This window comes from Larus michahellis, chromosome 5, assembly GCF_964199755.1.
Source record: "Larus michahellis chromosome 5, bLarMic1.1, whole genome shotgun sequence".
Lineage (NCBI taxonomy): Eukaryota > Metazoa > Chordata > Aves > Charadriiformes > Laridae > Larus > Larus michahellis.
The window spans coordinates 73,633,472-73,921,657 of NC_133900.1; the positions used below are offsets into that span (position 1 = coordinate 73,633,472).

At 41.1% G+C, this 288,186-nt stretch overlaps 4 protein-coding genes across 17 annotated transcripts; 2 read left to right on the plus strand and 2 right to left on the minus strand.

Moving 5' to 3' along the window:
* Window positions 1-14,136: 14,136 nt before the first annotated feature.
* Window positions 14,137-54,223, minus strand: GABRA4 (gamma-aminobutyric acid type A receptor subunit alpha4). Of its 2 annotated transcripts, none has more exons than XM_074587963.1 (9): window positions 53,608-54,223; window positions 53,368-53,486; window positions 43,987-44,054; window positions 41,327-41,547; window positions 41,141-41,223; window positions 39,214-39,357; window positions 37,652-37,804; window positions 34,077-34,336; window positions 14,137-15,565 (listed from the first exon to the last, which is right to left on the minus strand). In XM_074587963.1, exons 1-9 carry the CDS (start codon window positions 54,036-54,038, stop codon window positions 15,032-15,034), a joined length of 2,013 nt encoding a protein of 670 aa, XP_074444064.1. In that variant the 5' UTR covers window positions 54,039-54,223; the 3' UTR covers window positions 14,137-15,031. The 2 variants fall into 2 exon arrangements, with proteins under 2 accessions (XP_074444064.1, XP_074444065.1); XM_074587964.1 differs by lacking the exon at window positions 14,137-15,565 and adding an exon at window positions 24,454-25,362 and having other exon boundaries at window positions 53,608-54,056.
* An 18,321-nt stretch (window positions 54,224-72,544) lies between these two features.
* On the plus strand, window positions 72,545-217,015 carry GABRB1 (gamma-aminobutyric acid type A receptor subunit beta1). 3 transcript variants are annotated; one of them, XR_012587102.1, is made up of 10 exons: window positions 72,545-72,774; window positions 72,851-72,942; window positions 73,041-73,108; window positions 143,768-143,988; window positions 175,008-175,090; window positions 199,143-199,280; window positions 199,388-199,540; window positions 200,844-201,094; window positions 208,146-211,103; window positions 212,651-217,015. XR_012587102.1 is itself a non-coding variant. In XM_074587966.1 (9 exons), the coding sequence occupies exons 1-9, from the start codon at window positions 72,689-72,691 to the stop codon at window positions 208,491-208,493; spliced, it is 1,440 nt and encodes a 479-aa protein (XP_074444067.1). In that variant the 5' UTR covers window positions 72,545-72,688; the 3' UTR covers window positions 208,494-217,015. The 3 variants fall into 3 exon arrangements, 1 of the variants encoding a protein (XP_074444067.1); XR_012587103.1 differs by lacking the exons at window positions 208,146-211,103; window positions 212,651-217,015 and adding an exon at window positions 203,398-207,333 and having other exon boundaries at window positions 200,844-203,275; XM_074587966.1 differs by having other exon boundaries at window positions 208,146-217,015.
* A 57-nt stretch (window positions 217,016-217,072) lies between these two features.
* Window positions 217,073-225,706, minus strand: COMMD8 (COMM domain containing 8). The gene is made up of 5 exons (XM_074587967.1): window positions 225,593-225,706; window positions 224,519-224,674; window positions 223,335-223,487; window positions 221,473-221,628; window positions 217,073-219,792 (listed from the first exon to the last, which is right to left on the minus strand). The coding sequence occupies exons 1-5, from the start codon at window positions 225,704-225,706 to the stop codon at window positions 219,772-219,774; spliced, it is 600 nt and encodes a 199-aa protein (XP_074444068.1). The 3' UTR covers window positions 217,073-219,771.
* Window positions 225,707-238,219: 12,513 nt separating this feature from the next.
* Window positions 238,220-286,699, plus strand: ATP10D (ATPase phospholipid transporting 10D (putative)). 11 transcript variants are annotated; one of them, XM_074587982.1, is made up of 26 exons: window positions 238,222-238,303; window positions 238,795-238,875; window positions 241,519-241,604; window positions 248,551-248,859; window positions 249,580-249,774; window positions 253,625-253,789; window positions 255,863-256,067; window positions 260,276-260,361; window positions 261,449-261,555; window positions 262,290-262,421; window positions 263,253-263,380; window positions 263,527-263,779; window positions 266,398-266,633; window positions 267,650-267,838; window positions 268,455-269,070; window positions 270,182-270,291; window positions 270,952-271,078; window positions 273,989-274,173; window positions 275,854-276,163; window positions 277,266-277,342; window positions 277,841-277,966; window positions 278,429-278,629; window positions 280,474-280,554; window positions 280,798-280,902; window positions 282,227-282,414; window positions 284,984-286,699. In XM_074587982.1, exons 7-26 carry the CDS (start codon window positions 255,954-255,956, stop codon window positions 285,504-285,506), a joined length of 3,894 nt encoding a protein of 1,297 aa, XP_074444083.1. In that variant the 5' UTR covers window positions 238,222-238,303; window positions 238,795-238,875; window positions 241,519-241,604; window positions 248,551-248,859; window positions 249,580-249,774; window positions 253,625-253,789; window positions 255,863-255,953; the 3' UTR covers window positions 285,507-286,699. The 11 variants fall into 11 exon arrangements, with proteins under 11 accessions (XP_074444079.1, XP_074444084.1, XP_074444087.1 ...); XM_074587978.1 differs by lacking the exon at window positions 253,625-253,789 and having other exon boundaries at window positions 238,220-238,303; XM_074587983.1 differs by lacking the exon at window positions 238,795-238,875 and having other exon boundaries at window positions 238,220-238,303.
* Window positions 286,700-288,186: the final 1,487 nt, after the last annotated feature.

A 288,186-nucleotide genomic window follows, 5' to 3' on the forward strand; every position in this document is an offset into this window, starting at 1 on the left:
GAATCATCTCCTGAAATGGAAACTGAATCACGCACCTCTTTCCACAGACAAAATTCTGATGCAAAACACCTTCCAGTATGCTTCAAAGGACCTCACAAGGCTTCTCCTTTGCTACAGTGGTCCACTGGTTATGGTTACTTCACTTTATGATTACAGTTATGTCATGTCATCTGGAAACTTGCACCTATATACAATTGTAAAATGGGCAGGAGTCTTTGAAGGTGTTTTATGGGCAAGTGCTCCGTTAGCCTAGTAAAAAAAGGACATAAGAATTACCTCTGTCTGTGATCGGTTAAAAAACCCCACCCAGTAGATACAACACCGGGGAGCCCGGAGTTTTTTGTGTTGGTTTTGGCATGCTCTGTTAATGCTCTGAACGACACTTCAGAGTAGATCTTTATTCAGCTTCTTGTCATCTGAAAAAGACAATACTTCAGTACATTTTTAATGAATTTTCTGTAGTTCGAAATGAAATTTTCTCAGTTCAGAAAGTAAAAATCTCCACAGACGAAGCAGAAAAAGTCATACAGGAAATATAGCCAAAGCTGCAATAAATACCAGTGAGTATGCTTGGACACAATTCACATCTTAGAATGCCTTTGGCATCTTGTTCCAACAGCTTCATGCCTACTAGTTCTCCCGCGAGCTTCCTTTCGCACCATCCGTCGGGGCAGCAGCGTAACGCCAGTCCAAAGGCATTAAAGCCAGCTCAGCAATACAAATAGGTCCTCTACTCCTCTTAAAGACTACCCTTCAGCACCACTTTCCAACAAAGTTGAAAAAGAAGTCTTTGATGTATTAAATAATTTCTCTAAATCTTGCTGGCTTAATCATGTCAACCCTTGCCTTCATCTTCCCTCACCTAAGAACATCGGGCTGTGACCAGTTCCTTCCCACCCTCGCTCTGGGACTACCCTTCATCCTGTCTCTTGACTTTCTCCTCCAGCCTCCCTCAGCTGTGGTCTCTCCCGAGGTGAAGTCAATACAACTGTTGGCCTCTCTGCCTGCGCTGGCTGTCACCCTGACCTGACACTGGCATAAGCTATGAAAAGCCATGTGGATTACATCCAGCCCATTCCCAGGTGTTCCTTCACTTACACCTGCAGCTGTCCTCAGGTTTGGTTTCTCTTACCACCTCAGACCATCTAACAGGCTGAGCTGGTTTTACCTTTAATACCTTCTAGGTCAGAGCCTGCTCAGTAGATGAACAAAGGATACTTAACATTTGAAACCAGGACTTCTTATCCAAGTAATGCCATACTTACCCATCGCTTCTCCAAGGCCATTCCAACAGAGCATCCCAGAGCCCATCTGTGAGACTGAGCCCTGCAGAAAGGAAGGAGGAAAAGGGCAGAGGAGAGGGGCGGGCAAAGAGCCAGAACCTGCCCTCTCTAGCCAAGTCCTCCTCAGTCGTGGTTTTTCTCTTATAAGAAGTGTGAAGTGCTACCTATAAAAGTAGAACATTTTAATGGGAACTGAGAGCGCCCATCCCTAGCTCAATCTCAGCTTTTTCACGGGCCCACAGTGAGACCACTCACATAGCAAAGCCAGGCTCAGTTCTCCTCTTCAAGTCAGACTGAAGATAAACCTACAGCAGAAGTCTCATGCTCCTATCAGGAACTACCAGTGCTCTTAAAAAAACGCTGATCACAAAAGCCCTGCACAAGAAGAGGTATGAATAATGAATTTAGGAGGTACTTTGCACCAGCCCAGAGCGTAGTCCCTAATTGCTTTCAGCTTGCAGACTGAATCCCTCTTACACCACCAGCAGATGGATCTCTGACCTGCATAAAACCTGATCCCAGCATCTGCTGGTCAATGGCAACTTTCCTTGGATGCCAAACAGGCCTTATTCCTTGCCTAATCAATATGAGTGCCATTAGTAAAGCGTGGGATGTGGGGTAGCGTCATGCCATGCATCATTAAGTGGTGGCAGCAGCACATATGACTAATTTGTGCATCAGGCTTAAGAAGTACACCCACAGAAGCCAGGAGAAAGGGATGCAGAGTCTCCCTAATCTACGAACTAGCTGCGGTTGTCAAACACAGCAGATTTCTTGGCGTCAACATCTGTGCCTGAAGCAAGCAGCAATTACAGCGCTTTGCAGCGCTGTAAGCCATTCTGACAGCTCTCCTCCCAGCCTGCAAAAAGATTTGATGGGATGGTCCTGGCCACACTTAGCAAAAGAAATGAGGGTGCCCCACTCCCTGCCTTGCACGGGCCACCGCACATACCAAAATGATTTCTCCATACATCTCCCTCTACACATATTTATCGCTAGGTATTTTTCATCCTTACTGAAACACAGGTTTTTTTAAGTCCGTGCCTTTTAACGCATGGAAGCTTTACCAGGCCCAAGCACAGAATACTAGAAAATCACTTTAGGTCAAGTAATGAAGCAGAGCAGCTGACAACTGGGCTGTTGGCAGGTAAGGCAAGGAGTAGGCACTGTTACATTACCTCATGGCAATCTATTAAAAACAAAAAAAAAGAGAGAGAGAATAAAGTGGGCACCATCAGTAGGTGTTTTACTTGTTTCTGCTGCTGTGAGAGAGGCAAGGCAATTTATTTAGCTTTTAGCTAGTTAACATAGTGAGACACATCTTGACAATAACGCATCAGGAGACCGGTGTGCCACCTTAATAAATTATACAACAGATTATCATTCATCATATTGCTGTTGAAACCCATCCCTTTATCTGTTCATATATAAAGCATCAGGTTGACTGAATAATTTAGCTAACATCAACGTTCCAGCAATAACCGCAGGAGGATCTGTATCAAAGAAGTTCACTATACTCCTTCCTTTTCCTACTTCAGGCCACAATTAGGAAGACAACTGTTTTAAGAACTCTCACAATTGTATTTTATTTGACATCAGCAATATACACTGGAGTATAATAGGAACAATTTTTTGCACAATCTTTCTTGCAAGATGGATTTATTTTCCAAATACATAGATGTTCATAATACAGGAAGGTAACAGTTAAGCTGCACAATAGCAAAACAAATTGACAGCTATCAAACCAGCTTTTACCTTTGTTAGTATAGTCAGGTGACCAGCATTGAATATATGCATTCAAATAATTTAGTTAACCTCTGATTCTTCCAATCTTCCCAGCCACATTTTTCCATGCAACAAAAATGTGCACGAAGAATAGTGTAAAAGAATTCAACTCCAAGGCTTCCCTTGCTTTGATTTCCTTTCAGTTTTTCCCCATGTATGAGTCAATACAAAGGGATAAACATCAGAATTTGGCATGGCACAGAAACTCTTGCAACATGGGTCTAGGACAGTCACATATTGCAGAAGTAGGAAATTATTGACAGAGAAGGTAGAGGATTCAGGACTTTTCTAAGAGGGTGTTAAAGAAGCATTTCTACTGTGCTGTTTTAATGTGTATTTTCTGCATGCAGAAAACAAAGATTAAAATACTTCAAAAAGCTTCATATTTTTCCCTGGGATTATTCCTTACAGTGTCTAAGCTTAAACCCAAATGCTTTGGTTGCAATGGACAGGGCTTCACAGGAAAAGACAAGCTTAGAGTTAATTAAAATATCAATAAATACCATCTTCCTGCTTTTTACTTTTCTCAGCTTAAAAAGGGCACACAGCTATAGCAGCTGCTGCATGTCATGCAGAAATCCCCCTTTTCTTTTGGTCCCTCGGGTGGTACAGCCGTTACGCCTTGAATTAGCGCAGAAGCGAGTATCTCCCTGCCTGCCTCTCTCACCACTGGGAGCTGAGAGAGCAAGAGAAAGGATGTTCCACATAATTTGTCAGATGGACCGATTCTAACAGCTCACGGAAGTGTCCCAGCAATTTGGAATATCAGAACTGGCAGGACTGGCAGAGCGCAAGGGCGGTAGGTAAAGGTGAGGAGAAACACAGAAACTCGAGGCAACTATTAGATGGCTTCTTTACTTATTACCAGCAAGTAAATACTGCGTCTGCAGCCAGGCTTTTAACATACTGCCGCTGCCCTATATAATTGCCAGCGACGCAACACCCTTCACATACTTTCAAGCCGAATGGTCCTTACCGCAGCAGCAGACGGCGCGAGCGGGCTGGCAGTGCTCGCACTCATCCAGAAAACCTAGAAACCAGAAAATTTTCTGCCTGCTCTACAACTGACTTGTACTTCGAGCATCCAAAGTGCTTCGTGCCACCGTGCTAACACTGGATCTTGAAACCCTCACGGTGATTTTTAAAGACCACTGCCTCAGTGCTCCAACCCCATCCACGCTGCACCTTGACGGTTTAATCCGGGCACGCTCCCTCTCCAGGCTCCGCCATCCGCCCTGGTGACGCTTGGCGCAGAGATCCCGCAGCCGAGGGGAAGGCGTGCGGATCCCACACCGTCCCAGCAGCTGCCACCCCCAGCTCAGCAGTGAGGCAATGGCAGCAAAGCCGGGGACAGGTCCGGAGTGAATGAAAACGGTGCAAAAGTAGCAGGACATGCCGAGGCAGGATTTTAGATTGTACACTTCGGGGGTTTTAAATAGCTAACGAGCAGCTCTTCAGCCTAATTCAACTCTCATGTCTTACCTCAGCAAAACGGTTAACGGTCTTCAGTCTCAGCTGTTCTTACCCGGAACTGAGATACCTTCTCCTGCTGGACAGATTGCTCCACCAGGACTAAATTTAGACCTACGAGACCACGCTCAGCAAGGCCAACACTGACTGAGTGCCCTCCTGACTGGACAGATGAACCGAAGCGAAAATTTCCTAAGCCTTGTTGGAAAAGGCATTGCCTTCTGCACTTCCCCCAGAGCACAGCAGAGGGAAAACCTATAGAGAAACTGTTAACTGGTTTTGCCTGGAGAAAAGGAGGCTGAGGGGAGACCTTATCGCTCTCTACAGCTCCCTGAAAGGAGGGTGTAGCCAGGTGGGGGTCGGTCTCTTCTCCCAAGGAACAGGTGATGGGACAAGACGAAATGGCCTCAAGACACACCAGGGGAGGTTTAGATTGGATATTAGGAAAAATTTCTACACCAAAAGGGTTCTCAAGCACTGGAACAGCCTGCCCAAGCAAGTGGCGGAATCATCATTCCTGGAGGTATCTAGAAGATGGGTAGACATGGTGCTGAGGGACATGGGTTAGTGGTGGTTTCAGCAGTGTTAGGTTGATGGTTGGACTCAATGACCTTAAAGGTTCCCTTCCTACCTAGACAATTCTATGATTCTATGAACCCGCATACTTAGTAAGAACAGTTGATAGCATGCAGATCAGAGGTGGTCTTTTCTTTTACTCACATATTTTCTCTTACCTTAGTTCACTGTATTTATGCATACGATCTCCAGATAGGAAGTGAGAAGCAGACTTTTTAAATTGCTCTACAAAATTCTCCCACCTTCTCTTTACACATGATCTTCACATTCTCCAAAGAAAAAACATACAATCCATTTATTTACGAAATAGCTACTGAATATCATGTGGCTACGGATCTTTCCCACCATGAGAGACATTAACTAGCTTAACAGAAAAAATACCACATACGTTCATTGTGTCTTACCTTCCTAAGTGAAATGGATACAAATAAAATTCACATTTTCAGTACAGAGAAAACATTTTGATAAACTACAGCTCATTTAAAAAGTTGTAACTAAATCCTCTCCAAATGAGAGATTTTATTTGAAAACAAAAACTATCTTTTTAATAAACCTAGAGATTCTCCTGAAGTTAGCTTAGGAGTGTTTGCTACCTTCCCAAAGTTTGCAATAGAGGCTGTGATTTACATGTGTGCAGGTGAGGAAACCTTTTTTAAAAAATAAATAAATAAACCTGATTTTATATATATATATATATATATATTATTTTTATGTATATATATATTAATAAACGAACCTGATTTTTTGTCTTCATAAATACACAACAAAACAGAGAAATAAGCATCAGAGAAAACACCTTTTGCAATGTTTAAGCTATGGGAGAAGCGGTAGGGGCATAATAACTGTACCTACAGAAATCAGAGATGCAGTTCTGCTTCTGGGAAAGCCCACAAACTGTCGGCACGTGCTTCAGGAGCAGAGGCTGCATGGCTGGACGCATTTAGGACTGCAGGGCAATGGCAATCACAGCAGAGACCGTGGGTGCTCACCAGGCAGCAGCACCAAGCATTGCTGTTTCACTACTGTACGCGTACTTGTCGCTCCCACCTCTCTCCATAGCAGAACATTTAGCAGCTGTGCAAGAAGAGAAGACTGCAACACACCTTGATCCTCCTCTGGAATGTTCAGTGTTGTTACCGTGTTAGTAGTGCTGAGCTGAAGGCGGAGTTTTCTTCAGCTTCAGTCTGCCCTATTTTGTACTCCAAGAAAGCATTTTCCAGCGCTCCGAGGGCCCCGATGCCCCGCGGTACAGCTTGGAGGCACAGCAACGTGGATGCATCCCAGCTGGCAGCAGCTGCGAGCTCACATCTCTCCAGGCTTCTAGTCACAGCATCAGAAACCTTAGGACAGATTAACTGTGCTGATCCTCGGGCAGGATCTGCAGTTGGTGTTGAATTCCACACTGCGCTCAGCTGGTGCCTAAGCTGCCTACTCGGAAAGGAGTTTAGGGGGCATTTTCAGAAGTGGCTTAATCCAATACAAGAGCTGTACTGTCTTACCCTCCTTCCCCCCCATCTACTTCCAACCATAGAATCCTACCTTCTCCCGCATCGGCAACACAGCAGCTCTCATGCCGCCATACGGTGGGTTACAAATGCATCTTTGCCTTTCAGGGGATTCACGCCGTGCAAGCGCTGAGGTTGTGGATGTACATTTTCAGACACACGTACTTTAAACGCAGCCGCAGCCCGCAAGCTGTAGTACTGACCGGATTATCAGAAATGCTCAGCACTAAAAAGCTCCTGTGAATTCAGGTACCACGAATGAAGACTTCCGATTTAGTAGGAAGGCATGATACTTCCAAAAGAACTTTTTTTTTCTTCCCCCCTCTCTTTCTACAACTGAATTAAATCAGAGGCTGTGTTCAGCCTCTTAAATACAAAGCAAGTTAAATGCTAAAAGCCCCAAAGTGCTTCATTACTGAAAATTAAACATATGGAGAAAAATTAAAAAAAAAAACTGTTACTGTTTACAATTTTGGTTGACAAATGCTCTAAAACAGAGGGAAACAGTAATACTTAATAAAACTTGATCCTTTTCCCTTACCATTCTGTCTCCTAATTCTTCCTGACTGATGATGAAAATACCCTTTTTTAATGAGAACAACTTCAACGGAACACAAATGTTTCTAAGAGGACATTAGCAACTTATTTTCTTTATTACTTTCTCTTTATACTTATAATGAAGAAATAATTATTTCTAGGCTGTTTCCTGCCAGATGCTGTTCTAGTACCTCTAATAGGACATATCTTAAAATAACTGCTTGGGAGCAAGAAACTGAATTTTTTATTCGTGTTTTCCCTTCTCCTCCTTTTCTCTCTCTTCAAGTAACTTTATTGATTTGGGCTCTGTCACAAATTCTGACCTGTTTATATTTTTTTTTTCTCCATTAGTTGTCATTGATGTAATTCCAAAAATCACCTTTATGGAGGAAAAATGACGACAGAGGGCACCTGAGGTTCGAAAAAAGCCTGAGAGCACCCATTTTAATGCCAGTGGAGGCAGGACGAAAATCCTCGGGCTGTGGTTTCACACTGGCTTTAACCCAGCTCAAAACATCAGTCCCAGCATCCTCACCAACTCCTTCACACCACCATCAAGACAGGGAGCCAGATCAGAGAACTACTGGCTACCAACCAGCCAAAAGACAGGAAGACAAATTCCTTTTTAGCTAGACAAGTTATTTCAGCCAGCTCGCCACGGCCACACAAAGCAAGACAAGGAAGAAGGTGGGAGCACTACATTCATCAGTAATACAGTTTTATGGTGGAGTAATCATGGTCTTAAAAAAATTAAAAAAAAAAACAAAAAAAACCCAAAAAAAAACCCAAAAAACCACAGATCCTGTTTGTGGTGTGTCTGGTGCAGACTGATTCAGAGGCTGGCAGGACACAAACCAGCTTCAATACAGAAGCTTTTTACCACAAACATATCCTGAGTCCTGCCCTGCCTAATATACTTCATGAGCCCTTCAAACATGGGTTAAATGTTCCAGGTCAGGATTTTGCACAAGTGGATTCATTTCCACCATGAAAGTGCTGCTGGTATTGATCTGCAAGGGCATGCATCTATAAAACAACATGATATTTTCATGTCATCCTATAAGAACCCCGGTTATCTCAAATTCCTCAAATTGCCACCACTGGTCTGGTGCCAGGGAACGTTGCCACAAATTAATAAAAAATGAAATGCATGTACATACAGAATCATCTATTTATGAAAAATACGTTATTATTCATTTGATGACCTGGTACATTCTAGCAGAACTGGAGATTTTCAAGCTTGCAAACGTAAAGCAGAGTGTGAAGTTATTGTTAGTAATAAGGTTAACCATCTTATACTTTGAAAGCACTCTGAAGCAATACTTGTACATGTTCTGGACTTCTGAGTCCTCCATCCTTCTGCATCTTTACTTACCATGGAGAAAAGCCACGAGCACAAGATGATGAGGCAAGACAAAGCAGCACTTGACTAAATTTTATAATGCATCGAGCTCAGAAGTCCAGCTGAGTGCTTCATACTGTCACCTGCTTCTTCTACCAACCTCCAGTTAAGTTTTTTCCAAGGATGAAAACATACTGACAAATAACAATTATTTATTGAAATGCTTCTTTATGCCATCAGATCATCCATAGAGTTCTATGTCAGTTAACAGCAACGTGGATACAACATTCACAAAACCACACAGCTAATGTTGAAGATCAACAACAGCAAGACCACCAGCAGATCTCTGTCCTAGTTGAGGGTTAATTTTTCCTCAGGATATTTTTTCTTGGAAATAGAGATATGAAGATTATAATTAAAAAAATACCTACCTCACACTGTGCTTTCCATCCAGAAAAGTAGTCTTCCAAAACAAGACTGCTTAAGAGTGCTTCTGGAGCCTGCCTCCCTTACAATTCAGGGAATTCATATTATTTGAATGTTGTTTATATATATATATATATATGGAGATATATATATATATATATATATATATATATATCTCCAGGCTGTGATCACATTAGTACTTTTAAATGCTAGAACTACGCTATTATTTAAAAAGAGCATTCAATAATTGATGGGAGTTTGGATGGTTTTCTAAAAAGGGAATCTCCAAGGCTTTTTATTTTTGCTGCTGTTATTTTTATTTCAAAGAAGCCATCACACTCTCAGTTTCTCTTGCACAAGAAAATGAAAATAGAATTATGACCAAAAAAAATGTCATGAAATGCAGTGGATGGTAACTGGTTTGCTTTGAAGTCCTTTCTATCGGCATAATATAAAAAGCGTAAGAAAGTCTAAGAGATAGCTGTAGATGCACTAAGTTACAGACTAGAAGGCAATGCTAGTCAATTCTGAAATAAATACCTACCACATTTTCTAATTCATGTGAAAAAAAAGTATGTTTCAAGTATTCTACCAATTTTACAATAATCGCATTTTTCATTCCCTCCAGTTAAGAACACAGCACATAACATTAGCAAAGAGAGACCTTTTCAGCATGCTCTGTACTTCACGCTACTCTCACTTGCTTGGGATGTGGCAAAAAACTTACTTGCAGAGTCTGATTTACTCAGAACATGCCGAAAGTGCTCACTACACTCAGATTCTCCAAAAAAGCTACATCTTGACTCTGAGGAGAGACCTACAAATGAAGACTGTACAAATTAATGCATATCAGACTCTTCCAAAATGGTGCATTTTTCCTTCCTGTAAATGTCCTGTTTAAAGCGCATTGAAGTCAATGACAAACACATATTGATTTCAGTGGACAGCAGTACAGGTCCTCACAACAATAGAAATATAAGTAACTTACCTTGGAGTCACACAGTACATGAAATATAAGGTCTTGGAGAAATAAAAAAAAATATTTGGGGAGAAAAGATGCTGTTGTCATTTAACCAGTTTCTTTTTTCCTGGATTTTTTCCTAGTTTTTGGGTAGGTTAGGGGAGCACATTAATACTGACCTCCATAAGGCTATTTAATATCCTTTGGATTTTCACCGAGTAAGAAGTTTTACTTATAGGGTTTTGCACCTCCGACTTGATGCTGTATTGCTTTATGCTTGTCAGACTATGAAGAGAAGCACCTGCCATCCTCCCCACTTCCCACTGACCTGCTGCAAACCTACCGCTACACAGATCTGCAGTTCTGTAATACTTCTACAACTTTGACCATCGTTGGTTTTATCTGTATCATCAGTAAACGTTATACTTCACCTAGGCTTCTCAGCACTACAGTTGCCATTTTCCTAACCCATTAGTCAATGTTAGGATTCAAAAAAAACAAGGGCAAATTTTTGTCAGCGGTCTGTATTGCAATTCACACCAGTGTTAGCCACACAACACCTACCTACTTTAGTGCAGTCAAGCTCTACTGGCAAGTCCCAGGAACACAAGGAAAAACTCACCAAAATTTCTTTGCTCCTAAATCTTTTGGGTCAAGCACAAGTTCTGGAGCGCAGTGTGCAAAGTCAATGATCTACTCTGCTTTCTAAACAGATTTCTTGGAAGCTTTTGGAATTTGGGGGGAAAAGTGTGCTACAGCAGAAACCGTGCTCCAGCTTCTCAAACTGAGAAAGATTCTCCTAGGAAATCTCCTGCAGCATTTATGGAAAAATGTCCCAGGTGGCCAGTATATGTCTCTTACCCAAGCTGCGTGGTCATTTCTTCTATTCTGGCCTTCTCTCCGCTTCCAATAGCATAAGGGAGATGGGAATGTTAGGCTCTGGATAAACTGGATAAACCTACACGGTATGCTCTGATGTTCGCACATGGCACACAGACACTGCACTCCAGCATAAGGTACGATGTGGCCAAATGACATACAAAGTACAAAAGAAAGTGGAAAGAGACAGAATTCTGCACATATTGAAAATCTAAGTTCATTCACTTTTCTGTAGAAATACCGGTTAAATCCTGTTAAATACAGTTACTTGGTTTCCCCAATTTTTTGCAAGGTCCATCCTGAACGATGAAGATGATGAGATGCCAAAGGCTACACCTGAAGACTCTGTAATCAGTAACTTTTAGCTCCTGTTAACAGAAAAGCTCTAGTCACATGCCTTATTAAATTATTTACCTCTTTCATTCAATTATCGTATGGTCTACTTGCCTGATTGCATGGTAATGTAGAGTGGATGACTAAACAGTTTACAAAATCTACTTTTTTTTTTTTTCCTTTAAAAGACATGTGGGAGAAGAAATGCACCACTGACATCCATTGGATGGAGACAAGTCCATTTCATAGGAGCAGAAACAGACTCCAGTTCTGCTGGTGAGCTCTAAGAGCTCAGGTCACCATGGGTCTAGGTTTGCCTCCTTCCTTGGCTTCATTATTTTCGCAATTGCAGTGAAACCTGTTAATAGCGGGCTGATAGAAATTTGACCTAGCTCACAGCTGACGATAAAGTACACTTCAGTTCCTGCGAAGACAACCTTCCTGAACTGAGCTTTTAAACTGGTTTTCTCCAGGGAGTGCGTTGCCATTTGGGGCTGCATCCCTGCAATCTGTGGGAGTTTTGCTGTTGGTAACAATGTCTCCGAGGAAACAGCAGTCCGTGGAGAGCTGTCTCTGTTTCCTGATAAAGGTTTTTTGGCTTTCTATCCAGTTTCCTTTCCTGTTCATAGCGATGACTATCTGAAGGGTTTGGTTAGTTTTAAATCACTACGGTACTGTCAAAAAAAGATTGTTCGACAAAGCCAATAGAAAAAAAAAATAAAAGCAGACCCTGTAGAGTTCATCTCATTCAAATCCACCCCTTATAAGCCACTTGGTCACTGAAATGACACCTGCAACATTCTCCCTTAGGATTTTAGTTAGCAGTGTTTAACATTTGGGCCACTATATTTAGCATATTCCTGCTTTTGTTTGTGCTTCTGAATTACACAGTATTCAGAACCTGCCAGTATTACTGAGCACACTGCAGGCTCTTTACTGTTTCTGATGTCTCTACAAGGAGATTAAATACAATGACGAACCAATGTTAACAATAAATTCCTATCTACATTGTCTGCAAGTACTTTGAAAAGCTAGTTATGGTAATTTCTTCATTGCTGTAACACAAAAATGTAGCACAGTACAATAAATTACTCCTAGACTCGTAATGAGATTATTTTTTTTTTATATCTCATTTTGAACGTAGGCATGCAAGCGTTGGAAGGTACTTCAGAAATACACTGACAGATTAAAAATAGGTTTTTTTTTTCTGTGGGATCATTAAAATTTTCTTCCAAAATGAAGTATAGAAATAAATATTTGGAACCTATTAATTTTTGCAATCCTTTTTCACTCCTTGTAAGTCTTTAAAATGAATCAGGAACTACAAATGAATCAAAGTAGCCCATTTAGATCAATCTTGGTCAAACAGCCTGAACCAGTGTTGATCCTACTGAACAGTGCACTGAAAAAGCTGATTATACAATCAGTATATGGGGATGGGTGGAAGGAAGAGACAGCTGTTTCCAGTGAATCGTTTAAAGCTCTGCCTGAGAGAAAGAATCCTTGGTTTTCATCAAAGAGGAAAGCAAAGAATCATTTCAGTAACTTCTGGCACAAACACTAGGTTCTCAACACAGAGAAGGCCATTGTTCTTCATACTAGAAATATTTTATCATTTGTGCAATTATGATCAGTAATTGCCAGAGGATTAGCTTTGTTTCTTCTTGCTTAACAAAATAAATAAACAATCTCTTGTAGGCTATCTTCTGTTCTGACAATCTGCAATAATGTGACCAAATTAGGGAAGAAACAGCTACAGCAACTAGAGATACGTTCAAAGATGCAAACTACTGCAGTTAGACATATTTATGGGGGCTCCATTTCCAGTTCTGTGCTATGGCACGTGTAATGGTTTTCTGAGGAGGGTTGTATTCTCAGGCTTCTTCTAGATGAAAAAGGCAAAAAGGAAAGGACCGTACCCGGCCTCGTGAGAGCATCGCTTAAATATAAAAAAGACTAAGGTAATTGTTTATAACACGCCATCATAACAAAGTCATGTAAGACGTTCCCACATCCAGTGCATCCTATCATTGACAGTCCAATGCTATATGTGAAATAGCAGCCTGGGATCCAGACTACACAATGCAGTACACATCTCTTGCAATCTCCCAGGTCCCATAAGTTAAAGGTCAGATTCTCAGCCACAAACTGGCTAGAAGGTTTGGAGAGACAGAAAGAAGCACAGAGATACAGTCATAGTTTCACCATTCTGGGGTCTTTTTACTCTGATTCTCATCCCAACATAGTCTAAGGCAGTCTCATACATGTCCTCAATTATTCCATCTGCTCGTGGTCTCCATCAGTCACTTTATCATTACTTGGGCACTCAACACTCAACTGATTTGCCCCCCGGCGTAAAACTTTGACCGTGGGCTACCGATCTGCTGTTGCAACCAACCGAAGCTAAGGATTACTCCACTGAAAGGAGATTCGACTACTTCCAGACTCTTTAAAGGCACAACCAGGTCACAGCTGAGAATGTGTGATCTGGTTTTTGATTTTTACTTGTCATTTTGATTTTACTTGTCACCTACTAACCATTTGCTTAGCCAGATGGATCCATGCAAACATTTTTAGATTTATTGTCAGTGTATCTTCCACCTATTCTGGTGAAAAAAACATTTCTGATCAAGATTTCTATCAGGTTGAATCCATTCAGTTCTTTAACAAAGTTGCCTGCTTGCATATTGCAAATTGAACCCCTAAGAAAAGCACATATCTATGCCATAGTGCAAGAGAAACAAACAGACCATAAATAAACTGTGTGTTCCCCCCAGGCTCCACCTAGAAACTTTCTTTTCTTATTTATGTCACAGCTTTCCTTCACAAAAGGGTGTTTCTCGTTCACTCAAAGATGTGCCATAGCCACACTTATCAAAGCACAGGAAAAATTGGTTTGCTTAACTTTGAAGCCACTTTTAAAACTGTGTTGAAAATTTAACCTGACTCAAACATCATCTAAAAGGAGGGGAATACGTGTTCAAAGGAAATCAGAGGGGTGTGACTGAAAAAGAGCGGGGGGGGGGGGTGGGGGGTGGGGGCAGGGAAGGGAAAATAACCCAAAACCCACCAACCCAAAGCATCCGAAGGAAAGAACAAAGAATTTGATTAAGAAGTTGAACATTGTGGGCCTGGTCCTCCTGTACCACAACGGATGTAAATTCGGAATAAATCCACTCAAGCTGGTCAGCAAGGTCAAAGAAGAACCATACACTTAAGATCACCTTACCAAACAAAAAACTCCAATTTTGAGAATTACGTCAGATTTCAGATTTTACAAGGTTCACTCATTCTTATTTTGGAGTGAGAATTTCCCAGGTTGCAACGCAAAATAATGCTTAGTAAAAATATATGGAGCTCTACAACTCCTTTGCATAACTTTTCTGGAGTTGCACTCTCCCAGGCTGGACTCTCTTTTCTTTTTCCACGGTTCATTTTTTCCCCCCCCATTCTGCCAATTTTAATCTAGCAGGGGAAGTCCCTTTCTAGCAAGCACTGTCAAAATATTCAGGACATGGGCCTTGCACTCGGAGAATGCAATGCTGTGTCCAGACAGCAGTGCTGGGTGCCTCAGGGATTTGTAATAACCAGCGTGCGTATTCTAGCAGTCAAGATGTGTTCCTCTGCACAGCTGTGCACCTCTGCCTTTGATTTGTTTGGGGTCCGTGTTCCTCCCAAAGGCAAGTTCTGTCTAGCCAGAGTAGTCTCTCTGAAGAGTGATGGTTCACTGCTAGCTGAAGGGAGGAAGACAAATCTGTTACCCATTACTCTGCCAGGAGTTAACTAATTATCCCCAATAACTCCAGCCTTTACAACGGGAAAGTAGCACACAGCTTTTATAAATAAGAATTATTGACCTTTTTAAATAGTTTCAAAAGAAGAAACTCTGCATCAAATGTGAGTATAATTTAGGAACTACTACATAGCAGCAAAACTACATTAGACTTTCCGATTTTTCCATGGTATCCTTGGATAGATACACCACCCAGTAGACCATGTTAAATGCTCCGAAGGTAACAGGAAATAAAATGCGTGCATATTTGTCTATCTTACTCGTGCCAGAGTGGGAGGCGGGGGGCGCAGGTGGTGTGACAGCAGATGGCTTTGCAGATGCTCCTAATGTATTAGGTGTGGTGGTCTGAATCTGCTCCAGTCTAGATCCAAGCAAGCGCTGAATGGAAGGGGATCCAGCTGTGGCATGCTGGGATACAAATCCAGTTAAAATTGGGGTAGAAGGAGGAGCTGGAGGGGTGGCTCTTGCAGAAGATAATGTCTCTGATGCATTGATGCGTGTGAAAGGGTTGGGACTTGATGCAGAAAGGGAGTGGGGTGAAACGTCAGAAGACCCCTGAGCTACAGAGGGAGGCTGGATGGAGCTGTGCCTTGTGTCAATTCGGCTCCCACCATCAGTTTCGGACTGTACTGTGGCATTCGTTCTTTTCCTCACATTTGAATTGGCATCTGTACTCTGCAAAGTTAAAAAAAAAAAAAAAACAACAACTAGTAGTTGTTCTTAAAATAAACACTTAAACAGAAGCAATGGAAACCAAGCACTATCAGAACAATACTCACAAATATAACCAGTAGCTTGATCCTGAAGCACAAAGATACCACACGCTCATGAGAATAGATTTAATAGCATATAAAGCGATAACCAAGAGTTCCTTTTACCTGTGGGTGGAACACCAGGGTGAACACATCTGATGCGTGACACTCCATGTAATGTGGTACCTATGTAAACTTGACACCACGAGGCTAAGGATTCTTGGGTTAGTCAGGGATTTTTTCCAGCTTTATGCTCAAAACAAAATTCTCTGACGTTTACCTATTTCTCCGATGATATAAAAACATTCTAGATGCAACTTACCAGCCATGACGGTTTACTTTTGCTTTATATCTCCAGGAAAGTAACTACCATATATTAGGAACTCTAGTCTGTCTTCTAAAGTAGGTGCTATTAAAATGCAGGTATTTACCAAACCAAGTTATCACACTGGTGCTCTTTCAGAAATAAAGGCAGTGCTTTTTCACATTGACCACAGGCAATAAATTCTCCAGCTGCAACTGAACCAGTGAATAAATCAGTCTTTCATCAACTACTCCTTTCCATTAATTAACACGAAAGTGGTGAATTCTCCATCACTTGATGTCTTCAGGCAAGTCTGGATGTCTTTCTGAAAGATATACTTAAGCCAAATAGTACTTATTAGGCTGGCTGAGAAACTGAAATACAGATAAGGAAGTACAGATGAGAAATCCAGCAGAGTTTAATATTTTACTGACTTCTGGGAGAGGGGCTCAGGCTCTGCCTTTCTTCTCTGCATTTAAGAGGATGCCTAACATCTCCTCAGCCTCCTTCTGGAAGGGTACCTGGAGAACAGACTTCTGAACCTTCAGCCCTGCACCTAAAGTATAATATAAATCATATTATATTTTAGATATAATATGTGGATATATTTCGTGCAAAGGCTCGCTGCTTTCTAAAAGACAAAGATTTAGTGGCAGACAAGGGTACATATACTCCACAGCAGCAATACAGGTCTAAATACAGGCAGGACCAATCAAAAATCACATGTTTTGTACCTCTATGATGATACTGTTTCCAAGCATTGCCCTGCACCACACCTACTGTGCCTTTGGCTCCCCTTCCCTTCATCCCTACCAGAGAACCCTCCCAAAACTGACAGCACAAGGAAAAGGGAGAGAAAGTGGGCAGCGATCTCTCTTCCCTCCTTCGTCCAACAGCAATTCTCTCCAGCTAAGTGCCAGAGCAGTAATGGAGAGCAACTCAGGTGTTATTCAAGGTACTAGTACCTTAAGAAGTGAGAAGAGTGACAACCACGTCTGTCTGCTGCACCAGTTGTGCTTAGCTGTTTTGCTCAAGGAAACAGAGAAATGGGAGCTGAAAAATAAAATCTAAAAAAATAATAAATAAAAAATATTTTAAAAAATCAAATCTCCAGTACTCCCATCATGGCCAGAATGCTGGTCCCAAATCCTGTTAATTGTAGTACAAATCAGTCACTGGCAATACTGCTGGCTTGAATTTATCTGAAGTTGTCAAGATATACGCCAGTTCATGCCTGATGTATTTGCCAGCTCATGGTTGATATATCAAAGAGTCTCTCTTAGGTTTTATAGCGTTCCTTCCTGCATAGAAGCATGTCAATCCCTTTTATTTATTCTTCTGCATCTACAATCCAAAGATGCAGAGGACTGGAATAAATACCAGAGGAAACTGGTATTTCCTGAAAGAAACACTAATTTTACTGTTTGAAAGAGAAGCCTGAGTCACTCTTGGGGAAGTGCAGAAGTACACACAGGTGTGCAATTTGGATACTTTCACACTAAGGTTGTTAATAACCCAGGAATAGTAAAGCAGCTTTCAAGACTGCTCAATTGAAATTATAAAATACAATCGGGACAGGAGTGCATTTACTAGAGACTTGGTAATAATACCTGACGGAGTACCCCATGTCACTTGAAGGCTTGCGAAGCTAAGCAGATGCAAGTCATCGAAGTTCACTGTCCAAAACAATAGCTCTGTGCTATGGAGAAGCTGGCACTATGAGTCATTGAGAGGAGGCGAGTTTTATCTTCTACATGCAGATCCTCGGACAACCTGGCTTTGCTCAAGTAAGATTCTCCCATCATAAAGCTCTCAAGTGCTGTGTGGGGAGCAAAAGCCCACAGGCTGGGGCAGGGGTTGCAAAGTAGATCTGCAGGGGAACCAAGATGTGTCTCGCTTCCCTCCTGCTCTCTGCCTACACACGACCAGTAGCTTAGAGGTGGTGCTGCTGGAGAACAGAACTACCACAGCCCAAATCACTCCAAGCGCAACCATATCAGAATTGTCCCAAGAGCAGAACAGAGAATTAAGTGCAATTCACAAAGGCTCTGTTTAACTCTCCTGCTCACTTCTACTGTCACCTGTTTTCAATGGCCACCTTACTGCCCTTCCCTTCTGTGCATCATCAACCACAGACACTGGTAAAACAGGCAGGTAACAACCACGTTCCTTCTCACATTCCAGTCATCTCCATTTCTTTTGGGGCAATTTGTTTCCATCGACACATTTGCATAATACCTCGTCTTCTCCCCACTTTGTCTGTCATCTAAGTGACCAAATAAGATCGGTTGCTATTTAACCACTACTCACGTCCCTTACAGTGATTATTCTAGAATAAAGTCCTCAAGCTGCGCCAGGGGAGGTTTAGATTAGATATTAAGAAAATTTTTTTAGGTATTAGGAAAAAATTTTACACTGAAAGGGTTGTCAAGCATTGGAACAGGCTGCCCAGGGAAGTGGTGGAGTTGTCATCCCTGGAGGTACTTAAAAGACAGGTAGATGTAGCGCTTAGTGATATGGTTTATCGATGGTTTTTGTCAGTGTTAGTTTGATGGTTGGACTCGATGATCTGAGAGGACCCTTCCAACCCAGACAATCCTATGATTCTATGAAAATTACCTATTATACTATTTCAAATGGTCAAAACGTGTAACTGTTTAGAAGTCTACGGAGCATTCTCTTTCCTGCCACTGATACACAAAACTTCCAATACTTCAGGAACCTTAAGTTTAGAGAGAAACACAGTTTCCTCATAAGTATTACAATGTACACATAAAGGCCAAATAGATAACATCGTACAACATCACAACATAGCACTGCATAACAATCCTCCAAAATACAGGTACATTTTTTGTTAATTCTCTGGAAACCACCTTCCAAGTGCTCAGAGAAGGGAAGTTAGAAATGGCTCCACAGATAACACATCGCAGAAAACTGGTTGTGCTTGCATGATGTCATTGTAATAGTATTTGTGTTCTTGAGTTGAACCGTGTCCTTGAAACGCACTGAAACAAACACATTCCAGGGACAGAAATGTTACATTACACACAGAAAGGCAGGGGCTTTGGCCACCACTGGAGCAGCCTGTTAACCTCTAATATTCTAACAGCACTGGGAGCAACTTAAATACTGGAGACAGAAAATCCTTGGGGCAGTGCTTAGCTCCAATACCTTATGCACCCCAGAAGCCCGAAGGGGAAGACGCGCCGACTCCTGTCCCCAGTAGGTTTTGCAGAATGAGCGTGCCCCAGGAAAACAAGAGGCGGGCAGCCTGCCTCATTGCTCCCTTTTTTTAACAGCACAGCTGTATCACACTGAGCGGTGAGCACCCAGCTCCGTGCCCTATCAAAGCTGCGCAGAATGAACGCTCATTGCCAGGGTGGCCTCACCAACACATTGCCCACTGCCTCCCCTCAAATAGCCTTTTCTTGCCCTTGCCTTACTCAAGACTATATCATGGCAACAGCTCATTTGCCTCTTTCAAAGCACTCAGGTGTGTCTCCTTTCTGGTTTCTCCAGTTGAAAAGTTTCTCACAAAAATTCTTATTATTGGTTACATATCATCATATAGGGACCACCTGGTTATATGATTCCTATATATTACTCTATTCAATGTTACAAAGATAATTCATTTCTTCTTACATTAGTCTATTCCTCCTCAGTACTGATGATATCTCACAACCTTACATCACCTGAAGATTAGTGCCAAGGTCACTAATAACAATATTTTAAAAGGCTGATTCCACTGCCAAGCCTGAACAGACCAAATTCTGTTGACATCAGCAGAAGTCAGGCTAACCACTACATTGCAAAACACAGTAAATTGCGACATTTGGATTGTACTAAGCAAAACATTCCAGAGACATTTCAGCTATGGTGTATACCCCTAGTAAAAGGATATTGTGATAATGACAATCTGACCAAAAAAATTATATACGTATGTAAAGCACTTGCTGCCTCCCAAAATTATTTTACTTCATCTTTTTAAAAATAACAGCAAGAAACACAAACCTACTGCCTCTTGGTGGCTTTTAGTTTGGAGGCATGAAAACAAGAAATAAAATATGAAAATCAGATGAAAACTAAATTAAATACAACCCAAGAAATTAAAGCATTATCCAAGTAAAGCCTCCTTTCTGAGGGCAAGTCAGGAAACCACTCAATTATCCTGAGCCAACAGAGGGATGCTGTGCTACTCCAGATGGGGCTCCACAGGAAATACTGAGTCCACACTTTTTACATTCTCGCTCTACATTGAGAAAGGACCTGATTTTGTGGAGATATTTCAGTGATATTTTTTGGGAGACATTTAAAATGGTGTAGCTCAGGAACACAAAATGTGAGCCTGGAAGCTACCATAAAATGCAGTATACTACAGCGTGCAATGCCAGCCTTAATGCATTTAATAAAGATTGCCTTTTGGTAAACACAACAGCTTGCTGCTTATGTAAATGTCACCTCACCCTTCCTTTGAAATAGCCCATCATTCTGACTTGGTCCAACCAACTCCACACTTCACAACCACCACCAACTGGCAGAAACCCTACGGATGAAAGTTTCAAAATCCTGAGTGATCCCAGAGCACAATTCCCATCCATGCAAGTTTCTCAAGAGAAATATTTTTGTTATAATCATAGGACATCTTAATTAGACAAAGCTCTATGGTTAGCCGGGATACATTAATGCCAAGAATCTAGAGCACCTATTTCCTACTTGATTTTTACAGCCAAGATTGGCAACAGTAAAAGCTAAGTTTCAGCCTCCATAGGTTTTCAAACATCTATCACCAAGACTTTGATTTAGGGACACGAAAAGGTACAACATGCCAGAGGTAGATAGGTGATTGCACTAACAAACATAGGGAAACGCAGATTCCATTCTTTTTCACTCCTTTCCATCCAAATGAATATTTCATTAGTCCATACAAAAGTTTAAAAAAAAAAAAAAAAAGGAAAAATAAAAGGCTCAGTACAAGAGATTTAGAGAGCTCCATCCTACACATTTGCATACTTTCTGGAGAAGCAGAGGGCCAGAGGATAGACAGGAGGTTCAAATTCTGTCAGACAGGGAAATAATTGAATCTGTTCACATCTTCCATCTCCTGGAGAACTGTTACAGTCATTAAGTATAGGACACCCCTCTCCCTCCCTATTTGTTGAAAGCAGCTGGAGCAGGGTGGTCGTAAATAGCATCTCCTGAAGGCCAGGCTTACACATCCCAAGCCCTCTCACATAGTGTTCCATCTGGGTGGAATTCAGCATTCTGGATTTGAGGTTTCAGCATCGTTCCCTTAGAGACCTGGGTCTCGTCAGACGGCAGATCTGTACGTAGGACTGAAATCCCACCAGGTCTGTGGACAACGTCTTACAACATCCAAGTTCTTTAGGCAACTAGTTTGCGTACTAAAACTAAAGAAACAAGCAAAAACCTCACTTCAGTTTACAACCAAGAGGTGCAGTCAGGTGATTTACAGCTCAGAGCAGAGCATGTCAGATCTTTGCAAGGATGTAGCCTTCTGAGGTATCACTGCAAAAGCATGTCACAGAAGTGACTGGTAATTCCTAGCACTTCAGCTAAGAACTGCTGTAGTTCTGGCGTTTGGTTGTTCTGCCCACCCTGGATAATAATAATAGGCACATATTCTAATTGGTGGACTTAGTAGTGTTAGGTCAGACTGGATCTTAAGGGTCTTTTCCAATCTAAATGATTCTATGATTCTAGTTTATGTGAGGTGATAATAGACTTCCACTAAATTTGATACTAAACTCATTAAAAAGGCAACAAGTCTGCAATAAAATAACCTAACCCCTCTATTCCGTAGAGGATAGCTGCGTTCCCTGTAGCTTTGAGAGTCAAGGTGGAAACTATTTTATCATGAACAATAAAACAGCACGCAGTATGCAAAAAGCTTTTGAAATATTTACCATATGAAAAAGCAGAGAGATCTTGCTATAATTATAAGCATCACGTGTTATTTTACATGGGGTTTTTGTTTAGAAGAACTGGAGTGGGGAAAGACACATTCAGTACGAACTCTTCCTATGTAAAAACTCCTGATTTAAGATGCCCTTTTGCTAGTCCCAGAGGAGAGAGTCCATTTTACTTGGCATGAAGATAGGATAACTAAACCAACCTCCTTGCAGGCATGTGTAAAGTGTGGTAATTAATGCTGTATCCTTCCCTTGACAACTGGATTCACATGCAATTGACCATGAATAATACAATGAACGATGCTGTCAGGACACTTCAGGATAAATCTATACAATTTATTGTTAAATACTGTAGCAGATTTGTGGAGCAAGTTTGGTGGTCAGCTTCTATGACAGAATGTATAAAACAAAACAAAAACAACCAACAACAAATCTAACACAAAAAACTCAGTTTGCACATCATTTGCTTTTCCTTTTAAGCTTAACTTTGATGGATACTGCTGTTTACTACCGCACTAAAATGATGCACAAATATGAGTCAATCTAAGCTGTTCAATATTTAACCAGGTTTGCACACTATAAACAGCTGCTCACATAATGTGGAAATTCTGAAACTTTCTCTGAGCCTACAAAAGCCTTGACTTAAGCCAAAAAAATAAAGTACTGGATTGTTTTGTATGTATTACCAGTTTTTGACAAGCAAGCCAATTTTGCACTTCAATGAAGTCAAGATTGCAAATTTAGCATGAACTGAAGTAGCGTGAAGCAGCTGAGCTGAGATTCATGGGAAGGGGATCATCATCACAGCAATATACAATACCAAACTGACAAACTTAGTCATCTTGTTACAGAACAAAGAGAGCTGGTAACAACCCCAGTGCGTATTCCCTATGATAGGGCCAACCTGGAATCTGTAAAACAAATAAGAACATTATTTTAAAGTCACACAATAAGTCCTGGGGAGAATGCAGCAATGATAAAAGTGAGTACCAGGGCACCGGGCAACTTTATCCTGAGGACTGTATTTAAGAACGTAAGCACCGAGAACACTGCAAGCTGTGAGAAATGCTGGTGTTGGTGCAGCATCGTAAGGAGTTAGCTTCTTTGTGCAGGTCAAGAGCATCTTCCTGTAGCCTGTTAGTGCTCTCCACAGTAGCTTCAACTCAGTCTCTGCAGTTTTAAATTGCTTCATAGTTTGTATGAGGGATACATTCTGTTGGGATGCAAATCCAAAGTAAGCAGTTCCTACTGCCTGAGCTAACAGAGAACCAGGAGTTCTATGCATTAAAACTAGGGCCGTGCATTTGCAATATAACTCAGAGCTGTTCTTCTAATCTGCCTCAACACTCCTTGAAAATACTTCAGCAGTCCTGGGGTTGGATACATTGACACTTCAGAAGACCTGTGTCAGCCTCATCCTGTGACAGACCTTCACAGCAGCATTGTGCAAGGTCCCAGGGCTGCTTTTGTACCATTTGTTTACTGGAATAGACTGTTTGTCGATGCAGGCCAATGCATTTCCTGGATCCTTTGCAGATCTTTCACACAGGATTACACTAAAGTGGTATCTCTCTCTGGGATGGAGGCAGTACAATATTTAAAGCAGTAGCTTCTGCTTTCTCAGGGATAAATTCGCAGCAGAATTTACAAGTCACAACACCACCATCTGGTACCAGTCCTAGCGGAAAGAGCTAATGCTTCGACATCCAGCAAGCAGCTGCCAAAGCTGGAGAGAAATGCCCTGGGTAGCATCAGAGACTAAATAACGTGCCTTTGCAGAAGCAGCCATCCAACTCTGCCCAGCGTGCTCAGCTCTGAGCTCTTTCATAAAGCTAGATAGCAAAGTCACACTGAAAAGACCCACAGAAAAAGACTCTGTCCTCGTCTACACTAAGACCAGGATGGGAGCCCAGGTTTTGGTGATAGGAGACCTCTTCTCAAGTCTGCCCTGACTGCCACAGGGATATCAACACAGGCTTCCCACATCTCAAGCGCTTCCCCACAAGGCCACTGGATATTCTAGGAAAAGTGGTCCACATTCCTTGTTATAGATGTTGCATTCTGGTCAGTTCAATCTCACCCTGCTGTTGAAGTGCATGCAAAGACGAGCTGGCTCCAGAATCAATTCCTCTCCTCCTCCCTGGCCCCATATAAATTATTTAACATAACAAGAGCAGCTTCAGTAGGAACTTCACATCCTGCGGACTACCTAGCAGACTGGTTACTAACACAATTCTGCAATAGAGAAGGGGCAGGACTCCAGACTGCTCAGACTCCCACGTGGGGTTTGTGGGAGGCTCTATCTAATATGCACGCAGCCCATTCAGATGAAACGGAATAGATATTTTTCCACCTAAGATGCATGGGAAACACTTTGGAAGCAGCAAGTCAGTTCAGTACATATCTACCCAGGGAAATTTAGTAATTAAGCCTTTTAGGTGTCTAATCACCATTTTGGATACTTAATCTCCCTAAGTTTAAAAAAAAAAAAAAGCCACACAAAACCACAAAAAACAACGAACCAAAAAAAAAACCCAACCCGAAAAGGGTGCCACAATCAAAGCAGTTTTAAAATTTCACAGAAGAATTTTAATTGTTTATTAGAATAATCAAGCATATAACAAAGACGTCTTACTATAATGAAATGAAAAGTGAACAGTAAATAAACACCTTTATGCCTCGCTGTTAATTTTGCAAGACTAAGATTAGAGCCTTCCATGACAGCGCTACTAAACTTCGACAAGATGCAGGTAAATTAATATACGGGAAGGTCAGTGATGCGGTATATGAAAGCACAGGTTTCCCAAACTGGGAGATCTCAACTAATTCAAACAAAAACTTATGCAAAAATTGGAAGCCTCAAAGCAACCAAAGTCTGGCATTACTTACTGTTTAGCTGCAACATGAAAATTGTTTGTGTGGTAATTTAGTAATATTTTCCCATTCAGTTCTACCATAGTGTTTTTTATCCTTACCATTCCTTCCTAAGAAAACAGTCTGTTCTTCTGGGAGGACATTATATAGCCTGCCAAATTCACACCATTTGACATTTACCAGGGAAGTAGCATGTTGTCATCAGTGTAAATAATGCTGCTTGTCCCAAATCCCACTGAGTCACCATATTGCCGTGCTGCTAGCAAATGCACAACTTGGAGGAGAAATCTACCATGTTTTACTATTATGTTGTAGAGCCAGTCAATCAAAATTTTACTGGAATGGTACTAGAGATTTTGTTTTGCCTTACAGAGCCCTGGAATATGATCAAGTAAAAGCTCCACCTACCACAAAATACAATTAATACTAGTCCATAGCTTTAGCAGTGCAAAGAGCAATCCAGATTATTTGGAGAGGAAAAATAATGAGGAGAGATAAGCTGTAAGAGCCAGTCCACCATCCATGCTACTCATTTTGCGATCTGAATCATATGATGGGAGGGCAGGAGAGGTAAGAAGAGCACTCCATCTTATGTTCCACCACTAGACAGGCCTAGAAGTGCACAATGTGGAAGAAAAGTTAAGGTTATTAAAAAGACAAAAATTAGAAGAACCTTTTTTCAAAAAACAGATGCCAAATTCACGCCAAATAAACCCATCCACCTGTATGGTGCTCAAGAACCATATACATGCATAAATGTATGTATGTATTTGTAAGTACAAACATATATGGTTCTTAAGCACTGGAGTGCACAATTCTTGAAGATTTTATTTATATCATGACAAAAATGAAAGAACTGAAAACATAACTACATGGGGGGGGAAATAAATCTATTAGGATAGGTCATGTGTTAACCAATGGTGGAGGTGCTCTCTATAACATCTACGAAAGGAAGAAGAACAGCTGATTAGGGACCAAAGCCCTTCATTATTTTCTGTATCTTTCAATTTTCGGTGACCTTAAAGCTTTAGTTAAATTTGCTTCAGTAGTTTGCTGAAAATGCCTTGAACACGCATTTCCTTGTAGATTTTCCCAAGCCTCTCAACATTTATTTCTTCTGACTCCAATTTTTCCAGTGTAAAAATGAAGTCAGCTAGAAATCTCACACACAGCTGTGAAACTCAGTTGCAATTTGGTGTCATTGGACTCACCAGTATTGAAAACTCTTTGTGGAAGGGAAATAAAACTGAAATTTAAATATAAATACAGAAAAAGGTTTAGGCAGAAAATATGTCAAAGGCATCGTTTCATACTAATCATGATAGAGAAATCCATACACTCCCTGACAATTTGCATTATAAAGGATGCCAAACAATCTGTCTTACCCCTGACACCATGCAGGTTTGTTCTGACTTGATGTTTCTGAAATGCTACCACTTATTTTTTGAGTACTTAACATTTGCCTTTACAAAAAGAAAAAAAAAATTGCAATTAGATCAATATAAGATCTATCTCAATGCCTGCAACTGATATTGGCATGATAATAACCTTTATTATTAAACAGGAACACATATTGTTTACTCTAATGATGAAACCATAAGGAATATGGTTTTTCGGAGCATGGTGGGTTTTTTTCCAGTAGGTAAGCACAATGACAGAGAAAGGCATTTAAGCGTATTTTTAGAATTAAAAACAATGGAGTTTAGTATTTTCTAGAATAACCACTTGGAAGATTGACGTTACTGAGCTATGCTTTGATTTCCAAAATAAAAGCCTTATCCTAATACCATTTAGATTACGTCTTCCAGTAAATACAATAAACACGGTCAGGTATTTGGACATCAGATGAATAACAGCCTCCTATTCCCTTCCCTGCTCTTGTGGCAGGTCATTATAACAGTTACAGAAATTGAGAAGTTACAGAAAGTGAGAAATTGAGAAGTGAGCAATTACCACATTTCCTAGTAAGGGTTGGAGGAGACAGCACACCAGCAGGATTGTTTGTTTAGTTATTAATTTCAACACCTGATTTAATTCCTGCTTTTTTTGTGCATTTTAAAAAACAAAAAAACAAAACCAAACTAAAACCACCACAAACTAACAAAAAAACCCAAACAAAAAAACATTTCCGCTATCAATAAGTAAAAAACTCATTCCCCAACTTCGAATTCCAACACTTTTGTTCATTTTATCAATACCCAGCCATTTTTTACCTTCATTATAACTGAATTCTGAAATTCAGTGGAGTTTACATCACAGTTAACTTGGGTCAGAATCTAGCCCCAAACGTAATACTACGTTGCCTACTTCCACTAATTACTCTTCTCACTTTGCAGTAGACAAATGTTTCTACTTCCAGTGTAAATTTATTCCACAACTCAACCATGTTAAAGGTAGAGCAGTATCAGGTTCTTGGAAAGAGACCAAATTTTTTAATATACCACTTTGTGCTACTTAGGAAGACATATTATGTGAAATATTAAGAAAAGCATTTTAAATTATACACCCCACATTTATGCGCCAATCGTATTGTTTGAGCGTATATTTAGCTTTATACATTGCAAGTAGTGCCAGTTGCTGGATAGAACTATCTAAGTCTAGCGAACCAAGTGAAAAACAAAAAACAAAGAAAAACAACACCGAAAAGCCAAACAAAACCAAAGAAGCAATACAAATAAAAAAAAAGGAGGGGGGGAACCTACAAAACATTGTACCTGAGCTTCACAGCTAATAAAATATTGTAAGAACCATTTTGGATCTATTCTATCTTCTGCTATGCAAACATTCAAAGTTCCCACTAAATCACTGCCGCCTAACACCAGGTAGTCATTCTCTCCTATATTTCAAATAGTGTTCAGTACGAAATATGTCAGTTGTTTATGACCTGCATCCACTCTCATCCTACTTAAACACGATGCCAGCATATTATGACTGTAAATCACCGACAGAAGAAATGTTGACTAATGAAATTAGAGCGACAGAAAATTGTTGACCTGTCAAAGAAACTATTCATGTGGCACAGCAGCCTCCCTTTGTATGGTCCTGTCCTTATATTTGCATGAACTTCATGCATTTCTTGAGCCCAAAGTCCTTCATTAGGATTGGAGTTTTAAATGCCACTGCCCTAAAAAACCCGAACCATAACCCCCTAGGCAGTGTAGAAGTAGTGAAGCTGCAAAAAATTATTATTACATTTAAAAACTGAAATGCTGCTCCAACTACAGGACTATTCAAGTCACACTGAGGAAGTGGGCTATGCATCCACATAAGGAGTTCCGTAGACAGACCATCACCTTGTGGTCCAAGTAGCGCCATTAAGATCTGTCTGCTCTTCGGATAACTCCCTCCACATATATGAAAAATGGGGTTTACTCCACTTCCCTATTTACAGGGAGAGGGGAAGCTATTTTCCTACTAATCCAGAGGGAAACGCAAAGAAATTAAGTGGTAAGTGCATTTCCCAGTACCTTCCAGTATTACTCCAGAGATGGTACATTTTATGCACCTCTTGTCATTACAGAATATGTCTACATATTCAAAAAGAAGTTTTGGCTCAAAGGTTAAAATTTCCGCTTTCACTTACAGTCTAGGCCTTAGACACAAGACACAAACACACAAACACAAAAACCAAACCAAACCAAAACAGAGAATTATCCACCCTATGGCCTCTGGATTGTATCCAGCCCATCAGAACAATTCATAGAGCCCAATCTTTCCTCTGGAAGTCATGAGACGGGACACAGGGCAGAGAGATGAGTTTCTCCAGATGTTTTTTAACCAAATACTCCCACAGGATCCCTGCCCTCCCCCCACACCCATCATGTAACTTGAGCTGTGTCCATCATACGACTAAGAGACAAGTACTCCACATCACAGAAAATACATCTTAATCTCATGAAAGCACATACAAAGGTTGTCCACATGACCATGTTTCTTGTAAATTTGTCAGGTACACATCAGTCACGCATCACCCTAGCATGGATCCTCCTGGTGAGAAGTGTGCATCTCCATGGCATTGAAGAGTTTGACCCTTGAGTTCCTCCATTGGATGCTACGGGGCTTAAGACAATGTGTCATTTAAGTGGCTTCAGAAAAGAGGAAGAAAGTTCGAGAGCTACCATCTACTTGTGACCGAGTTTGAAGAAATTATTCCATTCAAAAGGTTTGTTCGAGCCTGACCTGTTTTTTCAAGTTTAACACTCTTTTAACAAACAGCTGAGGTTGAAGCTCATGCTAGCAGTGTTTAGAAACCTATTTTTGAAGACTATTTTTCAGTAGCATTCTTCATCTCCAAAATTGGGTAGGTCTTTAAAAATAAACTTCATAGGAATACAGTGAAAAGGAAATAGTGCAGAAGCACAAAAATAGACTCAGGAGTCCAATAACAAACTATAAATCATTCATTTCCATCACACACTGACTTGCAACAACACTTCTGCTTTTACTGAAGAAAGTTCAGAACATTTTGGGACAGGTTCATTCATTCTAACATGAAAGCATTTTAACTTGCTCCCAAGACCAGGGTATCACAGGAGACCATGGTGTCAGCCATCTGTCTTGCCTTAGACAGATTCCAGTACTATCTTGCTGTGGCTTACAAAAGGGACGAGTGAGGTTGTCCAAGTCCCTTGAGAACTCAAGGCAGATCTCAAACAAACTTGGGTCCTACTCATGGGATGCCTACTGCAGAACTGCACTCCTCCCTATGCAAACACATTAAATTTCTATTAGAAAGTTACAGGCAACAAGAAGAAAGAGTTGAAATGGGACACGGAGGGGGAGGAAGGTAAAAAGAAGTTGAATAACACCATGGCTAAAACCAAGTCAAGTGATAAAGGAGCACACACTGCATCTGCAGGCACTGCAAAGGCTGTCTGCTCGCCCCTGCGAGCCCAGCCTTTTTTCCCAGCCCAGGAAATTAGCTTCAAACAAGGTATTTTTTTGTTGGAATTAACACAGTTCAGATTACTTGGCTAGCCTTGGAAATTCATTTAATGCTTACTGTAATCAATATATTGATCACTCACACCCACCATGTGGCTCCAAAGAACTAAATATAATTGCACAAGAGAATTGCTTAGAAAACCATATAGTCCACGTTTCCTACAGTAAAGAGGTACCAGATGTGGTGAGGGAATGCATAATATGAATTAATACATCCCAAATCATTTGATCATAATGATAGGAGTTGCCTTTGATCCAAGACAACTGGAAAAGTGTTTTTGACTGAAAATTAAAAAAAAAATCCACCACCAAGAATTCTAATTCTAAAACTGATTCAATATAGAAAACCCACTTTAACTCCACGGTCAGAAATTGGTCAAACACGTACATGTCAAAAAAGGACTCTGAATTACATACCTTTATTTTACCAAATTTTACTATTAATTTGCTTAATCTCTAGTAGTATCAGATAGTAAAATCCCCATGTTCTATAGGAAATCCAGTTTCATAGCCCAACCTGCTCCCTCCTAGAACCCTCTAGGACACTCCCAACACATTACTGGAGAAAAAACAAATAAAAAAAAAAAAAATCAAATGCACGTAACCATCCAGTGAATAACGCACAATCAACAGCCCATAAAATTAAACCCTCATTTAAAAGTATAATATCAAGTTGTTTGTTTCCCTTAACAGCCTCAATTTCTCTGTATTTCTCCTGTTTTCAGGGGACCTATGCAGATGGGACCTCAACTATGTAAAGCCAACTCAGCCAGCTCCCTGCCATTTCAAGGCAGGCAAAAGGACTGGGCTTACAGCCATAAGAGAGGGATCTCCCCTCCAATTAACAGAAGATCCAAAGCAGGTTGCAAATGGTGAGATACACACCAGAAAGAACCATAGGGTTTAGGTATTTAGGCATCTTCTTTCCCAATTTACGCACGCTTCCTCCCTGAGTAAGTGGAAAATTTTTAATTTTGGGAGACTGGCAAATTTACCAGATGATTAGGCAAAAACTTGAAACTTTTTTCAGACAGATTAAAATTAAAACTTTTCCTTGAGCTCTGGCAATTGTATTGCTAACAACAGAATTTCTAGTACAATAGTGGCAATGTAGTAATGACTTTTTTTAAACACTAACTGGGTTAAGAAATCAAAGCCTATCGCTTAGGTATGGAGATAAAATGTTTAGTCTTTATGTTAAGAAACGATACATACAGATTACATGCTACAGTCAGGCTATTCTGTGCACCACAAACTCATAGGAAAGCTGAAATTCTGTTCTCTCTGGTAAATCGGCACTGTATATGTGCAGAAAAAAAAAAAATCAGATTCATAATACACCATAAGAAAATTCTAGATTAGTTGTTTATAAGCAAAACTAAAAGTTTTAAGCAGAGGACTATATTACATGTCAGGTTGGAAAGCAGAGTCTAACAGACATATAGAATCACAGAATTGTTAGGGTTGGAAGGGACCTTAAAGATCATCTAGTTCCAACCCCCTGCCACGGGCAGGGACACCTACCAGTACATGCTCCCAGCAACATCTCAGGTTGCTCAGAGCCCCATCCAGCCTGGCCTTAAAAACTTCCAGGGATGGGGCTTCCACAACCTCTCTGGGCAACCTGTGCCAGTGTCTCACCACCCTCATGGTGAAGAACTTCTCCCTAACTTCCAGTCTGAATCGACCCATCTCTAGTTTTAATCCATTCCCTCTAGTCCTACCATTACCCGACATCCTAAAAAGTCCCTCACCATCTTTCTTGTAGGCCCCCTTAAGATACTGGTAGGCCACTATAAGGTCTCCTCGGAGCCTTCTTTTCTCCAGACTGAACAACCCCAACTCCCTCAGTCTGTCCTCATGGGAGAGGTGCTCCAGCCCTCTGATCATGCTCGTGGCCCTTCTCTGGACACATTCCAGCACGTCCATATCTTTCTTGTAGTAGGGGCTCCAGAATTGGACACAGTACTTCAGGTGGGGTCTCACGAGAGTGGAGTAGAGGGGGAGAATCACCTCCCTCAACCTGCTGGCCACGCTTCTCCTGATGCAGCCCAGGATACGATTGGCTTTTTGGGCTGCTAGTGCAGACTGATGGCTCACGTTGAGCCTCTCATCTACCAGCACCCCCAAGTCCTTGTCTTCAGGGCTGCTCTCAAGCCAGTCGCAGCCCAGCCTATATCAGTGCTTGGGATTGCCCCGAACCAGATGGAGGACCTTGCATTTGGTCTTGTTGAACTTCATGATATTAGCTTCTAATGAATTAGAACAGCTGTATTAGCTTCTGTTCTGCGCAGGAGGAGACCAGAACAGAAGTCATCCTCTAGTCATGGAAAGGACTACACCACAGCTACGCCTTTATAACAGCACCTGAGGGCTCACCCTGTACGCCTGTCCTGGAAGAGCAAAGACTCAAATCTTAGCATAGGCATAACTGGAGAACAAGCCATAAAAAAATATAATAGTTCAAGGTACAATCAACATTATCATTCACTGATGTACTCATAACATTTAATGTGTAACCCTTCAAAAAAGTAGATTGCTCCCTTGAGTGCTTTCAAGATCGCCAAACCCGTAAGCACACTACCACATTTATCACAGAGGTATTAATTAAGCAGTGGAATAGAACTGTGTGTTCTGTTGACTCTGTTGTTAAAAGAAAAAAAAAACACCAAAAGAACAAAACCCACAAACACCAAAAAACAAAAAGAGAGAAAGAGAAGTTTCTCCAAAACAGGTTTGTAAATAGCTAAGCATGATACAAGACTGACTTACAGCAATTCTGACCACGATTCAAAACAGTTTTATTAAGCCTCCATCATTGCTACCTGAGAAAATTACTATTTTTACTTTTGTTTTAATCAAATCTTATAAATAAACCCAAGATGAAACTGTTAGATAATTTATTTTCCTTTGGACCCAAGTAAAACCTGACGATCACCAGAAGCAGTATTTATTAACACTCCTCAGGAGTGCCTGAGATACTCCACTAAACTGCATGCTGTACTATCAAGAATAAAGTAATGTACTCTATGTACAAAGTGAACTACATGCTACTATAAACAAACTTTTTCTTGTTGCCATCTCTTACTAGCAGTCACCGGAGTGATGAGTAACAAAACCTTCCAGGGAACATCTATCCTTTTAAGCAGAAATGGGAGCTAATAGAACAACACAGCCAGGAGATTGAAAACAGTAATGATCTTTGGTAAGAGAGCAAAGAAGAGAAAGAAAAATGGAAGTGGGTGGACAGCAGCTGAGCAGCGATAGCAAATGGAAGGGGTGGGAAGGCAAAAAAGAGCAGATGAATAGGGAGGGAGACAAATGGGATGTGAAAAGAGACAGAAGACAAAATTACCAAGAGTTAGTCTAAAACAGCAGTTCTTAAATCATGGCTCAGCCAAAGGAAATTACAAAGTCAGCCTGACAGGAAGATTAAATTACAATGCTTCTGTCAGCATCTTACTTCTTGAGTGGTGTTGCCAAGAGTAAGCCATGGCTGGGAATTACTGTCTGACCGCGTGGCCGGCGCAAGTCCCGTAATGACCTTGTTATCCAGGTGTCTCATAAATAGGAGTGATGCAGCAGAGAGTAGGCATATGGGAATGGGAAAAGGGAAGAAAGGAGAATCACTGGTCAGCTCAACTGGAAATGAGATCGAGCCTTTATTAACTGGTCCACGCACTAAGATAGCTACCACGCAAGTCACACTTAATCCGAAGCACTATGAAAGATGGAAAGCATTTTGTTAAAGATCCCCAAAACCTGCTCAGGAGTTGAGGTGAGCTCCTGTGCAAAGATAAGTAAGTTACATAAAAATGAAATCTTTGGTGGACACAAAGGTTTCATCCAGCATTCTTAAAAGACACCTGAAATTGTACCTGATGAAGAAAAAAGTCTAGATAGGTGATACACGCAATGAAAGGACAACTGTGGTGTCTAGGGAAATGCTCTGAGGTACAACCGCATATTTTAATTCATTAAAGACACTAGCCACATAAAATAACATGCCGTCCTTATAATCTGTAATACCTTGGTCTGTATAATCAGTCCAATCAGAATCAACGTGCAAAGGGAAAGAGAGTTTCCTAAAGATACCCATCCTAAGTGACCTTCACCAAAACACAACTAAATATAGAAGAGACTGCAGGTATGGATGGACACAACCTCCTCCTCTCCCCCAAGTTAATCCAATACTGCAAGTAAAAATTAAATATTGTTTTACAAGATTTTATCATTGAATACAGTGTAGCATTGGTCTGCCATTATGCTGACTTACGCTGTATCGTTAACTCTGAGGGAACCTGGGAGGAAGTTAAAGGCCTGTTTTTTACTGAGAAACACTACAAAAAGATGGAAAATATTTGTATAAGCTGAAAACATACCGTAAGCGTCTCTTCTGTACTTCTTTCTCTTTGTACTGGAGCAGCTGGAAATTCAAGGAGGGATTTCACTGTCTTCCTTTTGGCTTTTTCCATTTGAATATTAGTAAAATAGTTGACAGCAGCAAACTCAATGAGAGCGGAGAACACAAAGGCAAAGCAGACCGCTATGAACCAGTCCATGGCAGTAGCATAGGATACTTTTGGCAGTGAATGTCTTGCACTGATGCTCAGCGTCGTCATCGTCAACACCGTGGTTATTCCTTCAAAGAAATAAAATAAAGCTCTGCTGAATCTGAGTAAAACAAAGTCAGAATAGGCAAGCAGCTTGCAAGAATTTTAAACCACTTAGGAGTCCTTCTATTCTGCTTGCGAATAGCGCATTAGATTTAAGTCACGGCAACCATCATCTGTGTGCAGCTAAGCACACAAAACAGTTAACCAGTTTCTAAAGGAGGTATGGAAGCCATGACTTCAGCAGACCATCTACAGTTCACGTGAAGAAAACATGGAAATTTTAATTTTGTATTTGTATCATGTCAAGTTCAGTAGAATTTCTCACAAGCTATTTTCTAAACATTTGAACATAACTTCAGTTGTTAAATAGGGGACTCCTCATCAGACTGCAACAAAAACATGATTTTTTCTTGTAATAGGTTCAGAATCCCACCTATTACTCTGCGTCTGTTCCTCTTATCCCACTCGTAATCCAGGCGCCATTAAATCATGGCAAATTATTTTGGTGCTAAGGAAAACTAGAATATTACGTGAACAACTCTGTTAATTAGTAAACCATAACCTTATCTTTTAAGACCTTCTGCTACTATTTGATCAACTCAATGTAATTAGAATTTCATCTTCTGAAAGAACAACTTTTTAATTAAAAAGTGTACAAGCATGAACACTAAGCTCAAAATATGACCACTTCACGGTAATACTTCAAATGTAAATATATGCTGTATAAAACCAAGGTATGGGGTTTTTTTTTCTTTTTTCATCAAAAATATTATACAAGTCTAAAATAGGAGTATATAGGGAACACTGCTTAAGTCCTACCACGATAACCTCAAGAAAGACTGACTACAAATGGAGATGTCTTTACTCTCACGTAAAGAACACCATACCAAATTTAATTCAAGATAAGATGCATATGCTGAGAAGAATTCTAAATAATTAAGATCACATTTTCCAATAGGATCCTGACATCCCCTATTCCCTAAATGGTGCTATCCTATCTGGGTGATCTAATATGAAAAAGCTTCACCTAGACACTGCCATACAGAGAACAGGACACAATAGTCTCTCCTATGAAAAAGCAAAAGACAGAAAGAAAAAAAAAGAAAAAACAGTTCATAAAAGCATAACGAGTATCTCAGAGCAAACTCAGCAAGATAAAAACACAGATGAAAGCTCACAAAACCTTCTCCAGTGGGAAGGTGTTGAAAAACACACCACTGAAAATGTTTAAATCTGAGAAAAAAAAATATGGAAAGTTATTTTTTTCCTGAAAGAAACCCATCCCTGCTTTGTCCTATGCTTCCTGATTCTACCTTTGTCCACTTCAAGCAAATAATTTGTCTGAATTGTCTTTTTAAAGACATTTTTTAATAGATGCAAGAATAGGCTGAAGTGACTTGAATGACCAACCATTCCCCAAATGCAAGGGGAAGAGGGGAGGCTTTGATAGTATTATTGTTTACTGCCATAGTCTTTATCATTTTTTCCCCCTATTAAATCATTTATCTGGGAGACTTGCAGTTGCCACTGTAACTGCTCTTGGATACGTGCCATAGGGATTTACAGAGTAAGGAACTAAGGTCTGGTAAAAAATATTATATATACACATCAATTGTAAGTACCCAGAGCTAAATACTTGCAAGCTTCTGATTAGAAATGTACATAACCATATAAAAATATATTAAGAGTGTCTTAATAGAAAAATTAATTTAAAAAAACAGATTGTACTGCTGTCTTTCCTCTAAGGAAACCACAGTCTCCCACAATCATCAGATTCAGGTGTCTGAAGCTCTGACTGCAAAAATCACAACCTGATGTACCTTCATTCCTTGGGTATTCTTCCTCTGTTGCCTTTGCCAAGTTTTCCCTAAACACGCAGCGTCTGATGGAAAGATCTTTTGGTTAGCCTCTTCTGACAGTTCCTCTAGAAAGCTGGTACCATGCAGGTATTCTGGCTTCATTACTGTCTCTTGCCTGAAACATTTCTACCTTTTTTAAGAAAACCTTTAGAAAACAGGCTCCCTTTGGAATTTGTCAGAAAACTAGAGAGATACTTTTAGCCATACTTTAAGCCACTTACTTTCAAAGGCATTTTAGAGACTTATCTCTAACTTAGTGGATGTCTAAACTTTATTATTATTATTTGTTTTCAGCTTCATATATGGATATAATGACACATATTGCGTGCATTGCTCTATAATTTGTACATTTTCAATTATCACATTTTTTCTGTAAATACTAATTCTACCTTTCCAGTTCATGGCAAACTCCCTTCAAAAAAGTACCATTATTCAACATCACTGCAAAGGCACGTGCAGTGATATACTCGTTTGCCTTATATAATGCTTGAGTTGAGAGCTACTAGGGTTCTTACTAGGTGCACAGGTTGTACCAATAATTAACTGTGTCTAATTTGTGGTACTAAACAGTATACAGACTCTAGTTATATGTTTGAATGGGCCGTCACATAGAAACATTAATTTCTATCGCTCTTGCCAGCATCTCTCTATCTATAGAAAGGCTTTTTGTAGAACATTCTCTTCCTGATTAGTCCTGCTTTAGACTACAGTGTATTATAAAGTCAAGACGTTGCTCTATAAAGACTGCTTTTAAAAATGTTTTTATCCTACTTCTTTGTTAGGAATTTATTTCCATTTAATTTCTTATACTTTGGCTCCCATATAAGCTTTTCTTGTTTTTTATTTTCAGAGTTCACTGTAACGTTGCATTCAAGCTGTATGTTGATGAGGGCAATTTTAATATCTTGCGATCGTTTTGCTTTTTTTATGAATTTTCATAATGGCAACAGCAGAAAGGAGAGAAGAGCACTAAACATGAAATTACGGTAACAGGATCTAAGCCTTACTCATACCAAGCTTCCACTGGTAACACAGAGATCTTGTAAGAAGACATCTCTACATCTCATGCACTCCCAATCAAATTATTTTAAAAGGATTTTAGAAGGCGTGAGTTCAAGTAATTACACTGCTGTCCACTGGAGGATAAAACTGCTCCGGATGTAGGCAAAGGACTTGCCTGGATTACTCAGGGACAGGTCTTCTCAATTTGCTCCCCCATGCAGGTAGAATACCCATGGATGTACATCTGCGTGCAACACAGGCAACTATGTCACCCTGCTGGTTAAATATTCCAAGTTTCTCTTCAGATTCGAAGGACTGATATAATACATTCTTCATACGTTGATAGCAAAAATTCCTCTGAATTTACATTATTTCCTTGTTTCTGCACAGGCACAGAGGCAGGATACCCCTTGCACTAAAAAGGCATATTCTAGTGAAAGTCATTAAAAGAGGAAGTACGAAAAAAGAAGAAATAATTACCAAACACCGTTCTAGCTGGAACAGATTCCTTATTTATCCAAAATGAAACTTGAGAAAGGATCACAGTCATAATGCATGGGATATAGGTCTGAATCATAAAATAACCCATTTTCCGTCTGAGGTGGAAGTAAACTGTCATAACAATATATTCACCTAAAAAAAAAAAAGAAGAAAGAAAATATTTTTCTGGCTGGGCATAAAATTTGTGTGCTGCAGAATAACTGTTTCAGATTATCAACTGAGATTGTTTAAAATGATGCTATTCATACCACTTAACATGTATAGAAAGACACGTTCCTTAGAGACAAGAATGAAACAAAGTTTTAAACAAAAAATTCTAGTAGTAGTAGGTCCTTACAGTGCCATTCAGAAGCTGCTATCAAAAATACCATAGATGTACAGCTAATATGGATCACTTTTTACAGTATAAGTACGATTTATAAAATTCTTTTGGTATCTGTTGAAGAAGAGATTCCCAAGACACAAGCTATCAACCTACCATAGTATCCAGAACATTGTGGTACCTACCTGCCAAATAAAACAATAAGAACAATGATGCACATTGAATTACATGGAAGCATCTCAGCTTTTTACTAGGGTTATACATCAGCATCACTATGATAATGAAACAAATGCAAAAATCATTGGCAAGAATTGAAAATACTGTAAATTTATCTAAAATATTATCATTCATATTAAAAAAAATATAATAATCTCAGTTTTACCATAAACTGAATAAACTAAATAAAGTACTACAGAATGAGAATTTTGGGGATAGTATGGAAATTCTGTTGTTAACTCATAATAATCAATATGCTGAGAAGTAAATTTCTAGTGTATTGCAAAATGCTGTTTTATCTTTGAGAAAAACATTCACAGAGCAATACATCAAATATATCTATCTGCTTTATCTGTTTCATTTTGACCATCTCGCAACACCCAAACTTGCTGATGCTTAGAAAATGATTCCAAATTTTAAAAATATTTTGGGAATATGCTTGTTTATCACCACGTTGCTCATCAGTGATACTTCACTCATTTCGGATGCCTGTAGTTGCCATTTGCCTTATTTCTTACAGCACAAATCAGCAGAAGTATCTATTGTGACTAATACATTTGTGCCTATCCTTATCTGACTAGAGGGTTTTTATGGCTTTAATAACCCATTCTGCATGCTGTACTTCTATCCTGAGCTGTTTGCACCGCCAAACAAAGGAAGTCTTTTGCACATAATGTGGATACAGTGCTGAGAAATTACTTCCTCACCCAGGCATCCTCTTGACTCTTCAAACTGCATTTTAAGCAGTGATTAAATGCTCATTTTGTCCCTTGGAGTAATGATCTCATTCTAGCTTTCTGAAAGACCGTCGCAATCTACTGTAATGAATCTGCAAATGTAAATCTGAAGGAGAGAAACCTAATTCAGATGTATGCTCTCAGCCCTTAATATATACCCTATGACATTCAGTAGAATACCTTACAGGAAAGAAAGAAAAAAAGCCTCGGGCAATGTTATAGGGTTAGTTTTACCTCACGTTGATTTTTACTGACGAGATTCCTACCTGTAATTGATTTAATGGTTTCAGTGGATACCGTATGCCCAAGCAGGTCATACTGAACTAAACTGGAAGACTCCTCAGGAACTTCCACTGACTTCTCAGGTCCTTTTGTCCAGGTATAAATCATTTCACTCTTTGGATAAGCATCTACAACACAGCATCGGTTTGCATAAATAGGAAACTTCTGCTCATACCCTACTAAGAGCACACTCCAAACCTACTGAAATCAAACGGCAAGACTCACACTAACAGCTTTTTAGAAACCCTTCACGTTAAGTTACCCCCAAAAGCCACCCCCAGAGGAGATGAATTAGCAGCTCAGGTCATACGTCAAGTATCACACACAAATTCACGTTCGCACGTGAAGTCTAAACAGGAGTTCTTTCTGGATCAGCCCTTATGGGGCATGTAAAGTCTATCTTTATTTTGGCAATTTCTATCTAAAATTTTAATCATTAAAATATACTAGTATATAAAAAAGAGCATATATAAGGAAGATACATTTTGGAGACTGGGCTCACATTTCTTTACAGAAAATAATGATTATACTAAAAACGATACTATACTAAAAAATATAGTATTTTAAACTTATGTTTAAAATATTTGCCAGAAACCAGAGGTCAGTAAAAGATTCACAACACCCCAAAAATAAGCACAACCAAAGAAGTACTTTACAATTAATACAAAAGACATAACTTAGGGCTAGCATTCAATCCCTACACAGCCCAAACTCCTGTTAAAATTAAATTAAATCAGTCTTGCATTTGAAATGGCTACATCTTATTTCAAGTTTCACTGAGGTCGATATCAGATTAGTGTGAAGTGCAATTTCTGCTGGCTGGCGATTCTGCCTGTAGACATATGCCTGCCGAGAAACCCCCACTATTGAAGCTCCCCTATCACACAGCTGATACCAAACCCAATTCTGTCAGCACCTGGTCTCCAGTCTCACTGTAACAGGGATGAAAACCCTTATCAGAACAGTGTTTTTAATATCCCCAGCCATATAAGCTAAGTTTATGCTAAGGAAAGACTATGAGTAACTTCAGGCCATTCCTAACTTCAGAACTCTGGGGTCAAGGAAAACATATTAATGTTCAGCCACTGACTACATCTGAGTGTAAAGCAGAGAAGTCAGCGACCGAGGGGGCTTAGAAAAGTGACCAAATAGTTAACAGAGTGCACCAACCATCCCCGGGTGGTCTCAGAGGTCTCTGCTGTGGATTCAAACAAGGGAAATCACAACTACCTCCCTTGGTCATTAATTATGCAGTATGTCCCAAAATGTTCCTTCTAGACAAAGTCTGGAGACTATCCAAAAATCTGCATCTGATTTCAAAGCAGAAAAGGAAAGTCGCCAGCACTATGATTCCTCTCACCAGTCTAAAAACTATTTATCTAGACTAAACTTGCCATGCAGACTGCTGTTATAGGCCAAGAGATAGGAGATGATAGACAAATACAACAAAGGATCAAATCTTTACTCGTAATCTACACATCTAACAGGATGTCAATGTGCCTCCACTGACTGTAGATAAAGTCAGAGAACCTGCTTCCCTTGGTGCCTTTTGCCTGGCTGTTGGAAGCCGAAATGGATCCCACCCTCTTTGTCTTCTCCAGAGAATCTCTCACTTCACTGATTATCCAATTCTCCCTAAGAACCAAGAAAAAAAAAATATGTATTTCAAGCAACTGTGTAGCCAGAATAGTGGGGTTTAACATAACAGCTGAATCACTCCTTGCTTTTGAATTCTCAGCCTGGGTTTGATTTTTCAGGCCCTAAGTAAAATTCCCAAGGAAATTAACAGGAGTTTTGTCTGCATAAGGATTGTGTATCAATGCTAATATTCAGAAAGTTCAGTAATTGTTCAAAATCTACTTCTACTATTAAAATTCTGTAGTTACAAGAAATTTCATAATTGCAACTTACAACTCCCAAATTTGAGAGGACAAGCATGACCATCCATGGGAAAATCCACTAATCTCATGGGACACTCTGCACTTATTGTAAGCCTATAATGGAACAAATTAAATAGTCTCTGGTTGCCATTTTGTCTAGGCAGTATAACTTTTTGCATACAGTAATTGTAAGAAGCTAAACAAACAAGTTAGATACCTCATTGTGTACAGGATGGTGCCATTTCTCATTATTCTGAAGAGTTTATTTGGGGCTGTCATATTATGTGCGACAGACTTTTTCCCATTCCTGAAGAAAGTGTCAGGAGTCCACACCTTTGAAACCATCAAGTTGTTAAGTCTTAAAATTTCAATAGGGCCATCATATTTTAATCTTTTGTCTACCCATGTCTGACGGAAGAAGACATCCATTGTATACTCCTGTATTAAATTGCAGAAAGAACAAAGATCGCATTTGCATGTAAAAGTGTCTCCTGTAAAAAACAGAAATCCCTCAGGAGCAAAGAAATCAGCAGTAAATAAAATGCTAAGTCCACTACGCAAATATATTTCCACCAATTAAAGTGTGTTGTGTACTCCTTAATAGCTTAATTTCTCACATTAGTCATATCAATAAATTGCTACACATATTTAATCGTTAAGGAATAATTAATCTAATTAGGTTGCAGGAAGCAGGCAACTGAATTTGTAGTCAAGCATATAACTGGAAACAAAATGATCTCTGACAATAAGTGTCAACAGATTTTTAAAGAAAAGATATCCATGGATTTTCTGCTGCTGGCTAAATTAAAAATACCAGGACAAATGACTACTTCCACTTTAAAGTCAGGAAAGAAAATTTAATTTTGACTGATGGAAAGTAAGCTTTTTTTTTTTTTTTTTAAGTGAGGAAAGCTAAATATTTCCTTTGCCAAGCCCACAAAAGATGGATAAATATGCATATGTACACATTTGTCTTGAACTATGTAACTATCCCATTAACTTCCTCAGAAAAGCTATTCAGATGCCCCAGAGAAAACATGCAAACAACAACGGCAAAACTGCAGGCACATCGTGAGAAATCATATGTGAATGAATGGATGAAGGAATGTATTTCTCATCTCTGGAAGCTAAAGCATTTCACGGAAAAAGTATCATGTGGCATTGAAAAAGGTAACACAGATAGCTTTACGTCCTTTCTAATTTTACAGTTGTCATTTTGTTGTTAAGCCAAACAATGTTTTCTGACTTTATTTCAAACTCTTCTGCATAATGTTACCATTGAAACTACATGTACGGCCATATCTATTTGCATGGGTAAGGAGGCATGTCTTCTAGTGTCTTAGAATTCTGCCTGTCGTCTTTTCCATGTCTGTATCCTCCACTGTGGTTTAATCTATGAAAAGTCTCTTTTCCAGTGTCATTTCTTGATGGTGACTTCATAGCTCATAACTAGCAGTTTCTGTTATTAGCTTCTACGTGACAGATTTTGTAATATGAGATTTCAACCCTTTTCATTACGCTGGGTACCAAAGTAACCCAGCTCTAAAACGACATCCTGGTCATCCTCTGTATCGAGACTATATCGCACTTCACTGTTTCAGCAAGTTTTATGAGTGCGGCCATATTCAGATTACATTGGGTCACTAATGGATACATTAACTGAAAACCATTCCAAACCCAATTCCTGGATCCCTGAATACCCTCCTAACTAATCCCTAATGATGAAAGGGGAAACATCTCCCGTAAAACCTCCTTTTGCCAGTTCCTTACCTACCTCCAGTCCCTGTTCTCACTCCTGCCTTCTCCAATACAAATAATAATTTCCCATGTGGCACCATGTCAAATGCTTCAATGAAACCAGAGAGATGCCATGCAGCCCTTATTTTAGATTTGAGGCACATATAACTAGACTTCCTTGGGACCAGATTCTCGTACCCCCTGTCACATTGAACAGCATCACACTGTACATGACAACCACTGGAGGGGTAAGATGCGTTTCAGCATGAGACTGCTGTCAGGAATTTAGCCCTTGGAAAAATACCTTGCTATCACGTACTTTTCCACATGATAGAACCACATTAGGTGCACCACAACGTGCACGACAGCACTGTATGGGAAGAAAGTTACTGCCCTGAAACTGCCTTTCCCTTAAAGTAGTTCAGTTCAGTACATATGGCTGTGTTACTTCCATGTGATTTCTTGGACATTTTATAAAAAGAGAAACTATTGTGTAATTTAAGGGCATACCACTAGATTATAGATGATGATGAGAATTATGCTGGATTTGACCTCAAATGAATGCAGATGCCGTTCAGGTACAAATAACAGTACGTGCAAATGTAACATTTCTCTTCTGTGACTTTCATGCACGTCATTTTGACATTCAATTTCTGCAGACACTTAGGAAAACTTTTATCAGTCAAACATTTGCTGAAAGTGATGCTAAAAGGGGCACAAAGATCAGTAAAGGATATTCATCTGAAATGAAAACGTCAACAAGTATTTGTGAAATGATGCCATTATTATTCACCTGAGAATAACACAGGTTTCAGAAAGAAAAGGCAATTTCAAAGATATTACACATTTTCCCCACAGTAGACTGACTTAGATGCTCCCCAGAAGGCCTGATTCTGCCTCTATACCGTGACAGTCTGTTTTAAATTCTATGAAGCTAATTCCTTAAGCCAGCCAAAAAGCAGTGAAAGTGTGACCAGAATCAGGCCTGATGTATCTAATTATAACCTGTAAATTAAGCTGTTACTAATCTTGTCTACTTTGCATGATTGACAGAACAGTACAGATGAAGCATCCACTCCTTACTGCAGTTCATGGTTTCTAAGAACCAGGAAATGGCATTTTAATCCCAGAAATACATACCATTTCTACATCAGAAACAGGTCCAAAACTGGTGACATATATATCTGTTTTGACTTCAGTAACAGGACCTAATGTATGAAAAGGAAGTGAGCAAGAAAATTTGAATTTTGCAGGTCAACAATTCCCATAAATGATCCTGGCGTGTGAACAGTTATCGCTTTGAGGGTTCTGTGGACGAGCAAGAGCAAAATGCAAATACAGGTCATTTCAGATAAGTCTCTAATAACAAGCACTGCTCAATTACCTTTACCATGTAAATAAATCAAAAGCAGCATTTCCATGCAAACCCCCATTCAGAAAACCAATGTTGACTCAACGGATAAGAAAACAGATGCCAAAAAATTAAAAGGCACACTGAAAACACCATGCTAATTAACAGCAAGCACCGAATTCGGGAAATCCACATTCCCCGAGGCATTTATTACTAACATTCAGTCCTGCTGGTAATAACTGGAGTACAGATATTAGCATGCCATGCACTGGGCAATTTAGTACTGCAAGTATCAAGAAGTGCATCCATATCCTGAGATGCACTTAAGTGCTTTAATACCATCAAAATAAAAGTTGGATATCTAAGCATTTTTGAGGGTCTGAACTGAGCTCCAGACAGGACGACAAAGCCCGTCTTGAAGGAACTAGCGATACTTAGGACACTGTTTAAAACAGTGCCCCCAGCAGAGGTATTGCACTCTTACAGCTGGGTACCGCACAGCAATCAGCAGAGAAAGCAGTTTCATTTTAACATATAATTTCCTTTACTACAGGACAAAACACTGTGAAGTTTCAGATGGGCATCCACTCTACAGTACGCTCTACAGTTCCCCTTAAATGAAAGAACACATGCACTAACTAATTTCACTGGGATTTAGGTTTGTTCCCAATGTAAAAGGCTAGGAAGCTGCTAATCATTACCAGCTATTATGATGATTCTGTGATCAAAGCACTAGCTAATGGCTTAATTCAGGTAATTAACTCACATCATAAATTTTAAAAAAAAAAAAAAATCTACTGATGGTCTTACCAAAAAGTATCTGTTTGAAAAAAAAAAAAAAAAGTATGATCTACAAATTCACAACCATAGTTTCTAAACCCCTACAACTTAAATTTCTAAAGAGTATAAGTGGCTCGAGTCTGTTAATTCAGGTTTTATCATAGTACTTGCAATCTAAAAATGGAAGGAGGAAAGACTTAGGACTGTTAGCAGCAGAAGAACATGTCTCTCTTGCAAAGAAAAAAAAAACAATTTAAAAAAAAATCACTGTTCACAGACGTCACTTTGAATCAAATGTTAAAAGGAGAAAAAGAAATAAGCAACTGGAAAACATGGAACCTATACTTCTTGCACCTAGAACAAGTGTCAAACTGTGAACAACAAATAAAATAAAACCATGTAAAATTATTTCACTAAACAGTTTGCAAGTTATGTAGAGAAGAACAGCTAAGAATTTTTCAGCTAAATGTCAAAAAAATGACTTTGCTGGAAATTAACAGTTTCACAGGAGGACGTTTTCTCGCAATAAAATCTAAAGAAAATTCACCCTACAATATTTGGTAGCTCAGCAGTCCCTGGGAAGTTGGGTAGTTTGGCATATCTGTCTTGAAAAGTTTGTAAGAAGAAACTCCCGAGTTCCAGGTAACACACTTTCACACCACGCTGTTTGTTTTGCAACGCGTTGCGCTCTGAACATATCAAATGGAAGCTGCTCCTCTTTCTACAAATAACAAAGTGTTCATTAAGTCACAGAAATCCCTGAGTGGTTAGGCCACATTTTACTGACAACATAGTCCAGTGATATTTCCTGATATAATTATTTCTGGAGAGCAGAAGAGCTCCCAGAGATTGGAAAAGTCTTACTAGAGCTGTCAAGATACTGTAAGTGAAGACATTCGTCTGCAGCATTAGAAAATAGGGGAGAACAGCACAATCATACTCGTACGCAGAAATAGAAGAGATCCAATCATATCTGACCTCCCATAATCACAAGACTATAATTTATCTGGAGTTGGTTTAAATATATAAATATTTATTTCACCTGAACTTGAAACATTTCTGAAATCAAAGTTCTATAGAAATTAAAAAGTCATTTTCCCACGTAGCTCTAACAAGAAAATGTAAGAATTAGTCTCTGTTACTCAGTAATAAGAGTAAACCGAGTATTGCACTGTTCCTAAATCCCTTTCAGGAACCACCTTAGTTGTTAGTTCTAGGAAACTAAACAGGAATATTCCTAAAAAAAAAAAAAAAAAAAAAAAAAAACCAACCTTTAACTGCTTTCCTCTGGCAATATCTTCTTTTCTTTAGCTCTCAGAACGCTGTAATTTTATAATCATACCAAATTAGGCAAAGGGACAGATTTTCCCCACAGGCATGAGCTGCTTCTCCTCAGGCATTGATTTCTTTTGTTTTATTAAATGATTACAGCTTCACGGGCAATAAGCTTCAGAGATTTTTTGCAAGTTTAGTTTATTTTTTGGAGTTTCTCAGAAAGAAGGGGAGAGCTTAGACCAAGAAGCTAATCTCCAAATCAGCAAGCCTACGACTGAATGCTATTAGAAATCCTATAGCAGCAGCACAGGACTAAAATTATGCTTGAGTTCACTCTTCAGTAACTGCGATTCTGCTCTCAAACCTGTATTTATTAGTAGGACCCATGAGCAAGAAGGAAACAGGGACTCTTCAGACAATAATGAAGCCACAAAATAAGGTTGAAATTAAAGTTTACTTTTGGTTGCTTGCCCGACACAATGGCAGTACAGTGAGAAAACAAATGTTAAAATCACATTTTAGGCCACTAGAAAGTGGCAGACGAATGAGGATCTAGAAATATTTTAGGCACCATAACAGTTATCCAGCTAGTACTGATGTGCAAATCCTTGCTTTGCATCCAAAACCTCGGTCAAACATTAAATGTTTGGTAGGAGTGAAGACAGCAGCAAGGGACAGCGAGGCTGATTATCTCCCTAATGCTTTTTCTCCAATTGCAGCCCTGTTGTGCTCCACGGCTTCCACCTACGTTGTCAGTTCTCAACTGTTAAGGCCAAATCTTGGATTTTCTAAGCACATCCCAGTAGTTAATGCAAACCCAGAAGTATCTATGGCGACACCAAAACCTATCCCTTATTCTTTTTGTTCTAGAATAAAACATTAACTGCAGTTGGTAACAATAGCGGGGGTACAAATAGTGAGTCACGCTGCTGCCTTTTTTTTTTTTTAAACTATTATTAATCATGGGAATTCCTGACAACGAGGAGGTGATCTGTAGTCACCTAACCTACTTTTACTGGTGATTTAAGCAACACTCCAAAATGAACATGTTGCACCACTTAATCGACTCGGGCTCTGCAAGCAGAAGATCCTATTAGAATCCTTAACACTCTATTACTGGCAATAAAATGCAGCGAGTTGTAAGAAGGCCAATTAACTTTAAATATGACCATTTGGGCTTATCCCTCAATGGATGTTCAGAAAGCATCTATCCACCATAAATCTTCAGGAATACTGAAGAACTATTTATAACATACTGGTGTGTATTTTTATGTCAATGAAATAGGAGGAGAGAGTCCTACACACTGCAGTGGGAACAGTTAAGTCTGAATCACTGCTTGCAAGATAATATACTTTAAAGAAGCTCAGGCAGGATTAAAAGCAACCCCTGCAAAAAGCCAGAATAGTTCAGTGTTAGATGGAGATGCTACATGTGGGCTGAAGAAGCGATGCCAGGCCCTAACCCCGTGAAGAGGAACATAAGACAGCTCTCCCATGCATTTTATGCCAACATATGGGTTGAACTGCAGCACAGCTCCCAGCGAAAGACTTTGGGCTCCATTATCCCCGCGTCTCCATAGGCAACTGTCACTGCAGAGATCTCCACTGTATGTAAACCGTCAAATCCTGCACAGGCTTGCTGTATGGTGCAAATTTTGCCATCGAGAGTCATGCAGCCAATCGGGAACATTAGCAAACAAGTCTGTACAAAGGTTTCAACATACAAACTGCAATTTAAATGCTAACTGCCGTTATTGCTGCTATTATGAGATCAGTCCCAGGATACATAAACTACATGAAATTATATTACATCAGTTCCTACAGCTACATCTAAAAAAAAAAAAACCCAGGAGTTGCTACAGATTTATTTTTTTTAAATATAACTACATGTGAAAGATTTGGTGATTTCTCTTTCCAAATTCTTGCTGCCTGAATAGGGTTGATATCTTTTAAGTGAAGAAGAAAAAAAAAAAGAAAAAAAAAAGCCATCACATGAAGCATGTTCTCTTGTTTCATTCTATCAGAAGGAACAGCTGAGGACACCAGCTATATGTAAGATTTCTGTTAGGGAGCCAGAACAGCTAGGTAGGGCATTTTTAAAAAATTAATGTGGAATTCAAACACGTGGGCTACATTCTCCACCAAAAGACAAATACAATAAACCCAGCAGCACACGATAACCTTTGTCTCTAAGTATGTTCACCCATCAGCATGTCTGAACCCTGAAAAGGGAAAAATGTACCTCCAGAAATGAGGAGATTACTGTTTCTTTGCCTGTTCATCAGCAGATAATCTCTGCTGAGACAGCCAACAAGCTTGATACTGGTGCCAGTTTTCACGATGTGGACACCTGTCTACTAAGAACTGGACTAAGAATATCAGCTAATTTTATACAGGTCACTGAACAACAGACAGATGGTAATGACTTCAAGCATTACTAACCCAGGCCAAATTCAAATCAGTCAACTACAGGTATCTAACACCGTATCCTGTTAAGCCTTTGAGTCATCTACTCTCACCAGCTGAGGAAGACTGGACAACTGCCTGAAAAAAAAAATTATCAGCTTCACTTTACAATGCTCACTTCAAGTCCATTTGCAATCTAAAAATAAAAATAAATTACAGTATCTGTTACATTGAGCAATGGAACCTTGAAGGCATGCATGAGTTCCTAATAAGAGCAGATAATCACAGAGATATTTTTCTTTTCTCTAAAAACAGAAAATGGTCTTTGCTCTGCAAATTTATTCTGTGTTTATTTTCTGACTAAAGTCGCTCCTCTTGCATTGACAGGAAATGAAACTCTTCAGAAATGCTGTTCATCAGCTGAACATCTCACAGCCGAGAAAGGGCAGAGAAGCCCTCTCCTGGGGCTCCTTCTAGGGGACACAATGGCCAACATATTTAATTCCACCATGTACTCAGCTGCACTTTCACAGGTACGAGATCATGAGAAAGAATATGAAGAGAGGAAGAAGAGAAAAAGGAAAATGAACGAACACGGTCCTGTTCCTTCAACTCAAGAGCCAGTGTACATGGCAACTTCCAAATGGAAAGCCACAGAGCCATCACCATTTCGCTGGCTGATAGTGAGATGTGCAGCTCATGCCAGACTCTACCTCACACAAATAAACAGAACCCAAGAGGGCAGAGAGCTCCAGCTCTCACTGACGGGCAACCACACCACTGCGAGCCAGCAACATGCTGTGGGCGATACCATCAGCTTGTTCGGAGCTAACGTCAGCGGGCTTCGCAGTCAAGCTGAGAGACTTGGGCAGGAGGCAAGTCAGACAGCACCTTCTTTCATTGGTCTGCCCATACAACTGGCCGTTAAAAGCAAGACGCCAGAGATGAGATGTTCTCCAAAAGGCACAATTCACTAAAATTAGCAGATAAATGGCAGCACACAAGTGATGCTGCCCTCACTAGCTTCAGTCCCTCCATTCCTTCTTAATTCCCTAAGTGCAGGCTTCAGTCTGATGCGTTACTGTATCATGGAAGTTTCAAAGACTATGGAACATTTTTTAAAGTTACAATCCAATACAGGTTTGAATCTGACCTCGCAGGCCCCTACTTATGTCAACACTTACTCGGGTAAAGTCTGAAACCATGCAAGTTTTTAAAATAGCAAACCAGACCCAAGTATTTGTACTTCAAGCAAGTAACACTCCTTTTAAAAAGTCTCTGGACTTCTACCATCACTTTGAAACTAATCACCAGTAAGAAGATAACAAGGGTATTTTCAGAGGAAAATCCAGCTTTTGCAACTTTCTGTAGTTTCCCTTTGTGTCATATACAAAATTTTTAAAAGCAGGTGAAAACTGGAGTCAGGGTTTAACTAGAAATGCTTTTGTTTCAAAGTTTTACAGCTAAATCAAAACAGCACTGTGGTAACACTCTTGAAGTTTTCCAGCAGGTAATGCTTTTAATTAATAACCCTACAAGTGGCTTCTGTAAACACCCTGTTCTCATAGTGTGGTTTTGACCAGAAAACTCACATGCATTACAAATTGCATTCTGAAATTCAGGATAATGATATAATGGAGCATACAGTGTAGGGAATGGAACTGACTTCATTTCCACCACGCTCTTTTCAAACATCATACAGCATTACTTTATTCATTAGTCCCTATATACCTTCCCTCTACTGAAATTCAAAACTCTGATGCATTTAAAGTCATCCTGACAGCACTTGGGGTTTTTTTTCTTTCCTACACACAAAGCCCATTCTGCTTTGTTTCATTAAATTCCTAGGTGAAGTCTCTTTGCTTCTCTCTCGCCTCTTTATAATCCCCCCCCCAACTTAATGGGAACTACCACTTAAATGGTCTTTAAAAACCTTTTTCATAAACCCTTCTGGTTTTGTTTATTACACTACCAAACCTCACAGTGCTTAGTAAGTGACTTTTTAGCAACTTTTTAGTTTTCTTAAATCCATTTAATAAAGCGAGTTTGGAATGCAGGGTGTCAATCCAATGACATGGGGAACTTCATTCTTCTATTAAACCTTAACATATGCCACGCTCCTGCATAAGAAGTACCAAGACAAGCTTCCATGTATTCTGCTGGGGTTCAAAACCCTCCTGAGAGACCATTTCCACGTTTGCAAGCATGCTCAGGCAATTTAACTTCTCCTCCATAACTACCCAAAATTGTGCTAATTAATGATAGCGTGGAGAATTTGGATCCGGTTTTAGGAAATAACCAAAATCCAATGTTTTCTACTTCGCTCTGTGTGCAAAAAATCTTCATGAATTGTTAATCGTGGCAACTCTGGAAGATGCCAGCAAAATTCAGAATTTGGCTACCTCCCCAAGTCTGATTTTAAAAATCATTTGCGCCCGAATTAGAAATGTTTTCATTGATTTGAAGTTTAAAATCAGCATCAGTCAGACCTCTGCGCGGCCTTTTGTTCTTAAAATAAAACCTTCATTTCATTTTGAGCCATGTGAAAACTAGATGGTGAATCAGCTTCAAGAATAAAACAAAAATAAGTATTCTGCTGTTCATCAGAAAGTGACGTAGCTTTAATGCTACCAAAACACACTATACTTTCCACCTCTAAATATTCCCAAACCAGCGAGTGACCCACTTTGAAGCTGAAGTCCCATTTGTCAGAGAGATTTATCAGAAAAAAAACCCGCAAAATATAGGGAAAATCTGATCTGGATAGTGTATATTTTAATAACTAATCCATAGTTATTACTCTTGAGTTATGTCAAAAAGTCAAATCTGCCCCATTGCAGACATTTCATCCGTTGGTTGGTTTTGGTTTGGTTTTTTTTTTTGAAAGCTGTTCTTGTCAAATCAGGTGAAGAGAACTTTTACTGTAAGGAGCTAGAGAGGCAGGAATCATTTTAAAAAATAAAGCTTTTTTTCCCCCCCATGTGTTACTTAGAAGTTCAAAACTCAAAGATGAGTGGTTTAGATGTTATAGGGAAGGAAGAAGCAAGAAGCAATATAATATCCATTTTGTGAAATATTCACCCAGAAGTGTTTCCCTAGGCTGAAATCTGAGAGGTTTTTTCCTGCCTCTATCATTTACTTCAATACTGCTGTTACGGAAGTTCAAGGAGATACAATGAACTTTTTCTCCTTGATAGCATTTTGCTGAAAGTCTGCAACACTTACTAGGGAAAAAGATCTACTCTTGCAAAATATCCTGCAAAAACAACTGTATTAAAATAAAAATCGACATAAACTGTATGTCATATTACATATTTAGTAGTTGTTTAATTTTGGAAATCTGATAATGCTCATAAAGCATCTTCGCTAGATGACTAATTAGTTGGCATTCAACCTAAAATGATGCCAAACATAGAACATCTCTTGTACGCGTGCAGAAGTGTCTGTAACCTCTCCACAGAGACTAAATTGCAAAAGGCTACCAGTTCCCAATGATTCCTCTGGGTGCTAATAAATTTAGCTTCCTTCCCATCTAATGCTAACTTATAGAAGGCCTCATTTATTCCCTACACTCAAAATAATAAAGGGGTGACACACGATGCCAGGTGTTGTCCTTTAACAATCACGACCGTGCATGTGAGCACTGTATATGGCATGTGGGGAACGTGTTGGCATACATGTCAGTGTAGATGGATCACGTGTATGAAGAAGGTACTTTTAGAGGAGGAAGAAAGTATTTCGCAACATAAACCTACACGAGGATCTCATTCAATCCTGTATAGGAAGCAGCCTATAAAACACTCGTTATAGTTTTGTGCATCATGAGAAGGGCTGTATAATTTCTTCTTAAATCTTATATTTTGCTTTCAAATCTGAATATTTAATATCTTGGATCCAGGTTACAAAATAAACTTTTATTTCATCTGGATCCTAACGATTTTTGGTTCCAAGTCCTTACACGGTAACATCAACACCAATAAAGAACAGCAAGTCTGGCTGCTTCTTCAGCAGCACAAAACTGCATCTTAGCAGCCTGGGGCACGAAAGGGGCACAAAACCCTCACACGCAGATCACAGGTGAAGGCAAATTTGAGACTCCTCCACTTCTAATTCCTATATAGCAATTAAGTCTACTACTTCTAAATCAAAGCTGGAATTGGAGCAACTGTGGCAAAGCACCGATGTGCTCATGCACCTGAGCTCTGCTTTTCCGTAACTAGTGAAACAGAACCCACTAAAGACCTGACCTCCCAGGCTGGTAAAAGTGCACTTGTTTCTATTAGGACGCGATCCGTGGCGTCTGGGGGTCAAAAACCGCCAAGAACCAGAAGAATCTGGATGTCAGACAGGTCCCTCCATCCTCACCGAGCCAACGCACACCGGCTTCAGGGCTTTTCCTTATTTTCCCCGGCGCACCAGCAGCAGCCGAGCCCCGGGTGTGGGCAGAGCGGCGGAGCGGGGGCTGAGCCCCGGGACCGCCCCAGCGGGGCGCCCACGGCGGGGGTCGCTCAGCCGCCCCCCCACCGGAGCTTTCGGGGCCAGCGGCTGCCTCGCTGCTGGCCCTTCCCTCCCCGGAAGGTTCGGACCCTGCAGCGGGGAGGAGGACACACACGTTTTCGGTCGGTAACGGGTCGGTACGAGCGGCCAGCGCTGCGCCCCCCGCCCGTACCCGGCGCCCCCCTTCCCCTTTCCCCCCGCTGCCACCGTACCCCCGAATCCCGGTCGCAGCCGGTTGTCATAGCCATCCAGGAGGCTGTTCAGGATGCTGGTGAAATTCTCCGGCCACAATTTCTCCTCTTTTTTGCTCTGCCCCGGCGGCCCGGTGAGACTACGAGGCAAAGAAGGAAGGGGTGAGCGGAGCCGCCGGGAACCCGCGGGGACAGCGGCACCGGGACCGGCCGCCCCGGACCCCCTCTTCCCCCGCCGCCGCGGATGCCGGGGGTACTCACCACGTCGCCAGGCACAGGCAGTGCAGGAGGGCGATGGAGAGACCCGAGGACATGGCGATGGCTGGCTCCTTGGCAGAAACCATCTTTGCATGCCATACTTCACGCCTGGGCACGTTAAACGCCTTGTCCGGGGCGGGGAGGGGGACGCGGGGACTCAGCGGGGGCGGGAGGGGAGGGGGGGGGCGGGTGGCGGCGGCAGCCCCCGGCGGCCCTACATGCGCGGGGCGCCGGTTGCCAAGCGCCCGGTACGGGCGGAGGAGAGGCGAGTTTCCCCGCACCGTTAACTCTCTCGGGGCAACAGGCGCCGGTCCCCGCCGCTCCCCCTCCGCCCCGCCCCGCCCGCGGCCCCGCGCTCCGCCCCGGTGCCGGTGCGGGAAGGGTGGCTGGGAGCGGGGGGTGGTCGCGGAGGAGAAGTCTCCCTTCGTCCCCATCACCTCGGCTCCCCAAGAGGAAGGGTAGGGGGAAAAGAACCACGGGGGGGGGGTGGGGGGCGGGCGGTGGAAGCGATTAATTCGCCAGAGTTTGGGAGCTGGAGGGTGTCCGTCCCCCCCCTCCCCGCTCCGGTGGAAGAGGAGCTGGGGGGAGAGGAGAGGAAAGAGAGCTCCGACTTCAAGGTTAAAACCGAGCGCATCCCGAAACGGATGGGAGAGCAAGGGGGTTATGCCGGGTTTCTAAAAGCAAAAAAAAAAATAAAATGCTAGAATAAAAGAATGGTTTCACATTATATCTTTTCTTCCCCCCCCCCCCCCCCTTTCATTCCTATAATTAGAAAACAAGATTTGGTGACCCAAATAATTTCCATTACACAAGGTCCAAGGGATTCTGCAGCAATTACAGTAAATCCACTCAGAAGTGTTGCTCGTCTGTCACAGGCTGTTGGGATGGTTTGGTGGAGAGGGGAAGAGAGGGGGAAATGAAGAGAAAAGGGGGGGGCATCCCCCATACAATAGGTATTGGCAATAAACAACTTGTTCTTCTGATCAAGTGTGCTGCAGGGACAATTGTTTGCGCTTGGAAATCAGTGCGCGTGTCAATTTTAATGAGGATGGTGAAGTTCATCATGCAGGAGCACACAGAGCAGGTATTGTAATTGACTCCGAGACTACAGCACTGTCAATGCTGACATAAAAAGGCTTTATTCATTACTTGCTACAATATCTCCCAGCACTGAAATGCCTGATTATCTTCAAAACTACTCTACACTTGAAATCTTCCCTGATTGTACTTCAGAGCGTGTTCCAGCTAGGGTGCCCTTTGCTGATTCCTTTGAAAAACAATTAAAGCTGTGCTTGAAATCCATTTAGCTGGCTGATGCTGTTTATCTTTCAAAAAACTCTGTCTCGGCAGTCAGTTCTGCTTCCAATTTTAAAAGCCCTATTTAGGCCTCTGCAGATTACTAGTCTGCTTCCTGAGGTTTTGACAGGATCCTCAACTCCTGACTGCCTTACTGGAAGGATGAATGCTCCACCGAAACCTCCCAGAGCCAGCAGCCTGCCTATGGAAAACAGACATGCTCCATGCAGTGTGTACGAGCCCGGACAATGCAGAACGTGGGATGTCACGCCAAGGTCACGCCAGCTCCCGTGATGAGACGCTGGGAGCAGCTTGTTTAACTCCACACACAGGTAAAAACCAGCATGCCAGCATGAGCCCACTGGCTCCATTAGCAATCTGATCAGGAATGAGAGAAGGATGGACTAGCGGCTCTTTAGGAGTCTAATTTCCCCGCATCAGATAAATTTGCCTGGGTTAATCAGCCACTTTTCATCTTCCGTAAAGTGATGTAATTTGTTTTTCTGGACCAGTCTTCTGCTGTAGCATGGACTATGCCAAAGGGACACTTAGGACTGTCCTCCAGTAAAGATAATCTCTAGTTTTCCTGTCCCTTGCAAGAAAAAGTAATCCCCGGTTGCAGAACATTGAAGATATTTCTAAATGAGATTAGCTAATCTAGGATACTTCACTGGCAGAAGCCAAATTCACAAAACTAAAGCAAAGGCAAGAGATAGTGACTGAGAAGTGGGAAGAATCCTGCTGGCTACTCACAGACACAGAGCAAAGCGCAGCACCACAGCACTGCCACTTCTAGCAGCTGCCGTGGAAGAAAGCCAACAGTGCCCTGGCAGAGCCAGAGGCACGCTTCGGTTTGGATTGTTTTATTACCTTCAGCGTATGTGCAGACACCTGCATGAACTGAAACCGCAAAGTCAAGTGGTATTCACCAGTAATGTTCTCCCCACATGAATGTCCTGAGAAATGTTACCACTCGGTCCTCTCTCAGATCCATGTGTGGAGTCACAGGGAACATGGATCCCGTAATTCTGCTGCAGGTAGAAATCAAAGAAACTCACTCAGTTATCCCCCTTCCAGCAATTTTAGGAACTGAGCTGGTCTTTGCATGATTCCCAGGTTCTTTAGAACAAAGAATAATGTTACTGATATCTTTTGTCCCTTTACGAAAGGTACTTCAGTAAAGGTAATGTCAGGTTGAAAGATTCGTGGACGTGCCATGCCAGGGCACCCAGCAAGAAGTACTCATGGCTTCTAAGAAGATGCTTGTGTTGTTTTTTCTAAGAAAAAGCAGACATGGTGCCCTCCTGTCCCACCCTCCCTGCCGCAGGTTGTATTGGTGTAGGATCCAGGTGCCGCTTGGGTGCATTTACTCCCTCCAAGTGCTAAAACTAAATGAGAAATCACTTTCTCTAAATCTAGAAAATGAGTTCAAGCACTTTTCAAATTTATCACTGGTTAATATCTCCCTTAGATCCAGCACTGACTATCAAGAATTAAGAAATATTAATACTGAAAACAGAGACTGCTGTCCTTGATATCTGAACAACTGTATCATTTGTAAATTGCTGAAAATTTTACAAAACTAGGCTTAAAGGGAACATAAAACAGTTCAAAGTAACAGCTAACAGTCCTGTAAGCCAGATAAATCACTTCTGAGTCCTTGCTCTATACCTTTTGATAAATGCATTGCCCTGGCTAATTTCAACATTTTTGAAATTACATCTTAAGATATATTCTAGATTCTTTTGTAATGTATTTGTAGCATAGGCACATACAGAACCTCCCAGGGTGCTTCTTTTTCACCAGCAGATGTATCCTGGTTTTAAAAATACTGCTTCAAATGGTCTTTGATCACTTCAAAGAATTTCTGGATTATATCATCTCTCTAAAAGAAGTAGTGATGATTCCAAGAAGGATTTAGTGGTCACAGGATGGATTGATGGTCCCTAAAAATGCTGAATTTGGCATTTTCTCAGCTTCTCCAGCTTTTACCAGCAATTCTTCCAAGATTTCTCGGAAGAAATCTCACCCATCGTGGACTATTGTAAGAAAAGAACTATTTTTGCCCAGCTCCATATGCTCAGAAAGCACTTGAGTATTTTAAATAGACTTTTTTTTTTTTTTTTACTGCCCCTATGCTGATGCATCCTCCTAATGATTTTTGATGAAGCAGACATTCTGGCCATGCCTCAAAAAGCAGTTTTATTCAAAGCTATGGATCTTCAAGTATAGCTTGATCATTTTTTATTTATCACAAAACACAGAGAAGCAGAAAAGTTTTTTCATCACTCTTCCCATTTCTACTTAACCATCAGATTAAGAGGAAAGGAAAAGAAAGTAGGTACTTTTCTTGTGGAAGGCATTATCTAGCCTTTCCAGGTTTTTTTGTAAACTATGGATTTCACCAACACTACAGATCATATAGGCAAATTATAGGTTACATCCTTTTCCCCAGCAGATTTCATTATTCAGCTGATTTTGACCTGATTTAGTCCTGGTATTAAATCCATGAAGACAGCCAAGCTTATACGGAAAAGACTGTGAAAATCCTTAATGCTTAACCATATATTGCACAGTTAAAAGCCTCTAACACTTAGAAAAGAAGAGATAAAACTGGGGTCATTGCCAAGCACATAAATGTTTCTTTATCTGAATAGCTAAGTCATTGATTTCTTGGACTTTTTGCAGTTTCTGCCCCTATCAATAGAGTTTCTTACAGTCTTGATCAGACGGCTTGTCTTCACATATGTTCTTTTTAAAGGTCAGGGGTTTGAATATCCATTCTTTAGAGAATATATACCCCAACCCCATTTTTGGTAGATGACCAAGAAAAGATACGGATAATTTTTTCTGTACAGCTAACTAGAGGGTCTTTCACTTCCCTCCTTACACTTTCTCAAGGGTGCAAGGGGTCTTTCACTCCCCTTCTCTCCTGCATCCACACATGTTAAAGAGATCATGGGGACCTACAAAATACGAACTTGTCCTTGGCTTTATTAAGACTTTGATCTGGAGCTCAGGAGAAGCCTGAACTACCTATTCAGGGAAGCGTTTTCCATTGGTGGGGACACCAGGCTACTGTGGGCCTTGACTGCACCTCTAGCAATGTGGTTATGTTTAGGCAGTTTCGATTTTGGGTCTATTGACTGCAATTTAAGTGCTGCTCTGGAAGCAGTAATATAGATGGCTCAAGCTCTTTCCTGCTCTTCTTCCGGTCCAGCTTTCCTCCCTACTGTAGTTCTGGTAGTTTTCTTTACAGCTTCTTATTTCAGTATCTGATCACAAAGTTGTTACCTCCAGTTTTAAAAGGATCCCATTGCATTCATTGGTAGCAAATGTGTTACCAGATGCAACTCCTTGTCTCAAGAACTTACAGTCTAGATGGGTAAGACTAAGTAAGGATTAGACACAATAAAGTACTATTATTCCTGTTTTCCTGAGAAATTAGATGCAGAAAGCCTAAGTTGTAACCCAAAACCATAACACCATGTAAGGAATTTGCAGCAGAACAGGAGCTTAATTCAAGTCTGCTGTGTCCCAGGTCAGTTTTCTAATCACCACCTCAGGTGTCTCGTCAAAGCATAGCATAAGCTCTGTGTAAAACTGAACCTTCAGCTGGCCCAGCTTTGCTTCACTTCCATGGCCAGAACTCCTACGGAACTGCAGGAACTGATGCCGACATGCATTTAGCCGTGTATTTTTTCCTCTGACATATGGTATTTACCAGACTGTTCTACAGTACCATGGTTATTTTAACACACATGTCCTTGATTGCTTGGAATAAGGTAAGAAAATCCTTTGAGTAACAAATATATATATACAGACACACACACACACACATATATTGCTGTTACTGATTGCAATAGGATTTATGTGGATTCTTCTAGTGATTGACACATGGATGTTTAAGGAGGTAAACTGTCAGCTTCATATTTAAGGGGACCTCTACTCTACACACCGCAATGGAAATGTGTTTGTGGAAGCACTGGCTGCAGGAACTGCCAATTTGGGGCAAAAAAAATGTTCTCAGCAAGAAGTGTTATAGAATTCCTATGCCTCCATCTCTCATTTCTTGTCTAACCCCACTGCTTTCCTAGCACACATACTCATATAATCAGGCACGTCACTGCAGCACCTGGAGGTGCAGGGACAACCAGGGTAGGTCACTGTCACCTCGTCAGTGGCAGAGTGGGGAATAAAGCACATCTTGTGATTTCTGTATCTAAAATGGGCGTCCCCAGCAAATACGGTAAGAAGCTCTCTTCATGTGGGGAGAATAAAGATTTTTCTAAAAAGAAGTACAAGGCTGGCTGTTTCATTGAGGTGCAGGACATGGCAGTCAGGGTCTTGGGGAGGAATCTGGGAAGCCACTGCCCCATGCCCTGCCTTCCCCTGTCAGGGCTTCAGAGTTTAATGCAAAATGTGTCAAAATTTTTGGTTGCCCCGAGCAACAGTAGTAAGCCTTCTGCAGCTTTCAGAGGCGGCAGGCAGGACGGAGAGGGGCAGGGGGCTGCCGAGGCTCAGAAGGAGAGGGGAGGAAGGCTGGGCATTCCTGCTTGCAGTCTTCTTCAGGTTCCTGCTCCCAGGCAGAGCCTCCACACTATACTGCCTATTTTTAAGATAGCTGCATCCCGCTGCTGGCCCCTGCTTCCAGAGGGAGGGAGAGAGCAGAAGCACCAACAAACTGCCTCCCTGGAAGGCTTCATGTTCCCAGTCATTACACATCTATTAATCCCAGAAGTATACCAGTTATGGGCAGATGCCTGGGGAATGAATTAAAGGATGCCACGGGAGCCATAGGTCTGGCTCCTGACTCACACTGAACCCATGGCATCAGCCCTAGTGATTTCCTCCCTGCCTTCACGGTGCTTGGCTTGCCTGGGTCTCTCAGAGGCAGGAGGAGTTTATTTTTCTTTAAAAGAGGGAGCACGAGAGTTTGCGAAGTCTGGATTGTACAACAGGGAAGAAAAACCCGAACATTTGACCTAGGTGTTTTACAAGGTACTGCATAAACAACCCAAAATCCTGCAGGCAGATGAGTAAAACTGAGACTGCTGAATCTCATGACCCCTGTAGGGCTGACTTCTGATTCTCAAGCCTGGTGCTAGCAGTACTGATGAGGCTCTGTTTATGCTGCTCTTCCCTCCCGTTGCCGTGCTGGGCGGTGGGTGAGCCGTGCTCAGCACCACCTCTGCACTGACAATGATGTTCAGTAAAGAAGAGATACTTTGCTTTGGTTTGATTCACTTCCCACTGCTGCTCTCCTTCCTGATGTCAAGCACACGCACATTAACAGAAAGACCTTCCTTTCTACCTTGGAAGAGATACATCCTTTATGGTCGTGATATTTTAAGAAATATTATGATTTCAAAAGGAGCAAGGCATACAGTCACCTACAGGTGTTCTGCACCTACCTTCTTACAAGGAATAGCTTGTATAGTTGTATACCAACTATAGTTAAAACCTTCCTTATAATGATAATATCTCTGTACTAAATAATATCAGCATTCATGTGTTACTTAGAAAATATTCCCTTTAAAATGTTTTAGTATAAAAGCAAACAGAACAACTTCTTAATGCAAATAGAGATGCCAAACAGACTTTTGCAGCGTCCCAGGGGTCTCTAAACCACTGAGCAAACTGGCAGTTAGAGATGTACTTGTAAACTCTGCTCGCAAAGGCAAAACTTGCCATTGAGGTAATACACTTAATCTGCAGAAGACACGCAACCAGTCTGCTCTTCATTACCATCTGGTGGTTGTTACATGGACTGGCATTATACATCTCAAAAAGTTACTGAGGGGAATTTTCACATCATCACCAGAAAGGAAAGGGTGCTGCAGCAGCAGTGGGCAGCACAAGGAGGCTGGTTTTGTCTTACAGGCATCATAACAGGGGCATCAGGCCCAGAAAACACTGACAAAATGAGCATGTAGGGAAGAGAAAATGAAGAAGCATCTGGTGGTACTTTAGCATTTCATCAAGTAATTTAAGTTGTACCTGAATATCATTTGCAACAGGCTTGTCAAGCGTAGTGCCCTGTTCCCTCCCACTGACAGCAACAGCAGCTGAGACCATTTTGCAAGATAAGGTATCTTGTTAACTATTTTTAATAACTAGCTCCCAGATCTCCTTCACTACTTATCCAGAGAGGATCTTGTAAGTGGTATCCTAGCAGGGGTCCTGTGTCCTCTGTGGTAAGCAAGAGGAAGATAATCCCATTCTACAGCTATATGGGGAGCTAACAATCTTCTCATGCAGTCCGTGCTCTCCACTGTACAGTCTCTTTCCCTTTCCTCCCAGTGGTTTCATCAAAGGGCAACTGTAATTCAGCTCCAAAGGGACTTTTGGAAGACATTGGTCCAATCTCCTGCTCAAAGTACAGTTAGCCTCAAAGTTAGATCAGGTGGTGGACCTCTGAGGAGGTCCTCACCCTTTTCAATCTTCTTGGAGTATTTCTTATGAAGGAGAGTAGTCTGCTCTTAACACTGAGTAAATTAAGTACAATACCCTTTTGCTTTTACCTAAGCGTGTGATCAACAGATAACTGGTATCACCTAAGAAGAAAGTACCTTAAGAAGACAAGTCCAGCCTAAGTATTTCGCAACAATACAAATATAACCTCTTAGCCACAGTCACACAGGGTGCTGCTAGTCTGGATACACCATGGGGTTGATCCAGTGCAGCTACAGCATCTCTTGTCTTATGCACTAGATTTCAAGAACAGCATGAAATAAAATACATTAATTACTGTAATTACAAAATTCAAAAAGCCTAATACACTTAGAAATAGTTTTATGGCTCAGTTGCTTTTTGCATTTAAAGAAGATGGACTCTTCAGCTCTGCCACTGATTTCTGTGCCCTTGGATTAGTCATTTAGGCCAAGTCTTCCCAACAGGAGCAGCTAATATTAAGTGCATAAACGTGTATGAAGGCTTTTATAAGTAAGAGTGACCCAGATCTTGCGGACGCCAAATACCCAAATCTGCATTTAAAATTTTGATTCCCAGACCTTTGTGTCTGAATTTCCTGTTCTGTAAATTGTGGAGGAGACTTACATATGTTACAGGAATATTTGAAGTATTAATTAGTTCAAATTATCACAGTGGCTTAAAAATGTAAAGTATATAAGTACGAAGTATTATTATCAAATAGGTCAGTATTTAACCGATACTCATGTCCCCGTTAGTTTAGACATTTTGTCAACTTTGTGTCTCATTTTGGATGTTTAATACATAATCGGCTTTCTAAATATTTCTGTGCTGGACACAGGCATCAGAGTACATGAGATTAACACTATCTGAGAAATAAACACTCCTTAAGCCAATACGCTGTCTACACGAACAGGCCTTCGCAGTCACCTCCCTGACCTCTGAGCCCACTTAGAGATGAGAAATTAAAGACTTCCACTGCTGATGGGGAAAATGAGTGGGTGGAAAACCCAGGGGACAAAAAGGAAGTGGAGTATTTTACAGAGACAAATACAGAATTCCAGGAGGCAGGCTTCACAAGATGAATGGTTTTAAAAGGATGGATAAGGTCTGCACTCATGAGCACTCTTTCTTATCTCATGGAAAACCATCTGTGTCTTCCCTGTCTTATTACTCCAGAGCAATACATGCTCTTCTCCCTGCTGCACGGTTCAGCTCACAGCCCAAAAAGATGAAGTACCAATCTACCCTGACTTACGGATGATTTAGACATCAGGGTCATTTAGGTCCTGTACCAAAACTCACTGAAGTAAACTAAAAACCTGTCAGTCACCCTGGGGATTCTGGATCAGAACCAGAAAGCGTTTTTCAATCTGAGTTCCTATGGTGTTGGGTTTTTCTCTATATTTATAATACTTTGTTTTCTTATGGCCTCATTGTTATTGTTTTTATCCTATTATACAAATATTCTAATTCCTCAGTTCCCCATCTGACAGACGGGCAGGTGATATTTTGCTTTCATCAAAGGGAGGTGGACAGGAATTTGGCCACCACTCCTGTGGCCGGCCCGTCAGACTGGTCTAATACAGAGACAATACTGAAACACATAATACAGACGTTCTGAAGTGAAAATCTTGACAATGTCCAGAAGCTGAAATGAAAAAATTAAGCCTTAATGTGCTAGGTGAAGGGAGAGAAACTCTCTGAACCAAGGAATGAGTCACTTAAGAAGACACTTGGCAAGACAAAGGAAGACACAAAAGAGAAGTTAAGAAAGAGAAGTTAATTCATGGGAAGGATCCAAAAATCATCCCTCACAGTAGGAAGAGATGAGAGGGAAGTGCTTCCAAATTAGAAAATTAGATATATTCTTGATATTTCTTCTTTTGGCCTCTTCTGTCCATGAAACTAAGCCTTCTTTCAACCTCTTTCACTTCTGTCCAGAGATGGTATTGGAAAATATCTGGAGCTAACAGTGCTGACATCACACAAACGCTTGCTGCTGCTCAGGGGAACAAGGGGATGTTCCCCCACCCCTTATCTCACCCTTTACTGCTTCCTGAGCACTCAAGTTCTGCCGATTGCCCTAAAAGAGCAGTCAGGATGATTTTGCCCTCCGAGGTGGATTTGAAGGCAGCCACAAACACTTCAGTCTTTTCCAAAATGCATGCACCAATAACCCCTGCTGCTCAATCATCCCTCCCATGGGCCTCTTCTCAGAGCAGTTATCCCTGGAACCACCTCCATGCCCCTGTGCCCAACACTGCAGTGGGGAGAGATACCAACAGGGGCTGCACAACTAGTAACATCCCAGTTTTGTGGTCTGGCCGAGGAACCTCTATCTCACATCTTTGCCAGTTCTCTTTCTTATTGTTCAATTTCTTTTTTTCTTCCAATTCTTATCTTTGCACTTATTGTAGCCTTTATTTTAGGATTCTTTTTCAACTAGCTAAAAACAGCACAAATGACAGGGCGTAATCTATTTCTCAGTTTATGGACTGCTTCCAGTGACTGCTGCCAGCCCACACGACATATATAAATCATGGATTTTAGACCTGCACCCCTGCATCAATTAAAGAGATAAGTAAAATTACTTGTTGTCTTACACCTCCCTGTTGACAAAGTGACTCCCAGTTGAAGAGATTCACATGTGCTCTTTATTTCAGCAAGCAAGAAGCATCACTCATCAAATGTGCTCCTGAGACAAGAAAGGAGTGTGCAAGCAGATGTTGTGTAGGACTATTGCATTTGTTAAAATCAAGCCCACTTTGTTTTCTCCCAGCGTAGGTATGACTATACATGGCGATACATATCTAATGCTGTCATTTTCATGGCTGTAAATCTACTCAAGAGAATTTCAAAGGAATTTGCCATCAGCAAAGAAATCATAGGATCATAGAATCATAGAATGGTTTGGGTTGGAAGGGACCCCAAAGATCATCTAGTTCCAACCCCCTGCCATGGGCAGGGACACCTCCCACTAGACCAGGTTGCTCAAAGCCCCATCCAGCCTGGCCTTGAAAACTTCCATGGATAGGGTATCCAGAGCTTCCCTGGGCAACCTGTTCCAGTGCCTCACCACCCTCACAGTAAAGAATTTCTTCCTAAATCAGTCCGTAAGTTTTCGGTCTGGCAGCTTTTACTGTTATATTTTACTGTTTTTCTAATACTCACTTTTAAATGTGAGAGGTGAAATATTTTGTAAACGTATTCTTGAAATATAATGCAAATTGTCATTCTTGTCGCCTTTGTCCTTGGAGGCAGCAGACAACCTTGGTAATGAGTGGAAAATACTAAATGCCAACCTTTTGTGAGGCAGGTGCAACAGCAAGAGGATAGAGAATAGTTTCTATTTGCAGTGACAGTTCTTCACTCTGTTCTGGCTTTTACTCTTTAGAGTCTTACCATATACAAGCACGATCTCTTAAAAAAACAAGTATTATACAATCTCAATCAAAATGTCTTGTTTATTTTCTTACTGAAGTTGGCTGTTTGAGGAGTATGCCATTTGGAGGCTGGGTCTCCAATGCATGAAGGACATTTTCGGGTAGATCTAATCTTAAAACTGGAAGCACCGGCCAATGGAAAAGGCCAGTGTTTAGCACAAATTTTCATCCCAAATCACAGTGAATTAAAAAACCCGAAACTTTTAATGTAAAAGTAGCTTTGAGGAAAATCTAGTTAGGACCTTCAATCTCCCCAGTAATGTAGCACAGCAAGTGAGCAGCGGCTACCGGAGACAACAAAGGAACTGGAACTACAGTTTCCATGGAAGAATTGCAAACCATACGTAGAGGCAGACAGCGATGTCACCACCCTTTAGAGTAACAAGATCACAGCACACTTGAAATTAGAAGTGGAAGTTACCTCGCCTACCTCCTGCTCAACTTCAGAGCCAAGCTCAGCTCCTGCTCTGAGCTGCACTAGCCTCAAAGATAGATCAGCTTGCTCAGGGCTTTGAAAGAAGCATCTTTTAATTTTAAATTTCTTGAGAGTAAATAATGCAGAAATCTATCTTTTCATAAAAGAAAAGTTCATTTTGATTAAGTATTTTCTTTCTTCTTCCTGATGAAGGAGCACTTTGATCAACATGCTTATGTGAAAATATCTCCAGAAAAGTTGCTTGTGTGACTGAATTCAGCCATTCTGTCTCTTTACTGCTAGAAGCAAACAAGCTAGGCTCTTATTTACGTGACTCAGATTCATAAGCGTACATAGCGAGTGCATCACATCACTGAAATGGGACAAAGAGGCACATTGCATTCTAGTGGTTCAGTATGGTAAAATACTTCAGAGTATGACAATACTACTCGTATTTCTCTACTCATGACTTTTAAAAGGACTTATTTAGCCTGACAGTTTAAATAGGGTTTTGCAGTGAGCTGCTTCAGAAAACAATGAAAAGGCAAAGCTGGAGAAAATTAACTCCATTTATCAGAAAAATAATTTCTGGGCCGTTCCAGTAACAGCGTTTCATTTCTTATTCCAAAAAAAGAATCCCCTTATAAATAAAGACAGGACCAGGCCTAAAAAACATAGAAGCAAAGGTCTCAGTCCTACAAATATACACACAACTAGCCATGGTATGCATCAGCCTGTTAAAATCAAAGGAGCTGCTTGCAATGGAAAGGTATATGTGTGCTCAGTATCTACAGGATAATACATCAGGCATTAACTCTTTCTGTCCAGCTTCACTCATCTCACCAGCACTAACAAACCTCAGTTGTTAGGACCAGTATAAAGGGAAGTACCTGAAATACCTTTTAACAGGAATCGTAACAATATCACACTTCATGTGTCTCTGTTCTTTAAACACCTCCTTAAAACCAGCCTCTGCAGTGCTGTCTACAACTGCCTGCCTTTTTTCAGCAACAGTTAAGACTACTGGCTACCTGTTGTCAATATGTCCACTGAGGCCATTAAACTATGCAAATGCAGACAAATTGCTGCCTTCACCTTCTTCATGACTGTCTCAACACTTGTTGAATGTCTTCCTACCTTATCCTGGATGGTTTGTTCTCTGAAGCTGGGATTGTCTTTTTTGATAATCTCTGTAGCATCTGGCACAAAGACCTTAACCTTCAGCCTCTACTACTTCTCTTGAGCTAGCATCAGAAGCAGACGGAGCTTGTGAGTCTCCCACACCTGGGATGAAGGACTTGGAAGGTCAGCAGAGCTGCTCCCCACAGGTAGCAAGGGGCAGGACAAAGAAAATGTACTGCCAGGGGGGTTCCTCTCATTAGGCATGCGGTGCTGGACTCACATGCCTTGAGAGGAAGCAAATTCTGTAATGTTAAGGCTGTTGGTTGAGTGGTGTAGACACAAGGCTGAGTGATCTAAAAAGGCATTTCAAATGAGTGTTACAGATGTTTATCTGACATGATTAAAGACTCACTAAATTTTTCTGGCTGTAGATATTATAGCACTGTCCTGGTTTGAGGTAAAACAGAACCAACTTTCTGTTCAGTAATTTTACTTTGCAGCTATGCCTCTTCTAACTACCTGAACTCTTTGAAATTAACAGCATAGTGTCATATTGTCCAGACGCTTCACGACCAGAGAGATAAGACCCGATTGTTTCTAATTTATGACATGGAATGGTATGCAGAGAGGCTCCTGCTTATACTTATTGCTATAACAACCAAGGTCATCTAACTTTGTTATTTGCCACATTGGAAGGTCAGAAGCAGAAAAACATAGAGGGGTCGCACCTGCCTTTGATCCCAACCCGTGCACTCTTGGCTCCAGATCCAGAATCCAGTTCCATCGCCGAGTCCAGACTAGGACTTTCCCAGTGCCTGCCCGTGACATGATCGTCATCCTGGGAGCCTGACATGGTTTTGTATATCTTGTATATATTTCATTATTTTCTTTTTATCTTATTATTAATATTTCATTAGTTTGTTACTTTTTCTAAACTCATAAACTCTCTTTCTCTCCGTCCCTCCTCTCCTTGGAGAGATAAGTGAGGGAGAGCATCTGTCGTTGGTTTCAGTGGCCAGTCCAGCCCAAACCACAACAAGAACAGAAAGAATCCTATAGGTCTTACTATAGATTCTCTTCTCACTTTGATTATTAAAGGTGAATAACTTCAATTCACAGTTTTGACTTTAGTATTAATGCTTTAAAAGCACTGTCCTAAGTGTTTTACAGCTCTTAAAAGCAAGTAGTACCTGCACTGATCTGAAGATCTGAATTGACCTTTACAGCATATAAAGAGAGGCGATAAAAATGGGGCACAAAGAGGGCATGAGTTTAGAGCTGTACCTATTTTATTTCCGGAGGGAAGGGCGAGGGTATGGAGGCTTACTGAGAGAGCCAAAGGAACGGGCGAGGTGGTCTCCTCAGCGCGGGGCAGCATCCCACCATCTACAGATGCCACGATAACACGCAAGTTCAGCGTGACACTCCACAGCTCTTCTCGATAGCTTGCACAGTTTCCCAGTGCACTGAAATCCCCAAAGCACACTAAAATTATCTCCAGCTTGCCATTTTCTGCCATCCGAGAAGATAGCTCACAAGCTGCATTTGACTCAAGGGATTACTGTAGGTATAAAATGACAATAGCATTATCACTAAGCAGATGAAATATGTGACATATTTAATTACCTACATAAGTATAAATAAGTCTCTATATAAGTATAAATAAATCTCTAAGTATAAATATTAAAAGAGGTTGTTTATTTGGGGTTTTTTTGGTGGGTTTTTTTTTTCGCAAATGTAGTTCAGAGTTCCTAGGTTTCACTTCATAGTTTTCAAACCCAACCATTTAGCCTAATTTTTACAAATTTGAAAATCTGATCTAAAATTTTGAATATACCTCATCAGTATAGTTACTGCAAAATATCACCTGCTCAGTGCCAACTAAGAAAAAATGTATATGCATCCTAATTCTCATTTTTCTTTTACCTGGGGTGTATGCAGTCTGACAAGCCACACAGCCAAGCAACCAGCAGGGTACAGATGTCCGGCAATGAATAATCTGAAGATCCTGAGCTGTTTCCCATTCCATTTTCTGGGCACGGTGTTACACTGTAATACAATTTTGCTAATTAATGATGCTGCTTTCACACTTAACACCAGTCCTGCTTCTGGCCAGTGTACCTGTTCCCACAATAGTTCTCCCCACTGACTGGAAAACTGCAAGTCCAGTTGGACACTTAGATTATTGAGTCTGCGTCTGCAAGTCCCTACTTCCAAATACTCAAATCAGTCAGTATTACAAATACCAGCATTTTCAGTCATCACCTCCACATACAAAGAGCGCAGTGTGTGGCATACAGCTCCCCTTCTCTGTTTTGAGCAGAATCACAAAGACAAGTCTTCCCCCATTCCACATTTAACAAGGCACAAAGTACCACTAGAGAGAGATGCATAGTCACCACTTCTGCAATTTCTTTCCCCTATTTTCATTAAAAGTTGTAGTCTTCCTTCCTACAGATGTTACCCAGTGGGAAACAAGAAGAATTTCCCTTTTTTCAGTGATATTGCATTCTTTTTAAGTAGCCAACGTTGTCTGAGCAGGCCTTCTGTGTACCCTTTCTAAATCCAAATGAAAATGAGCATTGCAAAAAAGATCTTTAATAAACTGGAAACATTACTTTGTGTAAAAAAAAAAAGATTCCCTCCTGAAAGTTTATGCATGATGATGAAAAATGAGCATGCAATTGGACCAGGATGGCTTTATGAATCATGCTTTGCAATTATATTATTTGTCTTTCCTCTAGTAAGCATTCGACATGCCTCAGAATATAAAAAAAAAAAAAAAAGTCATGGCTACTATGTTAGAACTAGTCAATTTCAATTGTTTTAGTTTACTATTGTTTATATATGTTTAATCAAGATGAAACTATTCTCCACCCAAAAAGTCTGCCTTCATTAACACAGCCTAGAAAATACTTATTTACAAGATGGATGTCTATCTCATAGACAGCATAGAAATGAGTGGGAAAGGAATTTGGCGCTATCACTAGCAATGGTTTAAAGAAAAGAGATCACTGAACAACAAATACGAGCAAATAACCATAAGAAAAGACCATAAGAGCAGAAACTGAAGCCACCACAGAAGTCTGTTTTTCTTTAATAATATTGCAAACTAGTGGCAAAAGTCTCCAAATTAATCTCCTAGGTTTTTTTAGGCAGTAAGCAGCCTGATTTCCAAAACTGCAAAGCAGCATACCTACTTATGTGCCTAAATTCTGGGGCGCTCAGCAAATTCCAAGATGCCTAAAAGCCACGTTGGGGGCCCATCAGGTTTCACCCAGCCTGAGTGAGTGAGCAAACCCCACTGGAGGGGATGGAAAGACACACTAGTGTATTTTGAATCAAGTTTATTGACTGCAGAAGAAGCTGCAGTTTGTAAGCCACACTCGTAAATCACACCACGAGATGTCTCATCACCTGTAAAAGCTTTTAGAAAATGTCTGTGAACAATAGTGATGCTATTTGGGCTTTGAAAGTTAGCCTCTTTGCCATGGTCACTCATTTTGGATGTCACCTGTTCTTTGTAAAAAGGCGTTGTTAAAACAGCTGCCCAAAACAACAATTATGTCACAAGGAGTATTTTTATCAAAATTATGACAAGATTCTTCCACACTGGTGGCCTGGAAAAGCATGCTATATTTTCCTAGAAAAAGATTTTCTGCAAAGAAAGCAGAACTTCAATAGTCCTTAAACTTCAGATAAAACTATTGAGCATTTCAGTTGGTAACGTGGCAGACTGGAAGTCCTGCTGTTAGTAATTTATCTTTTTCAGTCCTGGAAGCAATGGAAAACAGGTCCCACTCATGTTCCCATCATCCACCCCGTGGGGCAAAAAGGATTCTTCTTACCAGCCCTGCTGTGGAAGTGTCATGCCATGCAGCTCCTCCCTTTTGCAGTTATTGAAAGTACCGTATAGACCTCTTTGTTCCCAACCCTAACTGCTGTGGGATCTTTTCAGCATTATCTCCACACAGTGGGATATTTGCAGTTGCTTCAAAATCCCAGTTTGGAGCTCAGATGTCTGCAGTGATCAAGCTGAACAAAATGCAGTTGAATTTCCACAGCATGCCACCTTCGGGAAACAGTCAATGGCACAAGTAGTCTCATTTTTGGGATGCTCAGTGGAGGAAGCTGGACACTGGTCTGCAGAAGCCAGGACAGCTCAGCTGGGAAACCTCTCAGAGGAATGGACTTGCCAAGGAGAACATCGTCACCCTCCTTGGCAGTACACTTGTTGGGCTGAGGCATCCCTAACAGCAGGAGACCTGCAGGGTAGGCTTAGCTCCGACCAGATGATAAGCTCCAGAAATGCACCTAAAGCATTTCAACCAGCAATGGGCACTCAGTCCAGGGACTGGACTACAGTTAGGCCAGACTAAAACTGCCCTGAAATGTACAGAAAATGAATACATATAGAATAAACCCCTGCACTTGTGCCTTAAAACAGATTTTGGCAAGCCAGAGAGAGCAGTGGTCTCGCTTTGATACAGGCATATCTGACTTTCACATGGCTTATGAAAAGGCTAAAATTATCTACAGGATATAGTCCTGCACACCATGGGACTCTAAAGGGGATTTATCCTCTAAAGGGGTAAAATGGAACTCTATAGTCCCATGAAAAATCGTAATCCAGTACTTCAGAGGAACCAGGTAACTTTATTATGGCTATATTTGACACAACTCTGAACAAAAAGATACCTTTTGGTGGACTTCTATGAGCTGCTATACCCAAGCAGCACCAATTATAATTGAACGCTACTAAAATATATTAATTGTGACTAGTAAATTTTAAAAACCTTTTTCCAAACAGCAATGCTAAAGTTGAGTTGAGCTTGGAAATCACATTTTTCAGAAAGGACGGACTAAAATAAGAGGAAAAGAAAGGTATGTTCAGTGTGTAAGTCCTCAAAGCCAATTGAAAGTATTCATTATACTGTAATAAACTACTAGTAAAATAATAATTTTCACAAACTTGTATTGTCAAGGTTACAAGAAGTACCTGTGAGGGTGAGAGGCTCTTGTAATCTCTCAGGAAGCACACTGGGCTCCTTCTCCTCGAGTGACAGATTTGCATAGAAATATACATAGTTAAAACGTTAAAAATTACCATTACAATTTGTGTCAGAAACAATGTATTTCAATATTCCTGTATTTCTCAAATATCATGGCATATTTCAACCACAAAAGCATCACCAAAAGTCTGGATTTCCTCAGAAATAAGCCTTCAGGACACTGTAAGAGCCTCAAATGCATATTCCAAGGTCAATATGCACAGGATTGTACAGTGCACAGATGAGGGGGCTGAATTTGAAAGAGATAAATGTTGTCTCTGCTGAGCCACGGTGCAGGGAAACAGAGTGGCACTGACAAAGTCATAAATTGTTCACAGGGCCCCGATTAGTCAGTGTGTAATATTGCCCCTAAGAGGTCAGGCCACGTTAGAGCATCAATTCATAGAATCTTTTTTTTTTAAAAAATCCCCTTCTAAACACAAGACCAATTACTTTGGTTGAAAAGTAGCAACTAAAAATATAGAATCGTAGAATCACAGAATCGTCCAGGTTGGAAGGAACCTTTCAGATCATCGAGTCCAACCACCAACCTACCACTGCCAAGTCCACCACTAAACCATGTCCCTCTGCACCATGTCTACCTCTTAAATACCTCCAGGGATGGCGACTCCACTGCTTCCTTGGGCTGCCTGTTCCAATGTTTGATAACCCAGCTGATAAAAAGCTGCGGTCTCCCACGCACACCACAGCAGACAGGCCTGTGGGGCACCTCCCGCGACAAACCCGCCTGAGGAGCAGCACGATGGATGCAGGCACAGTGCGGCCTCAAGCCTCCCCAGCTGGACAAAATACTATTTGCACCAAAACGTGTCATTTCTTCCGCATTTGCCAACTCCCTTTTACATCATCGCTAACCTCCGAGCCTGTCAGTGTGAATTTTCACAGAGAGGTGCCCTCAACCATTATTTATTGTCTCTTGAGGAGAAGTTCACGCCCCGCCGGGCGCACCCGGCCATGGCGGCCCCTCGCGGCAGCCCAGGGGCTCTCGGTCCGGCCCTGGGTCCCGCTCTGGGTCCCTCTGTGCCCACCCGGCCGCTTGGCCGCGCCGCCGGCACCTGTTGCCGCGCCACCTCCCTCAGCGCCTCGGCGGCGGGCGGGGTCCGCTCCCATCCGACCCCATCCGGTCGGGTCCGGTCCGCCTCAGAGGGGCCGCGGCGGCCAGCGGTGCTTCCCCGGGGGGCCGCGGCGCCCCGCTCCGCGCATGCGTGGCGCTGCGAGGGGAATCGTTGCACCGCTCCGCACCAAGTTGCAGTCCGCGGCTCTTCCCCGGCCAGGCGGGCGGCGGCGCGGCTGGGGCCGGCATGGGGCGGGCGGCGGTGGCCGGGCGGGACGGCCCGCGGGCCCTGTCGCTGCCGCTGGTGCTGGCCGTGGCGTGCGCGGCGCGCAGGTGAGCGCCGCCGGGCCGCGGAGGGGCCGCCTCCCGTAACCGCCTCCCTTAACCCGCCTGTGCTCCTTTCCCGCAGCGCCGACGGGCCCAGCAACATGTCCTACGTGAAGGAGACGGTGGACAGGCTGCTGCAGGGCTACGACATCCGCCTCCGGCCCGACTTCGGAGGTGAGGCGCCCGCTGTTCCCCGACCCGCGTCCCAGTCCCCCCCCGACCCCCGGCCCGGTCGCCTCCCGCCGTCTAACGCCGCCTCCCACTCCCGGCAGGTGCGCCCGTGGATGTGGGCATGCGGATAGAGATCGCCAGCATCGACGTGGTGTCGGAAGTCAACATGGTGAGTGACCCGAGGGGATGGCCGGGACGGAGGGCGCTGCCGCCGGCTCCACGGTTGTTCCCCCCCCCCGCCCCGCGGGGACCGGCCGTGTGTCACCTGCCCGGCCGCAGAGGGAGCTGCCTGCCGAGCGGCAGCGAAGGCTGTGAAATAGCCGAGCGCATCGCGGTTGCTAGGAAAAGTTATTTGCCTTGTTGAGATAAGGTTTGCATGGCTGAGCTGGCGCTCCAGAAGCGCTCCCTGCCTCTATCGAAATACCTGCTGGCGGTTTGAGGTTCTGGGTTCCGCTCGCACTGGTTTGCCCTTTGCATAGTCAACAGCTGTCTGCAGGAACGTGGGAGTTTCTTGAGCTGTTTCTTCAGCTGGACAGATGGGCATTTTTTGATGTTAAATGATCTAAAGAGTTAAGGCATTTCGCTTTGCAAGCGAGTGTTGAGTAAAAGGTGCAAAAAGAAAACGGAGCTTCTAGAAAACGCTCTCTTTCTTGTAGAAGGAAAAAAAACCAACCCACAACCCAGCATTGCAGATCATAAGGACGTTGTCTATCCAGCTATCAAAACCAGAAAAGTCTCCTAGCTACAGGTGTGAAACACACTGCGTTTGATTTCAGTTCTGCTGCTGGAAGGAATGTTAATAGACATGCAGGCTTAAAGAGCAAAAATGTGTCTGTATAGTGCTTGCCTCGTTTGACAGCCTTTTCCCAGAAGAAAACGAAAAATCAGTTACAAGTTTGAACGTTTTACAAAATCATGTTGGATTAGTACGCACCGTGGGCATTTTGCTCTCACTCTCTTTTCTTATGTTTGGTTTCATATGAAAATCTAAGATGCTTTCTTTCCATAAGGGAACACCTATTTAGTTAAAAGAAGCTAGAAACTTTGCATTTCCATCCTGATCAGCAGTTTATTTCAGTCAAAAAAGGTGATATTTGCCTGTCCAAAGTAACTTACCCAGGAGTGGGGATTTTTCCTTGGTGTATTAGTTAATAGCTGTCATTTAAAACAATCTTTTCAAAGATTGTTCTTATTTTCATGTTTAGTTTTTTCTGTTGTTTGTTATACATACACAGTTCTCGTTTGTGTGTAACTGTTATGTTTGTTTATGAATATACTTGGCAGAATGGGGAGGAAAGGAGATTTGCAACATTGTGTGTAGCATACCAGGCTCTGGGGAGTGCTAATACCACACAAAGACAATGTTTTGCAAGTTTCAGCTCCTGGAGTTTCTGTCCTTGTATTGAACTTCCAGGGAGGAACATGGTAGGACTATGCAGATGAGGCAGAGAAAACAGAACATAGACCTTATCAAAATAGTCAAAGAACAGATCCATTCCAGCTCCACACTCTTCCTACCACTTTTTAACAGGATTTCTGCTTTCACCAAAATTTCTTTCACCAAAATACCTGCTCTGAAAGGTCCAGTGTTTATCTTGTAAAGTCTCAGCACCTGAAATACTGTTAATTTGGAGGGGAGTGGATGTGATGGTTTCCAGTGGCAATGTCACAGGGCATTAATTGCATTACACCAGCATGCATCATTTCTGCTTAGCTTTGGTGGATCCAACATGCAACTTCCTCCTCCATTTCAACCCTTGCGCAGTGCCTGGGAAACTATAATTTGAGCTTTCTGGTTTTTAATTAAGGAAAGTTGCATGCTAGATTCTTTAACTAATGTCCTGGGGGGCAGCTCAACTAAGACTGGTCAAAGAAGTATGGAGGTGTTTTAATTTCCTAAAATGCCACATCCCTTGCAGTGGAAGGAAGTGGCCATTCCCAGGTATAGCCAGTAGCCCATTCTTTGAGGCAAAATATGGAAAAAACAGTCTCCATTCTGAGTCAATCTGAAAGGGGCTTTCCCATATCACAAGTGCTTACTTGTATATACCCATGTCTAGAGTGTTCTTGTTGAAGTCAAGGTCTTTATTGTGTTGCTAGAGACTGTTAGATAGTCTTTTGGACAGTGATCAATAATTTCATCCATCACTGCAGAAATGAGGGGATCAATATCTCAGCTGAAGAAAAATTTTTCTACCTAGTCAAAATAATGCTTTAGTACTTTTTCTGAGAAACACAGCCTTGAAATGCTTAACGTTGCAACAACCTGTGAATTGCTCACCTTCTCTTTTAAACTGTTGTCTTCTAGATTATTTTTTCCTTTGTTTAGTAAGAGCTACCATTCTGTGGCTTCACAGACAGAAATGTTTACCAGAAGATGCTAGTTCAGAGCTTCTGTTGTCTATAGGGCAGTTTAGTTGCTGAAGGTGAGAGCAATGCCCTCATCGCGTGAGCTCCTCCTGACACGAGAATCTGGTTCGACTCCCCCGGCGCTCCATTCAATCAGTCTCACCCTGGCAGTAATAGAGGGAGTTGTCTCATCCCTTGGCTCTCCTCAGGCGCATGAAACCTTATTTCTGGAATGACAGAGGCAGCTATTCCAAATCCTGGTACCTACAGGCAGGGTTGAATTTTCTGTTCTGGTCTCAGTGCTTAAATAAGAGTAAGGATTTAAAAAAAAAAAAAACCAACACTCTATACCTAGGCTATGAAGGAGGTGCATTAGCTGAGAATTTGTCATGATGTAGACTGCCTGCCAAGTCAATAGGCTGATCTGTATGTCCAAGTAAATCCAGTCATCAGATAAACAACTGAAATATATGCCACAGAACTGTTGTGAATTCTGTGAATACCATCGGTAATAACTGTCTGCTCAAGCAGCTTGTCTAGTTGTAGTGGGTTCTTCAAATATACTAAACTATTGTAAAATACTTTACTCAATTAATGAATTGAGACTTACACAGCCTTGAAGTCAACCTTTCTGTTATTTCCCCTGAATAGTTGGTCCTCATCTGTTCAGCTCTTTAAACTGCACTGTTTTATAGCTACTTGGTAGTTCAATAATATTGTAGTGAGCTCCTATAGCAACTTTTACAGAAGGATTAATTGAAGCATTCATTCTCATGGCTCTCCCATTTGTCATCAGATATGTTGTCACACATTGATTTTTGCAGGTAATAAGCTGAAGAGCTTGTCATACATCGAACAAGCAGGAGAAGTAGAATGTAAAAGTCCTAATGATCGTTGCCCGGTTCTAACCATGCTTTCTCCCTAATGTACAATGAGATAAGTTTTAATGCATTCCATGAGACTGTCACATCCTTGCTACAGTAACTGCAAGCATTCCCTTCCCAAGGTACAAGGTGACCCTCTTTGCGTTGTCTCAGTTAATGACTGTTCAGCTAACTTTCATCCATGACAGAGTTCCTGTAGAAGTATATCAGACGTTTACACGAATATAAAGAGTTCATTAAGAACCATGCTACAACTAAATCTGTTAAGCTGCTGTGATGTGAATTGTCTGGTCTCCTCTGATGCCTTTAACGTGGTTAAGAGAAGGTGCTGCTTGTACATCAAGAATAAATGTGGATAGCATGATTCATGGTAACTACCTTCAAGCAAGCAAACAAATACCGTATTGCTATATCTACTAGGGAACAGTCAAGAAGTAGCTGGACTCTACAAAAAATTCACATGCAGTACATGACATAATTTTCTCTAAAATGTATTTCCTACTGAGCAGGTGGTCAGACCTTTGTAACGGGGAAGAGATAGTTGCACACATTCTGAAGTTTTGAAAACCAGTGCACATGATAAAGAACCTTTTATAGAGCAGTTAAGAGACACCAAAAAAGAAAAAAAAAAACACCCCGCTATTATTTTATATTGGCAACACTGTTCCTGACCTACCATACTGATTTTACACTGCTGATGAACATCTGGTTTATATGATAGAGATTGAAGGTTTTGTGTCCCAGCAAAAAGAGAGTGAAGAAAACACGGAAAGAACGTTTCATCATTTTTTGACAGGAGAAGTATAATTCTTTAGCTTCTCTACATCCAAAGTCACTTTTACTCACGGCTCTTTCATTTATCTGATCTCCCAGAGTTCTCTGTCTGAAGGCTCAACTATATTAGTTAGTTTAGAGCATCTTTGTTCAGTTTGGGTAGTGAACAGTTCTGCAAGTGTGGGAAAATGAAGAACAAACTTGTGTTCTTCCCCCCACATGATCTCTAGAAAGAATCTTCTTGTCCTTCAGAGTGTGTCTTTCTGGAATACTTCATGCTTTTTCTGTTTGAACATTCACAGAGTCATTTCCCACAGAACAGTGTTGATGGATTTGACTTCTTTTGGGATCTGCACAGGTTTGCTATGTTTGCTGTTTATCACCAGTCTAACTGCTCAATTTCCTTCAAAAAATGACAGAAATCAACAGAATATGTTCCAGACAGTCTGAACATCAGAACCAAGCCAAATGAATAAGCAGTCTACGTCTGAGCAAATGTCACTCTCCTGGTTGAAACAGAGGATTAGATTTTTGTTCAGTTGTATAAAGAGCAGTAAAGAAGGACATCTGTGTCCAGAGCTCCATAAACAGAAGCCAGTGAGTTGAGGGAACTGATTATCTCTACTTGGGATGCACTAGTCCCCATCTAGGTACTGCATCCAGTTTTGAGTTTGTCCCCCAGCCAACACAAGAAGGGTGTTAAACAGAAGGAAGTTCAATAGAGAGCCACCAAGCTGATTGTGGCTGGAGCCCTTGCTCTGGGAGGAGAGGCTATGGGAGCAGGGCTTGTTCAGCCTGGAAAGAGATGGCTTCAGAGGCAGCTTCCCAGGACCTGTGGAAAGGTTAGGGAGAAAATGGAGTCAGGCTTTTCAGCGGAACATGGTGGGAGGACAAGAGATGACAAACATCAGGTGAAACAAAAGAGATTCAGATGAGAGGTAAGCAAAAGGGTTTTTTACCTCTTGAGGACAGTCCAGGAGAGAAGCAGGATGCCGAGGGAGGTTAGGTTGTACAGTCCCCATCCTTGCTGGTCTGCAGGACCTGACTGGATCAAGCACTGAGCAACCTGGTATGACTTCATAGCTGAATTATTCTATTTTATAAAATAATAATTGGTTAACACATTCAGGAGGCAGAACTCCCCTTAATATTAATAAACATTCACCAATAGTCAGCTGTGCCTAATTTCAAGAGTTCTGGGACGATCCCACAAGATGAACTTGACAAAATATATATATACATATGAGTTTTAAAATTCGTCTGTAAATCCAAGGCAAGGATACAGATGCCTCTAGGGCCTAGAAGAACAGAAGAGATTCCCCTTACTTTAGGGCTGACACCAGCCCAGGTGGCTGTGGCATCCTACGCTGGTAGGCATTTGGTCAAGAGAAGCTAAATCTGTGGGTTTAAACACTCAGGCCGGGTAAGGCTTCGAACCAAGGCACTGGAAGCTTGCCCATTAATCCTGGCAGGCCAGTGCTCGTGCACTGGACCTCAGTTTTAGAAGTGGTAGAGAGACTATGATGTATGGTTATGATGCAGGTTATCTTAAGGCACTTTTTGCTGACTGAGGGAGGCTTAAGCTACGTTTATAGACACAGCCAGAGTTTCACGCATCATCTTGCCCATTTTCCCTGTCTGGATTACGCATCTGAGAATTTAGCATGGTGGCTGTTGTGAATCTCAATCTAGGAAACAAACTCTGCGCTATGGAACCAAATCAGCATTATGAACCCCATCTCTGTAGCTCTTTGCATCCCAGCAGCCAATTCTCATTTTTTAATCTTAAGTCTGGTTCCTCAGCCAGTGAGGCAACAGAAGTGATCAGGGTAGTCACAATGATAATAAATGCAGATCCTTGGTCTAAATGTATTTGCCTGAAGATGTTCATACAGATTAAACTGATTTTTAAAAAAAGACATAAAACTCAATAATTATTAATTAAAATTTGCTTAGCTGGAGTGCAGAAGAGGAAAGGAGTACTTTTCTGTTATATGGCAACTCTCTTGAGCAGGAAGGACATGAAAAAGCACTCGAAATTAATATTAATAAGAATGTTCAGCAGCTGATTTTATTTTTTTCCAGCAAATATGGAAAAACTAATCAAGTAATAATACATAAAGGTCAGATCATTTCATCACTGTCTATTCCAAACAGGAGTAATTATATTAAAGAGTAAAACACGGAATGAATGTAGAAATAGGCAGCTTGAGGTTAAACGGCTGGGTCACCATTATTGAATGTTTTGTTGGGTTATTTTTCATTTGACTACATGAATAAGCGGTTCTTCAACAAAAGTAACAAGTAGGCAAAAAAAATAAAGCAATAACTTAAACCTTGTTTCATGTGATGCAGAAAGTGCGTATATCTTAATTTTTCAAAAGTTAAACTAACCTGAGACCAGCTTCAGAGTTGATACAAGCTGTATTCCAAATTTTCTTATTAGCCTGACAGGCATAATACTTACCCAATTTCAAGGTTTAAATAAAGTAGCTATGAACACCTTTCATAGAAAAGATGTAATTCTTTTATCTAATGTTAAACTCAGTTTCTCACAAGGACAACTCTCCTGACTCCCTCAATTGTTTCTGTTTCTAGTCACTGCAGCTGGCTTACCTTTACTTTCCACCTTTTCTCAAGAGCTGATAAGCTCAGTTCTGACCTGTGTATTTCATCTTTTAGCCCAGATTTTACACCTGACACCACAGGGCATCCTGACACATCTGTAGTCCAGCCAGATAATATAACCTGTGCAGAGTTCACATTTCTGAAAACAAGAAATAAAGAGGTCACACTTCCCATTTGTTTAAAACCTATTCTAGGAATGCAACAGAAGAGCGCAAAGGACAGAAAATTATACTAGAATCAGTTGAATTTTTAACATCACTTTCTTGGTAAGCTGCTTCTTACCTTCTTGTTTCTTCTGAGCATGGAGTTAAAAAAAAAAAAAAACAACTCAAAACAACTGCAAGTCTGAAATATGATGGTATTACTGTGATGAACAGTAAAAAATCTCTTTCATTGGAGTGAGCAAGTGACCACCTGCAAAGGAAAGAACCGCACATTTTCTTATCATGCCCTAAAACTCTTCTCCAGCCAGGTCTGGTTCCTGAAGTCTACAGTTAATCCTATCACAGTGGTGGGCAGTGGTATATATGAAATGGGAGGGGTGACACCCTCCCACTGTTTAGTGGAAGCTTTAGCACCCAGTTTGGGGTGTCTAGGATTTCATTAAATAAGGTGTATACCTGCAGTGAGATGCGCCTATCAATTATGTGGATAAGAAAATCCAAGGTTTTCCCCAGCATTGCCTGTTTGGCACACCCACATTGAACAACATGGCTGTGCTGTGACCACTGGAAACTTCCAGCTTGTGGTCTGTTAGCATGCAACAGTTCAGTGGCACAAACCTTTTGTGAGTTCCAAATGATTCTGAGTCCCAAATGATTCTTTAATAATGGAACAGTCAACAATTCACACAAAAGACCCATTCCCTGAACTTAAGCACTCTCTAAAAAGATAAAATAAATCCATAAAATTAAATTTTATATTTTTCCAGGAACCTGAAAGACCTTTCTTTTCTTGTGTGTGTACAACAGGGCAGGGACTTAATTAAAAACTTGTGTTTTCATTTTTCCCCAGTTGCATTGCCTTTTTACTTCTGATTCTGGAAAGAATATCAGAATCTTTCACACTAGGCATTTTTCTTCATAAGGAGATTTAGGGGATACCTTTCAAGAGTCTGCAAAACTTAGTGGGGTTTTTTTTTTTTTAAATCAGCTTTACTTTGTAGTCTTTGCCTGAAAAGTATTCCTTAACTCCTCTAGGCTGTTCTGACTGTCCTCTTCTAACTGCCGTTCAGTACAGACTTGGAGCTGAAGCTGTGCAATCAAGAGAGGGAACCGTCACACACCAGTTCACCCTGAGGTGAGAAAAGGTCCTAGCCTCAGGGGAGGAACAGTAACAAGCTCCAAAGCTAGCACCAGAAAGACTTGTTCCTGTTCACAGGATGCCGAGTACCATGGGACAACAGCTGAAACTGTTAAACCAAACCCAGAGATTACCATCATTCAGAAGTATCCCCAGCTGATGTCTTTTGTTGATTGCTGTATTCCAAACAGCAGCTGCTGGGAAGAGTTCTCTGGGGTGTCTCATCTCCCATCCATCTAAGTGAAGCATGAAAAAAAAACCTATCTGTAAGGGCTTCTTGAGGGTGATGAAAGAATCCAAGATGTCTACCAGAAAGATTTTATACTTTAATGCTCTTTGAGACTCCCCCCCCCCTTTTTTTTTCTCCTAGAAAAAGAATTCTGGATCTCAAGACATGCACTTCATGCTTGTAGAATTCCTCTTCCCTCACATACAATACCGCCTGTAGCTCTGGCAGTGCTCCAAAAAGCATATTAAAATGACATTATTTCCACCCCAACGGCTAAACTACTGCAAATATGTTCACAAGGAAATCTGTAGTAGCAGTCACTGAACAATCTAGCAGAATAACACCAGATAATGCAGTTTGTTCCATTCTTTCTTTAAGCTATAGCTCTGTATTAAGATTTACGTGGGCTGGAGAGGGTAGATTAGATTTCTTGCCTGTCAACCTTTACAATATCCTTTCAAGATTGAAAGGTTGCTTTTGGCCAAAGCAGTGTCACACTGAGGTTTGCTTCATCCTCTGCTGGGGCAAATGCTTGATGGTTTGTGTTATGTCATGAAGAATGGAAAGGTAATTTAAAAGGCACAAAGGCAGCTTCTAGAAAGCCGCATTATGACACAGACATCCACCCTATAGCAAGTTTGAGTTGTAAGGTTTTAAATGCTCATGATAGCGTACATAGTTTCAAGGCAAAGATTAATGATTTCAGACTGCCAAACTTAATTAAAGGTTGGGATAAATGTTCTCCATTAAAATTCATCAATCCATTTGGCTGAGATGGGAGGAATTTCAGTCATGTCTTTTTTAATTGCCTGTAGAAAGAACTGAAGAGATAGCAAAGTTAAAACTGTTGAAACAGATACATGGTGTCTAAATATTGTTCAGGATCTTAATCATATTAAAAGAGGAGTACAATTAATTCCCCAGCATATTTTTAACCTGAAAAGACTCTTAAGCATAGCTGAAGTAGAATGAGTAGCAGTCTGCTGCAGGTAGATATGTTCCTGCTTGGGTCTCTCAGGAACTTCTAGGCAGTACTAATTCCCACAACGCAATGAGGACTCTGGTCCTGTCCAGGAAAACTAAGATGCTGATAGTCCATTGGTTTCAATGAGTATGCTCATGGATAAAATTTCTTATACTAGTAAAATTTAGTGCATATTAGCTTTACCAGCTCAGCAGTTTGCGGGAGCAGCCCAGCTTTGTGATTTACATCACTTTTAAACCTTTGTTTCTTTGTAATTTTCTGTGTCATTACTCTTCAACTTGAAAGAATAACCAAGCCTTGAATGATACCCTCCCACCTTGTGTTCTTCCACAATGATTTATTCTTTCTTTAACCAGTTGTTTTGTGAGCCATTCACTCTGAATACCAATGCACCGGTCAAGGAGAGGAATGGATGAGGTTCAGAGGCTTCACCCATACATTGCATTTCACAGGCAGTGCAGCTCGGTCACTGGCTTCCTATGAAGGAAACAAAACCTGGGATTAACAGCCACCTGTAAATTCTGGGTTTATTTTATCCACTGTGCCAGGACCAACTAGGGAGAAATGAAGTAAGCTGCAAAACATCAGTAACATGATGGGAATCAAATCTGCAATGACAGACTTCACAGCTTGTTAAAAGTTTCCTGGATTCCTGAACTAATAGGGAACAAATACAGTGCCGTTGTGGTGTCAATTGGAAATGAATCCTGAATATAGATCTTTTCAGTTGCCACTGTCAAGAGAAATAAGTTTGTATTCCAGAAGCACACTAGTGGTATGAATTTCTGAGATCTTAGGGAATATTTATATTCCAGATAATACTATTTTTCCTTCTCACTATTCCTAGTAGAAACTCAGAGTGAGCTCAGAGCAGATGATGAGAAGGGCTAGCATACTTCAGGAAAATATAAAGACAAACATAACAAAGCAGTAACCGTTCAACTCACAACAATCATCCTGTCTCTTCTCACCAATATGACATGGTCTATCAGAGAAAATTGCTCTTTGAGGAAATTTTTGCACTGGATCAATTCAGCGAGTCAATTTCAAATACCAAGCTAAAAAATTCCACCTCATTCTTGAGTGTCTCATCCCAGTGGATCTTTCATCACACCAATACTGAAAACATACTGCAACAGAAATCTTACACTGTTCTTTTCCCAGAACCCTATAATCCTAGATGCAGTTTACACTGTTCTGCCCTTTAGATGGCACCAGGGAAATATCACTGCCAGAGACAAAACAGGGAAACGTGGCCCATGTCCAACCCCTGTCCTTCTCTGGGTTTGATCTCCTTAATCTTTTACAGGAACAGGGATGCTTTGTAAGTAATACTGCTCTAGCTTCCGGAACAGGAGTAGGCAAGAGGAGACAGAAACAGCGTGAGTCAAGTCTGTTCTCATGAATAACAGGATACTGCACTGTCACTGCTGGCCTCTGGACATCTTGCAGTGTGACACGGGTACAGTATTGTTACACCACCCACTATGAAACACTGTGGATTGTAATTTTTTTATTTTATTTTAGTGCCTTCAAAGTACCTGTAAGCACTCCAGTTAGTCAAAAAATAGACATTAAATACATACCGTAAATTACTTTTAAAGAGGTTTTAGTATTAATTCTTCAGGTCGTCATTAAGAGCAAGTGCAGCACTGGCAAAGAGCAGCAGAGCAGCCAGCAGTGTCCTCGGTATCAAGTGTTTGCTTTTCACATCTGCAGAAGACAGAAGCAATTAAAATAATAGGTCAACTCCTGAACTGCTTCCTCCTCTCAGAGGGTAACACAGAACAAAGGACCACCCAGGAACACTACTCATTAAGTTGTCCAATTTAAAAGTTATTTTTCTTTCTCAAAAGGAAAGAGAAAATTGACTTTTTTTTTTAAATTGGTTTACAAGTCACTCTTTCTCTTGAGGTAATACTTCTGCTTATACCTTCCCTCCTCCCACAGCAGGATAGCTATTAAGCTACTATTTTATTGGAAACAAATACTTCTTTTAAAGAAAAGATTAAATATTAAACTTCAATCATCTGCAGATGATTCAGACATGTATTATTTAGGCGAGCGTATTACATGGGTTTATTGCAGGACCTGATGTTTTTAGGGACTTTTGTACAGCTTGTATTTGGAAATCCAGGCGCTCCAGATCACAGAGAACAAGTGCAAGAGGACCTGCTGACGACAACCTGTTGTTTCAGGGAACAACGTCAGCACCTGACGCTGCAGGAGAGGACTTCTGGCTCAGCAGGGACCCCGCTGATCTCACTGCTGCTCTGCAGGGCCCATCAGGTCACGCTGCTGTCATGACAGATGGCTAATTCTTTTCACCATATTTAAAATGGGAATAATGTGGTTTAGATTAGTTTTCATAGGACTACACAGAACCTCTTACATTTTTTATAAATTTCAAATTTTTTATATGTCAACATTTTTTATAAGTTTCAGGTTTGCTGTATTTGTTCCTTAGTTGCTGTGGGTTTTTTTCTCATTCAAATGATTACAGTGATGGAGAGTTCAGCACAATATTGTGGAAAGGGATTAAAAAATACGGAGCTCTGTACTGAAAACATGAATCCAATAAACACTCATTAGGATGCATAATTTTGCACTTAATAGTGCAAGCAAATGGAAAGTCAGTATTTCCCATGCCTTCCAGTTACAGAAATGATTACCATAACACATTGCAATATTCAAGAACTCTGGAGCAGGGACCTGGGAAAACTTTAGGCACTAATAAGCCAAACCCGATTTGGAACAAATACACTTTGGTTGAAATTCTTTAATTAACTAATATTTACCTATATCCATCTGCTCTTGAGTCATCTTTTACAGAAATTATGTAGAAGAAAAATAGATATATTTGAAATCTAGATAGGGAAAAAGTTATTCCCATCTATTAGCTGTTCTTCCGCTGAATATAAGCTCCAGAGGGCTCTTCTGGATCACATGGAGCACAGAAGTGTTCAGCCCACATCGTCCTTTGGTTTGGTTAGGTTCCACTGAAATCACTGAGAATGCATCAGTAATGAATCAGACTGACCTTATTCAAGTTGATTATACTTTCCTGTAGTAATTGCATTTTCTTGTAAAAACGCTGCCTGTAACATTTGTAAACACAAGACAAACTGAATTGTCCTGAATGCACACCGACATCAAGGAAAAACTTTTCAAAATGCTTAATTTCTATGCTAAAGCTTCTGAGAAGATCTCAATAGCAAAATGCATACAAATGAAAATGAGCAAGCTTTTTTTCTTAAAATAAGAAGCCCTTTATCCTCCCAGGAATGTATTCTCTGTTGTTCCAGAGTCTTGGCTTGCAGACAACTTGGTTTTCCTTGCAGTTTTTTTACAATTTTCCTGCTGCTATATTCATCCATCCTAACCTAACGTTTAAATGTTGGTATAAGAAGCTATCAGTCTTTCTGACAGTAATCTGAGATCTCAGTCTCCTTAATCTACACTGAGCGAGCTCCAGTGGAAACAAAATGAATGCGAACAGCTACCTAGGTATCTTCTTTTTTATTATTCCCACCCACAACTACATTGTGGGAATGACATGCAAGCTTTAGAAGTCACAAGTGAGAATCTCTTCTGTTCTCTGTAGCTATGAGCGATCAACTAACTTTGAGTTTATTTGTATATATTTGTCTTTAAATTAAGAAATCAGAGTAGGCCCACAATAGGAGCCTTGAATTAATGATGAAATTGGGGAAGTATGTGGGTGTTAATCATTCTTCCTCCCAGCGATCATAACAGTCATTGTAGTGGCAGAATAAAGCTGTGAAGGGAGGTCCCAATTCCAAAGGAAAAGGCAGCGATGCAGCTGGCTTGGGACACGCTTGGAAAGGATTTTGGAGGCCAGTGCAGACACCTTAGATTTCACTCTATGTTCAGTGCCTATCAGTGCCTACAGCGGGTATATATTGTTGCATTATAGAAGAAAAGACAACAGTGTCAAGGGTGAGGTCCTAGGTAGAATCATAGGGTCAATTTCTGTTCCTGACCTGGATTATTTTTTTGTTGCACGAGTCTGGACACACAGCAATTCCTCTGGCTCTCAGTTCCTCTTCTGTTATGATTCCTACCCACAGGGGTATTATGAGAATTAAATGTGTTGTATTAGAGTTCATTTGGACAGTGGGCAAGTTTCTGCATACTCAGATGGAAAGAAAAGGCAGCTAAGAAAAGAATATATCCCCTGTGACCAGTAATTTCAACACAGCATCGTGGCTTATGACCCAGCTGGTCTGTTCCTACATCTCTACAACAGTATTCCTGCAGTACTGACAGGAATTTATTCCTTACTTACCTAGTGAGAAATCCCAAGACAGCACATGTTGCATGGTAATTACATTTTCCTCAGTGGGATTACTGAATGACATATTGTGATATATCAAGAGGCAACTGTGAATTTAACTTGAGTCAGCACAGTAGACTTTGCCCAATACAGTAGGTTTCCAGATGAACATAGTGTGAATGGAAGAATAAAGGCAAGTTACCGCATACCTCACAGCATCGTGCATCCTCTGTCAGCATTAGCTTTCAAAACACATGGTTCTGGGCTAGCTTGGGAAAACTTTATGTATTCATTATTTATTTATCTGACATTTTCACTTTAATATTTAAGAACATACTGTTTCCAGAATGGATTCACAGGAGAATACAATGATACTAATTTGTCAGAAGAATCAGGCATGTCAGAATAGAAAACTTACTTTATCTTTCTGTTTACTCTTTGATGCTACTAAATGCCTGTTTCTTGCGAGTAGCATAACAGGTAAGCAACACGCACGACTATTCTGTAAATAGGCTATTTAATTTCATCAAATTTCAGATCATTATTTGCCCAGGTTTTTGAAAACATGACAACATGCAATAGTAGAAAGCTCTGCTGAGGTTTAAAAGAGATGGGCAAATTTTCATATGTATCCTTCCACGGTCTCATTGTCTTTTGCAAGAAATTGTAAGGGTGATATTTGGGGAGGAAGAAGCAATAGAGACTGACACAAATTCTGGGTTTTGTCTCACATATTTACCAGGGCAGTTAGCATGAGCAGAAACTCCCTCCTGCGGAAAAGATTTTTTTCTTTACGTATTTGTGGAAGAGTTTTAGTGCACCCTAACAAATCATAGCCTTCATGCAAAGCGTGCAGATTCTAAGTGGAAGAAGTCTTCCCAGACCTGCCGTTCTCATTCCTAGAGTGGACACCTAACTTCACTGGCTTCTCTGTCGGTGTCATGCCCAGTGTTCTCCTTAAAAAAAAAAAAAAAAAAAAAAAATGTCCATAACAACTCTGCATTGCAGTTTCAGCCCTTTGGCTTCTTGGGTAAGTTACGCCTTATGCTGGGAGCAACACTTTTAAAGTCAGCCATCCCAGGGGGGCGCAAGAAAGTAGATACTGAGCTTTTGTTCCTGGGTGAGCAGGTCAAGTACTTCGATTCCAAAACATTGCTACTGATGTGCTGTAATGAGACCTGAGCATGGTAGTGCCACGTATCTTTGGTTGGTACCAGAGTCTATTCACCAGGGAGGTAATGCATGTTCCTTAAAGTGCCAAGGAGGAAAGTTTTCCTCCCTCCTGTAAATAACTTGTTTGAAGGATTGTCATCTCTCTATCTCTCCGTTAATGCTATCATACAAAGTCTATGCAGATATTTCTCCAAGGTTAGGAAGATAAAGTTAGGCAGTATGAAGACCTTGCTTTATAATCTGTTACTCCTTAAATTTAAAACAAGGAGCACTTCTTCCCCTAGCAGTCCTTTGCCTCATGATTCAAGCATTACCAGACCAGTTGCACAAAGTAATTTAGAGCCACCTAAAAACTGCGTGGATATTAGATGTGGTTTGGTGGATAAAATTGCTCCTCGGCAATGTCCTCTTGTCTCCAGGACATTATTTCTCCTATGTTCACTATATGACTTTATACGACATTTCCAAATACCTACTTCCTTTCACATAAGGGTAAGTCATTTTGTGTCCTTTGTTTTACATCCCATAATCCTTTTTTTCCTCAGGTTATTCTCTTATATGATACCCTTAAACTCAATGGCCATTTTACTTATTTTCAAGTTAATGAAACAGCACGTCATATGTCATTCCAAGTACCAACCTGTATAAGGATCCGCCTTATGCAGTCTGGAAATGCATGCATGGCTGCCTTGCTGCTTCCTGGGTGTATTTTCACACGTCACTGAGAAAACTTAGCAACTGATGAGTAATGTCATGCTTTGTAATGCAAGTAGTCCAATTCGGAGTCATACTTTTCACTACACGTTGATGTTGGATCAGAACCCCTGCTCACCAACACTTATAAATTGGCAGTAACCAGTCTGAAATCAAGCCAGCCAGCTCCAGATGAAAGAAAGAGGGCAAGCAGACATAGTGTATTTTCAAAAGCCAACTTCTGCATATATAATCATTCCAGAACAAAGCATCTTTCGGATGTTGGATGTAAAATAATTGTAATTCAGAGTGTTATTCCCAAATCTCCTCATTTCTCTGTAATTTTTGCTCCTTACAGCATAGCCATACTGGTTTTTTATACTGTGAATTATTTTCTATTAATTCTGTTATCTTGGCTGTTTTTACATCTAAGCAATCTTATCTACACCTAAGTAATCTTACCTAAATGTACCTGCATCCTGGTTATTTTAATACATGCTCTCACTCACCTTTCTGGTTGTTTATGGGCCCACAGATGGGTCCATATCAAATAAGCCTTCTCACAGAGGTCACCTGTGGAAACATTTGTACATTCCATCAATAACTGAGCCTTGTGATCCCTCCTCAAGGATACTCAACACCTTGGAAAGATGTGCTGTAAATAGCTGTTGAACAACACTGAGCTAAGGGAAGAACAGTAAATGATTTAAACTGAATTCCTCTCTGAAAAGAGCTAGGAGTAAACAAATAGGTTCAAGATGCTTTATCACACAAGATGCTTTGCTGGCATAAATTATTTCTCATCAAGTTCCCAGATACTCCACCTGAGGCAAGTTTTTAACCAACGTCTTTGAGATAAGGCCGGAGATAAAATGCTTTGACCATTCAACCTGGGCATTATTGCAGACCTGGAACAAACAAATTCCTGGAGAGGCAGTGTATTTTCCACAGTATGACTTCTAGTAGATAGGCAACTTCTATATTGCTTTCCACATCAGTGCCACAAATGAATTTTCATGCGAGGCTGAGTGAAAATATGTTACAAGAAGATAAATAAACACACATTTTCTGATGTCGGCAATCCGGCTCATTTTCTTAGAGTTGGGTTTTCCATTGAATGTGCAGCAGTAGGCAGTCACCAAATAACCTTTTTTTCAGATTCAATATCTTCTGACACACGAGATATGCATGATGGGGAGGCAAGCTGAGGGCACACTGGGTGTCTGATTCGTTATCATGGAGGTGAGCAAACCGAACACCTGCTTGGCAGATGAGAAGGGAGACTTCTGGCAGACAGCAGGAAGATACCCAGCTGGAGTTTAGTTATGCACTTGCTGAAACTGGCCTGCACTTTGAGAGTCACTTTGGATGGCATTCGATAGTTTTTATCTAGTTCCAGGTAGAAAATTATGACGTTTTAAAATGACACTGGAAGGAAGAAAAGCAAATGATGAGTGAGCCTTCAGTCCAGACAGCGAGGCATAGCTTAGACCCCGATCAACAACAGCGCTTAAAAAACAAAAAAAAACCCAAACAAACCAAAAAACATCTTCTCTCCAGCACATTTCTGATTTTTTGAGGGTGGAAGGTATGTTCCTCTGAAGTGGAGTATAAGCATCAAGCAAGAATATGTTTCTCACCTTAGCAAGGGGGGATGTAATACCTTGATAGCAGACGTAGGCAATTTCTCAGTTTCCTTGTAGTCTTGATACACCCAGACAGTCTTATTGACAATTGCATTCACAGAGTCAAATGATAAAAGCATATCAGAGGATCAGTGAAATGTGTTTCAGAAATGATCAACAAAAACCGTATGTAAATAATAAAATAATATACCTAGAGCATGCCAGAACAGGATACAAATACTAGACAGTGTATTGTATACAATCTATCATAGTACAATCAAATTTTAAAAAACAAATTACATTTTTCATTAAAGTGAAAGATGGTTTCTGAGGAAAGATATCTCTCAGAAGATCCAACGTTTAAAATGAAATACAAACCAATTGCTTTTTCATCCATTTCTGTTAACAGATTAAATCTCTGTTACCTGGACATCTGTAAGCACAATATAATCTGAAGAGGAATACGAAATGTAGGATTCAACTCCTGTTAAAAAAAAAATAATTCTAATTTAAATTGATTTTCCGCCTCACTTCAAGTTGTTTTTACTTTATGAAATGTTTTACTGTCTGTGTTTAGCTGAATGGGAAAGGATGGCCAAGAAGACTTCACTTCAAAATAGAGCTCTCTGCACTCTGCTGTCCCATGGCTCCCATCTCCCACCCCCATCCCTTCCTTGCTCTATCAGCAAATGATAAAAAGCCAGAACCTGTGTTTCAAAAACTGGTGCTGAGGTCTTCAGCCCAGGTAGCTGCATAGTTCGGAGTCTGAGCAGGAGGATTTTGGCAGAAGTATGATGGGGAAAACACCATCCTGAAGAGTGCTTCATAAATTCCTTTATTTATTTAGTGATTAGCGTTAACATAAAGGTCAGCAAAAGGCTTAGGTTACGCTGGGGACTTGGCATTAGCATTGGAGAATGGAATGGGATAATCTAAAGCTTCACTATACTCTCTACTGCTAAATAGGTACTGCAAAAGCAAAATTTGCCGAAATCTTCCCAAAGATGAAAACCAAAACTGTAGTGCTCCACCATGACTGTGAACAGAAGGTATTAGCTTTGGAACTGAAACAAATTCACAACTCTACTCTAGAGCTGCCTTGCTCTAGAAAATGTTTTGTAAACAGACAGTGCCAACTTCTTGTTTCGTAAACCAGACAGTACCAACAACAGAGCATGATATTAAGCGGAGTGTTCTAAAATTTATTCTTTGCTTTGCTACTATTTCTACATACAGATACAAGATTTTAAAAATGTAAGAGTAACTGTAATCAAAATACTGTGATTCAGTTTCTATCTAATCAAAATACTATGACTCAGTTTCTGTCTCCCTTTGCAGTGTTCCGTGGCAAAAAACAATGGATTCCCACTGTGGACTAAATCGTAAACAAAACATAATGCAGTGCAGATACCCAAGTTTTATCCTGTAGGTTTTGTAAACCGCTCTTCCTATACCTGTGTCAGCCATTGTTTCTTTAGCGTGGCAAACGATGTTTTGAAATGGGTATAATTGGTTCTCTTTTAGGATCCTCTGGAGCTTTCTTCACTTGGCATTTCCTGCTGAAAAATTGTCAGTGTACGAAAATCCGTTGCAAAAAATACTCCAAAACCCAAGAATCTATCCCTTGCCTTCCACAACAGCTGTTTGTAACTGTAAGAATACAACAGTCACAGAACACTGTGTGTGTTGCACAGAGCTCCCCCAAGCAACACAACTTCTGAAAAAAAGGTGTTGGGAAAAAAAAAACCACTCCTAAGAGAGAGAAGAGTGGCTGGTCACAGTTATTTAAACATTTGCTTTGACAAAATGATGTGTCAGGCAGAGAAACGTTAGGTGAGAACAAGAAACTGCACGGGACGGCGATCAAGGACATTATCTGTGAGGTCGTTGGGGATCTTGTAAAAGTCAGTTTTGTTCTTCCCTGAACCAGGATTAGAAAGGAAAGCTGGGTTTTGGCTAAGATTCTACATAGTCTAATTCAATTCCTAAATCCCCTGCAGAGTTGCAATTACGTTTTACCTATGTTACTTCCTTTTGCTGAAGATCTGAGCTTTCCAACATGACCCGCTAGGACAACATCCAACAGATATATTACTAAAATTCTGGATTATTAATTCACTATGATATTTTAGGATATCTCTGATTTCATTTTAAAAGCAGAGTTATCTAAATTAATTTCACAGCATAAGAATTAGTCACAAAGAATTATTTATTTCCCTGTGTGATATATTTCTGCCTCTGTGTATTTTTATATTTTGTTAGGTGACTATGATTTGCTTCCAACATTTTCAGATCATGGAGGAGTTTCTTTGAATGCTCATAATTCAAGTTAGTAATCACTTGAGAATTCATTTTTGCTCAAACAGTTGGGAAAAAAAATTGGTTAAGAGGATTATTTTATGAAAGAAAATGCCTACAAAGATGCAGTTTTCCATACAAACTTTCTTCTGTCCTGTTGATTATAAGCCTAAGAGAATTAAATTAACAGTATTTACTGGACTTACACACATCACAAAAAAATTTGTCATTTTTAGGGAGCCTTCGAGTCTGAATGTTTGTCTTTTTCTATAAGTTTCTGGAATCTATAAACCTATTACAGAACAGCAAGAATAAAATAGGTTCTTTTGGTTTTACTGAGTGAGTCTGGCACATTTGTCAAACCAGTGATATCATTTGCTTTTATGGTGGACTGCAGAGAGATAATTGGTTTTTACTTTCTTTTTCCATTCACTATCCATTCTGGAATGAAAACAACTGGAAGCAATAACAGTCAAAATCCTTCCTGAATTAAGCCAAGGGAAGGCTGTCCGATGTAGACAGAGAAGGGCAAGATCTGTTGGTACAACACTTAGTCACAGTGTTGTCTTGCCTTTACTTTTAGTAGGTCGTTTTCCCTAGCAAGTTCTCCCGGTGTAGACTGCTATTTGGTTGCTTCAGAATATCGGATAATACGGAAAACAGTATAATGATGAAAACTGGAGGGAAGGGCATGAAAGAGATTCAGAATTGCTTATCATTTGCATAATTTTGGTCATTTCAGAAACACCGGGCTTCCCTATCTCTACATTGCTGTACATCTTTTTTTTTTTCCTTTTCCTTTTACCTTGGTTCTTGGTCAAACAGTGGAGAAAGTTTCATGCACTCCTTTTGCTCAGCTTACAATAAACTCTGCTTCTCCATTACAGTGGTATTGAAGGTTAGTTGTAAAGAAGAAACAGAATGCACGTTTAACGCTTCAGTACTACTCTAAATGCATAAATACTGCTCTAAGTTCAGTTCTTCATGGGCATTCCTTTAGTGATGGCCGTCAAGGTGAAGTATTAGACAAACAAAAATACATAGCTCAGCAAGGAAAATTAAATAAATTTAAAAAAACCTGGTGTTCAGCCTATGATAAGCATGTTTTTAAGATTATATGGAGAGATTCAACTTTCCATAAAAAAAGCCTGGTTTTCACCACTTAGCGTAAGGAGCCAACTGACAGGTTCTCCACACACATCATGGTCTCGGGCGTGTTTGCCTGTGACTGGTGGTTCTCCTTTCTTGTGCGGGATATCGTCTGTCAGTAATCATTCCAGAGTGCAGCCATTAGGTTCAACACTTGCTCTGTGTTCGAATCTGAGGAAATTGCTAGCTGCCCATAAATCTGCCACTGGGGAAAGAGCACAGAACGTATTTTTCAGTATCTGTACAGATCTGATAACCTGTAACCCACATACATCAATTCTTCTGGCAAGCGACACATAGGTGCTGTTCTACATTAGAGCCATCAGCATATTTCAGTGCCTCTGATAACCAAAGATGTGGTTATTAAAAGGTGGCAATGGTCCTCTTCAGCAGTTGAACTCGTTTGTTAAAAGGCGGCAGGGAGCGTTTGCTCACTGTTTTACCAGCATCTCTTTGGAGGCAAGTAGAAGGAGCCACTGTCTTCTATCTTTTCAGTATAGCTATTTAAAAATTATTCAAAATTTAGCACAGATAGTTGAAGAATCAAAGCACACTATTTTCTCAACCGCTTCAGAGTTTCTGAATCCCTTCAGATTTAGCTCTGTCGCTCACGTAGTGTTTGGACTGTAGCCCAGACAGCAAAGACCAGTTCACAAACAGAAGGAACCATAATCCCATTCCCAATCCCGTTCCAGCAATAACAACCTCAGCAGGATATATCTCTTCCACACAAATCAACAATAACGCCACTTATACTAGGGGGTTATACCAACAACAGAGAAATTGGTATCAGGCTTAAGAACTATAGTGACAAAATATTGGCTTTCAAGCAATATACGGACTGTAGTGTCTCAAGGGTTTACCTAGTGCTGATGCTATTCTGATGCTGTTTTATCAATACAGCTATTAAACACTGTGAAAAAATGAATATACTACACATTTGATAAGCTTGGGACGCAGTTTTTCTTTTACTGAAGAAGCTATAGAACAGGATCGGTACTTTAATATTTGTGTAATGAAAATTTATAATCTGTCTGCCTAAAAAAACCCTGTGATTTCAGGTAAATTTCTTAAAGCTTGAAAGTGTCCTCTGTTAAAAAGAGAAGGACTCTTTTTTTAAACCACATTAACCAATCAACTGCATCTTTGAAAACGAGTAAAAACTTTAAACAGAAATTTTATGACTCTGACTGAAAGGAAAAATCACACTGCCTTGAATAAAGAGAAAAGAGGCAAAAAAGGAAGTGATTACAGGCTGAGAATTTATATTCCAAGTTTTAGTTGGAGGGTTGTATTGTAAACTCCTCAGATTCATTATGTTCACATTGCCAAGAATTACTCTAATGTAGTAGATGAGAATTGCTCTAATCTATTACTGTTGGCTGCCAACAGTAATTCTATTAATTCAAAGAGCTAATGACATTTACTAGTATTGCCATGCTGTTCTATTGCGTCTTTGAAAATAGATGGGAACAGTCAGTGGTGTGTCATTCTAAACAGACTAAATTTAGAGCCTCGTTCTCTGCTCTTTCCACGTTATTTCGCGAGACCACGTCTGAATAGCAGTGCTTTGTCTCTCATTTGCAATGGCACGATTGAGTAGGTGGATGGCACCTGCGCTCCTCAATGACATGTTCTACACCATACGTGGAGAACACGAGGTGTCCAAGACAATGGCTCATCCTGTGATGGAGTGAAAGCTGATCATCAAGCTAATACCCTTCCTGGCTTGTATTTTCACATCATGCCGGATAACATGAAGATACCAGTTTAAGTCTGGAAGCAGGGAAGCCAGGTCTTGCAGCACTGTGGCCAAAATAATTAGTCCAGACTCAGTAGGAACGATTAATTTGGCCTTGGCGTCCACAAACGTAGCTGCACTGTTTCTATTTCAGAACAGACATGGGTCAGAAGCAGTTTAGGTTGCCTGTACCAAGACCCCAGCAGACGACACATGTGCACTGAATCAAAGCATGAGGTCAGCTCACTAAGAAGAGATCAGCCTAACCTAGCCAGATAGAAGTCCTCTTCCTAACTCTGAATGCTCGTGGTGTCAGCATCCAAGGCAGGCGTTTTCACAGAGGAGGAAGGTACAGTACTGTTTCGCTTGGCTGCCTACAGGCTCGAGCAGTCACACCAAGTACAATTTCCCTGTTCTAGAGTAACCAATTTCACACCTCCTTGAGGAACAGTCTGAACAAAGTCATTCTGGTGCAGGGCTGAGTTGCTCCTGTAGAAGCTATAGCATGTTTTTGAGTAAGAAAACATGAGAGGGAAACATATCTGAGGTACAGCCCTATCAGAGTAAATGCCTCATACTAAATACACACTAATTTCAGACAAAAATGTTTGCTTATGCAGCTCTAGTGGGGATTCTCTTTCCCCAGGACTAAGCAGAAATCCAGCAAAGTTACAAAATAGGAATGTATGAAAACTCAGAATTAAAAAGTTCTTTCTTTGCCTCGGCAAGGAACAAGGACTGGGCTGAGGCTTCTTCCCCCCATCTCGAAATCTCTGTAGGTCTATGCAAGAACCCAAATTACTAACTTCCAGTGCACAGCATTTACATGGCAACATTTTCAGTAGATGTAAGAATAACAAAGGAGCTAAGTAATAAAGACTATTTTTTTTAAGAAGTAATATGTTATTCTTCAGGAATCTCCTTACGGTGAAGTTCTAAAACCTCCCTAGAAAGAGAAAAGAAGCCTGCTTAGAAGATTGCTTGTACGTCTGAAATCCCTCTGCACCAAATGCACGCAGACAGACTTTGTTTTTCAGGCAACAGGTTTCCTAATCATAGAATGGTTTAGGTTGGAAGGGGCCTCAAGACCATCAAGTTCCAACCCCCCTGCCATGGGCAGGGACACCTCCCGCTAGACCAGGTTGCTCAAAGTGCTAAAATCTAACAGCAATACAGCAGTAGCCACAAGGACTGTAAACAGGAATGCATCTGGCGATAACTAATTTCTTACCTTTCTCCAGTCTTGTAGCAGATTCATCATCAAAATACACAGCACCTGTAACTGAAATACACACTTGGGAATTCCACGGGAGCTGGCAGTACTGGGAATTAGAGGCTGGAGCATGTGCAGCATCCTGCTCTTTTGTGGCTGCATGTGTTAAGAAGGGGTGGAAAGCAGGAAATCGATAGGTCCCACCAGGTTGGGACTCCTTAGGGACTGCATCACCAAACGATTCCGGAGCACAGCAGTTATTCCCTACTGGCTTGCAGTTCCCAGACAGTACAGAAGGCTACAGTGAACGATGGTGAAGGCATGAGCCAAATAAGCGGTGACCTAAAACAACCGAGTGCTGGACACAGCAAATTTGTAGGGATAAGCACAGGAAGGAAATCCTGTAGGTCTCAGGGCAGCAAGCCCAGCCCTGCACCGGGTTCAAGCTGTCTGGCAGGAGCAGCTCGTTCAAGTGCCCTCTCCCCATGCATCTCTGAATGGCAACACACCAGACTCCATGCTCTGCTTGCCACTGCGGAGGGAAAAGGCTGCAGAGGTAAAGCTGCCTTGGTGGGCAGCTGGCCACCTTCTCACCTTCCTCCAGACAACAGGGCAAGGGATGGGCATCAGCCCGAGCACCAGCAGGGGAAGCAGCAGCAGCTTCAGATATAACTGAATACGGGAACAGACACGAGAGTCAGGAGAGGGAGCTCATTCAGCCTTTGCTCCCAGCCCACGTAGGTAGATGGTGCCTGGCAGAGCCACTCTCTTGTGGCTGTGAAACTGAATTTTGTCAAAATGAGGACGTTATTTTATCTTCATCCTCAAGGCAGTAATATTTAATCGCGTTTGCGCTGATACGCAGGCTGCAGCCAGCTCACTATGTGGGCAGATGCAAAACAGCTCATGATGCATCTTCCATGTACTCTTCACAGCAGAAGGCTACAGATCTTGACACAGCATGCTTTGCCACAAGGAGAATCTGTTTGCTATCATTGAACGTGTCCTCCATAATTAACAAGATGTGACTTCACTGTGATGAATCTATAAGGACCAAGGAGCAGTTACGTATCAAATATACTTAAATTTCCTATGCTTAAATTTCCCTATAACCTACCCTCTAACTTCAGAGGTCTTCTCACTCACTGGTTTTGACTGGTTAGCCCTGAAGGAACAAGAAGCCTGTACAAATATTCTCAAACCCATCCTTGAAAAATCACTTCAGTCTCCCAAAGAGAAGGTTGCAAGAGAACCAAGAGCCTGAACTGATCCCACCATCTGCGATCCCAGGAAAGCAGCGTCTCCCTACAGGCTTAGGCTTGGTTTCAAGAAGAGAATGTGCTGCAACTATTAATGATTTAAAACTAATTTAACTTTTTATATAGGCTCTTCTTCATTTTTCTGCTACCTGCCAAAACCCTTTCAGATTATCGAAGAGAAATTATGAAGGCCCAAGATGTATAAACAAAACTACTCACCTTCTTCGAGCCTTATTTGTGTTCTACCAAGATGGAAATTTCCAGGCCAAAGCACAGCCCCCTAGGTGTTAGGGATCTGGTCCAAATCAGTCATGTGAGCTCGTTTCTACTGTCATCAAAGACGTGCCTGCCCAGCAGGTTATCGATCAGTTCATCCCCATTCTAAGATGTCTAAGATGTCTGTCAAAGTTGTGATGAGGTTCTTCTGCTGCAAGTGAAATGACAGTTCACATAAAATAAAAAGTGGTTTAGTAAAGGGGGGGGGGGGGGAAGGGGTGATTTACATGTGATTTACATGAGATAATGAGCAAGGGAAAGAAAATTAAGTCAAGAATTAACAATGAAATGTTTCAACAAGCCAGGGTAATTGAATCAGTCTCAAATGTTACGTGACGTTTTTCCCCACTCCCAATTTAAAGCAACGTGAGTGGCTGTAGCGAAGGCTGCTTGGAGATCCTCTCCCATTCCGTATTTGTCATCTGGAAATGGCATGACAGAAACACAGTGATGTGCACTTAAACACACACCCACACGCAGAGGGGTCCCAGTCGTGTAAGAGTATAAAACAATTAAAGCCTCTTGGAAAGAAATAGTGTTCTGTATCGCAGCTAATCTCATGCCTCCTTGTGCACGTCAGTAAAGCATCACTAAAGCCATCTTTCTTGTGGAGTTTAAAATATGTTCATCTGAATACAATTAAAATAGACAACATGAACTTTAGAAGTATTCCTGTAAGAACATAGGTGGTATAAAGAGGGGAGATCTGTGAATGACCTTCAAGGGCTTTTCTCATCCGTGCTGATGCTTGCAAGGTGAAGTACTTGCACCATCCACGTAAAAGCCAATGAAGTAACTCTTATTAGTGCTGCTACAACGAGCACAAAAGAATTATTTCCAGATTGTTTTCAACAGACATCAATCCGTTACAACATCTTGGAGCCTACTTAGGATTTCAGTGAACAGCCTTTTCTGAAAGGTACCTATAGAAAAAGGGAGGAGGACAGAACAATTCATGAACACTGTATCCAAAACTCCCCGGCCATCATCCCATTTTAAATTTTGCCATTCATTATTAGCATCTTTAGCACCCACATCTCCTATTTACACCCATCCCTCACACCCCCTTCTTGCAGCCCCGGCCTCGATGTTCCCAGCAGGCCCCATCCCTGTGCTGGGATGGGGCGTTTCATGCCGTGGCGTTTCATGCTGTGGCCTCAAGCCCCTGCGTCCCCATCACTGCATCCAGGGGATGAACAGGAGCACAGTGCGGCTGCTCCCTGCCCACGCACTTGATTTCCCAAGCGTGGAAACAGTCGAGGGAAGATGGAACAACTCCCACTCATTTCAGATGTTGTCATTCTTAATTTCTAGACTTTATTTGTGTAATTAAGTCATAGAAGCACTAGGTCTTAGGGGCAGCCGGTGCTGTCAGACTTGCACTGCTGAGTTTAAAAAAAAAAATAAAATACTGTTTTTCTGTGGGTGTTTCAAATTACAATTACTTTCAGATGAAGAAAACATCAGTCAAGGCTTAAGAGGCTGAAATTTGAAGGAAGGGTGGCAGTTGAGAGACCCATCACAACATACCAATTATAGAAAGGCAAAAACTACAACTTTCTGTGAGAGAAAAAAAAAAAAGTGCCTACGTCAAGCAAACACAAAAATATAAAAAAGGACTATATTAATGAAGTTATATTTGACAGGAAAAAATGTTGCACCTTGCTGCTCTCTATACTTAAGTAATTGTTAATGGTGCAAGTGGCAGCACTTCATTTCTGTTGATAAAGTTTCAAAACAGGGAGGTATGTGCATTTCTGCTTGAAAATGCCAGATTCTCCAAGTCTGGTTCCTGGCTGGACTGAATAGGCTGTGTGTGTATGTGTTATCACAAGGGGTTTCTTTAAAATAGTTTGATCAATGCATAAAGCAGTTGCCAGAGAGAGAATAATGATAAATGTTCTGCGTAGGAAACATACCATTTGCTCTGAGCTTGTTTTTCTTTTATGTTACTGAGTACTTCATCATGGATTTTACAAGGACTAATATTATTCCAAGAATCTTCTTTAGGTCCGTACCTCTGACAGATCTCGCTGCTTTTCCTGCTGAGACCCTCTGGTTGCTCAATGACTACTGTTTCTGAATCACCTTTTAAAATTTTTGCTTTCTTCCAGTATAGTTCACTGGACCGAAAGAAGCATTTCTAATTAATTAATCCTCTACTGTGGATGAGAGCAGCTTCCCCAAGATGATCATATGCTGTCATCTAACCCTTCGCTAGCGCTCAGTTCACTTTGCCCAGCAGCTAACTGGTGAGCAAAACTGTTTCATCTTGGCTTCAGCCTCTGTCTTCACATAGAGCACCAACAGCTAATATATGATGCATTAAACCAGGATGGTAAACCAGGAGTAATCGACTCAGAAAAAATGGATTCAATGTTTAAAGGCTTCACCTGATAAGCAACGGCTGCAGCCCCCTCCCCTGGCTCCTAAAACACTTCCCTTCTCTTCCATCATTACTAGTTCCCCTCTACCTTCCTTTTCTGACATGCCCTATGGTTTTTTCCCCCTGTGGTATCCCATCCTCCCAGACAGCTTGGCAGCTCGCTTCATTTGCAGACTGGCTGGCTGGCTGGCCAATATGCACAATGTGCATCTGAACCAGCTGGCCGCTTTCATATGCCACGTATTGTGCAGAACATAGCGTAAGAGATAAGATTTATTAAATCTTTAACTGGAAATCAGACGTTAATCAATTAACTAAGCTCTGCTGTTTAGGGCCGTTTCGAGAATGAGTGCCCTACTCACATTTCTGGCAATTACTTGACCTGGAATCGTTCTGGTTATTAAGCTGATCCACTGTCTCAGGGACTCTGAGCAAGTGAAGGGTGAAGGAGGAAGTACCAAAGAGGGACTGCAGCCATCTTTACTCAGAGGAAAAACCCACGTGCAAGACATTAATCAAACAGTAGGTGGAAGCTCTGACTCAAAGGCTTTAAATCACAAGACTTAATATTTGGATAAAGCAAGCGAGCCAAAAGAAAAATGTGTAGGAATCCAGTTTATATTAAAGAGCAAATTTTTTTTCTCTCCACTCACCATCGATCACCCTGGGTACAAGATTTACGAGTGGCCCTGATGGAAACTTACTGTGTGCCATGGCCAGACTGAAAGACTGTGTGTGTGTCATGGTAAAGGAGGCTGAAGGAATTGTCTGTAGGAAGTTTTCCACAGTTAAGAGGTAATAAGAGAATAAAGGTGTTGAGGGGTGGTCCTGCAGCTCTGGTAACAGAGGCCGATTTGTATCACGGAGATCACTCTGTGTGTATTTAGGACCCTTTCTTTACATGTTATTGTAAGCTTTTAATACTGGGATGTTAGGAATTAGCATAAATAGATATTTGGGTAATTGTAAAATAAAATAATTGTTTCTTCCTGCCTCTTATCAAGTACTATCCTGATAATGAGATAAAGCTGTTATATATATTGGCATAATCCCAGAGAATACCAGGCTGGTGAGGGGTCTGGAGACCAGGTCATATGAGGAGAGGCTGAGGGAGCTGGGCATGTTTAGCTTGGAGAAGAGGAGGCTGAGGGGAGACCTCATTGCCCTCTACAACTACCTGAAAGGAGGTTGGAGAGAGGTGGGTGTTGGCCTCTTCTCCCAGGTGAATAATGACAGGACCAGAGGGAATGGTCTGAACCTGCGGCAGGGGAGGTTTAGATTAGATATTAGGAAGAATTACTTTACTGCAAGAGTGGTGAGGCACTGGAACAGCCTGCCCAGGGAGGTGGTTGAGTCACCATCCCTAGAGGTGTTTAAGAAACATCTAGATGTGGCACTTCAGGGCATGCTCTAGTGGCAGAGACTGTAGGTTGTTTGGTTGGACTCGATGATCTTAAGGGTCCTTTCCAACCATGATGATTCTGTGAAGCCTAAGAAGGTCACACAGTCCATTTCTTTGGATGCTCCAAGGCAGGGTTAGTGGTGGTACAGTACCTGTATCACACATTTGGCTAATAAGCACTTAGAAACTGCCAGTGACTGATTCCCTGTAACATCCTGAAGCAACATGTATCCTTGGTACTAGAATTTTTTCCCCTTACTAACTGAAATCCACCTTGCTGCATTTTAAATCCATCATGTCTTGACTTAGCCACTGAAGTTGGCAGCGGCCTTTCATGTATTTGAAGACTGATATCACATCCCCTCTATGTCTTCTCTATGTTAAACACAAGATGTTGCAGGTTCTCTTTCTCTTTACACATCCCACTAAAGCATATGCCTTTTTCCTTTCTGCAACAGCCTGACGTTAGTCCACGTTCATCTTGTGAGCCACAGATCCTTTTGTTCAGAGCTGTTACCTATTCCCTGTCCTGTATTTGCACATTTGATATTCCTGTTGGGTGTAAACAGGGATTTGAATGCATCCTTAACTGAATCACATCCCACTTTTTCAGACTGTCTCTTGAGTTTATCAAGGTCTTGACACAAAGACAAGACAGCTACAGGAAGAAAACAGAGCAGAAATCACTTTCCTTGAAGTGAGATACTTTCAACGTTGCTTTGTCAGGGTGTTTACCCACCCATTTTCTACTCAAATAAAACAGGAGCACCTGTACTCAAAGCTAACATACTCTGAATAATCCCATCAATTAAATTGGGAGGAAGAAAATATATAACATGTACCTGTCAAAATAGGTTTGAAAAGCCTTTTACTGGCTTCCGTAGCTTGAGCTGCTTGAAACATGGGCTGAAATCTGCATGGAACTGAGAAAGGTATCTCATCGTAACTGTCCAGGTCATCTGTTTTGGGAAGGAAAACTAACATAATAGTTGTTTCCTATCACGCGGGGTCAAGAATGTAGATTCGTGTGCAATACAAAAAACACTGGTTTGTTTGAAGTGTCCCAGTCAATGGGCAGCCTGCAAAATGCATTAATAGTATCTTTCCTGTCCTTACAGTCATCACTGCTACTATTACAGACAAAAATCTGGAAAAAAATAAGATAAAGATAATGATTCCTCATCACAAAACGTGTTTAAGGTAGAACTCATGACTGTTGTGTGAATCTGTGTCTTATTCTCTCCATACAAGGTTCTTACAGAAGGTGACACTTTCCAGTGAAATTTTCTCCCATAGAAAGAACGCTGAGAAGCCACAAAAAATAAAAAAGCCAGAATGGGACCTCATTCTTCTCAGTGTCTCTGATACTGAGTTTACAAGTTCCAGTTACTGTCAAGTCACTTGTAACCATGTAACTCAAGTAACCGTGAGGAAGTCACAGGCCGGAATATTTTACAACTACTGTTGGTCACTTCAAAACTTGAAATTCTTTTTTGAACGGCGTCTTCATTTGAGATGTGATGTCTGCCAGCTTCTAGGAGCTACAGAGAAAGCCTAGCTTGTTGAACTACTTTTACTATAACAGAATCCATGAGAAAGAGAAACAGAATCCAAGGGAAGGAGAAAGTTCATAACATCAAATTAAAGGCAACTACTTATTGAAGCAAGAGATGCTGAACTCCATCTGCTCAAAACAGAATGAATGGAAAGCAATTAAAAATGGTAACGCAGGAATCAGCACACTATTTTTTCCATGTAATATTTAGGAACCCCTTTTTACAGCGCTACAGCATACACATCAAAATACCCCAAGGAGTAAAATATACAACGAAGATTGGAATTTCCACATTCCAACTTCAAATGCCAGTGGAAACAATGGTGTACTTGCATTATCTCAAAATAAATGTGATGAGTAGGCACAGATTAGAAAGAAAAGTTAAGGCCTTAAATCAGTCTTGCTGAATATCTGTAATCCAGTAACATCCAAAATCTCTATCCAACACCAAATCCTCTATGTCTGAGAACCGTATAGAGGTATGGGAAGGCAGCACTTGGCCAAAATTCAGAGTATCTCTACTTACTCATTTCAGATTTTAATACTGAGCCAGAGTAAGGGTTCTTCACCTCCAGAAGGCTAAGTTACAGCTCATAATCACCTCCTGCAACAAAGGGCGGAGAACAGCTTATAGGCACAGGAATCAACACAGATCATTGTCCGTTCTTTCTCAATCTGTCCAAGAAAGGAGGGGAGTTGAGTAGCAGCTCCCACAGAGGCTGCTCCATCTCGGAATCCAGGCAGGCTGGTGACTTATGCAAAGAACTAATCCACAGCCCTTGCCTTGCTGTGCAAGCAGGGAGAGCAAGAACAACCTGGGCTGTTGTGATTTAATACCTGCCAAGGATACTACTGCTCAGAAGATATATTTTGCAGTACTACCCGGCGCAAAATTTGTAAAGACCAACTGTGGCATATACGTGACATCCATGACGGGATAGATTTATAAAAGACAGCCCTGAGAAGTTGCTAGGTAACAGTGTCTTGTCCTCACAACCGCTGAGCGGTGATGATCTGTTCTCATGATGCGACACTGCAGCCTGATGTCCTTGCTCAAAAGTTCTGCGTACGGAGATTTTTAAATGAATACAGATCTGAGCTGATCTCTCTAATTTACAGAATGTTTCCTTTGCCAGTTTTCTAATAGTCTGCCTAATCCATCACTCTTACACCAAACACAGCTCTTCGTATTTCTGGGAAATCACAGCCTGTTTCTGAATGCCCACTTTTTCTGGAAGACCAATAAGGAAATTTTACAACAGAAGGCTCACCCCTCTGCCCGACTTCATTAACAGAAAACATGACATACAGTATTGCATTCAATGTATACGTTTGGTCTGATTTCAGCTCCCGATCGAAATAAGCATTATCGCAGCAGATACAGGAACGTGAATTTTAAGTTTATGGACCATCTGAGAAAAGACTCACTCTGCAATAGGGCTCTCAGAAGACCTGAAACAGCCTAAGGGAAAAAACATGGTAGCACCAAAACAAATCTAACTAAAGGCAAATTCCCCACAGCCCATCGTAAATAATAAAAAACATCTGCTGCAGACATAACATCACTGGGATTTGTACGATTGACTATGACAGCCAAAGAACTCTGACACTGACAATGGCTTTTCTTGGGCTTTATTTTTTTGCAAGCCCGTTAACATGGCTTACCCATTCCCTTGTTTCATTTCACTGTGGCATTCTGTCCTTCCTGTGGTTTTCAAAAGTAGAGTAAGCAACGCATTATAGATCATCATCTTCCTGAGTTAGAATTTCAAGGCTAAAAAGTCGCCTTCCGAGGAGCAGGCTGGTACAGCAGCTCCCAAGGGTCTCGCGTCCGAGGTGGACACAAGGTCTCTGAAGGAGCAGCTCGGCTGCCCCATCTGTTCACTGTGATGCTTTATTTCCCAGCGGGGCAGGCAAAAGCCACAGAAACCTGGCTGCAAGAGCCAGAGGAAAAGAAATAGCCCCATCTTACTATGCAGAGGGCTCTTACAGGCCACGTACCTTCGGTCAGATCCATTATAGCAGGAAACAAAACTGTATCAGGTTGATACAGAGTGATCCCAGACTTCCTGACAATGGTGTCAGTGTCCTGCTTGTGGCTGTTTCGATCTGTTCCAGCCAGGAGAAGAGTTATTAGCTTAATAAATTCTGTTCAGCTAGAAGCCAAAAATTCTCAAAACCACAGCTTTTTGGAAGTAATCATCATAATTTTCTGGCCGTTTTCTTATTTTTTCAGTGTATTGCCATAAGCATTCTTTGTACCATCTAGAGGTAATGACTCCATCTTAAAGACTCTCCAAAGGCGAACAAGGGTTTTCAAGGTTGCCTTACACCCTTTGCAACAAGTGCCACAGTTCCAGTGAATCTCAAACCTCCCTCACTTGTGTTTCAGGTGCTCTTTCCAAGTAGACCAGGGACCTGCTTTTCACCAAGATAAAAGCTTCGCAGTCATTAGATGCCACGATTTCAGGCCAGGGTGTAGAGTAAGCCCTTCACAGAAGCCCTCCTCCACCCAGGACACGCTGTGTCTGCACCTCCCAAGGCAGAGCCTCGCAACTCTGCCAGGGTTGTCCTGCTCAGGTAATTCATTGCATCCTACTGCCACCAGTGTTTGCTCTTTGAGAACCTGGTTTATTAAAATTTCTTCATAAGAGAGGTACATAGTAAATGAAGTAGAAGGCAATGGTGCATCAGGCCACTGCGAAACCATAATATTTCCTTGAAATTTTTGTTAAGTTCAACTTCTTGCAGGCATGAAATGGATTCAGGGACTGACTAGCCCCTTCCCCCCTGCAAATTCCCTTTTCAGTGCAGTTAATTTCAGCATCTTTCTCAACACACAAAGACTTTCTTTGCCATGGGATCTTTCCAGTTCTTCAGAGTACACCTGACTTTTCAACTTACCACATGCAGCGTCCTTGGCTGTCACACCTTTATAACCAGTAGCACCCAGTCAGAGTCCTTCAGGACATACTGGGATGTTCCTTCACTACATTATAGTGCCGCTCTGAACCTGCACACACACATTCCCCCATTCCAGTGCCCAATTCCTTAGTCACCAACTTAGTCCACCAAGCATTTGCATACCAACCACACCTTTTCCTCCTAGAGGAAATGCATTATTTTTTAAAGGCTGTTGTGACGTGGTTTAGAAATCTTCTGTCCTCTGGGGGAAGGTGTGAATTTGTTCCTTCTAACTACAAAGGCTACTGTTGTAACTGAAAGAATACTCTTAACGGATTTTTTTTCTCTGAAGCTTTTTCAGAGGTGAAGTTGGAGACAAAAGGAAGAGTTCAAAGAAACCAGAGACTTCTCTTATCCATCACAGCTGTAGATTTCCTCTGATGCTCGCTGCTGCCATAGTGCTCTTTTTTCATTGTTGTATTACATGGTCCCTCATCAGCTGCCACTCTTGGGGTAGGTTCTGCTGTGAGCTATTTGAGACACTAGTCTTGAAATACCCTGCCTGTAAGCAGAGATTTCACTTGACACAACTGCACACTGTCCTGGGCAACTAGGTACTGTACTCCCCATTTCTCTTTTGAAAAAAGTTTTGCACACATTTCAAATCCTAAAACAAAATTCCCAGTTTTCCTACTGTTGGATAGATATTACACATTAAAGTCTTCTTCAGTGATCACTACTGGCTTCTCTAGACTTTGCTTATAGTAAAACAACAGGTGATTAGGGAACATCGTTTTGATATGTCTTACCTGATTAGCACTAGATTTCTTCTTCCTTGTACTCATTTCAGTATCAGACTACTCAGTACAGTTCTTTATTACCACAGATCTTTACTCATTAACCGTGCAAGAAAGCACCACAAAACCAACGCTTCAGAATATAAAGTCATCTGCCTTGTGTATCAACATATTCCACGTGAAAAAAAAATCCGCTCATTGCATTATTTTTATCATAGAATTGTTAGGGTTGGAAGGGACCTTAAAGATCATCTAGTTCCAACCCCCTGCCATGGGTAGGGACACCTCCCGCTAGATGAGGTTGCTCAGAGCCCCATCCAGCCCGGCCTTAAAAACTTAAAAAACTTTTAAACTGGTTTGAAATAAATTTGATGTCTACAATTTCAAAGTAAATACAAAAATCTAATTAAGCTCCCTTTCAGTGTGAGTGAGTTCCGTTTGTATCCTACTAGTGTTTGGAGCTGGTCGTCTCTATATCAAATCCACTTCAGAATGGGTCTTATAAAGGCTTCCTAGACACATACGTGGATGCTTGGTTTTAACAGCCTGTGTTATAAGGCACAGGAACAGAGCTAGCATCATTTTCAATAGACATCAATACCAGAAACAAAAATGACTATGCAGATTGCCATCGTTCTACCCAAACCACAGAAATTTGGGTAGGAAAAAAACCAAAAAAACAACAAACACCAAACCTCTATATATTAGAGGTCAAAGGAAGTTGCTTGGAACCCTAGGAACTGTTTTGGCTAGTTAAGCTCACTGCATGCCCAGCGTACCCCTCCAGTGAACATCTCTTCCACTGAACTTTTGAGCTACAGACTTCATAAAGTGCAAAAGCAGGGGGAAGGAGACAAGTCATGTACCCAGAAATTTCACTGAGAATTTAAATGAACAAAACCACTTGCAAGATAAGGTTTCAAGATTTTCCATTTCTTCCTAAAGCATTCCTGTAAATTTCCCTTGCTTATAATAAACAGCTCTTAATACCATATGTCAGCTCAAAGGCCCTAGAGCGGGTCACATTCTTTGTTTGCCTGCATTTCTCACTTCCCAGCTTGCTGTGATACGGAAGGAAAAAGGTATGTGAGTTAATACTGTTCATGAAATGTTTCTGCTTTATCCCTCTATTTAAAACTGGTTGTTACTTCACACATTAACGCTAATGGCAGCAGCAGAGGTATCAGATGTGGAAAGCCAATTCTCTGCAATAACGAAGTCCCAAAACATTTAGAGCTTTATAGGGTAATAAGGCAGAAAGCAGCTAATGTGGCATGCAATGTGTTAGCAGAATGTGTGAAGCATTACAGCTTAGATAAACTCATTCAAACCTAATTCACCTTTTGGGTGATCTCAGTAAACAGTTCCATCTATTGCATAAACATGTATTGGTGAAGGGTGATAACGTAAATCAGAAAGGCCAAATTCTCCTCAGTGGATATTGTGCACAAATGTCCAGGATTTAAACCACTTAAAAACTGCAAAGTTCTAACAGACTATACATTGATAAAAACCACAGAATCATTGAGGTTGAAAGGCACCTCTGGAGGCCATCTGTTACAACCCCTCTGCTCGAGCAGGGCCACCGACAGCACACTGCGCAGGACCATGTCCAGAGCACTTTTGAGTATCTCCAAGGATGGAGACTCCATGACGTGTCTCGGCAATCTGTGCAAGCGCTCAGTCACCCTCACAGTAAAAAAATCATTTCCTGATGTTCAGGAGGAACCTCCTATGTTTCAGTTTGTGCCCATTGACTCTTGTCCTGTCACTGGCCACCACTGGAAATAGCCTGGCTCTGTCCTCTCTGCACCCTCCCTGCAGGTATTTATATACATTGATGAGATCCCCCCGACCCTTCTCTTCTCCAGGCTAAACAGTCCCAGCTCCCTCAGCCTTTCCTCGTAGGAGAGATACTCCAGTCCCCTCATCATCTTTGTGGCCCTTTGCTGGACTCTCGCCAGTATGTCCAGGTCTCTCTTGTACTGAGGAGTCCGGAAAAGGACACAGTACTGCAGGTGTGGCCTCACCAGTGCTAAGTGGAGAAGAATCACCTCCCTCGATCTGCTGGCAATTCTTTGTCTAACACAGCCCAAGATACCATTCACCTTCTTTGCGGCAAGGGCACGTTGCCAGCTCATGTTCAACTGGTGTCTACCGGGACCCCCAGGTCCTTTTCGGCCAAGCTGCTTTCCAGCTGGGTGGCCCACAGCATATACAGGTGCAGGGATTTGTTCCTTCAGAGATGCAGAACTTTGTACTTCTCCTGATTGAAGTTCATGAGGTTCTGCAGCCTGTTGAGGTCCCTCTGAATGGCAGCATGACCCTCTGGCATATCAGCCACTCCGCCCAGTTTGTTGTCATCAGCAAACGTGCTGAGGGTACACTCTGCCCCATCATCCAGGTCATTAATGACAAAGCTGAACAGGACATGACCCAGTATTGACCCCTGGGGTACAGCACTAGTTACGGGCCACTAACTAGTCTTTGTGCCAGTCATCACCACCCTCTGGGCCTGGCTGTTCAGCCACTTTTCAGTCCACTTCACTGTCTGCTCATCAGCCCATATTTCATCACCTTCTCTATGACGATCTTAAGGAAGAACATCAAAAGTCTTACTGAAGTCCAGGTAGGCCATATCCACTGCTCTCCCCTTGTATTTATTCCCCATGTTTCCGATTCCTTCTATGCCAGTCTGAGGGCAAAGCATAGACTATCCCCCTCAGTTACAGCATACCTATAGCACAGATCCAATATAAATAACATTGAAGTCATCACCTGGGAGGTCTACCTGACCACAATCTTCCAATATCCTTGTCTATATTTTCCTTTTGTTACAGCCCAATATGGTACCTATGCATGATTAGGATTCCTGGCACCTTGTTCTTGTTGTCCCAATGGAACAATGAGCACCCGGGCTTTTTCAGACCTTTTCCAACACCACCTCCTTCTATAGGGGCATTCATCAATTTAAACCAAAGGGTGTCATTGTAAGGTATCAAACCCCACTCTTTCTATATACGCGTGTGTGTATATATATGGATGTGTGTGTGTGTATGTGTATTTCCCTCTGTGATTTGCATCAAGGAATTGCAAATTTCTTAACCAAATGTTAATTGTCTACTCTAGGGTAGCTGCAGGGAGTGTTTTAAGTAATACATTCTAATTGAGTTGTGAGTAGCTGCTATATCCAAACTACTTTAAAGGACAAAAAGGCAGTTTCCTTCCTAAGTAATCCAAAATTCGCTTGGGATTGCAAGTCTACCAAAAATCCAAGCTGAAATGTAGTAAAACCCTGTGGGCCTTCTGAGAAGCCATGTGCTTGCAGTTCCCCAGGCAAAGACAAATAGACTTTGCCTTGGTTCTGAAGAAAAAAGAAAAAAAAAAAAAAAAAGGGTCTCAGAAAAGATGCGATGCGACAAAGACACCATTTCTAGTCATAGCTTTCCAAAGGATTCCGCCGGTATATCGTAGTAGGTGGTGGATTAGCAAAATGCCTTCAGTATTTGAGTTCCAGTCTCATTTCTAGGCTGAGGACACTGTGCAGTCTTTTGGTTTGTCTCTAGTTTCCAAAGTCTACACATTCCCACTTTAAACAGATCTTGCAAAATTGGCATCACAGGAAGCATTCTACTGATTTGTTGTTTCATTTCCATTCCTTTCTCCTCCTCAAAAAGAAAGGTAAAAGCGCCTTCAAGAGGCATACCCCTTCTCCTCACATATAGCTATTTGGACATTTCATTTCTTACACCAATTACAGTGTGACATTTTTTATATCACAGTATAATAACTATAGTTCTTTAAAGAGTACAATTAATTAAGCCTCAGAACAGCTCTGTGAAATAGCTGAGATTTATTATTTTACAGGTGAGTGAACTGAGGCATAGAGAACCAACAAGAAACATAAGAAATACTTAGTATGAACTCACCACAATCATTCTTGCACAGATACTGTAGGTTTCCACTACTTGGCTTCAACAGCTTATTAATTGCAAGACAACATTCAAAATTGTTTGATAATTGCTTTATACTGGTCTTGAATAGTCTGTTATAATCCCCCCCCGCTTTTATTTCCCCCCTCCCTCCAGGGTTTAGCATATAGCTTGAAGGTCTGGATTTTCAGCATCTGAAGACACCAGTCATAGACAGCTTATGAAGGTCATTCAGAAAATAAAAATAATGAACTTCTGAAACTGCTTAAGGCGAAGGATGATAGATTAATCAGCCTGTCACCTGTACAGTTAATCCGATTATTCTTATGACATATTTTAGCAGCAATAAATCTATACTAAGGCTAACCTATGTCTTGCAAAACAAGCCACTGAAAGCATGAAAGGAATCATTATGTTATAAATAAGTAAAACAGTAAAGAAACCCCCGGTATGTCTAAATAGCACATATAAAGTAGAACAGTAAAAGATAGCACAGTGGATGCAGCTGCCAATAAACCGTATTCTTTAAAATTCCAACAGTATGTTAGGGCTAGAGTGCTTTTCATGTCACAAGGAACTGAATTTTTATTACTTGGCAACAGCATAATATAGGAAGCGTGAAAACAAGGTTGGATTTTAAGGAAGGTGGTGACCACAGATCCCATTTATTTTACACAGCCTGCAGCTTCAACTCATGACTCCAGGGCCACTATCACTGAGTTCAAAGGCCACTAACTTAAGTAGCCCTCACTTGTTAAGTTCTACATTTATCATGTGGTGTTGCTCTGCTGCAGCATCTCAGACTCTCTCCAGGTGATCTGTTTGACAGCTCATTTTATAAGGGGCTTGCTGAATTTTTCAACAGACAGCCCATAGTTTGGAAGCAAGTATTCACCTGTGCCAGTGCCTCCAGTCTCTCCTAACCAGTCAACTCAGGCAAAGAATGAGAAAGCCTCAACAGCAGAAACATATCAGAGTTGAGAGGCAGAAACGATCACCGCATTGCGCAAAAATACATGAACTGACCAATAACGGAGATTAGCAAGTACTACAAGAAAGAGGCCATTATACTCAAAACAAAGAATAAGTATTTTCAGCATGTCACACTGATAGTAGGTATAACAGATTACTATCAGAGAAATGACTTATCTCCTGAAGACCAGCATCAGGAAATGCTGGTCACCTCTTTTGAAGCCTCTCTGAACTAACCCTCTCATACACAATACTTTGGGGCTTCCTATCTGAACCTGTTAGGAAGACTCAGTGCATACTTACTTCTTAAAAATAAGGGCAAGCTACAAAAATTTTCAAAATATAGTGGGACCAGTACAAAGACACTCAACTAGAGCCAGGAAAAAGTAGGTTTTAGAAACAATAAATTACCAGAACCATAAAATTTTAGGGAAATAAAACCACTAGCCTGCTCTCAGCTGAGTTATTCAAGAAATTTCCTTAAGTGATCCAATAGGTACCAATATTTTCACTAGTGAGTGCCCAAAATTTTGCTACTATTCAAATGCTATCGTTAGGCTGTCAAGTGCCTCATTGGTTGTCATCCCATGCCTGTGGTCAAGATGTCCCCCATGATTTCGAAAGTTCAGGTGGCATATGAAGCTCTCTGACATCTTGAAAGCAGGAAACTGAATCAAGCCTTTAGTATATGAAATGACCATCAGCAAGTGTGTGTGTGCTTGCACGCAAACTAAAGGCCTTTGCACATCCCAAAAAATGCTAGGCAGGTTGTTCCAGAAACAGGCTCTAAGGGCTGCCCAACAGGTGAGGTGGAACAGGCAGGCGATTTAGCTTCGAGGCTACCTCAGTACAGCAATGGAGAGACAGCTACCAGATCCACAGCTCATGATGCAGAGGCCTCCATCATCGCTCACATTGGCCTCAGAGGACATAATAAGATGACTTAATAAGAAGGTACAGAGGAGGCTGTCTGTGGGCTCTCTGCAAGCTCATTAAATCCTCTGTCCCCAGTCCTCCATTATATACACTCCTTATTCTTAACAGAGCTCAATCTTAGCATTGTAGCTCTCTAGCACAGAGATTATAAAAACTACTCTAAGGCACATGGAAAATAAGAAAGAGATCGATGACAGCCAACATGGCTTCACCAAGGGCAAATCATTCCTGACACATTTGGTGGCCTTCTACAACAGCATTACAGCCTTGGTGGATAAGGGAAGAGCAACTGACGTTATCTGCCTGGACTTGTGCAAAGCATTTGGCACTGTCCCGCATGGCATCCTTGTCTCTAAATTGGAGAGACGTGGATTTGATGGAGGACCACTTGGTGGATAAGGAATTGGCTGGATGGCCGCACTCAAAGAGTTGAGGTCAACAGCTCGATGTCCCAGTGGAGACCAGTGACAAGCGGCACTCCTCTTAGCACCCTCAATGAAGCACTGTGTAAACACATCATAACATGCTTATTTCTTCCCAGTAATTTTAGCATCAACGATACAGTGTGTCCTTATGTATGGACAAGGCTGTGTTCAGGTTCAAAAGAGGTCTCAGATGTCAAAACTCTGGACCCTAAAATTGGCCTTTCGAGTTTTGACTTAGATTCCAGAATTGGTAGCCTGTTGCTCTAATGGCAACCAGCAGCCCTATAGCCTTTCTTCTCTCTTCCTTTCAACCAGCTACCTGCTCACCTGTCAGCAGTTTCATTCACCTCCTATAACAACCCCTGTGAGCACAGCTCAGGAACCTTCTGCTGGCTGGCTGATTGTCTTTTTGCCTTTTCTAATTATTTTTATGTTCAGTCATAAAGTACAACCAAGCTTATGTTTCACTCTCTTCCTTTATTAAACTCTTCAGAATAACGCAGCATTGATCCTTGCAGTTGTACAGTGTGTGAGCACCTTCTAGGATTTTTCCTTATGCAAACACAGAAATCCATGCTAGCCAAGTCTGATTTAAAACTTATAATAATTATTTTTGTTTCCCTAATACTGTGGCACCATACATAGTCATGCATAAGGAGTCAGTTTGTAACATATAAAACATAACAAATGATAAAATTTAGTTCCATTATGTCCTCTCTAGAAACAGATAACAGTCTCCCCGATCTAGACGCTGCATCCTTGCTCCTCTCGTCTTTTGTCCCTATTAACCCTCATGTTTAATTCATCTTCATGCCAACTGAGATGAGAGACCGGCCTTTCTCTTCCTGATTTACAAAGGCACAACCAGACAGGTTTTCTGTTGGATGTAACAACCCTTGCATAGTTTTAATCCACATACAAACAGGGAGACTCCAGGGAGACTCATCACTACCCGTCCAGCCCAGCTCACAAGTGTTGGGGAATCCGTCACCAGCAACTTGACTCAGTGACATCTGACACAAGTCCCCGCTGAATGTGCACAGCGTGGTGTCACCAGCTGCCTACCATCTCTCATTATCACCTGTACAAGTATGTTTGGGAGGGATAGCGTGACTACAGCTGGAGACTTCCAACCAAGTCTGAAACCATAGAAAAGGGTAGAAATAAAAGGCATCTCTCCCCCTTCACACAGTCTCACTCCTTGTTTCTAAAGACTTAACTAAGAAGAATTCGAATAAATGGCCTGATTTTTTTAAAAAGGGATAGAACCCAAAGATCTACTCTGTGGGACTGTTTCAGCACCTGACATATATGTGAGGTTTTCATCTGACTCAAAGTCCTGGGTGTAATTGCAGAATACATGTTAATAGTCCAGTGAGTTAAGGCAAAAATAGTTGACACCATGGTAAAAGTCTACATGAAGCTCCATAGTATGTCAGAGAGAAGACACTTAAAGAAAACAAATCTCTACCAGGACATTTTTCAGGGATTATTTTTCAACTTTCACATTCCAAACGATGGAAGCCTTAGAGAGTTTATTGCAAAAGAGACTGCTGGTATCACACGTCAGATTCCTGATGTGATTGCCCAGAGAGTTTTGTTCAGAAAACTGTCCTTTGGAGAAAGAAATAATAGCCTTAGTATAACTGGGCTGACAACCTAAAGTAAAAATGCCTGTCTCAGTCATATGCTAATCAAAGCATTAGCAACATCATATTCTGCAAAACAGCCAAATTAATAGTGTTCATTCACATGTGTGCCAATTTAATTTTTTTGTATCTTTTTAATTTCCTATTTTTCTGAAAATTATTTTCCCATTTGCTTGGCACAATGTTTATGAGCCCATTCCAAAGATATTTATCACAGGGATTTGACTCAAATCTCAGTAGACAGCTCTTAGCGTAGAGCAGAGTTCAGTTACAAAACAGTTGTTTTAACATCTGCCACCACTCAGCAGGGCAGATGACCTATTTACATAAGGCTTTTGTAAAAGTCTCACAGTGCCATGTAGTCCTTTAGACTTTGTCATCTGGTTCTATAGATGGTCCTTTCTAAACTCTTTCCTTTTTGTGTGCTTGTTCATTCAAGTGTTGAAGTTCATACTTTCAATGAAGCTACTGGGAGTTTGGCCAGCACAAGTACAAACCCAAGACTTAGTTAAGAGAAAACATCCCCTAAATCAGTTAACCCTCGCTGAGACCTCACTAATCAAATACTTGGCAAGTCTAGTTTTCCTTCCAGTAGACATGTGGTCATGAAAGCCTATGGGGAAGAATAAGAGACCCAGGCAATAAAGGGAGCCTTGTGGTTGGTGCCTACTAGAGGCCGCCCAATCAACCAACAAAGCCTTCTTACTCCAGCTACAGATTCAGGCATTGCACTCACAGGTTCTCATCCTTCTGGGACTGCAACCACCCCAACATGTGCTGGAAAAGTAGCATGGTGAGCTGTAGGCAATCCAGGAGACTCCCAGAATGCATCAAAGATAACTTAAGCCAAGTAATAGACAGCCCCACCAGAGGAGACGTGATACTGGACCTGTTGGTCACCAGTGCAAGTGAGCTAATTGGTGATGTCAAGATTGGAGGCAGCCTGGGCTGCAGCAATTATGTGCTGGTGGAGTTCACAGTCCTGGTGGCTGTGGGTCAAGAGAAGAGTAAAGTCAGGATCTTGAATTTTAGGAAAGCAAAATTCCAGCTCTTCAAGGAGTTGGTCAATAGGACCCCCTTGGAAACCCCAAGGGAGCAGAACAGAGCTGGCAGATCTTTAAGGACACTTTCCATAGAATGCAAGAGCTCTCAATCCCCAGGTGTAAGAAATCAGGAAAGGAGGACAAGAGACCAGCATGGCTGAGTTGAGACCTGCTGGTCAAACTAAAGGGCATGAAAGCGATGCACAGGCAGTAGAAACAGGGACAGGTATCCTGGGATAAGTATAGGACGCTGTCCGGTAGTATAGGAATGGAGTCAGGAAGGCCAAGGTGCAGCTGGAGCTGAACTTGGCAAGACACACAAGAATAATAAGGGTTTCTACAGGTATGTCAGACAGAAAAGGAAGGTCAAAGAAAGCGCACCCCCCCATGATGAGCAAGAATGACAAACTGGTAACAAGGGACGAGGAGAAGGCTGAGGTACTCAACAACTTTTTTGCCTCGGTCTTCTCTGGAAACCTCTCTCCCCACACCTCTTGAGAGGATGGACTGCAAGATGGGGACTGGGGGAGCAAAGTCCCTCCCACTATAAGAGAAGATCAGGTCCGTGACCACCTGAGGAACCTGAACGTACAGAAGTCAATGGGACCTGACGAGATGCATCCCAGAGTCCTGAAGGAATTGGCTCATGTAGTTGCCAAGCCACTCTCCATGATGTTTGAAAAGCCATGGCAATCAGGTCAAGTCCCCGGGGACTGGAAAAAGAGAAACATTGCACCCATTTTTAAAAAGGGTAGAAAGGAGGACCCTGGGAGCTACTGACCTGTCAGCTTCACCTCTGTGCCTGAGAAGGTCATGGAACAGATCCTCCTTGAAGCTAGGCTAAGGCACATGGAGGACAGGGAGGGGATTCGAGGTAGCCAGCATGGCTTCACCAAGGGCAAGTCCTGCCTGACCAAACTAGTGGCCTTCTATGATGGAGTGACTACAAGGGCAGAGCTATGGATTTTGTCTATCTGGACTTCTGTAAAGCCTTAGACCCAGTCCCCCACAACATCCTTCTCTATAAATGGGAGAGAGATAGATTTGATGGGTGGACTGTTCCATGGATGAGAAACTGGTTGGATGGTTGCATCCAGAGTGACCATCAATGTCCAGATGGAGATCGGTGACAAGTGGTGTCCCTCAGGGGTCTGTACTGGGACCAGTATTGTTCAATATCTTCATCAATGACATAGACATTGGGATTGAGAGCACCCCCAGCAAGTTTGCAGATGACACCAAGCTGAGTGGCACAGTTGACACGCCTGAGGGACAGGATGCCATCCAGAGAGACCTGGACAGGATCGAGAAGTGGGCACAAAATATCTTACCACTTCTGAGTGAAGGGGGAAAGGACCACCTGTAGATTAACAGTCATTTCTCCCAGTTCTCCTGGAGCTGTAAGAAACCCCAGAGAGACAATAAGCTTCTTTCTCCTTCCATACCAGTCCTTGGACCAGAACTGACATGTAGGGATAATTTGCTGAGTCTCATACAGACACAGTAGTAATCATTGTTCTAACAGGGACTCAATAACAGCCAGGGCTTCTACTTATCTGTCTGAGGTGTAGCAGTTTCTTACAGACATGCTTCATCTCAGATGGCTACATAACTCTGTTCTATTTCAGGGCTGCTTCCCCCATCTACATAGCTACAGGATTTTAATCAGACTCTTTATGGTCTACTTACTGTGGACAAGTGAGTAAGCAAAACCGGTCTTTCCTTTGGTGGGTTGTTGAAAATATACATCAAGACAGGAAAACATGAAAACACAGAACTCTCATGCCACAGAGTTGAAGAGGCAATTTGTCCTACCAACACCAGGGGCTGATGTTAACTAAATGCAAACTAAGGACAATAAATCAAGCTGGTATGTACTGAACACCATGGTAAGCCTTATTGTACTCTTAGACTTTAATATAAAATTTAATGTTCTAAACTTCTTTTAAAAGTGTGTATTCCTGTCCCTGAGTCTCAGAAAGCATTTCTTACCCAGCACCACCAGAGCATTCATTAGTATCGAACAAAGTGGAGAAGCAACTCCCATAGCATCCCTGTGGCTCTCAGGCAGCTGACCAAGAAGTCCCTGAAGGAACACGCTAAGAAATAACTTGGTATAAACTCAGAAAGACCAACTGGGAGAAACACGGTACAGAGATAGATATCTTGGGCATGTATTTATTGCATCCAGCTAGAAAAAACCAAAGAGGAAGAATAAATTGGCAGATGCAAAAGCAGCAAAAGCACAACAGGAGAAAAAAAAAGTCAACATTTACTTTTTTTTTTTTAAACACTGCTATTTAAGAAAAAGCCCAGTCATAAATCAAAAGAAAATTTTGCCCACAAAGTAATTTATGTGTTGTCAAAGCAAAGTAGAACCCTTACCAAAAGCTCTGAAATATTACAAAACAAACATGCGATTGGGACTCCCCAAATGCCATATGAGGACGTAAAAAGCATGAAAGCAGTGACTCACTTCCTCCAGGAAACCACAAAGCTGCTCAGTTCAAATAATCTGCTTCCATTATTTATGGCATTCATGAAATATAGATATGTTTGCCCATCCTCTGCTGATCAAAACATACAAAAATTCTGAAGACTACTCACAAAAATGAACTCCAAGCCTGAAGCCACTACCCTCAGCGTGATGAAGAGGAGACATACTTTGTGGTGTGCTAGAAGGCTAGCAAAGCAGGCTGGGGTGATGTCCCTGTACCAAGGACCTTTCACAGAGTAACCCTTCCTATAGCAGGCTCCCCAACAAATCACAGATGTACCAGCATGTCCACTGTCATCAGCAGAGCTGCACAGACCTGCCTGAGGGGCATGGGCACCCCGTAGCTCACCCTGCTTTCCAGGCCACAAATGGCCTTTGCCACCTGCTAATGCTGCAAGAAGATCGTGCTGACCCAGCATTTCTCCAGCTCATCTGGGCTTCCTCCCAAAGAAACTTACGGATGTGGGTAGATGAAAGCTGCTGGCTGTTTCACTGGATCCTCCAATGGAGATGACTGGTAGACCAGGAGTAATGGGAGTACAGCAGAGCACACCTGCTCCATGTAGATTGAACCAGTGACAATATGGCACAAGAAGGCAAAATTTCAGATCCCTGCCCATTAGAGCTCTAGACATTAGTACTTGTTCCTTCAGTTTCACCTGGAAGTCCACTGTGGGCCAGGACACAGTGTGGACTCCATTATACTTACCCATAGTAATGCTTCCCATTAAGATGATGCTGGAATTAAATTAGGAGGACATAAGAAGCAGGAAGAAGAGCTAGCTGTTTGAGCATCACATAAATTAGACTTAAGGCAAAACTGGTGGAAATGTAAACATTTTCTACTTTCATACTCAAGAGAAATTACTGTTATCCACTAAAGCTAACACTGACTGCTAAAGTGTGTTAGATGCAGTGGAGGAAAGTGAGTTAGGAACATACAATGGAAACCTCATTCCCTTGAATTCCACAGCCTGTTGTAGTTCCTTCTGCAAGTGGAAAATAACTGCTACAGGTACCCTTTCCATGCCGCGTCTTCCAACTTCTGTGAAAAGTACGAGGCTCTTACAAGCAAGCTGCGTGTTAAAGCATATATCTAGCAGATTGTGGATTTTAGACTTTTCTTATCTAGGGGAAGGAAAAAAAAAATACACACACGCTAGCCCGAACGTGCTGAAAAGTATGGGAAGATTTCTGAATAAGGACCTGTCAATGAAAATTTGCACACAGGATAGAAATAAATCCAGGTTTAAAAAAAAATAATCTTGCCCTTTTTAATCTAAATCATAAGTATTTATTTCTACAATTTAACTCCTGAAATTTTACATGAGGAACATATCGCAATGTGCATTAAGAAAACTAAAACAATATGCTGAAGTAATCCTCATGCTTTAAAGGTCCAGACGTATGTCATTGATGGGAAAGAGAAATCCTTCGGAAAGCCAATAGAGTAGTTTTCAGGATCAGTGAAGCTTTCCTCAGGGAAGGATTAGTCAAATAGTAAAAAACTTGCCCTTCTGCTCTATGGAAAGAAATAATGTTCCTTATAGATTCATTTTAAATGAAATTAACCTTGACCTATCACTTCTCTGTAGTGTTACTTCTCCCTTCACCATCTAAAACAGCTTTTATCAAGTTTGTTACAAAACAAATTATATAAATGAACTTGTCACAGCCTGGAGTTTCATACTGGTAATTTCTGTAGTCACTAGACAGTAATGTCTATGACATAGGAGTATTTCTACATTAACATAGCAAAAGGCTGTAAATGGAAGAATAATACTATCCTGTAAGAGAGGAATTTGGAAAAAAAGTTAAAGAAGAAAGGAATTCAGAAGAAAGAAAATTCTTTGGATGAAAAAAGATAAAGAATCTTTATCTTGATAGTAATCCTACTCCTCCTTATTGCAGAAATATCTGTGGCAAGTACATATTTGATGTATTGAGAAAACGTTGAGAATTCTCTTTTCCTTCATGTGTGATGTGCTCTTAAAGAGGGAGATTTTTAGTATTTGTGGCATGCTTTAGGATAAAATACTATATTGTAATGGAACTGATAAGGTGGGCTGTTGGCGGAGGGGGTACTCCAAAACAAAGCCTCTTGGATACTGTCTTTGTAAACACATTCCCATGATGGAAGATAATTCGAAATCTTCCTTTCTAAGATAGTGGAAGCTCCTTCTGTTCTGTTCAAAACTAGTCAGTTCATAAGTGACCTTTGTTACAAGGCAGGTATCAATAGTACGAAGAAACAAAACCCACTTGCATGTTACACAATAAGCAAATAACAAAAGCTGAAACACTCCCAGAAATTCAGGCCAATTGCTTCAAAATTCAGGTTATTAGAATAGTCAAAGCAGTATTCACAGACCTTTCAATTTACCAGAAATACAGCTAAACAGACAGCAAGAGCATATCTCTGAATTTAATATGATTCTCCTGTTTCCTTTAAAAGGCCTTGTCAGGCATAGGTCCGTCCTTAATTAACGTGTAGTTTCTTGTGAACAAAACATTCAGCAAATTCTGCCTCTTTCACTTTGCATAGTCCATGCATACAAATTCTAACTTTCCTTGGTGTGATCATTATTCAGTAATCCTTGGTAACTAGTTAACCTGGACTGCTGATATTGATGAGGGTGTTTGAACTTTAGGGTGGGCTAATTAACTCTGCTTCAACTGCAAAGTAGGGTTTTGAAAGTTCTCAGAATTGAATGTGTATAAACAGGAATAGCAAATAAACATAAAAATTGCTTAACTTCGTAGAGTTAGCAATAGAAGCACAGAAAGAAACCTCACAACACAGATCAAGTGGCTAGTATGCATGAACACGGGGTTCAGCACTGGATTCTCCAACAATATCCTAAAAAGTCTACTTATTCGTCTCTCAGCAAGCATTCTGGAAATTACCTCTTCACTGTAGGACAAAAAGCTTTATGTGGCTACACGCAGTGGCAAGTGGCAGCTAAAGGGAGGATTATAGGTTCCCTTAATTAAAACATTGATCCAGTCTGGCATCAAAAGCCAAATTTTACATTTCACAGACACCAAGATGTAGAGTTGTCTTTATTAGATCAGGGAGGTTGCCCACAGCTGATGCTACCAGCCATTACATACTAATGTGTTTGTCAGAAAAGAGCATCGATTTCCAAAGGCAGTCACCACCTGCCCTTACCAATTTTTCTCTGTAAGCCTACTATACTTTTCATTGCTTAAGGAGCTCTGTGAATGCCGTGTTAAGTTTCTTATAGTAAATTTTCTGGTTTTGCTGCTGGCTGTATTATATACATCTCTCCACTGTATTTCAGATGTTTACAAACCTTCATAGAGTGGATAAGACAGAGCGCTCTAGCCCAGTTCTGCTGGACATGACAAAGTTCATGAATCATAGAGTGGTGAGAGTTGGAAGGGACCTTTCAAAGATCACCTAGTTCCACCCCCCTGCCCTGGGCAGGGACACCTCCCACTAGACCAGGCTGCTCAAAGCCCCATCCAGCCTGGCCTTGAACACTTCCAGGGATGGGGCATCCACAGCTTCTCTGGGCAACCTGATCCAGCGTCTCACCACCCTCACAGTAAATAATTTCTTCCTGATATCTAATCTAAATCTCCCCTCTTTCAGTTTAAAACTGTTACCCCTCATCCTATCACTCCACTACCTGATCAAGAGTCCCTCCCCATCTCTCCTGTAGCCCCTTTAGGTACTGGAAGGGGCTATAAGGTCTCCCTGGAGCCTTCTCTTCTCCAGGCCGACTCGCTCATCAGGAACAGTAACTCCTTTCGAGAAAAGGACCTGGACCCAGGTCCCATTGCTTCTAAATTCCGTCAAGGAAACGAAGAAACACCTTGCTCAGTGGCTTGTGTTTGAGTGGTGGCAGACAAAAGTTTTGTTTTAAATCAAGGCTGAATATTCCTCGTGACAGGAGAGTGTAATCAAAAAGAAAAAGTTACAGAAAGTACCTGAGAAAACTAGTGTTAAAGTTCAGTAGATCAAATTATGTGTTCATGTGAACAGCCCTGAAGTGTATATTAGCACTTGTGAAGCTCTAACAGAGCAATTCAGTATTTTAGACTAACAACACATAAAAATCAAAAGGCTCAGAAACAATTCTTGTAAGACACACCTTCCTAAATTTACAATAAATCTTATGGTGTTTCTCCTTTAATTTCTTCTGCCAGATTTTCCCAGGACTGAAACAAGGTCTTCCCTTTTTTCTGAAATACCATCTTCCTCTTTCCCAGCATCTCCACTGGCAATTTTACTTCCAATTTAATTTGAGTTTTCTCTCTCTGTCCCCCTACAAGTGTTGTACTTCCCTTAACCAGCAAACTCTTCTGTAGCCTTCACAATCTGATTGTAAAAGCTCTGTAAGCCTGTGCAAAAGCCAGGCTGCCTGTTGACCTAACCAAAGCAGTGTTTGTTGGCCAATTCAAGAGGCAGGAAGCACCACCTCCAGAATTTGTAGAGGCTCCAGTTTTACTCTGATTCTTTCAGTGGCTTTACAGCATATGTTCAGGAGATGAGGAGAACCAAGAACATAGAACACCCCGGCTTGAATAGGACGTATCCTATTATTCGTAGCCACACAAAAAACAGCCACATCAAAGTAAAAATTGATATTAAAGAATATTTACAAGCAGATGAGAAAGTAATGCAAGCGCTGTCTTAGTCCCTACAGTTTCCATTATGCTCCTTTATCATAACGTCAAGAGTGTCTTCTACTAGGGAAATGTGTCTTCTTTATTAAAGAAATACGATCTGCATTTGGCAGAGAAAAGAAAGGGAAATGAGCTAGTGTTCTAAAATCAAATGTCAGAATCACCCCTGTCTAAGCTTGCAGATGATTATGAAAAGATTAGCTAGAAGCCAATTCTTACACCAGGATATACACCAAAGCATTTCTACAGACTCATTACTTGAGCTACACCCTTATTTCTACGGTAGATACTTAAACATCAAAATACATTGGCCAGAAAGAAATATTATTTGCACATACCAGCTAAAGAAAACGTTGAACGCGTTCTCAAATCACCTGTGCATCTCTAAGCAGCTACAAAACTTGATTCCCAACATATCTTTGCTAGAAGCTTACTAGCAAAGGACGCTTTTCTTTCCTTTTTTTCCCTCAGTTATCTTCACACTTGAGAACATGACAAGAATCTAAAACAAATTAAAACACACCTGAATTTCAATAGCTATTACTCAAAGTGAATCAAAACTTTCACTATTATTTTCTTCCTCGTTACTAATAAGAACTTAATCACAGTAAAATATTCTAGATTAATTCTTTCTGAGTTCTGTTTCTGTCATTTTTCTGTCATGCTGAGGCATGACATTTCATGGTTAAAAAATTATTCCTCAGTATTATTTCCTGACACATTTTAATTAGGAAAGTAAAATATCATAAAAGTACACGCATGCTATCACTACAACATCACAGGTAAAATAGTGCAGGAGATCAGATCAATACCTTGTGTGAGTGAAAATAATTTTCTGGCTTACCTTCACGTAAATGAGAGATAGACGTTCCCCACCAGCTGAGGGTTTAAAATCACTGACCCAACCCATGTCTGTGAGAACTTTCCCTTCACCTGTAGGTGAAGATTTAGGAAATTACAAATAGGGCTTTGATTTACTTCATTTTCTGTTCTGCATATTTAAAGCTAAGCATTGCAGCCAAGATTTCAAATATAAACTCAGTGGAACAAAAGACATTTTAGAGATAATTACACGACACTTGAAGCTTTTAACCACAGGTTGTCTTACACAGTCACATGTAATTGTATTTTAATGTGATTTTAAAGGCTGAGAAATTTCCTGTTCAAAAAATAATGTTAAAACATCATGTATGAATATATAAGAAGAAACCAAAAGTCAATATCGTCATGTAATATCTTTAACAATCAGCTCTAAACAAATTTTCAGTTCAGTACATAAGCATGAGCTGCTTTGTATTTAACCGTACACACATCATAGGGATAGGATCAGAGACAAGGGGCACAACTCGGCACGTGAGAAATTGTGACTGAACATAAGGATAAAGTTTTCCCCCCATGAGGGTAATGAAACACCAGAAGAGGTTGCCCAGGGAGGTTGTGGAGTTTCCATCCTCAGAGCTATTCAAAACTCAACTGGACGAGGCCCCAAAAAGCCTGATCTCATCTCGAGCTGGAGGAGGTTTTCTGGAGGTTTCCTCCAACCTGCATGATTCCATAATTCACGTATAAACTTGTAGGTATAGCTTAGAAACAGACTGAACACGCACACGCTTTGAGTCATTTGGATGGAACTCTGGAAAGGTCTCAGAACAGAAATATTTTTTAAAAACTGTTTATTAATTCTTCTTACCTTTTTCTGAAGGCTTTCAACCTCTCTAGCATAAAAGTACTGTATCAACTGCCTGATATATTGATTTTCAAGACTATATTTTTACAGTATATTCATCTATACTTAATTAGTTATTATAAAGTTGTTTAAAATGTTTTTAAGCAACATCTGGTGGGGTTTTTTTTAGAGGAATTTTCATTTCAGCAAGGAAATTGAAGTTTTTAGCTTTGGGTGATCCAGAATTATTTTTTTTTTATTTTTCCATTTGTCTGCTGACCTAAAAAAAACAAAACACCCAAACCAACAGAACACAACAAGCCATAAACACCCCATTCCTCCTTCTGATGCTACTATTCCCTGATGCACAAGTGTATAGATTTGGCTCTTTCCCAGGATTCCCCAGTAAATTGCTGCTTAAACTCCTTATGTTGCCTTTGTTTTTTTTCATGTTCCTTAGAAGCGAAAGCTTTGTAGAAGGAAATGCATTTCCCTGACTTCACTTAAAATATTATTCAGAAAATTGATTTCCCGAACTGCCTTCTGCTCCCTCCAGATCACTTTTCTGATCTCTGAAGAGCTAGCCTCTGCCCGAGCCCTCACTGACTCCTTTTTCCTGCCCTGGTACTTCACACTCCCTCCACCTCCTCTCCACATTTACCTTCCTGCCTTTATTCTATTTTTCAGCCACCACCTTCCCCAGAAAACCCTGATTAAGATCTGAACGACAGTTCCAATCAAACAGCTACAGACAACCCTACTGTTGACACCTTACCAAAGGATGCCTCCCCACACCCCGATCTTTGCCATCCAACTTAAACTGAACTTGCTTTCTCCTAAATTGTCTTCTCCTGCCGTCGCCTCCCAGCCTCGCTAGAGCTTGTAGGCATCCTTAGCATTATCAGGATACTGTAGAAGCTGGAGGAGGGAGGAACTGCTCACCCTTTAAAAGCCACGGCTGGTGATGTGCATTTCCCACACCTTTCAGAGAATTTTTTCAGCCGGGTCTCAGCTAGTAATAGCAGATTGAGAGGCTCAAGCCCCCAGGGTGTCTCGGAAGTGTGCTCTGACTGCCTGCATGGCAGTCAGTCCAGGTTTTACAGCCCACCACAGCCTGGCAGAGAAGCAGCTCAGGTCAGAGGAAGTCAGGATCCCCGTATGGTAGCAGGCAGATTTCTCAAGCTCCAGCTCACCAAGCCTGCTGCTGTCACGCCAGGTTGGACCTGGAGTTCAGGACCCCCCTTTCCCTTCATCTGACCACTGCCACAGCCCTTCTCTGCAACAGCCCCAGCCTGAATTCATCTCCTCAGTGATTAACTGGTCCTTCTGGGAATGATGGGGACAACTCGCAGCATCACCAGCCCCGCTTGCTCATGGACAGCAAGGTTAGCTTGTCCCTGACTTATCCAGCATACATCGCTTAGCGCACAGTAGGATCCTGTTTCTTCTATCCCATCGGCATAAGGGTGTCACATCAGATTGATAAATATTCATCTTTCTTCTTTTTTTCATCCCATTCCCCAAAAAAATCTTGGTTTATAAAGTAAATTCTTATCATTAGTCTCCTACTCTGTGACTTTTCAGTGTTGAACATAATCCCACTTCTATTCCTCCAACATTCCAAATGATCATTGTGACACTCCGTGATCTTGACAGTGGCTGCTTACTTTAATATCAGCTGCAAGTTTCATTGACACATTTTAATTATTTTTTTTTTTTTTGTGACACAGAAAATACGAAAGAAGATAAGAATTAGTCCCAAATCTCATCCTTGAGCATTTCCACCTGTAATCTACCTTGGCATGTTTCTTCTATGTTCAGCGCATGTTACTGCACATCCCCTTTTACCCAGTATCTTAACCATTCTGCTCTTCTTGTACTGATTCCTATCTTCTCCAATTTAAATGACACAATCAAAGATTTTTGCTGAACATCAGATTAGTGGCGATCTACCACATTTCTTTTATCTAGGAAACCAGTTATCAGAGAATAAACAAGCAATGACATGATCTACAATTGCTGAGCACATATTGCATTTTACTCCATCACCAGCTGTTTCTACTTTTGTCCCTTGTGGTATTAAAAAAAAAAAGAAACAAAACCAACAACTTAATGTCATTCTTAAGGTTCCTCTTAGCAAAGCAAAACTAAAAAACTCCAGGGCAAAGAGACTTAGCAATTACTCATCTCAGGCCTCATATACAAGTGAAGCTTAATCTGAAATAACGCATCTTTCAAACATCTTCAATCTAAAAAGTCAAATGATAGCAGCAGCAGTTGCCTCCTAATTCATATACAAAAATAAAATAAAAAATAAAAAAAACCAAACATGGTAAATATGTACTAGCTGCTTGAGATACAGTTGACAGTTATAAAGTTCAAAGACTTGCTGTCTGGAGAAAATTCTACATCCAATATTATACTTAACAGATTCAGGACAAAACCCACCACAATTACGATGAGTCACTAAATGGAAAAGATTACTTACGGTAAAACATGATATAATATTTCAAAGACTCCAAAAATTAATATCATAAAGTAAAAAAAAAAACATATCAAATGGAAAAATGGTGTGTGCCATTGACAACTGTAATGTAGAAAAACGTTATATGTGGGATTTGCTTAGAGATTGTAATTAGCTCTCCACTTCATTAAGAAAAAAAAAAATCTAGAGAATAGATATAGGATTACGAGCCCTTCAAGATTAACAATTAGTGCCATTGTGAGAAAGCTATAAAAAACACATTGTCACATTTTATGATATAGAGTCACTTGATCTACGCTAGTTATTGTACTCATGTTTGAAATTCATTTCTTGGGTAACTCTAAGCCTTCTTTTCCCATCCATTAAGTATAAAGACAACCCTGTACAATCCTTTATTGACCTGAAGAACAGAACGGTCCAGATTAGACATTCCCCATCCAGATTAACTCCTATGCCAGAAACGCAGCCAGAAGAGACACTTGCCAGTGTAAAAGCATTATTTGTTCAGATCTTATCATTAGGCTTGGCCCTAAGCAGAGCCCCCAGGTACTGCTCTGACAGCACCCAGGCATTTACGTTCCTCTAAGCAGCTTCTGTTTCAGTGAGGACACTGGAGCGCTTGAATTCATTAAGTGAATTACCAATCAAGGCAGCACCAGTACAAACAAACGTAGTTTCCATCCCTGCAGAGGTTCAGCAGATTAAAACAACTGAAGATCAAAAGCACGGATCTGTGTTCTAATTTCAGTTCCATAAGAAATTTAAGCCCAAGTCTGACTTTGCATGCACAAGCCACCCTGAAGTCAATTTACACACGTGATGCTATGCAAATCTCTCTATCTGATCCTGGTCTTGGGTTGTTAATTTGGTTTATGAATGGATACCTGTCTACTAGAGAGAGCAGTGGTAGGCCAGTGATTTTCCACCATCTGTAAGCAATTGGATTGAAATACTTGGGGTGAGAGACCTCAACATAGGAAGTACCAACCCACCTGGGCCATAAAGTCATCTGATGTAGGTTTCTGAAAACGCTGGTGCTTCATAATGTTCATTGCTCTCGTAATGACTAAAAATGGCCCACGGTGATGTCTTGGGTAATATTTGCAGCTGGGATGGAACCAAGTTTCCATCATTCATTTTTTTTGGCTGACAGTGTTGACACACACTGCTAACCAGGTGGTGATTAAATCTCAGGTTTCTGACTTTAAAAACTCAACTCTGCTTCAAGCTGTGTTTTAAGCTAGTGTTATTCTTTCGCCTCTTATGTAAGCAGCCCATTTATAATAGCAGACCACTGTCTTGCAGGCAAAGCGTTGCAATGGAATTATCTAAAACTGTCAATGTCTGTTTTAACACTTGCAAACACGATCCCAAGTGTCTGGGGGTGTCTCAAATATATATATTTTGCTACAAGCGGTAAGACTTAAATCTTAGACTCATTGGTAGAACCGGGTGCTGTAACCATAGTGATTTCCTTTCAGTTGCTAGACTTTGACTTGCCATGAAATGGAGAAGGAAAAGGTTTGGAGAGAGATTTAAACAGTTCACCCAATATTGAACAGACACCTACCGCTGAACCTATGTTGATGCTGTAGAAAATAAGTCTATTTATGACAAGCAATCTTTGCATACAGAATTTGAAGAAGGAATACAGTTTAAAACTGCCTAAGAACAGGATTAAAGAACTGGAATTGTTCCTGTAAATACAAAAAAGGGAGAAATAAAAACCCTGTTCCCACGCAGAACACTTATCTTCCACCTAACAGATTCCCCATCACAGAAAAGCTCTTCCCCAAACATCAGGTTGGTGACACAGGAGAGGGTATTAAAAAAAAAAAAAAAAAAAATTACAAAGAACAACTGCTGGGCAGTGACTAAGCTTTCTTAGCTGCCCCCTGGGATGAGACATGTCGAAAGAGTATTATCCATGTCACAAAACTGCTGCAGCTACCATTACAGCAGACGACGTACAATATTTTGCCAAGCATACTGAGTTTCATTTTGCTACAGCCAAAACAAAGCTATTCTCCCATCCTGCGCCCTGTACATTCTCAGTAAGATTATATATGCCGAATTAACTATATCCATGTTTCTTACAGAAGCTACCGAGCTCTCACTCATCTGAAGCTGTTTCACTGCTTGATACACAGACATTTGTTTGCCTGTTTTACCACGGTCTGTAATCCAGGAGAGACCCAAGAGTTCACATTCACCTGGCTGCCTTAGAACAAGAGGGCTGTCGTGCTGCCTAGGACTTCAGGTCCATTTCAAGTCCTGTCTCCAGCGATGACCAACATCAAACGCTACTAAAAAAAATAATACAAGAATCCTCCAGCACACAGAAGTAGAATAACCCTGCCACGGTGTTATTTTACCCTGAACCATGTTAATTTATATTTGTCCCAAAGTTTATTTACAACCCATTTTCCTAGGCCTGTTTTAACGAGGGCAAATTAGGTGTCAGATTCACTTCTATTATTAAAAATAGCAAACTGAAAAGCGTACCAGGAAAGCAATCTATGTCACTAGCCTTAAATTATGAGAAATTACGGGAGAAGATCTCTCCCTGAGAACACTGGTGAGTGAGACCAGCTTCTGGACTTGTGCTCTAGGGTTCAGAGCGGGTGGGAAAGGAGGCAGGACTATCCGCTTCCGATGATCTGCTAACATAAATCGTTAGAGCAAGCTGTTCGAGTCCCAGAGTCACTATCTGATTTTCTATCCCACTCTGAAGAGAACGGACTACTGCATATGGCAAACTTGCTGTAGGGAGTTTCGGAAAGCCAATCTGGTGAAAGGAATGAAAAATTAGGGTGAGAGTTAGCAAAGAGAGGCAGAGCTGTCCCTAGTTGTTTCCCAAACACCATTCTCTACTCCATTCATTAGCTTTATGATTATTGTCTGTGAAGAGTCAATCTCCAGGGAACAGATGTTCATATTATCCTGAGATACCTAGAGATGTTATGATCAGCTGAAAGCAGGCAGGAAAATATATTATTTGGTAGTTCAGGAAATTTATTATTGTACTGTAATACAAAAGCCATTCCTGCTATAAATAAATGAAAAACTGAACATCCACCCAGATACAACAGATCCATCTGGAAGGTCCTGTGACTAGACAGAATGTTTCTCTCTAAGCATTCAGTGTCTACTGATGCAAACTCACTAATTCTCTAACTATTCAGACAAGCTTTATGCAGTTGGGTAAGGCAAATAACAGGCAATATATGGAAAAGGTTCATTCCACTGAAGCCATACTTGACTACATCGACACCATATAACCAGGAACCGTAATTGCAGTCATTTGCCATATTGCTTCAAAGCTTCTGTTGCTGCATGGCATGGTGTTGTGTCCTACTTTGAGCTGAAGCATCACTTACCTGACCACCTTTATCTCTGTCTAGAAGTCACCAGGCAGAGCCATTTTATCATACTGAAGGATAGTGAGACTCACTACCGTTACCACAAAGAAGAAAAACCTCCCCATCATCTCCGTCATTACTCACGTCATGGACAACAGCATGACTTAGTCATCTCTGCCATACACCAGAACTGCCAAACAGCTGGTTTCCTGCCCCAGCTTCAGTTCTTGCTCCTTGCCACAGACCAGCTTTGCAGGTGCAGAAGAGCTACAGCTGTCCCATAACTTACTGCTCTGTAGCCAGGCTGCTTCACTGACATTGGTTTCCATTCATGTCCACAAATAACCCATTTATCAGCGTTATCTCCAGAAATGCCAAGCCTTCTGGACCTCTGTTCCATACACCTCTGACACCAGCACCTTTGATTGGCTCTGTAATAAGCTCAGCCAGTCCTGCAAAAAGCAGTAGTTGGGAAAACATTCCATTTTAGCTTTAAACTAGGCTTCACATAGATTGGCCATCTGCATGTAGAACTTTTCTGGCTGAAAACAAGTGGATTTTAGTGGAAAATGAGTCCTTCTCCTCAGTAGAAGCATTAAGGAAAAGAAACAGAAAAGCGGTCGTATTTGTAGGAGGAATAAAAGCATAGGCACAATTTTCACTCCTGAAAACACACTGGATTTCCATTCTTCTATGGGATGGAAATTGTCTAATTTGCAAAGCAGTGAAAACTTAGCAGTAACAAGCAGGTTTTTTCTTGTTTTGAAATGGAAAAAAATTCACGAGGGCTTGTAGTTGACGTGGTTAAGGCACCGCAATGACACCAGAAATTAAAGTCACAGAAGTAAACATTGCCTGGCCAAGAATTCATGGATTCAGGATCCCTCAGCCCCCAGTACCCCCTCTGGCCTATATAATGTCAAGCACAATAAATTAAGAACACAAATAATCTATGCCTTCTGTGTCAGTGATCATCACACTTAAGTCCCTGTGAGGAGTTTAAACTTCACCCTTCATACTGTGACACAGCTGTCCCTAAAAAGCACTGAGGGAAGTGAAGCTGTGTGCAAGAGCACTGCTACGTGTACTTCTGCTGACTTTTTGGACCAAGAAAATGAATATTTCAGAAAGAGGTGGGGGAGAAAACAAAAAATCCAAAGCAACACTTGACTTCTCTCAGCAAGGCATCCAGTCTGTCCCTCTCAGAGGTCACCACGCAGGACAAGCTTTACAACAGTACCTCGACATTCAGTAATGGGCCTTACCAAGCAAGGAAAAGCTAAAGGATCAGCCTGGCTTTTCTGGCTTCAGCAAATGGTTTGGATACCAATTTATTTTTTTTTTCCTGCTAATAAGTAACAACAAACAAAGGCAAGATACTACCAAAACAGCCAACTGACCACTGAGTTCCTGTGATACTTTAATGCTGTGGAAACACTAATGACTTACACAGCCAACATAAGACAAGAGGTAGGCCACCAAATACCAACACGCACACCTTAAGTGCCATTTCACTGGTGTTGTGCAGCCCTGGCAGTAGGGCTGAGCTTCTTCTCTTGCTCTGACCTGAAGCTGTAGAACAGCTTTCCACAGCTAATAAACCCGGGCTCTGCTGTAGCCCCACGCGTGACACCACATTGCTAATTCATTCCTCCTGGCCTCCTCTGACCAGCAAACATGAAAAATGCAATGGTGTTTGCCTTGGTTGGGAACGTGGGTAGGTGTGCTCTATGGTCTTTCACAAGTCCCTGAGTTTTTCTTGCCTCATTTTTGAGGCTGTAAAACCCACTCCAGAACTGTATTTTCACAACTGCTCTGAGCTGCTCTGCCTTTCCCCTTTGCTCCTAGCTGCCCTTTCCTGCCCCAGCATTAGTGCTTGGGTAGCCACGGTGGGGACAGGATGAGAGAGTTTGTCTAACTAAAAAAAACATCACACAGAATAATGACAAAGTTGGTTTCTAAGTTGCATCGTTTCCGTCCGCTTCCTAACTCACTATTCAAATATGTGCTGACCCACGAGAAGGGATGGGAACAGTCGTTGTCTTGGGCTTCAGTGAGGTGAAAGCCTTCTGAAACTTTGGTGTCAGAGAGAGGTTTTATTGCCATAAGCATTAAAGGAAACCGATTTTTGGTTTTGCTTTATTCATAATGTAATTTGCAAGAACACGCTTTCCAAAATTTTCAGTATATTGGCACCAATCCCAACTTTCTGCACTAAGCTACTCAATTCTCCAAATAATTACTATTCCTGTGTTTTCCCTAGTTACTTATTTTGCAGGAAAGAGAGGCTGCACTTGCATATCCCAGTCAGTACTCCGGAGTATTATCCGCATGCCTTCAAACCGACTGATGCGTTATTATTTGCTCTTGCTTGTTTTTCTCTCTCCTAAAACACCTACACGTACTATAAAATGTTTTGAAATGTGGATTCCCGTGAAACGAGCAATGGCACTGGATTTGTAGGGTTTAAATCAGATTAATCATATTAAATCGGCCAACTAAATTAGTTATCCAATTGGTTATACTATTAGTAAGATAAAAATAAAACAAGGTCCTTTATTATCAACACTCTAAAAATACTCTGGATTCTGCTGTGAGGATTTATTGTCAATGATACATGTGTCCAAAGGCACACCGATTCCCTGCAAAAGCCAAAAGCAAGTTTTTCCACAGAAAATTTACATAAGTGTTGTAAACTCATCAACGATGATGTTAGATTATCGTGTAAGCAGATTAATATTTAAATTATGCCCCTCATGAGAAATCACAGAGGGAAGTTTTTTCTCAAGCTTCCTTTTGTAGAAACATCCCAGATGCAAAGCAAATATTTACAGCACGCTTGGTTTGCAGTGACCACAAGATGGACCACAAGAGCAGCAGAGCTAGGACTCTGGGCTTTAGGACAGTAGATCTAATTTTGTTTGTTCAGCTAACTGCTAAGTAAAATTTCCCAGCAAGCAGTCATCAAGTGGAAAGGGTGAAGGCTGATTTTTAAAGAAAAGCAGGAACAATCCACTCCATCCGTGTGGGGAGGCCAGAATTTCAGCAGAAGGCCTGGATAAGACAGGAGCTTCTCAGTGAACTAAAACACAGAAGAGAGTGTACAGGAGATGGAAGCAAGGCAACAGAACTGGCAAGAAAATCAACAATTAAGAATTATTTGTTGTTGAACAGGCTGGGAAGGTGAGCAGGGGGAGTTGTCCTCTATGTGAGAAGGCAGCTGGAATGCATGGAGCTCAGCCTTGGGATGGGTCAGGAATCAGCCAAGAGTTTATGGATCAGGATTAGCAGTCAGACCAACATGGATGCTGTCATCTGCTGCAGAACTCCTGACCAGGAAGATGTAGATGAGGCTGCCTTCTACCAACTGGAAGAAGCCTCATGTTCACAGGTCCTGGTCTTCATGGCAGACCTTAACCAATATCTGATAACCTGCCAGATATCAGCATGGTTCAGGTAATCTAGGAGAATTCTTGAACACATTAATGACAACTCCCTAGCACAGGCAACTAAGAAGCCAACAAGAAAAGGTGCTCTGCTGAACTTCATAGTTAGAAGCAAGGAAGAACTTGTCTGAGAAGTGAAAGTCAGAGGCAGCCTTAGTTGCAGTGACTGTGCTATGGTGGGGTTCAGCCCTGGATTTCAGGACAGCACCTAAGGCTGCCTCTGACTTTCATGTCTCAGACAAGTCCTTCCAACCTAAAAGCATCGCTTCAAAGCCCACAGTGTGCCCTGTATCTTCCCTCCCCTCAGGGATTATGAGAAACTGGAAAGGGTCCAGTGGAGGGCTATCAACGTAGTCGAGGCCTAGAGTACATAACCTATCAGGAGAGGCAGGGGAGCTGGGCTTGCTTAGCCTGGCAGAAGAAGAGCCAGGGGAATATTTCATTGCAGCCTATTACTGCCTGAAGGGAAAATGACAATCAAACCACTCCCAGTAGGGGCAAATGATATAATGAAAGGCAACAGCTACTAATTGCACATTGGGAGGTTCAGGGTGGAAAGCTTTTTTCACCAGAAAGGCAGTGCTGGAGGAGGCTGCCCAGAGAGGTTGTGGAATTCCCATCCTTGAGGGTCTTCAGGGTTTGCAAGAGAAAGTGATGTTTGACCCGAGACAGGGCTGGTGATGGTCCTGCTTCAAACAGGAGATTGGATTACAAATTCCCAGAGCACCTTCCAACCAGCACGTCTGCAGTTTTATCGTGCTATGACAGTGTCATTAATACCCTTAATGTTATCAAATCCAAGTGCAAAATACCCTCAACTTTGAGAGATATCATAAAGCAGAAATATCACGATGCTCCTCTATCTCCAGTTTCCAGACATAGCACAAAATGTTACCATCCTTCATTTGAACGTATCAGGGAGATAGTCTGACCTTATGATTTATGCGTTAGAATTCCGTACAGCAGTCAGGATGCCAGCAACATACAGAAAAATCTCTCCAGCCACATAACGGTCTTCATTATCATCACCATTTTACGCAATGCGATTCAAGCATAAGCATTATGAACAATGAAACAAAGTAGCTCCGAGCAATTTAGAACAAAAAAAAAAAACAAAACCCGAAACTCACAACCAACCAACAAAAAAACAAACCCAAACCTGAAACAATAGTTACATAAAAAGCAAAAAAAACAATGAACCAAACAAAACAAGGAAGAAAAACACCAAAAAACCACAGTGATGTATATACAAGTCTAAAGATCTGGCAGCTAATGATTACTGTTTCTATTCCAGGTAGAGCCACTGACTCACAGCACGTCACTTCAACCTCCATCTGCTTCTCTCGAAACTAAAGAAAATTGATACAGTAGAATGACAACTGTAAACCAGGCAGGAAGAATCAAATAGATTTCAATCACCAGACCCACAGAATTAGAAATAACTCCTACCTAATTAGTATAGAAATAAATTGGTAAAAAAAATATATTATATATATATGTATGTTAAGGCATTAAAGAAAAAAGAAAAGAAAATCAGTAGCTGTTGTTACAAAGGTAGCCCAAACTCATTAAGATACAGGTGACTTTCCTCCTACGTTGTTCAGCATCTTCTGGAGCTAAGGAGTCTGGCCATGGTTTGCTGTCTTCACTACTGATTCCTAACGCGTAAGCTTTGCTTAACGTAAGTCCCTGCACAACACAGAATTAAGGGTTGTGGGGCTTTTTCTTTCACTGTACATGCTCAGCTGCTTCATCCTGTGATTCGTTTTTGACATTGCTGATATTCTTGTGCTTTTGTTCCCTTCAACTTTCTGTCCAGTGCTTATGATGTCTGGTACCGTTATCGCTTACACAGTAACATTCAAGACAAAATTCAGCAAACCTCCCCCATCTGCTCCTCAGCGAGCAATCGGTTCAGCTTCGCCTGCAGCGCTGTGCACTGAGACCACGAGGAATTCTTCTGAGCTCTTAGCACTGTGCCATCCTCTTTAGACATTCAGTGCACTTCATGAGGGTTTCGTAGTTCTCCCCTGCTGAGCTGGCTGGAAATTACAAAGAAAAAAAAAAAAAAATCAAGTGCTTCAGAAACAACTATTGTGAGGAAAAAAGTCTGCTTTCCCAATTATCTTGCTAATAGTAGCAAGGGAAGTGTGGTTTAATTAATTCTTCACTCTTCCACAATGTTTTGCCGTTATGGGAACGTTATAAAGTGCCGCATCCTTCCAACATATCTTTTTCTTCATTTGCTTTACTTCTCACACCACGTTCCATCTTGCAGACCCTCAGAGCTGATCTGTGCCCACCTCATTAGGATTCAGCCCTCCAGTCGGTAAGGAGCCCTCTCCACGTAGTCCACACAAGAACCTGCCAAGTACAATTTCCTCCCAAACGCCCAGTATCACTCCTGCGTGCTGGTGCTTCCAGTCCAAGCTGTGTGAAATGTTTTGTAGCGTTAAGTTAAAGCTTGAAACTTCTTTTCCTTGGAGCGCATGGAGGGGCAGAATCACCTCCCTTGACCTGCTGGCCACATATCTGTAAGCCTACTTTACCTGCTACCTTACTTTCCTGTTAAGTTTAGCCAAGTCCACTCCTAATCAAAGCAACTCATATTAGTATTTAGTATATCATCTCTTTTCTTTCTATACAAAGAACAAGTAGCACATTCAGGCCTCCCAGGTTAGCAAAGCTCAAATAAGAGACAAAAAGCAGAGGGCAAGGCAATGGGATATTGATCCAAAGTACAGAAGTCCTTACTCCTCTTCTCCCCAAGAGGCAAAGTAGAAGACACAAGATAAAATCGGGAATTTACCCTCTTCTATGTTAAATAATGCCAAGCCATTGGAATACAACCATCACAACAACCCATTTAAATGCCAGAAGCAGTAATAAATACTTCTGCTAAGTACTATTACTAAAACACTGAACCAAATGCAACAAAATACATAGTCTGCTGTTGTAACTGGGTGTATTGGGCTTGCATGGCCAGGTTTTGGTAGCAGGGGACGTAGAGGGGTGGCCTCTGTGAGAAGCTACTAGAAGCTTCCCCTATAGAGCCAATACCAGCTGGCTCCAAGATGGACCTGCCACTGGCCAAGGCATCCACGGTGGTGCTAGCACCTCTGGGATAACATAATCAAAAAAGGAGGAAAAACCTGCACAACAGCAACCAGGAGTGGGGAATGAGAGAAGCAACTCCACGGGCAGCCAAGTCAGTGAAGAAGAGGAGGAGGTGCTCCAGGTGCCAGAGCAGAGATTCCCCTGCAGCCCGTGGTGAAGACCATGGTGAGGCAGGCTGTCCCTCTGCAACCCATGAAGGTTCACGGTGGAGCAGATGTCCACCTGCAGCCCATGGAGAAACCCACACCAGAGCAGGTGGATGCCTGAAGGAGGCTATGACCCCATGGGAAGCCTGTGCTGGAGCAGGCTCCTGGCAGGACCTGTGGCCCTGTGGAAAAAGGAGCCCACAGTGAAGCAGGTTTGCTGGCAGGACCTGTGACCCCATGGGGGACCCACGCTGGAGCAGTCTGTTCCCAAAGGACTGCAGCCCATGGAAGGGACCTACACTGGAGCAGGTCATGAAGAACTGCCGCCCCTGGGAAGGACCCACGTTGAAGAAGTTCATGGAGAACTGTCTCCCATGGGAGGGATCCCATGCTGGAGCAGGGGAAGAGTGTGAGGAGTCCTCCCCATGAGGAGAAAGAAGCAGCAGAGAGAACCTGTGGTGGACTAACAGCAATCCCCATTCCCCATCCCCCTGCGCCACTCAGCAGGGGGTGGCAGAGAAAATTGGGAGTGAAGTTGAGCCCAGAAAGAAGGGAGATGTGTGGGGAAGGTGTTTTAAGATTTAGTTTTTATTACTCATTACCCTACTCTAACTTCTAATTGGCAATAAATTAAATTCATTTCCCTAGTCGAGTCTGTTTTGCCCATGACAGTAATTGCCAATTGATCTCCCTGTCTTTATCCCCACCCACGAGCCTTTTGTGATATTTCCTCTCCTCTGTCCAGCTGAGGAGGGGAGTGATAGAGCAGCTTCGCTGGGTACCTGGCATCCAGCCAAGGTCAACCCACCACACAGGAGAAATGTTTTGCCTTTTGGTTTGCTTTTTGAGTAATGATTGAAGACATTGGAGGTCATTCCAATCCCGCTGCAGTTAAGGGGACTTCCGCCTTGACTGCAAAGAGTAATATTGGATCCCAATACAGTAATGATGAGCGCCTTCATTTCCAACGTGCTGCTCCTATAATGAGTCTAATCTTGTTCCTGGCTGTGCTTTGAGCAATAAAGAGCACCATTATTACAGCTATGCGGACTCCTGCCAGATCTCTGCTTCTTTCTGTAAGACACAACTGTGATGCCACGTACTTAATTTAATTGTGAGGTTATAAATGCCAACAAGGTTTATGAAACGTTTCTCTGGGTAATTATCGGCACATTTGAAAAAAAACAAAAATGCCAGGCACTTCACTAGAAACTAGAGCTACCAATTGGTTCAAACAAAATAACAATACCTTGCACACCGTTTTCCTCCTACAGAAGTCTCACATCTACAAATGATTTGCAATTTTCTGAAAACGTGATTTCTGCAAAACCGAAACTCACTGTGGCAAAATTCTGATCCTGTGAAAAAAACCAAACGCCTTCTCTCAGGAAAATAGAAGGATTTTATTTACAGTCCTGGAGTCAATGGAGCTTCCCATCTTGTTTCCCCTGACAGAAGTCTAGCTCACAAGAACCACAGCCTCCTGTGAGCCAGGCCAGTGCACTGAATAATTTGAGTACATGCTGCTTCCCCCTCCCAATGCTGCATTGGGCGGAAGAGGGGAGCTGGGTAATATATGCTGCATCAGTCCTCATTGAAAACAAAATCAAAAGGAACACTGAACTATGTCCTTAGAAAGGATAGCAGGGTAGGTTTAGGCTGGACATTAGGAAAGAATTCTTCACAGAAAGAGTGGTCAGACACTGGAATAGGCTGCCCAGGGAGGTGGTGGAGTCACCATCCCTGGATGTGTTTAAGACTTGTTTAGCTGTGGCGTTAAGGGATATGGTGTAAGGGAGAACTTTGTAGAGAGGAGATGATGGTTGGACTCGATGATCCCAAGGGTCTTTTCCAACCTAAATGATTCTGTGATTCTAAAGGAAGGCAAATACAATTGATGCACTAGCGTGCACATCCCTAACTCCCTGGCTTCCTTGCTTGGCTGGACTGCAGACTTAATAAAGAGACGTAGCTGCCTTGACGTTTTTAGAGAAGAGCATGAGTAGAATCAGTATTTTCTTCCTCCATAATTTGGGTTAAAATATTTTTCCCTAATTTATGTGCCGTTTCTGGAATTGAGCACTAGGTATATATGGGAAATCATACAGGATTTTAAAATAAATAAAAAAAAAACAAAACACACCAACCCCACACCACAAAAAAAACCCACATCACACCATTTGCATTCCCTTATCTTAAACAACTCCTTTGCAGGTGAGGGTGTAGGTCTTCCCTAGGAGCTCCAAGACAAGACAGCTAACTGTTGCTAAACAAATGCTAACAGCTTTTCTGATGTATTAGCAAGCTTACAACATATGAATGATTATGCCTTTTTTCCAATTCACAAATTCAGCACTTAACCTTTGTCTCAAAACTCTGCCCTTCCCATTCTTGTTGGTATCAGATAAACACAGAAAATAGTCTTCTCCAGTTAATAACAGCTTGCAGTCACAGCAGATTTTACTTATATTGCTGTTCTACATTTATGGCCTTATTGCAGTCAATATTAGTATTCTGATCATCGCTTCATATTTAATTTGGAATTGCAATTTCAGTTATGTTTGTCTTGATTAAGTTACACTATATTTGAATTGCATTGCTTCTCATTTTCTGTGATGCTGCCAGGTATTTAATTATTGGATGGTTCCCGAGAATATCATTTAAATGTAAGATCATTTGAGTGTATAAGTGTGCATCCCCCAACTATCAATATACACTGTCATCTATTAGAAGTATGACACAGATGCATTTCATGTATTTGTTTTGCTGCACAGTGCCTTCGTATGCAAATTCATCTGGAGATTTAACATTTGATATTGAATTGACCGAGAACGCCTAAATAGTCACAAAATATTCTTCCATTTACTAACTTTTGCTAAGAACTGCATCCATATTTTTAATTTTTAGCTGGTAAGAATTTTGGTGGGTGCTTTGATATTTGGTTATTACTTAAACATATCACAATGTGCTAAGCTCTTTTTCATTACATGAAACACATGTAGAAAAGGAAAAAACAAACTCAAAAGGTGTTTTAGATCACAAAGCTGAACACTACAAGTTAAAAGAATCCATATTTTCCCCTTAAAACATACATGTTTGGAATCTGTGAAAGATGAAGCAACTGCCAGTAGAGCAGACACGTAAGCTCATCTTTTACTCCACCAGAGTCCCTAATCCAAGTGCTGAGCATGGTGAAGGAGCAGTTCTTTGTCTCCCAGACGGTTAGATTATAACATAACAATGTACTCCACGTTATATTCTGCTGTGCTGAACTGGTGAAGCACACCATGGAAATTACCAGCACGTTCAAATTACCCAGCTATTTTAGTGCGTCTCTACCGGTTTCAGAGAGCTACAGAGGTTTCTCGGGAAGGAAAAGTTCCATTATTGCCCTTACATCATCTATGCATGTTGCACAAAAAAAGATTAGGGAACCAAAAAAATAGAAATAAAAAGTAAATTTAGTATCATATGAAAACTCTCCAGTCTATTACTTACTGGAATTTTTCTTTTAACTTCAAGCACAATATGGATCAGTGATCCGTCCATTTTCTTTACTACAAAAAATGTATATTACCCAAGCAAACTGTGATGCTTGGTGCCAATATTTATTTATGAGGCTGCTTAAATTCAGATTAAGAAATAATTTGCCATTTTGAGTAAAATAGGCTAGTTTCTCTTACTTTTTCACAGAATCTGTCTTACCTAGGACAAGCATGTAAGTATTTGTCTTAGTTACTTAATGCACCTTATTAAAATAATGTTTAATACGCAGATTGACTTACATGTTTACTAATATATGTATACACACGTCTATACATGCTCACTTACTCATTGCCAGTTTGATAGAAAGAAATAAGAAATTCCCACAATTACTAAGGAAGGAAGAAAAAAAAATAATCTATCTCATTCTAACAAATCGGCATTCATCACATTAAAAAATTAATAATAAAAAAAATAATCAATACACATCAAGAGAACTTTATCACTGGTGCGTAGACATTTACTACTAGGAAGGTTGACAGTGCCCTGGAAAAGCAGGGACACACTTGTGGAAAGCAGAGACAGCTCAATTAAGTCTACTGAAATATCGTGATTTTTTGTCAGCATTACAGCTTTTTCTTTTATTATAGGAAGTACAGTTAGGCAAAAAAATATTCAGTGTGCTTCTAAAAAAAAATGATTTTTTTTTAAATCATTTAAAAGAACAGTTATCTACAGAAACAGATTCTCTTTTTTAATTTTACATTGGGCCCTGCTTTTTTAACTCATGATTAGAAATTCTTAAATACAAAAGTTAAACATAGTCTGATTTATTTTCATATCTAGACTGATGCTTGAGATCTTGGGAAGCTGTCATAAAAAGCTAAAAAAAAATTCTGCAACCAGTCACCACTATAGATATGAAAGAATCAGAAATTATTCATACACTCTGGATCTTGCAACCAAAAAATCCCCAGCAAATTTTACAGTGTTGAAGGCAAGTAGTCATTAAATTCTCACTTCACTCACACCACTGTAAAATAAAAACAAAAAAAAATACAAAAACCTCCAAGATGTGGCTAGCCATATGGTTTGCTAGCATTTCATTCTTCACTGATGAAATATGAGAAAGGTAAGGCTATGTTGCATTTTAAAAAAAATAGAGAATGTATAACTGTATAATTTGGTTTATTATAGCTCAGAAAATAATTTGCTTTTCATTAAATTAACCTGGACTTATGCTTTTTAAAGTAAGCAGTTAGAGCAACAGGGACTCTCAAAATCACGACATATGACTTCATTTTCTTCATTAAAATATTCAACGAGTAACACCCCCACGTTCTGGGGAATGGAAAAAATAGATCATTCTTTCTGAGTTAAGAAACACTGAGATTCCTTTAGGATGAAGCTCAGATTTTTTTCTCCCCATTAACATTGGCTTGCCATGTATTTCTACATAGCATAGCGCAGTTGCAGGGCAGAGGATCACTCTCTCGACTGTAGTGTTACCAACAGCAGCATTCTGTATGTAGCACAGCTGGATGAAATAAAATTTCTAAAGCAGACTGTGATGCTAAAAATAGCGACTCATTTTCTTCTAGTAGCCATAGCCACAAGATAGAATTTTAATTTTTTTTTTTTTTTTTCACTTAATCGCATCCTTTAAGATCTCTTGTAGCTTCTCCTGGCTATTCGTCTCTCTTGGTTAAGCTTTGAGAACCATCACCTAGGCAGCACTCTCAACTGTTACCTATGAAATCCTTGCAAATCGGTGCTCAGAATGGATGCAATCATCCTATTGCGCACAACCACTGATCACCAAATCATGACATTTCCTCCATACAAAACAACTACTACTAGCCCAGGGCAAGCAAGAACAGTATTTTCATTAACTTCTTTTACTGATAAGTCTGTAGTTTATAGCTCTGCTAAATGCAACATTTCAGGCAGAAAGGCTTCTTGAAAGGTAACAGCTCTGCTTTGATTTCATGGCAATGATACAGTTTTAAGAAGCGACTGAAGATGAAGTGAGCAAATCACAGCAGACAGCTTTTATGCTCTCTGTTTCTTCAAAAATTACAGTCCAGGCTAGGACTTGTGAAAATGACAGAGCTAAAGCTTTCCCTCACATAAAAGAAAATCTTACCCCTGACCATTTTTTCAATAATATCTATAATTTTGCTGCACTTCTGCGATAAAAATGTGTCACAAAATGGCCTGCCACCTGAAAAGGGGCCTGGGGGAGGAGATGAGGAAGAGAAAACTAATAGTCCACATAGTGTCGTTCCAGTCATCTTTTAAGAACTCTACCGGATACAAAGTACATGGTCTTTTCCACTTTTAAAATTTGACTGCCTTTAAAATCACCAAATTCTCAGAGACAAATAAGAGAGAGTAAATCAGACCAGAAGCCATCTAGAACAATTTCTTTTCAGACTAAGTGAAAGCTGAAGGACTGCATAAATGGCGTTTCAACTAAGGTACAATGTGACAGTCAAGAGACGATGTTCATTTTCTATGCTGTAATATTTGATTCCCCAGGCTGAGCTGAGACGTGCCCAGCTATCTAAGGTCACTGCATCTGGGAAATTCATCAGACAGAATGAGAAGTTGTCCATTATACCTTCTGAGGCCATATTTGCTCTTTCCTAGGAGGTCTAGGGATTTTTTAGATTGTGGGGGAATAATCTTTTGGGGCAAAGACAGGGAATATCAAAAGAGCATCCTCAACAGTACGCAATGCTGTTTGGCTGAGGTCAGCTAAACCCTGCTTTTTTCACAATAAAGAAAACCTGTCAAAAACCACACAAGTGTGAGCCACAGGCTGGAGACCCAAATGCACTTTGTATTCTCTCTCTCCTGGGGGGTTTTGAAACCCGTGACTGGTGGTGGTCACTGCCGTTGGCAAGTAGTGTGAAATTCGACATTAACACGAACAGGCCAAGACTTATGATCATGGTTAATGACAATGTCTTAAGGATCCTTAAACTTCCTATTGCTATTGATACTCAGTTACTGAGAGTTATCTAAAGATAAACTTCGTTAAGTTAATCAGTATGCAAAATACAAAAATGTCGTCTTATTACTTCCCTAGGACTACACCCTGACCATGTACTTCCAGCAGTCCTGGCGGGATAAAAGGCTCTCTTATTCTGGAATACCTTTGAACCTAACTCTGGACAACAGGGTGGCTGACCAGCTCTGGGTGCCGGACACGTATTTCCAAAACGACAAGAAGTCATTTGTCCATGGGGTGACGGTGAAAAACCGAATGATTCGACTCCATCCAGATGGGACAGTCCTTTATGGCCTACGGTATGTTGGGTTTTTTAATTGGATATATGGCTGTCCTGGCAGAATGCCAGGTGAGATTGGTAAGTGCAGGTAGTACCAATGCTGCTTTCCTCTCCTTTTTCTTGGTTTCTCAGTGCAGCTTTATGAGTCAGCATATACTCCATCTAGACCACCACAATACAGCCAAGAATTTTCCACAAGGCGTCAAAACTACCTTAAAAGCTATAACCATAACTAACAAAGCCTAACACCTCTGTGTCTTTCAGCTCTTCTGAGCATATTAACATTACTGATGAGTTCTTATTATGGTTCTCACCTAATAATCGATCACAGCTTAGATAAACACTTCCCTCCTCCTTCTCAAGTTTCTCCAGCAGTTCTTTAGGACAATGTAAAATATAAACTTGGAGTCATCTGAAGAAATGCGACCAGCATTTGGTAGGGAATAAAAAGAGAACATTTGTAAATTTACATGAATTATTTAAGGATTATACATACATCTGAGGATGTCTGTATACCTTTAACCTGCCTTGGTTTATCGCTGCCTCTTCACACCACAACTGCTTCTTCCTAGAGTGCAACCTATATTCCCACCTGTAGATAAAAATATATTCTAAAATCTGAACAGACACACTGTAATAAGGCACACAAGTGAAAAATTAAAACTAAACCAAGTTATTTGTTGAGATTGCCGCAGAGCCTGAGTAGGCTTTGCATTATTTTTGCTTTAAAAACAACACACACACACAAAAAAAAAACACCACCAAACTATTGCCTGCTTGAAAAAACCTTTGATCGCCGTTATCATTCAACAGTGAAAATAACATCCGGAAAACATAAAGCTTAAAGCATACTTCAGTTAATCAGAAAAAAAAAAAAGCCATAAAGCATAAAACCTAGCTGAAATACCTCAAAATTGTACCTAAGATAGGACTGGGAAAAAAAAAAACCAAACTGCTTCAGCAATTCAAAATGAAAATAATATTTGGGGAAACAACCTCTTAGCTTATAAAAACTTAACCTTTTAAAAGAAAACACTACTCATGCACTCAGAGAAAGCCTTCCAACCCATCAATTGAAGCTTCACAAGAAACAAAAAAATAATTTAAAAATTATTATTTTGGTTCATCATAAGTTTTCTTTTGAACTTGTGAGATTTGCAGGCAGTGCATCAGTCGCTACTAACGACAACACAGGCACTTTGATACAGCCAGATCTGTTCTGGTACAGAAAAACTGCCACTTCAGTTGTGAACGAGAAAACAAGGAACCCATGAGGAAATAGTGATAGACTACAGGCTGTCGTTATTGCCTGCTAAACGGAGCATTTGAAAAATACATCTCTCCCATTGCATTCAGACCTCCTGCAGTTCTTTTCAATCAAACTGACTCCTGAAAAATCCATGTAGCAGGGCAGTTATCATCAGAGGACTTTTTGGCCTGAGAACTTTTCAAAACATTTCTTTTTTTGATTTTTAAGGCCAGGAACTAAATTTATGTACATTCCAGGATTTGCACAGTGGCAAGAACGTGCATTAGAGCCAAGTAGTCCCTCACAGGCAGTTGTATACAGGTTGTATACAATATAAACTGCACCTAGAAACGTATGCCGTGCACGTACTTCCACACGCATGCCATACGTCTGGTATCAATACCTGTCTTCAGCAGAAATAGGAAAAGAAGCTGTGACATCTGGTCAACCTGCTGCCAGTGCTCTCGCGTGCTTCATCCACCAGCCTGGCCGAGGAGCTGTGACCTTGCCTGAACATAAGGCCTGTGCTCCTCCCCTCAGAGGTGCTCAGGCAGACCCCCAGCGCAACAGCAGAGATGGTCACCTTCACACAACGAGGTTGCTGGCTCATATGATTAAATACCCGTCAACACTGGACTGGGGAATTGGAATTAGGCAGAAGCTCTGAACTGTGCAGCAGCAGCTCCGCCACTTAATACCCCATCCAATACTTCCAATACCACTGCTCTCAGTAGGACAACCAAACGGAAGCAAAAAACCAAATAAACAGGAAAAAAAAGCTGCACTAATATGAAGGGCAACCTATATTCCACACACTGGGCGATTCCCTTCTCCCTCATCCCTGACTCATGCCCTTAACACACACTGGCAGAGGGGTAACCTGGGTCTCTCCCAGGTTTCTGGGCTCCCCCACCTTCTCACCCCAGAGAAGGCAGCAGGGGCTCAGGGTGCAGCAGGACCAGGCATTGCCAGATGTCCCTATATCCACCAACAGCATTGTCATCACCAACCACACGCAGAAAGAGATGCTCAGCTGTCGGGTCTTTTTCGCAGCTCAAGCTGATGTGCCATGTTTCCTCCAAGGACGAGGCAGCTACTTAGACATATGTGGTGAGCAGATTTGGGTCTGCCAGCTGCCAGCGAAAACACGTGTAATGTCCCCATCCCACAAGAAAGATCTGATCCAAGACAGAGAAAACAAACGAGCAGAAGAAAGAATGAAGTTAAGAGACACTGAAACGGGTTTCACACAACAGATGGCAATTACCGCACTGTTTGCATCTATTAGCGGTCAGTCTTCTCATGGTAATAAATACGCTTCTGTCAGCCTATCGATTACCTTTAGATCACACAAACCAATTTCTTCATACAGCAGATGACACATGCCTCATAAGAAATAAAACAAGAGAGAATGTTGCAGAAGATGTTCTTAGGTAAAATTCAACACTGCTTGTTAGAAAATTGAGCACAGCTCCAATCTTAGTCTCACAGGTAGAGAAGAAACTTTGCAACCTATTATCTCGCATCTAACTTCTATGCAGTAGAGTGTGTGAAGACGATATCACCAAACCTCTCCCAGAGAAGCTGTGACCTGGGAGTTTTACTTTCATTACAGAAGATGGAGCATTGGCCTGGCGTGACTTGAACAAGACAGACAACACCAATTACACTGCAGACCAGGGTCTGAGCTCCCAGCAAATTAGGCAGGGCATTAAACCATCTCTCAAGGATGATTAAAATGCTTGCTTTCCCCCAATGCCTCTTATTCCCCACACAAATTTCCTATTTTCAGTCCAGAGTTAAATGTTTCTTTGCGGCCTCAGATATGAAATTTTACTGGCTTCCTTAAACAGGAATTGGAACAATCAAAAGAGCTCTAAATAACCTGCTTTACTCGCATCCATGTACTCGGCAGTTTGGCACTGATGCAATGTTCAGTCTCAACAGAGTTGAGGAAAAATAAAACAAGGTCTGGCTTTACAGATGAATAAACAAGGGAAATATGCACCGAACGCACTGGACTGGTTTTAGATCATATAGCAAGGGATTATCACTTCAGTGTGTCTCCATTATAGTATTATTTCTATGATGAAACAAACAGTCCCTTTAGCTATTTTTTCCAATAACTTTCCGCTGCTATATCCCCACAGTTTAAAGAACAATGTGTGCACATAAACTTGTACAGACACAAAATACTCCTAAACCTTCCGCCCTCTAAAATTGTGCATTGTTGCTATGTCTCTTACTGCAAATGCTACTTCTGTTAATTACTCACAGTAGTGAATAATGCATACCATTGCTAACCCAATGACTCTTTCATCCTACTGCCCAAGCAAGTAAACACACATAAATATATTTAACTCCATGTTAATACTGCCACTGAATGCCATTTCAAATATACCAGGGGTGCTGAGTGTCACTGTTAAGTATTATGTACCTGAAGGGCATGATTCTTCAGCTTCTATCAAGTACTCCCACCGGCAGCTATTATTATTTTCGGTGGTGTAGCCACCTGCTTCTGAAGAGAAAGAAAAAAAAATCCCTGTGAGTCAATGTGCAAACCTGCAGCACTGTGAGGCTCACGTCTGAGACAGCTCTAGCCTGTACCCAGTACAGCTGGTAAAATACTGGATTCTTCTTTTTTTTTTTTTTTTTTTTCCCATTTTTAATAGGTCATCGGGTCCCATTAGCTATAACCCTTTTGGCACTAGCAGTATCCCTCATTACTTTTATTGCCCTTTCAGGCAAGATTCTCTAGAAATCTCTCCCCAAGCTCTCCATTCTCGAGCCACCACATGCTGTTATCTCCTTTGTTTGCCCTTTCTCTCCCTTTCCCGGGTAAGATCGAGGTGTAGTCTGCCTTTAAGATATTTAAGGAAACATTACTAATTTATTGTACTGAATTCCATATTCAAATTCTTATGTCATCATGTCAAGAATGGAAGCTCTGATTTAAATCGTCCTTTCCTAGTATTTTTATGCTACCTCTTAATTCTTCTCAGCATTTCACTAGCAGAACAATGACATCTTATTGCTCCCAAGACATCTGTTCTCTTATCATGACGTTGCCTCAAAACAAGCATCAGCAGAATTTCGTCTGGTGTGGTGAAAGAAGCGTATCTTTCCAAAATATTCGTTGTCAAGAAGTGCAGCATACCTTCAGCGATACCTTTACACAGATTTCCCTCCCTTCGGATGTTCAGACACAAACCCATCTTTCATTAGAGCAGGTCTTTATTTCAAGGCAGGGGAACTGAGCATGTTGCGACAAGTATGTGGAGGTCTGGCTTGGACCACCGACAACCTTTGGTTTTAGTGAGACCATGCATTTTTATACAGCGGCAGCAGAGGATGCCCCTTGGCCAGGCACCGTTACAGCTGCAGCAGGGCAGGGCAGAAGGATGATCTTTGCCTTCAATGTAAGGACTTATTTCACCACTTCTTGCACAAATAAGGCCATCTGTGAAGTAAACGCTGTCAGACACATCCATCTACCTCCCCCCAGTTCACAAATGTGAATTGACCCACGTAACGTTGGATTTACTAACAATTTATTCATGCAATATCCATGGAAGCCCATCCAGCATATCCTAAAGGTTGAGTGCAAGAAAAGCTCTATTTAAATGCAGAATGCTTTGGTTTTAAATACAATCTTTAAAGTAAAACCGAGTGTAAATTTCCCTTCTTGACTGTCTCTATTTTGATGATATATCTGAGAGTGTTGCTAAAGAAACTTGCTAGCCAGGATTTCATCTTTTAGTACAGTGAAATTTCACTGCTTTGTGGATCGGTATTGTATTGCCATGATTTGGGGCTAAGGAGTTCTGTTTTTTCTCCGCGCACCTTCATGGATTTTATTAAAGAGTCGGTTATTGGGTCCTTTTGAGGACATCCCATCATAACAACAAGCAGCCTGCTTATGCTGGTACTCAATAGATTGTCCTCACCTGTGTTACTGAACAGCCGCAGCCAAAAAAGAGACTGCAGTCATTCTAAATGATAAAAACTGCTGTCATCTAACTGAAAAGCTACTTTTTATTTCACTCTACAGAAAAATGCAGAACAACTTATAAGGCATTTTTTTATCAGGTGATAGAGTAGTTTTGAAAATGATACAAACAGCTATTTCTTCCATGTATCAATGCCAAAAGATTTAGCACCAGGCATCTTTTAAAGAGAGTGTTATGCTGGAATAAAGAATCCAAGGAAGAGCAAAACATTAGATCACAGCTGACACAGGAAACTTTACTTTCTCCTACTTAGAGCTTTCATATGTGGTTACCTGGTATTAAAGTTCACAAGAACCAATTGGGACTTCTTTTATATTTTTGAAACCTGAACATATACAGGAACTTTGCAAAAATAAGTCAATCAAAGATTTATCATTTCTTCCACCTCCCAAAATTTTTCCATCTCCAAGGGTCAGTTTTCAGTTTTCACAGGCAAATTAATGTATTCCTCAATGTAGAGCTATTAGGAAGGGGTAGGGGCGAGGGGGGCAGTTCACATGTGCCTTGTGGATGCCAGTCCAGGCTGCCACAGGTCATGCTGGACCTGCTGCAAACTTTCTTCCAACAGACTACAACAAGCAAACGTGCCTGATGGGCAGCCAGCATGGCCCCTAATCGCAGGAGATGCACTGCTAGGAGCATTTGTTTAACTCAGAAGGAAAAAAGGAGAGGAAGAGGACACAGCAGGTTGATCCTAAACAGATGGATTTTTCTCTTTGTCCCTCCCGCTGCTTGCAGACTGTTTGAATTGTCTGTGCTCCTCTGTCAAACCTACTGTCCTCTCCTCTGTCCATAACCCAGCCCTTGTGCATGGTGTGGCTGGTGGAAGGAGATGGGTGAGCAATGACCAGTCCCTAAACCCATGGGGAGAAAGCAGTTGGCACCAACAGTCCATGCATGGAGTACAGCTGCCGTTATTAACCAGGCTTCAGTAGCTGTAGGAGAAAGAGCTACTCCTTACCTTCGGCAGTGACCAGAGGGGAAAAAAGCACCGAAGTTCTCTTGTGCTCTCTCATGCTTAGGCAAGGACTCCTCCAGCCTGCATGTTTATGAAGTCATAACAGAAAACATCTGTATTTGCCTGGGAGCTGCAGCACCACCAATATGTGATGTTGCCGTAAGCTAAAAATATATTTTCAGGATTGTTTTTATCACGTGCAAAACTGGTTAATTTGACACAGTCTGTTCTGGGTCACTGCAGTTAATTTGATAGAGATTGTAAACTGGTTTGTATAACACATTCTGAGGGGGGAAAAAACCCAAACGTATATATTATCATTTCAATACAGCTACAGCCTACAATTTACTGCATGAAGCACGGTAGCACACAAGCAGGCACCGGCATACTAAGATATAGCTTATTTCTCACACAGACGCTGAGGGATGTGCTTGTCTAAATCCTGCTGAAAGCACGAGGAGGCAGTACAGGTGTAGCCTGTCTCATAGCTCTAGGCAAGAGTGGTGAAGGAGCGCCAGGGAACGCGACACTTCAGCATTACTCATTTTCAGTGAGCAAATCTAACTGAAGAACAGTTACGTGTTCTAGTTGAGGGAAAAAAAATGTGGAACAGAACAAGCGAATCCTGCAGAAATTGTATTTGCTCGCTTTGTTTTTAAGATGCAAAGAGAGATGTAATTATATTCAGACACCAAACAAAAAATAGCAAGAATAAAGTAACTGTAACCTAGCCCCACAACCAACCACTGTGTTAATAAAAAGCACTTTTCGATTTTGGTTTTCCTAATGGTTGTCTCCTCCCCAGGCTGGGTGTCTTCTGCATCCCTCTAACTCGCCAGTAGCTGGCAACACGGCAGGGGCAGCACAAAGCTCTGCTTCCCCACTGGGCCTGTCGCATTTCAGAAACATTTTTTCAGGTCCAGCCAGCCTTTTCTCCGGTTTAGGTGCTGAAATCCGCATTTACAACTCCCTGCCGGCTTAACTGCACTCTCCTCCCCAGGGGTGAGCGCTTCTCCCCAAACCCGCCGCCTCCAGCTGCTCCTAGCGCTCCTCGCACCCAGCCTGCAGTTTCTTATCCCCCTACTTAGTGTACAAAGATTGGAAAGGACGGAGTGCTACAGGATGATAAGGATGATAAATCAGTGGGGGACCAGCACATTTAGTCCATTCCCTGCATGACGCTTAATTCATCATTGTTTTACTTCTCCAGCATTTAGTTGGGCACTGGTGGGAAACTCTTACATACCGTGTTGCTCTATACCCATCCCTGGAGGCTGCTCTGCTCTTTACTGCTTAATGCCATGGCTGGAAATCAGAGAGACAACCTCAGTTCAGGCACCTCTTTGCTCTGGAGCGGTTAGATTTGTGACTTTTATGCTATGTCCATGTAATGCACACAGTGAAATGCAATCTCACTACTACTTTACTCACAAATTTGTTATATGTAATATAAGATACCAATCAACATAGGGTTTTATTAATTTTTTAACACTGTTTGATGAAGAATACCTGAGACCAAGATCACTGTTAATAGTTTATAACTGAAATGACACAGGCCAAACCGATGAAATTTAAGACAAAAGTGAACACAGCCCTTAAAGCGTATGAGGCGTGATTTATATAAACCTTTACTACTGCAGGTAAAGCAGAAAACCTGTAACCGCTAATGGGCTTCTATGTGCAAACCAAAAATACCATTTCCCAAACACTGAGGTTTTATTCAGTGTCAAGCACAAAATGTAGCCCGCAGGCTTGGTAAAATTAAGTGGTAAATTGGTAGTTAATAAATAGGACAAATGGAAATAGAAGACTGAAAACTATAAGGGTCCCAGCAGGGTAGGAAGCCCCAGGCGTAACTGAGATACATCCTTGCTGTCTTCCTTTAGCACAAATGGCCTCACAAACAGCAAGGAGTCACCACTGGTCGCACCAATCCCAAAACCCCTCACCACCGAGAGCACGTGGACGGAAACCCCTCCAGCAGCGCGCAAGGCAAATCTCACCACTCTGTTATCCCCAGTGAATAGCAGATGTGGCAAAAACATGCAGCTCTGTGGGGAGCGACTGTTCATAAACTCCAACCAAACCGTCAAATAAGTGTATGTGTTTGATTTGGAACAGTTTCATCCAAATTAATTTTTATTACATTTTAATGTAGCATTTTTTTAACGTGAAAATAACCTGGGGAAGGTGGGGAAATACTTGAGATGGAATGAGTCCTATAGAGTATGTAAAAAAAAAACCGAAAAAAACCAAAACACCAACAAAAGAACCACAAACCACAAATACTTAACACAGACTCAGCGTTAAATATGTGAGCAGTGGCTCTTGTAATCAGTAGTTCAGTACATAAGCAATCTGGTGGAGCCACAACTGGCTTCACAGGCTTGAATTTAAACCCAAGCTTTAGATGCTGTAATTGATTGTGGCTATCAAGCACAGCACTTTGAAGAACTGAATTATAAGCATTTTGTAGAACTAAAGCCCACTAGGCTTTATTCAAAGACCACCTGATTCAAGCAGAGTCCAGATCAAACTCAGATTCCTGAAATTATGTCACCTATTTAAATACATTAACGTTGTTAAAATACTATTTAACCACATTGATACTATCCAAAGAGCAATTAAAAAATAATAAGACAACATTTAACAAATGTTTCGTTTTAAAGTTGAAGAGCACTGCAAAGTATGGATTACATATTTTCTATGTAATCATCTCTTGCTGTCTTGGAATAAATTGGTTTTGGATGATTTTCTTATCCTCTATTTTAGAGACTATGTTCTGCCTACTAAATCTGAGCAAGTCCTCCCTTTCTCTCACATCAGAAGGGCAAACGTCTTCCAATACTTTGGAATTATTACTCTGACACTGTCAACAGAATCTGCGTCAAAATTGCACTTATAAATATAATAGTCTTTTTTTTTTTTAACATTTATTTATTTTTAAAAGAACTGCATTCACACCAAAGCTCATTTCTAGTGTGTGTAAATAATTCTATTACTTATAGTTGTCCCAAACATTGGGAGACAGAAATTAAGTCAAAATAAATTTAATGGCAGAGATTAAGATTGAAGTACCTTTGATCAAGAAGAATTTGAAATAAATTTATATACACTCTAAGAATCACTTCATTCAATAATAGCATAGGTAATTTTTTACGACTATTTCTTTCTTTACTTGCTTTTAGGGGTTAGGTATCAGATGAGAAAAGAGCTTTTGTATATTTACCATCTCAGCTTTCTCCTCTCACAAGCTACAAAAGCTCACGCCTGATAACCTGTTAAGTGCACAGATATCTTATAACTGAGCAACCAGAAAGAAAATCCCCACAAGGTTTTCTCAAGTGAACCATGTAACTCTTACTGTATCAGCGTGGGCAGTTGCAGCAGCACATATTTCATCTTCATACCCTGGACATAGAGGGTATCATCAGCAAGTTTGCAGATGACGCGAAGCTAAGCGGGAGTGTTGATCTGCATGAGGATAGGGAGGCTCTACAGAGAGACTTGGATAGACTGGACCGATGGGCCAATGCTAACGGTATGAGCTTCAACAAGGCCAAGTGCCAGGTCCTGCACTTGGGCCACAACAACCCCATGCATCGCTACAGGCTTGGGGCAGTGTGGCTGGAGAGCTGCCTGGCAGAAAAGGACCTGGGGGTTCTGACTGACAAGCGGCTGAACATGAGCCAGCCGTGTGCCCAGGTGGCCAAGAGGGCCAATGGCATCCTGGCTTGTATTAGAAACAGTGTGACCAGCAGAAGGAGGGAGGTGATGGTCCCCCTGTACTCAGCACCGGTGGGACCACACCTTGAGTATTGTGCCCAGTTCTGGGCACCTCAATACCAGAGAGATATCGAGGTGCTGGAGCGAGTGCAGAGGAGGGCAACGAAGCTGGTGAAGGGCCTGGAGAATAAATCTTATGAGGAGCGATTGAAGGAGCTGGGACTGTTTAGTTTGAGGAAGAGGAGGCCAAGGGGAGACCTCATCACTCTCTACAACTACTTGAAAGGACACTGTAGACAGGTTGGTGCTGGTCTCTTCTCACAGGTAGTTAGTGATAGAACAAGAGGGAATGGCTTCAAGCTGCAACAGGGTAGGTTTAGGCTGGACATTAGGAAAGAATTCTTCACAGAAAGAGTGGTCAGACACTGGAATAGGCTGCCCAGGGAGGTGGTGGAGTCACCATCCCTGGATGTGTTTAAGAGTCGTTTAGCTGTGGCATTAAGGGATATGGTGTAAGGGAGAACTTTGTAGAGTGGAGGTGATGGTTGGACTCGATGATCCCAAAGGTCTTTTCCAACCTAAATGATTCTGTGATTCTATGGAAGTTAGCACTTAAGTTTGCATAACTTTATAATATTTGCTTTTTCCCTGAAATAATAGATTTTGAATACATTTCTTGCTGCAGATACTTTGCAACACTGAACAGACATATACAGTTACACCACTTACTTGTATTTTTGAAAGAAAAAGGAAAAAGCTTTTCTAAAAAACACTGCAATTTCACTTACAGAGCTGGTATGTATTGTTAGCCGTACAGATTTTTTACTATATGTTTTTATATAATGCTATCTAAAAGTACATAACAATAGAGATCTGTGCTGAATCCTAATATGCTAACATACGTTAGTAGTACATTTCATATAAACATACATTTGATACATACCACAGCACGTATGTTTTCCACATCTTGAAGTTCATTAAAAAGACATTTGCTAAAAAACAAATCCATTCCCCTCTAATAATAAAAAAAAGGGACAGTAATTAAAGTTGTACTTTGCTGCAGATTCCCAATTTGCATGCTATTCATTTCAAGCATGCTGAAAACAATTATTATTTAAGGAGAAAACTTAAGTTCTTAGCTGCTCAAAACCAACCCCACTCTGATTTCATTTATATTGATCAGTGAAACCAGTGAAGCACCAGTTCAACCAAAATCAGAGGGGCGAGGAATGTGGGGTAAATCTGTACCTCTTCTAAGCAATAAAAGTATCAGGCAGGTAAATTAAGGTCCTAGGGGAGGCAGCAAATATTTTACCAGACCTGCACCAGATCGATGAATGCACAGAGATCCACAAGAGCGACAAGTCTTCGTTTAGGCATTCTCTCTAAGAGACAAGAGCCGTCCTAACAAACACTATCCTAAAGCTGCCTAAATCCCGAACAAGTGCCTGGGACAGCCCATTCACTAACGACACACAAGGTGAAAATGGAAAATTAGTAAAAGGTGCCAGGTTGTGGGGGCTGTGGCTTCCCAGCGACATCCCCTTTGCTCACAAAGCTCGCAGCTGTCAGGCCATTCCTGCTCTGTGCTGCACCACCCAGAAGGTTGGCTTGTACCATGTCAAGAGTTTAAAGGTGTCAGCACTGAGAGCAGCCCTGCCTCGATTAATTCACTAAGGCAATCAAACACAGCAGTTTTAAGTAATTTTAACACAGATTAAGAACTGTTTTTTAGAGTACCATGCTAAAATGCAAATAATCATGCATTAAAAAAAAAATAATGTTTTCAAGCAATATATTTTCTCCTTAACCTTCACTCTTCTACAAATATCTCCACTTAAAAGAAAAAGAGGATTAGCCTTTCTTCTCAAATATCATTGGCCTAATGTAGAAGTAGCTACAAGAGAATTTACAATCTAGAAAATGGCCAACCCTTGAGCAGAATAAAATGTAAAATGAATTACTCTATAAAATACAATAGTACATTCCTCTATTCGGCACTTTTGCGGTAGCATAAACATACATGGTCTCATAACTGCCAGGCCAAAATGTGCTCATTTTAGGAGGCAGAATGTGTGACAACTAGAATGTTTTAATTTATTAGGCCATTAATAAGGTGAGATTACCAAGTACTACTATAGCATTAGTAATAAATACTATCCCACCTTAAACTGCAAGTCTGACCTCTTTTTGTTAGACTGAGAAGTCAACCTGAGCAGACACGAGGAGGTAGGTACTGCAAATGCAATTTATGTAGCTTTGGATGACATATTTGATTGCATTACAAATACAATTAGACATAAACTTTCAGGGAAAAATCTAGAAGTATCAGAAGTACTGGAGCTACTCGGAGTCTAAAGCAAGAGTCAAAAGCATGGACAAAGCAACTTGAAACTCACTCAGCAGTTAAACCTACAATAGGTACGTTTACATAGGAGTGACCTACCCTAGAGTCAGAGCTGACTGCAGACTATTTCTTGATCTCTGGGTACATCACCAGGCAGCAATATCAGCCTCAGCTCCTCCAGCCCAGGTACAGTGTTGTCTACACCTAGTGTGGCTGGTTTCACCTTAGCTGAGGTACCTGCTCACAAGCCAGAGTAACACAGCAGTCACGGCCACCAACCTCAGTACTATGGAATCATCTAGGTCAGAAGGGACCTTTAAGATCACCAAGTCCAACCATTAACCTAACACTGCCAAAGCCACCACTAAACCATGACCCTCGGCACCACATCTACCTGGTTTTTAGATACCTCCAGGGATGGCGACTCCACCGCTTCCCTGGGCAGCCTGTTCCAATGCTTAATAACCCTTTTGGTGAAGAAATTTTTCCTAATATCCAATCTAAACCTCCCCTGGTACAATTTGAGGCCATTTCCTCTTGTCTATCACCTGTTACTTGGGAGAAGAGACCGACCCCCACCTGGCTACACCCTCCTTTCAGGGAGCTGGAGAGAGCGATAAGGTCTCCCCTCAGCCTCCTTTTCTCCAGGCTGAACACCCCCAGCTCCCTCAGCTGCTCCTCATAAGGCTTGTGCTCCAGACCCCTCACCAGCTTCGTTGCCCCTCTCTGGACATGCTACCAACAACATGTTCCACTGACAGAAGGGATTGGCTCCAATTCTTGAAGTTCCATTAAAAAAACCCAAACAAATAGAACTCTCAAAACCAAAAAAAACCCCAAACCCTGAAACAACCAAACAAAACACATACACACAAACAAAAAAAACCACACACAGGTCCTTTCAGGCTAGTAAGAGGATATACTTTAGCTTCTCTTTGGAAAGAACAGCTAAAAGCAAAACAGAACCAGTACAAGTTATTTGTGCTAATTTTTTGCAAAACTGTGTATTTTCCACACATGAAAAGTGTCCAGTTCTTCACGTTCATGAAAAAAAAATGCCAAGGACCGATTTTTCAAAGCTGTGTGCCTAAAACAGGCTCGGTCCAACAAGACACCAATCATCTTCCAAAAAGATATATACACACAGACCCTCTTATATTACCACCATTTCTACAGATCGGACAGAAAAGTTTATCATCCAAGAAGATAAGTTACATACAAAGGGTAAGCTGACATCTCCCATGCATCATGGCACAAGCAGAAGAAATCTGGGGGAGTTTAGACCCCTTGGCACTTCTCAGGCCTGGGAAATTTAACTATCTGATGCTCCGATGCGTGCTGCTGACATCTCTTTTAGCAGAGCCGCTCTAGCCACCTCACAAGGGACTGCAAATACAGCATTTTTCATAATCTTTAGATAGATGGATTTGTAAACCATGTAAGACAGTGTGATCAAGTGGTTATATTGGAAGCATAAATCTACTTCCATTCCTGTTCTCAATATATTTGTGTAAATGAAGAACCTGGAAAGTAAATCTGGGGTGGAAATCTTAGTATTTTTGGTTTTATTAGCTGAGGTGGGTTATCTCAAACTTGTTCTTAGGTTTGATGAGAAACCTTTTTACAAAGGAAAGGCTATATCTCTTAAGGCTATGTATTTTTTGGTAAAATGGGAGATAATACTTAAGAGTTTTTAACAGACCTAAGAGTTATGCAAGTAAATCACCTATATGTCACCAATGCTGTATTTATTAGTTTTAGTATGTTCTAACTGATCAAGGGAAAGAAAAACGTTGCACTGATTTATTTTATTGGTAAGGATTTAGCTCAAATAATGTCTTAAACCATTTCCCATTATTTCCTTCTGTCAGAAAACATCTGTGTAACACACCTTTGGAGTCCAATAAAAAAAAAAAAACAACCTCCATTTCTATTTTATTAGCTCATAAACTATGCTACAAGAGATATTTCAATATCTGAAGAAATTCATCTGAATAAATGCATTTCACGAACCTCTAGTCAGACATTTTGCAAGTGAAGGGAGGGGAGAGAAGAAAAAAATGTCAAATTATTTCCTAAGAATTATTCCACTGACCCCAACTGGCATCATTTGAAATACAGTTAGTTACCAGACTACTTGTCTTGTTACAAGGTCTCCAACTGTTGAGTCTTTCGCTGAAAGAAGTGAAACAGATATAAAATTAGCACTTCGGGGGGAGCGGGCAGGATTCTAGTATGATATATCACGTTTTCATTTTTTAAATTATTTTTTTACATGTGACTGATAATTGTGCTCAACAGAATTAATGCTGCCTCTTCTTCATATACAGAAGATATATATACAGAATATATATACAGAAGAAACAGAACATATATTCTGTTTGCAGAAAATTACTAAAATGTATAAGAATTCCAAACTCTGGGATTCTAGATGATGTTAAGTCTAAATTGGCACAAGACATGTACCAGCCAGGTTTTTAAAAGATCTAAGGCAAAAATTTCAGCTATTCACCATCTACTTTTGGATCCACAGAACAGCAATTTCCCCTGAAACACCTTAAGACGAGCCAGAAGAGTTTAGCAACCAAAACCTTCCTTAGGTAAAATGCTTTAAAAAAAATTTAATAAAGACGCTAAATAGTAATTTCACTCAAATTCTAGAAAGTTTTCAAATACACAGCTATCATCCACATGTGGGCAACTAGCGTGCGTTAAGACTACTAAAGATTTCTCAGTGTTACCTGGGAGCCCCCTGCTGGGACTCTGCCTTCAGAAAACAAGCAAAAAGAAGAGTTTTGTTCTGAAGGTATGGCACAGATGTTTCAGTACTATTTAATTACTCTACATATGGTATACTATCAACCTTAGAGTCACCGAATGCTTAATTTCTCATAAGCAAATGACTACACAGGAGAAAAAGAAATAATTTATCTCTGCATAACAAATGCATTTGGTTGGTATTAGTTAAATACGTAAAATATTTTAAAATATTCCTACTTCTGGGAAAGGCACGAAGATTCAAACGGACAGCCTGTGTGCTAGGTGTAAAGGACCCAAACTGGTGGATGATCTGTGTGGTTATCATGAAAGATGCCATAAACAGAATTAGGCTTATTCAGTTTGTTTAGCAACAACAAAGACAAAAAAAAAAACACAGAAAACCAACCCTACAAGCAGCCACAACAAAAAAAATAACCTACTAAAATATTTTTAGGACTGCAGGAAAAGAAAAATTCCAAAATTCGTCTTTGTCTTTTATGGAAGAATAGGTTTTTTATTTACACCACCTGATTTAACTACAAAAAAATAGACAAGTTTTCAGGAAAGTTTTCAGGCACACAAACTGCTCTTTAGGTCAAACCAAAGCAACAAATTTCAGGTTAAACACAGTTTAGAACAATTGCTCTGAACTCACAGATCCATCAGTATTTTATTTCCTGACAAAACTCATGTAAAATATTTCAACCCATACTGCAGTCGCTACCTCCTCCATTCCACCACGTACGGCTGTTCAGAGCACTGTGCAATTAAACTACCCACAGCTTTTTCCACAAGTATTTTGTACCCATATCATTTCACTCTTCTGGTTACAAGTGGTACAATCACAAAGCTTAGTTTCCAGATTCATCTTTGAGGATGTTTTGTAGGTGTCCCTATGAGCTCAGGACGTTGATGGTGGAGAGCTGGCTTCACTGGAAATGTTTTCTCAATGGCAATGGGAGCATCTGTCTTTTATGAGCAATGAAATGATGGCTGTTTGATATGTATATGAGCTTTCATTCACTAGTGATCTTTTATTCCATTTCTAATTCCTTTTTTTCTATTATTTCTTAGTGGCAAAATGTCAGGCTTATTTTTAAGATGCCAGTGAAAATATCAAAGCATTTTCTTGAAAAATATTCAAAGGCCTGCACGGCCACAAGATAAGTAAAGCTGCCTGAATACTGCATAGCACGGTCCATGAATTTTCACTCACATGGGGAATAACTCAATCTTCTGCCATTTTTATCAGTATAAGTGAGTACAAGTCAGAAATTTTATCAGTATAAGTGAGGTATTATTTGCCAAATTGAAGAGCTATTAGCATACTCAAAAGAGACAGCCCTGGCCATAGCAAGGGGAGTTAAATGTGCAAATGAAAAAAAAAAAAAAACAACAAACCTTATCATAGTTCTTCCCACTATGCCAGGCATGCACTTATTTGATGTAAATGTAACAGGAATTAAAATTTATATGTAAATATTCCTCCTTCCAAAGAAGCCTTCTTAAGAAGCCTTAAATTAGACCCAGGAAGAATGTATTAAACTAGTAGATACTTCAATATATAAAGTTTAAAATATAACATTTCCAAACCTGTTTTTAGACCCCTCTCCTGCAAAGCTTCCCAACTCCTTCCTTCAATATAAAAAGAAGGTGCCCATTCAAGGGAAAGAAATCAATCTGTGAAACCACAGCATAACTGGTACAGAATTTGAGCACAGTGTAACAGCTCCTTATAGAACACCACTTGCAGCACATAACAGAAGGCAAAAAAAAAAAAAAAAACAAGGCAAGCAACATCAAGCCTCTTCACCCAAGGAACCCATGCTTTCTCAGACAATTTTGAAACAGAAAAAAAAAGGGGGGACTAAACCCAAAGTGTAAATCGTTCCCTACAAATTACATATTCCTTTTGCATTCTTGATCTGCTGGGGGTAAGAGAGGAACTGTCTCTTTGCTTATCTTGCGATAAGCCATCTTGCTCTTTGAAAATCTGGAGTTCATGATAATCCACTGAGCAGACTTCTTTAGGCTTACCCGAACACTGAGTCTTAGCAATAACATGTTATTTAGCTACTAAACATGAGAATAATAGCAAAAAAAGTTATACAGGATGGAAAGCAGAAGGAGGAGTTTCAAAACAATACAGGTTGGCATGATGTCTTTCATACTTTCCTACATTTTCATTAGCTACCTTGATGAAAGAATACCCATGTAATTTATTATGGCTACCCCCAATAGAACATCTCAGGGAAAAACTGCTTAACTATGAAATCCAGAATAAAATACGATAGTCAAGCAGCAGTATCTTACTGTATTTCTCTCTTGTCCTAGGAGAAAAAAAAACAAGTAAAATTACCCAACAACCTCTTGGGGCTCCAAGAACCCATGCAACACAGCAAGGTTGTGACAAAACAACACAAAGTGAGAATTAAACGCCATAAACAACCTGATTTTATCTGAAAATTGTCCTTAATTAATCAGAAAACTTAAGTGGAAAAGAATTTGTCTGTTCATATAAGCTTCAGTCTTAATTCAGTATTTTAACATTACGGTAAAGCGCATCTCTATCGTCTATGGAGATTTTTTGCTTATTATTCTGCCCTTGTGAACGTGTCATGAATAAAAGGTGCAGCAGCATTAAACAGAGTCTATCATACTGTGCTCTTAAAGCTAAAGATGGAAGAAACAGGCACAACAATAGATACTGACTGTGAGGAATTATCTCTCAGCTATTTGTAAAAATCAAATGCAGATGTGTTTCTAAGAGAGAACAAAAGCCTGCAAAGTCCAAGCTTGCAAAAAATTAAAGCTTACTCGAGGCAGGAGGAGAAAGGTGAGAAGGCGGCCTGATACAGGGCAACACCAGAGCCTGAGCCAGGAAACTCAAAAGTACATGAGACATCTGTCCTCATATTTAAGGGGCTGAGGAAGACAAGCCTTGCCCTCATTCAGCTCATGGCTTTGGTTTGTAAAACCTGCTCATTCTATTTCTTTTATCAAGGCTTTGATTCTCTCTGCCAGAAGAGCCAATAGTTAATACATCCCCATGTTCCCATAACATCCAACTTCCTCACATTTCATAAGTGCATGTCGTCTTGCCAAATATATTCACACCACCATTCAGAAGGGAGCTAAGCTTCATGATTTTAGTCATAAATCAAGTATTCTCTAGCCAGCCTTTCTATGCGAGTACCCTAAACGCAGCTCTACAGTCAAAATGTATATGTATAAAGGTACCATGAGATTCCATTGAAACCGCTTCTTGGATTTCACATACAAATTGGCACCGTTTTAATTACAACCTGCCAGCCCTATAAAATGCTAATTATCAAAAAGTACGTTTATACCGCATAATGAGGCACGGAGTGGACAACCTGAACTTTAAGTACTTAGTTGGACCTTCTCCTCTCCTAACTTGAACAGATCCACCTCTCTGTCTGTCCTGTATTTCATCCATTTGAAGAGTGTTCTGTGCCAAGAAGAAATTAGAATAGTTAGCAGATTTTCAATGCCTAACTCGGATGAACAGGCAATCTTTTTATGACACTTTTGAAAGCAATGTGTATGTTTTGGAATTAAAAAAAAAAAAAAACTTAAAAAAATTTGAAAAGAAAGCAAATAGACAAAATAAAGTCTTCCAAAATATCATGGGGAAAGCCTTTATACAAGTATATTACCCATAGGACATACACACTTCTTTAAATTATGAAATATATATTTAATTCCTGAAATAACACTGTTTATAACAAGCCTGTATGCTCTGTTTATGGAGGATCTTCAGTTTACAGAGAAGCAGTGACAGATTTTGTACATTCAAGATGCTACACAGCTACGTATCAGTCTGCTGGATCACTGGTGCATGTAGTATTCTGTGAATATAAGAGAGCACTAAGGATATCATTGTTTAAAAGTAAAAAGAAATTACATTTTTAATATAAAGAAAGTCTAAAACCAAGTAAAGTAGACAAAGCTCCAACATTGGAGCAAGTTGTTCTCACCCCTATTAAAATATAAGTGAAGTTAAATAAACAAACATATTATGCTTTAGATCTACTTGCAATTTTTGTACCTTTTTCTTCCCCATAAGACATTTTTTGTTATAAACAACTGCTGCACGCCTTGTAAAACAATTAGCACTACTAAAAGACAGAAACAGTGAAAATATTGCCCCCAAAACATTCAAATACAAAATATCCACCCCCTACCAGTTCAAAGTTACCAATATTGGGTTTAGTTAACAGATATTTTAGGATAAAAATATCTCATTGGCACAAACCCAGTCTTCTTTTCAAAGATGTGACCCACTCAGACGAAATCTGCACATGACTCATCAGTGTTGGCAGCCAGGAGAAACTAAATGCTCTAAGTATAACTAAGCCACTCGCCCTCTGGGGCTTGTTAACCTGCTGCATTTTATGCAAGCTCAGATGAAGAACTGGGTGAAAAGGACAAGCTCAGACAGAACATTCACACATATGTAAACTCCCTCCTAATTCACACTGTGCTGGTTTAAAAAGGCGTCTCCCAGCCTACCCCAAGTTACCCATCACCATTTCTCTGCTACAGATGACAGCTCTCTTCCAGATGCTAACTAAGGTTGCTTTAGGGAACACCTCCTAACCTATTTCAGTAACTACGAGCTAGTTATCGCCTTACCCAATTTAACTACCAGTCAACAAAATACAGATTCACAAAGGCTATTCCAGGTGTTTTCACATCAGTAGCTCTGCCAGTAGATAATAATGGATTTTAATTTCCAGGGAAGGGGGGGATAAATTAGAGGATGGTAACCTCTTTGTCTAGTGCTGCTGCAGCTGGGAAAGGACATACATCTGCTTAACAAGGACAACCCAGCAAAAGACATACCGAGAGGAGATGTTGATCAGGTTATGAAAGAAATATCATGAGATGGTACTTGCAGTAGTACAAACAACGACCCAAAGATCTTTCCCTTCCTGCTGTGTCCCAAATCTTGTTTTCAAATTAAAATGAATGGCAGGGTACAATTTTTATTCCTATGTTTGTTTTACCTGACACAACAGCACAATTCACAAAGAAAAATAAGGCGTAAGAACTACAGAAAAGTTGTACTGGAATAACAGAAACACCTTACTGTCCCAAGTTTGTTTCAATGTTATAATTAATTTATGCTCATTCAAAAAGTTATGAGAATTAGTAAACTGTTGTAACTAGAAATCTCTTTGAAGTAATACATGCCTTTAACTGATTCACCGTCACAGAATCAGTCTTGGGCCACATGCAATGAAAACATTAATTTCTTCTCTGATCTATCTTGTTTTCCAATTAGGATCATCAATCAGTTTTCTAGACAAAAATCACATCAGAGTTCCTCCTATGTCAGAGGTGTGCAAAATGGCAATCCAATTCCTTTGTTCACACTTTACAGTGCCAGCGGGGTCAGTATTTTGGCAAATGCAAAGATCCTTTCATTAAGGTTCTAGTGTCAGATTTTCATTTCACTTTCAGTTCTCCAACGAAATTAGTCACCGCACTGATTAACAGCAGCAGCTCAGCTTCTTCAGATGCACTCGAGCTTCCTTACAACATATGTATCAAGACATAATTACGCTGCCAGCTTCGCTGACTAGAATTATTAGTTTCCACATTCAGCTACCTATCTAGAACAAATGAGGTGTACTTACTGTCTGGTCAGGATGGGAGAACATGGGAAAACAGTGAATACCAAAGACATGAGAAAAACCTTCAGAAATCAATCACACTTTATATTAAGAATTGCTCAGGTGATCTGTAAAGGCTTGATAATTTGAGATCTTTGCTATGAGTGGCAAAAGTATGTTTTAATGAGTATTAGGTCTGGCAGGAAGTTACAAGCATAGAGCAGCACAATGTCATGCTGTAGGAAGCCGCTTACTGCTGCTATTGCAATCTCTCCTAGGTGATACACGTCATTAATAGATTTCATAGGTGAGCTCATTATAAAGAAGTGCAGCCATAAAACTAACTACAGATTCAAGTGGAAGCCTCTTTTCCTTTGCATCAGGGTTCCTCCTGCCTCTTACCCTCTTTTCTCCATAGAACTCTATAGAAAAGGCTGCATTCCCTCCCTGTTGCACTCTCCTAAGAGCAGGGACTGTAGTTTCAAACAACACAGGACCACGAAGTCCTAAAAATCTAAAATCAAATTTCTCTGCAATTGATTCGTTACTAATTCCCTCTTCCTCATAAACAAAAAAAAAGCAGGGCTCACCTACCTTCAGCAAAAAGCCTAGGATTTCACATCTTAAACAGACACTTAGCCTGGTCAGGCACCCATTTCCACAAAAAACACAGAAGCATAGCACTCACTTGTATTTTCTACCGTTTTTTTCCAAAGCAGCTCCTCATTCAGTTCACATTTCCAGAAGCTGCTAGACGTTGAGCCAGACACAACCAACGAAAAGAGGCTGGTACCTCCCCAGGTGCTCCCAGTTACTCTCTCAGAGCCCTGCCCTTTCTGCTGGCCCACACAGGTGCTGTGAACCAACAATAAGGGCTGAAAACCTGCGGTTTTAGTAATAGTAACTGCATAACAGAAAGTCAGAGGACACACCACATTTAAAATCATTCTGTTTCTCACCTGTGTTTCACAAAAATCAAGAAAGGATTAAGCTTCTCAACTATGAAGGAGTTTCTATGCCACCTATGAAAGCTTGTAATACCTCATTTCTCTTCATTTAAAACCACTAGATCTCTATGTCTCTCAGCCAAGTTTGTTTAGTCCTGAAGCCACTGGTTTTGGCCCATTTTTCCAGCGCATTGGTAAAGCTACAACTGCTGGAAAAGGAGCAGACTCTCCTATCTTGGAAAATCCAACACGCCAGCATCAGATTAAGGCAAGAATTATGAAAGCAAGAAATTGTTTTGATCCTTGCTTCTGTACCTTACCCCCACTGAGTGCAGGTTTCTGCTTGAGATGCACTGATACCGGTAATATTGATGTGTAGAAGCTACACGAGAAGTCACAGCTCCTGAAGAGTCCCACGGCACCTACAGGGAAATGATAGCATTCTCTTCCAGCCCCCACCCCTTCTTCCAAAATCCAGGAAGAGCTTCCTTAGTGACAAGTTAGATAGCAATGGGTCAATAAGGAGCATGCCTGATCCCAGAAACAATGTGGTTTTTGCCAGTCATTTTGACCAAACACATCCTGAAGCCTTCCAACTACAAACCAAGCTGGGCGTGGAAGAAGTTGCCTAGATTCCTCTTCTGCCAAAGAAGGGGAGACATCTGAATGTGTGCATGTCTTTCTTTCACGCGCACACAATACACATCTTGGTGTCTGCTTTGGTTTTATTTGGGAATAAACAACAACAAAACAAAGATGAAGATACCAGATGACACTAACACCACTGCTGCCATCTAGCAGACCTCTATTCCCTCCTGAGCAAGGTATTTCAGTCTGTGGATATTACCTGCATCTAGGAATTTCAGTAGTAACATCACTCTTCTTGCATTTAGTCACTTTTAGAAGGTTTGTATAGAGACACTGAAAAAGTTACAGATTTAGCACCACTTTTTTTTATTAAAACCATATTGAAAACCAGCTATCAGACTTTACTTCCCTCTTGGACCTTCCTTTATCCTAAGCACTTCCCATCTGGCTCACTCTCTTTTTCTTTTTGGCTTGCAACATACTTGCGCTGTCAAACTAAATTACTTTCTGCAGTAAATTTCAGCGCCAACTCTCAGGCACTTTTTATTGAAGTATCTTGTTTGCCCTGGTATAGTTATAGTTCTCTTGGGATTTATATTATGAAATTTATTTTCATGGGTTTATAGCTAGCTGTGTGGTAAAAATTCTCATTGCACTGAAATGTGGCTTACAAGCATCAAAGAGAGCGAGCTTCCTGCTAATATTTAAAAAGTTACATTGTAACATTTTAGTGATTTTTGGGTTTTAGTATTTCTAGATCTTTTCTAGCAAGTCATTCATCTTTACTCTACTCTGAATTACTTCTGAGACACTGTATTAAACCGAAAAAAAATCTTTATCTATTAAAAGTACGTATCTGGCTTAAGGGTTTGATTTTAGAAGTTTCTAATTCAGTCAAAGGAAAATACTTTCTTACCGGCATTTTCTCCCACTACCTGCCTTCCCCAACTCTTCCACATCAGAAATGACCACAACAATAAGACCAGGTACATGCTTACTGCAAACCAGCATCTCCTGCATCAGACCTGGTAACCATTTGGACACATACAGATACACACAAACCATTTTTTCTCTCTTAGATGGATGTCACACTGTGCGGTAAATCAGTGGCTTGCCCCTGCCCAAGACGTACTGAATGCATCCCACAGGATTAGGCTCTACTGCCGAGATGGACAGGAAACATTATTTAAGAATTGCATTCTGACTCTTCCAGACTTCTGAGACAAAGCTCAAGCAGCTTACCGTCAACAGGCTGACCTCACAATCCGCTGCTGCATAGCACTGACAACAGAATAGACAAAATTCATTGTGTGCCAGCACTGCCTTCATCAGTTCTTCATCATCAATACTCTCTTCAAAGACAATGCCATTTAACCACTTTTGGGGACCAGCAGTGAGTCCAACCGATGAACTGATCCATGTTACACCAACCTAACGAGAACGATAATGAACTCAGGCAAATTCTGCTGTTACATTGATATGACTGAGGAGTAAAAGGAACAGGATAAGGAGTGTCTCAGGAGAGCTACATGACAGCACGGCAGCCCAAGCAGGCAGCTCGGAAGCTTCTGGGGAGACGAGCATACACAAACGGAAAGAGAGTAGGGACAGTAATGTTTTTATTAGGGGTTTTGGGGGTTTTTTTAACATTATTTCAAGCCAATGCAGTTGATTGATTTGCCACCCTGTAGATTAACTTTTCGTGCCTGTCTTTTGCCTGGAAACATACATTTGTATTTGTACCTCAGAGAAAACTGAATATTCCTCCTCTACATTTGACAAGTGTATTCACTCTCAGGAATGCTACTGGATACACAGGGATAGACAACGAATTCAGAATAATTCCTCCAGGTCTCAGCATGAATCCCAGTCCTTTACTGTACTACAGCACCAGCCAGCAGTACTATTATAGTTAATCCTTCTGATTTTTTCAGTAGGTTGTTTGTTTTTTTCCTGACCACTGCAGCTTTTTTCATCTTGAAAACAATGCTTCAGCCCTTGAAAGGCATTGCAGAATTCGACCACGTGTCCCTTTCTGGCTGCAGCTATGCTAGCTCAAGATATTATTGCCCTGGTTGCTCATCGCTTTGGTACCTGAGGTTCCTAACCTTATGGCTGCACTGCTTGGATTTCATCTGAGATTCAGTGTGGGCAACTAAAGGGGCAGACTTGGAGGAAACTGCCTCAAGTTGTGCTGGGGGAGGTTTAGATTGGGTATTAGGAAAAATTTTTACACTGAAAGGGTTATCACCATTGGAACAGGCTGCCCAGGGAAGTGGTTGAGGCACCCTCCCTGGAGGTATTTAAAAGATGGGTAGATGTAGTGCTTAGAGATATGGTTTAGTGATGGTTTTTGTCAGAGTTAGGTTGATGGTTGGACTCTGTGATCTGAAAGGTCCCTTCCAACCTAGGCAATTCTATGATTCTATGAAAGGAACATGGTGGCAGGGGAGGAAGAAGCAATAATTTGGCAGGACAGTGGGAGCCACAGCCAGGACACAGACTATATGTCAGGTCAGCTCCTGCCCAGCCAGAAGCTGGCTGCACCGTAGGTTATGGTGACCGATCGCCATAGCACCACTGGCTGGCTGGGCAGTTCTGCCTAAAATAATTAAAACAAAGTTCTAATACCATCTTGGGAGAAAGGTTTGACCTAATGCTTATTTAACTACAGTGTGTTAAATCCAAATCCCTCTGCTTAATCCAAAATATAAATAGCATCTTTATTTACACATATACCTACATGCATATATAAATATACACCTTTTTCAGAAAGGCATATCACAGGATTTCCACATTAAAAAAAAAAACAACATTTTCTCTTCTTTGTGAATTTTAATCCATTTTTTGATTCTTTTTTCTCAATGAATAACAAAGACCAGAGAGAAGCAAATCAAGAAAACACCAGTTCGGGGTATCAATAAAACACAGTAGAAAGCCTACAGTCTGACACATCTTTCCTGGCCTCATCTTTGTATGACTTAAGTAGAACAAGTCACTTTATAACAAGTCACTGGTATAACAAAGGTTGTTCGTCCCTTCTCATGCTAGACCGTGTTCCCATCTTGCTTACAGCTTTAACTCTTTGAGCTGTATATTTCTCTTCACACTTGTTCCTCAAGATTCTTTTTATTTTTTCCATGTTTATGCAACTCTGTTTTTCTGAGCAAGATGAGAAGAAAATGTGTGTTGCACTTGCTAACCTAAATCCATACAAAATCTTTCCTTATAAGCTTGAGTGTTATCTCAATGTACGTAGTCTACAGCAGTGACCCAGCAGTTGACAGCTTTTCTCCCTAGAGTCAAAGATATATTTCTTACTGATTTTGTGGGGGGTAAAAAGAAACAACAAAACAACAACCAAAAAAAAGGAAAAAATATATAGCCAAATTATAATCACTTTCCAACCTTAAAAAAATATGGTTTCTATATGATAATGTACTCAAATCCAAAACTAAGTATCAAAATCTTTTACTGCATCTGGCTCAGGACCCAATATTCCAATTTTCTCTCAATTTCTAATGAGATCTGTGAAAGCGTTATTATTTTATCACCTATTAGCCCTTCCCAATTTTACTAACATGTGTAACTTGTCTTTTAATAGAATTTGACCAGACAAGCAAGACTGTTGAGCACAGATTTCTCATGTACACACTACATTATATGAAATACATTATACCAACCCAAATAATGCTAACGCTCAAATATACCTCCTGTAAATAGGGCTCTTCCAAGCACTAGAAGCTGGGCATGTTTGCAGGTTCAGTGACATTTTCTCCCGGGGACAAGCGCTCGGGCTTTGCTTGGAAACTTACAGCATCAGCAGGCATGACAACTGTAGACCTTGTACATGGACAAGCTTTTACATGGACAGGCATGGACAGAGAAAAAATCCTGCAGATTTAATGTACATTTTTCTGCCTTCAAGTGTACATTTTCTCTGCCTTCCACTACTCCTTCAATAACTCTCCCTACAAAGCATCCCATTAAATCTTAAGCATCAAGATTCTTCCAAGTTTCATAAAAATTAGGCCAATTACACCAGGGATATGGGACCAGGTTCTGATGTCAAACAGTTGCTATGGGATTTAGTTCCCTGATACAACTGAAGTTAAATTAACACTGATTTAATAAAAGCAATGTTTTACCTAGCATATGAAAGTCTACTCCCAGTGTGTACTAGATCCCCAGCTCTGCAGTGGTTAAGAGAAGCATGGTTATTCTTTATTTGATTTGAAGATTTTATTTTGCTTTTAAGGGGAAAAAAATTAGTCCACCCCAGTTCATATATTCATATACATTTATAATTTATGGTGTGTTGACTGAGAGAAAAAGAACGAGCATATTAAAATTTGATACCTGTCCTCCAAATGGAGGAAACATTTCACAACAGAATTTGCATTGTTTAGCTCTGATCATCTCCACATTTAGTTGTCATTGCTGTTTTAAACACTGCTTCTATTTCTTCTTCAAGAATTGAGCAACAGTTTTTTGACAGCATTTTGATGACATTCTCTAAGTACTGAACCAAAGCTCCACTTCCTGCACTCATTCTGAACTTACTTTAACTGCCCCCTGCTGACTTAACCCAAAATATTAGACTTCACTGTTTGTTCCTACAAGACCTGCTGCCTTGCAGGGAATCCTCTGACAGTGATACTTAAGGAAATCAGTTCTGCAGATACTGGACATCAGTACTTTCTTTCATGTATTTTTTTTTGTCAAAAAACCACTTGATTATGTAGTAAGAATACAGTATTCAGCGAGTCAGACATCAAAATAAAAGCTAAGCAGGGGATCAGATAACTTGAGCCCCAAGACACAACTAAGGGGAAAAAAAAACACAATATAATTTTGCTTTTTTGCAAATGTTATTTATCTTACCTGTTAACAGTTCAGACTTCACTGCATCTGAGAATGTCTGCGTACTGACATCAATGAAATTAAGTTGCATAATGACATATCTCCACCTAACTACTTGTCTTCTTTGCATAATGCCATTTTTATCATTTGTATTCAAAAGAATCTAAAGAGTGTAAGGATAATAGGGCAAAAAACACTGTACAAACAAAAAAATTAGCTCCAACACCAGAAAAATACATAACTTAAAACATATAAAAATGGAAAGCCTAGAAGCACATATCTTACTCAGGTATAAATAGCTCTGCTTCAAGGGTAGGATTAGCCCTCCACTTAAACTTTTACAGAGCCTCATGACATTCCACCATTGCCACAAACTGCTTGTGCCCAGGGATTTTCAGGACTAATCCTCTTGAACACAGATTTATTGCAGCTTTGCCCTATCTTCAGACTATTGCATTCCCCTTCCTGCCATTACACCCTTGTATTCTGCATTTGAATGTCTTCATTTTTAAGCTTCTGGTGCATGTGCAAGCCATCAGTTACTCTCTCCACTGAGGAAGTGCTGCCAGTAACAGGTTTGGGATTTTACTTTATTTATAATAACAGATTTTATTTTTTTAATCGAGACAGCAATTATCATGATTGCATCTGGGTTTAATTTATCTCCTCAAACAAGTTTCATGGTTATCAAGAGCATAGTGCCATTAAAAATTTTACACAGCTAAGATCTATCATGAGGGAGAAAGCAATGCTTGAAAGGTAGATTTATGAACTACCGGTAATGAATGTTGCTGGATCCTGAAGCAATTACAAGCAGCTGTTTTCAAGGAAGCCTGAGATTCCCAATAAAGTTCAAGCACCTCCAGCTTTAGGAGGCACCACCTTGTATTGGCAGGTTGGTGCCTCCCTCCCCTTCAGCGAGCAGCCTCCAGCAGGTACCGCCTGCCTTTTCCCATTCACACGGGCAGCCCAGGCTCAGCTGGCTCTGAAAAATCCTTGGACGAATCCTTGTTCGTCATCCCCCCTGCCCAGGGCTCTGTACCACTTCCAAAGCTGCGGATCTACAGATGAAGCAGGATCCTTTCTTCTGCTGCTGGAAACCACAAGCTTCAGGCTTCTTGGCAGCTGCCCTCCACTACCTGCTTGACAATAGTCTCCAGTTGTCCTTCCCATCTCATGTTGTGCAGATCTTGTCTCTGCAAGCTTCAGCTAAAACCCTGTCACTCCCCTCTTCCCTGGAAGCAACTGCTTGCTGTTGCACCGGAGAGCTGCAGTAGCCTTAGGGCTAACCTTTAGCAGGGTTAAAAGAGTCAGGGCGGGGAGAGCTGCTCCCCACCACCACCTTTGACTTTCCCCAAAGTACGGAGACTGCCTTACAGGACCTACAGGGAATGCAAAACAGAGCTGAGGGAAGCAGAGAACATAGATTAAGTGCTTCTGGTTTACCTTTCCCTGTAGCATAGGCACAAGGAGCGATTTAACAAGGATGAAGGATGAGAAATTACCAATAGACAGGCTAGGCAGATTGACAGGACAAACTGGAAGAGGGCAGATTTAGATTAGATATCAGGAAGAAATTTTTCACTATGAGGGTGGTGAGACACTGGAACAGGCTTCCCAGGGAAACTGTGAATGCCCCATCCCTGGAGGTGTTCAAGGCCAGGCTGGATGGGGCTTTACGCAACCTGGTCTAGTGGGAGGTGTCCCTGCCCATGGCAGGGGGTTGGAACTAGATGATCTTTGGGGTCCCTTCCAACCCAAACCATTCTATGATTCTATGATTTGGATCACTTACTGCTAACAGAAACCAGTACTAAGGGTTTATTATCTTTCTTCTGCATGATCTAAGTATTTAATTCCTGACCATACCTGCAATTACAAGTGCAGTGTCATAACACAACATACATTCATTTTTGTTCTCGGATTATAGCAGTGATCAGACACACCAAACCAACCAGCGCACCAAAAACTGTACAAAGAGCAAGAAGACAATACAGGTGTCAGAATTACAATGTTAGGAAAAAAATAATTACGTGGAATCTTTAAATCTCAGGTATACGACGACTGCATTATTTACTACTGCACAGTTATTTTGTATTGATGTTATAAAGAATAACAAATTGCTACTGCTTATGTAGCTTATGTAGGATATGCAAAACTGAAGAAGTCAGCAGTGCAGATACACTGGCTGTTAGGAAATAGCTGCCCACTGTAACTCTGTGGTCCAGGAAACACTATGTCAGCTTCTACTTCTGTACAGACTGAAATAAATCTGGTTGATATAGGTAAACTAAATTACCACAGAGGCTGATTTATGAATTGGGAACAAAGCATTACCCTATGAAACCTTCATTAAAAATCATTTCACTGTGACTAATGTTAGCATCTTTTTATGTATGATCTTAAGCATTATTAAGTAGGCACCTGACAAATGATTACTGCCACTCAGTAAGGTATATTTGGTACATGGCTAAACTAAATGAAGTCCTAACTCTGCTAAAGCCCTTAACCTTTTCTATGACAAATGCAAAACCCGTTAAGACACATGCAATTCAATTTAACATGACAAAAATCAGCCTGAGGAAAAGCATAAATATACCATTTCCATAGTACTTTACACAATATTCTAGAGTAGTTCTCACAACAGCACTTGCTAGATGGCCCTTATACACAGGTAGACAGATGGATTTTGTAGACTTAGGATAATTTGAAGCATGTCACAGTAAAGGCATGAGCATGTGGATTTTTTTTCTTTTAATTCTGTCAGTTCTGTGACAGCAAGAATTATCACCCCAATACAGCAGGTTCATGTGCTTGACTTTCAGCACATCAAAAATAAAATCTCCAGATGTGTTCCTGTGACATTAATTAACAATCCATATCAAAAAAAGAGGTTATCTGCCTTTCTCAGGCATTTTTTGAGAGAGGGAGAGAGACACCAATAAGATTACAAGCCAAGTTTGCCCATTCACAACTTCAGAAGTTTTATAAGTATTTAAGAACCCATCAATCACAAAAAAAAGGCAAATGCAGGTGATAACTCACTTCTGTGAGTTTGAAAGTACCACTATGAGTGTCTGTCTTAAAGGAAACTTTAAAAGAAGCTATAATTTGACCCCTATCCTCACACAGTCACTCATCCTTCCTCCCAAGTGTCACAGGCTTATCAGCAAATATTTGCTTAGATGCTCTCTAATTTATGGTCTAACAAAAGGAAAGGAACTGCCTTGCCAAAGAGCTTAGGCTATGGAGAATACCTTCAGCAGAATACCAAATATCAACTCACATGCCCTCCTGAAGGAGCAATGATCTGGAAGATCCAGCCTACATCATAGCTACTCTCATTGTTCATTAAGTAACCACCATGCAATATTATATTTCACAAGTGCTGGAATGCATCATGCCATTTTTAAGAGATGATTTTCAATTATCATAGTTAATGATAAACTGATTACAAAACCATTAAAATAATGAATCAGATATCACCAATATTTCCACAGCAAGGATGAAAATGCACATATCTATCAGACAAAATTAAAACAGCAGTAGGTGACAACAAAATAAAAAAAGGAAGCTATCAGCAGTACGAATTATAAATAAAACAATTTGCAAAACAATTTCCAAAACAATTAAGAACATTAAAAATAAGATGTCCAAGTAGAAATCTCACTAAATGTTCTTCAGAACACTGTATGCTTTTGCACGTAAAGATTTCAGTCAAAATGCTGCTCTACAGTATTCAGCATATGTTATGATGCTTTATACTGTAACCAGTATATTCTGCTGTATAAATTATTTAATCACGCTTCACAAGCTATGCAAAGCCTGTATGCCAGGAATCCATGTGCATAACCATTCTGTATTTAAACAAACAGAAAAGCCACTATAGAAAATCTTGCCTTCTCAAACAAGGAAAACCTCATCATTTTTTTCACTTTTCTCTTACAGGATCACAACAACAGCTGCTTGCATGATGGATCTACGCAGATATCCTCTGGATGAACAAAATTGCACACTAGAAATTGAAAGTTGTAAGTTACTGGAGGGAGAGGGTTGGCCAAATGACAGCTGTGGATTGAAAGACATTCACAGGTTAGATAAAACAGGAGCAAGTTGTTCAAAACTCTGTCCAGTGAGCTTGCACACTGAATATACCCAATATATTTCTATAATACATAAGTCAAAATGTGTTTAATTCAGAATATTGGTTGATCCAAGCTTGTAAGATGTCTTTCAAAATCTCTTGTTGAGGAAGGGAGAAAAGCATTTCTTGATGATTAGACCAGAGGACAGCGGAGCACTGTCCATCTTCAGTGCCTAATCACTGCAGAACCTGAATGAATTACTTTACCTCAGTGCATTCATCTCTAACATCAAGATTAACATCTGCCCTACATGGTTGTGGGAGGATTGATCAATTACTCTTACGAAAACACTTGTAGGTTATAAAAGAAAATAACTCGATCCTTCTGCACCAAGGTTAATGAGAGCTTTGCCGTCGTCTTCCATGAGGACAGGATCGAGGTGCGCCCTTGCAAATTTTTGTCATTAACATAGTCTTTATACTTTTTATGATGCTAGTCTTCCAAGAAATCCTATCAAGGTTTTTTAAAAGGATTTTTATTCTGTCATTGGTGAAACCAGCTGCTGCCACTGACCACAGAGCAGTCTGTCTAAACAAACTGGTTAAGACTACATAGAGTCCAAGGCAAAATAATGCAGCAGTTTGTCGTGGTTTGGGCTGGGTTGGCCAATGACAAGAGAACAGATGCTCTCCTCCACCTCTCGCTCCAAGGAGAGAAAGAAGAGAGATAAAGAGATTTGTGAGTTTAGAAAAAAACTAAACTAATGAAATATTAATAATAAAATATGAAAAGGAAATAATGAAATAGATACAATATACATAAATATACAAAAACTGCACCAAGCTCCCAGGGAAATGTCACTGGCAGGCACTGGGGAAGTTCCAGATTGGACTCAGTGACAAATGGGAACTGGAACACACTGACCAGGATCAAAAGGCAGGTGAGCTGATGGGATCCTCCTCAGATGTCAGTCATTGAAGACAGAGAGCCACCGAAGAAGCAGTAATAGAATCTTCATGGTTGGAAAGGACCTTTGAGATCATCAAGTCCAACCATACACACACAAAAAAAACAAAAACCAAACCCCTACAGTCTCTGTCACTAGAGCATGCCCTGAAGTGCCACATCTAGACGTTTCTTAAACACTTCTAGGGATGGTGACTCAACCACCTCCCTGGGCAGGCTGTTCCAGTGCCTGACCACTCTTTCAGTAAAGTAATTCTTCCTAATATCTAATCTAAACCTCCCCTGCAGCAACTTCAGACCATTGCCTCTGGTCCTGTCATTATTCACCTGGGAGAAGAGGCCAACACCCACCTCTCTCCAACCTCCTTTCAGGTAGTTGTAGAGGGCAATGAGGTCTCCCCTCAGCCTCCTCTTCTCCAAGCTAAACATGCCCAGCTCCCTCAGCCTCTCCTCATATGCCCTGGTCTCCAGACCCCTCACCAGCCTGGTAGCTCTCCTCTGGACATACTCCAGCTCTTCAAGGTCCCTCTTGTACACAGGGGCCCAGAACTGAACACGGTACTCGAGGTGAGGCCCCACCAGTGCTGAGTACAGAGGCACAATCACTTCCCTGCTCCTGCTGGCCACGCTATTCCTGATGCAAGCCAGGATGCGGTTGACCTTCTCAGCCACCTGGGCACACTGCTGGCTCATGTTAAGCTGGCCATCCACCAGCACCCCCAGGTCCTTTTCTGCTGGGCAGCTTTCCAGCCACTCTTCCCCAAGCTGTAGCGTTGCTTGGGGTTGTTGTGACTGAAATGCAGGGCCCAGCACTTGGCCTTATTAAACCTCATACAGTTGGCCTTGGCCCATCAATCCAGCCTGTTCAGGTCCCTCTGTAGAGCCTTCCTACCCTCAAGCAGATCAACTCTCCCACCTAGTTTGGTGTCACCTGCAAACTTACTGAGGGTGCACTCATTCCCCTCATCCAGATCATTGATAAAGAAATTAAACAAAACCGGCCCATGGGAGAAAAGCCCACTGGAGGAGATCCAAAGGAGGAGAGCCCTCAGGCCAGAATCCCAGGAGAGGAGCCAACCTGACCCCTCGGGTCCCTCAGCTTTTATACTGAGCAGGCAGCCAGGATAGAACACCTGATTGGTCAGTTGGGGTCACCTGACCTGTCCACAGGTGTGACCCCTCCACAGGGTAAACACCCGAGTCAGCTGACCCCGGTTGCCATGGCAACAAGTGTGCGCAAGGGCCTGTCACTGAACCGAGGGTTGGCTTTGCTCACCCCAAACCAGGAGACAGTTTTAGAAGAATTTCCATTTTTCACATTACCACCCTTGCACTGCTAGAGTTAAGCGATCTTTTTTTTTTTTAATAATACTTCTCTCTCAAGTATGAGGTTCTAGAAAGGACCAGAAGATTTCCCCACACACTGTTCAGTTTGCTGCTGAGAAAGAACAATTTTAGCACTTGAACTTCTGCTTTGATGGATGGTTTGAAGTGCTAAACAAACAGAGACACAAGCTGATGCAGGATTAAGAAAAATAATTTCCTAATACCTATGTCATCAGCAAAAGCAACACTTTCATTGTTTGTAGCACATCACATTCAAGGAAATAAAAGTTTCTCAGAAGTCCTGAAAGTACAATGTTCATTGTGCAGAAACTCATGATACAAGATTCTTCTGTGGACTGAAAAGAGGTTAAACCCCCCAAAACCTCAGAGTTTCCAAAAGGATTCCCTTAGTCTTCAGTTGCTTAGATTTGATAAATAAAAACTTTTCAGTGTCGAAACAATGGAATATTCATGTATAAATAGTTTAATAGTATTGTAACACAAATATAAAATAAAAGAGTCTAAACCAAAGAAGACAAAATCACTTTGAGCCTTAGAAAGTGTTGCTGGGAAAGATTTCAATTTATTCTGAACTGAGGAGGTTTTCCTCAGTTGTATACGCATAAGTGTAATATATCTCAACATATCTGTGAGGTGGTGATTGTCAGGCACTGAAAAAAGCATAGTCACTCTAGAGCACTGATGAGGGACAAGATGGGCTCTCAGCCCAATGTTTATACTTGTTTATAATTTCTACTTGATGGCACCAGAAAGTTGCCTTATTTAAAGCATTGAAATGGACACATACCTTCAAAATTACTCTCCATAATGAAGTATTTTGTTTCTTTGTAAGTGCATAATCAATATCAGCCTTAATATAAGTCGCTGGAGGTGCAGCTTTTCATTTAGATTTTAAATTGTTTGGTAAGAATCTTGAAATGTTTCCCCAAGAATTATTTGCTTTTGCTCCTTTTCATGGAATGTCATTTTATAGTGATTTTAGAAATTCTCTGCCAGGTTGAAAACAACAAACCTTTTATTTCACCAGCAAAAGATTTCAATCAAGTAAACACTCACAGTAGGCTTCATGAAAATTATTTTTACTAGAGAGCATTGTCTGAGCAGAACCTGCTCATTTATTTCTTCAGAGACTCAAAAATGGTGTTTATTATTTTTAAGATCCTAGCGTTTTGCCACTGCAGGCAGACATCTCAGAAAGAGAAGTGGGGAGATAGTGTTGTCAAGGCTCCCCATGAAGCACCTCAGTAGCTGCCATCCCGAGTCACCGCAATAGCTTATTTTCTGTTCCCTGTTGGACATGTACAAGTCTCTGGAAGGACATACTGGTTATGCACCATAATAAACACCCCACAACAGGCGCAGTAGTGTGGCAAGCTGGGCCAGGTCCACGTAACACAAGAATATTTATGTTAGACCAATATGCATTAACTTTCCCTGTACATCTGCTTTCAGTCAGCCCCATCCGTACCTACATTACTCTAAGCTGACTGAAGCACCACAAACCCACACCCCTGTGTAGGCACACACATACAGACATTTTCTTCTCATTCCTGAGAAGCAGAGGCTGTAGGGAATCGTAACCTCTTTTCCAGTGCTTCCCACCACCCTACTGATCTCTCCAGTTACTTTCTGCTAGTGCAAACTCTGGCCAAGTCTCATAATCCACCACCTTACGGGACCTCCAGAGCTGCTCCTTAAGCCACATAGTTGTCATGCTCATCCTTGTGCCTTGCAGTTCCCTGCCTTTTCTGGCACAAAACGGTTTTCTTGATGTTGCTTGCTGCTGCTCTGCTCATCTTCCAGCTTAAACTTAACAGGACATAGAATGGATGCATTTGGAGAAGGACTCATTTCTTAATTTTCAAAATAAAGTGCATAACACATCTCTTCAGTAACTTTTCTACCTGATCAGCAGAGGAAATGGATATATATACGCACAGTACCACAGCAATCAAAATGGGTGACTTTAAACTGAAATTGCCTTCATACTGAATTCATGCTGGAATTTATTTGGTGGGAGATAGTTGATTTGAAGTCTCCAGCCCAATCATGACTAATGCTGATCAACCTACATGAGCATTTGTCAGCTAGCAGCTGACACATAAACAAAGCTTTGCAGGGATGAATGCTCAGTGAGAATGGACTGAGATACTACCACTGAGACCTCATCACGAATCAAAATGAACATCAGAAGGAATAAGCAATTAAAATGCTAACACAATCAGGGATGAGAGAATACCATATCACCCATGTGGCCAGTTACACGTCCCCAAAAGAAAATTGCTTTTCAGACCTTTTGAACACTCGCTATAAATGATTCATGTCTCCAAATATATGTATGTTGATTTGTTAATACTTGTTGAGCTGATCCAAAGAAATCAACAAAATCTTTATTCACAATTTGCAAACAGGCCAAAAATTGGCAGAGTGCATTACTTCTCATGAGTATTTAGGTGAGTTCTCCTAACAACTGCGCGACTTCCCAAAAGCACAAACATGCTTACCAGCTACCAAAAGCCCACAGGTAGTAGATGTCTCAGGAGCACTGGCATCTTTGATTACTCTCCACCTAAAATATACCTTCTAATGCACCACAGCTTTTCTTCCCTGCATGTCTAAAACCCTTGAAAGTTGCTGTTCATGTACCTGGCAGAAGAACAGGGTTCTGAAGAGCTGCCTACTTCTCCCTTAGGCATTTGAGTACAAGTGAGCCAATTGTCCTCAGCACTTAGTAGTACCTGTTAATCCCCTTGAAAGCTACCAGGGGGCAGAGTGGAGAGGGTGAATAAAGAGGTGATAACCGTGACTACTGCCTCTCTGTTAGTCCCACATGCATTCGGCATGTGACGTTTTCTTCCATGATGGGACCAGTTTATGAGATTCCAACCCTCAGCCTCTCCTTCCAGCTCCTGCATCGCACTTCAGCGATTCAGCTTTCTGTTGTGCCAGTATACAAATCTTCAAAGAGCTAGGATGAAAATCAAGTCGTTAACATTTTCTTGGTTAAAAAATATTCCTTTTAAAGAAAGGCTTATCTACCTCAATTTTGGGAGAGACAGGAATTAAATAAACCCCAGGGCAGAAGTGTTCCTTAAATAAATGGACCAGGGAAGGTGGTGCTGTAATCACTAAGCAATCCTGGAACTGCCTGTGTAACAGCAAGCAGCATCTCTCACCGCTAGAGAGATACTGTGCGCTATGTGCACTGCCAGACCATTTCCAAAGCACTGGACAGTGGGTTTGTTCATTTTTATACTGTGTAACCCATGTGGCACCAGCTTCCAGAGCAGTACGGTTCATGGAAACCAGCACTGAATGATAATTGCTGCTTTGAGGAGATGTGCTCTAAGTTGCCATTGCCACTGAATTTCTTCTTCTGCTACCTACAGCCTTCTTGGCTTCAGCAGGGATATAATAACAGTAACACTGACCTTCTTTTAATCCTAACTTTGTTCCTTAACAGCATTTTTATACTTGGTGCTGCCAGTAACGCTGCAAGCTTGAGGCATGCAGAAAGAAAACAATAAACTAAACTGGACACACAGACAGCAAGAAGACCTGTATGGATGTGTAAATCTATGCAATACTAATAGCCCTAAATCTAGTAGCTCTCAGCAGCGTGTCATCTGACATAGGAGTAAGATGTCTGATCTTCAGCTGCTGAAAACTGGCACGGCTCCATTTTTGTCAATTAAACCACCGCAACTCGCACGGTCTGCTTTTTCATTAGTGGTTTCAAATGTTTGTTCCAAGTGGATGGCCCATTCATCAGCCCCACCCTTTAAATTAGAGCTGATCAGCAGAAACACTGTAAATTAACTCAGAAATGAAGATAAATGTTTATGGGGAGAGTTTAATGCCTGTAGAAAATGCTCATGACAATTAGGAGTTTAAGCAAAAAGGCAAAGGCTGAATAATATACCAAGTCAAAGGTCTGCATGGGCATGTAAAACATCTATTGTGCATTTAAGCAGGAGTAGTTATTGATCTACTTTCCTGCAGACATAAATGCATGGCTCGCAGGGAGGCACATACCTGGAGGTGCAGTTGCAAGCAGTATGACTGTGCAATAGAAACAGCAAGCAAAAGCCTAACAGATAAACTAATGCTGAGACACTAGACCATGGCAAAGATGGATTGCATGTTCCTTAAACCATTGTTAAAAACCCCTTTAAAAAACCCTTGAAGTTTCTGAGCAAATCAGGATTGCTACCTGTTCTAATTCCATGTACAAGGGCACTAGGGCTGCTGAGTGGTTTCCTCAACAGCATCCTTTGGAAAGCATGTTGTTTAACAGATTTTACACTCAGATTCATAAGCATTACATGCTGCACCACCCTGTCTCCTTGTGTTTGAAGTACTGTCTGCTTCTGCCTTAATTCAGTCTCACGTATTCATCCAGGGTCAGACTGTAGCTGGCCCCTGGGTGGATCAGAAAGCTGCTGCAAACTGCCCCCCTTTCTTCCGTGCTCCCCCTCAATGTGAGAGCTGCGGGATCTCCTTCATCCCTAAAGGGTGGTAGGAAGGTGGCATGTGGGTGAGTCCTCTCCCTGTCCTGCCCTAAACCCAGGAAGCTGGATACAGATTTGCTCCTCCACAAGCTCAGCGCTTCCCAGAGCATCCACAACAGCTGTGGCAGAGCGCACCAGTACTGTCACACACACAACCTGGCCCTCCCTTGAGTTCCCTTAAAAAGGGAGACTTACTCCTACTGCAGAAGGAGCACACTCCAGAGGAACCAAGCAGTCCCACGGATGAATTGCTCTTAAGCTACTCAAAGAAGAGATGAACATAGCAGTATTCATGAGCAGAAAGGCAGTGAGTCATTACACCTCACAGGGATGCTGTGGAAATTAGCCAAAGACAATCCCTGAAAATCTAAAGTGGTAGGAGTTATTCCTTAATAATACTTACCAGTGAGTAATTTTAGGCACTGCAAATAGCAGCAAAACTACTGTGCTACACAGGAATGGGAAAAGAGCACAAAGAATCAAATGCTGCCCTATTATCAAACCCCTCCAGCAGAGCAGTCAATGCAGGGATAATATGTGCTTATATTGAGCCAGCAGATTATTTTCATTAAAAAATTACATTTCCAGCTTTCCCAGAGCTATCTTACAGGACTGCAGAAGCTGTGTCTGCATAGCTGACAACCAGAGAAATGTATACATTTAGGAGGAGGAGAGCATTTTGGTTGCACATGTTCCTTCACACGCATTTTCATGGCTTTGCTCAAGCAGTTCACCTTATTCCAAATTCTGCAGTGGCAGATGGGGAGACCATATCAGAGGCTTTACACCTGTTTCAGTCTCTAATACTGTGATGGCCACTGGAAACTTCTGTGTATAAAATCAAGGGATTTTGTAACTGGAACCGCTTCATCAGTGGAGCTGGGATCTGTAACAATCCATTTCTCACAGATTAGCATATTCTGGGACAGAGGAGACTTAATACTTGGCTGGAGGTTACCCAGGCTGCTTGGCACTCTCACGTGAGCTCTGATGGATATCAGCTTGGCAATTTAAGATGTTAAATCCCCCAGCTGTTATTTCAGCTGTACCAGGTAGCCTCTGGCAAGGGCTACAACTGCTATGGCAATTCACGACCCAGTGCCTTGGCACAAGCCCACTGTCCCTGGCAGCAGCTGTGGCAGGCTCTGGACCGGCGATGGGTGAGATGCAGACACACCTCTCAGCTGATAACAGAGCAGACAAAAGGAGGAGGCAAACAACGGGGGACAGTAGCATCAAACTGCTGCAGCTGAGTCACCCAGCACTTGTCTGTCAGAGACTTCTGACCTCACGCAGCTGCCCCCTCCAGCATCCCTCGTTGCAAATACCAGTGCTGACGGCGCCATACCACCTAGGAGATAAGACGGGACACTGTTGTTACTTTAATACTCTTTGTCCCTTTGAAGTCACCAGTATCACACTCACAGTGTGACCTTGTGGACTACGCTCGCACCTGGCTTTCACTCAGCAGAAAAAAGATGTGCTGACAGCACCACTCTGACAATAAATTACATCCCCATTTGGGGTTTCTCTTCCAGCATCGCCCAAACCTAGGTGAAATGTGTTCCACTGTCACAGGAGAGGGAGGGCGCAGCTGCGCTCCAATTTGGCAAAGTTATTTACTCATTGCCAAGCTACTATGTGTTTTACAACAGGTCTGAGCAGATTATCCGAGCTGTCCCTTTGGTCTCAAAAGTCTGTGTCTCTATGACAACTGTGGTGCTGCAGCATGATTCAGGGATCGACGCTGCAACACTGAACCATGCGTTAGCCTTGTCAGCAGCACTTTTAGAAACCACTTCACATGTCTGGGAGAGAACTGAACAAGCCCACAAAAAGCTGAACAGAGCGAGTTGGGGAAAAGAGGAAGATTCATTTATTTGGCTACAGTATAGAGAATGGCAATGCTGCACTGACTCTGTTGTTTTTATGGCTGTCCCTGCTTCACATAGAAATAGACCTAGCACTAAATATATGTAATGCTTTGATGAAAGCGCAACCAACTTAAAGTGAATCAATAAAATACTCCGCTTGAACCTCTACATAGTTTGTTGCCAGAAAAAAAACAACTGTGTTCAGACCTAAACATTCATTATCACCTGTGTTGGCACAGAGTGGTCTGACAGAATGAGATTTGAACAGATTTATCACAGCTCCCTGCTTGAGACAAGATTGCATTGATCCAGGGTATGATTGCATTTGAACTACCAAGGATGTAAGAACCTGCACCTCAAACGAAAAGGGCTATTTTTATTAGAGATGAAAAACCTGTCTTAAATCCAAGCTTTCCCAGACAGCTTTTCCTTTGCCTGTCTGCAGGCACCAGATATCCAGTAATTTATTCATGTCTGGCAATAAAAATTCACTAATGAATATGACTGTGCTGGTACCTGAGGCAGCAGGAGCTTTGAGCTGGATCCACTCATGTCTTTTCCTTACAGTATCCAAAACCACTGAAAGGGCACCTAGTCTCATCCTGCTTCTTCTCACCAAGCATATCAAATTGCTTCCACAGAAGGCACAGTTTCTTCCCCCCAAAGGAGCTCATTGTTCAGAGTACTCTAAAAACTACTTTCAGGGCCCCTTCCCCGTTAAAAAAAAAAGGCTGAAAGGATGCTCAACTCTATGCCTTTTTTAAGAGATTCCATCTTTCTGATGTTTCTAATGAGGGCAGGTCCCACTCCCCACAGTTGCTTGGGTTCTGCCACATCTGTAAATGAAGAGCCTGTTGGGCTCCCCTGCTCTCCTACAAGACGTGTCAGCCATAAACCCCTGTCCCGACATGTGTTGCTTCCCGCAGGCCCTGAAAACCGTTGCAGGCGGGGTGGGGAACTCGTTTTCTCCACTTTGACTTGTCCCTGGTTATTACGTCATAGCCCTGGGAATAAGAGCTCTCTTCTGCTTCTGGCCAATTCCTTTAACTGCTCTGAAATACATACTCAGCCTTAAATTTCATTCAAACTTGGTGGACTATGAAGAGAGAGCGTGAGGTATCCATTCCAAAACTCAGATCACTCAAACAGTGGGATCTGGCTGAGATTATCTGAATGCAAAAGACAGAAGAGTTCCTGCCTGCCCATCTTGACTTAATCTGTCAGCCATAAGTGATACGAGGTTCGTAGCAGTTCATCCAATTCACAGCATTCACAATTCATCCATTTGGGTCTCCATCCATGCCTTCTTCTGTACTCCCATTGCTGCTTGCTCTGTGACATACACAAAACGTCTTATTTCACAAGGGCTCTGCCATGGATCACATGCCATATTCAAGCAATTAGCTCCCGCAAAACCTAGCAAAAGAAGAGTTAACACTAGAAGAACAGAAAAGCACACTTTATCGCAGCACACTCATAAAGCAAGCAAGACAGTACCATAGGAAATATCCCAGCAAGAGCAGGAATGGAGATCAGCACACACAGGCTGCTGGCGTAATCCCATATACTGCCCGTTGGGACAGCAAACTGACTGCTCTCTGGGCAACACGTTTTGCCATTTGAAACACACTTCAATCATTTCTAAAGACATTCAGATAATACACCCCAGGGCACTCCGTATACCCTATGCAGAATACACATGCTGAGCTTGTATCACTGCAAATTCACTCGCAGAAGGATCGCCCGTGGAGACTCTGCATGCACACAGCGATCTGTAGATCCACATTAACTTCTGACAGAGCCGAAATGCCACCCTTTTGAGCTGCAGAGGACAGCAAAACAGGAGTGGTTTTAAAATTACAGCATAAGCAGCCACAGCAGCAGATTTCAACATGATGGGGACAGAAGGACTAGCACAGAGCTGTGGAGCTGAGCAAGTTGTGTTTCAGATACTCTGGGCGGCAGATTCACAAATAGCTTGTTGATACTGAAACTGAGAAATCAGCCAAATAGGACTGTATGTTTCATTTTTTTCACATCAAAATTGAAAATGTATTTTTGGCTCAATTTAAGTCATTCCTTACTGCTCATCTTTTAAGTCAGTCACTGAGCTAAAATAATTCATTCTTCACACTACACTAGTGTTAAGCCACAGTGACTGCTCTGTTTCCACACTTTGGAAAGATTCCTTTCCCCAGAGGACTATAAACCAGTTACTTTACTTTCACAATGTATTTTTACACTGCACACAAATTTAGAAGTTACTCAGATGCTGATAGTATAGACTATATGACTTTCCCTTTTTAATTTCAAAAAGATGGATGGCTTGCCTCCATATGGATGCGTAGATTTTAATAGCACATACTTGACACTCAATTTCAGTGCATGACCACATGAAATTAGCCGAGTCACCTATCTGGTTGCACACAGAGGTACGCAGAGTCATTCTCACCAATGGCTCTTCTCATTTTATTGCCATCTCAGGAGCCTCAGAGGTACCAATACAAGGCCCAGGCTGTGCCCTGGTGACTGCAGAGGACAGGAAAGCTGGGGCCAAGTCATTTTCCAGCACAGCCTCACCAGGTCTCAGCCTCTGACAGCCCCCCGGCCAGGGGAATGGCAAAAGGAAAAGCTGGGCTTGCTTATTAAAAATAAGAGTTTAGATGACGGGCTGATTTCTTAGGAAACAACTGTGCTCTTAAATAAGTCTGTATTTCTGCAGTCAGAGCAGCAGGAAGAATAATCTCTGCACCTGGTCATATCCCATTTTTGGAAGAGCTGGCATATTGTTCATTGAGATAATGCAATTGTCCTAGGATGTTACAGCCATAAGTACACTTTATGTATTTACTTGTCTTCTGCCAAGGTGTGAATTGCCGTATAAAACAAACAAAACCCAGAACAAATCGGAAGATTCTGGTACTCGTGGATCCATTTCAATTTGTGAGAATGAAGCCTTGCCCCAGATACATACACGTTTACAGATATTGTAAATCTTCAGAAATTTTCTGTTCAGTGCCTATGATATACGCCCGTTCTGTGTCTTGATCTATACCTATGGCTCCTTGGCATTGCAATAATACAAATAGACAAAACACAATGCCTCGAGTCTCTGTGTGGAAAGACTGCTTACCTGACCTGGCACCACATGAGCATGAAGTAGTTTTATTAAGCAGCAGTATTCTTACATATGAGTCCTCCGGCCCTCAGGAATCTACTCTGCAGAACTGGGAATGGAATGGAATCCCTTCAGACAAAATTCTTAATGCTTCCTCCATCGGCTTTCTGCTACCACTTCTAACAGCTTTATTTATGTATTTATCATCCTCATAAACTTAAAGCAACAAGCATTAAGTAGCCTGTACAAAGAAACGGTCATTATGAGCAGACCACAGTGTGTGGGAAACTTCAAGAAGAAAACATTTCGGTTGTGTTCAAAGAGTTCATTCATACTGATATGATTTTTCACTGAATTTATCCTTTCCGGTGAATGGCAGTCCTCAGTTCATCAGGTTTCCAAATTGCAGCACCAAGTTTCCCAGACTGCCGGCCCAGACCTCCCTGGCCACGCAGGAGCCATCCGTGCAGAGAGGTGCATGTTTGCCTCCCTCTGTCTTTCAAATACCTGCTACCGCTGGAGTGCAAGCCTGTTTTGTACAAGGGACAACTCTCCATCGGCATGTGGGCGGAAACTGAGTTAGACGATTCATTTCACACTGGGCGCCAGGATCAGGGCTGCATAGCCGGAGTGTTCATGGCCAGGGAAAATGGAAAGGCTGCACAGTAACTCTATGTACAGATCCCAGCTAATGAAGCAGCATCTAAAGGTTGCTAGATTGCTATCCAGTATATCTGTTCCTGCTGGTGAGGCGCAATTTTGGCTCATACTCTCAATGACTTACTTTTAACTCGGAATATATGGCTAATCTCCTCTGCAATCTATCTCCATTCTCATTCATTTATATGCCGTAAGTGCCTATGTACGCTAAATTACCTACGGAGAGTTCTTCCTGAGAAAACACATGGTTATTTAACATATTACCATTTCTAATTCAAACCACACAGAGCATGACTGCCTTATTTGAATTCACGGTTAGGGTCAAAGCAACAGAACCTGTAATTCAAACATTTCACACACTTACTATGGGCAGGAATTTGTATCAACAGGATGAGGCACACAGAAAATTATTCAGTGTCCTTTGATTGTAAGACCTTGGACCTTCTCTCTCTGTGGAGCACCTGCTTTTCCGTTAACACCTCATATTAGTCCACTAATGAGTGTGTGCCGCATGCCTGCCTCCGCGCAAAGCTGCAGACACTAAGCAGACTTTGTACATCAACCACCTAAAAAGCCTCTTCCTTGACTGTAGCCTGTGCTTTTAGCCGCCGAAATCCCCTGCTCATTCTTTAGTGGTTAAAGAAAAACAGCAGCCATAGCAGTATCACGGACACCTTGGTGTCCAAGAAGCCAGTCAACTCCTCGGTGCAGGACTGGATCCCGCTCCTGAACCCAGCCTGTTCTTTGCCCAAGGGAACGTGCAACCTTTTAATTCTGATTATTGGCCAGAGTTGTACAGTCGTACCACACTAGTAAGGTCTAACATTTCTCTGCATACCCTACATAGGGCGAAATTAATAATGCAACATGTCGGTAAACTGTGATATATTCCTTCTATACTTCCCCTTTAGGCACTTCACGTCTCCCTACAAAATGGAGATGGATTGTTTTTGTACAGCATTAAAGCCTAGAGATGAAAAGTGGTGTATATTTTCTTAGCAGTAAGAGAATTTTGCTATTTTCTACTGTAGTTTTGCTATTTCCTTCCTAGTCATTGCTAGCACAAAATCAGCCTCAGCAGCACAGGCAGCCCAAAAAATGCTGGGAGCTTGCACTGCTTAGCCCAGCTGTGAACCGCAGTGTATGTCAAGGTGTTGAAAATGATGGTGGCTTATCTCAGTGCCTTAGTGGAGGTAAATTCCCCCACAGAAGCCAACGCCATCCCACCTTCATAACCAACGGGAGTCATTTCTGTAGAACCAAGACTAGAATTCAGCCTGAAGCTCCTTTTTCTTTCCTGTTACAGCTCTAAATCTGTTACCAAGTACAGATATGGATGTACTTTTCCCTAAGTTTTTGTTCTTTATAGGACTTTCTTGCTCCTGTTTCTTGGCAGTACAGAATTAGCATTTACCTATGGTTACAGAAGTAAAGAGGATCGGTGACAAAGTTTTAAAACAACAGTCAAATCTAAATTTCCTTTCATGGTCTTGTGACAACGTGAAAAAGAACAACATGGTATTTTTCAGGCAAGGATTTTTCCCCAGTGAAGTGTATCGATTCAGTAATGTGTAACTATTTTAGCGAAATATGCACGTAGAAAAAGCATAATACATGCACAGTACATGTGCATTGTAAAATATATTTTCTAAAAAGAGTCAATATTTCATTTTCAAAAGTCAAAATAGTTGGCATTTTTATTTGAAATTAATATTGTTTAGAAAAGTACTTTATTTCACGCAATTACTCTTAATTTTGTCCGAAGAAAAATTTTCGTGTGGCTCAGTATAACTTTAAATCTTTCTACAATTGTTGACGAATTGAAAATTCAGCTACTTACATCATCAGAACAGTGACCCAGACCACCATGAAAATTTCATCCCAACCCTATGATTCTATGATTGTTTATCTAAAAAGCCCGAGTACACTGGCCTTGTGCTTAGATCTGTGTTAACCCCTCTGAAAAATTTAAGCACCTGAATTAAGTAATTACAATTTTAAAAGGAGAACACAATATTGCATAGGAATATAAAGTGTACTTGCATAAGCCGTGCTGGCATAAGTAGGAAACGCAACACATCCTCATTTATCTGCAGTCCGAGTCCTGCTGAAAGCAGCAGCCCTGCTGCCTTAAACAGGAGCAGGTTTTGGCCTGACACGATGGAGCACAAACCAGATGGACCTGGATTTCAAATGTCTTTTTCGCCGAGTACAACAGCTGTATCTGAAATTGAGGGAGCCTGCCTGGCAACAAAATGGGAGCACTTAGAAGTAGATCTTAATTAGTCAAATGAGATAAGTGCTCAAGGGCAAGATGTGTTTACAATACGAGCAAACAAAACTATGTACCATGCAATATTGACTGAACTAAATTAATTGAATGCTAAGCAGCTGGACCTCTGTTGCTAGTGTTTACATAATGTACTTATAAATAGTGCTGTTCTCTTTTTAACTTTGTAAAGCAACTCAAGTCAGAAAAAACTTCCAGGATTACAGCTCAGACTGGGATAGCCATCTATTGTACGGCACTTCTAGATGGCAAAGGAGGAGGAGGAAATGGAAGGGTGATTTGCATCAGACTTAAAAACTCTACATAAAATGTGCTCCTGACAGTACTGCAAGCAGGTTACCTTAGTCTGGTTCATGAAGGTGTGGAAGTCCTTTGAGTTAGCGAAAGAGGTGAGGGACTGCACCACTGGGCTTCCAGGAGAGGTCAGGTCCCTCTCGACATCCCGAGTCAGGGACTCCCAGCCTGCACTGCCAGAACCGGAGCAGAAACAATTTGTGATCTGCGTGTTGCTGTTCCCAAAGATGGGGTTTTTATCCCTCCTCATCAAACAAGGGGGGAATGAAGGGTAGGAGATAAAAAGAAAGAGGAAAAAACAACCAAAGCAAACCCCACCAGAAGAAGTCAGGAGCTTTAGTTCAACTTTCTGCAGGTTGAGATATAGACAGTATCCAGTGTAAATGTCCATTCAAAAGGAGAAGAAGAAAGGGACAAGGAGAAGGCTTAAAACAGGAAAAAGGTATTGCAGAATGAAAGCAAGAGAAGATGACTGGGATTTCTGACACTTGCTACTGGAAAGAAACAACCCCCCTCTTCCCAACTCCAAACTTCAAGGACAGTCTGGTACCAGCAGAAGTAAACTTGGATGCAAGGCAAGGAAACTCTGGGGGTTAATCTCATGCATAGCTTCTGCCCTGATCACTGCTGACTAACCTTTAGACAAGAACACAACGGTGTGACTTCAGAACTTTACTGGTTTCAACCCCACAGAAGAAGATTCAGGCAAAGAAGTGAGAAACATGGAAGCAGTTGGACAAACAGATCCTCAGCAGCTGTAACTACCGAAGTAACTAAAGTGACATTTTAAAACTTCATGCTTCTGAGCCCCTCAAATTAGATTATAAGCTGAGAAACTACCTAAAGGTCTGTAGAAACTGATGTATGATGGCTGTACTTCCCAGGGCTGATCTGTTAAAAGCAGTTGTCCATCTGTACGTTACACCTACAATTACACAAGTATCTAGTTTACACAAGAAGACACGAGTCAGGAGCGCATACTGCACACTTGCTTTGTTAAAAAAGTTTAAAAAGCAATCTCATTGCTCCTAATTTTGACACAACAGGTCATCAAAATGTCTCAAGTCCGAAGTTAAATCACTGGCACTGCTCGCTAAACATTTGCATATAAGAAACCTCTGAGTTTTCAGTGACGTTTTGGCCACTGAGTTACTATGGGCAGGTTGCTTATTGCTACAGAAAATGCGTGGGCATGAACAGGGTTTTCTAATCGCAATTTAATTTACACTAATTACACAAAGATGTGTAAAGTCAGAGGCTCTCAACATCAGGCCAAAAATCATCACTCCAGTGATGAAGTAAAAATATGAGTTGTGAAGGTGAAAGACACAAGTTGGGCAAATCAGGCTGTAGTGGAACATCTCAGACCCTGAACTGCTGTACTGTCTCTGATCCAACATCTGTCTCACCCATCATCTTGTCTCTAACAGTGGCCAGCAGCACATGTCTATGAAGCTAGAACAGAGCATAGGATATTTCCTATGCTGATATTTCCCATGTGATATCCTCAAGTAAGTGTTCTGCCCTTTGCTACCTCAAGTCAGAAATGGTATCATTGTGTTTAATAACCTGGATAGATTTTTATTCTGTGAATATATGACAGCTTCTGAACAAGCGCAAACTTCTGACACTCGCATCATGCCGTGCAATGAGTTCTGCAGTTATCTGTACATTGTACTTCCCTTTATTTCTTCCAAGATAGCCACTAGACAAACACGTTGTTGCTTTCTTGGCCTGGAAGTATGAGGGCTTGTGAATAATCATGTCCTGTTCAAGCTCACCGTGCTAACTTAGGATCTTACAGACTTCTGTCATAACGTTCCCTCAGCCACCTTACCTCTTCCAGGCTGAAGAGACATGACTCGGTCAGTCCTTCCTTCAATGGAAGCAGGTCTATCCTTAACCATCACCGTGGCCCTTCTTTGTAGCCAAGTTAGCACAGCTATTTTGGGGAAAGAAAGAAAACTGCGTATAACAGTCAAGAAATAGCACAACATGAGTTGGAAAGCATATGAATATGCAAACAAAGAATTTTGCATTTACTTTCCTTTCCTAGTAATTCCTCATTTGTTTTTTTACAGCTGATGAGATTTAAACTCTTACTAGTGAATAAGAAAACATAAAAATACCGGTATGCCTTATAAGAGGTACTCTTGCACATGAAAGCCATACTAGATAAAACATATTAATGTGTATTTCTGATTGTGCACTGCATTATATTTATTTTAGGCTCAGTAGGTCCTTTGACATCACTGGCATAATCCAGTAGAAGGAGACAAATAAACCAGTAAGGCATTGTCGGTACAAGTCTGATTACTTATCCAGAAACCTTTAATGTTTCCATCTATTGAAGCTACAGTGATACTGAGAAATCCTGCTGTGTTAGCCATTAAAAAGTTATTAAGCAAAACCAAACAACTCCTCTCCCAAAGGACTTTCAACCTTGTATCACTGGCAAATGAGATTTAGAAAGTTAAGAGGGGCAAAAAATGATAACAGATAACAATGAACCAATATTAAAGGTGTTGCAGAGTAAGGCAAGGTTATAACTCACTCTCTGAACTAGATTATGCTGTTGCAAAAGTAACTTTATGCTGTAATGACATTTATTTTTCTGCTTCTAATGGATAGGAAGTGATGTCTCCAACTGGGATGGAACAGATTGCCCCATATGTTAAATTTATTTTTATTTGAGAAACCTTTTTAAATAACTGACAATTTGTAGTACTCCAGCACTCTAACCAAGTTTTCATTTGGGTCACTATTGCTTAGGCTAAATTCTGAATCCTATCCCCAGTTACAATCTGCCATCTGCCTATAGAAAGTATTTCTCAGTGAAAAAAAAAAAAAAAAAGTCACTTATAGCTCCAAACACCCACTCGAACACAGGTGGCAGGGAGCCTTTTCAAGGAATTCTGTCACCTTAACTAGTTAATTAGTGACATTGCTTTCCAAAACACATCTTCAGATCTGCGGTGCCCTGTTCACATGTTGGGTTTAAGCCGAAATAATACAATAAATTTTCCACTCATATGGAAGTGGAAATTCAAATTTTCCACTCCAGTAAATGGACCGCCTCAGTGGTGTGTGGAAGAAATGCTTTATCTTCCTGTTTGAATACAGTCATAGGAATAATAACTGGGTGAAATAAGAAAAATGATATTGTAAGAATACATCCGGCAACAAAGGCTAAGTTGTTAGGAAAGGGATGATCCAGTAGTGGTGGAAGAGGGTTGGGTTCCAGCCTCATGTCTTTACACAAAACCAAATTCTTTGGGGGACACAGAGTGGAAATATTCTTTTGAAATGCCCAATTTAGACTCAGATCCCTAAGGCAGAGACCCTGTTGGCTGGGTGTTTCGGAGCTGCCTGCCCTGGGGAATCAGAAGGAAAATGGGGCTCCGTTTGGACATCTCTGTGGAATTGTTAGTAGTAGTAGAACCACGACTCTATTTCTTGAGGTAATGTAATACAGATCTTTGTTTATCCCAGAGGTATTTGAGATGGTAAATGCTGCGGTGGAAAATAAAACAGCCTGGTGACATTAGCATCTAATATGCTGTTAACCGCGGCTATATCACAATGTCAGCAACATTTCTAAAATATTTTTGCCTGTGAAGAGCAAGATTTATACATAACCTATTTCTTGCCATGCTTGAATCCAGTTACTTTTTAGATCTGTGGTATTTCTGCTTAAGTGTTCTCACTTAAACTCTCAGCTGCTGGTCTAGAAGTGAAAAAAAGCAGTGTTGGCACATCAAGGACTGTATTATCATTTCTAGACGTTATTTTCTAGGAAGCAGAAGTTTAATATCTCAAGGGGCAATTAAGCATATTTTAATGGTTTTGAAGCTGGAAAAAATCTAGCAAGCAAACAAAGGCTTAAATAGCTCAAATAATTTTCATGGGAGCTTTATTAATAACAAAAAAAATAATCTTTGCAATCACTTATAATTTAGGTCAAGAAAAGCACACACAGAAATCCTAGGGAATTTGTTTGATAATTGGGGTAGACTGCTGGGGATGTCAGCCCAGAAACCAGGCCACTTTTTCTCCAGAAATACTGGGAAAATGTGTTTAAATCCCAAGGCCCCCTCCTCCGCACGATGCCCAGCCATCCAACGCAGCCCCTGACATGAGGGACACCACCACCCCGAAACCCGGCTCTCCTCTAACGCGTTCTAATTGCGGTGTCCTGGCCAAATCCGGCGGCGGGGCTAGCAGGTTCCGAGCGGGGTTGCCCCGCGGGGAGCGATGCTCGGGACCAGCCCCGCCGCGGAGCGTGGGCGACCCCCGGTGGCCACCGGGAGCGGGGAGAGAGCCACGCCGGAGCTCGGCCACCCCGAGAAGCTGGTTCTGGTTTTCAGGGAACGGGCATAACCGAATTAGATCAACTCGTGCTATTAAATCAGATAAATGTTATTTATTTCGTGTCTTATATATTTAGGGAAATAATTCTAGACTTCTGCAGCGTGGTGGTTTAACCCCTGCTGGCAGCTAGGACCATGCAGCCCCTCGCTCGCTCCCCGCAGTTGGGATGGGGGAGAGAATCGGAAGAGTAAATGTGAGGAAAAAACCCGTGGGTTAAGATAAAGACAGTTTAATAAGTAAAGCAAAAGCTGCGCACACAAGCAAAGCCAAACAAGGAATTCACTCGCTACTTCCCATGGGCAGGCAGGTGTCCAGCCATCCCCCAGGACAGCAGGGCTCCATCACGCGTAACCGTTACTGGGGAAGACAAACACCATCACTACAAACGTCTCCCCCTTCCTTCTTCTTCCCCCAGCTTTATATACTGAGCATGACGTCACATGGTATGGAATCATAGTATCATTTTGGTTGGAAGAGACCTTTAAGATCATCAAGTCCAACTGTTAACCCAGCACTGCCAAGTTACCACTAAACCATGTCCCTCAGCACCATGTCTACCAGTCTCTTAAATACCTCCAGGGATGGTGACTCAACCACTTCCCTGGGCAGCCTGTTCCAATGCTTGATAACACTTCTGGTGAAGAAATTTTTCCTAATAGCCAATCTAAACCTCCCCTGATGCAACTTGAGGCCATTTCCCTTTGGTCAGTTGGGGTCAGCTGTCCCAGCTGTGTCTCCTCCCAGCTTTTTGTACCCTCACAGCCGACCTGCTGGCCAGGATGGTGTGAGGAGCAGAAAAGGCCTTGACTGCTCAGCAACAGCCAAAACCATCAGTGCGCTACCAACACTATTCACCTCCCAAATCCAAAACACAGCACTACACCAGCTGCTAAAAAGAAAGTTAATTCCATCCCAGCCAAAACTATGACATGTAGTTAAAGTTACAACCACGCTGGACAGCTATTATGAACATAATTGAAATATTTCAGGCTCCCAATATTTGACTTCTATGAAATTTGTGTTCACACATCACCATCCAGTTGTAAGAATTGCTTTCTCTGTCACAAAAGCAGGGGCATCCCTTTAAAGCGGTGACATGGGTACGTACCCAGAGAGAAAAGGATCACATGGGAAAAAAAGCTGCTGAGGGAATTCCTGAGCAGTACAGATAAGTCCAGTGAACAACTCAGCATGTTAGAGCTGGCCACTGCACAGACTAGACCCACTTATTCTGTCATTGAAATAGCTTTTCTTCTATTGTAAGTGTTAAAGGCACACGCTGCCAGAAACGAGGGTTTATCGTTGCCTGCTAGCCAGCAGCTACTGCTGCTCCACACTGAACGTTTCTTAATTTACATCACTACAGCTCCTCACTGGAAGGCACCATCCACTTCAAAAAGGAGGGAGTGATCTGTCCTCTGCTAACCCTGTGCAGAGCTGAGATTGGTTCCAGTCTTTAAACTGCAGCCAACTGTGTTCCTCTCGAGTTTGCTAGTTTGGAAAGCAAAAAGCACTGTCAACGCCTGTGGGACATGAGGGCCTCCAAGTCCTGCTCCTGTGAACCATCGTCAGCCATGAAAGCAATGCCTCTCACACAACGTGCGAAGCATGTAACGAAGGACATCACACAACAAAAATCATGTCACGCCAGGGAATGGACAGCCTGGGGAGAGTTTACACCTTGTTAGTGTCTAGCAGAGTTATTACAATGACTGTCAAGGAAGTCATGATTGTGCTGAGGTTCCCTCTATATAAAACCACAGGAAGATGGTCCTGCTCAATTACTCTTCTAAAAAGAGAGCTAACAAATGTGAATGCTCCTGATTGAAAGGCATCACTATCCCTTTCTCAGAATTTCCCCCAGCTTTGTCTAGAGTAAATTCAAGGAAGAAATCAGCATATTAGAAACAGCGGTACCTCACGCTAGATCCATTTTTTGCAGTATTTGGAAATATTTTTTGAGTTTGCAAAGGATAAAGACATGGCCTGCCAGCGGTCATGGCTTGTCATCAGCTGAAAGCTTCCATGCAAGTTTCTTGCTTTTGGTCAATTGACTTTATAACTTTGTGGCTCTACTTTTTATCTAGAAGCCAAAGTCATGGAAACCTTTCCAAGACTAGTGACAAGCACATTTGCCTACTTTAAAAAACTCCCATAATCTGGTTTTGCAAAGGTCCAGCATCACCACACACTGTACCAATAACACGGTACGATCCTTCTGTAGGAAGGTGTGCCTGTTTTCCTGTTGAAATCTGCCCTGTGATATCACAGGGGTTTATTTGGGACTGTTATGGTTTTAACAACTAAATCTAGAATAATTCACCTTTGAGGAAGGGAATTTTATCTGCAATAACCATTCCCTCTTCTGTCAAGAAGGCAGAGGAACTGCAGAGAGGCTGGCAGAGGCTGCCTGAGGAGACCACAAATGAAGTCAAGACTTGTTGAGCGCTGGATGTGGCTCCTCTCTCTGCCCTGGGTCCCAGCACGCACCAGCCAAGGAAGCAGCACAACTGGAGCAGAACTGAAGGGAGGGGTGTGAAAAGGGCCCCAGGTGACGACGGCAGAGAACAGAAGAATCAGGTTCACCATTCTCTTCCAAACCCTGAAGCATAATCCAGGATTCCCACATCTAAACCTTCTTTGCACCAAGTACTGGTGAAACTTCTGGGTAGTGCTGCACCTTCCTTCTTTCTAATTCTAGCCCCTAATGATAAAGAAATAGCTATGACTGCTACCTCATGTAGAGGATGTCTGTGTGGTGGCAAGTCTACACATAATCAACACCCTTTCAGGATGAGACGACAGTTTACCATTTCTTCTATTTTCCTGTATCCTTTTTAAAAAGGGAAAACATTCAAGAGAGGGTTTTTTAATAATAGAGATTTGCAAGAAAACAAAGTTAACAGTTCCTTGGCAATCTTAGTCTTGGCCTTTTAAACAGACTTAGCAGTCTTCATCCCCTCCTTCAGTCATTCTGTTTGACACCCCACGTGTGGCTCATGTTGGCCCCACGGCTTGTGTGCAACGCCTTTAAAGCAGCCACTGAAGCCCCACTACCAAGCAGCTACCTTGACCTTTTGCAGTGAAAACCTTTTGGATTCTACCTGGAAGGAATGAAAACCAGGCATGCAGAGAGCCTTGCGTGACAGCCCCGGGATGGTTCATTTCCAAAACATTAGCATAATTAATGGAAAGCACAGCTTTTAGGCGAACCGCAGCGATCCATATTACACAGGTTAGTACAGTTTCGGGAGCAATTCAGACAGCAAACCATGGCACTGAGCAGTTCACAAATAAGATAGGCGAACACTTCACCTTGTTCAGCCCGTCGCTGTGCGTTTGCATCAAACAACAGCTCAATACCTGCAGACTTTCCAAGCAGTCCCTTGGGCCCGGCAGCGAATTGTGAGAGCTTCTCCGATGGTCACCAGGGAAACTACGGACCCGTTCTGCATGGGGTCAGCCTTCCAGACATGAGGCGATTACCAGGCACTATCACAGGAAAAGACACCTCAGGACTAATTTCCCTAGCTAGAGATTGCATTACTGGTGGATACGAAGGGATAAGTTCCTAACTCTGTAGAGGCTTCTACAGTTGGCTCAGCTGGCAAAACTACTGTCGGGTTTTCTAAAGCTTTGCATTCAAACATGTGTTTTTATTTGATCTGTGTTATATGATTTTAAACCTGATTAAATCTAACACCTGGAGGAAAAGTTTAAAAATAGATGAGATCTTGTGCTCTCCTTTGGTAGATCTCTGGAGAAAGTAGTAAAATGCAATAAATTGGAACCAGTTTAAATATTAGTTCAAAAATATCATCAGTTGTGAGATGTTTTTTGAAACTCAGTCACTTTTGAGTTTAATCAAAATGGTAACAATAATGTTAATTCCCAGTGGTAGAATGAAAAATTAATTTTTAATTAAATGATAAATAAGCAACATCGCTGTTAAAAGGAAAGAGAAGAAATGTGCTAGTTTTGAAGTCGATAGGAAATAGTTCTGTGATAACAGAAGATCAAAGATGGCATGGTCTAATTAAAATATAAAATGCTGCATGAATATCAAAGGGATACCTACAGCTCCGACAGACATTGTCAGGTAATAGCACAGGCACCTGAATTCTTCTAGGATCGTCTTTGTCTCCATTGGCTCCAAACTCTGTATTTTGTCACAGTCTGCATAGGAAATCAAATGCAAAGCTGGGAGCTGAACCTGTTTTTACTGTCAGAGCTCCTCTTAGAGAGTTTAAAAGTTTCACTGGTGTTATATCAGTCTGTTGGTGAACTGAGCAGCTCCAGCCTGAACGAAAAGTAGTAGTATTAGAGCTCACTAAAAATTGATCTTTAATCTTAAATACCATCCTCGTTTTCTGTCTTCTCCCTTTCCACATTGAGAAGCTTCCCCTAGGTACAGAGGAGGCTGCGTGGCTTCTGTGCAACGAAATGTCACACAACAGAAGGCTGAATTCCTGACTAACAGCAGCTCCTTCCACTTTAACCGCAACTACTTGAGTCAAATAATACAACAAAAAGAAAAATCAATAATCAAATTGCGCCTCTGTTTCAGATGGATACACCACTGATGATATTGAATTTTACTGGAACGGAGGAGAGTCGGCAGTAACGGGAGTTAATAACATCGAGCTCCCACAATTTTCTATCGTTGATTACAAGATGGTATCAAAGAGAGTGGAATTTACAACAGGTAAGTACTAGCTAGTTAAAAAAAATCTCCCCTCTCTTCCTCAACCCAGAAATATCAGTGTCTAATTTTTGTTAGGCATTAGTCATATAATGACTTCTTTCTTTCAGGAGCATATCCCCGATTATCGCTTAGCTTCCGGCTTAAAAGAAATATTGGATACTTCATTTTGCAAACCTATATGCCTTCCACGCTGATCACAATTCTCTCCTGGGTGTCTTTTTGGATCAATTACGATGCCTCTGCAGCCAGAGTTGCTCTAGGTAACTTCTTTTCAAAATCACTGAACTACGTATATACTTGTTGCCTTTGAATACAGTAGCACCAAATCCAAATGGCTGATCACAGCAGCATTAATTGTGATCTTACTCATGCAGCGTAGGGTCTTCACTGTCAGGGAGCCAGGCAGGTGTCACCTTGCCCACGTCTGAAGTTCTTGCACCACAGTTAGGTTGGGAACCCAGATTCCAATTGCCATAATGGCCTTTGAATCAGGCCAAAAGTATCTTGCTTCCAAACTGAAGTGTAAAAGCCTAATTCAGGTATCTAAGGGTATCTACACTGTGCTGCATCAACATTCCACTGATGTTAAAAAGCATCCTCTCAGGCCAGGTGTGTGGCTGGAATGAATACACAAGATCCTACTGACATCAAGTGGAGATAAACCAGCTTACACCAAATAAGCCTGTTTTACCTGTTTAGTTGGTAATTTCCTGTACCATGTTCCTTCCCACAACTTTCCATAACAACCAAGACCTTCTGCCACCACCTGCGCCTTAGTGCAGATATGCTTTTCGAATGCTAATGCCAGAAAGCCATTTTGTCCCACCTCTCTGTAAATTCAGCTCATTACACCTGTGCCTAGAGCTATTCTCTAGATGCGTTAATGACCTGTGATTAAAGCAGACTAAAAAATAATTTCATCCAGCTAAAACAAAACACATACACACACACACACAAAAAGAAATAATCATGCAGTGATGGATAACATGATGAGATGGAAACGTTTTACTTGCCAGCACCCCATTACCAGGAAAAGCTGTTTTAGTACAAACACTTTCTCTTCATCAAAGACCAGCACACCATCATAAAGCTTCCCATTTCCCTTTCAATCCTCTGTTTTCAGTTCAAAAGCTAGATACTTATTCCAGTTCCCCAGAGCAATGCAAGCCACCCTATGGGGTCAAGCAGGGCTACTGCTGTAAACAGAGAAGCATTTCCTTACATAGAAAGAGCAGTGATCAACTCTCTGCTGCCCAGGTCAGCTAACACCACGTTCCCTAGCAGAGTTATTGTAAAAATTAAGGGAAGATAGCATTGGTTTTTGAAGGCTATTTTGTTCACCCTCCATTGCGTGGAAAGCCAAGGAAGGTGCCAACAGCAGGCTTGTAAGGATATCTTCCTTTCCAGTCCTGCAAAAAAGCATTCCCTTGGCTGCTAAGAACCTGATCCCATAATTAATCCACCTACAGGAGAAGTGCGTGGTAGCTAGGCAATGCTGCCACCTTTCATGCTCAAACCTCCTTCCCAGTCTTGTTAGTCCATGTCTTTTTCTTCCTTTCACAGGAATCACCACTGTGTTGACCATGACCACCATCAGCACCCACCTCAGAGAGACCTTGCCAAAGATCCCCTACGTCAAGGCAATAGATATTTACCTGATGGGATGCTTTGTGTTTGTGTTCCTGGCCTTGCTGGAATACGCCTTTGTAAACTACATATTCTTTGGGAAAGGACCCCAACGTCAAAAAAAGGCAGGAGGCAGGGCGGGACACGCTACAGGCGAGAAGAGCAGACTGGAAACAAATAGAGTCCAGGTAAAATGTTCAAGTTAACTTTTCAAGCATTATTTCTCCTGTGACAGTGTTGATGTACATGATGACAGAGACAAATGCAGCTTGAACATATATGCAAAAGCCTTTAAGATTGTCTAGGGGAAAGTCGTATTTTAAGGAGATTACAGCAACATATGGTTTGTTTCGTCTTCAACTGAAAACAGAGTAAGAAACTACAGAAAATGCAAATGAATATTCAGAACAAGCATTTCTTTGCAGCGCAGAAGAAATACAACGAATACAAGGAAGTTAAATATTTACCATTTCAACTGTATATTTCTTTGCTATAGAAGGTGGTATAGAACAAATATTTATTATATAGTTCCTCTTTACCCACAGAAACTTCACCAAAAATAGAAAACAAAGACAGACGCTGTTGCTTCAGTGAGTCTTGAATGAAGCCCAACACCACTGAGCTTCCAGGAACATGAGGAGGATGCTGCTAGGCTAGAACAGCTTTCACAGATGTCAGGATTTTTCCCTCAGGCTAAATTCAAGCAGACCACAGCTACCCCCTCATAAAAAACAAGCCAGACAAACTCCGGGAAAAAAATACTATGGACAATTTTTTAACAGGGAAAAGTTTAATTTAGCAGTACATCACTGAGCACTTGCAAACTTACATAAATCTATTCTGTTTTTTCCCAGTTTTTCAGAAATAAACACTTCCCTCAGGTGTATTTAGCCCAGTGTGACTCAGAAGAAAATACTTACCCTAATGAGACAAAAATGTTCTTCTGTTCTCTGCTTTTCTTACAATACATTACACCCAAGTATTAATGAGATCCTACCCAGGCTGTCCTATAAACTTCTGTACTGTTGTGGCCTGAGGTGATAACATTTGGACAAAACTATATTTAAGCCCTCTGTTCAGCTTGAAGAATGAGACTGACACATAGAACTCTTAACAGGTAAGACTTCAGCTTGACGGATGGTAGCGATTTCATATACATGTCAGGACGTGGATTTCAGAAACTCTGGTATTTTATTAGTCCTAGAGTTGTGTGTCTTGTGTCCCAGCAGCCACACCGCTGCAGCTAAATATCATTAACAGAGTCGTCACATCTGCAGTTTCCGTGAACTCATGAGCCCGTTAAAAGTCCTTACCCACGTTTGCCTCCTGTCCCAATGTGTAGGAGATACTTTATGACAGTGGGTGCACAAATTCAGTCCAGGTTTGCAGCAGTCTCCAAGATCCCACAAAGTATTGTCCTTCACAGAGCAGAGGAGGTAAGCCACGCCGTTACAGATTGTGGTGCACAGACACTGTCTATCCATGGAAGATAAGGAAGGGAAAAAAACAACAAAACCCAAAAAATCTGACCAGCCACCTCAACAGCTCCTGAGATAACCTGGCCTAGGTGAGAAGGAACACAGCAAAGGTTCATGACAAAGAGGGAAGCAACACTTCTTCAGAGGTCAGCCTTGGCTACATGGGCCCCAGTACACTGAACTGAGTAGAGGATGAGAAAGTGTAAAGGATAAGAGTGCAGGTAAGCTCTTTTTCCTACATATTTGGAGAGTTTGTTTAACTAACAAAAAGCCCTAACTCATGACTAAAAGCTTTTCTCTAAATGTTACGCTGGCAAAGATTACGCTGAGACCAGTATTCAGAGTGGGATGGAAAGTATTTACAACCACACCTGAACTTTTCAGGGCACCACATGCATAGAACTGGCATTTTTCTGACAGAAAATGGAAGGCATTGTGCCAGGATTTGTAAGTGTTCACACTTCAGACTGCAATTCCGTTCTGAGATTGAGAATGCTTTAAGTGAACAGGCTGCTTTCTGCCTGTACAGTGCAGGGTGTGATTTTAGATACATACATACATATATATATATATATAAACACATAGACACACACATGTGTACGGATATCGATGGTTTTTGTTTTTGTTATCCTACTGGAGATACACTGATGTGAAACCTTGCAAGCATTCGTTTTACTCAGCATGGAAATGCTGATGTCCAACAGCCATATTTCTGTCTGCGGCAGGAAGAATGCACGCGACCGGAGAAGTGGGACACAGGAAGGTTATGTGATCTCTAGCAAAGACATCTCCCAGCCCCTCTCCATCATGTTTTGAGATTTTTCACTGGTATGATGATGTCTGTACAGCAGCAGGGGAAATTTTTTTTTGGAGCACAAAAGAAGTACAGCTGTAAGTATATACAGCTATAGGATATTTTTTCCCCTTTTAATCTTGACCCATACCACTCGCCCGTACGGGGACCTATATAGCCAACAGAAGATATGTAACAGTGCTTCCTCTCTTTGTGCCAGGTGAAGATATTGCTCCTTCTCTTCTGACATACAACTCCCATGACTAGAAGTGTTCAAATTCCTTCACCAGATAACAAAAGCGTTAGACGTGTGAGCGACACTCAGCAAACTGACTGCAATAATAACACAGGATAGAGAAGACCAGATGGAAATAAAACCTCTCCAGCTTCACAATTTATACTGTTTCATTCTTTAGTATGCAAAAAACTATTAATTTGTAGTAAAAAGTCTTACTGTTTCTCTAAATAAAGCATAAAGACTATTTATATCTCCTTGTCTATTTGTCAAAGCTAGATGTCACTGAGGAAACCACCATAATTATGGATAAACAGGACAAACCACCCGGCAAGAAAATATTTAGATAGTCCTTGCATGCAACTGCTTCTGTTTCCCCAGACAACTAAAATGTGAATAATCATTACAAAGAAGTTGTCTCTTAAGCAGGAGAAAGAGGTAGGATGTGACCATAAGGTGAGTGGGAACAGGGCTGAGCCATCAAGGGGTTCATTAAGGGCAACACAAGGCAGGTGACAAACGGTGTCTTGCTCCCCAGTTCTGCACAGCATCACACCTTCCTTTGAAACCTTCTGTGCACCACGAAACACTTCGGATGGAAAAACAGAGACCAGCCACAGGCTCCAAGGAAAACGTACTTTTTTCCAGCTTCCAGCAGCTACTGGAAGGAGAAAAAGGAGGGATAACGTAACCACACGGCTAGCTCAACCTTCAAGTAAATCCACACCTGAATGAGTGTATCCCCACCGAGCATGACCTGTTTCTTTGAAGATCAGCTTGTGATAACACTACTGCATTTGTTCCGACAAGACAGCTTGCATGAGTAACATGGCCCTGAATCTTTCATCTTAAGAGAAAGAGAAGATGTTTTTGTACTGAGACAAAACAAAAGTTCCTACCTTTTATCTCCCAACAGTTAACACACACAAAAAAAAGTAGGTAGGTAAAACCCCATTCCAGACAGCACTAAGCATTTGAGACTCATCTTTTGTCAAGGAATGCCAACACGCTCTTCCCCTAAAGCTGACTGGTTTTATGTGGTCAACACAGGACTGTTGTTTTGGAGATTTTTTTTTATCACTTTAACTATTTTACACTTAAAATATCATTTGATGCTCCTAAGCAGGGAACTCATTTTCTAAGTAAACACATAAACCAGATTATTATTTCTTGTTATGATGATTCCTGAGCACACATCAAGACTTTTCCATCACTGATGAAGATTCGTATGTATGTACCTGTGCTGATTTAGGCTTTAGGTAGTTCCAGTGCAAACAAAGAATTTAAAAAAAATCTATAAACTCAATATAGATACAGACCAAATATAGTTACAAATGTCATTATAAGAAGCGTCACCACATACCTGCATCTGAAGAATATTTAAACTTTGATAATTATACCAGATGATTAACACAATGTCAGCTCTAGATGCTTTGACATCCTCCTTACATATTCTTCATGATATGCTCAAAAGACAAAAAAAAAATTCTTCAGCTTTCTACAACTTCAGGCAAAATGCATGTGTTGTACAAAGAAGGCAGAGTGCGTATGTTCATGCAAACACACATTTAGGCTCAGAATATCTGTTAAGCAGGAAATCCTGTTTTCATCTGAGCAATGGTCGGTTTATGTAGTAAAATTTAGGGCATTACAGTTAAAAAACGACAAAGTGGTATTTGAAAGAATAAACACATTATATCCAAACAAGGAAGAACTTGCTCTGGATTTGATATAGCTCATCTTTCATACCTCAGGAGGGGACTAAGCAGGCAGACAGCTGGCGGGCCAGAAAACTGAGCAGACAGAGCCTTGTCCCTTCCATCCCCACTTTTTGTCATGCCATCCAACGCAAACGTGTCAAAGACTGCGTGCAACCGTACCTGATGTGGGGAAAGCGCCTCATCACTGCGACACGGGGTGGCATGAGTTGAAGCCTGCTGGCTGTTTCTGATCCTTCAGGCTTCCTCCAGCACAGGGCCAAGAGCAAGCCCCAGGTAGCCTTGTATTAACTGAGAGAAAAAAGATTTTAACACAGAAAATTTACAGCTTTTACTGTGCGTACATTTGCTGTTAATCCATTTTAACATTAACAAAACCAATAACAAGTCTCTTTTGGGGATCCTTTAACAATTTGCACATTTTCCAGATTCCTATGGGAACGTGTAGAATTTCTGTGCTTCAATAACAAAACCTCAGCTGCACAAATTTTAAGAATATTTTGGAGTGAACTTCAACAAATTCTGAAAGGGTTTTAAATTATGTGGGAACTATTGGTCCAGCTTCATGTTGCACAAGCAGCAAATTTGACCCAGGTACTTAAGAAGAGCTTTTATACTTTTCTGAGCTAATTTATTCAAGATCAGTGTAAGGTCCTTTGCTCTGAATTGCGAAGGCTGTAATTCAAAGACTGAATTGCTTCGTGACGTATACAAATCATCGCGCTTAAAATGATTTAAACAAAACTCATTTTAAGATATAACAGGTTCATTCATAACCCTTAAAGCAGGAATTCATACACTGCTTGGCTTATAATAAACTGACAAGGCATATTAGTTTAAGAAACATCCCTATGAATCACCTTAGATCATAGGCAGTTATGAGTTGTCTTCACAAAAAAGAAGCCATAATAACTGCTTAGTGATGCCTGCACTACTGTTACTATTATTATAACACTAAAGTCAATTAGCTTAAATGTTAGATTACGTAATCAAAGACAGCTCAAAGGGCTATTCCATAAAACTGGGAAGAAAACTACCAAAACTTCTGAGAAATAAAAAAAAAAAAACCAATCTCATTTTACACGGAGACAACGCTGTGATCGCTGCTTGTTCCACAGCAAATGTCAGAACTTAGGAGTAATGAATATTCCCATAGTTACGGCAGTCCTCTGGAGAGTAGGAAAGATTGCAAACACCATGCTGGTTTGTGACCATCGGGCCTCTTTAACCCAGAATATGTGACCTTTTCCCACCAAAACAGTGGTGGGAACTGGAGCGTTCCCACTGAACGCTCGTTCCAACGTGGACAGAATCAGTTACTAGACCTGACTAGAGCATTTGCTATCTGTGGTGACTTATTACTCCATTGAGAAGACTTTTTTCCCCACAGTTCTGCTGGGAGGGTTTTGTACAAATAGCCCCTTCGCTTCTTTGTTTTCCCTTAGTAAGCGCTTAGTCTGGCACAGTGTAGATACACCATCAGTCACCACACAACATTTTCTCCTTCCAGCAATGGGAAGGAACATCTTCCACACTGCCAGGCGGACCCGAGGCTTTTCTCGGGCTCCCAGCTTCCCTCTGCGACAACCCCCAGGGCCTGGGTTTCCCCGTGTGCTCTGCTGGGAGTTTTATCTTGAACGCATTTCAAACCTGCTGTAGATTATTATACCATTTCCTAGCTCTGCTATGTCTTGCTAAAAATGTAAAGCTCAGAGTGCAAACAAAGCATTGCATATTATTGGTGCTTCACAAGACTAGATATTGTCAATAAGTAACTTATTTTTTTTTTATTTGATATAAAGGCATCCCCAGACAGCCATGGTATGGATTGTAATATATTTGGGGTAACTCCAAAGCCACAGTTTACAAAAAACAATTTTAATACTCAAGCCTCAAGGTGAAGTCTTTAAAGTTTCATTTAAGACGTCTGTGTTCCTGATGTGTATTTCCCTCATACGAGTTACAGTGGGTGTTTAAATATCTGGGAATTTGAAACAGGAATTCTTTATGGAGAAGTCAGGAGTCATCCTGGAAATACCAAAAAACTTTTCCTAAAAGAGGTTTTGCTACAAACATGTAGAAAACTAAAGATAAATGAATATGTAAACACTTTGAAGTAATGCAGCCTTTCGGGGTTAATTACATTCATACATAAAAAAGGCAAATGATATTAAAATATATATATATTTTTATATATATATATATATATATATATAAAATTGCTTGTGCCAGACACATACATATCGGTTGCAGCTTCTAGTTCTTTGCTTAGGTACTTAAAACGGTGTCCTGACTAACAGTGCAAAAAAGTAAGTGATAAACATATTTGAAACAACTGCTTCTGGTACCAACGTGTAAAAACGCAACCGAAGTTTTCAAGGTTTCATGGAGTGAAATGGATTATTCTATCTGCACATGAGCAAGTTAATGGTATGCTGCGGGGAGTAGGGATTTCCATCTCCTATAGTAATTCTCCAAAATTAATTCTCACACAAGCATTCTACAATAACCGATAAAATGCGCATGTACCTACATGCTCTTCATATGATGAACGCATTGTTACAAAACTGGTTTTGACACTAACCTGCAGCACTATTTGCGGTATAAAACTGTATAAAATGGGCAAAGACAGCAACATTTTATTTTCACCTTGAGTATGTGAAATCTTGGGGTGAAAGGTCACCAGACATTAAAAATCAGTATTTCATAAAGACCATGATCTAAGTTAGAGATAAAATTAGGGAAGTCTTGATGAGATAACTAACTGAATTAAAAGGTCCCAAACAAAGGAGCCGGGTCAGGATGGATGGTACTTAGATGCTTAATAGCTAATTTCATGCTAGTCAGGAAACCGTATTCAGTATCTTTTCACTTTTGTGAACACTGTATAAGATGTGGCTGTCACTGCAGCCCCAGGAGCACCTCAGCAGCAGAGACAGAAGGTATTCGTCCATCTGGGAGACACCTTGGGTTGGCTGAGGAACTCATCTCATTCCCATTCCTTCCTTGATACAGGTTGACCCCCAGGGAAACATGCTGCTTAGCCCACTTGAAATACGAAATGACGTCAGCAGCTCAGACGTGTTCCCGAGTCCCCGCGACCCCCGAGCCACCACGTACACATACGACAGTGCCAACCTGCAGTACAGAAGAGCCACTTCCAGCAGAGACCTCTACAGCAGGAGTGCTCTGGACAGGCACAGGCTTCATAACAAAGGACGCTTACGAAGAAGGGCGTCCCAGATCAAAGTCAAAATCCCTGATTTGACTGATGTTAACTCGATAGACAAGTGGTCCAGAATGGTCTTTCCCATCACGTTTATTCTTTTCAATGTTGTTTACTGGCTGTATTATGTCCACTAATTTATGCAATAATGTTACCATAGACTAACATAATTAGACTTGTTTCTTTTCCTTCTCAATTTTGTTAACTCTGAAGAACTACAGTAGCCATAATGTTACATATTCAAGGTAAGATACCCAGCCACTAAATACTTCTAGATTTGAGCTTTCAAAAAAAAAAAGAAAAACCCAAAACAATGCAAATCCAGCCTCACCACATTCAGATCAGAATAGTACGGATCTGGTCTTAAAGAGCATCTTCAGCAAAAGCGCTATACCTCGATTTTTACAAAGAGTTTGTGCATCGCCCATGAGCTTTCTGTACCCGCTTTTATGGTTTTTTTTTTTTTCAAGTGGAATAAAAATTAGTCCTACTGTATTTGTTACCACATAATGGCAGCCCACAGCAGCATGCTTCCAAAGAAGACAGTGAACAGCTCAAATCAGTAGTTACGCCCCAGTGTTTCAGCATTTAGAGTGCAGAGGAATTTGAAGAAATAACTGTTTGAAGGATTATAAGTATTACATCACGCATCATTTCAAAGTTAATAGTTATACAAGGAAGTATTTCCATAGTGTCTGTGAGAAGTATCACTCAAGGAGATGCAAGTCAATTCATGTTTTCAGAGAGGCAGGGATCTTCAAAAGAAAGAAAGGGCAGCAGAGACAAATCCCACTGAGTTTCCAACTAAATCAGCTGGTTGGATCTAACTAGAATTTTATTTCCACAAAGTAGCAAAGTTGAAATTGATGATAACAATTGTGCCATCTGTAATTTTGTATTAAAAAGTAGAAAACAAACACATATTCATTCCTGGAAGCAAGGGATACCCCAGCCCAAGAGTGGCCAGTTTTCTTGACTCCCTGGTTTCCTGTGGCTGGTAATTGCAACACGTTCTCCCAAAAGTTGGCAAATGTCAGGGATCAGACCTGAGGAGAGGTGTGCACACAGTTTCCTACAGATTTCTTTACTCCGATGAGGAACAGGAGGCACAGATGAGTCTTATGGCACCCTGGTGACATTGGGTACACTGCTCCTGAGGACTTGCCTCTCCCTACCCAGCTGCGTATCGCCCGGCACAACCACAGCCAAGGAGCTGCAGGCAAAGTGGGAGCAAGCTGCATCCATCTGAGGAGCGATAGGTCATCTCCTATCTGTATAAAATCCATTTCCCTTCTCTACTGCCCATTTTTTCCTAGCAGTGTTTATACTATGTTGCCTAACATAGCATTTTACTGAAAGGGAACTATTATCAGTTAAATTTTATTTTGCATTGAAAGTGTTTCATACTTTTAGGAAAGTCACGATATACAAGCCGAGTCAATGTAGGTACTGAGATGACTGTTATCAATGCCAGCTGGTACAGAAACATTGATCAGGGCAGCAGGCGGCAATGCCCACCGTTAGGAATTACTAGGGAATACAAACGAGCGATGTGTAGAGCTTCTTCACCAGTTCCTCATTGCCTGGCAGGAAGGTCAACTGAGGACCTTATCGCCAGCTGACATTACAACTTGTTAATCAGAACATAATAATAAATGAAACACTCCTACATGTTAATGTTTGTCACACCCTGTAAGACCTGGACCTCCTAACAGATCAGGACCTGCTGCACCTTCCCTTTGTGCAGCAGGCTTCTGCAGAATCAGTCTGGAATGATAAATCGCCAAACAAGAAAGGGAATAGGTTTAATTTACTCATTACAAAAAATAAAAGGCCGCAAAACAGGCATTTGACATCATTGCTAATCTAGGGGGGTCCTCGAGACTATCAGACTGGCTCCAGCGTCCCGGTCTCATCCCAAGTTCAATGGAGCACAGAGGTGGTCTCCTCAGCTGTCTACTCTCTGCTACAACCTTTAACCTCCAGTCTATTAAAAAATTGCATAATTTTACCAGATTAATCGGCCACTGAGTACAACTTGAGGTGATTCTGGACAAATGGCTCTTCTGAATAGGCTACAACCTGTATGCTTATCCCCACCCTAAAACAACTCCAAGTAATTTTTCAACATTTGCACCATATCGGCAACCAAAAGAACTGCCACACCTCATCCCACACATGACATTTGGATTAACTTTTTAGTGAAATTTAAACAACATTTAGATCAAGAATATTTTAGTGGCCACTAACAATAATATTTTGGTATCATAAAATAAAAAATACATAGAACATATGGAAGTCTTGCATGCTAAGCAAACTGAATTTTCCATAACTGCAAAAACTAGCCCCAGGAGGGAGACAGCAGTAGTGCCATGTGTGCTGCCTGTTCCAATACACATCCCAGTAAATGGCTTTGAATTCAGCAAACCAGCACCCAACTTTACAAACAGAGAGAGTGAGTCCATTAGCCAGTGAACTTTCCAGCTTTGTGGTTATACACAGAAATAAATTGAAAGAAAGCAATACATTCCGCAGATTTGCAGTGCTAAATACTCTGTGAGAAATGACTGTCAGTAACCCATGTTTTTGCATTACCTGATTTCCCAAAGATATTCACAGACAGACCACTGGTCAGTAATTGAACCCAGCTGTTCCAATGGTGCGGAGATGTTACAACCCCTCCTTACAGCTACAACGGACGAGTAGGAAGAGACAACATCCAACACGATACTGAAACAAGACTTTAGGTAATAGAAAAGGATCCTTTGCCTTTTATTACAATAGTGAAGATCAGCTGTACTGGTCTTCAGGTTTTTTCTTGGAGACTCCTAACATCTGCACACAGATAGTTTCTATCTTATGGATCATCCAGCTAGTTCATGCACAGATGTCAGGCACATGGGCTAAAAGCAGTTAAATTGTACAGTTCCAAGCAAAAAGAAGTGTATGGAGCTGAGGAGGTGCCATTAACAAACCATGCGCAGTAAAAGCGCAAAATTCTTCAGAAGGGCACGTTCCAAAATAGGAGGGTCCACGGTTGTGCACTGGGAGTCCTACAACACATGCCACCGCTCCAAACCCCAGCCGTGCTGCCAGTTCTGAACGACACGCACCAAGGCCTGGCTGCATCAAGAGCTGGAAGGCACGATTTTGAGCAAGGAAACAGCTGCCAGCTCTTGGCATGAAGTTTTGCAGCAGGGGCTAATGACCCCACCACGTACAGACGTGAGAGCCACTTACTGCAGGTTGGCAGCATCTTAGCCCAGAGCCAGCATCTCCGGCCTCCCACTGGGCTCCTGTCCGCACATTTAACCACCAACTCTGGTAAAGAAACCAGAATTTGGCATATGAGCTCGCAAGGCGCATTGGATTTAAACTAAAACCTCTTTCAAAGCTTCAAAAGAGAATTAAAACCAAAAATTGGGAACAGGGTGTATAACCATAACTAGCACTTTTTCCCTTTCTACTACTTTTAGAAAAAAAATCAAAGAAAACATTTCTCACTTGAGAGCAATAGCTTGGCAGCAAGCAAAAGGCGGTGGTTATTAGAGGCACGGGATGGAAAAACGTGGCTATTTATGGGTTACCCCTGTACAACACCATCTGGAGCTAGGAATTAGTGAGTACAAAAGAAACACAACCTCTTCCCATCACTAGGTTGGAGTCATTTGGCTGGTTTTAAGCGATAAGGGTGAATAACGCTGTAACACCAAGCTCCGGCACTGTTGTATTTCAGTACAGTTAGTTTTCCTGCCCATAGGAAGCAGCCTTCAAGCTCACCATAGATAAGGTCCTATTGCTAATTAGGTTTCAGGTAAACCCCCTTACAATTTGTGCCGGTGTTTCGTGCAATTTGTGAGTTTGAATAGATTATTTAAAGAAACTTGCACTGGAATTCCTCTTTAGCTAGGTTTCCCAAAGACAGGAGCTTCTACTGTCCCTAAGTGTGTGTCTATCAGAGAGTCTCCCAATAATATTTGAATCCATTGGCAATTTCAACAAAAAGATAACAGAACAGTAAGGATCTGTGAGACAACACGTTCTTACAAGTTTCAACAAAGCAGGTAGCTGAGCAGAGGACAAAGCTCCTGTTAATCCGTCCCGCTTCTCTGGCAGAGAGGGACTCAATGAACCCCGACCTTACTAGTCGTCAGAGAATCCACACAGGAGGGCAATTCAATACCCAGATCCACGGGGAAAACAAGGTTCATTGGTTTTCGTGCTCTTGAAACTATTTATTTCCACACTTAAAATGATCTTCTAATCTCATTCTAATCTTACCTCTTGACAGCAGTATCCCACCTGATTACGAATGAAGCGGTCAGTGGCTAAAACGGCAACATGTTTGGAGCATGTATTTCTCCCAGGGCAGAGTCAATTAAATAGCTCCTCCGTGCTTGTCCAGAGCTTCAAACTAGGCTGGCGTCAGCCAGGCAACTGCAGTGATTTTGCTCATCTCTCTAATACCAACCCAGCTGAGCAGCCAGTCTGCGAACTCTCCTCAGATGAGTAAAACCACTGGTTTACAAGAACTTTATCGTTGTGACGGCAGGCAGGATCAGCCCAAAATAGTGGGAGTCAGCTGCAGTCACTCTGAAGGATAAACAGAAGTCTTTCCACTTCATCTATATTCCCACACAATTCAAAACAATTAAGAAGGAATAGCAATAGTGGTAGAAAAAGTCTTAGAACACCACAAAAAATACAACATTTTCAATATGACAGAAATATTTATGACAACATTCCTGCACTTTATGCTACTGCTGAACAGAAGTTGCTGTTTCAGAGTTACCTGCTGCTTCACCTTGTTCACCGTTATAGAAAACGTTCCATCCCCTCGTACTGCAAGTAGAGGATTTCTCGAGATAAGCCATGAGGAAAGTCATCCAGGGCTGGCATCCATGTTCCACCAGCTGCTGCTGCTTCCCATCACTGACGAACTTCTCCCCCTCCTCATGAATTCCCACATCCTGAGGATGCATTGCTAAAACCACCTTGGGAATATTCATCAAAAAAGGACTGTGTTACACCTGTTGTAAATGGGTTTTGCATTGAAAATCCAAGATTGTATGTTTCTTCCTACCCCCATAGGCATCCCCCTGCAGCCCAAAGAAGGCAGGAGATCACAGAATATTGAACTTCAGCATATGACGATACTGAAATGTATATGCGCAGGGTGAAAGAATTAAGAGACAACTGAGAAATCTGGCATTTTTTAAAGGAAGAACAGGTGATTTTGGGCTACTTACTGTCTTGGAGTGCAGAGTGAACTCTAATTATGTTGTCTTCTCCTTGGCGTGTTTGTTTCTCAATTATTGTATAAGTCATTTTGAATCGCAAAGCGTTATAAGAACATCACCATTTGTCTTCTGCTGGTGCCAGTCTAAGAAATAGCATGGTAGTCATTCTTTTACACTTTTTTTCTTGGCAAAATCCATTGAGTATCATTACCAATAAGGAGCTAAGATGTCAGCAGAACCATGTCATCTCTCTAGAGACGATCTCTAATCAGTATGTCTTTCAACTTATCACTGCCTATTTGTATAAGCACAGTCTTAGAGAAAAGTATAAAATATCAATCACACCGCCAAAAGTGTTCATAAAGATGGTTTCTTTTGGCAGATTATGCATTTCAGTGAGAGCATCAGCAACCTTGTTTGCATCTGTGAACATAGCAGTTTCCTTGTTCCCACATCTGTCTTGACCTAGCTGGCAACATATTACCTGATTTTTTTAGATTTTCAGAGGCAACTAACTTTGAATATGGTGTGCTGCATAAAAGAGCAGCTTTACAAAACAAAGGTGGCAAATCATCATTTCAAAGAGAGAGCTGAATGAGACTTTGGCATAGGTAAAGAATTCAGGATTGGGTTTTACAAAGGCAGTTAATAGCAGTTCTCATCAGATCATCCATCTAAAATCAATATTAAAAGAAACATGGGAGATCTGAAACCTCTGCATTCCCAAGAAAAAAAAAAATCCTTCTTTTACTGTAGCCATCAAAAAAAAAGTTATTTAATCTATATGATGCTAGGAATCCTTCCCCCCCCCGACCAAAGCAGTACCTGTGGACCTGTAGTAGTTTCCAGTTAAAGTCCCCACACTTTCCAGTGCCTTTCATTATTGTATTAGCTAAATTATCTGACTAATCTGATGCCAAAAAATAGCCAAAGTCTTCTCTATGTAGGACTCCCGCTGGTGCTAGCACATATGAAGAGTACTTTTGAGTAAAATTGCCAGCCATAGGCAAAGTGAAGAGTTGAACATCCAGTACGTCCTCCACAAGCCAGCATAAAACACGAGGTTTTGCTCCTGCGATGACCTCTCCATGGAGCAGCCTGATGATGTGAACCACATACACTTGTGAAAGTCCAAACGATGAATCTTTGTGGGATTTGCCTCCTTTTCTACATTTTGGTAGTGGCCTGTTGGTCTTTCTGGAGAGTTCCTGAAGAAAGTAACTATAAATTTAGAGAGGGAAGCATAGTATACTGCCAAGTGTAATTAAAGTGGATTTAAAGTAAAATCTTTGTAGACTATATTGATGCACTTATGAAAGCATTCTCCAGTACCAGAAGAATAAAAATCCCTTTATTTCTGCTACTTCATTATAATTATTAATTCACAACTCAAAGCGATAACAAAGTGTGCATACTTCAGGACAAGGTGGTTCTTAAAACCACCTTTCAGAGAAAAGCATAATTATGTTTCAGCATGTTTCTTATCAGAAAGGCTTGCTCCAGAACTCAGAAACATTCTACAGGCTTATACAGATCTTTTCAAAATGCAGCTTCTGGACATACACAATTGCTTTGTTGCAAAAGCAGTTTTATTACAGTAGTCACTTCCATACCGACAGCTTTCTGGTCAGATGCAATTCTGATTCACTTCAGTGTGCCAAGATCAAAGCTGAAATGGCTGATCAAGAAAAACACGTTTTTTTTCTGAAATCAAGGGAAGATTTCTATGAGATGGAGAGAAACGCAATGAATGGCAATGGAGGGCAAGTAACATTATTTTTATAATTCACTTTTATATTTTGTATCAAGATATGCTGCATTTTCTGATTCAAATTGCAGGTCTGTTTATGCAATGTGAATTTCTGTAGGTGCTTTTCACATGTTGAAATTAAAACTTCATACATTGTGCCCATTATATGTACTGTTTTCATTGGTTCAAAGAGCCTACCTCACAAAATTTTGTTTCTGGTCTTAACTACATGCTTACGAGGTCTGTACATAGCACCTGCAAAACCACAGAGGTTTCACCAATGTATTTATGATGGCTGTTTTCCTTTTTTTTTTTTTGGCCTACACAACCACAGAACCCAGAAGTGACCTGCTCCACAGGAGCAAACACTAGGAGAATAGGAAGACTTCTCCCTGAAACAGGACAGAAGGGGGAGCATCGCCTGGGAACAACTGTTACAAGTTAGCGCGGTGGGATGTGCAAACATCAGAGCCATTCCACTTCCCATAACCAGCTAATTAGAAAGAGCTCAAGCCTGGAAGAACACAGAAAAATACGGATATGGGCAAAGTGAGCAGATAGGCAAGGACAAAATTAAAAGTTATCTAATGTTCATGGAGTCTCTTTAAACTCCAGCATCTTTGGTCCAATGCAGAAGGGCCTTCAGAAGATTTCCCTGATTGCCCCCTTAGCCACGGACTCAAGTGGCTTTGTGCATGACGCTCCCACATCACAGCCCTACATGGCTTTTGTTACCAGTGCAGTTCTTGTACTTCACTCTGGTCCCAGCATACAGTTCCTCCAGGGACTGTGACCTGCACTCCAGTGCTCTGTATGAAAACCTCAGGGTGGAAACGTAACGCCAGCTTCCTTAGCTAACCTCCCGTTCCTCAGCCCAGAAGGGAGCATAGGATCATAGAATCGTCTCAGTTGGAAGGGACCTTTAAGATCACTGAGTCCAACCATCAACCTGACACTGCCAAGTCCACCACTAAGCCATGTCCCCCAGCACCATGCCTACCCGTCTCTTAAATACCTCCGGGGATGGTGACTCCATCACTTCCCTGGGCAGCCTGTTCCAATGTTTGATAACACTTTCAATGAATAAATTTTTCCTAATAACCATCTTAAACCTCCCCTGGAGCAACTTGAGGACATTTCATCGCTGGGCATACTTGACAGACATGCTCCTGGCCACATAAGCTTGTTTTAGATGTTTCCGTTACACATACATTTTTCCTATTCACTACCTTTTCATATCTACCTGCACATTCATCAAAGCGTGTGCTGAAGCTGACACCAGTCTAATGGGTTTTGTGGAGTCTCTAACTTTTTGCATCAATTTGGCCTGGTACGGTCTCCACAAATGCCTTCTCTGTCACAACTGGAGACCTTGCTTGCTCTAGAAGTCCCTAATTCTCAGGGTAGAGACAGAACAAACCCACTTTCTGACAGACGGTAGAAAGTACAGAGCAGCAAACTCTCTTCTCCCTTCTGTTTGGTCCTTTTCCTTTCCATCTACTGGAGGCCATTGCGTGCCTTACAAGGACGGTTCATTCTTCTGTAGACACATAACGTCAGGACACACATTTCAAATGCAATTCCATGACAACCATTTTTAGCTGCTAGTTCTCAGTGGCTCATCAGCTGGTGCTCCTCTCCCTCTCCAGCCATTCACACAGTGGTGTTATGCCCCCTGTCAAAAACATCGTTTTGATGGTTATATAAAAGATACTTAGACTTTCAATAAAGTCTAACACCCACAAAAAGGCAGCTCATTACACATTTATTGCTGTCACACCATAAGAGTAACCGTCTTGTCTTTTTTTTTTTTTAAAGAAAAAAAAACCAAAACCATTCTTCAGCCTTTCCTGTTCAGTGCTGCAGTAAAGGACAGGACAAACACAGGACGATACTAAAGATGAAACACCACCACATATCCTTAATTATAAATCCATTTTTACATAACTTGCTATAAAATTTAGAACGAAACTATGTAAACTTTAAGTCTCTGAAAACTAAGAGGTAGCAAGACAAAAGTTCTTGTCAGCAACATAGTACAGATAAAGTTTTAAATATCCGCTTTAATATTCTTTGAAGTACAGACTTTCTAGGTATCTGCTTTCTTCAATGTATTCACATTATACATCTATAAATTGTATAAATGGATCAGCACATGTGTCTTCTATCCAAATGACATCCCAAACTTGATAGTGTACACTCGTATGAAATAAATTATTTCTGCTATTGTAAATAAAAGGAATAATTCTCAGTCCTTTTGTGCTAAATGATAAAAACAGTGTGCTAACAATAAAAATCAGTTAAAAAAAAAAATCAGTTACCAAAAAATTAAGCCTCTTCTCTCTACAAAAGCATTTTAGCAACATATGCTACCACAGCATAATGAAAGCTAAAGCGGCACGTTCAGTATGCATCACACTGAAGCATTTAAACACCTAAGACCATATCAGAGCCGTACGTTCTTTCTTCTATAAAGTGACTACATCAAGAGGAAAGGGAAAAGCAGAGTGAAGACAAATATACCTATGAACAAAATAAACACACCTAACCAATTTATTCATTAAACTCACAATTTAAAAACCAGCATGCTCCTGAACAGCCTACTGGACAGCCTGCAGTAACTCTTCACAGATTTTTTATAAAGCTAAACAAATATCAATTCCAACCTGATTTTTTTAGCTTGAATTTGGTACCATTTATGCAAGGTCTTTACCTGTTATCTGACCCATTATCAAATTCTGCTGCTTAGGTATATTCAAAGACAATGATCAGAACAGGTCTGTTAAAGAGTCTGCAGTCCTTTAAAATACATTTTCCAGTCTTTCATTCTTATGATTCTTTACCCCTTTCTCCACTTTTTCTGATCTTTCTTGAACTGCTGACACTGAACAACATGCGCATCTTATTAAATGTACCAGTACCAAATAAAAGGGAAACAGACTACATTTTATACACACTTTTAAAAAAAAAAAAAGCAAAACCAAAACCCAAAACCAAAAAACACAACCAACCAACTTCTGTGCTAGTTTTAATATTAGAAACATATATTTAGGTTTCCCATCCACGAAGCCTATTAAAATACTTAGAGGCCTTTCTACGAGAGCTTTTGTCCTCCCCCTCTTCTCCAACCAGTCCTCTGAAGTCCAATTTTGTGTACGGATGTATTATTTTTAGACTTTGCTTATATGAAAACCTACAGGACAACAAAATATAGAAGGAGCTCAAGACCCTGATTTTGAAGCTATGAAGAAGGTATGCCATCAATACTTTGCCTTTTTATATATATACAAAACATGCGTAAGACAGTTGAATGTTGAGAAGTATACATTAGTATTTCTGTAAGCATTGCAGATAATTTCCTCTTTACGTATAGAAGCACGCTTTAACAAATAGTAGAAACCGCAAGATTCCTGGTGTATTCTTCCCTAGTGTTATGGCTTCTAACTTTTGTTATATACTACAATCGAAACCCAGTCTGGTTTCAGAAAGGTTTAGACTAGGATTTACCAGTTATCGGCTGTATTAAGTGGGCTGGGAATATCCTTGTCACAGTCTGCATAGGTCAGCTCCTCTCCAGCACTGCACCCCCTTTTGAAAACATTAATGTATTAAAGTGAAAAGCTATCAACAAAACCAAAGATAAAAACCCAAACTTTACTCTAAATAAAGCCCCAGTGATTCTTCCTCAACTTCTCAGCACTCAACAGGTTGCCTGAAGAGGTTGTGGTGTCTCCATCCTTGGAAGACACATTCAAAAGCCACCTGGACATGGTCCTGTTGGAGGCTGCCCTAGGTGATGCTCCTTGAGCTGCGGACTTGGACAAGATGACATGCAGAGGTCCCTTCCAAGATCACCCATTCTGTGATTCTATCCTGCTTTTGTTTGTAAAGCTGATTTTTCCCAGCATCTAAAAAGAACAAGTTTAGTGATTAATAAATTAAGAAACAATTTACTGCAATTATTCGCACACAAAGTCAAGTGTTTATTTACTATTGACAAGTATAAATACAGTAATGCTACAAGTACTCTGTCACATTCTTCATTATCATGGCACCTTAGATAAGGATAACATATTATGGAAGTAAGACGCCTTAGTTTGACTAGGCACATGTGCAGTCACTGCCCAAGTTTAAGCAAAACGAATATGGCACACGTCATAAGTGATACTTTTCCATAATTCTATAAAACTTTAGTACTAAAAGCAACTGTACATTGGAATTTTATATTTTTGGTCAAACAGATAGAAGATTTTATTATTTTTATCAAAGGATTAGTAGTACATTTGGTCACAAGTCATAACGGCCTTCTCACTTCAGTATTTTATAGCATCAACAACTTTTGGCTTTGAAGGGAATCTTTTTTTTTTTCCCCACAAGTCAATGGGGAGCCATTGCCAGCAGATACTGTCGATGATCTGAATTCCATCATTTCAGTTGCAAGACAACCTTCAAAAAGCAGAGAAGGAATGAGATTAAAGTTGGATCACACCCAAACTTATGCCATCCAGGAAGTACATCTTTTTGCTTTCTGTTATAGTACAACATGCAATTGTATAAACACGCCTTTCTTCTGGAAAATACACCAATCCCTCTCTCAGCTTTCTCTTACAACCTCACACAACTATCACTTCCAATAACTTCCTTTAGCATTTACTGCACGCAAACCATCCCTCAGCTCCCTGTAATCAAAGAGCGGAATGGTAATTTCCAGGTCTACTGAGATTCCTTCCGCACAAAGCGGAACTGAGGGACCATTTCTAGAGTGAATTCCTCCTTGTGCGCACATAAAACTAAGTAAGGAGATGACAACATCCCACAGCTTCCATATAGATCTTCAAGCAGAACAAAAGGCACATGGAGACTCAAGTCTGTCCCAGAAGAATCCTTGTTTGCATAGTCAGGAGTTCATGACAAGCTACTATTTTTATTTAGTTTTGCAGGAAAAAATCCAGGGAAAGCAAGCTGTTCAGGGCTCTCATTTCACAAGACCACCACCTGTATCTGGACTAACGCATTTATCTTACTGGGAACCACGTAGTTATTCAGAGGTCTCACGTCAGCCTCATTAAAGCAACTCGTAGACATAATCTTAATGTCTTTTGTAATTCAAAATATTGATTTGGCAGCACTATTACAGAGATAAATACTAAGTTATGAGCTACAGAACTGTTATTTTCAGTTGTTATATACTGATTTTTTTTCTAAATATTGGTCTACAGATTCCAGCTATAGCATCATAACATTACATAAAACATCTAAAGAAACCCCTTACTTGCTAAATGTTATGAAGCAACTAGAAGTTGCTAACTTCTAAAACACGTTGATACAACACTCCCATCCATCCTACAAGACAGAGAATTCCGTCTCCCAGATAACAGACTTAAGTATTTGAAGACATTTTCAGATTTAAAAAAAGAAAGCAACTAAAATCCCCCCACTTTTGTTTAGAACAGAGCAAGAATGAATCCTGAAAGATAACTGAACAGGGAAAGACGCGAGGGTCTGCAGTTATCACCAGGGTGCAAGTCAGATGATGATGCTTCCCCTAACAATTTTTCTTAAAATCCTCACTTCCCTTAGTTTTTTCTATCAAGAAATCTGAGACAATGCAAATAAAGTTTCACTTTAAATTTTCTTCTTGGGCTACTGTATTGGAATTTCTGTAACTTTCTTCCTAATTCACTACGCCATGGAAATTAAAGCACTCAATTTGAACCAAACAACTCGCCCATATGCATTCCCAGACACTGACATTTTGCGAAGCTGGGGGAACACTGGAGTTCTCTCCAACCTTTCAAAGTCAAGTCTCATCTGACACTTTGTCATTTCATTTGCTTCTCCTCCTATTCTCACTAGGCTTTTTAATGGTGCTCTGAACAGACTGCTACGCTTATCAGGTTTCCAATTACATTTTTTTAAAATTCAAGACTAAACTGTGCTAAAACACCCCTGAAGTCTATCCAAGATAGTCTGCCTTATGTAAGGCTTTCTGTAACTCTATAGTCATTGCACCAATGAATTATTTACTTTGCATTTTCAACAAGACACCCAAAACAAACAATTTCAGTTAAAATATAGTCAGAACATGAGAAGTTAGGAACACAGGATAGTATCAGTAAAAGCTACCTTATTAGCGGCTTCCAGTGCATTTATAAGGTTCTGCAACTCTTCCTTGTTCATCTCTATAGAAATTGGTTTAATTTCACCATTTTCTCTCACATCCAAATCAAGATTGAGGAGTGGCATTTGCAGCATGGATATTTTATCACTGGAGAGAGCAAGCTATGCAGATTGACGAAACAACAGAGTGTAAGGTGGAGCCATTAACTTTTTGGTCTTTCACAGCCTCACATCTGAACTTTATATTGAATGTTTACTACCAGAACAAACATTAACATGACAAAATCAACTTCTCACAAGTCATCCTGCAGTTTTTGGGTTTGCTCCCCACCGCTCCCCCGACCCACTGTTGGGATTTTTTGTTTGTTAATACCAACAATAGAGTGAAATACTAAAACCCCTCTTCATAGCAATAAATTTGTCAGAACAATTCATTAAAATTACTGGGCTGCTACATTTTTGTATTCTACATGAAAAGAAAGGTTGCATTCGATCATGGCTCTTTAAAAAGTGAAGTATATGAATGCTGAAGTCACCGTATTCAGATAGTTCTGGTAACCAACAAGTAAGAAGGGTCTTACAGAAGGGGGCAGCTGGGAGAAAGAGGACACCTTTGTGCATTTTTCAACTCTACAGCTGATCAAACACCATTTGTCAGATATCCTATTTGACAATCACTGATAAAGATTACATACCAATTGTGCTTTTTTTGTTTACTATTATACTCAGTCTAGTATAAATAAGGCTTTAAAAATATATTAAAATCAAAGATCAGTTGATAATACTGTAGGTCAGTATTGTACACACCTATCTTATTTACTTAGAGGAATGTGGTACAGCAGAGGGGACACAATGTCCTTGGTAGGATTCAATTATCGTAAATAAAAAAGAAAAAAAAAAAAGTGGTTTAAAGCAAAATGAATACCATACTTCAGACACGTACCAGAAATTTGTATCACAAAATAGAAAGAAACTCAAAAAATCCTACAGAAGAAAAAGTTAAAAGAAACCACAAGCAAAAAAAGAAGAGTTCACATCAGACTAGTTTGTATTTTTGTCAGCAGTAAATGCAGTTAGTGAGAGATCAATCCCTAGTAACAGTTCATCTGAGGCACGTTATGGTGCCATATTTGCTCTTGCAAAATCTCATCTACTGCCGTCATTACTCTTTGATTTCTAAGGCTGTTTGCTGCACAAATTATTTAACACTTGTTGAAATGGAAAACTATTTAGCAGCTCCACAAATCTGTTTAACAGCTCCCATGGACTAACTAAACAACATTACTTACACTGTTTATATCTTAAGACTCTGATAGAGCTTAATTTAAAGCAGCTGTGTCTTCGTAACCCCAAAGCACCATCCAACTTAAGGCAACACAGTTATCACTGGCTTATTATCAAAATAAGTCTAAAGATAAATGATTTCAAACTAATTATTAAATAATTGTTTATTGCAGGAATCTAAAAATTTGCAAAAAGTCAGGGAAACTTATCCTGACTCAGTGTACTACTCTTAAAATTAAGCAAATATTTCTTCTTCCTTTGAGTAAAAATACTGTCTATTGAGGCCTCAAAATCATCACAGCACATGAAACTTTTAGGTGTTCCTGAATAAAGCTCAATCTCCTTTTAGGAAAGGGATAGGTATTGCAGCTTTAAAAGAAAGGAGGAGGGAAAAAAAAGAAAAGAGAATTTTACAGTTTATACAAATTTCTGGCAAGTCTTTGATGTGTTATCATGAATGTGCTTTTCTGATACCTACAAAAACTGAACCATGCTGCAGAATGAGCAGTCCTAAGGGAACTATATCAATAGTTACTTCTGTAGTTTGGAACACTTCTTTCAAACAACAGTAAGGCAACACTCACCTTTAACTGCCAGTCAAAATCCTGCAGCTGGGCAGAAGAGATTGCATTCACGCTTTCCACTAGCGCATTCCTGATTTCCTCCTTTCTGCCTTTTAGACATTTTGTGATTGCTTCTTGATAGTTTGGATTTAACTCACTTATCTGCTGAGCAGCCTACAAAAATAAAAATTGAAATTGTGATTGCTTAAATTATGAACCACAAAAATAACATATACCACCTGTAATAGCTGTGCTTGGTAGATAGCCAAGCTTCTACCCAGATAACTGTTACACGAGACTCCATAGCCTCATGTTTCTTTACTGCCCTTGGCAGCTGCTCTCTTTGATAGTTATGGCCAGTATTTACCACAGCGATGTATTAAAAAAAAAAAATTCTTGTAATTTAAATTAAAAGAGACCAGATAATTGAGGCTTTATTGGCCTTCTTAGAAGCCATCCTAAAATCAAAACAACAACAAAAAAAAAAAAATCACACACACAAACAATACAGGTTTAGCTCTCAAAGTTTCTGAACAACAGGGACAAAATTCACTAGCTTAGCTGAAACAGACATACTGATGTACAGACCACCCTATGGCTACACAAGCATCTTTCTTTGATCTAGATACTAGCAGGTAGTCAAAATATGAGCAATGGGCAAAAGATGAGAATTAAGATTTCTGATAACGGAAGAAGTTTTTGCAAAGTTTAGACTTTTGGGACTGCCCTGTCCCTATTTCACATGGTCCTCCATTCACAGTCTAGGTTTGGTTGTTTTGTTTTTTTTAATTTACACACAGTCACTATTTTAAAGCACTTCAATGCAGCGGTAATGAACAAAGAAAGCCAAACAGAGTGTAAATTGTTTTTATTGCTAATGAACAGTAACGACAGGTTATTTATTTTAAGGAAAACAGATTTTATTTGGTGGTACTTAAGATACCAATTTAAGTGAATACAACAGTACTTTAACAAATATTATCCAGTTCTATTAAAAAAATAGAAAATCAGTGTCCAATTTCATTTTTTCTTTTAAAAGTCTTCACAGGGTATCTCTAAATGCTGCTAACCTTCTACCTATTTAGGCTCAGACTGCTCCTATTCAAATGCTACACTATAAAAATACTTTAGTACTAAATAAACTATAAGACTAATCACTCTAATATGATCCTTCAAAGTCAAGCCCACCAGTGATGACCCCTTACCTCTTCATCAGATATGTTCTGGCCAACCGCAGTTTTGAAATACATCCCTGTTTCTTCTAAAACCTCCAGCCACTCTGACAAGCTCCAAATACTGCCATAATCCTGGTATCGAGGATACGCACGGCCACAGATGCCATCAACTATTTTATGAAGGAACTGAAACAATGTGATGCACAACTTAAGAACATGATTCTATCACAGTTAACCTAGATCAGATGCAAGGCTGATCAGGCAACTCAGTTATCACCCCTCCATTCAACTGGGTACTGTCTCAATGTTTCCTCAGAGTGCAACTCAGGGACCATCCTAAGAAGTCATAGAGAGCTAGTCACTGAATATGAAGTGTCCTTCCCTCTCCCCCAACGTCAATTCACAAGGTTTGGCCACAGAAATCACACTGTGATTCAGAGCTGGACTTAACAGCTTTGTACGCGACTGTAAATATAGAATGGTTTAGGTTTAAGCGACACTAAAGATTATCTGGTTCTAACCCCCTTGCCACGGGCAAGGGCACCTTCCACTAGACCAGGTTGCTCAAACCCCCGCCCATCCTGGTCTTGAATGCACCAAAAGCCACCTCAAGTCATCGCTGCACTGGGCTTGTCTGGATGCGCAGCACAACTCAAACTGCTGACCTCCAAGCCTGTGGATCTCTCTAGCCTCCCAAACCAACTGTCCTCTAAGCACTGAGGCTCTTCTGTATGCGTGGCAAACCCAGCCGGGCCGACGCTTCACTGACTGGAAATGGCTGGAGCCCCTCCGGGAGCGGGAGAGAGGGCCCGCAGGCAGGCCATCCCCCTCAGCACCGCCTTACAGCGCTCAGCCCGTACTTCTGCTTCCGTTCCGGGGAGGCCCGAGGGGCCGTGGCGGGAGGGCAGGGCGGCGGCCGGCCCCGGGAGGGCCCTGAGGGGAGCAGCACCGCCCTGCAGCCCGGCGGGCCCGGCCTCCCTCACGGCTGCCAGAGGGCGGCACAGCGGCCTCCCCAGCCCCAAGGGCTCGTACCGGACACCGCCCGGCCGGGACCGGGGGACACCCGCCTGCCCCCGCCCCCGGTTCGCTTCACGGCAATCCCACCTCGAGGGCCCGGCCCAGCGGGAGCTTCTCCAGTAACCCCAGCATTTCCCAGTCCGTCTCGCCCCGCCCGCTAGCAGGCACGTCCCTCCTCCCGCCGCGGGCGGTGCCGCGCATGCGCACGGGCAAAGACCCCGCCCTCCCCCTCTCCAGATCTCTGGTTCGAGTCCCGGCCCCGGCGTCGGTCTGTGCGACCTCCAGCCAGGCAGCTAATGAAGCCTGAACCCCCAAATTTTACGAGCTAAGAAGGCCACTGGTCTCCTGGGGTGCGTTAAAAAGAGCGTGGCCAGCAAGTCGAGGGAGGTCATCCTCCCCCTCTACTCTACCCTGCTGGAGCACTGTGTCCAGTTTTGGCCACCCCAGTTCAAGAGAGAGAAGGACATCCTGGAGAGAGTCCAGCAAAGGGCCCCAAAGATGATGAAGGGACTCAAGCATCTCTTCTGTGAGGAAAGGCTGAGAGACCTGGGTCCCTTTAGCCTGGAGAAGAGAAGACTGAGAGGGGATCTCATCAATGCTTATCAATATCTAAAGGGCGGGTGTCAAGAGGATGGGGCCAGACTTTTCTCAGTGGTGCCCGGCGGCAGGACAAGGGGCAACAGGCACAAACCAGAACACAGGAAATTCTATCTGAACATGAGGAAAAACTTCTTTACTTTGAAGGTGCCAGAGCCCTGGCACAGGCTGCCCAGAGAAGTTCTGGAGTCTCCTCTGGAGACATTCAAAACCCGCCTGGATGCATTCCTGTGCAGCCTGCTCTGGGTGACCCTGCTCTGGCAGGGGGTTGGATGAGATGATCTCCAGAGGTCCCTTCCAACCCCGACCATTCTGTGAGCTTTTTATATGTAAAAACACTTCAGCTATTTTTACGTTCTGCCTGTTTTGCAGCTTTGCCTTTCACCCATAACAGGGTAACTTTCCAACGGGTGGCAGGGGAGGAAGCTCAAGGCGTACAACAGGCACCACGTCTCTGACATTATATGAAATCGAGGATGTTGGGAGAACTACTAACTACAGAAGACCATGCTGCCGATACAGCGTTTTCCAGGAGCAACTCATTTCTTGTTTTTGCTTTGCCAAAGTGGGAGTTCAATACTAACCAGACCACAGAACAGATTTACAGAACAGGTTTTAACATCACCAATGACCTTTCTGTGCCTTAAGTTGCATTGAATGTGGATGTGAAGAAGCAAAAACACACTGACCACTTGTACAAGAAAAGCCGTATGAATTCAAGTCGCAGCAAGACACAAAACTGAAATACCTGTAGGCAGACCTTATTTCACTGAAATCGCTAGGTTAATTCACAGGCAAACAATTAAGCATATGTAAGTATAACACTGGGCCGTAAGAATGTGAAAGCACATACAAGTCCATACTGGTGGATATAAGGTCTACGGAAAAACCCAGGCTGGTTAAGTCAGTTTGCAGCATGTCTTCTCCAAAGACAGGTATGTGGCCGTGTAGGAACAGTGTAGTGCGTGGGAGTTTTGGGGAAGAAACAGATGGGGAAGAACCGATTTCATGTTTTGCTGACTAAACTTTTAGATGCACACAAGTTCTCTAGGGGTTTGCTACTGCTAGTAGATTAGATTTTTAATAAAGGCTTCTGCAAAATGTATTCAGTTTTATCTTGAAGCTGCTGTTAAATTCAGGAATAACTGAAAATGCAAACAAAAAATGATTTTATATAATTTTCAATAATAATTTCATTTATTTCCCTGGAATTTGCTTTGTTAGATAACTGGAAACCGATCCAGTTTCTTTGAATTGCACAATGTTGCACACTACAAAACGCAGCAGCAGGGGGAGCTGCTGCTCCAAACAAAACAGGTCCAGAGACAACACTGGAGAAATACGAAGGCGATCCAGACTTGGAAAGAAATAACTTAGAGGGAGTAAGGAGAGAAGTAGTGAGTGTCCCACTCAGCTGAAAGGGATCAAACAAGTGGCAAATGGAAGAGAGCAAAGATGTAACACATGAAAGACAGGAGCACATAAAAGGGGATAGGGAACCAGTATTGTGCCTGGCACAATCTCAGTGAATGGTTTCAAAGCAGCTTTTTTTTTTTTCCCCGATCTGAAGAATAAAGAGTTTCACTTTTCACAGATGTGTAGTTTAAAATAATATTTTGGATTCAGCCTACTGACATATGAGGAGCAAAGCCAGACCGCGCAAGGAAACCACAGCTGCGTTAGTTAAATCCCTCTTTGGGAGCCCATCTGCAACTACAAAACATCAGGGCAAACAAAGCCGACCTTTGGAAGTTCGAGTTTGTTTGGACTTGCATTATTTTGATCCGCCATCAGGTCTTAGGCCTTAAAAATACCTGGTTTTCATGCTTCTGTGTACCACAGCAGCAGTAACCCACCCACCCCTCTGAAGGTAAGCTGTCAAATAACCACAAAATCAGAGACAGGGAGGGAAACTTATAGAACAGTACATAGGTAGGCAAGAAAGAGACTCCAGGACAGCAAGAAAAGCAGCGGCTTTCTGAGAGAGACATGTGGAGTGAACAGCATTCATATAATGCTGAACAGTCAGCATTATATTCCATTGCTGCTGACTTTGAGAGGATTTTGTTTGCTCGTACAGATAACCCACAAGCTGAACTGCAGTAGTTAAACCTATTTTAAAATTAATCCTTTTGTTGCCTTTGGTTTGGAAGAATGGCAATAATTAAAACATTGGGAAATATTTTAATAATCATAGGTTCTTAATATTATAGTAGCATAAAGGTGTTTTACATTCCTCCAAGTATACCCAGTTGGGCAGAGCATCTGAGCACCAGTATAACTCTGTCCCACAAGGAACTACTAAAGTGGTACGTCAATATAAATAGATAACTGCGTATTCTACCAACACGGAGAGGGCAGTAAAGGGGTTTTTTAAGTGCAGAGGAAACAGGAGGTTGCAGTTCAGATTATGCTGAGCTAAATGTAGGTTGCCATGGAAAAAGGAGGTCCCACTGGTCCCCTAGCCCCTGTTGCCAGCTCTGCTTCCTCTCCCCATCCCTCATGCCAGCATTAGGCTGCCTGGGGCTGCAGGATGAAACCACAGCTGATATGGCTGAAAACTAATTGTTATTTTTGCAGCGATTTATTTTTTTCACAGGTTGGATTTCAGCCAGGTTGGAACAGAGCACCGCTTCTGACAGAAGAGACCTTTGTGGTTGGGACTGAGGGGGAAGACAAAACTACCCCTTCTGGCAGCCCACACTTAGATCAGATGAAACTGGTTCTGAAACTACAGCTTGACACATGAATATCAATCAGTGAACCACTTTAGTTATTAAACCAGGAATCTTGAAAGCTTTTATAGAAGCTTACACATAAACATGCTCATAGTGATATGCTACAGCTGAAAGAGATTGAAAATAATGTATCTCTCTTTAATTTTTACGCTCTGACCAGCTGATGAAGTTCATAGTAAGTAAGGCTGGATGAACACCATGACACTGACATGCAGAACATACTTTATCAGCTATTTGCATCACCTACAATCACAGTTTCTCCTGAATGAGAATGCAGTTTCTTAAATAATATTACTTGTAAAATTTAAGCACATAAAACCATGACAAGTGTTGGTTCTCTTCCCTCCTGTGCCGTTCTGGAAATACAACATCCATGTATTCACTCTATGAGACACGAAGAGTACAATATGTCATACACAGTGGATACGGTCTATGTCCGTAGCTTTATACTTGTTTCTATCTTCTTTACGTCTTTCCAGTAAAGAGATGTAACAATGAGGGACTTCCTTAAATGTTCTTGTTTTCACTTCGCACTCTGAAATTTCAAAATCCTCTTGTTGGTTTCTGTAGCAGTTCTGTCCTTCCAACAGATTGCACTGAAGGTCTAGCAATAGCTGTGAAGGACATTCTCATGGTTCAACATCACCTCAGAGACACACAATTTGTATACCAAACTCTGTACTGCCTTTCACAGACAAGAACATACTAAAGAGGTCGTTCAAAGAGCTCTGCTACGTGGCAAGATTTTCAGAGAGGAACTGCTGTTGCTGGAGACTCTCTGAGCATACTTTGAACTACCAGATGGCAAAAATCTTGGACATATTATTCTAAATCAAGCAAGTTAATATCATAGGTTTTTTAAATATCTGTACTATATACATCTCAACACCTGCCTGGCTGAGGTAGTGGAAGGGCCAGGAGCTGGTATCACACCCAGTACTCTACAGGACAGAGATAGGGGAATAGCTTAGACCACAAGAGTGACCTACTGTATAGGCTAAGGAGCCTGTAGCTGGCTTGAGCCATATACCCACTAAAGTAACAGCTTATAACTCAAGAAAAACTGGAGTCAGTAACTCGGACCATATGCTCAGAAGTCACCCTCTTCTGGTGATCCATCTGGTGCATCTTCTGGTCACCATCTTCTGTCCACAGCTGGGCAGGCACAGACTTGTTCTGTCTTTCCTCTCCTGTCCCCAAGTCACAATTCGTTGCATAAGCTTCTTTGACAGCAGAGGGAGGAGCCTTCAGAGTCTCTATAAATATTCTCCTAACTCTCCTTTCCTACAATTCAGACCAATTATTTCTTATCCTGTGCTCAGAGAACATGCAGAGAGTTTATTTTTGTCTGACCTATTGCTACCATTTTATAAGGAAAAATCTATCATTACCATTTCTATTCTTCTATGTCCCTTTTTTCATGCTTAAGAGTTCTAGGTGAATTGAATACCAGGTACACATCAGGACTAGAATTTTACTCACCATGTGCAGGTCTAATGATTGTAATGGCTGGAATGTAAAAAGACAACAACAACAACAGAAAATTAATAATCCCTTTTAGGGCAAATGCAGTAAAAGCACAAGCCAAATATTCTTCCCCTTCTCTAAGCCTTACCTTCAGATTTTAATATTAATAATGAATGGTAAAAGCGTGTTGATGCTTTTCAAAATTCTTTGGACATCATAAAAGATAAAAGAAAATGCCCTGTGGGTAGGTAATGGTGACTCTTAGCCCTATTAGTAAACAACAATTAGTAGACACTGGAATATGCTGCATAGCAAGTTGCAACAACACGTCATAATGGCAGCAGGGAGAAAGTATTCCTAAAATAATAAACACACTAGTAGATAACACCTCCTCTCACCCACACAAGGAATTCATGGACTATATTGTATGACTCTGAGATGATAGCCACTATGGATTTTATTTTTATCACATAACATTTTAAGGTAATGAAAACAGCTGTTGGTCAAATAGTTGCGCTGGCAAAAGTCTGGTTTTGCTGACAGAGATTGTTTCAACCAAGGGCAAATAAAGAGAAGGTAATTTTAATAGACTAAGAAAAAGCAGTTTGTTGATACAGCTATATCCATGTTAAGAGCACTTTTGCCAGTACAGCACAGCAGTCCTTTTTTATCATTAAATCCCTTCCAGGGTAAATACAGCAAACTTACTCCCAAGGCAAATGGCCTTGGGATTTACAAGTCTTTCTCAGTCTTGTCAGGCTGCCTCCAGTTTGGCAGTGCATCATGCTGGCCAGAATGCCAGGACTTCTTTGGGGTCTCTAAATAATACATAAGGGGCAGCTTTTCACAGCTACCTCCTACTTCTGCCTTTCTCTTTTCCATGAGGGATAGCAATTGAATAGACATTGCTGAAGATGTTCCTAGACTCCTATTAAAGAACAAATCCCATCTATGCATGCCTGTATCCAAGCTCAGGAACTTTACACATGTAGCTTTCCTTGAAGGATATTTAACATCTGTTCCCATTGTTTTTCTTTTCTGAGACAGACTGTGTGACTACCGTACTTTGCCCAGAACTAGGATAAAGAAAAAATTCCAGCCCTGCCACAATGTTATTTCCTACCCACTTCATCTTCTTGCACCTGCAGAATTGCTACTAATATTAAGTAATACCTGCCTGTTCCTATAGGTGGTGTAGGAATCCATTAAGTTTGTGGCTTTACACCACCACGTTTATTAACTTTAAATAATATCTGATAAGAACCAGCAGTTCTTCTGGATTTGGGGAAAAATACGACCATGGCAGGAAGCCAGGTGCATGTCCAGAATTATAGACATTCTTTTTTATTAGGAAACACATGGCAGTATGATATCAAAACCAGCAAATGCAGTGCTCATGAGGAATACAGAGAAATACATCGCAGAGGAGAAGGAGGCCAGAAAAAAAAAATAATTTGAAAGTGACATCTTCCCACAAAGCTATCTAAATATTCATGTATTAATTTGAAAAGTAGATTTGGGGAAGCAGTTGTAAGAGTCCTGCACAACTTCTTTATAGTTACCAACTTTTCGAACCTTGCTAACTGTCGCACTGTCACTGCAGTTGTATAACCTCCATGACCCATGACCTCCATGACTCCTCGGACAACTTCTGCTTTGAATCACATTGCTGAAATTCCCCTTTTTCTTCAGCATGAGAGTGTCTCACATTAACAAAGATACAAAAAGAACAGTGGCACACTGTGTACATCTTTGCAACGGCAAACGATTTCCTCATGGCTTAGTCACTGATGAGTAAGAGAGTCATACCAATAAAACCATTGTATCTCAGCTTGCTTATGTATAATTTCTCTTTCTAGGTACATAAAAAATGTTCTAATTTACCTAAAAGCATTACCAGACAGCTGAAAAACTCTGAGAACTTTCTGGCTCATGCACAAGTGCAAGACTTCTATAAGGCAGGAAAAAATTTTTAAACAGGGTTTGCTATAGTGAAATAATGAATCTCATTATGCAGGTGACAATAGCTTTGATTCGCATTTTGCTCACATCAATGCGATGGTTTAATGTTATTGCATAGGTAGAAATATTATTAATTTTCTGTGAAGTAACTGAGATGAGATTTGCTTTTATTTAGAGTTACTGTGGAGCAAATTCTGGAGAAGAGCTCTCCAGATAATTTCTCTTTGCACTGTGTAGACACGGTCTACTCATTCTTCCACAAGACACTGTACGGAATGTAGTACGAAATTTTCCTTTCAGAGTTTGGAGAATATGTCAGAAGAAATCCTGAGTGACTCAAAATAGAAAATTTACAATTTTGTTAATTTTCCTTAAATAGTTCCTCTGCTTATAGGAGGAAAATAAGGAGAAAATATAAATTGTTAATTTGAAGACAGGATATGTTTTTTTTAATATGTGAACTAAAGTGCACTATATGACACAGAATCCTAGCAAAGAGCGGTTGTTCTAATATTGTCACATATAGTACTAGTTAAAAGTAAACCCTAGACTTTCTTATAAGTTTGAACTTGACCTATAATACTTATGAAAGAATAAAACTCTTTTGTCTTGACTATGGGTCATGGCTTTTCACTAATTAATCTTGGACCTGTGATGTACTGGGCTACCCAAGTGGATCAGAAACATCAGATTATTTTTATTTGTTCAAGAATTGGATATAGTAGTTGTGACATAAGTAACTATGTTAAAAACCTGACAAATTTTGTTTAGCAAGCTGGAGTCATCTGTTCAGCAGAAATGATGTGTTAAAAAAACTGTAAATAAAGTGAAGAGGAAAAAAAGCTTGAGAAAAATTATCACCCAGACAACAACTTTCTACATGCAAAGAGAGAGAAAAAAGCAACATTTACTAAATAGTTAATTTGATATCACTGATTCAGCTCATTTTATTAGCTGATAGAGTGGTTTGATAAAAAGATGCAGAATTAAGGTTATTTTGTGGACTAGATAAAATCAGCAAGTCAAATAACTTGCTTATACATACAATGAAAAGGAAGGCACGAAAGTACATATCATAAGTGCATATCAAAAGTGTTCTGGTGCACAATAAAACTGTAGCAGTGTAAACAAGCTAATAATAAGTTTACAGCTGTAGATAAGATAAGGCTGAAGATTAGCCATGGGAAATTGCCACACCACAGTAAACAGAAAAAGAAGGGATAAAGCAATTCATCCTAGTGCATCCAAGCCGCCTGCGTGAAATTCCATTCAGCTAGTGCTACTTTCCAACCATACGCACTTTCCTATCATCCTAGAACTAGCAGCATTAGATGGTGTTCCTTTTCTTTAGAGTTACAGTTTTGTCTCTTCTTATTCACTGGGCCCACGTTAGTTCAGCAGGGTAGTAAACCAGGATTGTTAGAAGCTGGAGGCTCACTATAGATTATCAATTCAGCTTCCCTATTGTAGAAATTACTCATGCCAAGATAAGAGGTAAATTCCTGTCGCATTAGAAGCTGCAGTAAGATGATAATATCTCATTTAAGATTATTTTCTGCTTGTCCTGGTAATTCAGAGCCCCTTAAAAGTGAAAGACTCTTTCACATTCCATGTTAAATTCCAGTTGACAGTTACTTTCTGCAGAACGGGCAACAGAATGAAAATCCCTAGAACAAAAAGTCCCATCATCTTCGTGACTTTCAGGATGAAAGCTCCTAATACACATGATGGCCAAAGCACAGTGAGTGGTATATCAGTCAATGCTATGTCAGTAATAATAACTGCTAATACTGACTGCCCTCCAGAACTGGGATATAACACAAGCTTCCTAATTCCTGGCATTCTGCAGTTGGCCAAACATAATGGTATAAAACCACAGGCAAAGCATGAGGATTGCATGAGTACTACAGTCAATTACTCCCTTAAAACTTGTCTACACAAGCTACGTCATGGCAAATTATCCAACATTAACTAAGGGCTGAATGGATATGTTAAACAGCATTACACCTTTGGCTGGACACTTACATTCAGAATTTAGTTAGCCTTCATTGGGTTTGATATAATTCATTCTTATCTGGTTTACTTTAGCAAAACAAAGGTGGATGGATAAACACCAGGAACAAAAAGAACTATTTAAATCGTTAAAACAGTGGTCACTGCTAGTGTAAGAGCAAATGGGTATAAGATTGAATTTAGAAGCTAGAAGATAATTCTTAACCCTCACAGCAACCATACTCTGGAACAGTTTTCTAATACAGGAATAGGAGCAAAACACCTAACTACTTTTAAGATAAAGCTCAGTCAGTTTATGAACCAGATTACATGGCATGCTTGCAATAAGAAGGGAATAGATTCAGTGAGCCAGAAGGTGCCTTTCAGGAAAGGTCACATGATAATATTTATACACCTACTCTACCTCTCTCAAGATTTGCAAAATGTACATAATATACACGGAATATATCTTGCACTGTAAAAATATAAAAACAAATTTTAGGTCTTTCAAACTAAGCATGTAGTCTCAGAATCACCAGCAAACAATTTCATATTGTGATGCTTATTCTTTGTTTCAATTTTTGATTTGTAACATGGAAATAGCAATACTTTCTTGTCTTACAGGGAGCTGTGAAGGAAAATTCATGAATATTTATAAAATGCTCACTCCAGTGATGAACACAATCTCCTCATGAGGAAATCAATAAACCCATGCAGATTTAAACAGTGTACGGTAAATAAAGGTTATAGCCACACACAGACTAGAACAGATAAACAGCTGTCTCATTCACTGTGCATCCATCAACCTGTAAACTGAGGCAGGCTGGGGTCCTGTCAGGAAACGTATCTGAGGATGTTGTAGTAAGAGACTACCTTAGTGCATATGCACAACAGACAGCTTCGATTTGCACTGGCAAAATATTGGGTTTTCACATATAACATGGGTTAGGACTCTAAATACATCATTTAGCCAATGATCTTGTAAACAATAATTCATTGTAATTTAAAATTTACATTTTTTCTCTGAAATCTCTGCTGCAGTTAAATTATTTGGGCTTACTGCAGAGCTAAGGAGGAAAAAGGTGATCAAATTACTGGTTGATAATCAAATCCCTTTCTGGCTATAAATTATGATTAATATGCTACCGCATCTTCAAAGATATTTAAAGCAGAGTGTATGTCATAGTATGTCACTATTTATACTATAAATACACACCAGATCTCTCAGGTATATCCACTGACCTGATAAGAATGCACCTTGTACTTGCTAAGCTGGTCCAGGAGTATCCATGCTGCAGTGACGATAACCATCTATATCCACAAACCCAAATCCCCACCGGCACTGCTACTTATGTGGATTTGGCACTGGAATGCCTGGGAAATCATACCCTGGTCCTTAGCATTTCATTAACTTGAGGTGCTCCGGGAAATGTTTGATGGCATGCTATGACAAATTTCCCTCTTCCTTCCAGGTCTTCGTGGGAAAGTTTTCAGTCTGCCAGAACGTTTAGTTGACAGTTCCCTCGTGTAAGTTCCTCTTTCATATGCCCCAATCAGTGTCAATATAAGCACAGCTGGACAAGCCGTTCATGCTCGTACTTGCAGAATTATTGCAGCCAGGAACAGAGCTGTTGAAGAACAGAGAAGACCAAAGAGCTCTCCAGCTGTGCTGGAGTCATCAATGGCTCTCACATGCCCAAAGTTTTCCCTTTTCATGTGGCTATTCAGGAGTTAATATGAAAGACACCTGCAGACCTCTCTGGAAAAAAAGGGATATATCTCTGTGGATGACATGCAGTGTTACTACCTCAACACAGAAAAGCTATCAGTGAGATTTCTCAATCAAGAAGTATCTCTGGTAACTTGTAGTTACTCTTCCATAGGATACTTGGGAGAAGACAGTTTAATGACACTTCAGACAAGCTGGATGGTTGCTTTGTATGCTTGAGATCAAGACCGTTTGTACAACTGGACAGTAGTAAAGAAGGATAAAAGTGAAAACGTGTATGTGTAATGGACAAGGTAGGCGCCAGTCCAATCAGACCTACGTCTCTGAACAGCTCATACACCCTGCTTCAACACATCTAATTAAACTGCACAGAGTGCTGCACTAAGGCAGCTATGCTCCTTCCGGCAGCCAAGCTAGCTTAGTTATGGTTTGGTCAGGTATTTTTGCAGCACACTGTTGTGCAGGCCTAATCGAGGCAATCGTTATTGCTGGGCAAACAAGGGAAACAAAATGATGCCTTTTGTAGTCGTAAGCTTACAGAATGGACTGATGTGCATGAAAAAATACAAATGGGAAATGTGGGGCTCTGCATATTAGTTATTTACAGCTCTGATATCATTGCGGAAGAGGTGGCTATTTTGTTAAAAGCTTTGTGATGTTCTCTTCTTTCCCAAACACCTGTGCTAACCTGAAAGTTCCAATAAATCAGTATGTTAACCAATTAAACAACATTAAAGTAACTGTTTCCTGGCAGGCCTACTACCACCTTGTGTCTTGCAGCAGCTCACTCCGCCCTCCTCAGAGTTGCACCCTCTTTCCTACAGCACCAGAGCCAGCAAAGGCGGTGGATCCTGCCAAGGAAACGGAAGAACTCCGTTATCTTTTCCTGCCCAGAAGAATAAACGTGCATAATTTCAAGGCAGCAATTATGGACTTCCTTCCTATAGATGTATTTTTATTCCATCTGACATACGAGTATGTTTTGAAATTCCTGCTAGCCATATGGGCCCTTCAAAGAACAGACCACCAGCTGCCGTTCAGTGAAACGTAACCAAAGTGTTTTCAGTGTGTGGTCAGGGATGCGGGGTGTGCCAAAATGTGGGACAATGGAAGAAAAAGATGCCATGCACACGGGAAGGAGACCACAACCACCTACCACTGCTCAGCACAGCCCTCCTGGCTCTCTGATAGGAATTCGTCATTGATACTGGGCAAGTACTGCTACCTCCAGTCCATTTCAATAGGGACCAAGGGGTCTGCATAATTTTTTTATTGTTTTTTTTTTCTTCCTTTTTCAGCAGAAGATGGTCTTGGAGTAGGAATCCTCTCACTTTTGCGTAAAAGGCCGTGTGATTTCGTGGTAAGGGGCAGCCTTCAAGAGTGCTCTGGAAGGCAGTAAGAGCAAAAAGTGTGGGGCTTCAGAAAGGGCTGCTGATGAAACAACTCACTGAGGTTCCTGATGGCAGTGATTTGTTTGAAATAATTTGGGCAGTTTCTCAATAGCTAGAGGCTTACTTCCTAGAAAACAGGAGAGAGTGTTTGCTAACCTTGATCAGCTCAGCAGCTAGAAAACTTGATGTTTAGACAGGCTGAGCCGCCTTCAGCGCCACACTGTCCTGGCAAAAGATCAACAACATCAATTTCCCCGACAAGCTGTCAAGGGCGCCAGGTTCTGTCACAGCATCGCTCCTGCCACGGCCTCCACCTCCTGAGGCCTGAAGGAAGGAAAAAAAAAAAAAAGGCATTTAACGATAACTAACCTTTGGATGGGCAAGCGCTGTGGTCGATGGAGAGTGTAAAAGCCACTTTGTTCGCTTTTTGCCTTGAAAACTCAGCATGGCAGGAGAAAAAAAAAGGGGTGCACGGCTGCTGCCGCCAGGGCAGGACAGCCCTTTGCCTGGCTTGGGGCTGGGTTTGCCCCCGGCTGAGGGAAAGGGCTTGCTTGGGGGTACCCAGCCTCGCCTGCCCAGGCGGCAACCAAAGGCCTGGCCCCCACGGCAACGAGCAGCCCCTCACCCGAGGCCGTGGGGTGCGCGGTGGGGCCGCTTCTGGAGGCTCCCCACCTCCGGTCCCGCCTCAGCCGCTCCCCTGGGGAGAAAGACCAGAGCGGGAAAGAGGCGAGAGGAGAGGGGCGGTAAGGGCAGGGTGAGGAGTCGGAGGGCGGTGAAGGGCGCCGGGGGCGGGAGGCGGAGGCGGGCCGGGGCGGTGGAGGGGCCGGGCGGCAGCGGCGGGGCGGAGCGGAGCGGCGGCGGAGAGGGAGCGAGAGCGGCGGGGGGTCGCGGCCATTAGGCGGTGATGTACGCCGTGCTGCCGGTAAGGCCGCCGGCAGCGGCTGGGTGCGCGGCTTGGTGGGGCGGGAGGATACCGGTGCCGGGCTCCCGGTCCGCAGACCTGAGGGGAGGGAAAGGTGGAAGCAGCCGCTGTGGGAGGAACCCGGGAGCCACCCGTGTCACCGTGCGGCCTTGGGGACAAACGAGCCGGCGGGGAAGCGGGGCTGCCGGCTCGCTGCGAGGCGACCGGGGGAGGCTTCCCGGGCGGGGGTCGCCGCTCCCTGAGGCTGAGGGGAGCGTGAGGCGGCCGGTTCTCGGCGTGGAAAGGCAAGGTCGTCCCACCCGAGCCGTCCCGGTTTCCACCCCGCGGTGGGACGCGGGAGGCGCCGTGGTGGAGGCGGCAGGGGTCTGGTCCGGGCAAGTGCTCGGGAGGACGAACCGGCCTCCCCCTTCCGCCCCTCCCCCGCAAAGCCGCCGCCGTAGTGTGCAGTGGAAAAGGGTGCTTTTAAATTTGCTTTAAATTATGCTTTTAAGTGTCCCCTGGGCCAGGAGGCCACCCCTCCCGGCGTTGATCTCGCCGACTGAGCCGCTCTGGAGGCAGACCAGAAAGAAAAGGTAATTAAGAGCTTGACTCCAGAAACAAAAGGCTTTGTTTTAATAGTTCATGGCAGTGATTGAGGGAAAGGGTGTAAGCTTTTAGGTGCTTTACAGATTTATGGCATGGAAGCGGACTTAGGCCCATGTGAGTCCCAGGGAAATCCCTGAAGCTTCAGGAAAGTACGGAGGGGTGCGCGGTGCACTCGGTTGGTTACGGGATGAGGCCACAATAATAAATACCGGGTTTAGAAGTGAAAAAATGTTCACAAAGATGGGAAAGAAAAATCAGAGTTCCTAAAAGGAAGTTATTGTTCTGTCAGAAGTACAGCTGCTGTTGAAAAAAAAATGTACTTTTAATATCAAAATTACTATTATTTTCATACTAAAATAATACTTGTAGGGTATTCGTATCTCACTGATGACCATAGTATTGAGAAAGCTCTTATTTAAAAATATATTTGTCTTCATATCATCACCAAGAGATAACAGAATTGTCATTATCCCTGTTTTTGTAAGTGATGATTGCAGCAGAGAGGCACTAATGGTTTCGCCAAGATCAGAGTGGGATTTAATTCTCTTAACTCCTTTGCATGCTCTAAAAGCTGTTCTGAAGCTGTCATTTTAGACTGAATCTTTACAGTTAGCCTGTGGTCAGTTACTATTTACAGGAGCAAAAGCTAGGACTGACAGACAAGGATCACTTTCTTTTGTTAATTGCCACTTCGGTGGACTTCAAAGGGAATAGTCACAGATGATATATACTAATGAAAACTAGACCAAAATGAGGACTGACAGAGTGCCCTACGTAAGTACTCAAAGACACTCTAATATGACATTCCTGTCCCTCTTCCCTGTGCCAACGCGAGTACTTTCACAGCTGTAAACTGCATCGGGAAATGCAATAATGTTATTGTCTTTGGGTTAGTAAAAGGTCTTGCAGATCAGTGAGTTCAACCAGGTTCAGTAAGTACCGGATCGATTACGAAGGAGGGGACAAAGCCAGGGGCAGGAAGTAGGAGAAGCAAGAGCAGCTCCTTTCAGTGTTAGCTTTTAAATCAGTTCAGCTACTCAGGGCACTGGTACTTTAGCATCTTAAATAGCTTTGAGTTTACTAGGGTCAGAATTTGAGCCTTCTTCACCCCCTGCATTTCTTTCTAGGCTTCTATATCTTTTGGTCTTCATTTTTAATAATAAAACTTTTAAAGATGCATTTTTGTAGTTGAGCCTTGAATTGCTGTAGGACGCTTCTCTCTTTCAGGCCTGATGTATCTTCTCAAGAGGCATGTTTTGTAGTGTTGCAGAAGCTCTGTAGTGGTTAAAGTGGATTCACAGGTTATTCCTGTCAAAATCTCCCCAAACAGTAGACAGGTTTTATTGGTCCATGATGAATATCTGATTGTATTCCCAAGGTTATAGAGGAGTCATTTTTGTCAAAAATTCACTACGGTGTTGGAAAATTACATTCACTGCTGTCTTGAATTCTGTTGAACAGGGTTGTGGCCAATGATGACCTGTATCACACCTAATTGTGGTGTCCCTAATGACTTTTAAAAGTCCTGTCTTGTCCATATAAAGCCAGAACCCATCAATATATACTGATATGCTGTTGAAAATGGGTATAAATACTGGCCTGATTTCAGCTGTCCTATTAATGAAATGAAAATACATTTATGTGTTCTGATTATAGGGACGATGCATAATTCCGGTGTTGGACAGGAACAGCTGATAGTTGAAATAATTGTCATGAAATATTAAGTGAAGTCTGCAAGATCTCAGCCTAATTTTAGACCAGAATATAATAAACAGTACTGGAAGAGAAGTAAAACAATGACTGTGGAGATGAGTAAAAAAGGCAAGGGCAGAAGCAGCAATACTAAAATTAATAGAAGTGCCACAAAGGTTTTCATGAGGCTGAAATGAAAACTAGACACCTGCGTGGTCTGTGTCTGACCCTCAGAACTGCCTCTCCCAAGGGATCTCCCACAGAAGATCTTAAAATCCCAAGGGAAAAATGCGATGCACAGCTTATATTCTAAAACAGCAATAGAGTGCACGTGAGGAAGATGTTTTACTGGTAGAAAATGGGAGCTGTGCTTGTGCACAGCAATTGTTGCTGAACCTACAGCACAAATACACTGGATCAGCACAACAGCATTGACAATTAAGGTGCTGTCAGCTGTAGCGTTGCCATCCCTTTGAAATACGCAGGTATCTCCAGTCTGTTGTAGCTGTTGTTTCAGCTTCTAAAAAATCAGAGGTCTGTATGTAAATTGTTCATATTTAAGTTGCGCTTTTGGTAGGTACAATTGCAGTATGCCTAAGGTAGCTTTAATCTGCTTGGCTAAAAGCGAGCGAAGCTGCACTGCTACAGGCCTTGACATGAGCCATCTAAGTCTGCACAGTACTTGAAGACCTTCATGGAAATCTGTACTTTTCTAGCTTAGCTGCTCTTAGTTATTTAGTTATTAAGTAGCTCAGGTTATGCCCGCATGTAACATACACATTTCTGGCTTCCAGCATTGGCAGAGAAGTCTATTTAAAACCAGAAGGTCTTTAAGATAAAATCAAATCTAGTCTGTTCATTTAAAGTAAGCTGTGGAGGATTTTTCGTATTTGGAGTTGTGCTCTTTTTGTAATCATATGTATTACCTCCTTTCCCAGATCCTTTGAAGAACCCTAGAGCATTAAACCTGAAAACCTGTCTGGATGCCTTGGGAGTTTCTGGAACTCTTGCAAGAGCTGATAATGTGAGTGTCTTAGAAAACGAGAAGCCTAGGACTATCCAGAGAACTAATGTAGGGTTTTGGGAACTCAAGTACAGTTTCTTGCTGTAACAGGTACTTTCAGTTTAAATTTTAATGAGTAATTTAGACCTTGTCTACAGAACAGTTTTGGCCCTTTAAAGAAATCAGCACAGTTAAAAACCAGCAATACTGCCAATATGGATACATTTCCTTTAAAACTGTTTAGTGTAACTTAGGGAGTGTACACTGAATACAAAAAAAATCATGTCATTTTGCATCATATGAACACCAGTATAAATATTTTTACATGGCTGTGAAATTCTCACTGTGAAATTAACGTGAATTTCATACATATCAAAGCATCTGCAGTGACTTAATGCTGCATGACCATAAGCTAGAGATATACTTGTGAGAAAAGATGGTCATAAAAGAGTAAGACTTAACCTTGAAGGTTTTGTTTTACTGTTTTGAGACCAACATGGCACATGAGAATAGGGCATAAAGCAGAACTTTTCTGATGAATGGAGAAGAGGATGGAAAATGTTTGCGCAAGTCATAGCTCTCCAGCAGTCTTATTTTGAAACTGGTTACCTGTAGCAGAAATACATGATTTGTCTGAGTTTTAAACCTGAAATTTGGTATTGTGTGCTTCAGTTGTGTCTGTAGGTGCAAGATCTAATTGGCATCCTAAATAACTTTACCCAGGGTGGAGATTTTCTGCTTTTATGTACTGCTCCCACGCTGTAGCACATTAATCAGCACTACTGCATGTATGGTTTACTATTAAATTACCTTGCGATTGACCTTGTGTCAGGGCCTTGGCACTTCCTGTGTTTTAATTCATCCAGCTGATTGTTTTTTAGTTGTGAAGAGCTGCCAGTAGCTGGCTTAACGTACTCACAACCAAGAAACATTCCAAGATAAGGCATTTCAAAGCTTCCAGGTTTTCAGCGTTGCCTGTGCTAAATCAGACTTTGTAGGTAGAAGTGCATGGCAAAATATTGCCATAGCATTTAACTTTTCATAGTAACATCCGCCTTCCACTCTTAATCCAAATATTCTTAGCATCCCCTTTACGAATATACCTCAGAATATATGTGGTTGCAAATAACCACATATTTTTCTTACAATTTAAGTTTTGATTCCTGCAGATTTTTGGCTGTTTGTTCCATAAATTGTCAGCACAAGTCTCTTAATCAGATCTATTTAGCCTATTTATGTGTCTCTGCAGATTTCAGATTGGCTTGCAAAGACACATTACAAACTTGTGAAATTGCATGTTACAGAGAAAGTAGCAGACCTTAGGAGAAAGGAAGTATTTGCACTTCAGAATGTAAATTAATCTTTAGGCTATGGCTCCCTTAAGCTTTTCTGTTGTCTAATAGCTTCTGAGTTTTCAAATATGATTAGGAGGTGTTTTTAACTTTTAGCTTGTATAGTTTTGGTAGCGTACTGCAGTCGTAATGTAGCAACACAAGTGCTAGTGAGCCTGTGAAAGTAACACTTACTAAGAGGATTAAATGGGACTTTGTGTGGATCAGGGATGATCCACTCTTCACTCTTCAGTAGCTTTGTGTAGTGTGACCTCCATCTGGGTTAGCATTTTTTATCTTCCCTGGTCACCCCAGAACCTCAGATCTGCAGAACATCTTGAACTATTCAGGTAGGAAGCTAAGAAAAGTGGTGTTGCTGAAGAGTGCCATTGTCTGAATTGCTTCTTTTTTAGGTGCTGTAGATGTTTTTCAGGTAAAATAATGCAGTTTTACTGATCGCAGTTATGTTTGCCAAGAATCAATTGATTGCTTCCTCCTGGAAACAGGGCCAGATGACACAGGTGGCCTTCTGCACATTACGTCCAAAGACTGTGTCTGAGCAGGAATGGAATAGAAACATGCATGTGCCAAAGGTCTGAGGAGCATTCTTGTAAAATATGTCACTTACCAAGCGTATTTAACAAAGAATTTTCTAAAAGAAGAATGAGGACTAACTATTTGGAGATCACAGCAACAGAGAAGGATGTTGTCAGAAGGGAGGAAGTGGTCAAGAGAAGCCGGGGTAAATGGTAGGGCACTTCACATGACATGCGAGCAGATGACCACAACATAATAGTAAGGTGCAGTTCCAGAGCAGTATAAACATTGGCTAAATTATTTACACATCTGTTTTGCAGACAATCTCGGGAAAGAATCTGGTACGGGAGAGGTCAGTGATTGCCAAGTGACTTGCCAAAGCTACTGAATAATCTAACTGGAACTGAGGAATTTTTAGTCTCAGGTCCATCCCCCTGCAGGAAAGCTAGGGGAGAAGGCTTGAATGCAGATACGAAGGTGATACCTCATAGAATTGGAAGCGGACAGAGTTTATGAAGAGGACAGAATTTTAGAAGAGGAAAGAATCAGAGCACATGAGGGAACTGAGGTAGAGAAAGGAAGTAGTATGTCCAGTGTCCGATAATTCCCTTCCACATTTCATCATGTTCATGTGACTTCAGTGAGCTTGCTACAAAAACTTGCCTTTTTGCATGTGAGACATATCTGGGTTATCTCTATATCAGCTATTGCCATTTAGCAAGATCAAGTAGTGTTCACTTGAGTGTATAGTGTGAAAATGAGAACAGAGTCTAGCTTGTCTGATGCTGTCCTCAAGACTTAGGCTTCCTCTCTTCAAACACATGAACGTTATTCTTGGGTTTTTTAAACATAAACTTATTTTTTAAAAATAAACCTTTAAAATACTGCTTCAAAGTTACTCATCTTTTGGGGCTTTTGCCATTGTTTAAAGAAACATCTGCTGTGTTGTATTACTACTTTGAATTCACATTAGCTGGAGAACTCTAGAGTTTCCTGTGAAAAATGAAATGACAAGAGGTTTTAACAGAAAGGATTTCTTAGAAAAATAGTAAAAACAGCTTTTATTTGATCTTTGCCAACTTCATACTTAACAATATCTAACATGAGGTTACTGAATCTCCTTTTGACCTCCTTCTAGCTAACCAAAGAAAAGATGCTCATTACTTTATAATCCAAATTTAGTGAGGAAGAAGAAAAATATTCTAAAGAGGAAAAAAAAACGCAAAAGTGATTTCTGAAGTTTGAAGCCTCATAACTCCTATTTTAAAATGGAAATGCAAATGACTTAAAAAAAAAAAAAAATCATTTGCAAATAGTAGCTCAGTAAAATCCCAGGTGAGTCAGAGGGCGTTGTGGCAGAGTATGAGATCCAGATACTTTTCTCCCAAGGTGCTTGTCTGATTTGCCTTTTGGCCACAGGAGATTGCTTGTTGCCTCTCATACAGTGTTTCCAATGTGGTGTGTTTGCGGTGGTTTTGTGTTAGTTGTTTCTTGCGCGTACAGTCTTCTTCAGAGTTTTCTTAAAAGTTGTTACAACAAAATGCTGGGGGTACTGGCAGAAATACAGGGGTGCACACAACTGAATCTGAGGTTTCCTGTTCCTTTTTAAGCTCTGCTCCTCTGAAGGAGGATGAGGAAGGGTGGGGCAGAGGTTTTGGTGCTGTGTCAGGAGTCAAGGATGCGTATGCGGTGAGGGGTGACTGCTCTTTGGCAGCACTGAATCTGCAGTTTAAACCTTTGGCTCCAGATCCAGTGATGAGGAATTCTGTCTTAACATGCTGTCACGTTAAAATGTCCAGTACTCTTCCCCACCCCGTTTTGTTTTTCTTTTGTTAAGCAGTGATCACCGGGCATCAAATGCTACAAAAGATAATAAATTATGAAAACCAAAGAGTTAGAATTTAGGAGGTTTTGAAATTTGTTAGGTCTTCTCTTTTGTTTTTTCTGATTCTCAGCTCTCTCTTCCCATCTTTATTTGCATGTTACTGATAATGTAATTCTTAAGCTTTTTAAGTTGATTTAGCTCTATAGGTTGTTTTGCCTATATAATTTTCACTGAGTGAACAGGATTTGCCATTTAAAGTCTTTGCATTTTTGCATTTCCATTAGCCCTGGGAGTTTTCTTTGAGAGAGTTTCTTTACTTTTGCTGCTGCCTCTAGTCACAGAAGTCACCAGTATCAGATGTTTGTTTGGTCATCTTACAAAAACAAACATGATTTTCTCTACAAATCTAACCTGCTTTCAATTACCTGGCTCATCTGGCATCTTGAAAAATTTTGTGGTGTTTACTTACTTAAGCTTTCTACAAGGATATTGCACATTGTAACAGTATGTAGAGGTATGTCAGATTACTGCACTTGGGCAAAGAATTATCATTTCAGGCAAAAGTACGGTTAATTGACACACCCTGTATGATTCATGCTAAAGGTGGAAGCTTGAAAGAGATGGATAAATTTAACAGGACAAAAGAAAAAATCATGCTAAAACGCTCCCTGATAATCTAGCACATTGTTAATTAAAGCAACCATTTCTTTAAAAAGGCCCCTCATTGCATAAGATCTGTTTGTGAAATTGCTGATTTGTCACAGCAGAGACAGGTAAGGAGGAGTGTTATTTCCTCAAAATGGCCAAGCCTTAAGGATGCCGTTCAAAATCTATGATTTCGGAGCTTTTTTAAGAGCTGAACTGCAGAAATTTGTGATTGCAAAAGAAGAAAGTACCTCTCTTCAGCCAGTCAGCTTTTCAAAATTCTTTGATTTTCAATACTTTGTTTTTTGCTTCAGTCCTGACTCATGTAGATGGTGTTCATTTGGCTTTTAGGAGCTCAGATGTGTTGAAGAGCTCTGCATAGCCACGTATGGACTCCACCAGCCGCACGTTCTGCAGTCCCTAAACATTTTTGAAGAACCTGGCTACCTTCCAAGCTTTAGACTTATTTTCAGATGAGTTTTCAGATTTCAGATTTTTTCAGATTTCAGGCAAATGAGTTGAAGCATCTCTTTCACATGTGTGTGGATCAGTATTCATATGTCTGATTATATGGTAGCCATACCTTAGAAGTAGTTCATTGTTGTGAAGTAGCTGCTTCTAGATGTCAGAGTTCACATCTCTGGAGGAAAGACTGACCCTGACAAACTCAATGCAGAGGGCAGTAGGATTAGAGGGAGCAATGATATGAGGATGCCCCATTCTGTCAGAGCATACCATATATTTTGAAAAATCTTCAAAACCACCTTCTTGTTTCTCTGAGAAGTCCCAGACAAAGCTGCCTTCCTGTGCAGCAGTTGCTTGTCTGTGGTAGTCTGGTGGTTACTGTGATCACAAGGTTTAGCACTGAGGAAAAAAGGAAACTCGCTTTTTCTCAGACTGGTCCCTTACGTTGCCTGGGGGCACCGCAGAATGGCCTTGGGAGAACAGTAGTTCAGGTGGGAACTGCCAGGGATGGTGAGGGGAGATGCTATCTAGAGGTTTGTTTTTCTCTCCTTGTTCCTCTTTTTCTTTCATATGCAAATCCTGGTTTCTAAAGAGAAACATGAGGTTTATGTGTGTGGTAACAGTCTTCCAAGACAATAAAATTGTAACAGTCAATAACTATCCACATCTAATGATGACAGGACAAAAATGTGCCATCTTCATTTGATAAAAGGAAGAGACCAGTTAGACATTAGGGGAAAGCTTTCTAGCCAAGGGGTAGCAACACAGCGGACCAGGCTTTTTAGGAAGTTTGCAGAATCTTCTTTTTAAGAACAGAATGGGTTGATGTAGATATATTAACGCTACCTCGTTGCTAGAGGACCTGCTGAGGACTCTGTGTCCATGTTTCAAGACTTCTGCAATTGTAATAGAAGAAATGAAAAATCGAAGATATGATGAAGAGCAGATACGATGGTGTGAAGTCAGTAGTTTGGAAAATTACTTTTTACAGCAACATTTTGGAGGAATCTGAGCAGCACAGAGTGACATTTGTCAATGTCAGAGAAAGAGATCCCGCATGAATAGATGTCTGAGTTGATTTAAGCCAAAACCAGGATTAGTTTGATCCTGAAAGGTAGTCTGTAGTAGAGAGATTTCATTTAGAAAGATTCAGCAAGTTTTAGAGGCAGCTTTTGTGTGGGAATTCAGGTAGAGGATTTAGTAAAAAATTTTGCTTATAATATGTGCAGATAGTAAGATACCAGATGGAAGGAAAGTAACATGCAGTGAGAAGTAGCTGTATTGATGATTTGGGGCTCACACAAGTTACAGTTCTAAGCAAATATAAGATGAGCCCTTCTATGGAAGAAGTGGTACAAGAAATGTAGCAAGTATTAATTGTAAAACCTCATTGTAAATTGTATGAGAACTCATTGTAAAAAACCAGAAGTTTTGAGCTTCTATTAAAACATGGTTTGTGTGTGTGTAAAAGTTCTTTTCTGAGAGCATCGGGGGGTTTGATAAAGTGGGTATCACCCATACCTATAAACTTTGGCTTTCTTTAGAAAAACAAATTCCTGGGTAGATTGCTAGAGCTTAGCTAAGGTGAATAGAGGAGAAGCATTCTCAAATCAAAAATTCTCAAACCTGTTTCTAGTCCAAGGGCAAGAGTTTTTTTGTTCATGATAGCTACTTTGTGCCTTTCGTTGGCAATTCCTCACTTCGGGTCTAAGGCTGTATTCAGATACATATTGCTATGTTGTTGACTCTTGAGTTTAATAAAGGTTGTTAACCCCCGGCAAGGACTGCAGTGTCTGAGATAAGGATTCCTTTCAAAATGCTGTTCTCTGCAGAATTAGCAGCTTGTCTGCTTTTTCACCATACTACAGCACAAGAAACTGGTGGGCGGGCTGCTTACATGAGGTGCTATTACAAAAATATTGTGCATTTTAAACAGAGTAATCAAACTCTAGGATCCTGAAAGGGTAGATGAAATTCAGCTAAATTCAACCTTTGAAGCAGAGGTTCCTGACGTCATATAACCTATTAACTGTCTATTTCTCTTTAATCAAAATACAGAGATCACTTTTTTCCTAGCCTTATTCAAAACAGTAACTGTGACGTTTTAGTTGAAAAGCCTTTACAGAATAATTATTGAACTTGCTTTATTTTAACATGTTTCTAGGTAGAGGTCGCTCCTTCGATTAGAAAGTGTTTCAGGCACAATGGCAGATCCCATCCGCTGGGCCAGATACCGTTGGCAGCGACTGATATCTACAGAGGGCGGAGAAGGTAGCAGCAGCAGCAATTCAAGTAACAAGTGCTATCAATCATCAAAAACTATTGGCAAACATAGGGTAGTGATACCCTGTTTGGGACATTTTAAGGAAGAGTATGAAAAAGTATCAAAACTGTACATGAACAACAAAATACGGACTACTAAGTATACATTATTGAATTTTTTACCACGGAATTTATTTGAACAATTTCACAGGTAATTAACTCCTTTTGATTGTGGTAGTTCTTCTGAAGTGTAATCCTTTTATTTAAATGTGTGTGTTACAATATAGACGGGTATTCAAAAATTATTATTCTTCCCGACCTGCTAGTCATTTCTGAAAAGTTTGTGTTATTTGGCCAAAGTCTCTTGAGTATCGTCAGTGTTGGGCTAATCCTTTATCCATAGGTTATGTAATTTCCACTCATTCTGTTCTTCAGATTATTGAAATATTCCATACTCTTGGGGCACTGCCACACAGTGTGATTGTCAGCTCATTTCCTGCAAATGTGTTTTTCCCCTTCCTCATGCCTTTCTCTGTTGCCAATTTTTTTCATCCTCCTCCTGCTTTGGAGGACTGCTGGTTTGTAAAGTTATGCAGGGAGGTTGTAGGATGGCTCCCTTCTTAAAATGTGTCATCTCCCCCAGGAAATGACAAAATTAAGTTTAAAGGACCTGGAAATTTGTCAGAGTGCCAATTTACCCAAGCCTCACTAAAAGACAGGTCCAAGTCTGGAGAACAGGTTTAAAAATGCAGGAAAATTCTTGGTTTCTGCGTCTTCTGATCATGCATGTGGATATTTAGTTCTTAAATTGCAGTTGGGGTGAAGAAAAGATAAATTACTGCTAACTTAAGTGTCTATATAGCATGGAGTGGGGGAATAAGGATGACTGACTGCTAGCACGGCTAACTCCTGTATTTTGTCTTTGTTTCAGAGTTGCCAATTTGTATTTCCTATTCCTAGTTGTCCTAAATTGGATTCCTCTGGTGGAAGCCTTCCAAAAAGAAATTACAATGCTACCTCTAGTAGCGGTTCTGACAATTATTGCAGTGAAAGATGGTCTGGAAGATTACTCAAAGTACAAAATGGATAAACAGATAAACAACTTACTAACCAAAGTATATAGCAGGTAAGAGACAACAGTTTATTGTTTATTGTTATTATTTGATTATCAGTATATGTGAAAAAGTTGTTGATAAATCCTTTGGTTTACCTTCTGGATACTCACAGAGTCATAAAATGATTAAAGTTGGCAGGGGTCTCTGGAGGTCATCTAGTCCAACCCTCTGCTCAACACAGGTCTAATTAGATCAGGTTGCTCGGGGACTAGTCTAATTGAGTCTTGATCACCAGTTTTGCTAAATGGATATCAAATTAGTGTAAAATTTTCTGAAAAAAACTGCTCATTGGTTGAGGCAAGAGTGTTCATGCATGAGTGTGTACTGTATTAAGCAAGGTGGTTTAACTAGTTAAGCATTGTTGTACACAGTGTTTGTTTTGAAAGGTGTATTTTTAATTCCTCTAAAATTGCTGTAAGCATAATGAAAATTCAAAGGTTGCTAATTTATCACTGTATTGGTAAAGCTCGTTAACAGTACCTGTATTTACGCATAATGTAATAACACTTCCCCAAACAGAATTGAGACCATTTCCTATTTGAGTGCATCACGTAGTTAGGTACCAATTTAGCATCTCTTCCACAGTGCAGGACTGCAGTATCACAGTCTGTAGGTGCAGGTCAGGAGTGGATCATGCTAGTGGTGAGAGGCGTGCTGGCAGGCATTTATTATGCATGGATAATAAAAAGACAGGAATGTAAACTGATCACATTCTAAATTAACTGGCAGAAAACGTCTTTTAGTGCACGTCAGTACTGCCCACGTCATTGTTTCTCTTATACCTGTCATAAAAGGATATTTTGAGACTCATTCAAAGCCTGTAAAATTCAAGAAAAAGGGTCCGCTATACTTCCTTTATCTTTTCTTGCATGTTATGTGGTCATGCAGGGAACCAAGTATTTTGAAAAACATCACTTTTCAGGTGTTGTAGTAGCCATCACAAATAGCACCTGTAGGAGAGGACTGATTGGCAATTTGGCACTTTGACAAATTCAGTAAGCTCTGAGCAGTAACATACAGTAGTTGCTGTAGTGCCAAACCACATTGAAAGCTCCCTCTTTTCATTAAAGACACACCTTTTCCTAGTGAAGGCAATGCACTGAAAATAAACTTTTCTAAAATCTTAAGGTGGTAGCTGGTTATGCCAATTGATAAACTCCGTACTGTAGACATGACCTTAATCAGCCCATGCAGCAGGTTCGCAATCTGATGCTACATCACCATTAAATATATTGTGATGTTACTCAGCAGATGGAGTCTCCAGCTTTCAGGCATTTGCCATACTCTATTGGTATTTTAAGAGCTAGCTCATAACCATAGAAAAAGTCTGGACTATCATTTTATATCATCGCAGTAAAACCAAACAACTTTTTCTTCTGCAAACAGGAATATATGTAGCAGCTTTCCCAGAAATATTCTATTCAACCTATAAAAATTTGAGCTTGAAACAAGAAATTGGGCAATTGAGGAAGATAAACGTTTTCTTTCTTTTTCATGTCTGCAAAGAAGGCTTAAGGGAGAAGCTGGGTTATCTCTGGTATAAATTGTCACATATCCTGAAAGAATTCATTGACAGAAAGCTGAAGCACTGAATATCCACGTTACTGAAAACTCTCTGTTACTTGCAATCTCATACCAATTGGCAATGAAGCAGCATTGTTTTCTGATCTTCTTTTCTGGTTTTATTCCTTCCCTGTCACCAAAAATATGTAATAATCAGTGGCCACATTAGTCATCTGTAAAAATTCCTTCTTGTGCCTACAAGTATTTAGGTTTTGTAATTTTTTTTTCTTCTTAGTTTCTTTATTATGAATTATTTCACATAGTATAATCTGGTTTTAAAAAATAAGGTTGGAGGCATGGTTCAGGAGAATTAAATCTTATTGGTACAAAAATGATTGTCCACTGTGTGTGAGCTGATTTATCTTAAAGTTCTGTTCATCTCACATTAGGATTCAGAATTTTTTAACTTGTTCAACAAGAATCCCTTAGAAATTGTAATGACAGTGCGCACATTTAATCAGGAATAGTCATATCAATTGTAAACTAGCTAATGTTGAATACAATTCCCAGTTATTTTCTTGCCGTGCATTTGTTCACCTGGAGAAGTTGTATACATTATACATGTCGTCTGTATAATTTTACTTCCGCATTAGATACTGATATCTACACAGCTACTGAGACAAGTGCCCAATAAAATGACTCTTGGTATCTCAACATAACTAAGCAGTAGTTATGCTTGGAAGGTGGTAGGCAACTTGTTTGTATCTGAAGATAATTTGCATGAAGCGTTTTCAGGAAGGTCAGTGATCCTTCGTTCTTGAACTCTTGTGAGGCTTGCCTTTATACAAAGTTAAGTATTTGTAATAGAAACTAGTTTCACTGTGCTCTGTTGTGCATGACAAAATGTGCCAGTCTCAGTGCCTTGCTAAATCTAATGGGGCAACTAGATGCTAGTTTCTGTGCTTTTTTGACAAATCTGATCACACACACCCGCCCTTATTTGCTTTTGCTTATGGCAAATCTCTGACATCCATAGTTTCAGAGTTTTCAACCTGCTACTCTTTGGAGTTCAGGAATTTATCCATTTGATAGATCAGAATTATTGTATTTGCCTTAAATACACAGAGCCTGAAGCTGATATTTCCAGGAAAGCTTATTTCTATCTTGAAAAGGTGATAAAATAAGATAATGTTGCTTAAAATGTGGGCTTTTTTCTCTTTTATCTTTCCCTTGTGGAGTGATAAAACATATCAACAAACAATAAAATGCGCTAATGTGCACTTGAATTTAGTTTGTAGTTGTTGCTATGATGTTAAATACTCAGTTATCAATTCCTTTGACTAAGTTATCGTTTTATAGTAGTAGGAGCTTACATAAATAGCCATGAATCCCAAAGTATAACGCACTTCTGTTTGAGCATCTGCTAAAATCATGTAGTTCGTGTCATTTCAGTAGGTGAAGATTTCAGTGGTGAGGTGATTATGATGGGAAAATCCATTTATTCCCCCACTGACCTGCTGCTAAAGACAGTTAAACTTTTTGCCTGACTTTGTGCTGAGCTGGATAAGAATATGTCCATGATCCATCTGCTGCATCAGCAGCAGGAGAGATAACTTTGCTGGCTGATATTCTTTTCTTCTCTCTTGAATATATTTCTATTTCATTCCAAGCCTTGCATGTAGATGTGTTATAATGAATATTCTTTACAAATGCATGTTTATGCAAATCACTCTATGTATTTGAAATCCAGATATAATTTCATATACAGTTTTTCTTTATGGAATTGCCATCTGGAAAGAATAATCCTTTCTACAAGATTCTTCCTTACCTTTAGCTTTCCTTTCCTCTCTCAGACTCCAGCCTGGCAAAAGGAAAGTGGGACTTGCCCAGGTGCATCAAGTAAAAAGAAGCGTCATATACTTTCAGTCTCACGTTTATTGAATAGGTAGCAATTTAAAAGATAAATAATTGCCATCTCCTGAGGACTAATCACAACACTGGAAACACAGAGAAATAGGGTTTTGTCATTTTCAGTGAAATACACGGTAGTTAGAAATAATACAGAGATGCAAGAGTACCAGCATTTTTCTCTTGTTTTTTAATCTCTAGTAAATAATTACTTCAAGGATAAATCAAAGGGTTGCTTTGTCACAAAATCTTTAATTTCCGAATATTTTTGTGGTTTTGCAAGTTCCAGTTCACTTTGAAAAATTCCCATAGGAGTCAGTGGCAGAAGTTGACAGCTTTTCACCTGGTATTTTTGTCTTACTACATTAGTAATGCCATTGCTTTCTTTGTTTATGAGCTTATTTTGTCTTGCTTACCTTTCCATTTCCATCCTTTCTCTAACTCTTCTAGATACAAGCCGTGGAAATAATTTGCTCCCACTGCCCTCCTGGGTTCTCAAGTCCTTTCCATCCTGTTTGGAGGGTGAGGTGAAAGGGTGCTGTTGTGGAGCGACCAGGGCATTCTGCTCCAGTTGGTGTTGTACCCTAATTGGACTCACTTGGCCTTCATAGCCGGGTAAATTGGCCTACACAAAAAGTTATGCTGATGTAGTTTTCAGTACCTGAGAGGCAGTTCTAAACAAAAGAAAAAAAGATTGCTAGTTTTCAGCCCGCTCAATTTCCTAAATAGATTGACTTTGTCAGCAGCTTTGCAGCTATCAAAGCTTAAGTCATACCTTCAGTAACTGAGAGTCACATCCTGTTTCAGCAAATCTTCCTTCCCTTTTCCTATTTACCTCTATTATAGGTTGGGTTTTGTTAATTTATGTTAGAAATTTTTCCTTCAACTCTTTTCTTTCTTCTTCTTCTTTATTTTCAAGGAAATGTATGAAAAGTTAATTACTGCAGTGCTGTTTGAATCCATCCATCTTGTGATAGATGTGGCTGTAGGTTTGATATAGGTTTTACATGCTTTCCTTTGTGCTGGATTTCCACCTGCATAGAAAACTAGTGATGAGCATCTTAAGAAGAAAATAGTTGTGGCTTATATTGGTTTAATTTTATGTCAGCTTTTGTTGCTTCCTGGTTTTGCTTTGTTTGCACGTTGAAGGCAGTATAACCACCTCCACACTATCTTCCCTGGAGAAATTGTCATAATTGTCATCAGTATGCTGATTTATTGTGTGGGCTTTGTATCTTCTGTTTGTAGACGAGCATTTTCAAAAAGGATACTGTCAGATACTGCAGGTCCGAAAGGTATGGGTGTAAAGCTTAATACACGGAATATTTTTCTGATTATTTTTTTTTTTGGTCATTAGATGTTTTTTTTTCTTTTTCACTATTTGTCAGAAGCATTTTATGTTGCTAGCACTTTGATCAAAGCTAGTAGATAAGTGCCAGTCTACACACAATGGCCCTGTTGCAAAGCTTGTGAGCCTGTGTTTGCACTGTAGAAGCTACGTGCATTTCCCAACTCCCTGGTGCAAGTGACCTTCTTGGCCAGCTTAGAATGAGATAGAATCATAGAATTTTCTAGGTTGGAAGGGGCCTTGAAGATCATTGAGTCCAACCATCTACCTGTCACTCATGAAGGGAAGGAAGCACAACGTGGAAGGTGACCCTAGCTAGCATAGCCCGGACTATACCCCAAAACGGAGGCTGCGGAGAGTACGTGCTCCTCTCCTTGAACGTAGCTTTAGCATTAGTCTGTGCAAGGCAGAAAAGTCAGACAGTCACCGGGGGCAGTAATAGTACAAAAAAGCACTGCATCCAGACCTGTGCAGTGATGGTAACAGCAACTGAAAGTGTCTTTTCATCGTCCATATTGCACTAGCGTACAACTGCCTGCCTCCAGCTAGCTCATCAACCGCTCCTTGTTACTTTGCATCCTGTTCACCACTCGGTACCTGGTTGTGTTTGCAGTAAGCTGCTGTGATTGCATAAAAGGAAGATTCTTCATCTCAGCTGAGGACAGAACAGCAGCTATAAATGGAAAGTTGAAAACAGTTCAAACTTATGCACATCATGCCTGGATATTTCATATTAATAAAGAATTTCAACTCCATAGTGATGGGCCTGAGCTTTTATTGACTTCCCTGAGTATTATAGAGTCTTGGTACCTTATATTCAAAATTAATGGAAAAGTTATTTTAAAAGCCTGTAAATACAAGTATCTATATTCAGAGCATCAGTGAAGTGGTTGCTGAATATTCTTATCTTACTGGTAGATGTTCGTCATGTTGGGAGATGTACGTTTCTGAAAGGCCCTGTCAGAAGGAAAAAATATTTGTTCTTCCTGGTTGCATAATTGCAAGAAAAAGTGGTGACCCAAAGAGAAATCCTGAAAAAAAACTGTTTGCTTTCCTGGAATAATGAAAATACAGGAAGCAAGCGGGCTGAATTTTAAATAGAGTTAAAATAATTCTGGGAGGGTGCCTGGAATGTAATTCCCAGAAAAACAAGGCTTGGACCCCAGAGCTGATTCTTTGTAATTATATTTACCTTGAGCTAATAGACCAGCTCATTAGAGTTTGTTTAATGACTTAGAAGAATAAATTCACGGTTAGACTAGTTTTCTAGTTACAGTGTGTTTCTCTGAGCTTTCAGTTTATGCGTTTGTAAAAAATTACTGGTTTTATCTGTATTTCAGGAAGGAGAAGAAATACGTAGATGAATGCTGGAAAAATATCAATGTTGGGGACTTCATCCGGCTTTCACGTAATGAAATCATTCCTGCTGACATGGTGCTGTTATATTCTAGTGACTTGGATGGGATCTGTTACATTGAAACGGCAGGCCTTGATGGAGAAACCAATCTAAAGCAGAGGCAGGTGGTGAGAGGATACTCAGAGCAGGTGATAATTGTGCATTTCTAGTGGTGTAAGAAAGTTGACATGACAGATGGTCAACTAAAAAAAACCCAAACAACCCAGCCCTCTAGAGTGCCTAATTCTTGATAGCTCGGCAGTCCCCATCTGAAAACAAAATAACTAGGCAACATCGTTCTGATTTGTTGCTTGAGTTATTTTGGAGCAAATCTGTATGTGTTCACTTACTCCGGAGAAAGAGAGATCTATTTCAAGTAATGCAAGCCAGTAAAAATAACTACGGAGATAAATGTCAAGAAGTCATTTATGGTGTATATCATATCATGGGAGAGAAACTGCAATTTTTTAGAAGGCAATTCTGTGCTGTGTAAAGACTAGAGAGAGGAGTAGATACTATCTTCTCTCTTTCATTTTTTTTCATATTGCAAATGTATTTTTACCTCCATACAATACTTAGTATTATATCTACCCGACAAAATGCTGGAGGCTGGCACAAAGAAGATGATATCGAAAGAACAAAGAATCCTGGTATTTCTGCAATCTGTACTGAGTTCTGCTGCTGAAACACCCTGCTGAAAACAACAGCAGGGAGACTTGGTGCTGTCCATGAGAGGCCATTTAGTCCTTTGGAGATAAAATTACCTGAACTGCTTCTGAATTGTCAGCAGTGGTGAGAAAGTGAGGAGTACCACCTTGTTGTTCATTAAGACTCCCCTGTTACTTAGCAAGTATTGTAATACCAAAGGCATGATGTGATATCCGTGAACAAAGCGGTTTCTTATCCCCTTTATAGTGAGTGACATGGTTTTGTTTGTGTTTTTTTCTTTCTTGATTTAATCTTAAAACAATAAGGGAGAAAGGGCTGTTTGATATTTCTGTATATACATATCATTATGAAAGGCAAAATTCAAATGGTTCTGTAAGTTTACATCATACTGAGGTGGCCTTGATCTCATACCAGCTCCTGCTACCAAGGTCTGATTTCAGTCTCATTCAAGAAAGAGACTGTTTTCTCTGTTTCCAGGAAACATGCACCAAAATGAACAATTCCTTCAGCATTCAGGGCTGTTTATTTTTGTTCTCAAATTAAAAAAAAAAATAAAATATATAGTCATTGTAGAGTCTTCTTGTCAGGACCGCATGGTTTCTTAATGTAGAGCCATGGATCAGCTTCACAGACCTCTAGTGCCTCACCAGCCGAGTTTCAGCCAGAGGCTTTGTCCTTATAAACTCAGGCTGAATAAGACTGGCAGTGCTGTGTAAGAAGCTGGCTGCCTGACCTCTCCATTTCTTAAGGTCAGAAGAATAGGAATAAACTCCATCAAATTAAAGAACCTCTGAAAACAAGGACTAAAAAGACTTAACCTATTTGCAAGAGTGTTATGTCCAACTTCCTCGTGACTGAGCAAGTAGAAACGCAATGAAAAAGGTTGTGAGTGGGCCACCTGTTCTTGCATGTGGTATTCCTTTAAGAGAAGGCGAGGCAAAATTAAAGGATGGAATAGGAGCTGAAACTCTCACAGTCAAATTTATTTTTTGGCAACTTAGAATAGCATGTTTATTATATTTTTTTAAAATGCTTGAATGACAACAGGAAAGAAATTGGGAAAGTAACTTGGGGCTTCTTAGGTAACAGCAGGTAACAAGGCACAGAACACAGTGTCTCCAACCAGCTTGGCATTCACAGAGAAATACACAAAAAGCTGAGGACTGGCTCCCTGAGGATAATGAGCTATTTAGTGAACAAACTGACATTGCTTTGCTGCTTTCCAGATACTCAAATGTTGCTTCCCATTAAGAAGGGATTAATCTCCTTTTCCTTCCACGCCTCATGTGGCTAGCTGAACCAAGCACTGGGGTGGAGAAGCTAATATGCCTTTAGCACTAAGTCACTCTGAGCAATGAATGTTTGCTATTACGTTATAAGAGAGGCCACAGGACCGCACTGGTCACTTCCTTCTAAGCCTAGGTTTCCCCCATTATTGGACACTTTTGAGATTCAGCTGGACAGGGTGCTGGGCCATCTTGTCTAGACCATACTTTTGCCAAGAAAGGTTGGACCAGATGATCCTTGAGGTCCCTTCTAACCTGGGATTCTATGATTTTATGATAAGTGGTCAATGACTGAATCCAGTCCTGGCTGCAGCGTCCTCAAACCTAGTGGAGAGGAAAGTGCTGTCCTTATCTTCCAGGCAGCCTAAGAAGCCAAGCTGGTGAAAGGAGTTGCAGCTCTCCTCTTCCACCTTGGCCACGCACCCTCTCCATTCCATGCCATGCTATCAAACCACATAGTTTGTCAGGAACACAGCATGGCCAAAGCAGCAGGCATGGCCTTGGGAAGCTGCCTCTCTCCTCATTCCAGTGAGAGACTGTAATGTAGACCCTGCCACTCCCAGCTACCTTATTCGGTTCCCATCTTTATTGTCCCCCTTCTTTAGGGACCTTTACACAAAATCCAAGTAATTTTAATTGTGCTGTAGAAAATCTTTTGTGCCGGGAAACATAGGAAAGCATCTCAAGAAATAAGGTGCAAAATCTTCTACTCTTAATACTTGCTTTGTCAAAGTTAAGATTATAATGAATGCGTATAGACCATAAACTTACAGTCCAGGAAGATCTGAGTTCCCACATCAAGATGCCTGCTTTTGGACATAGTTTGTGTCACCTCTGTTTTATACTGGCAGAGTGTAGACATAATTTCTGTGCCCAGTATAGGTTACACCCAGTGTTTCTGTGGTTGGTATTTCAAGGTATATTGCAAGAAGCTCCTACTAACACCTTCGCTGCTATTACAAATTGTTTGACCAGTTAAATGGTTTAGTTGTACATTAAAAATAATGCACCAGAAATACTTATCTGGAGACAGTTTCCAGGCTATAGAAGAAAAGAATTGACTGCTTTGGCTATTTTAATTTCTTTTGGGGTTCGTTCTTATTTTCTTTGTGCAATGATTACACAAAAGAGAACACAATGTGAAAGGATTGAGAAGCGTGAATCAATTATACTGTCTTACGTTTTGCAGAAATGTTGTTATTTCCTGTACAAATAAACATCAGAAAGGTCAGTGGAGAGAGAGGGGTCTTTCATGGCTAATTAAATTTACAAAGAGACTGAAGGTATCTGTCTATCTAAGGCTATGTTCATATTCACTTCAGCTAATACACTGCAACAAATCAATACAGCAAAACATAGCAAAAAAAATTTTGTTAATCAAGCCAACAGAGTTACCTGTTAATAATATTATGTCATCTGAGTGTCAAATTCTACTTACAGGATTGTGTTTTAACCTCACGGTTGCTATTGTGCCAGTGTGAAGTCACCCAATTGTGGGAATGCGGCCTTCTCGGAGACCTCTAATTATGTAGAAGAGGTATTCAGTTACAGCTGTGAATGACAGATTTATCCTTGGAGTTTGAAACCTTAAATTGGTCATTCTTTTTTTTCTAAAGAGCAGAACAAATGACTTTCCAAAGACTTAGTGGAAAGTACTCAGCTTGGAAATGGCTCTGTTTTACCAGAGGCTAGTGTCTGTTACACTAGAGGCATACTCATATGCCATTAATTGAAATTAAATTGCAAGTTCAATTGCAGGTAATTCCAAAGATAAGGCCTTCTGGGTTTTCTCTTCCTGTCAGGTTTCATTCTTTATTTAATAAAAGATATTTCTTTCGCTTGGCTTTTCTCTTCACTGAAGAGCTCACCTGCTCTCTATTTACAATGTGTACTTCTAGTCTTTCATAACAGCCCTTTCTTCAGTACTGGTAAGGCTCAAACATCATTAAAAAGTTCTACCTGCTTTCTTTGCGTTAGCACACATAGCATCCTGTTGATGGTATTGGAAACAACGGCTGTTGGGAAGAAATTCTGGTTGTAGAGGAGACAGTGCCTCTTCTTTTTTCCGTATTATGAAAAAAAACTACAGGAAGTCTGCTTTTCCGATGTTTTTATTGCATTTTTTTTCCTTCCTCGCTTTTCCACCCATTTTCTCCTCTCCATCTTCTCAAAATATCAGAAATTCAACGGATACTTGCCAGGGTTTGATATTTACTAGGAAGTCCTTCTATGCTGTCTAAGTCTGGTTTACGCAGGGTAGAAGATCATCAACAACACCAGTAACTTACAGTTTCAAAGCTAATTTGTTAGATAGTAATACCTGAACTTATGAATTTATGATGTTTTTAAGTTCCATCGCATTTTGTCTGAGTTTTCTGGGTTTGGTTTTTCTATGGCTTTAGGTCTCTGAAATTGATCCAGAAAAATTTTCCAGTAGAATAGAGTGTGAAGGTCCTAACGACGACCTCAGTCGCTTCCGAGGCTTTGTGTAAGTAGGCTTGGTGGCTCTTCAAACTATTGTTATTTGCTTTGGTGCTCTTACTAATTTTCAGAGAGCTTGTAATGTTTGCTTTAGAAAATAATGACAATATGTATAGAAGTCAGTTTGCACCACTACATTTCTGAGTGCAGCTCAACAGATAGAGCTCCAAAAGGGCTTTCAGAGCAGCAGATTGGGAATTGGGAAAGCCCGCTAATGCTTCTTATTTTGTATTGAGTATTTTCAACATCTTAGTTCAGGCTGTTTTGCAGTAGTGTATTTCACATTTGAAATAGCTGTTTCAAATCTGCTCTTAATAACATGTGATATCTACAGTATTATTTGGCCTGGACCATGGCCTGACTGGACAAGCTGCGTTGCTCAGAATTGGAAATGGACTGGCTTCATCTCGTAATCTGATTTGGTTTGTGTAACCATCAGTCACTTGCTCAAACTGCTTTTGACAAACATGCCTGTCTGTGTCTTTTTTTCTTAGAGGTTTATGGTTTTCTATAGACAGGAGGAAAACAAAATGCTGTTTCATGGGGTGACTGATTTTCAGGCTTTGAGAATTATAGTGTTTATATTCTTCCCTGTCGGCACTGACACGTTAGAAATATGAAAAGAAATATACATAAACCTTAGTCTCTGAGGAAACACCTAGACAAACAGTGGGCCTACCTGCACTGAAAGTATGCCACAGGAGCAATGATGCTCATTGTATATTTAAAATGTGATTTTATATTTTGTTCCAGTTTTTTCTGACGTTGGCAATCCAGGTAGAAGTCATAGGCGTTCAGACTTCCAGTGTTTGTCTTGAGCTGTTTTCAATAGTATTGCCTACCTCTCGCATGCCAGCTGGCAAATGCTAGGCTTGTAAACACAAGAAAATTTTAATACGGTGCCTACATGCCTGGATTTTCAAAGGTGATCTGCATGCACATTGCTCCATTCTTTTGAAAAGTCCGATCGGAAATGTCAGAGTGGCAGTCAGTGACTAGCGGCTTCTTTGGGAAATCTGCTCCATAATGGTTTTGCAAAGCCTGACTGGTAACTGCTGGAGTCCTACAGCTGAAGCAATGTGCTTTTTTTTCAGTGAACATTCAAACAAGGATCGAGTGGGCCTCAGCAAGGAAAACTTACTGCTCCGAGGATGTACAGTAAGAAACACAGAAGCTGTTGTAGGCATAGTGGTGTATGCAGGTTAGTGAACCACCCTGGCTTTCACAGATTGCCTTGCAAACGAGACAGAGTTATGTGCCCTAAGAAACAGTATAGTGCAAAGGGAAATCAGGAGAGTGAAAGCTTGAATTCAGCAGAAGGCAGCTGTAGCTAGAAGTGTTAAGAATGCATGTCTGGATTAAGCTTGTTTCTATTGTAGCAACGTAAAGAACTGATATGCCTGATTATCCATGGGAGGCCAGCTCTTCCGTGTGAACAGGTCCTTGTCCTCAACTGTTAGTTGTGATGGTAAACCCAGGTTTTGAATCGACATGGAGATACATTACTTGCTTAGGATTTTTTTCGGGTCCAAAACTGAAGCTAGTGCTGTTCTTCAGTGTTCTGTATCAAAGGGCAGGTTTTTAAACTAATCAATTTGATGTATCCAGCCCAATAGTTGTAATGCATATGCATGATTTTGTAGAAAATGTTAGAAACCATATAGAAAATATCAAGAATTAGATTGTTTCTATAGGAAGGAATGTTATTGACAGTCTAAAAGTTAATGTGTACGTGACAGATTTTGTTTGAGCTTGTTCAGTTTTCTTTACGACAGAATTCATATATTGTAGGAGCAGTTAGTTTGTTCATATTTATAATGTCTGTTCAAATATTAGTTAGCAGAAATGTCCTGTTTCCCAGAGCTTTAGAAATATAAATCACTTGTGGTTCTGATACCTGCTGTTGGAGAATTTCAGCCTGTGTTGTGGTTACAGGTCATGAAACCAAAGCCATGCTGAATAACAGCGGCCCTCATTACAAGCGCAGTAAATTGGAAAGAAAAGTGAACACGGATATTCTTTGGTGTGTTCTGCTTCTAATTTTGATGTGTTTAACTGGTGCAATAGGTAAGTGAGAATTATCAGACTCCTGCTATTTTCCTCTCTCAGCCTACAATGCTTAGTGTTTTATTTTGGGGCTGATTTGTTTTAACAGCGCATCTCGGGAACTGCCTTTATCCATGTGTAATTCCCTAACAGCTGGCGATGCTGCCAGGTTTTAGTTCATGTTATCATGTTTAGTCTGGAGTGTGGTCAAGAAGTATGTTCCTGATGCGAGTTCTTAGGTCTGGAATCTGTTTCTCTGATTCGTTTCTCTTTTCTCTCACTAATTTTACTGCAAAACTCGTACTTTCTCTTAGGATTTTTCAGGTAACATGAGGTGCACGTACAGCATTTTGGGGAGTTGTGAGGACTTGCTATTTTAGGAATTGATTAAATAGTGAGCTTGAGTAAATCTAAACAGACTAACTTTTATGACAAATCACAAAGATGTTTAAAACATGTTTAAAAAAACTTCTTCAGACTACACTTAATAATGATGACATGGTGTTCACAGTTTGACTAAAACCTGGACAAGCAAGGATAATACAATTGCCAGAGGTTTCTCGGGGAGGGGGAAGAGGAAAGTGTTTATCAAGTGTAGTTAGTATTTCTTTAGTTCTGAGATACGCAGTATAGATGTGCTCTTGGTAGAAATGCATGTAAGGTATTTATTCATGTGTGCGTTGATACTTACTTAATTTTAATGGAGTTCCTGTTGAGGAAAAATTCAAGAGATAAAATGGTAGTTTAAAAGCTTAGGAGGAACTGCAGAGCGTAACAGCGAACACCGTGACCTTGAACTGTGATACAGTTTACATATAACTGACTCACTTTAATCATCTTCTTGTTTTCAAGGCCATGGAATTTGGTTAAGTAGATATTCGGAAATACCATTTTTCAACATCCCTGAGCCAGATGGGAAATTGATTCCTCCAGCATTAGCAGGGTTCAATATGTTCTGGACGATGATCATTTTATTACAGGTAACTTTGGTCTGTTTTGTACATGGATCATATTCTGATCTCATTTATATCCTTGAAGTAACTCTTCGGCTTCAGTAGAGCTACTTCATGTTTGCAGCTGGCCAAAGAGTTTGGTTTTATTTAATCCCCATGTTTTATTTTGGTAGGTCTTGATCCCAATTTCTCTCTATGTTTCAATTGAAATTGTCAAATTGGGACAAATTTATTTAATACAGAATGACATTGATTTTTACCATGAGAAAACAGACTCAACAATTCAGTGTCGAGCACTGAATATTGCTGAAGACCTTGGCCAGATTCAGTATATCTTCTCTGACAAGACTGGAACTCTCACTGAAAATAAGATGGTTTTTCGGAGATGCAGCATTGCAGGACAGGAGTATTGCCATGAAGAAAATGGTAAGACGCTAAACTTGTGTTCACAATGGGTTTTTTTTCTCTTCTCAGAGAAGCTGAAAGTTTTGACAGGGGTCTGGTGGCCTTCATGAGATTTGTGTGGCAATACACACTCATGGAAGGTATGAATTCAGATTGATTTAGAAAGAGCCGTGCATTTTTCCCCACTGTTCGGATCCCTTCATATATAGTGTATTAAGAGACTTGCAGACTGTGTGTAAGGTGCTGCCTTGCAGCTAGTTACGTTCCAACATATTTGCTACCACAAACAAAATATTCTTTACTCACTGTGGAAGAAATCATGCATACTGTGTTTTGCTTCTCTCCTTGCAATATTCAGAACCCAGAACACTGGAAGATTGCCCATCTAGTCTCTCTTCTCTTTTTTTGTTTGTTTGGTTGGGTTTTTTTTTTTTCCCAACTGTTGACTGCCATAGCAGTGTACCACCTTTATGTAGTATATCTTAAGGCTCCGATTGGACGTACTGTTGCCCCTGTCAAATGAAATACATGCTGAAGTCAGAGCTTTAACAGTAATGTTAAGGTACAAGTCAAGCAGATGTGCGTACAAGCCTGTGTTAAGGCTGCAAAGATAAGCACCTCCATCAAAAATAATGACTATTGTATTCTTGCTTTTTTCTTATACACCTGTTTATTGTTAGCCAGGAAGTCAACAAGCAGTGCTACTGGATAGTTGCTGCCTCATTGTCATCTTCTAGTGTACATTTCGTGAGAGCTTACTTGAAGCCTTCTGGGAGCCAGAAGCTAGAAGTCCAGACACAAGAGAAAATTCATCAGAGTGGCATGAGGTCTTTGATTCGATTAGCTATTTTATTAATTAGCTAAAACCACAGAATTTTTATTACTGTTACTGTATGTAAGGACTAGTGGCTGCAGACATTTGGTATTTTGCTGGTGGGCAATGCAAGTATTCCATGAGATCAAAGGTGAGGTGCTGAGAGGGGGACACACAAAGCCCAGCTGTGTATCAAACCTCCTTTTATTGTTTTGGTGGTTTTGCTGCCAGATAAAACCGCTCACAACTGCGAGCAAAAGGCACACCCTGCTGGCCACAGCAATGAATCAGTTCAGCCCTTCTTGTTGTCATGTCACAGGAGCAGATGGTTACAAACCATTTTTACAGTAATTTCTGCACATATTTTGAAAATTTTGTGGTGTGGGTGTCCAGGTGCTTCTTTGGCTTTGCATAATTATACTGGGAAGGATGACAGCAGCAAAGTGAGAAAGAAATATTTTTAAGTTTCAAACTTGGGGAAGGAACAACTTAAATAAAAAATGGAATATATTTTCAGAGTATTTACTAAAGGAAGGAAAAATATTTCAGAAGAGGTAAACTGGAGAGTTGTGTCAATGATGTAGCTGTGTCTGATCCGGGTCTTATTGTGGCAGGGAAAGTATGTCTACCACGTACTTTTGCTAGTAGTTCACTTAGAGTTATCTTCCAAAATTGTTAGTGTGTTAATTATGTGCATAATTATTTCCTGCTGTGCCCTGTCTCATACCTGGAGGGTAAGCATGTGCTTCTTCCTAACAAATCTAGAAATTATGTGAGCCCTAAAAATCAGTTTGAAAAATGTCGGAGGTCCTGTGTTTTAGTCCTGTTTTACGTTTGGCCAGTTGCACAGGACTGCTAATCGCAAGGCTCCTGCTACATATAGTAAGAGCTGCAGTGCAAGACAGTACAGTCTTTTGCATGCAAGCCACTTTGTCTGTTCATGTATTTCTGTGTTTATACCTGTATTGCCCAGGGATGCACATGAGGGAAGCACACAACAGCAATGACTGTGATTCAGTAAAATCCTTCATATAGGCGCCCCCATGCAGCGTGCTCTCTAAAGCAACATGTGCCTCTTGGACGGTGGCAGCAGAGCAGCGTGGTGTTAGAAGAGGTGCCACATATGTTACTTAAGACAGAAGTAAGGACATCCGGTCTTGTCAAGAACCTGGAAGCATAGTGGAACGGGCAATGTGTTGTCCAAACCTACTCCTGCAAACATACTAAGTCTCTGTTGCTGCTTTCTGGTAAAATGTATCAATACCACGTGTGGAGAAATATATTTGGTAGTTGTGGAGAGCCATGGTTTGTTATGTTTGCACCTATCTTTTTTTTAAAAGAGCTATTTTATTGAATTCATGTTGGCATCAGAGAGGTGGCCTGCCAAGGAATGTATAAGCTCTGGTCTCCCTGCTTTCCTTGGACTCATCAGAATGGCAGGATGAGGGACAGGTGGCTTTCATTTATGTTCCAGAAAGAGAAGACAACAGGAAACGAGGAGAACTTAGCAGGCTAGCAAATCCAGCAGTGTGTTTCCTGAACATAGCTGAGTTCTTGTGCTTTGGCTAGGAGGAAAAGAAACCTCATCATTTTTGCTTCCTTTTCTGGATTCACTCCAGCGGAGTGTTGCTCTTGAAGTGCAGTGTCCCAAACAGGAAGTCAGTGTGATGGTTTGTTATGGGTTTTATTTTTCATAAATGGTGGATTATTCTTAACTGTATACTAAATTCCTTACTATAAAATTTTGTTTCCTGAACCTCCAGGCAGTGTTTTAGGCAAGTTTCTTTTCACTCATGGAACAATAATGTTGTTTTCCTTTCCACAGCAAAGAGGTTGGAATCCTATCAAGAGTTGGATTCAGAGGATGAGGATTCAGCTGATCGTCAGTGTGGCTCTTCGACCCATATGTCAAAACATCCGGGGCACAACTGCAGAGCTGTGAATGAACCTTTGAACAGAAAGTCTTTGAATCAGTTCTCTGGGAGTTACCCTGCAGTAGGAAGGGAAGATGGAGCAGGTGATGTTCCCCACCCAGGACATGTTGCTTTCAGCAGCCCCATTGTAAGTAAAAGCTTTTGGTTTTGATGCTAAATTTCTGAAGTAGAATCGTAGAATGGTTTGGGTTGGAAGGGATCTTTAAAGGTCACCTAGTCCAACCTCCCCTGCAATAAACCAGGACATCTTCAACTAGATGAGGTTGCTCAGAGCCCCCTCCAACCTGACCTTGAATGTTTCCAGGGATGGGGCATCTGCCACCTCTCTGAGCAACCTGGGCCAGTGTTTCATTGTAAAAAATTTCTTCCTTATATCTCATCTAAATCTCCCTCTTTTAATTTAAAGACATTGGTTCTTGTTTTACCACAACAGGCCCCGCTAAAAACTTTGTCCCCATCTTTCCTGTAGGCCCCCTTAAGTACTGAAAGGCCACATGAGGTCTCCCCAGAGCTTTCTCTTCGCATGAAGTAACTCATGTTTTTATCCCCATTTGATCAGAGTGCTTGTCACTTAAGAAATTCTTTCTCTCTCCCATCAAAACCAGAGCCTCCCATGATTGCTTGGCTCCTTCCTATTTGCAGCTGGCATTGCAGATTCTTGTTGAGTCATGAAGGTGTATGCTTTGGTTCTTACTGCTGTGAGTCTGTGATCACTCCAGCTAAAATGACCAGCTTCATCTTAATAACAGTTTGTTCTTTTAAGAGGTTTCTAGCGTTTTCTTTTCTTTTTTAATGGGAAATATCTAGATGACTAATATTTAGTGGAGGTTACAAGAGGTAAAAGCTCTGCTTCTGTACCTGAAGATGTCTAAATAGCATTTGTTATACTTAATCTCTGTTGAAGTGTCTATGAACAGCTCTGCCGTTTACCCTTCTGGGCAGGAAGTTTGCCATTTTCAGTGGACTAACACAGGGCAGTGAAGACAGCAGAGTGCTCCTCTATTCCCTAGTATAACAAACAGCATCTGACGGCAGCGAAGCTGTATGAGCTTCTACACTTCATTCATCTGTAGCTGATTTAACTTCTAGAGACCGAGATTAAGCTTATATCCTAATGGGCACTTTTGTTCATTTCATCAATAGGAAACGGATGTTGTACCGGACACACAACTACTGGAGAAGTTCAGTCAAATTTCTTCTCATTCCTACCAACAATCAGAAGAAGCAAGCAGCGAGTCATCTTTGGAGACAATGTACATCGCTGACTTTTTTCTTGCTCTGGCAATCTGTAATACTGTTGTAGTTTCAGTCCCCAATCAGCCACGTCAGAAGGTAGGAAGGCCTTATTTTTGGCTATTTGGCCACGTTCATCAATAAATGAGCTCCCTTTGCTTTGATTACAAAAGGAAAAAACAATTAACTGACATTTTTAAAATGATCCTTTTCTCCTCTGGTTTAAAAAAAGAAAGAGGAAAAAAAGTATTGATAAGGTACTGTATTTTTAACAGTACTTGTAGCTAGTTACTGTGAGGGGTATGGAGTTGGTTTGTTCTTCACAAATACCTTGCTAATTCAGAGCAAGGATTTAAGTGTTTAGTTCCATTTGACACAACATTTAAAAGTTATGATGTCATGCTAACTTTCATTACTGAAACAGTTCTAAAGACAATTATTACGTGGAGTCATAAATCAAACTTGGAATGAGTACAATTTTCATGTCGGAAGTATTTTTACAATTCTTTTAGTTGGAGTAATGAAGCTGTTTAGTGTGCTCGTGGTTATATGTTTAATGGAACTGGCTATCTTTAACACAAGCAATCAAACTCCTGGTAAATTTTAAGATACTACATTCGTTAAGAAACAGATATAGTTTGTCATCTGTCTTTCTTTAATGTAATAAAATACAAAGAATTTAACATAAATGTTTTCTCTAATTGTTCTGTTCCAGATGCGACTCTCTTCGCTGGGTAGGATGCCTATTAAATCGCTTGAGGAAATCAGGCAGATGTTCCAGAGATTGTCAGTGCGGAGACTAAGTTCCTCCCCAGCTCCAAGTGTGAAAGAGGCATCATCTGAAAGCCCCAATAGTTTTGTGAGCAAACTGTCTCTTTTCAGAATGAAACTGGCTTCACCTGCTTTGGATGGAGCTGCTCAAAGGGCTGCTGAACCTCACAGTACTGAGAGCCCAGAAAATTCCCAAGTGCCTCAAGAACTAGATATGGTGAATGTAGCTGCTGACGGTGAACCCAGCAGCGCTGCATCATCTATTGAATTGTCTCCCTTACCTAAACTATGTTATGAAGCCGAGAGTCCAGATGAAGCTGCCTTGGTTCATGCTGCTAGGGCTTACAGATGTATTTTACAGTCTAGGGCGCCAGATCAGGTAACTGTGGACTTTGAAGGTCTGGGATCTTTAACGTTTCAGCTTTTGCATATCCTGCCCTTTGATTCAGTGCGGAAAAGGATGTCAGTGGTCGTTCGGCATCCAGTCTCCAACAAAGTGGTGGTGTACACGAAAGGTGCAGACTCAGTCATGATGGATTTGTTGAGAACTGCATCTGAAGGTATCTATAGAACTTCTAATTCTTTCCTCACCTTTGTCATTCTTCAGTACAGGTGAACAGATGGCCTGATTCATGAGAAGAGACAAGTGACCCAACAGAATAGTTCCTTATAGGGAACCTACAAAGGTAGCATCACTTGGCATCTAGATATGGCTGTGCTGGTATAGAAATGGAGAACAGAGAAGCAGCTGTTATTCAAAGGACTTAGTGGTGTCTAAGCAGAGCCTTTGGAGCCAATTAAAGTATTTCCAGTTATAAAGTAAGGTCATCTTCTTGAATAGTTGGCTTCTGCTACACAGGGAGAGGTGTTTATTAGAATGAGATACTTTCTAGCCTTTACCTACGTTTGTGTTTCTGAGCTGTTGGACAAGAGGTGTCGGTAGCAGATGTCCCCGATCAGTGCTTTTTGAGGTTTTTTTCCCCTTGATTACTGAGTATTTCCATGTTTCTAGGTGTAACAATAATATCTGTAAAGTTGCGTGGTGCCTCCTGCTGGGCCTGTTGTTCAGGGGTAAACTTTTTTTGAACCTGCCACAGGAGGCATGCATCATGTTGTTTAGCACTAACTGATTTATTCATACACTATAGTGAACAGTCATTGATTTTTAACTGAAGGCAGTAAAGAGAAAGTAGTATCTGTGTATGTTAGAAATAAATACCTAAATATATTTAAGTTCAGAAGATGTTCCAAGGTTTTTTTTTAAATGGTTTGGAAAGTAATATAACGTAATTATTTGTAAAGGCTTGCCTTCTGCCCTTTTAGCTCCCTCCCACTAGACCAGTGACAGTAAAGCTGCTTGGGGGTCTGGGGCCCAGTTCATTTTAGAAAATAATTTTATTTTAGAAGAATGTTTTGATGTACTAGTGGCATCTGAAGATCTGTCAGTACCAGATGGGTTCCCCCTCACCGCTTGTGCAGACTGGGGCACTGTATGCTCACTGTAGATACAGCCACAGTACCTTGTGCAAACATGAAGATACGTTCATAGTTAAATAAAACCTGTTAATGGTTTGGTAATTTTGAAACGTATTTTTAGACCTTCAAAAATTTTCACTAAATTTAGCATAAGAATGCATATTTAATTTGCTTTCTTTGCGTCTTGTGTGATAGGTGGTATTAATAATAATTCAGAAATGGAACAGAAGATTAAAGAGAGAACTCAGAAGCATTTGGACGACTATGCCAGAAGAGGGCTTCGCACTCTGTGTATTGCCAAGAAGGTATTCCTTTTAATACGTATTTTTAAGAATGTTTGCAGTTTGTGACCAACCTGAGTGGTATCACTAACAGAGCAGACATTACCACTTCTAAACAGATGCTTCCATTGGCACATTTTGCTTATCCATATGTTCTTTCAGGAGGAATTTGTAAGTTGACCCAAATCAATTCCTGACGTCCATTAGATTGCCATAGATGTTGTCAGTTCAGGATGTGAAGCAGCTTAATAACCTAATTCTAAAACATCCCAATAAAACACCGCAGTCAGGGGTGTCAAATAGCCTGATTTTTCTTCAAGATTCCTGAGCAGTTCTCCTTGTGTGAAACTTTCCCTGATTGGAATTCCAGCCACAGAAAACAAATGAAGTCAGACCTGTTTTATTGGGTTTCACAAACAGTTTGCAGCGTTACAAGTCTGGATGCAAAACTTAAGTGATGTTTTGAGATTCCATTTTAAATGCAGACCTGCTGAGAAGTTAAATTCCATAGGGATTGAAACAGGCAAGAAACCTCTTTACAAAACCTTATGCAAAGTGCAAGTACAGGCTGTGTAGGTGTACGGTCTTGGTATATGGACAGCAGAAGTAACTGTGAGGACACTTTTGAGGCGCCTTTGAAAACACAGTGTAGATATGTGCCGTATGTTTTCTCTCCCTCTCTAGGTGATGAGTGATGCAGAATATGCAGAATGGTTAAATCATCATTTTTTAGCAGAAACCAGTATTGACAACAGGGAGGAGCTGCTGCTTGAATCTGCCATCAGGCTTGAGACCAAACTAACTTTGCTCGGTAGGTAGAAAATGCTGTGATTCCCAAGAAAATGCTTATGGTGTTCATAATTGGAATTTACTTGCAGAGAGTTGTGCTAACCTCAATTGGTGTAACACACAGCTTTCTACAGAGCTAGAATTTATTGTCACTCCTGAATTTTCATAAATCTGGCTGGTAAGTTTGCACTAGTTGTAAACCACACTGAAGGCAGCTAGTGCTCTTCTGTTGTTCGTGAAGGGTAAAATTTTACTGATTTTATTTTTTTTTCCTTGGGTTCCTTTTTTGTACTCGCTAGAGTTTTTAAGTGTCATCATAATAAGCTTGTGAAATGATAATAACAAATCACAGGCCTGCCTGGGCAAACATTCACAGGGATCCCACTTCTTGGCATGTTTTCCATCACTCTTGCATTTGTGGCACAACAAGTAATGCTCGTGCTGGGTCCTCCTGTAATAACACGGAGATAAGAAGTCAGGCATGCTTCGGCAGGAACCGTTCCTCTGATGGTCATTCAGCTGTGCAGAAATGGGGAGGCCAAAACAAAATGAAAAACACTTGGTGTAGATGTGTAAAAGGTAAACTGCAGGGCGTCTGGGATAATAGCTCTAGAGGACTGCCCAGCAAATAACATTTGGAAAACAAAGTGCAAAGATCTGTTTGTGGTGGTAAAGACAGCTTAGGCTAGAAGCTGGAGAAAGGCAGATCCTATTGTGTGGAAGGGTGTTGCTTCCCACATTTTGTGCCACATCTGCTCAGGGCAAATGCCACAAACCTTGATACTAAAAGGAATTCTGGGATTACTGGCTTCGGTTTCTGGAGAGAAGCCAGAGCAGTGCTGCCGGCTGCTGCAGTTTTACGGGATGATGTGCTGTACAGGTACCCTTTTGCACTAGAGTCAGCAGAGGGAAGTCTAGTTGCTGAGGAGACCTGCTGTCCTGCAGGCCAAGGCATTTTTTTGTCTTGTGTCTCTGGTGGGACAGTGAGCAATATGGGTTGGCCCTAACGTTAAATGGAAGTGAGAATAAGAAGGGTAAATGGCTTCATACTGCCAAGGGCTTGCTTTCAGTACCTCTGCTAGCTTAGTTACCCCTGTCTGGAGCACATGTACATTGTGATCTGCAGCGTAGAATCACTTACAGCACTTCCTATTCTGCTTCTCTGAGCCTTCCTTTGCTTTCCTAGTGAACGTTACCTGGTGTAGCTGCAGCTGTAACTCTGACTGTCCTCTTAGGACTGAGCAATGAAGACTTTGTCCTCAAAGAATAACAAGCATAAATTCAAATCATATCAGTATTGCCAGGATCATGGAGGACAGCAGTGGTTTGTAGTCCACTACGTAGGCAGGTATGAAATCCATATGGCTACATATAAAGCCTCAGGCCTTTATTTGAATGGAAATCTATTTCTGGAAAGAATAGCCCTAATGTGCAGTACTTAACTAAGCACAGATCTGGATCTCAGCAGTATACATATAGAAACTGGCTTCTGTTGGGTTACGAAGTGATCAAGTATCTCAGAAAGGGGAGTGTTAAGTATAGAGCACCCAAGTTGAAACAACATTTTTCTCTCTCCCCTCGATGCCTGGCAGTGTCTCTAAAGAAGCTTACATCAAATAGAACCAAACATCTTCCTTCCTGCCTCTCTTGGTGACTCACATCAAAATGCAGGCGAAGTGTAGAGCAAGGACCTGGAGGTTTTTGTCTTCCTGGTGACCAGGGACCATGAGCTCTGTGCCCTGTTGGCAGCTACTTACTGAAGAAATGCTGTAGCATCAGAAATTTGCCTGACCTTTTGGCTGTTATCCATCCCCATATGACAGTCAGTGCCTTACGTACAAATTGCTGGCTAGAGTCCCGCGCTAGAAACATGCTAGGAGGGAAGACTTTGCTTTGAAATATTTTTATTGTTTGTCTTTCAGAATGAACCTAGCTGCAACTGGCTGAAGTTTCTTTCTGAGAAACTCTCTTAGCCTGAGAATCCCACAAGCCGAACCATGTCTCCTGGTTATGATTTAGTACCATTTGTATTGTGCAAAAGCCATGAAAATGTCCTGTACCATAGTAAATCACTGTCACGGCAGCTTTTCAGAGATGCTTCTGCTTTATGTTGTGTTACCTCATTGCTGCCAGAGTAGAAGATTTTGTAAGCTGGTTTTAGGGATACAGGTCTGCCTGCTGTGCGCACCAGAAAAGAGGATATCTCTGCTAAAATCTCTGTATTTTTTTGTTGAAAATCTTTCTATAACTACTGTGTTAGAGCAGGTGTTTCCTCCCTGTTGGGAAGAATGTCAAGGTTGGCAGTGCAGGCAGGAGGAAGGGCAAAACACAAGAGTTTAGTGCTGTGAATTGAAAGGAGGTACTGCAGCCGTGAGTAATTGAGAAACCTGATGGTGAATGGCAGGTCTTTACAGCAGTGTGCAAAAATACGATATAAGAAGAGGGGATTTTGTTGTGGAAAAGGTGAGGGCTTGGGACAAGAGGTACAGAGAATTCAGCCTAGAGCAGAGTCAAGAATAAAGAAGAGAAGGGGGCCTTGAGGTAGAGAGGATCGAGGTGATATGTTAAAGAAGGTTTGGGGTAGTCGGAGTAGGAGGGAGTGGAGAGTATTTGTCATGAGAAGCATGGAAGTCTGTGTTCCACAGTCTCTGTGGGATGAAACAACCATGAGAATGCGATAAGTTGCCTTAAAAGGATCTTGTGAAGAGTTGGAGGCCCCTGAGGCTGTAACTGAGGGTACGTGTCAGCCGTCTCACATGTGGTGGGCTCTGGGACAGCAAGATGTGGAAGGGAGCCATTCCCAAGCATGTCACAGAAGGGTGTCTGTTTTGGGATGTGGGTACACACGGAGGACCATCTTGTCCTTTCACTCTTGTAGTGTTTTGGTTTTGTAAATAGAGCAGCACTAATCCTCCTGCTTATCTAAATTAAGGTGCCACTGGCATTGAAGATCGCCTGCAGGAGGGTGTTCCAGACACAATACAGGCACTACGGAAAGCTGGAATAAAAATATGGATGCTGACAGGTGACAAGAGAGAGACAGCTGTCAATATTGCCTATGCTTGTAAACTGCTGGAGCCAGATGACAGAATCTTCACTCTCAAATCACAGAGTAGGGTGAGTGGAAAATTACACTTCTCTTCTATTTCCCCGCCCCCCCCCCCACTCTGGTGAATAATTCAGTCAGGCTATATCACAGGGCAATACAAAAAAATAGAATGTTCTCTGCTTTCCCAAGTGACCAAAGACAACGTAATTTATTGGAAGGTGAAAAAACCTGGAAAACTGACAGTTTGCTTCCTTGCGGGTAAAATATGAAATCCTTTATATGCATGTAACATCTGTTTCTTTATATATTGTCCCTAAATGATGATTAATTATTTTAGTTGAATAGACTGCTTAATTCCTCTTTGTGGTAGGTTTGACGGTTGACATGCTTCACATGTTATTAGAGATTTCAAACGGCTGTGAGCTAACGCATATTAGCAATGTAAGAATTATTGTCATGCAAATTCTATTGAATTAAGTTTTGTGCTGCTTTGTGTAATACAGTCCTCAACCCTGCTTGTCTTGCATAAATGTACAAAGAATTGTCTCATTAAAGTACATCGCACACTATGCAAGAACACTAATCTGCCAACAATTTTATCAGAGAAAAAGCCACCTTTTCCCCACTACCCAATAACTGTGTCGTGCGATAAAGAGTGATTAAAAACGCTGCTGATTTGGATGGCAAGTCGAATCCTACTTGATCATTGTGTCCCCTTGTGGACGCTTATAATCAGCTGTTTTTCAATTCTTGTTTTTTACCAATTTTGGGTTTCTTCGGAGAGAAATTACTCGCAGTAACTGGTAAAGCCGACATATGAAATGTCTCTCCTCCGAGCAGAGACATGAAATCTAAGACTTCTCCAAGGGACCGGAGGATCCTTTCATTTTTCTTTTTATCTCTGCTTATATGTTACTTTAGAAATTCAGTTTGTATCTGCCATAAAAGATTGTGTGGCAAGTGGTAACTGTGGGGAAAATAAAAGTGAAAAAGAAAGGATTTTCCGTTTAGTTGTGTTTGAGGAAAGCTTGGGGTTCGATTTTTCTTTTTTCTTCCTTTTTTCCTACTGAGGAAGGAGTGTCTGTCTCAGTGAGAACTGAGCCCCTTTTGCGGAAGTGCTCATCCTCCCTCTAACTGGGCTTTGAAATGATAGACAGGATTTTTTACTGTTGTATTTCAAAGTAAAATAATAAGAGTATTTAATAGTATGTATTTCCTTCTATATAGCATGCATTACGTATATTGATATCGAGAGTCTTTTGGGCGATTATGTTGATTCTGTCAAGGTAAAAAATTCCACAAGGCCAGTTCTTCAGTAATTCATTGCAGCTCACCTATAATCTGACTTGAAATGCACTTTTGGCTTTGCGTGCCAGATGAAAGAAAGGTAGAGAGCACAAGTCTTCTATCAAAGCTGTATTTATATTACAGAATCTTTAATGGTTGTTTTTTCTCCTAGTCTATGAACATTTTCTGATTTGCTTCAGTTTTTTTCCCTTCTCCTAGTACAACACACAAGCCAATCTATTTAAGCAAAGTTAAATCACGGGCCCTTTTATTAACAACAGAGTGCATCTTTTGTGATTTTAAAGGATTATTCAGCCTCATGTCTGAGCCTTTCTGGATTCAAGTGATATGCTACACAAGGGCAGCATTTCACCTTTTCTCCATATGTATTTTATAAGTTCAAATGGGAGCCAGAGCACGAACAGTACTTAATAAGTTGCCTTTCTCTTGCCTTTAATTAGGATGCCTGTGCCTTGGTGATGAGCAAAATTCTAGAAGGCATCCAAAAGAATACTTCTACAAAAAAAAAAAACAGTCAGAAACTTGGGAATGTCTCTGCAAGTCCCTCCACCCAAGCTCCAGGGTGCAGTGCAGGCCTGGTTATTGATGGAAGGTCTTTAGAGCATGTCCTTCATGACAGTCTACAGAATATTTTCCTGGAACTCACAGAAAAATGTCGGGCTGTAGTCTGCTGCCAAGCCACGCCACTGCAGAAGAGTGTCCTGGTCAGACTGGTGCGGAATAAGCTAAAGGCAATGACCTTAGCTGTAGGTGAGTCCTGTGGTTATCTTCTCTTCTCTGAAAAGAAGTAGAAGCCAGTTTTTTCTCTCCTATATTTTTGTGAACGTCTGTCACAAAATTCACTGGAGCCATACACCTGGAGGTGTTCAAGGCCAGGCTGGATGGGGCTTTGTGCAACCTGGTCTAGTGGGAGGTGTCCCTGCCCATGGCAGGGGGGTTGGAACTAGATGATCTTTAAGGTCCCTTCCAACCTTAAACCATTCTATAATTCTGTAAGATAATCCTTTGAATTGTAGTTGTCTCTGGCATAAAATGAAGTTAGTCAGCTGAACTAGCAAATTTTGTCCGTAAATGTACTCATGATAATCTAAAGCAACAAGAACAGCAGCAGCCATGCACAGTGTTAAGTAACGTGTCCAAAGGAGCAAGTAAGGGGGTTTTCCTTGTTATTCTCCATCACAACTCCCCAAAATAGAGAGGGAGAGGGGAGATGACTGGCTGTGATGTCAAACACCCATATTTTCTGTTCCAGCACACCAACTAAATTCTGACAAAATGAACAGCTAATATCTATTTGGAGAATATAGCGCTGTTCAGTCAGGCCTTCTGCTTACTAATCCTGCTTTCCATAGAGTTTTCTGTAGGCTGCACTGTTGGCCATAAAAGTGTTTTTCTCTGAAGTGTCTGGTATTAGAATCATAGAATCAGAACTGCCTAGGTTGTAAGGGACCTTTCAGATCATCTAGTCCAACCATCACTGACAAAAAACATCACTAAGCCATATTGCTGAGCGCTACATCTACCCGTCTTTTAAATACCTCCAGGGTGGTGACTCAACCACTTCCCAGGGCAGCCTGTTGCAATGCCTAATAACCCTTTCGGTGTAGAAATTTTTCCTAATATCCAATCTAAACTTCCCCTGGCGCAACTTGAGGCTATTTCCTCTTGTGCCATCGCCTGTTATTTGGGAGAAGAGACCAACCCCCACCTGGCTACAGCCTCCGTTCAGGTAGTTGTAGAGAGCAATTCCTGCCACCTCCATGGCGATGTGATAGCCAACAAAGCTGCCTCCAGGTTGCATTCCAAATAAGAGAGGTTAGTTTTGATTTTTCCCCTTTTTTTTTCTCCGTAGGTGATGGCGCCAATGATGTCAGTATGATCCAGGTGGCTGATACTGGTGTGGGAATATCGGGCCAAGAAGGCATGCAGGTAGTGTATACAAAGACAGCTGCAAATGACATCAGATTCCATTTTAAATCTGTTCAGAGTTTAGCCTGGAGACCCAGTGCCCCACAGTCCGTTACTGTACACGAGCAAGAGTTTGCAGCCTGAGCTCACACCCAGGCCTCAGCGCTCTTCCAGGAGCAGATTCCAAACAAGAGAGCTTGCTGCCTGTCACCGAACTCGCTGTTACTCCTGTCCTGCCAGGAAACAAGCAGCCGAGCATCAGTGATTTCTGTGCAGTTGTGTGGTGAGAACAGAGACAGGCATGTTCCCACCTATGTTGTGTTGGGCTGAGCTGTGTGTTAGTGTAAAACATGGTATGGAGGGGCTCAGAGCTAAGTGCGGATAAGACTGTAAGCACTATGTATAAAAAATCATAAAATGAGAGTTTCCAACAGTAGGTAAGTTGCTGACTTGGCAGCATCTGAAGCTTCTCTTTAAAGGGTTGGTTATAACATATCCTTTCCTTCATGTGCATTGCAGGCTGTGATGGCAAGTGACTTCGCAATCTCTCAGTTTAGACACCTCAGGAAGCTGCTGCTTGTTCATGGTCACTGGTGTTATACCAGACTTACCAACATGGTGCTTTACTTTTTCTACAAGAATGTGGTATGTAGCTGTCCGTTCCAAGGAAATCACAGTTTGCGTATTTGAGAACGCTGAAGGGTTTAGTGGGGCTTTATTTTTAGCTTCTACTGTGAATGGGTTCAAAAAGCTTATGTCAAACAATTCAGTTTCCCACTTATGTCTGCAGAGACCAGAGACTCATTCCTTGGATAGAATTTCCCACTCAAAGCCATTGTCTGATTTGATTAAGCAGTGGGTAACGGGTGTTACTAATGTGATGGCAGTATGGCTATTTAAAAAAAGTCATGTCCAGTTTTGAAATGTAAAGCTGTGTGCTAGTCAAATACAATTTCAAAGCGTGGGCTTGGCATGAACTCCACATCATTTATACTTAATTTTCCACAGATTACTGTAACCAGACCTTAGATCTTGCCTGTTTTCCTGCTGGCTTTTAAAATGCTTGTCTAGAGATAACATTTTATCATGTCATCTTTGACTTTTCAGGCCTATGTGAATCTCCTGTTCTGGTACCAGTTCTTCTGCGGGTTTTCAGGCACATCCATGACTGACTACTGGATCTTGATTCTTTTCAATCTCCTTTTTACATCGGTGCCACCCATCATTTATGGCGTCTTGGACAAAGATGTGTCTGCAGAGATGCTCTTGCAGCTCCCCCAACTGTATACGATGAGCCAGAAATCTGTGGTAGGTTGACGAATGGTTCGTCTGAAGCAAATTGAAATGGTCAGCGTTCGAGCCATCTCTGTCTTTCTTTCCTTCATGGTTCACATCAGGCAAACATGGAAGTTTAAAACCACTTTCTCTACTAGAAAAAAATCTAGGCCTGTGCAATATGTGCACAAATAAAAGCTGTTTTTTCAAAAGATTTTGTAGACTCTTTTCAGCCATACACACAATTTTATTAGAGATTTGGATGATAAGAGAAACTAAGGACTTCAGGTGAAGCAATGTACTAGATAAACATCATTACCAGTGTGTTCACCTCCTTCACTGCCTCAGCTGTCAACATGCTTCCTCCAAATGGGTTTCTTTTGAGCATCTGGGCTTGCTTTTAAAGATAAGGGCGCTAGACACTGTTTTTTCACTGTCATCTAAGGGTCTCAACTGCCAAAGTACTGAGGAATGGGTAAGAACCAGAGCAGGTTCCATTCAAATAATCCTCAAGAACGTTCTGTCATTCAGGGTTCTTTCCCCTTATGTTCTGGAATTTGCGGGTGGCACTTGTCTCCCATCTGAAAACACTCTACATCATATCTGTGAGTAAATTCTGTCCAAACATTTAGCACAGAAAACTAGTTTCTAAATAAAAATTATATAAATCAGTAAGCATTTTCCTGGTTTCTGCTTTGCTTAGCATGAATTCTAGCATAATTTTATCTTTTTTTTTTTTTAAATTTGACAATTAAAATAACATTTTTATTGTAACAGTTGAATTGTTAAGTAGTATAACATCTCCTTTCTTGCATGGGAGCACAGTGAAATAATTGCTTTAAGTGCAGCACAGAAGAAAGAGAAATGCTTTAAAAGGCGTAGTGTCACAATACTGCACCATGACATCGCAAGTGCACAGCTCTGTACAAGCTATAAAAATGGACAGTAACTTGGGTTCATCTTCAGTAATTTAATGAACTTCCCTGACAGGCAAATTAGGAGATACGTTTCCCACACCCCCTCCAGAGAGCAGATCAGCTCTTGTGAGGGCTGAATGGCTTTTTGGAGAAGCCCATCTCTCTCCACTAATAGTAGAGGAAGTCCTGGGAAACCAGACTGCTCCTCTTTGTGTCTCAATTCAGTGCCTGAAGGAATGGGATGTATCTGAGCCAGGGCAGCCATGATTTCTTTCCTAAGCGGTTGAGCTGTCATGGCAGCTTGCTGCCACTGAATGAGGAAGGCTCATTCCTTCTCCTCTCCTCCCTTCTTTTCTTCCCCTTCCCTGCTTTCACCCACAGTTAAACTACCTTCCCTATGCCAGCTTGATTGTCCCATCAGATCCTTGCAGGAGCCGATTTGACTCACTAAAACAGCAGTGTGTTATTCCGGCAGCAAAGTGAATTGATTTCTCGCATTCGAGTGAGTTAAGTGAGCTCACAGAGGAGTCGGGTCTGCACAGAGCAGTCAGCCGGCACAAATTAAGAGGCAGAAGCGCACGTACTAAAAAGAAAGGGGTGGAGATAGAAGAAAGTGTGACTTGGCATTCAGTGATGGCAAGCTGCTAGGGTAATTCCCTGTCCCCTGGCCCTCTCCCTTCCGTAGTGCTCAGGTACGGCTCTGGGAAGTGTGTCCTGGCAGAAACCGCTGTAAGATCAGAGCTCCCAGATGTGGCTGCTGATGTAAATACTAAGTGTTAGCTCCATGTGCAGAGTGAGCTCTTCATTCATACTATCATAACACAAAAGATGCCTCCTCATTGGGAAACTAACTGGAATTACTTCTGCAGATAATCTTTCCCCACGTCCAAATTAATGCTAATTAAGGGTGCAGCAATTTGTTCCATTTGTTTCAATGACATTATCTTTTTTTTCTTACAGGCTTACTTACCGTCAGCTTTCTGGATAACCTTGCTGGATGCTTTTTACCAAAGTCTCGTTTGCTTTTTTGTGCCTTACTTTGTAAGTGCTGGATATGAAATTCTTTTGTACGTTTTGGCAAATCAGTCAGGCAAATTAGAGAATAAAATGAAGTGTGTGATTTTTACTTCCTTGTATATAAATGTGTCCTAACAGGATCATCATTGGAACTGAGCTGAACTGTGTGCATGCAAATACGTATGGTATTGAAACTATTGATGCCGCTTTGTGTATTAGGACTATACATAAAGAATATATTCCACTGACCGCTGTCTTCCTTTACAGACGTACTACGGCTCAGACATAGATGTTTTTTCTTTTGGAAACCCTATAAACACAGCAGCGCTCTTCATAATACTGTTTCACCTTCTCATTGAGTGCAAGTCTGTGGTGAGTACTTTGTTTCCAAAAGAGTATATTTCTAGCAGAGTATGTGCATACAGCTTTCATTAAAATTAAGAGGAAGAGCGAGCTTCATATACAGAACAGAATAAGTAGAAAATGGCCAAAACCTAAATATTTTATGTGTCCGTGTGAGCTCTCCTAATGCATCTGTCATTGGAGCCAATAGAATTACTCATATGACTAAAATTAACAAAATTTGGCCTCAGAATTATTTATAAATAGTGAAAGGATCCTGCCTCGTTAGAGTCCAGTGGTTTGGGGGATGCCAGGTTAGTTTTGCAAATGGTAAAACCAGCCAGTGGTCTACTGAGCCTTCCTCAGTTCCCAAAGCCTGCATCTCAAAGACAACAACATGAACTGTTGAGTTTGAATGCTTGGAACTGATGATCTGCTCTGTGGCCAGGAGAAACAATTCAGAGGTATATTTTGGTGCCAGAACTAGAGAACCGATATGCTACAGAAATGCTATTCCAGTTTTTAATAAAGTCTGTGCAAGCTAAAGCATCTGCATTAGCATGGATAAATTTACAGCCCTTACGAGGGTAATACTTGGCTATTTTGCATAATATTAAAGACAATACAGTAATATTTACAGTAGGACACAGATTGGCTTTTTCTCTGTCATTTTTTTGAAAAATATTTTTTAGGATTGTTTCATAATGGATGAAATTTCAAGTTTTGATTCAATCTTTTCATTGTTCTTTTGGGAGCTTGGCAGCAGTGATAAAAATGTCTTTATGAGACATTTATGGGTAGCATGAGTGTTTCCACACTCTGAATAGGAAAACATTACTTAAATGGGTTTTATTTGGTGGTTTTGAATGTGAGCTGTCAGACCAATGACAGTGTTGTTTCTGTAGTAACTATTATAGCCATTTAGGTGTAAAATTACAGAAAACTCCGATGTAAAACCGTGAATCAATGTCTCAAGCAAGGGGGTGGTGCCACGTGAAGATCTCGCCTCCTTGCTTGAGAAGGCTTTTTCTGCTGCCAGTGGATGAGGTGGTCATCTGAGGCAAATGGCACAAGAAATGTCTTTCACAAAGGAATCAAAAGATTTAGTAGAAGAAAAAAACCGAAATGGCTGGGTTACCTGTGAACTGTAGGAAGGCAGCTCCATTCTTCCTGGAATGTTTTGTATGAAATTAGGAATATTATCTGAACAGATCTATGCTCTGTTACGTTAAGCAGCTCTCCTTGGAGGAAGAGTGCGTGCCTGTCCATGCATTCACGCGTACACTCATACAGGTGTTACAGGTCTTGCTGTTTACAGCTTAAATCTCATTTCTTTCCTTTTTCTGAATTGCAGACGTGGATACATACAGTAGTTATAGCTGGCAGCATCCTGTTTTACTTTGTCTTCGCTCTGGCTTTTGGGGCCACCTGCAAAACGCACAACCCACCATCAAATCCTTACTGGATCATGGAAAAGCACATGACAGATCCGGTATTTTACTTAGTTTGCCTCCTGACTACTTGTGTTGCTCTGCTACCCAGGTGCGTTTCTGTTTTACAATTGCAGATTGTTGTTATTTAGTTTTCTTTGGGTCAGTGATGCTATAAATCTCTCTGGCTAGAGGTCTTCTCTCCCCCGCCATCACCAGTGTAAGGAAAAATTCATAACTTTACCGGACCAAGGCATGTGAGAACAGCTCCTCGGTGACATGTTCTCAAAGTAAATTTCAGTAAATAAAAAATTTCTTTTGTAATTTGGATTATATTAAATGATTTATATTATGTTAAAAATTGTCTTTGGAGATAAAAAACAGTAATCTCTGTAACCACAGAGTTTATACACAAATCATTTAAATTAGTGATCAAAGTTGACCATGTACTACACACAGAAGTACTGTGCTTAGTCTGTGTTTATTTGTGAAAGCAATTTCTGCTTGAAATTGATGTCATGAATATGTATAAGAATATTTAGAATGAAGACTGCATGTACAGGCTTCTTTGTGGAGTGGAAACACGCTGACTAGATTCACAAGGGCTCCTGGTTTGTGTTTTTGCCGTGCCTAACGTTCAAGTGTTTTGCCTCACTGAAGAAGTCGTAGCCCCAAGTTCGATAACTCATTCACCCTGGAAGGGCAGGAGCTGGGTGGAGGTCCCAGACACCAGCATGCTGACAGGGAGACAGCTGAGCGAGCCAACAGAGAAAAATTGTGTGAAAACCAGTAAAAGAGACTTTGTCAAACTCTTGGTCTAGCTCTGTTGAGTAGCCACAGCCACCTTCCTTTCACTGCCTGAACTCAAATCTGCAGACTATTAGCAAAGTGCCTCCAGTGCTAATTTGTTTATTCTTCTGTGTTATGTCTCGTTCTTTCCCCCTCATATAATTTCTGAAAGAGTGGGACTTGAAACTGAATTGCACTGAGAGAAGTTTTGGGGAGAGTAACTGCTGTTTCCTCCTCACATGACATCATTTCACACCGTTAGGCACAGTCTGAGCACACTTTCTGGCCAAGCGCTGCAGTCCAGGCCGTGTGAGTTGTCAGTGCCACGGGCAGAGCTGTGGCTGTAGGTGCCTGCAGCGGCCACCAAGCGTTTGAGTCCCCTTTGAACACGTCCTGATCTGCTTCTTAAGCACGTCAGACGGGGTTTTGCCACACTCATCGGAGATTGTGATGGATAGCTCTGGTTCACGCTTCAGTTGAGCAGAAGGACAAACCGTGAGGTGCAAGAAATGTGTGTGCTCTTCCCTCCCCATCCCTGCTCTCAGCTCGGCTTCAGGTGGTGACAGCAGAGCCTTTTCTTCCACACACAGTACATTTCCCTCACATGACAATTAAATAGATAAATGCTGTCCTAGGACCTTTTGGTAGGGCTGTAGATAGCCTCGGTAGGAGAAAGCTTTCAGCTTGGTGACTGCTTCCCACGTACAGGTGTTCAGTTTTGAAGACAGTGTTTTTCACGGTGAGTTAAAGGCAAAGTATTTAGACTTCCCAGTGAAACTCTTTGAGTCATTTGCACTCTCCCTGTGCCAATACCTCAGAAGATTTGTAGCTGTTGTGGCTAATTCAAGCTTTTCTGCTTCAGTGGTTTGAAGTGAAAGTGCATATGAGGGAACTGCTGCTGTCACATGTAGGGTTTTTTCCTTGCTTATTTCGGATGTAATCCTTTGTAAGGTGCTGAGAAGCCGCCCCTCTGTGAAGCTAAAGGGGACTGTGAAGCTAAAGGGTGCTCTACACCTTCTAGCCCGAGGGAGTGAGACTGGGGAGTTCACTGAAGTTTTTACGGAGCAGTTCTCCTATGGAGGGACAGATGTTGGATGCCCTGTTGTCTGAAAATCCACTGCAAACATCTATGATTAAAACCTCTGCCCAAACTAAGTTTCCAGTTAGTTCTAATATGAATTATTCGTAGAATATTATTCTGGAACATCACTTGTGCTCCATATTCCTCTTACTGCATGTGGTGCTTTTTCTTTGGCCTTTGCCTTCATGTTTATTCTTGGTTCTGGTGAATTCTCTGGCTCCTGCAAAAGTTAAGAATTTTAAAACGATGCTCTGCCTACTCTTCCCAACTTTCCAGGGCTGTGTTAGTGTTGTATTATCAATGCAAAACAGCAGGGATAAACAGCTTCTCTGTTGGAAGCATGACCTTTTCTAGGCCAGATTTTTTCCACAGTAGCTCTTAACTCCTTATATCTGCACTGAAGTGCCAGGGAAACTCTAAACCACACGCTGATTTTGATGCCTTTGTTCTGGAGCCTGAGGCTGGGCACAGAAAGCTCCACTTCCAGTGCCGTTGGGACCCCAGCCCTTCACTGGAGTGGCGAGTGCACTTTGCCGCAGGAACTGGGCTGTAGGAGAACCGTGTCCAGGACAGAAAAATGGAAGCACCTGAGATCAGTAGCTGTCTTTGAAAATGCCAGTTTTAAAACATCTCGTGATGCAGCTGCTGGCCTTAACAGTTTATGTTCACAAAACGGCACCTGCAAAAACTGTTCCAGAGGCTGCTGCAGCCTCGGGGTTACTTGAATCGTGTTTGGTTTCCTTTAGCGTGGCTGGAAACAGTTTTGATTCTGCTTCTAAACAGCTTATTTGAAACTGTGTTTATTTTGTAGATACTTGCTGAGAGTTCTCCAAGGAACATTGTTTCCGTCTCCAGTGTTGAGAGCCAAGCACCTTGACAGACTGACCCCCGAGGAGCAGAGGGAAGCCATTAGGAGATGGAAAGATGACGGCATTGTAAACTGTAGAGTGGAGTTCCAGGCTGCTTCTGGGTCTCCCAGCTCAGCCACGGGTGCTGTACTGGAGGAAGAAAGCAATGCCAGTGTTTCGCCAACATCTAAAACACCTTTTCAGGCCTGTTCGGGAGATGGGTTAGTAGAGGACACCGCCTTCTTACCAGACACTCAGGATGAGCCTGGGAATACAAATGGCTTGAACTCTGAAAAGACCGTGTTTCTGAATTCGTCAGAGGAAACTAATTCAGACGCATTTGGTGGTAATAACTCATGTGCCACAGTCTCTGCGTGTGCTTCTGAAGAGGGCAGCAGTGCTGCTTCTCCAGCACACAGAGCAGGTTTGAGTTCTGTTTTGCGTGAAGAAGATGCTTCGATGTATTTTACAAAGCTGGAATGCTAACTGTTTAAACCCAAGAGTAATAACTGCTGATTTATGCTCTGCTGTGGTTTTGTTTTCTTCAGCTTTTCTTAAAAGCTTTTAGCTTTTTTGTTTATAAAGCTTTTCAATAATTTATTAAGATGTTCAAGATCTAAATGTCTGGGTTGTTTTTTTTTATATTTTCTTCACACAGTAGACTTTGCATACTGCTTATTTCTTGTATGCAACATTGCATAATACCTCCTGGTGTTATGGACAGGACATGCCCTGAACATGGATTTGCAGGATGCAGTTCAGGTAAGCCAGCCTGCTCCCTTGCACTGCTACCCTAAAATCCCAGCGTTTCCTGGGCTTCCCCACTTGCTGAAGTATGAAGTAAGCAGAAGAGCTGGGATGTAGCGTTGTCACCGGCTGGCTTGGTGCAAGACTTCTCCAGTATGTGTGTTGAGTAATTGTTTTAGCCATCGTGGTCCAGTTTGCTCACCGGGCTCTTGTGTGGGCCAGCGCAGTGCTGGCCAAGCACAATTCTAGCCACCAGAAGAGCGGCCCAGATGAGATTCGTGTCATGTGTCTCCCTCGTCTTCCACAAAAAGAGGGAATCCTGGTGCAGCCTGTTGTTCTCCATGATACTTCATCCTCCTGCTACATATCCCTCCTTTTTGTCTCCATGTCCTGTTTCACGTCATTCCCCACTGAGTGGACGACTGCTCCTCCTCACCCAACTTGGATGTTGGCTGCCTGACTTGAAACTCTACCTCATGCCTGCACTGCAGAGTTGTCTGCGGGCGGCCGTGGGTAGCTCCAGTCTGTCCTCAGGTCCTCTCTTACAAATAGCAGCTTCTAGCTGACGACATGACTCTTCTTCACTCTCCGGTGTTTTTACATTCTTCCAGACTTTTATAATAAACAGCTTAAGTATCTCTAAAGGCTGCTCAAAGGAAGGTGTAGCCAGTTGCATGTCCCACATTTGAGCTGTGTTGCTCCTCTGGCTTGGAGATGTCCCGCTTCTGCTGGTTTCCCACCGCTCTGCACTGCACAAAAGCTGGCTGAGGGGCATCTGGCTACTTCTGGATTCCAGTCTGTCTAAAATACTGCCACCTTGTTACTTCCCTCCCCAAAAAGTTACACGGCCAATTTATGGAGGAACTTAGGAAATTGTTTGTATCCACTAGCACCTGTTCAAATAAACAGTTTTCTCAAACTGTAGCTGCTAATGAATTATTAGTATCGAGCCCATTTTTTGGTTCTGTTTCTTTCTAAATCTTTCTGCTTTCAGATTGCCAAGATCTGTGTGTTTATTTTTAGGCACCGTGTTAGGGGCGAGGGCTCTGCTTTTTAATTGAACCGTGAGCTTTCCATGTCAATGATCAACATTGCATGTTCCACATCTTTTGAGATCTCTGAAAGAATTTAAACAAACGCTGTGAGGTCTGAGGCAGCTGCTGCTACGCAGGGCAGATACCGAGGGCATGCTAAGTTCATTCAAATGCAGGTCACCACATGTTACCGAAAGTTTAACAACGGTTCTGTTTTCGAAAGGTAGAATGTAATGAGGGCTGACTCCATCCCCAGTGTTAGTGAGGAGAAAAAGATCCTTTTTGTTTAGCCTGGAGAAGAAAAACAGTGGAAGGGGCCAGTGATGACAGCCATTTCTGCAAATATTTTTTTTTAATTTGGTTCAACATATGACAAAATATTTTGGGTAAGTTCTAACACAAGGTTAGTGGGGACCTTTGAAGTGATGGCAGACAGTCAAATTCTAAGAGATCATGTTGAGCGTGTTGGTTTGCAGTTTGCTTTTCAGATGTTTATCTGTAGCATCCTTCTTGCTGCAGGGGGTACCTTGCAGGGAGTGGGCTCCAGGTGTCCTGGGTGAAATATCTTGGCTTTCTCGATGAGCCATGGGTACTGCCAGGTGTCCAGGAAGAAGATGCAAAATGGAGATGAGCTGGTACAAGGGCAGGATCGTAGAGGAACAGACTTGCTGGGACTCAGTGAAGTCCTCTGCTCTACTCCACAGCCCCAAGGCAGGCTGGGCTCTACCCCAATCATTCCTAGCAGATGTTCTCCTGGTGTAAAGAGCTCCAAGGGAGGAGGCCAGGATCGTGCTTTTCTGCCTTTAAAGTCAAATACTCGTTTTGTTTCTATTTTCTCACTTGAATATTTCTGCACCTTAAATCTACGGCTCCAGAGAGCAGTTCTGTGGTTCTAGAGGTCCATGACTCTAGGGCTGAGGTACACTGAGCTCTCGCGGAGGAGCTCTGGGGCCTGAGGGAGCGCAGGGCTCAGCTCTCTCCCCTTCCTATCACCGTAATACGGAGTTTGGGGGACAGCACTGGCCTGCGACCTGCCCTCTTGTTGCCTCTGCTGCAGGAGCAGACCCTACCAGCGCATTTGGCAGGAGTTTGCACGTGTATCATACAAAAGCTGTAAGCATTCAAAGTGAGATCTTCCAAACCCCCCTGTGACTGTAAGCTGTGGCGTCAAAATAACCAGAGGAATGAGTGGCGGTCACCTCTCAGAGCCGGGCCCAGCTGCACCACACCTCTGGGACACCGAAATTGCTATTGCGCGGCTTTTTACAAGCCTGGTCACCCCACTACTCGGTGAGGCTTTCAGTTCTTAACTTGGACGAAGGATGATTTCATCTGGGTCTCAAAAGTGCCAGGCCCTGTGGGCTGCCTTCAAACTTTAGGCCCTT

Bases quoted from the DNA above. Each gene is read 5' to 3' on its own strand.
- GABRA4 (XM_074587963.1), bottom strand. From the start codon at position 54,038: ATGGGGACGAAGGGAGACTTCTCCTCCGCGACCACCCCCCGCTCCCAG. The intron at 41,548-43,986 runs GTATGTATTTCT...AATTTAATACAG, and splicing joins CTGTTTCTGATGTAGAAATG to GAGTATACAATGGATGTCTT. The intron at 37,805-39,213 runs GTAGGAATCTCG...TTTTTTTTTTAG, and splicing joins AACCATTAAATCAATTACAG to GTGAATATATTGTTATGACA.
- GABRB1 (XM_074587966.1), top strand. From the start codon at position 72,689: ATGGGGCGGGCGGCGGTGGCCGGGCGGGACGGCCCGCGGGCCCTGTCG. The intron at 72,943-73,040 runs GTGAGGCGCCCG...CACTCCCGGCAG, and splicing joins CCTCCGGCCCGACTTCGGAG to GTGCGCCCGTGGATGTGGGC. The intron at 143,989-175,007 runs GTATGTTGGGTT...TTTCTCTTACAG, and splicing joins ACAGTCCTTTATGGCCTACG to GATCACAACAACAGCTGCTT.
- COMMD8 (XM_074587967.1), bottom strand. From the start codon at position 225,706: ATGCGCGGCACCGCCCGCGGCGGGAGGAGGGACGTGCCTGCTAGCGGG. The intron at 223,488-224,518 runs GTAAGGGGTCAT...TTATTTTTGTAG, and splicing joins AGAACATATCTGATGAAGAG to GCTGCTCAGCAGATAAGTGA. The intron at 221,629-223,334 runs GTGAGTGTTGCC...CAATCTGCATAG, and splicing joins ATTTTGACTGGCAGTTAAAG to CTTGCTCTCTCCAGTGATAA.
- ATP10D (XM_074587978.1), top strand. From the start codon at position 248,591: ATGGCAGATCCCATCCGCTGGGCCAGATACCGTTGGCAGCGACTGATA. The intron at 263,780-266,397 runs GTAAGACGCTAA...TCCTTTCCACAG, and splicing joins GTATTGCCATGAAGAAAATG to CAAAGAGGTTGGAATCCTAT. The intron at 278,630-280,473 runs GTAGGTTGACGA...TTTTTCTTACAG, and splicing joins CGATGAGCCAGAAATCTGTG to GCTTACTTACCGTCAGCTTT.